The following is a 288,358-nucleotide window of genomic DNA, read 5'->3' on the forward strand; positions in this document are numbered from 1 at the left end:
AGTGGGAGGTTGGGTCAAAGGAAAGCAAGGTCTCCTCTAATCATAATTTACTTTATCATTGGCAAATAATTAAGTCAGTGAATCTTCATGAGATAGAAAATTCTAGCTCCTAGAAAGAGCAAACCAGGCCAAGTTATGTGGAAGGGGAAAAAAAATGGTTTCCAGAAAAATGTGATGGGATACAAGTGATTCTTTGCAGTGGCCAAAGGCCACGGTGGGAAGCCAATTTATTCTGAAACTATAGAGTTGGAATGATGAGAATCTTGTCCAGATGTCCCTATGTACATGTACCTGCAGTTTATGACAATGAAATTCTTCTGCTGTGTGGGAAATAAAATATCCTTGCCACTGGCTGGCCTGTTGTTCACACAATTAAATGGTACTCCGCAGGGTTGTGTAAAACACTGACATGATCAATGAATTCCTCATGTTCACTAGCTGATGTTCTGTATGGGATCAATATAGTCGAGTTATTATTTGAGCAGTGGAGCACACTCTTGAAGACTTTAACTTCTTAAGACCTTAACTTCTCAGAGGAGGGGAAGTTTAATCCATCCCACTCCTACCAGCTTGATGCCAGTGCCAGCAATAGATGCCCAAAGAGGACATCTCCATCCTGGAGAGGGGTCACAGGTCAGCAGGAGAGCACTTGAAGACCAACACAAAGGAATTCCAGCCAGAACTGGATCCTGGGGGCTCAACTTAAATGCCTCTATGCAAACGCTTGTAGCATAGGGAATAAACAAGAGGAGCTAGAGATGTGCACACACATGCAGGGCTACAATCTTACTGGCATCACAGAGACATGGTGGAATGGCTCCTATGACTGGAGTGTTGGAATGGAAGGATACAGGCTCTTTAGGAAGGACAGGCAGGGAAGACAAGGAAGAGGTATCACCCTCTATGTCAATGACCAGCTGGGGTGTGTGAAGCCCTGCCTGGGGATGGATGAGGAACTGACTGAGAGCTTATGGGTCAGGATTAAAGGGAAGGCAGGGACAGGAGGTGTCATAGAAGGGGTCTGCTGCACACCACCCAATCAGGAAGACTGAGAGGATGAGGCCCTCTCTAGACAGATAGTAGCAGCCACACATTCACAAAATATCTTCATGAGGGACTCCAACCACCCTGGTATCTGTTGGAGGGACAACACTGCAGCACACAAGCAGTCCAGGAGGTTCCTGGATAACTTCCTTCTCCAAGTGACAGAGGATCTAATGAGGAGAGGTGCTATCCTGGACTTTGTCTCACCAACAAGGAGGGTCTGGTGGGGAGTGTGAAGCTCAAAGGCAGCCTTGGCTGCAAGGACCATGGAATGGTAGTGTTCAGGATCCTTAGGGTAGCAAGGAAGGAGCAAGCTCTCTATCCTGGACTTCAGGAGAGCAGATTTTGGCCTCTTCAGGGATCTGTTTGGCAGAGAAGCATGGGATAAAACCCTTGAGGGGCTCAAGAAAGCTGGTTAATATTCAACGATCACCTCTCCTGAGCTTGGAAGCAATGCATCCCACCAAAAAAAGAAGTCAGGTAAGACCAACAGGAGTCCTGCATGGATGAACAAAAAGCTCCTGGACAAGCTCAAAAACAAAAAGGAAGCCTACAGAGGGTGGAAGCAAGGACAGATAGCCTGGAAGGGATAGAGATACACTGTCCAAGTATCCAAAGATTAGGTTAAGAAGGCCAATCTGGCCAGGGACATCAAGGGCAACAAGAAAATCTTCTATAGGTACGTCGGTGATAAAAGGAAGACTAGGGAAAATGTGGGGCCTCTGCAGAAGGAAACAGGACACCTGGTTACTCAGAATATGGAGAAGGCTGAAATACTCAATGACTTTATTTCAGTCTTCACCAGCAAGTGCTCCAGGCACACAGGCCAAGAGGCAGAAGGCAAAGGCAGGGACTGGGAGAATGAAGTACTGCCCACTGTAGGAGAAGATCACATTCAAGACCATCTAAGGAACCTGAAGATGCACAAGTCCATGGGACCTGATGAGATGCATTCACAGGACCTCAAGCAACTGGCGGATGAAGTGACTAAGCCACTGTCCATCACATCTGAGAAGTCGTGGCAGTCCAGCGAAGTTCCTGCGAACTGGAAAAGGGGAAACATAACCCTCACATTTAAAAGGGGAAAAAAGGAAGACTCAGGAAACTGCAGACCAGTCAGTCTCACCTCTGTGTGCCTGGCAAGATCACGGAGCAGATCCTCCCAGAAACTGTGCTAGGGCACATGGGAAATAAGGAAGAGACTGGTGGCAGTCAGCATGGTTTCACTAAGGGCAAATCATGCCTGACAAATTTGGTGGCCTTCTACGATGGGGTTACAGCATTGGTGGATAACAGAAGAGCGAATGACGTCATCAACTTGGACTTCTGCAAAGCCTTTAACACTGTCCCACATGACATCCTTATCTCTAAATTGGAGAGACATAGGTTTGGATAAGGAATTGGCTGGACGGTTGCACTCCAAGAGTTGCGGTCAACAGGTTGATGTCCAAGTTGAGAGCAGTGACGAGTGGTGTCCTTTGGGGGTCAGTGTTGGAACCAGTGCTGTTTAACATCTTTGGTGGAAACATGGACAGCGGGACTGAGTGCACCCCCAGCAAGTTTGCTGATGACACCAAGCTGTGTGGTGGGGTTGACACACTGGAGGGAAGGGATGCCATCCTTGACAGGCTTGAGAGGTGGGCCCGTGCGAACCTCATGAAGTTCAACAAGGCCAAGTGCAAGGTCCTGCACATGGGTCAGGGCAATCCCAAACACAAATACAGGCTGGGTGATGAGTGGATTGGGAACAGCCCTGCGGAGGAGGACTTGGCAGTATTAGTGGATGGAAAACTGAATATGAGTCAGCAATGTGCGCTCGCAGCCCAGAAAGCCAACCATAGCCTGGGCTGTCTCAAGAGAAGTGTGACCAGCAGGTCAAGGGAGGGGATTCTCCCTCTCTACTCCACTCTCATGAGACCTTCCCTGCAGTGCTATGTACAGCTCTGGGGCCCCCAACATAAGAAGGACATGGACCTGTTGGAGCAGGTCCAGAGGAGGCCACAAAGATGATCAGGGGTCTGGAGCACCTACCCTGTGAAGACAGACTTCATGAGAGCATTGGGGTTGTTCAGCCTGGAGAAGAGAAGGCTCCAGTGAGACCTTATAGTGGCCTTCCAGTACTTAAAGAGGGCCTAAAGGAAAGATAGGGAGTGACTCTTTATCAGGAAATGCAGCGATAGGATGAGGGGTAACGGTGTTAAACTGAAAGACGGTAGATTTAGATTAGATATAAGGAAGAAATTCTTTACTGTGAGGGTGGTGAGACACTGGAACACGTTGCCCAAAGAAGTTGTGGATTCCCCTGCCCTGGAAGTGTTCAAGGCCAGGCTGGATGGGGTTTTGAGCAAACTGGTCTAGCGGAAGGTGTCCCTGCAGGTGGGTTGGAACTAGATGACCTTTAAGGTCCCTTCCAACCCAAACCATTCTATAAGTCTATGATTCTATGCACCTTACATTGTAAGTATTCATTGCCCTTTGAGAATAAAGAAGTGCCAAGAATCTATTTCATTATTTCCTTTACTCCTTAATATGTTTTTTTCCTCTGTTTTTGCAGTAATTTCAATTTATTTCAGGTGGTGTTCAAGATTATTTATGTCAAATATTTTAATATTCCTTATTGCTACATCAGAATCTAGATGAAAAGAATGTAAAAGACTAAAAAGTGAAGCTCACAGAAATTACAGCATTATCTTCTCACTAAACTAACCACATTAGGTCACCAAAAGCTGTGCTTAAAACAGTAGAGTGGCTTGTATAATATTAGCCCTCTTTTCATTGAAGAAACAGGGTCAAATTTATTTACAAATGACAAATTAATAAATTTACAAATCTTCCTCATTTGGGACCAGACCTTATCACACAACTTCATAAGGTGAATAGATGAAATAAGTAGCGGGATTGTCCCTGCTATAAGGGAGTGCTGGAGCTATTAACATTGGACCAGAGTCTCTTGTGTGACACTATATATCTATGTAAATAATCCTACATATGTATCTATATTTATCCTATCTATATACCTATATATCTATCCTATCTATATGTCCATGTAAAATAATATATATCTATATATCTATGTAAAATAATCCTTTATATTTCATGGAACATAAAAAAATAGAATTGTTCAAGTGTGGTTTTCCTAAACCAATACACAAAGAGAACACAAGGAAATTGACAAAGGTTTATTGCACCTGACTACGCAACTACACAGCGCTTCAGACCTCATTTGCTTGCAGGTAAAGTAATAGAAGAGCTCCCATGCATTTAACTGAACATGAGACCATGATGTTTACTGTACAGCATCACATGTAGGTCCTGGACACATTAGGTATCCACCAAATTTTGATTACTAATGGTAACATTTATTTCCTTTGTTTCTGTTTGTTCAGTTGGTTTTTGTTGCGTACTTTACAAATTCAGGCTTCACCCTTATGAATATATTGCAAGGTATTCCCTCAAGACAATGGGTTTGATTTAGAAACTAAAACTTATTCTAGCATCAGCTTGTAGCTGGTTCCACACAGAGGAGGGTAGTGGTGAAAGTGACATTTTACATATGCTAGATAAAGTTTAAGACTCCATTGCAATTTCTGTACAGGTACAGGATTGTGTTGCCGTCTATTGGCAAATCCACCAAGTCGTGAGAAAGGATTTGCATTCTTGATTCTTGACTCTTTTGTTCAATCAATTCATTTGTCCTGCAAATCTGCTATTGTTGTAGACTATATTATACTGTTGTATTTCACTGTGCTCCTTCTCTTGAAGAACCGTGGGGTTTTTTTTTTTGGTTTTTTTTTTTTTTTTTTAGGAAAAGACAGTCTTTGATATGTTTGAGATTTTATGGAAAAGTATAGCAAAGCTATATTCTTGATCCTTCTTGGTCATGAGCATGACAGTATTATCACAATAAACATGCTAATCATTAAGAACTGTGCACTAAAATCGGAAATTGATTACAACTCAAATCAATTATTTCCATTAGTTAACATTTAATAATTATGATATTTATTTAGATTTAGGGTGTTTTCTCTTGCTCCTTCATGGACAACCCTATGCAGTGATCATACCAGTTCCTCTTTGACCAGTGCAATAATCTGCTTATTCAGATGCTAGATCTGCATATGCTCTGAAACCTGTTCCCTGCAATTGCATCACCATAACCTATATATGCATGAAAAGTTATACAGCAGAAGAATAGTATAGATATAGTTCTTTTTAACCTAAACTCTTCCTGGTGAAAGGTTAGATAAATAATATCAGTCAAGCAGATTCAGTCAGAAGTCATTTAGAAAAGAGAAGATAAAAATAAGTAGAAGTAAAAATCGTAGTATGTAAAAATAAGTGCTAGTTAATTTGTTGTTCATTATTTTGGTCACTCTACAGGAATTGTTTATCACTCCAAGCTTTACCCAGAGCAGTTAATAACATCTCAGTTTTTAAATGGAATGTCCCTCTGAAGAAAATTGTCTTCTGTAATTAAGGTCAGAACTGGAACAGGAATATTATATGTGTAGAAACAATAAAATTAGCAAGGTAGTGAAACTTTCAGACCTTTAATGTTGGTAAGTATCCTACTAAATTTATGAACAAAACCTGTTTTCAGATATTTGGAAAGAACACTTCACATTACTGTATGTGAAGATGAGTTTAACATTTCAGCTCTGACTAGTTTTTGAATATCGGGACTTTAAGCTAGAACCTATTAGGGATTCTGTAACAAGGTAATGACCTTCTTCTTTATTCTGTTTTGTTGGGGTTTGTTTGTTTGTTTGTTTGTTTTTTGTTTGTTTGTTTGAAACAGTCTCAAATGCTACAGCGAAATGTAGCAAAGACATAGCATATGAATTAGATCTTTTTTGGGATACAAAACTCCCTGGCACATGCAGGGAGAAACCCTGTAGCAGAGCCTCGTGAGAATGAAGAATACTAACTTGTTGACCTCCTCATGCAATATAAATTGCATGATTAGACTCCTTGTGAAATGCAGAGCCTTAGCTAGTTATTTATGACTAAAATCTTCATATTGCCTCCCTTTATTGCAGTTGTTACTGCACAATCTAGGAAAATGGTTTCATCTTTTAATTAGGGCACTGGCCTTAATTGCCAGGAAAAGAGTCTGAGTGAAACTCTAGTTTTATACCACTACTGATGCTGTTGTACTTGTGGGAGAAGAATTAATGCTGCTGTGGGTGAGCTGCCAGGTTCGTGTTATTGTTGCTTAGGTTAGTGGTCCAATTGTTCAGAGATTGTAATAAATCTCAGTGCAGACCCAGATGATGAACCTGGTAGACCAAGAGGATCCTCAGAAGAATCCCTTGTCAAATGACTCATTGAAGGATATGTAGCTCCCTTTCTCTCTCTAATGTGGCAGCAGAGTTTCCCTTTGTTGCTTCCTGTAAATCAATGTCCTTGGAAAGGAGATGGATTTAGCATTAATATAGTTTAACATGGAGGAGATAAACATTGCTGAGTTCACCACAATCCACTGGAGATCAACATGGCCAAAGTTGGGCATATATTTGAAAAAGTGATTTAAGTACAGTATACATCTTTGTAACTCAAGGCAATGTATTACCTGCACCCTTTTTAAGTGGTCAGTACAGATGTTCCCTTTTCACCTGCTCTTTGTGTTTGTAGTTCTTTGTGGATCTTCCACCGAAAAAGATGCTTTTTTTTTAAAATATATTTTTTTATTTTGTCATTTTCTCTCAAATTTCAACAGATGTTGTAACTTTTACCCAAAAGATACTGAAGTTATTAGCAAATGTCCCACTGCCTTGTTTGTCTCTTGTATGAGAGCCCATAAGAGTAATTTTATATTTGTTAGGAATCAACATAAACCACAGGTAAATCTATTTTTATAACAAAGCAGCTCTCATTCTAACTGATATTTACATCCTGATTGCACATCTTCCATTTATCTACCTATTCAAGGTTCTGAATCAAAGAATTAGGTTCTTTTAGAATTAAGCAATTTCTTCTCCTTTTAAAAAGGGACAGGAAATATTTGTCTTGATGCATGTTACTTCTGTTGTTGGCCAGCAACCACCACTGAGACCACTTCAATTAAGAAAACTCAGTTGTATGAAATTAACTGATGAGCCAGAATTATTTAGAACTCTATCTCATGACTAATTCTTTCGGTAAACTTTAAACACAATTAAAATTAAATTTTACAGTGTGTATTGGAAATTATTCTCCAGCATAAATCCTGAATTATGGTTAGAATAAATTAGAATCTGCTTTCCTTATATGTGGAGATCAATGTAAATCTTACCAACCATAGCTACATTTAATATGTACTGAGTGACAGCAAACTACACTTCAAGATTTTCTACTTCTTATTTGGAACAATTAACAGAGTATGAAATTCGAATGGCCAACTTTGAAAAATTACTACCAGTCGAACAGATATGTATTTTTACAGTAATATTCTGCTGAGAGGGGAGGAGAAAATAAATACACTTCATGTAAGTGTATCTCTAAATTCATAATTACATAGAGTTATTGAATACTAAAAGTGGTAGGAGTCTGTCCTTTGCTCTGAAGATTTGGAGTCAAACTGTGACGATGGATGTAGGAAAGGATTGTCACACAACCCCTTCTTCATTATATATATGTATAGTAAATAAAATGTCTTATAACATTTAATGATTTTAAATATTAAAAAGTCATACAAGAAAAAGCTAGGTTTGCTTTTTCTCCCACTCTAATTTTTTTCTTTCGTTTCTTTTGCACATATACACTATGAAAATGTCATTAGTTACACCATCGCATAGTCTTTTTCTAAGGGACTTCTACATCATTCAGAGTACAGCCTTGATGTATAAGGGCAGAATGAAAGTCACACCAGCATTTTTACATTAGGAAATAATATACTTGTTTTGATTTGTTTTAATTATTTGTCTTTGCAGCCTAAAAATATTTTTTACATAATTCTTTTGATGCAGGTGAGTCAGAGCATTTTAGTAATAGCTTAGTATTTATTTGATATGTTTTGTGTAGAATCTAAATAAACTGGAACCCCCAATTTTTCAAGAAATTTTCAGAGGTACACACCTGACAATATGAATGTTATTCTCCATTTGAAAAGGTGTTTCAAGAAGTCTTCACTGAGTTGATGATCTCAGTCAAGAAAGTTCTTGAACTGTCTGTTGGTATTGCCATGTATGTCTATGGGAAAAAGCATGTAGCATTTCTACAATTAATAACAAAACAGGATGTGGTTTAACCACCCAGCTAGTTATTTACAATAACAGATTGCACATTTATTCAGGAAAAAAATATGAAAAAGTCAATTATGTTTCAGAATTTCTTAAAATGAATCTACTTTTACATATATCATGAGTGACAGAATGAAACTTTTATAATGTCATCCAGTCCAAAAAGAGTTTACATTCTACATCCTTCATGTTTTCTTGCCAATTAATCAGTTTAAACATACTTTTGATGTCAATGCTTATTTCTTCTGGAACACAGGAAGAAGCCTGTGTATATATCACAAATTAACACAGGATCACAGAATTTTTGAGGCTGGAAGAGACCAACTGAGATCATCTTAATAAATCCCCCTGCTCAGAGTCAGCTACAGCACACAGTTTCAGGGTCACCTCCAGTCAGATTTTTAATATCTCCAAGGATGGAGACTCTGTAAACTCTCTGATTAACCTGTTCAGTGTTCAACTTCCCTCAGAGCAAAAAAGCTTTTTCTTACTTTTGAAAAGAATTTCTTGTATTTTGGTTCATGCCTACTGACCCTTGTCCTGTCACTGGGCACCACTGAGAAGAGTCTGTCTTAATCTTTACTTCCCCACACCAGCTACTTATATACACTGGTAAAATTCCTCTAAGCCTTCTCTTCTCCATGCTGAACATCCCAGCTCTCTCTGCCTGTCTACTTCTATGTCAGTTGCTTGAAGCCCTTAATTATCTTCATGATCCTTTGTTGGACTTGTGGCAGAATGTGCATGTATGTCACTTTGTTGAACTTCATCAGACACCTGCCTGCTTATATCTCCAACCAGTTGAGTTCCCTCTGAATGGCAGCACAACCATAAAGTGTGCTGACTCTTCACAGCTTTATATCATGTGCAGACTTGCTGAGGGTGCACATTGTCCCATAATCAGAATCACTAATGAACACATTAAACACTATTCATCTCAGTATCAACCCCTGGACTACACTGCTAGTGACTGGACTCCAGCTGAAGATACATGGCCACTAACCACAACCCTTTGAGTCTGTCAGTTCAGCCAGTTTTCAGTCCACCTCACTGTCCTCTTATGGAGCCAGTACTTTTTCAGTCTGTTCATGAGAGTGCTAGACAAGACAGGTGTTGAAAGACTTACTAAACTCAAGATAAACAACATTCACTGTTCTCCCTTATTGACTGAGCTGGTCATCTCAACATAGAAGTCTATTGGTTGGTTAAGGAGGATTTCCCCTTCACATGCTGACTATTTCCAGTAACTTCTTTGTCCTTTGTGTATTTCAGGAGTGGCCTATGAAAAACACTGACCAGCTCACCCAGCACTTGTGGGTGCTCCTCATCAAGTCCCATTGACCTAAGTATATCCAATTTCTTTAAATGTTCTCTAATCTGCTCCTCTTCCATTGAGGGTAAGTCTTCCTTGCTCCAGACTTTCCTTCTCATCTTAGGAACCCTGGATTTCCAAAGGTTGGTCTTACCAGGAGAAATTGAGGCAAAGGAGGTATCAAGGACCTCTTTCATGTCCTTTGTCACAAAAAGATGTAAAATTGCTATTTTGCCATAGCTGATCAGCTAATCTTTTTAACAGTAGCACCTTTGATAAGTTTTTGGGGTGAAAAAATACATAGGAGGGAAGAAGAGTATCCATTAAAAGAATCATCAAATAAACTTGTTGGGATCAAATGGAGATTTTGTCCCCTTTAGTACAGCAGAGTAATAATTACTATTTTAAATGAGGTTGCCTATGGATTTCCACCCTTTCATAAATATTTCCTTCTGTTATTTGATCTTTGCCTTTCACTGATTTTTAAAAGCCTAAGGAAGTACATTTAGAGTATTTCTGAGAGTAAGTGGGGAAAATAATCAGGTCTTTGAAATATAAAAAACTGACCTATTTTTGAACACTCCTCTGGAAAGATCTCTTCCAAGTGGAAATCTGACACAAGAATGGCACTTTTTCAAAAAATCTTTTGGTGGAAGCAATTTGGTTTGGTTTGAATGAGTTATGACCATTTAAATCACGTATTGAATTGTGAATCTCTCCATCAGCTGAGTGCACCAGCAGAAATTGCCGCAGCATCCACCCATGTATGAATTATATATGGATTAAGTTTGCCCGTTTTAGCAGTAAGGAAGGAAAATATGTGCAACACTAGTTCGTGCGTTTGCCAAGAAGCAGCAAGAGCAGGCATTGCTCACTGAGATGACCACAGGGTGAGGACCTGAGTGAGGCCAGCAGGACAGACTTGGAGGTGGTGGCAAGATCCAACCAGGAGTCCAGATCATAGTGCAGTACCATGGTCATGAAGCAGGTATGAGGTCAAACTGGGGAGTCAGTCTATAGTGGCAAGGCTGGGACCAGATTTAGTGATGGCTGGGCAGAGCCGTGGTGACAGAAATGGATGGGATATCAGCGTGCAGGTGGGGACCACGTTCAGGCCCAGTGAGGGGAACCACGGTCAGACACAGCCTGTGATAGTTGAGCAAGAGGGACAGGGATGGGCCAAGGCCATGTCTGGACATCAGCCTGTGGGTCAGGACCGGCTCAACAGGGCCCATGGCTGAGCAGAGCAGGGGTGTGGGGAGCTTGAGACTAGCTGTGCTGTGGCATGGACTAGCAGAACTGGGAAGGGGTGCTGACAGGGGTTTCTGGGCCATGGGTAGGTACAGGGATGCCATGGGAAGGCTGGCAGGGCTGTTAAAGCCTGTTGGTGCTCTCCAGACCCTGACAGTTTTTTCCTTGTTTGGATTTCTTTAAAACTTGTAATATGTAATATTGGTGAGCATCTTAATTAATGACATGGATGATGGGGCAAAGTGCACCCCAAACAAATTCACAGGCAGTAAGAAATTAGGATGATAGATCTGATGGCCATCCTGCTGTTCAGAGTAACCTTGGCAGGCTGGAGAAGGCATCAGACAACAGTCTGAAGAAGTTCAACAAAGTCCTGTCCCCAGGGAGGAATAGCCCAAAGGGCCAGAAACAAGTTTACTGAGCTTAGGCACTTCTACTGCTAGGCAGTTGCTAAGTGAGACTTTAGCAGACAGCCACATTTTGGGTAAAGTCCTAAAGCGCACCTCTGAGGTCCCAAGCAATTTCTAAACATTTCTCCTACACCAAATCATTTTAATTTTCAGTCAGAAAAAGGCTACTTTCCCATAGGAAGTGTGTAATGAAACGTGTTGTTAGCCAAAGCCTGCCTAGGTGCCTTGTAAAGTTCTATTACTGATTGGAATCAGGGAGTTATAAAATCATAGAATGGTCAATTCAATCAGTTCCACAACAATAAATTATTATGGAATACAGATTTTTAAAGATGTTTAGCCGCCCAGAGACATAACAAGCCTCCATGTACCTTCAAAAGCATTGTCTTTGTCTTACCAACAATACTTCTTTTTAGGTCAAATACTGCTGTCCTTATATGTAGTGCAATGTGTGAAATCCCAGTTGCAATGTGTGACATTTGATTTCAATAGCTTGTTTGCTGTAATTAAGGACAGAATTTGTTATATGGCACAATGAATGATAAGACTGTAGTGAGATCCATAAATTCAAGTTTATTACCCATTCTCTGGGTATTGCTGTCATTCAGATTTTTAATGGAAATCCGGCTTTAGTAATTTCTGTGAAGTATGTTCTTTTCCAATTGGCAAAGAAGCAAAATCAGAACCATGAGGTACATTTTGCTTGGTTCATGTTTGTAAATAGCTGAGATTTATTCTTGGCATAAGAAATAATCAGAAAGAATCTACATTTTCATCTGAGTTATTCAGATCGTTTTCCTGTAAGAGTATTATTTTTCTTCTTTAGGCCACCACTGCATTTTGCAAATCAGGAACAATCAAGACTGATGTCACAATAAGCAACATGTGAATATTCTGAGATGATTTTCATTAAAAAGTTTATCTTAAAATTGCCAGATATTTATATTAAATAAAGCCAATGAGTGTTTTATTGAGTAATTTCTAACTACAGGAAAAATTTAGTATGGCCAGGATCAACATGTGAACTGCTGCAAGTATGACATGTTGCATTGTGTTCAAAACCAGGAGGTGGTAAGTGATAGGAAGAGGACAGCTATTATTTATGGCCAGGTAAGGTTTGGCTTCATACTTGGGAAAGTCAGGCTATGGTATAACAAGTAGTAACAACAGTCTATATAGAAATGAAATTTTAAAGAGATGGTAGCAACATCGAAGCATATCCAAAATAGAGTCACATAAATGAGATAAACAGCTGATGCAATCCACACAGCACCACGTACATGAACTTTTCTCTATGCCCAAAACCAGAAGACAAATGGATACATGTTATTTGTTTAAAGCTGGGACTTGATCTCCAGTGAGACAAATGTTTTGCACCACCTTATTCAAATGTCATGTAACCTGTTGAAGAGAGTCTCCTAAAAAATACCAAAGGACTCCTAAAGCATACAAATTAGTGATAGGTCAATAACTTTCCTCTCTATAACCATACTCTCACTCAGACTTCTCTTTGAGTATTGAGCTGAGCTGAAGCAGTGCTGCTGGATTCATAAATTAGTCCAGATGGCATTTGTTCTAAAATTCAGAAAGCTGCAGATCTTTCCTCCTTTTACTCATGCATTTCTACAGACCCCTGTAGAGAATTGCCAGTCCCTCATATGCACACCACCAGAAGCAGGAACAGAGTGCTGTGTGATTTAATGCTCTGTGATTTAATGCTCTGTGTAATTTAAAAGATTTCAATGTTAAATGTTTTTAAGCATTTTAAACTATAACACTTCATCTCACAGTATATCAGTTCTGTTAGTTTCTTCTTTTTATATCTACAGTGTTTTTAAAGAACTTATTCAAATAAAATATGACTGCCTTTACCAGTTTAGGTTGAGTGCAACGACTAATATTAACATAAGAATTTTCAGCACAAACTTGGAGATAACAAGAACGAACATTTTCTTTTCTAGATATTATTAAAATCAAATTATAGGTATTTATATGTAGATAAGCATGCACAAATGTACAACATCAGTAAACTTTATGGCCTGATTTATGGTCTTGACCATCATAGTTTCCAAATCACTGGAAAAGAAGGCTGTGAATACTGATCTATTGAATCCTTACAAAAATGATCATCAATAAGGTAAGGGGGAATAAATAGGTGCTAGAAGGAAATTCCTTAAAAGCAGTGTTCAGATCATGGTCTGCTGTCCAGTTGGAAGAACAAAGAAGCCAAACTAAACCAGATAGAAATGTGTTGTGAAAGAATAAGTACAAAAACCCTACAAAAAACAACCCCTCTTTGAGTATCTTCATTCATTAAGATTCAAAATCTTGTAGGAATGATTGTTTCAATTTTTTGTTTACTAAGGGAATTGTGTAATAAAATAATCAGAAATGATGTTGCAGTCTATTTCTAAGTAGTGCTGATGACCACATTTTTGTGCGGTAAGAGCTGTGGAATGAGTTTATACAGAAGGTGAGCTTAACAAAGGCCCATTCTGCTAATGTCATTTTGCATAATCCCACCATAAACAAAAACACTAGAAATCAAGCCAAGAGGAAGAAGAGAGAGTTCAGAAAAGATGAGTCAGATTATGCTAATGCTGGTGTTAATCAGAGATGTTAAAGCATTAGGTATGGGTATTTTTGATAACCACTATATCAGAAAGAAAACACATTGGAGTTAGATAGAAAGCCCAACTAGCACTACAAAAATCTGTCAGTTTGTAGATTTCAGTGATACCATCTGTGTGTGTGTCTTTAGTTTGATAAGAGTTTCCTTTCTAAGGAAACTCCATTTAAAAATAAAAACATTATATACATGCCCCTCTACATGAGTACAGTGACTGAGCTAACAGTGGGAGGTGCTCTTTAAGCAAGATCTTTCAAACCAGGCCATTTTCCATGGTCCATGGTACTTGCCTCTGTCAGTGTCTACAGCTGTTGCATTATAGGTGTTGGAAGGTACTGCCTATCCCTTATGGATTCATTTTCCATGAGCTTGTCTAATACTTACTTGAATCTGGTGATAACTCCTCTACGACTTTGTTTAGGAATAAAGTTCAGAAATTAGTGAGGTGATATTTAAAAAAGTACTTTCCTTTAACTGTTTTAAACTGATTTGCTTCTAGTTCCAATGACTGAACTTTAGTTATTCAGTGAATGTCACTCACCTTATCTACTTTCACAATTTTGTAAACCTTGATCATATTCCACATCACACTTTGCCCTAAAGGAAGAATCCCGATATTTTAAGTCCCAACTCACAAGGCAGTTGTTCCATCCTCTGACCATTTTAGTTTTCTATCTGTACATTTTTAAGTCCCGTATGTCTTTCTCGAGATGCAGAAACCAGAACTGCACAAAGTACTTAAAATTTTGGTGCAGCAAGGTCTTCTATAGGGCAAAATGATGTGATTTGTCTTGTTCTCCTTACCCTTCCAAGTGATGCACAATATTTCCTGTTTGGTTTTTGGTTTTGTCTGCTGATAAACATGGAACCAAGTATTTCAGAGACATCTCACCATACAGGGACATGACAATTAATGTCCTTTGTACATAATTCAGGTAGATTAATTGTCAAGGCAATACTGCACATGCTTTGGATCTGTCAGGTTTCTAAATTTGGAATGACTGTCAGTGACTTTAAACTGGAATACTGGAAAGGCTTACATTACAATTATCTCCTGATGTTTTCTCTTACATTGTACCAGTTTTTCATATAATTGACCTTGAACCTAATGGGATTTTTTCCTACTCAGTATACAGCTCTAAAAATGTTCCAAGATTATCATAGTCTACAAAAAAGTTATATAGTACAATTGCATATTTAAACCATATATGTTGTCCTTACTTTTTTTCACATATTTCATTCATTTCACCTGAGAGAGTGTCATACCAAATGTTTTTACAACTCTGAGTGCTCAACTATGGTAGGATATTTTCAGTGATTGTTGTTCCTTGGTATGTTATATGATACTTACATGTTTTAAGCCTTCTGAAAGGGAACCTCATTGCTAAGATTAACAGTTTTGTACAAATAATATTGTATAAGTAATACACAGTAATAGCTTAATTACCTTACTTCTTTCTTTGCTCGAGGCTTGGATGATGGCATGCTTTGCTGGGTAAAAAACTGGCTGGATGGCCGGGCCCAAAGAGTTGTGGTGAACGGAGTTAAATCCAGTTGGAGGCCGGTCACGAGTGGTGTCCCCCAGGGCTCAGTTTTGGGGCCACTCCTGTTTAACATCTTTATTGATAATTTAGACGAGGGGATCGAGTGCACCCTCAGTAAGTTTGCAGATGACACCAAGTTGGGTGGGAGTGTTGATCTGCTCAAGGGTAGGGAGGCTCTGCAGAGAGATCTGGACAGGCTGGAGCGATGGGCAAAGGCCAACTGTAGGAGTTTCAATAAGGGCAAATGCCGGGTGCTGCACTTGGGCCACAACAACCCCCAGCAGCGCTACAGGCTTGGGGAGGAGTGGCTGGAGAGCTGCCAGTCAGAGAGGGACCTAGGGGTGTTGATTGACAGCCAGCTGAACATGAGCCAGCAGTGTGCCCAGGTGGCCAAGAAGGCCAATGGCATCCTGGCTTGGGATCAGAAATAGCGTGGCCAGCAGGGACAGGGAAGTGATCTTTCCCCTGTACTCAGCACTGGTGAGGCCGCACCTCGATTACTATGTTCAGTTTTGGGCCCCTCACTACAAAAAGGACAATGAATTACTCGAGCGTGTCCAGAGAAGGGCAACGAAGCTGGTGAAGGGTCTGGAGCACATGTCGCATGAGGAGCGGCTGAGGGAACTGGGGTTGTTTAGTTTGGAGAAGAGGAGGCTGAGGAGACAACTCATCGCCCTCTATAACTACCTGAAAGGAGGTTGCAGAGAGCTGGGCATGAGTCTCTTTAACCAAGTAATGAGCGATAAGACAAGAGGTAATGGCCTCAAATTGCTCCAGGGAAGGTTTAGACTGGATATTAGGAAGCATTTATTTCCCAAAGGGGTTGTTAGGCATTGGAATGGGCTGTGCAGGGAGGTGGTGGAGTCCCCACCCCTGGAGCTGTGTAAGAGTAGAGTCGACATAGCGCTTAGGGATATGGTGTAGTTGGAAACTGTCAGTGCTAGGTTAATGGTTGGACTGGATGATCTTCAAGGTCCTTTCCAACCTAGATGATTCTGTGATTCTGTGATTCATTTTCATCTACCAGCTAATTTAAAACTTGTGTTTCCCATCTCCTCTTTAGAAATTCTTGTTTAGCTTCCTATGTCTTTTTGAGTTTCCTTGACTCAATATTTAAGACTCTTCCTCTTTGACAAGTTTCAGAACTACTATTAATTTTCATCTAAAATCATCCGTGCTCTTCCTTGTAAATTCTTGACCTTTATTGGCTTACAGTACCCTGTTATCTACTGCTTCATCTCCAGTCTTTATAAGCTTTTCCTTGCACCCGTAGCATCAGAAGATAATTCCATGGTTCTTCAGACAATTCCTGTAATTTTTCTCTCTAAATTTGATCTAATCTATAAGCCTGAAGTGAGTGAATATCTCTATGACAACACCTTGCAGATCAGCTTCTCTTCTCTCTCTTATTATCTAGTCTAAAACCTCTATTTGTCTCTCTTACTTTCTCTGTTTCTTGATTGGCATTGACAGTACTACCATCCAGCCTATCACTCAAATCTGTAATGTGGTTGTGACATTCCTCTTCAATTTCTAAATTTTCAAATCTGGAATGTGCTTCAAATCTCAATGTTTTTGTGAGTATAATAACTTAAGATGTGGGTGTTATGGATATTTCTTTCCCAAGTAACCATATGGCTAAAACTCTCCTCCAGACTTTTATGATATTATGTTTTAGTTTCTGCAGCACCCTTTTCTGTGGCTTTGATTACATGAGTCAGAATTCTGCTACAAGAAGTAGTTTCTCAGCTTTTCATTTCCACCCTGTAATCTATGTCTATTTCACTACCATTATCTCCTTTTAACTTTTGAGCCCCAAAATCTGTAATTCCAATTTTCCCTTTCCATTTTCATCCACCATCACTTTCATGGACTCTCACTTTCACTTGGCTCATAATAGCATTTCCTATCATCCCTCTTTCTAGCATACCTCTACTTTCTCTCATGCTCCAGTGCACCCTTTGTAAACATGCTTAACACAAAAAGCCATTCAATTAACCCCTCCTAACACTGTGCTTTGTTGTGGTAGTCATAAAATTGCCAGACAACAGTTGAAATCTTTTCAGCACTACCACAATACAAACAATATTTGTAACAGCATCTTTTAAAAGAATATTCTGAAGATTGGTTTTGTGAGAATAAGCATTTTCTTCTTCTAGAAAGAAATAAATTCGTTTTTGTTTTTTAATAATTGCCTGTTTTGAGAAAAAATATATTCTTTCTCTTTAGTTGACTGTTGTTTATGTAAATGAACCACTCCTGTTTCACTACACTTCTGTTCCTGTTTCACTTATTCACATTAAATCCCACTTCAAACTAACAGGTTACACTGATATAGCTGAGGGAAAAAAATGAGTCCAGGAACACCTGAATATTTATGAATTTAAAATCGCAACCCTTGTAATGTGGTGCCTTATTTGGCTTTTTCCCCGTTATTCTGTTCCAAGAACATTACATTACTGATACTTCTGTCTTGACTTTGAAGCATTTGCAAGTGAAAGAATTTACTTAATTACACTACTCTGGCACTATACTGTAGCACAAAAAAATCTAACTGTATTTGTAGAGCAGTGAAGTTAAAAATATGTGTGTGGCAAGTCAAAAACAAGAGCTCTAAAAAGAAATCCATGCAGCCTTGAGGCAAGTGTCTGAAAATGTGACAGTAAAAAATAAAATAACCTTGCTCTATATGCTAGTTTCCAGTCATTTGCACCTCATCCTACAGCAAGACCCCAGAAAAAAAAAGTCACATACTTTCTTCCAGTGTTTCAGGAAATGTTTGTGTCTCATTCTTTAGAAATATAAAATGATTCTTACGTTACTAAACTCTAAGATTTATACTCTGTCATATATAAAGGTGTGCAGTGTGGGGGTGAGGGGGGGGCTACATTCTCAACTTCAGCTGAGAATGGTTAAGGAAGGGCCTAATTGATTCTTCCAGATGTATGTAAAACTGCCAAATGAAACCTCTGCTTATATCTTCTATTTTTACTGTTGACAGTATGGTTTATCATTTTTCTAGGTAACGAAGAAAGTTAGTTTTATATTCAATTTTACCCTGACACTAGAGGTGCATGTCTCTTCTGGAAAATGGAATAGCAATATTCCTATCTAACCACATGCTTCTAATCTGCTAAACAATCATGTCTGAGATTTTCCCTTGTAGAGAATATGGAATCCTTGCAGACTACCAGCAAGCTGGTCAGAAACTATCCCTTTCCCCTGAAAATTCACTTTCAGGATCCTGTACAGACCATTATGTTCTTATCATCAATCACCACAGCAGTTCAGTTTGTATATATTGTCTTGAAAGTGAGCAATTTATTCAAGATTTTATTGTTAAAATGTACTCATTATCCTTTGCAATACAGCACTGCAAACTTGATCCACTTTATGGGGATTTGAAGTTAGGTTTCTGGTTTTGTTTAGCTGTGAGCCTTTTGTCTGGCACACAAACTATTTGAAAGTTTTATACATCTCAGACTTGTGATTATCCCACAAGATAAGCAATTAGCTTAAGAATAAAATCTCATAAAACAGCTTAAAGATGCAATCTTTGAGAACAATCCCAAAGATTGGAAAAGTATTCCAGCTCCTATATTTCATTTCTGGAAGATATTGTAACAGTAATGAGTCTAGAAATCTGAAGGCTGCATTAGATAAGGATCTGCAAAATAGATTTGAATTAAGATTTGATTTAAGATCCTTGACAAGCTAACAGGAAAAGAAACAACCTACTCTGTCTTATGCAATTACCCTATCAATTGCTGAGTTTCTCCCTAATGGAAATCCATTCTGCAATGGAAGTTGTGAGATGCTGTATCTAGCATTTTCCATGCATGGAAATACAAGATACAAGTGCTGTATCTTGACTTTTCCAATCACTGGCATTTGACCATATCTGGCTATGGTAATGCAATAATATCCATCACTGCAGATTTAACCACCACTTTTTTTACTCCATCTTGGAAAAAAACCCAGTGAATGAATCATTAGGTGGACGTACTCTAACTTCACTACCTGACTGATACTTATATCTGTAAAACATCATGATCTGGTGTGTATTTACTTTGGTCTGATATAAAAAGTGTACGTAGTTTAGAGTTACAGGCTGGAAATTATAAAAGCACTCTTATTTATCCTTTTTGAAGACAAAAGAGGAAAGGGAAAATATCCAAATGGGGTCACATTTCTTCTGATGATAGTTTGAACTCTTGAAATGTTTCCAGTTTTTTAAGCTCCAAATCTTCTACTTCTCAAAATCTTTGAACGTACAAATTAATTACTAGAGCAAATAGTTTTCTGGGTGATTATTCTAAGACTAATGCACAGTTCCCTTACGGCTACTCAAGCCTGGTCTTTAATGTGCATAATACTGATACTCATGAGTTTTATTTTTTATCTTCCTCTCACAGATTCCTACCATGGGATAGACTGATGCCATGGCTGTTGTGAGTTCCACTAAAGATTTTGTGCCTTTCCTCCAGAACACCTCTTTACTAATCTGGTTGTTTTATTAATATTTTTATCTATTCTTCTCTGTTAATTGTCACGTATTACATAACTGTTCTGAAAAAAATATGATAGCTGATTCTTTGTCTTTGGCTTGTGACATCTTGTGTTCATGAGGGAAAAAGATATATGCAGCCTTTTATAAACAAGAAATTGTTATTTTCTTTTTTGTTCTCATCCAGATATTTGGATTACATTCATGGCAGCATGGCAATTTGCCCCACAGTGAAATCTTAGAAACTTTCTTGATAACAAGAAATGAGAGCAATATTTGAGGAAAATGGGAGGGTTGTGGGATTTTTGTGATTTTTTTGGTATTTGGTTCAGTTAATCTTGTTTAAACTCTTCTGATGATAACACACACATCTACATGCCCCTCTTAGTTTTAGCCCCCAACAACAGAAGGTAGCACAGCTTCACTGTCATTGAGCAGAGAGCAGAGGACTTTCAGCTAGGTTGCAAACAGCAGATGTTAATGCATCAGACCTGGAGAATTTTTTATCTGCTCATAATGACATATTTTATTGCTGCAATTCTGGAGGATAGAAATCTGGCTGACCATGTGGATGAGTTGGAGATAACTAAAGCACATTTTTGCAAATTAAAGATTATGGTCATTTCTGACAGCTCCCTTAATGAAAAATTAGAGGTTGTTTAGAAACTAGCGAATTGCTGAGCTCTTCAATTCTGACAAGTTTAATGAGACAGGGAGATGAGTTTTGATCAAGAGAAAGCTGCCCCTAACTAAAAACTTTTCTTCAACGCCTCAGCTTTTTTTGCCATGTGGGAGAGTCATTCTCTGAGAAATACTGTTTTACAGACCTTTTAGTCAATGACTGAGAGATTTCTTTTCCAAGCAGATGACTTTTTTTCCCCTGAATATGTGCCAAAGCTATCTGAAAGAGGATGTTTCAGAGGTGTTCTAACTATGTGTTGACAACTAGGTGTAAAAAAGCTTGTCACTGACAGTTTGTTGTTACTCCACAATAGCGTGTTAATCTGTATGTCAGAAGTAGGGTCCACATGTTCTAGTCACAGCTTCACTGATAATAATGTTAATCTCATGCTATGAGGTGATGAATCTGTGGCATCTATACTGTTCTCAAAATACATGCAGATACTATTTGTAGAGAGAGTACAGAATTATGTGTATTTCTTCCAAGACTATTTTCTCTCTGAAGATTTAGAACCCCACTGTTATGTGATGATTGTTATTCTCCAGCTTTGCCTCCTTGGTTTGCCTTTTTCCACGCTAGGATACTCGACCTGCTTTCTCCAATGGCTCCTGTTTGCATTTCTTTCCTTTTTTTTCTTTTTTTTTTTTTTTTTTTTTCTGGATACTAGAGAGAGGTGGAAATTTTTTGTTTGTTTTTAAATCAGTGTCTTGCCCTACAATATAATCCATTTCATTTTCACAGCTAGTATCTTTGTCTTATTATTTATTGGAATGGAAGGAAGGACTGAAGGCTCTGAAGGGCTGGAGAAGCACCAAACTACTGCTGGAATTCCAATTCCTTCTCAATTTTTAATCTGATTTATTTCCTTCAGAAACAAGGATAAAGATTGGATTCTGGAACTGGATTTATCCAAATAGCAGTTCATGATATTCACAATAAACATCATGAATAGCTATGTGTTTAAGTTACTGCCCAAACACTCAGAACAAGTGCTTCTTGTTTCTCATGGAAAATTTAATATCTAATTAGTTGTTTTTTGTGAGACTATTGCTTCAGCCAAAGAAAACCATTGAAGTTACTGCAGTTGTTGTTTCAAACAGAGGAAACCACATATATGCAGTAAAGTTTCTGCTGCTATGCAATCAGAACAGGAGCATCTACTCCTTAAAGATGCATCTTGATTAATACAATTATTGAGTCTTTATCATGCAGACACATACATGTGGCACAGAACTGTAGTGTATTTATCATATAAGCATCAAAACTACTTCAGAATGTCATCTCAGAATCTCTCAGAGCTGTTGTCTCACAGCAGCTAATTTTCATCTCCTAGCATTAGTGATGTGTTTATGTATGGAAGGTTTACTCAGAGTGTTTTTGTCAAGACTCATATTTATGTCTCTTGTTTTCTGGTTTTGAGTTTTGGAAAGTGATTGTGGAAAAGTGTCTGTACATATTTGCCCCTCTTTCGTGGTTTTTTAACAAATGTTATGGAATAATTCTGCCTGTGCTCACCTTTCAGAAACATTGGGAATTCCAGTTTTTTGTAGGAGTGGTACAAGAAACACTGATGTGTTATGGTGATGGTGCTGGCTCCACAAGACTACTAAAAGCATTTGTTGAAGATGTCCAGCAATAAACTGAACTGGTAGATTTGAATTTCCCAAATCTTCTGTGTAAGGCAGTAATGGCACAGCAATCTGGAGGCAGTGGCCCTTCTTTGGCCCCTGAACTGAAGTGAAATTCACTGAAACAAAGTAGGAAACACTCAGGATGATCTGTGATGCTCATATCTTCTGTCTAAATAATTTACTAGAATTTTTAAATTTCCCCACAGTGTAGACTCAAATTTTAATTAAAAATTAAACTTATTATTTATGTTAAATGAATGTCAAAAAAAAGTAACATGAACCATAGCACCCAAAAAGCCCCTGAATCCCCCAATAAATTAAGGTCAGTCTAACAACTGCTTTCACAACACACCTCCTTACAAGGTACAGAGAGGTAAGAACAAAATAACAGTAATGAGATTTCTTGCACAGGTTATCTTTTTAAATAATAAGATAAAGAATGTGTGACAAGTTTACCAATTTAATCAGGAAACTAAACTCATTGTTCTTTTGATCCTTAAAATATAGAATCTTCCACATTTGAGGGTTTAAGCCTCAGAACCTGATACAGGTAAAATATATGTCAACAAGTTTTACTAGGCTAAAAGCTAAGACAATGTTCTGACTCCATATACATGGAGCTAGTGAGCATACTGGCAGTTAGCTGCCCCAGAGAATCAGAGGCCATCAGTAACTCCATAGCTGGGACTCACACCAAGCATATATAATCCACATGGGTCCAGCAGGTTGCTGCCATGAAGAGGCCCCTTGAATATTTTCCTCTTTTCATTTAAGTAACATTTAACTGTAGATACACATGGACTGATTTCAGGGTAAGAAAAATAGTTCAAACAAAAAAAATTTTAAAAATTGAAATAATGATAGTGAATCCATTGAAATTCTCACAATTGAGGACAACTGAAAAATGTTTATTATTTTAATAATTTCACTATTACCAAAGGAAATAAATATGTTGTTTGGGTTGTTTATTTAGATACATTGTCCAGTTTCTTAAATGATATCAGTTTTGGATTCTTCCAATCACAGTAAAAAATCTAAAATAATTTACTGAATTTGAGTTCTAAGAGCATCTAAGAGATGTTGTGACCAGAATGATCATAGTAGATACATATAAGATAATATAGATTTGTAACAGTGAAGATGTACTGATAGAAATTGAAAAAAAGAGATGTTTTTCATGCCAAGAACACTAAATGCTGCATCCTTTAATGTCTGTGAAGTCACCACTAAAACACTGGAAAATACAGAAATACTTTTGTAGAAATTATAGTAGAAATTCATTCCTTTCAAACTTAAGAAATGGGGAAACAGAGGCCAATGTGGTTAGAGGATGTAAAAAGTTAGCATAAGCAATAAGCAGAAGGCTTTTAAGTAACATAAACAATCTGGAAAGGGAAAACATTGGGAGTCATAAAAAAGTTAAAAGACAGAAGACCAGAATGAAGCAGTGAGTGTAGAATTACAGGGGATATTTCAACTGCTTGTAAAGATTTTTTTGAATAAAGCATATTTGCAGTGAGCAGAAGGAAAGTAATATAGGCAGGAAAGTAAAAAAATGACTAGTAAAATAGCTATTGAAAACCCAGCAGAAGAGACAAAAAAAATGGCAGATTTTTAAATGTAATTTTGTTTCACAAATAAGCAGATAAAGCCATTAGATGTACTTAAAATTAGGATTGTTTGATGAGTACAGTCAATGTATTGGCTAATGAGGATGCCAAGGAAAACATTTTACATTAAAACCTAAGCAATAGAACTTTTATTATTGCAAAAAAGCCTTCTCAAACCTCTAGTTAGATATTAGTGGACTTCTTTTTGGTCAGTGTTAGTGGTGTCTGAAACACTGCCTACCTCTGCAGCAGAAGACTGTAGACAATTCCTGGCAAATCCTCCCACACTTGAGGAGCAGTAGGAACCATTCTCAGTACAGAGCAAGACATTTTGCTGATCCGGCAAAATCAGGGAATGAAAGTATATATTTCTGGTTCCCATTTATTGGCTAATTATTTGTTAAATACTTACATATGTACAAAGAACTTGCCTAGAGCAGAATAAAACAAAAATCTCCTTTTCATCATGTGATCTGGCAATACTGGACTTACTAAATGTGCTGTGACATGTGTGCCGACTTCTGGCAAAGCTAAAGTTGCAGGCAGCTTGTGCTCCCTTTGGATTAAGCTGTTGAAACAATTTGCATAATTTAATTTTGTGCCTACAAAATGTACTCCAAAAATCTTATACACTCAAGCAGTTAATGAAGCTTTCTTAGGGACACTACTCCAGTTCTGAATACCTTGCTGTACAGAAACTATGCCCTTTATCAGTTTGTGTTTTCCAGGTCTAGTCTTCCCATGTTTTCAGTTTTCAAGTTTCTCCAGTATGACTAACCCAGTATATTCTGAACACTCTCTCAATATACTTGAAATGATTGTTTACTCCTAAATGGTTTACTGTCAAATCCCAGAAGCTGGATGCTGATTTTTTTGTTTGTTTGTTTGACTCCCATGATCAATGATAGTGATGAATGTACCTTTCACATGCACCTTTCAGACCTCATGTGTCTGAGAGCTACTATGATGTGCTTTGGAAAAACTCAGTGAATTCTACACATCTTTGTGGAAACCAAACAGGAATATATTTACCTGCCAATCATTGAAGCTGAACGAGTTTTGGATTATGAAAGGATGAAGCGGGTTATCATGTCATGCCTAATTCTATGCAGAGCACTAAGCTTTTCAATTTCAACGTTTTCTTGTTATGACAAAAGACAAACTGTTACTTCCTATCTGCACATTCCTTTCTGTTAGACTTACAGGGGAAACTATTTCTCCTTTCTTTCCCTGTAAACCTCCTCCTTTGATATGCAAGAATTGCAATCCCTACAAATGTATTTGGACTTTTTCCAAACAAATAACCTTATAGCCATTATCTTCTCTAAGTCTACTAAACCCTGAGATAAATTACAATATTCCTAGAAGAGACATTCACTCTAAGTCTGTCATCCCCTGATTTAAAAAAGACAATTAATTCCATATAGCTTCATGGACTGAATGATATTTTACTTAAAAGAAAATCTGTTTTGGAGTGACTATTAAGTACAATTTTTATGTTTTCACAATCTGGATTTTGTGACAACATTTTTAAAAAAATCTAGTCAATAAAGTAATCTGATTGATAAGGAATCTGTATATTCTTAAATCCCTCAAACACATCACTTTAAGTGGTGACCATTTGATATGCAGAGCAGAAGAATTCAGTTTAACCATCAGAAAAATGTTTTTTGCTCTCACAGATTTAAAAGACTTTTGTACTAGGAGAAGAAGGCACAGATAATTGTCAAAATACTTCAGAACTTCCTCTTTCTCTGTTGTATTCCTGTGCTTGATCCCAAGGCTTAGCTAAGGTTAGTTTACACACATTTTGAAAAGCATAGCAATGGGGTTGTGTCCTGTCATGAGAAAGGGGTATGATGTTCAGTGAATATCCTAGAAATGCAGGCTCCCAGGATGCAGCTGAAGCTCACAGGCCAGGGACCAGCAGTTCAGGTCTGTGCCTTAGGCCAGAATTCTGCATTGTGCACTCCTTTCTCCTTTGCAGCCTGGAAGGGACATTAATAACCTGTGGTGAGTGTAGTAGGTTATAAGCACTCACATGGTCTAGTGTGCAGATGCTGTAAATCTCTGACTCTGTTTTTGTGTAGGAGTCACAGAACTGCAAGCTTACTCAAAATCTGACTTGAAATGTTTAAAAGGAAAACATTAGCTTTCTGGCCCCAAGTCTGTCTTCAGTGCAGTGGCCTGTGCTATAAGCTAGTGAAAAGCAGGTGCCTGCAGCATATTGACTTCTGCAAGGTTAAACATGATGTGTGAAGGGATGGATCTAAACCTGTTAGATTACAACTGTTTAGATGCCTGCTTGATATAGCAGTTGATAATAAAGTGGATTTTCTGTGACGTGGATTCCTGTGACTTCTGCCAGGGATTAAATGAAACAACTTAGTTCCACTGAATATTACATGTTAAAGTAAACCACTGTAATTCTTTTGCTAACTGATATAAGTACAGCTGGCTTTCTATGTCTCTGATTCCCTGGTTTCTTGTGTTCAGATCTGTTGGGTCTGGGATGAAAACCCCTTGTGCTATTGTAAATACAACATTTGCACAGAAACACTTAAACTGAGGCAGAATATACTCAGAATACTTTTGAAATAGGGATCCTGAGAAATCTGTCTTTGTGCTGAAATATTTCCCTCTTGTTTCTTAGAGTGTGAGAATGTTGACAATGTCACTACACGTTTTCACCCACAGGACATAGCACAGTGTGTTCCAAGTCCTGACTCATATCTGTGTGGTTGAACTGGAACTATTTGTCACTAGCAGCTGAGATATTATGTCTTTGGTTTTCTGTGAATATCTTCACTGCCATGTGAAGACAAATGGCATGTCTGACCTAAGGGAAATGATCACAATGCCTTTCATCATCTCTTTCACTTTATCAGCCTTCTCTCATGGATGATTTGACTGTCCCTAAAATCATGTATTTTAGGGCAAGTCAGGAAACTCTTCTGCCGTAGATGGTCAATTACTAACCATTTGGCAGTGGGTTCATATAGTATTATGAAAATAATCATAACATGTTTTTTCTCCAAAATCTGATCCAGTATTGTTCCTGTCAAAAATATTATTTTCAACTAAGCCAGCATTTTCCACCAGAAAAAAATCATTCTGCTGTTTTCCATAAGAAAGTGCCAGATTCCTTCTCTAATAGAGTATTGCAGTTAACACAAAATTTTCATCAGCCTATGGGCTGGGATAACATCTTTATCCCTGTAACTGTTAGTTTTATCCAATCCATCAAAGAAGCATCTGTATGCTACATGGTGCTGCTTGCAATAACTCAATCATATAACTGAAATATATCATCAAAGTGATAAAAACAGGTGCTGGATCTGATTCATAACCCTGATAAATCTTTTTTTAAACATTGAAAAGCTGTAATATTTCATATTTCCATAGTACTTTCCATGCTGTGGGCTGTGAAGGCTAAAATTTCCCATCCATGAAGGCAGAAAACACAAACTAAATGAAGAATCAGAGGTGAAGTTTTCTTTAAAGCAGTTTTGTTTTCATTTGAAGAGGACTGGTTACTTCTTTTCATATGTATCAAAAAATAATCGCTGAATTGTAGCCTAATTACCACTTTAATCACTTTTAAATGTAATGTTTCACTAGTCTTGGTGGCAGTGGAGTCTGGATCATTATTCATGGAAAGGTACAATTTCCTGTAAAATATTGCTTGATTTGAAAAGTGTCTAGAAAGCAGTTTTTATATATTCTTACATAAGAGAACAAAATCTGGTTTATTTTTACAGCTTTTTTCTGCTTTCCATTAATATGAAAAAAAAAAAGTCAATCATCTCTGGAAGCTTAGAAAAAATGTTTTGAATTTCACTCTGCTCCAAACAGATTTCTCTCTCTCTAGAGTCTCCAGAAGATTTTATTTTGTGTAGTTGTAGCTGTCTGTCCAAAATATATTTCTACCTTCTTCATTTTTTCTCTTGTTCTCTCTGGAAAGAAAATAGTTAACAAAAACTATACATAAGCAAGAACTACTCTACTACCACATGTCTACTATAGGGTATTAATTTCTCTGAAGAATATTTATTTGACCTAAGATTAATTTGGTGCCTTTTCTATTATTTTACTAAGATGCTAAGTCATTTTTCAGCTTACCACAGATGATCATAATGAATTGAGCTTATTCTGTTCCCACACTCAGTCAGAACTGACTTGCAGCTTACCATCCATTTCAGCAACAGGTGCCTAAACATTCTCTTAGAGGAGCAGAGCTTCCTGGCTAAAAGCCAGTGGTATATTCAAGTATTCTACACAAGAAAAAAAGAAGAAAAAAAAAAAAAAAAAGAGAATTCAGAGCCCATTGTGAAAAGATATAAAAATCCAGTCCCATGGCCTATCTCTGCAATTTCAACACTTCAGTATTATTTTTTTGCCAACCCTCCCCCTCCAAACATTATAAACAAAAGTCCCCCACTGATCTTTTCCATTTTAAATTATTATTATTATGCATTAAGATACATTTCCTACTAATTTCAATGTCTACTTCAACAAGTCTAAAAGCATGTAATAATAAAAGAACAGGATGTCTGGATACTGGGTCAACATGATATTGTACAATAACTTTAAAATATTCTTTTGCATTTGAGGCAGATAGAATCTATTCAAAGCTTTAAGCGTTTCCATGTGACATCTCTGTCAAAATTAGAAAAGTTTCTGTTTATTGATAGTAGCTTGTTATTCAGCTAGGCAGACATCTGGAATGTTAGTACCACAGCATGTTTTCACCTCTTTTGAACAACCCTGAATCTCAAAGACACCATATTACACAAGTAGAAGGGACCAACATCCTTCCGATCAGTGAAGCCTCCTCTCTGTTTAATGGACCTGGCATTTATTGCACTGCTGAAGCTTAGCTAGCTTATGTGCAAAGACAGCATGCTAATACACTCTTAGGTCAGCATCAAGTAAAAAGTACCAGACTTGGAAAGATTAATTTTTTTCCAGCCTAGCCAATATATGCATATGATTCTGGGGCAATAGACTAGCCAGTTTATTCTCTATTTGTACAAACAATCCTTATTCCTGTGGTTATTCACTAATTCTACCAGACTACTTGATGAGTAATCATTAGTGTCCTGCCAAAGATTCACAAGCTTGAAATGCACATTGAGCTGAGTATAAATACTTCCTCAGAAAAGTTCATCTTTTTAAACAACCCCACTGCTCGGAACACTTGCAGAAACATGGATACTAAGAAAAATAATGATGGCAGACAGATTATACAACCTGCTGACACATAAACAACCTTATTTTACTTCCTCATTCTATAAATCCCCTACTACTCAGGCTCAAGAATAAATGACCACTGATTTCCATTTGACATCATCTCTTCCCTAACAGACTGCTCCTGTTTGCCTTTTTCATACACAGCAATTGAACAGGAGTTGTGTGTTTTCTGCTCCAAAGCAGAAATGGAGAAACAAATACTTCATTTGGAGTCACATAGATTCCTTAAAGATAAAAAATGGGCATTCTCTTGAAAGCATGGCTGCTTTTGAGAATGCGAGAATTCAAACTTTATACTGAAAAATTGTTGGTGGTGGGTGGTTTTGGTTCGGTTTTGGTTTTACATTTTAAGTATTTTTCTCCTGAGCCTCTTCCTTTTAGATTAGATTTAATCTTGTCAGTGCTCTCCACCGCTTAAATTCTAATATAATTCCTTCTCTCTCCAGAGGCTATAAAAATCAAAGTAACCTTCTAGCTCACGAAAGATTTTTTTAATGGAATTTAGACTAAATGGGAGAAGAAAAGAAGGAACAGTACAGCAGTCTCTCCTCAGCACAGAAGTGTTTAATTCTAAAGACTGCGCTGATGGGAAAAAAGTCGTACTACAGACTTGATAACTGTAATTTCTGTTTGAGCAAAGACATATGTAACTAAGACAGAGACAAGAGCTCTCTATTTCACTCCATCTGTGATACAAACTCACTGCTGATTCTGAGAACTGTGCAAAAAACCTTCTCATTTTTTAGTCAGTTTCTATGGCAGGCAGGATCATAAAAGCTTCCGTTTCTGATAAAAAAGGAGGGGAGGGGAACTGATACTGATATTGGCTGTTCTTTTCCTAATTGAATTTTTTTCTGTTTCATTTCAAGTGTGTGGATTTTACTAATGACAATGATACATGTGGCTCCAGATTGTTGACTTTCATATATTATTTTGTATCTTACACTCAGGGGAAAATCAAATAAAAATATGGATTACAATAAGCATTTGTATGATACAGAAAACCTGCAAAACTTAACGTTAGGGGGTAATATTAAGCTATATAAAGTCCTCAAACATTAAATTCCCCACCACTGAGGCATAAGGGAAGCAAGTTGTATTTGAATGGGAATTTTCTGTCAATTTCTAGCCTGTCTCAGGAAAGCTTTCACTCTTTTTTTTTTTTTCCACTTACAGGGGAAGGAGGGAAAGTGTCTGGTAGGGAAGCATGGAGAATTTTATTCTTAGTGATGAGCAAGTCTTTGCTTTCTCCCAGCTCTCAATCTGCCTACCTAATTAACTGGTGTGATACTGACGAGCTCTTAAGACAAATGGATTGTGTACCTACTTTGAAGATAATAAAATTAGAAGGGGAAAAGGGGACAGAATCTGCTTTTGATTTCTGGTACTAAAGGAAGAGTTAAAGAAAACAACAAAGAAATTAATGGCTTTGAGTTCTCCTGAGTGGGAAAAAAAATTTCCATTTTTCATTTATCTCTAGCATTCAAGTACTTACTAAAATAGTAAAACATACATCTTTAACTTTAATTTCCTGCAACATTAATTAGTTTTCTTAATGTATATGAGCATCTCCTGAGACATCAACTTGTTTTTTAAATATCTAAATATCTTTTAAAATGGGCCCAGTAATACATGTTACTGTGTTTTATTCCTTGGTGTTTAAAATGCTTTGAGGTATGTCCATTATTTGAATGCCTGTTCAACACTGTGATTAAACTTCCATATTATGCTCATTGTATTAGATTTCCGAGGAACACAAAGCACTGTGAAAACAAACACAAGAAATTTGTATGTGATGTCGCTGATGTGACAGCATGTTTGAAGGTATCAGTCTTGACAGAAGCCAGTAATAATGGTCTGGGAAGGTGGGAGCTGTGACTGCTGAAAAAATTAGCTAGTGAAAGGTATCCCCTCAGTCTGTGTAAGAACAAGGAAAATATGAATATAATTTTCTTGTTCATAAGTTGAGTCAATTAATATACATATAAGTTGAATCAAGTAATATTAACATTCTAGAGTTACTTTAGAAGAGGAGGGAGAGCTAAAATGGAAGGTGTAAATCTAAATGTGTCTGTCTGAAGAAGGTGGGCTCTGTGGTGTGGCCAGATCAACGCTGATACTATGAAAAGTTACCTGAAACAAGAACATGTGAGAGTAAGCATTTGAATAAAGGTTTGTGAGCTTGTGGGGAAATAAAATTATGTCCGGTAAGCTTTTAAAATTCTTCGCTAGGTGAGCTGCTGGCTAGTGAGGAACCTGAGTGCAGAAAGCCTGCAGGTCAGAACCTGGATTCAAACAGGGCTGAGAGGAGGAACCTGCTCTGGGGACACCAGTAGAAGTCACAGTAAATGACTTTCATTTGAATTTCAGAAACTTTTGCTGAGCATCACTAATGATGATAGTTATGCCATGATGTTTCCACAAACCTTCCTTCCATAAGGTGTTGGAAGGACTTCTGAGGAACACTCCAAGTGGAGGTTTCTGAGGAAAGCTCCAAGTGGAAAAATCCCGTGGAGGAAAACCCAAGGCAGTGGCTGTATGTTTACCCTTTTTTCTGTGTCATGCCACTGTGAGATATGTAGCATAACTTAGCTCAGATTTAGTAATTACAGTTTACTGAGGATGAAATACATTGCAAAAAAAAAAAAATTTGCAATTCTCCCCTTAAGAAAACACAGGGTCTGGAGTTGAGGGTTGGGTTTTTTTCTGGAACTGTTAAACACACTGGCAATTTTAAAACACTTGCTCCCTTCCACTCCCAGTCCTTTCACCTCCTTCTGACTTTTGCAGTTGCAACAATGCCATTATGCTAGTTTCCAGTAAGTATGACAAACTCTAAGTCAGTCATTTAAAACAACAGTTTTCTTGCAAACATATGTGAAACCAAATGTGTTCTTAAATTAATTTTCCACTGCTCTTTTGTGCAAATTAGATGGCTTCAATCATTGTAAGTGTGATTTAGGAAAGCTGGAGATGTTGGAACCCACTGTTTTGTTAGAAGAGGATTCATTCCTTGTTTATTGAAAAATATGTGCTGGTAATATGTGTTTACAGGAATATATTAGGTTTGTTGGAGTTTAATTCAACTAACATAAATATTTTACATAATACCGTTTAAAATATTTTATTGTAAGGAAGTTGACAAGCTGTGACTTTCAAATGTAAAAGGCCTTGCCTTGTTAACACATGAATTAAAAAGATTTATTCAATTGGCATTTATGGCATGACACAGCTATTTAAGTATTACTGTAAAGACCTACTAATGCTTTCAGTATTATTTTTTTAACATGTTTTAAATTTAACTGTTTAAATTTGAGATAATCTATTTAAATCTGCTTAGTAAATATTTCATTTCTGTAAGAACAGTGTTTGGTGATATAGCTGTCTGAAATCAAGACACTAGACATAAAAACCAAGGTTTTATCTAAACAAAAACTTGTTTAAGTATGAAATGGAAGCTCAGGAATAGGTCTGCAAAAATTATTTAACCTCAGCATGGCAGAAATTAATGGAAGGCTCCTAATTCTGCGGTAGAAATTGCTGGTTTGTGTTCAGTGTTCAAACTCCCTATTCAATATTTAGGGACACGTAACATTTGCGAGGCTGGTCCTCAACAGTTCCTTTGCTAAATTGGGAGGTATTTAATCTTCATTTCTACTTCTTTCTATAAATTCAGTGATTTGCTCCAGGCTACACTTCTCTCAAATACTGTTTCAAAATCTGAACTCTTTCAGAAGAAAACCACACATACAAGATGCTTATCCAACATTCATTCACCCAGAGTTATGAGAAGCCTCTTTCATTAAGACTGTCTCTCTGCCTGAGAGATACTTAAACCCAATCTGTCTTTCTGGGGCTGGTGCTGGAGGCCAGGTCTTTCAGTTTCTTGAGGGAATAATACTTGTGCTGGGTTTTAAAAGAGCTTACAGCACTTATGTTCTCAAATCCCTAGATGAAAAGGGTCTAATTTTGCATGGTATAAACAGAACAGAGTTCCTTCTCTAAAATCAGTATGGTAATGAATGGAGGACATTAGTGACTGGAAAGAGGGAGTCAACTTATTTGCTATGTATTCTTACTTTAAAGGGATCCACAGCCCTATCACTTACAGCTCCAGAAATGGCAGTACTTGCTTTCCCAAAACTACTCTATCAGAATTCAGACTTTTTCCCTGTCTTCCTCAGCACTCACATCAGAGCTTGTGGCATTCTTTCTTGCCTCAAGTCCCAGAGTGCTAAGGTACCCTGACAGATCTCCACTGGAGGCCCCCAGGGCTTACCTGCAACCTTCCAGCTGCTGTTTGCAGAAACACAGAATGAGGATCCAGTACATGCCTTCAGTTTCTCTCATCAGGGTTGCAAGCACACTCCCTGGCTGTTGGCACTTACTGCCACTTTATCCTTGGCCACTGAGGTCAACTAAGCCATCTTTTTAACCTGAACCATCATGTCCTTACTGGTTGTACCCACAATAACCAAATTCTATCTTCTTTTCCTGGCAAGAATTTAAGAAAACCTCAGACACCAGCTTTACCTGTCAAAAATCTGTCAGAGGGCAGTCAGCAAGGATATGTCTAAAAAGATAAATACATCATTTTAAGAACTATATGTTTTTGCACTTGTTGAAAACTTCATTAGAAAGGTTGAGAACCACTAGTAATGCAAGCGTATCTTCACTTCTGTCTCTTTGTAATACACATCACTTTACTCAATGCACATACACTATATGTAACACGTTCACAAAATAACCTTTGCTTTAACTGTTAACTCAATTTTCTTAGTTTTTGTGTCTTTAAATCCTGGGTATGGCTTAAATATACTTGCCTAAATCATTTGTGTGTAACTTAATGGCTAGGGCAATTGACTGTGTGAAAGACAAGACCTGTGTTCAAGTCCTGACTGGTTAAGAATATATATTTCTAAGATTAGAAATGAATGGTGAAAGCTTCTCTGCAAATAAATGCTGTTGTCATCACGCATGTATGATTCTCAGTCCTGGATATTCTCTCTAGACAACAAATACAATTATTCTAAGTGAATGGAAAAGTAAACAATTTTAACAGAAAAGACTGAAAGCACAGCATGATTTCCACAAGTTTCAAAGACCAGTGGTATGTCGGGTCCACCTGCACAATGGTACATACAATTTGTTGTGCTATCCCTGTGTGGACAGGCACAAATGGCAGTTGGAAGAACTCCTTTGGTGGCAGCATCTCATCTTCAGCTGCTTTCTCTCCTGAAGACTATGGGCCTATCTCTCCATCTAGTGATGCAGCTCACGTCTTAACGACTGTTGTGCCTTGTTGGAGCATTGTTGGGCTTGCCCAAAACATCACCTAAATTAGGTACCACAACACTGTGACTGACAGATCTCTTACAGAAGAACAGGACAACAAAGTTAAGAGGATGATATGAACTCTGCAGTCCTAACAAAAAGAGCAAGGGAGATATGATTATTTAATATTTGCTACTACGCTTGCTTGTAAGAAAGTGGTACTATGTGAACATCTATACCAGACTGCAGGTACAATCTAACTGACAATATTACAATCATTAATAGCAAACAACAATAATTATTGTGGGAAGGGATTCATGAAACCTGAAACAAAATGACAATGGGAATGAGCTACTAGAAGCAGAATATTTTCTCTGATTTGCAGCCTGTCTACAACTTGTATCTATGAAAGGAGGAAACCAAGAATGGGCAGCCCTAGTTTTTCTATCTAGACCAGAGCATTACTGAAGATCTTTGTCACGTGCATAAATGTACAAAAAGGAAGTAAATGATTGTATCTGGTTGACTCAGAAGTGTCAAGTCTCCTCAGACATTGATATAACAGAAATTTCCAGGTATGTCCAACAGTGGGGTGGCTAATTAACTTTAACATTAGAAAGTCAGACAAATGTGCAACAACAGCTGTTCTCTGAAGACATTTTGATAATCTAACAGCAGACCTGAAACTTGATCTGTGCATGACAACCAACAACTTATATGATATATTTTAATATCTTAATAGGGTTTCACCTCTGTAGAATTTAAAGCATCTTTGCTCCATCAAGACAGATTCCAAAGACATTCCTGATTTCTTCTCATCTGAGTACCCTTTGTTACAGGTACTGAGCAGAGCAGAGGTCAGAAAACTATTCTGGTAGTGGTTGCTTGTCCTCAGCATCTTTCTCCCTTGTGACAAAATAGACCTATCCAATGATGCTGCTAAACTATTCTAACTCCTGAGAAAAATGTGAAGAAACAAAAGTTTGAGCATTGTGACACCAACACCAAGGTATATGACTTGTGGAAGGGAGACCAGAAGTCACTGTGAGTTGCAGTGCAGCCCTTTTGTTTTTCATAGAGAAAAAGCATATAACCATGCTCCAAGAAGAACAGCTTAGGGCTAAACAAAAGGAAATACTAAGGACAGGGCTGTATCCCATGAGAATAACCAACAGGAGATCCCATTTGCTGGAGAACCACTCAAGAACATATGCCATTTTGTATGTTTTTCCAAGAGCAACGCAGAACTGTTAGGATTTAAAACATTCCTAGACATGGTAAGCACACTTTGGTTACAAGTGATCACAGAATTCACTCAAAATATTGAAGACCATAAATCTTCCTGACTAAATTCAGATATACACCTTTTGCCTTATACAGAAATGTCCTAAGGAATCAGAGAAGTCACTGAGCACAAAAAGTTCAAGATTCATAAGGTCATAAGGAGGAGATAATAGTATAATTTTATAGCCTGAGGAGCAGGGCAATGACCTGATTCTCATTGTCAAAAGGCTGCTCTGTATATTATTCAATATTTGATATAATACTTCATAGATTGCCAATAATTTTGATTTAAAGTATATGCTTTTATTCAATAAAGCTGTTAAAGATTATAGCTTAGTCACCGTGGTTGTATGAATTCAATTTTTAGTGTGGATTAAAATTTATACCTGTGATCAATCTTAATTTTTCTCTTGATGTGTTACCTCATCTCAGTAGTCAAAGATAATGTACAAAAAGTCTCAAAAAGTGATTGCAATACAGACACACACAACCTCAAGGTTTATTATTCTCCTTAGGGTTTGAACATTCCATCTGAATGAGAATCAAGTCAAAAGGAACAAAAAAAATATATATAAAATAATTTTGGGAGACAGTGATCTAAAAAAAAAAAAAAAAAAAGAGACTGTCTGATACAAGAAAACTTTATACACTTACTGTGTAAACCTTTTCAGGTCTTGACTGTAGCAGAAGTATGTTACAAGCCAGCTGGAATAAAACAGGAGTCCTTTGGATATCTTTCAAAGAATTACATACCAGGATACTGAAAGTTCCAAGTATCTCATCTTGCCACACAACCGAGCCAACCCTTTTTACCTTCAAGTCACTGTTTTGTATCTAAGAGAAACAGCAGTGTAAGAATGAAGGTGAGTCTGGTCTTAGCCAAAAGTGAGTGAGTGATGTCTATTTGTTTAGGTCCTCATGTGGTTCCTATCACTTAGTGTTAAGAGTGTCAACCAAATATTTAAGGATACTGATTGGATTGACAGACTTTCTTCTCACTTTAGAGACTATTCCTCTCAACTTTTGAAGCTATCTGTGTGTGGCAATAGTATCTGAAATGTTTGACAAATGACAAAAATACAGACTATCTGTTTAGTTTCATACAGCTTCATTTCTTTTTATAAAGTTTTAAGAATAAAATAATTTTTAAAAGATGCTTTCTCCTTGCATGAATTTAAAAATAGACATGTCTTTAAAGGACAAATTCACCAAGTGCTGGATTGTTCATCTAATACGGAATGTGAGTTGGGTTAGACCATCATGAGACAGGTTAGTTTTACCCTACTGATGAAGTGTTGTGGCAAAAAAAAATTTGAGCTTTTGCATAGTTTAAAAATTTTAAATCCAACATTTCAGAAATTTCAACCACTGAAGCTAACAGAAAATAGATTAACAAGAATATAAATACTCACTTCCACTCATTTCCATACTCACATCTTTAGTCAGGTGCCACCCGAATGTGAGTCTGTTGACTCTCAAAGATCTGTACTTGCTAAAAGTAGGAATCTAAATATCTGTTCTTAAGGATGCTCAGAAGTCCCACTCCAGAAGGTAGAATCGGTATCATTAGGTGCCTTCTTCCTGCTCAAGTCCTGCCTTCATGTACAGCATACTTTCTGAGGCCAGCATACATGTAGCAATAGAGGACTATGTCCCTTCTTTTTTCTGGTGGCCTAAGACAGCCTTAAGCCTCATTGAATGCTAAAGTTGATCCTCTTTGTCTGCCTCAGCGGATTCAGCAAATGGCTACTGTGTGACAAGATCTGTTTGCAAGTCTAGAGAGCAGTTTTCAATTGACTGGGTGACTGAGGGGTTTTTGAGCTGTCTTGAAACTTCAGATATATCAGTTTCCAGTTTGTAAACATCTGTTAAACAGGCATTCAGAGCTTTTGTGAGTTAGATCCTGTAAATTAGAATTTCTTGGTAGAAGTGCAAAATCTGGGGTCTAATCGTTCCTCTGGTGTCTAATTGCCACAGGAACAGGGAGTAGTCCAATGGTTAAAACACAGTTATGATAGTAAATATTCTAACAAATACTAAGTAAAAGCAACAGTAAATATAAGAACTCAAAACTCTGAATCTCATGTCTTACCTTGTGCAACTTTTGTAAGATAAAAAGTAAACAAAAACTGATTTACCAAGCCTTCTAATGCCTGATTTGGCAGTGCTACAGAAAAACAAACCTGAGTCACCTTACTCCAAATGATATATGTGAGAGCCGTGGCAGTTAATTCTGCACAGACCCTTTTTGTACCACGATTTGAGATTCTTGCCTTTGTATCTGTACGCGTATGTATTCCTTTCAAAGGCAATGCCAAATCAAAGAGATGATTTTTTATATTTACATCTGATTAATATACAGCTTATACTCATCTTTTACTCCTTAGCTTGGTGAGTGCAAAGACTTAGAATCTGTGGCATGAAAAAAACATTTCAGCTATAATAAACTGCTGCACCGCAACAACAGACCTTAAGTAATCAGAAAGTCTACTAACTTCAAAACGCATCACATAAAAAAAGAGGCTTGATAAACATTTCAACACTTTAGTATAAATAATCATTGGAGAGGATCCTGGAAATGGGGACGCATTTTTCCCCACTACTTTGATAAATATACACAACAATTACATCCTTCCTGTTGCCGAAGAAAGAATTGAATGTCAAGAATCTTAAACAAGGCAAAAACTACAAGCTTCTGTTTCTCACTCTACTAATTGAAATTACATAGATGAACTAACTCCCTTAAGCAACCTACACAACAGTAAAAGGACTTCTGTCATGGATTTCAGGGTGCTCTGTGAGAACAGAGAGGCATCTAAGTACACCCCTTCTACAAATCTGGAGAAAGGGTGCTTCATCTGATGGACCTTGAGACCTCAGGTCACCCTTCGCCTCCTATACAAACATGATTGAATGTATAAACCAAATTTTTTTAAAGGAATCTCTCCTTTGTACTTAAGATTACGTACTTTGTGTGGTAGCAAATGATTAAGAAACCACTAAATGTTTGGATCCCAAAATCACAAGTGCAAGTAATCAATCCAGCAATTTCTGTAAAACTTGTATTTACATGTGAATTTAAGAGAAGGCATAATCACAGGGAAATTTAGAAATGGGATAATAGATTCCACCGTCTGTCAAAGCAAGAGACTATTCCCTTGATCTTCACAGAGGAAGAAGAAATGCTCTCAGTAGTAGGCTAAGGAAGACCAAACTAGCTGTAAACTGGCTAAACTGTTGGCTTGATCATCCATTTTATCAGATTACCCAGGTTAAGGATTGTATTTGCTTTCAGTGCCTCTAGTTTAAACAACTTCCAAAGTAGAAGGTCAGTGCTGTAAATTATTTATGGAAACTTTAATCAACACTTCACTCCAAACAATTTGCAAAATTGAGCAGAATTTTAAGAAGTTTCTAGAATCCTTTGTAGCTCTTCCTTTGTTGTTTGTTTGTTTGAATGTTTTTTTTATTCAAATACTGACAAGGTTGTTGAAGTCACAAATTTACAAAGGTAAATTATACTAAATGGGGCTTATTGGGTTTGTCAGGCACACTACTTATTCATTATTTTTCAACTGCAGAAAAAAGAATGGAAATTATCAGAGAGACAGAAATGAACATGTTTATATTAAGCCTTCTGATCTTTACCATTTTATCTCTAGATGAAATCTGAGTTGGTGTAAGAAACTTCAAAATGGTGCTAATGACACAAATAAGGTATCTTCAAATGTTAAGTGCCTGAGCAATAGCAAGAGACAAAGAAAATTCAGATTGTTCTTCCTTTATTAATCTGTGGATAGCAGAACCGTCTAGGTTTGCTGTTCCTACACAAAATAATGCATATTTTAAAGAACGGGATGAAAAATAGGATTTTCCCCACCTTTCAGACTGTAAATTATATGTGGGAATTTATTTTCATTCACTGTGCTAACACTTTTTAAAGTTCTTTTCAGAGTAGAGTTATTCTATGTAAGATCTTCTAAAGCAAGAATATTCAATGCTAATTAAATTTAGCATTTTTCAATGCTAAAAAATATCAATATAGGAGATTTATATAGCAATTTACTAAATATGGTACTTGATACCTGTACCAAAAGTAATTTAGATATAGTTATTGGTTAGATAGAAGTATTCAGCAATATAATTTTAGGGTGACTGTACGGGTTGAGATCTCAGGAACAGAAGTGTATGTGTATTGGGTAAGACATAAGGTCCTTTTAGCCCAGTAACCCATGTATTGAATTACTGCAAAACACAATAACAGTAGTATAAAAACAGAACACATCCCAAGGAAACTAAGATACAGAGTCTTTTTGTGATCTGACTTAGATGGAAATTATACCTTTCTCTTAAAAGATAAGATTGCGTATATTAAAGAGATATCACAAAATAATTTTACAGATGTTTAGATTAAACTGCCTCACTTTTTAAAGGGGGTTTGTTAACTGTGGGTCAGGCTTTCAGGTAATACAAATCAAACATCTTAGTTATAAGTTTAATTATGGGGGCTTTTCTGAAAGTAGAACTGTCCTGGTTTTCTCTCTAGTTACCTACTAATCAACTGTTTAATGGCTTGGCTTGTCAAACAACCAGCCTGTATTTGAATGAAAAAATCAGTCTCATCTAGATTCTCTCCCTAAGTTTTTGCAACATCACATCCTGTGGGAAAAAAAAAAAAAAAGAGTAAGGTAGAACTACCTTTTGGTGTCACCTGAGTGCTACTAATTTTTCCTCATGCTTGCTAAAAAGATCAGAAACTATTCCACTGTTTTGAAAGGAAAAAGCTATTCAAGGTCACAGAAAATGTAAAGCTCTATCACTGTGTTGGTTTCGTACCTTTCAACTGGGATTACAATCCAGAGTGCATAGGCTCTAGAGAAACTTTTTCTGAACCAGCAGATAAAAATGGACTGTTGGTAATTACCAAAGAAGGAAATGGCATGCACTTATTCTGAAGATTTCTGCTAGTAATTGTTCTTACCTAGGGAGAAGAGGAGTTGTGAGTTTTCCCAGCACAGCTGCAGGGAATTGCAAATTCTCCAGAACAAATTCAAGGCAAGAACAGCCTTTGTTTGAATGACTGGTGGATGAGACATTTGGATATCCACTGAAAATATTATTTCCTTGTAAATAACTGGCATCACGTCTCAAAGAATCATTGGAAAAAATGTACACACCAGTATGTATCACTGTGCAACTGACATTTTAAAGACAGGTCATAGGTTCTGAGAGACTGCTGGAAATGATGTGACTGATTCCAGGTAAATTGATGTGGGAATTTGCAAGGAGATTGTTTCATAGAAAATACTGTTTAAAATTTAAAAAGCGTAGTAGAAAAGCATTAATGTTCAAATTAGTAACAGATTAATACAATAATTAGTGAACAGTGAATAATGGAAAGATCACATTTTTTCAATTATAATTATCTGAAATTAGGAGTGGAATATGGGAATATTTTCCTATAGTTTGGAAGATTCTGACTGGTGCCCCTGGGTGCTTGGATCTGTAACATTATGGGCCCAGTTCAGCGATGCATGGACAGAACCAGCGAGAACAACCAGTACCTCAAGGGACTGCTTGGCACTCACACAGTCCAGTCATATGTTCATCAGTGAGTAATGGATACTTTCCATTTATGTTTCTGGCTTCTTTCTCTTGTTTTGTACCATAGCTTTTAACATAATTTTAATCTGGGGAGTAGGGGAGGAAGTGGCAGAGATTCATTGTCTGTTGATAGATGATTCATTAGTCTAAAATGAAGGGCTTGAATGTGTGAATATTCACCATTGCTTTACAGTGTATGACAGAAAAAAAATTTTTTTAATTGCAATAGCTGGAGCGGGCTTCAAGATAGATGCTGTATAAATCAACAGTAGGCCTGCAAGTTAAAGAACTGCGTTTTTTACCTTTGTATTTTTGCTACTGTAGTCCTTTTCCATGTTTGGGTTACTCATTTAATCTGGCATTTCTCTTGCTTGGACTATTCTGACTGAGGTGCTTTAGGAAATAATCCAGACAGTGTTTTTCTTGTCTGCTCCAGATGTTTGCAATAACAAACTACTTAAGTGAATGCCAGCAGTAAAGGGATATTCCTCCACGGGAAATACTTTGCATCTGACACCAACCAATAGCTCCTTAGGGAAAAAAAAGCACCAATTTGTTAGCTGACAGTTAACCAGTAAACAAAAAGATAATCTTGTAAAATTAGATTAAGTATATAACTTTCAGTAACTGAGTTTGAAAAATAAACATAAGAAATTACTAATAAAAACTATTGCTTTAAGATTACTGCAGAAACATATTCAGCCACCATTCTCCTTTCAGTTTTACCACCTGTTTGCCTTTCAATTTTGGAGAGATAAAAAGAAAATTCTACTCTTTCCAAGCAATTACGCAGAGGAAAAAAAAAAATTATCTCCCATATTCCTACACTTTAAAAACATTTTTTATGGATATTTGCAAGAGAGAGGCAATAATATGGTATAATACTTTTCCTTCCCTGACCCATTTCCTATTTACTTTTTGTCATATATAATATTCTATTGATTTGCATTAAGACAGCCATTTCTGTTAATTCCCTCCACCAAAAGAGTGGACATTGAACTGAGTGTTACTGTGAGAGGAAATACATTTCTGCATCTTTCAAGGACGTGTATGCAGTTTTCTTATTCTCCCAAATTAAATTAATAGATTTGTGGTTTTTTGCTTGCCTATTCAGTGGGTCATTGTTGAGTCAAAGCATTGCACAGAGAATTATTCGCACAATATTAGAAGCCATTGTAGAATATGAATGGACAAAGAGCACATAACTTGCACAAAGTTCATAATATCACATCACCTCTAGCTACTTGTATTCTGACTGACTTTGGTTTTATTATTGTCTTACTAAATCCATAGGCTGTATTCTGTTGAATTTTACAGTGAAAACTCAATCCTTGCTGAATTAAAACAAGTCACAGATACAACTGATACTCATATTTTTTAGCAAGATGCTCTATTTCTTTATCTAGGTATTGAGGCACTAGTTTGCAGAAAATAATTTAGATTCCTTGTCTTGTGTACTTTTCATAGCTTTTGACATTTTTTGAGAAATATTACTAGCTAAAATTTGACAGAAAAAAGCCCACTGCAATTTAGTGCCTGGGGAATATCCCAGATGCAGGATCGTTCATTTGCTATGGTTGTTTTACAGCTCACCAAGGAAGACTGAGAGAATATAAGTGGTTCAAAGACAACTTAGTTTCAGCAAGTTTATACTCCAGCTAGGCAGTACCTCTTATTTCCCTGTGAAGTGGTAACAGACCTTGGGAGCTGGCATTCCAATACAGAGATATTATACAGATTTTTCGTTGAACTGTGTTAACTAATGTGGCACTCCATCCTGAGAAGATTGATGGAATTGTATATGAGTTATGTATGGGAGACATTTTATTCATATTTAATAGAGAAATTCTTGCATTACTTTTTCAAGTTAGGCCAAAATAACTAAGTATTTTATTTCCACACATCACTCAACAAACTATTTGCCAGATAAGAAAAGTAACTTTTATTACCACCCTGATGATACATGTTACAAACAACATGAAATGAAAATAGACTTGGATTCCATAAAAGTCTGCTCTATTTTTACCTCTAAAGGAGAATATCATACTCTAAGCTGTCTGTTCAGTTTCTTAAAACCTTAGCTCCATGCTTAGAGTTCTGCTCTACAAATAAACAGGCCCGTACCATCTTTACCAGTATGTAAATCCTTATGAGAAATATGTGTGGATTGTGCTCTTGACTGAAAGCACAATATGACTAGTTTCAAACTGTACATATGGTATGCCTGATTTTAAATCAATATCAAGAGGAAAAGGTTGGAGAAGTAACATAAGAACTTGGTACAAAGAGTGACTTTGCCTTAATCCTGACTTCGATTACATTTTCTATATACTGTTTGGAAATGAACCAACTTAATTCAGAAGTATGTAGTTTATTTTGTGAGATCCTGAGTTTCTTTTTAAGGGAATAACTGGTTGTTTTTAAAGCAGTGAAATAACATAATGGCATTTAATTATAACACACTTCAGAAAGTGGTTTCAATTTTTTTCCTTTAACTGAAGAGTCTTTCAGCCTCTATCCAAATGAAGTACAACTCTATAGTTTGGAGTGTAAGCAGCCAGTGTGACTTCCTCATCATAGCTGTTAAAGAATTGCTTTAAATTAAGAAAAGAGCACCATATTCAGCAAAGTATGGGAGCATTTTGGAAAGAGATTAGCCCACTATTCTTTTAGGATAGAAAAGATTAAAGATGAAAACCTGTGTTTAACAAGTACCTGAAATGTAAGTTAGTGGCATTGTAGTATAGCTTAACCCATTATTTTAATTTAATTTATGATTAATTTTGAAGATTTTGATGAATATTTTAATTAGCACGTGTCCAATATGCAAGCCTGCGGCAATTGAGTTAAGCTTTCTTCCATAATTGCATTTGGGATGCAAAAAGACAGGTTTCCTGTTTCAGTGCTTCCCTATCTTGTATGTGGAATATTTCCTTTAGGGACAAATTCAAAAGAGAGATAGAAAATAAATTATGGTTTTATTTTATCATTCCCAAACTTAGTTAGTTCATCTAGGTAACTTTTTGCTTTCTAAATTCATTAATTTTGTTTGGAAAGTTTGAAAATGTTTAAAATAAATCAGAACATTCAGATTAAAAATGTTTTGTTTGATCTAGAAGACTCTGCTCAACACTTACCTTTGATAAATAGCACGAATTAAAAAAAAATTCCTTCAACATGCAACAGCAAATTAATTTTTAATTCATCTATCTGAAATACTAATGACTTGGGGAAAGTTTGATGTAGTTCTACATATATAATTTGTAAAGTACTCATTTGGTTTATATTCTCATATAAGAATAAGTATAAAAGTTTTATAGTACTGTATCAGCCCCTCCCAAGTAGGTAAGGATTTGGGGAATTTTTTTTACATTATTTTGTTTCTGTAATGACAGAAAAGTGTCTAAATTTAAAAGTAATTCCATTTCTGTATTTCTGATATGACTGGTCTGGCTGATTCTCAAGAAAAATTGTTTCTGTGATTCATTTACATTTTGTGATTACTCATGATTTCCTGCATAGTTTCCATCTCTCTTTGTGACTCCACACATAAAATAAATAGCATAAATAAAACAGCATGATAAAATCACTGCTTTGTGTGTGTGTGTTCACTTCATTCTATTTGTAACACTGGGCTGAGATATAGGATATTTTTTTCCAAAAGGAAAAGTGCCATCTACTGAATCACCAAAACAAAATTTTGCAGCATCTTGAGAGATTTTCCTGAGAGACGTCCTTTCTGATTTCTGATCAGGCCAAGCCTTACTCCACTTGTGAGCTTTAATGAGATCACAGCTGGCAATGGTATGGTTGAGTGCCACATTACTTCACTAAGTATTCACTTAATGTGTGTTTTGCTTATGTTTGGGTGCTTTTTTCTGTATTAAAAAGTGTTAGTGGAAGATCAGTGAACTGCACTTTTAAGATCTTAAGTTTATTCTTTCAAAAGTATGGGGAGACTTCCTGTGCACCCTCTGGATCTTCTTAACGGCCTAGAGAGGTCAGACTTCCAGAAAGGAGTTACTCCTCTTTTCCCTGATTAGCCATTTCAGGTTTGGTGAAAGTACAGACAGAAAGACTTCAAAAAGAATAAACCTATAACACACTGATAAATAACATTTTCTTGCAGAAACAGAAGTGAAACAAATAGAACAACTAGTAGATAACTTTGCTATGGGACACTACCTATCAGTTAACTGAGACACGGTTTAGCAAGGTACAGAACATTTTTTAAAGGCATAAAACTGCTTTCAAAACCAATAGGACAATGAACTTTACTCAGGACTTAGAAGAGCTGTCAGGTTTTTTTCAGGGATAAGCAGTAGACACTTGGATGAATACAAAATAGCAGCCTCTATATAATCCTGCACTGCTCTTGGAATAATGTTACTACAAAAGTGGCGAGATTGGTGAAGTGGACACAATTTATATCTTCAAAAGATTGAGAAGTCTCTGAACGTGGTCACAGGATTAAGGAAACTGGATAACCACAGGATTATGGGTGTAATCTTGTCAGGACTTAAAACTGAGATAGAACTGGAATCATTTTTCCCTTCTTAAAATAATATTTAGCAGTGAGAGGTGCCAAGGCTTCATACAGTCAATAAAAAAATAAGCAATTGGGTAGGAAAAGTATGTCTCATCATGAATGCTCAATTAGACTAAACAATATTTAGAGGGTCTGTAGCAAATCTGGTAGTAAGTTTGTGATAGAAACAGAAATGCAGTAGAAACAGTCTGTTACCTATTTAAGCCATGCTTTGTATAGATATGTGCAGTATACTGTTACACTATCCCTAACTTCTGGCAGAAAATAGACTTTTTTCTCTAATTCTAAACTGGATATATGCTGGCTTCTGCATGGATTTCACTGACAGCTTTATTTTTTTTTTTTTTTTTTTTTTTTTAATACAACAGCTTTGAGGAATACTATTCAGACATATTAATTAAAACTTACTCAACAACTTGTGGGTTGCTTTCTTCCTAATTTAGCAGTGACTGGAGTTTGGAAATTCAGACTCCATTACTTAGCTAGCTTCAAAAAATCATATGATGTTGTTGCTCATACAGAAATAGTTAAGCAAAAATAACCAGCAGGAATGCTTTTAAAAGTCAGTGTTGGAAGAGCTTTTGCTTTGGTGAGATGAAAAAAAAATCTACCATGAGACTTGAGGAAAGTCAAGAAGAAAGACATGGGCTCTTCTTGAACACGGCCTCCTTGAAAGTGTTTAAAAGGTCTGTGAGACACTTGGGGGAAAATACAATATAATATATATACAATACAATATATGCCCAGTAACAAATTATTTCAGCCAAACACCGCAGGTTTCATAGTGGCAAAAAGTGGAAAGATAATTATACCTAACCCGAGACAGTAAGAGGTGCTGTGCTGTCAGCCCCTGTCTATTCATATCCTGGTCCCACACCCTTCCCAGAGGCAAACTGTTCAACACCGAGTGAGATTTTCACCATGTGCAGACACACTGCTCTGGGCAAGGTTTCTGCTTTTCACCTCCTGCTTTAGCTAGGTTAAAACCTCTCAGGCTGCCAAAACTCTCAGAAGCATTTACAGCACCAAAATCAGTTTCAACCATGCAGGGCGATCCTCGGAGCGTGGCTTGGCTGCATGCCCCCTTCTTGTCGTTCTTAGCTAGTGGGAGGTAGAAATACTTAAACCAATTCCTTTTACCTGAACGTGCCACCTTTTTGCAGTAAGATGAAAAGCCACCACAGTTGAGTGGTATCTAGCAATCTCTTCCTTTTGCCCCAAGACCAATCTCTGAATAATGCTAGGGAAAGGGTGTTCAAACGCAGCACTGGCCTCTGCTTCTTAGAAAGAGCCAGGGAGCGTCTTCGTAAGAAGCCGTTCTGGCTCCTGTGCATTTTTCTTTTTGAGATGCACAACCTATGCTTCCCGACAAGAATAGGGTCTACGGATGGCTGTGTGTTTGCAGGGCAGCATGTAGGGGTGAGCAGAGACATGTTGGCGTCTCTTAAGAATTCGGGGCATTGGCAAAATACCGTCCTTCCCGTAGCCTCCCTCCTTAGAGCAGCAAAGTCCAAACCGATCACGGTGCATGCCGGAGGAGCCAGAACGGTTCCTGTGCAGAGCCGAGGTGTGCCAGTATCACCTCCCAGTTACGACTTTTTTCACCAGAAACAGGCACTGCTGCCTCCTTCGGCAGGGATTTTGCGATGAGCCACCCACTAAAGGAGTCTCCCTTCCTGGGGGGCTGTTTCGGCGGGTAAATATTTTCCTCCGGCGGCGGCGGCGCAGCCAGCCCCGCACCTGGGGACCCGCGGCGGCGCTCCGGGGTGACACGGCGCCGCGCGCTCGCCCCCACGGGCCGCCGGGCGGGCAGGCGGCAGGGCGCGCGCCCCTTCCGGCGGAGCCGCCCTACCTCCCCCCCCGCCGCCTTCACCGCCGCCGCCCGAGGAGCGCGGGCGGGGGCGATGCTACGGGCGGCGGGCGCTCCTCCCCCGGCCCCTCTCCCCGGCCGGAGCCGGAGCCGGCGGCGGCGGCGGCGGCGGCGCGGGCGGGGCGAGGCGCAGGCGCGGCGCACGGCGGGCTGCAGCCGGGCCCCCGCGCCGCTCCCGGGAGCCGATGGCAGCTGCACAGCGCGGCCGCCCGGCGGAGCGCGGCGCGGCTCGGCGCCCCCGGCGCGGGATGCGCGGGCGGGCAGGCGGCGGCGGCAGCGGCTGCGGCAGCTCCGGGAGCCGGAGGGACGGGGCCGGGCGGCCGGCGGCCGCCGCGCTCGCCTGACCTGCGTGCTCCCCTGGCCGCGCCGGGCTGCCCCGAAGGATGTCCGCCCAGTCCAAGGGGACCGCATCCTCCTCCTCGTCGCCGTCCGAGGGGCCGCCGTCAGCCTCCAAAGCCAAGGTGAAGGAGCAGATCAAGATCATCGTGGAGGATTTGGAATTAGTCCTGGGGGATCTGAAAGACGTGGCCAAGGAACTTAAGGAGGTGAGACGCGGAGGGCTGCGCGGGCGGGCCCACGGTCTGCCCTGTGGGGGGCGAGCACCCCTCGCCCGTGGGCCGGGGGCCCTGCTCCCCCCGGGGCTCTGCTGCCGCCCCGAGGCTCCTTTCACCACTTCGCCGGGGGTCGAGCAACTGGTGTCCAGGCTGGGCACGGGGCGGCCCCCGGCCGTGCTCCGGGGTGGGCGGCCGTGCCTCGCTGTGGCGCCCGGTAATCCGAACCAGGACGGGGTGGCGCGGCCGGAGCGCCCGTGTTCCGGTGCGGGGCGCCCTCGGGGCCGGTTGTGCTCCCCAAGGCTGCGAGGCGGCGTTTCCCGGGGACTTCCCATCTCGGTGCACCCCTCCGAGTTTTTTTTTTTTTCCCGGGAGGCCAGGGCTGCCTCTCCTGCGGGGTCCCTGCTGGGCGAGGAGGGTGTTTGCGGGAGTTGCGGGACCCGTAGCCCTGCCCGATCCTGGCCTGCGCCGGGCCGGCATCGCGACGATGGGAGAGGTGTCAAGAGCAGCTCCGCTCCCGCTCCAACGGGTTTAACTTTTCGGCTGCATGGTGCAGCCCCATATTCCCCCCCAGGCAGCAGCCCCGGTTTGCGTCTCCCGGCCGGTGCGGGCTGGGGGGTCCCGGACCCCCGCACCCGCCGCCCTGGGCGAAGGGTCGCTGCCTGGCTCGGCAGTAGCGGCACGGCGAAGTCCGCTTCTGCCTCTGCAGGCTGCTTCAGCGAGAGCTGAGCGCCCTGTTTATCTTGCCTATCTGGCAAGATTGCTTTTGCAATCTTCCTTTCGCCGGTGGCGAGTGTCATCTCCCCGAGATTAATCTGCAGGCAGAGTGCGATTACGCGGGCGTGTTCCTAAACAGGGAAATGCTGTAGTTGAGGAAGAGTATTTGGCTGTCCTTTTCGACATTTCCACCTTATCTTCATTTTGCTACGCAACTGGTCGACAGATGGTTGGATTATGCACCGAAATTCAAATCCAGAATCTCTGTGCATTGCTTTATAATCCTGTATTTGACATTTATGACAGGCTGTGGTTCTTTGCTATCAAATATTAGTTTTCTATTTTAACAACATTGTCAACAAGTTTCATTCAACAGACTTTTGCCATCCGAGGCAGACTGAAATTCACTCAGTGCTTCGAATAATGTTGAAAGATGTATAAACACACATCTCGCTAATCACAGCTGTTAGACTTTTTTCTCACCCCCAATTCCGGATTTCTTCTTTTTTTTAAAAATATATTTATAATTTCTCTTTTCCTTAGCGTGCAGCTGTCTGTGCTTTGTAGTTTTTTGAGGTATTTTGAAGTGGAAAGAAATATTGTTTAGGGCAGTTCTTTCAATGTTTTAAAGACTGATAGAGCAAACTGGCTTCTGTTGTTGCAGAAGCACATTTTCAGGACCTGGAGAGGATGTACTGTGATCTGTCCCACGAATGTAAATCATTTTTTGCACGTAATCAGTCCTAGCTTTTCTCTAGTTAGCAAGGAAGATCACTGTAGGTGGAGGTCGTATGTCATCATTTACTGTGGCATGTTTTAGCTAAGCAAACTTGTCTGTTCTGGTTGACTGCATCTGTGAAAAAGAACTGGATTTACCTCTGCTCTACGGGGAAATGGCTTGTGTGGACCTCCTTTTCCCAAATAGAGTGAAATGTAAAAGGGAAGTTGTAGAAAAATGGTGCGGTAACTCTATTAAGTACTATTTACCTGTTGAAGGGTGGAAGGATTGCCAAGAGCATGTTTTGAGAAAATAAAGGTATTTTTATTAAAAAGTAGTTAAAACTTAACTTGTAACCACACATGAGTTTTTTGGGTAATGCTCTTCTCTAAATATGTCTTACAAAAAAGGTAGCTGCAGTACTCCCGACAAACAAGGGTTGCATGTGCAATTACCTGCTTGTTTCCATTATTATCATTACATGCTAAATACACTTTGTATGACATTTATTTTGAAAAGTCTGCAGAAGTTTGCTGTCTCAGTACCTCCAGTTGTCTGCCTTTTGTAGTATGGACTAAATCTGTACAAGATCTCTTGACACATCTGCAGTGTATACCTTTTTATGGGAAAGTGAGCTAATTGATGGTATTCTAAGCTAATAATCAGTCTCATTCATAGGTTGGTTGTAGGTGTTGGAAAGCATTGACAGATCTTTCATTAAAGCATATAGGAAGTTAGTCTATAGTCAGTTTTGGATGTATTACGCAGAGAAGTATACCTGTGCTTCATTTGTGGTTCCTTACTGTAGGACCAGGCAATGTGATAAACTAGAGGATGTAAGTTCCCACTTTTCATTTTCACTACAAATTGTGTCAGTTTTCTTGTGTAAGATTTTTATGTTCAAAGTACTGTCAGATTGAAAGATAGTTTGATTGCTTCAAAATGAACTGTAAGGAGTATAGCTGTACAAGACTTGTGTGTCTTGTAACATTTAGCTTGCTATAGTTTACTTACATTAATATATTTGCATCTGCATTTTTGTTCCAAAGATTTTTCTAATTGATGCTTTAACACTTTTTGTATTTAAAAGGGGGGAAGCTGTGGGGAGAGGATAGGGTCTTAAATCCAGATGCACAAACCATGAAGCTTGTAAATTTTCTGTAAAAAACACCTGACTAAATCATGTGAATTAAAACAAGTACATGTTAGGAGTCATGGTGTCTCAGAAGTGGAACATCTGTCTCTTTTTTCTTTTTTTTTTTTTGTCCCTTATTTATTGGTCTGGTCTACTTAGGTTAGGGTAACCACAAAAGACTAAGGATGGAGAAGGGGTGTGACTGGGAGATATGTTAGGATGGAGTAGTGCTAAGTCCAGAGTCTGAGTTCACATATGATTAATCCTCTGTAGGGTGCAGTTAACTTAGGAGAGACTTGGCCCCTTTTGTCTTGCTAAAAAGAAACACTGGGTGGGTGTGTACTGAGAGCGGGATGTGTTTGCATGCTGGAAGAAATTAGTGGATTTAAAGTGGACTGAGTGGTTGTTATTTGAGGAATATTCCAAAGAAAAATCAAAGGGGTGCCAGAGGATTGAGTAACACTGACTATTCTTTTAGTCCAGGCTATTTCAAAATTAGGTTGGTGAAGTCTTAAACTTTTATTCTTCTCCAGAGGACTGGATAAAAGACTTTTTTCTCTGGAGTCTGTCTAGAAAGATGGTTATTATTAAGTCTTGCTTTGCAGATGATACTTATCTGTCTAGTATCTAAACAATGAGGTGATGAACACTACTGGAAATCAGACGACGTGTGCTAATTAAACTATTTTGAATGTAAAATGTATGATGTAGCCCTAATTCTTTTACAGCTTCAGAAGGGATTGTAGGGGGTGTGCATACACACCTGTGGACAGCAGGGCACAGAGATCGGTATCATCTTAACACTGATACTAAGATTTTTAAGACTTCCCTCTTTCACATTTTATGATAATATTGCATGTTTCTGTAGCCTTGCACTTGTTTACATTAAGGAAATACATAACTAAATAATTTGATAAATACTTTCTGTAGTAATAAAAATTCATCATGCAGAACAAATTCCTGGAAGTTATGTGTGAAATATTTGCATAGCTTTTAATTGACTAAATACGCTTCAGCCTTTTATCGAAAGGAAGCAGCTGTGTAGCTATTGCCAATGTTTAGAATAATCCAAAATGGAGGTGCAGGAAAAGCAGAAGCCCTCATAGGCATTGCACATGCATCAGTAAATTTCCAGTCTTTCTGAGTCTACCTCCTCTGCTTTAAATCCTCCAAAAATGTCTTGCTGACAGAACGAGTGAATAATCCTCCCTCATCTGATACTTGTATTTTCCATAAAGATGTGATCTATAAAATTTGGGCATGACTTAACAAATAATGTTTTCTAAGTAATGATGGAACTAGCAGATGCCAACTCCCGTCACCCCAAACACCATGACGAAGCAGGGGGAAGGCCAACAGGGCAGATGTTGTAGTAGGAGTCTACTATAGGCCACTCACCCAGGACAGAGAGGTGGATGAAATATTCTATAGACATTTAGGAGAAATCTCACGATTGCTTGCCCTTGTTCTTGTGGGAGACTTTAACTTCCCAGACATCTGCTGGAAATACAACACAGCAGAGCGGGACCAGTCCCAGAGATTCCTGGAATGTGTGGCAGATAACTTCCTGACACAGCTGGTGAGCGAACCAACCAGAGAAGATGCCCTGCTGGACCTCCTCTTTGTGAACAGAGAAGGGCTGGTGGAGGATGTGGCAGTTGGAGGCCGACTAGGGCACAGCGATCATAATAGAGTTCTCTATTCTGAGAGAGGCCAGGAGAGGGGGCAGCAGAACTGACATCCTGGACTTCCAAAGGGCTGACTTTGACTTGTTTGGGCACCTGCTTGACAGGATCCCTTGGGAGATGGTCCTGGAGGGTATAGGGGTCCAGGAAGGCTGGGCACTCTTTAAGAAGAAAGTCTTAATGGCTCAGGAGCGGGCGGTCTCCAGGTGCTGTAAGAGAAGCCGGTGACAGAGAAGAACACCCTGGCTGAACAGGGAGCTTTGGCTGCAACTCAGGGAGAAAAACAGAGTTTACCACTTTTGGAAGAAGGGGCTAGTGACTCACAGTGATTACAAAGATGCTGTGAGGCTATGCAGGGCGGAAATCAGGAGGTCTAAAGCCCAGCTGGAAATTATCTGGCTTCAGCAATCAAGGACAACAAGAAATGTTTCTATAAGTATGTGAGCAGCAAAAGAAAGACCAGAGAGCCTCCATCCCCTGCTAGGCGCGGGAGGAAACATGGTAACAAGTGATGAGGAAAAGGCTGAGGTCCTTAATGCCTTCTCTGCCTCAGTCTTTAATAGCAAGACTAGCTGTACTGAGGGAATCCAGCCTCCTCAGCCAGAAGACAGAGACTGGGAGAACGACCCCCCTCGCATTCCAGGAGGAGACAGTCAGTGACCTACTGCATCACATAGACATACACAAGTCCATGGGACCAGATGGGATACACCCGAGGGTGCTGAAGGAGCTGGCTGGGGTGCTCGCCAAGCCACTTTCCATCATTTACCAGCAGTCCTGGATGACCAGGGAGGTCCCGACAGATTAGAAATTGGCCAATGTGATGCCCATCTATGAGAAGGGTCAGAAGGATGATCTGGGAAATTACAGGCCTGTCAGCTTGACTTCAGTCCCCGGGAAGCTGATGGAACAGCTCATCCTGAGTACCATCACACAACACATGCGGGACAACCAGATGATCAGGCCCAGTCAGCATGGGTTTATGAAAGGCAGGTCCTGCTTGACAAACCTGATCTCCTTCTACGACAGGGCGACCTGCTTATTGGATGAGAGAAAGGCTGTCGATGTTGTCTACCTTGACTTTAGGAAGGCCTTTGACACCTTTTCCTGCAGCATTCTCCTGGCAAAACTGGTTGCTCGAGGCTTGAATGATCGCATGCTTTGCTGGGTAAAAAACTGGCTGGATGGCCGGGCCCAAAGAGTTGTGGTGAACAGAGTTAAATCCAGTTGGTGGCTGGTCACGAGTGGTGTCCCCCAGGGCTCGGTTTTGGGGCCACTCCTGTTTAACATCTTTATTGATGATCTAGACGAGGGGATCAAGTGCACCCTCAGTAAGATTGCAGATGACACCAAGTTGGGTGGGAGTGTTGATCTGCTCAAGGGTAGGGAGGCTCTGCAGAGAGACCTGGACAGGCTGGAGCGATGGGCTAAGGCCAACTGTAGGAGTTTCAATAAGGGCAAATGCCGGGTGCTGCACTTGGGCCACAACAACCCCCAGCAGCGCTACAGGCTTGGGGAGGAGTGGCTGGAGAGCTGCCAGTCAGAGAGGGACCTGGGGGTGTTGATTGACAGCCGGCTGAACAGGAGCCAGCAGTGTGCCCAGGTGGCCAAGAAGGCCAATGGTATCCTGGCTTGCATTAGCAATAGCGTGGCCAGCAGGGACAGGGAAGTGATCTTGCCCCTGTACTCGGCACTGGTGAGGCTGCACCTCAATTATTGAGTTCAGTTTTGGGCCTCTCACTACAAAAAGGACATTGAATTACTTGAGTGTGTCCAAAGAAGGGCAGTGAAGCTGGTGAAGGGTCTGGAGCACAGGTCGTACGAGGAGCAGCTGAGGGAACTGGGGTTGTTTAGTCTGGAGAAGAGGAGGCTGAGGGGAGACCTCATCACCCTCTACAACTACCTGAAATGAGGTTGCAGAGAGCTGGGGATGAGTCTCTTTAACCAAGTAACAAGTGACAGGACAAGAGGTAATGGCCTCAAGTTGCGCCAGGGAAGGTTTAGACTGGATATTAGGAAGCATTTCTTTCCCGAAGGTGTTGTTAGGCATTGGAATGGGCTGCCCAGTGAGGCGGTGGAGTCCCCATCCCTGGAGGTGTTCAAGAGAAGGGTCAACTTAGCGTTTAGGGATATGGTGTAGATGGGAACTGTCAGTGTTAGGTTAATGGTTGGACTGGATGATCTTCAAGGTCTTTTCCAGATTCTGTGATTCTGTGAAGTTTGTTATGGGGTAGACAACCTGATTCCATAACCAGGCCAGTCATCATTCTTTTAAGTGAAGAGTGGTCTTGTGTTTCATGGTCTTCATTTCTACATCAGGCCTGCAGGAGTGTATTACAATTTCATCACCAATGTTTTCCATTCTGGTTTTGTGTTCAGCTAACGATCCAGATGTCAGGAAGGCATTTCAGGCTCTTGCCTGTTAATCCAGAAACTAGGAAGCTGTGGTTTGTATCCACCAAGAGGATTAGAGCAGCAACAATCAATCATGTATCAGTATCTCTGATGTACAGGCAGACACCAATACAAAAAAATATTTAAGTTCATATTGCTGCATGAAGGCGAGGCGGTGGGAGGTACTACAGCATGGGTATAAAATGCACTATATGGTATATTTTAGGGTAGGTAGAACATAGCAAAACATTTTCGTCCATTCCTCCTTTGCTGATCCCTGCCTCTTCTTGTTTTTGGGCTCTCTCCAGATGTCAAGGATCTGCCACTCTTTTGGCTAGGTAGGGTCAGTTGAAGCAAGAGGTTTGTGAACATACTTGTTCCTGTCGTTAGAAGTCCAATAAATGCATATGCCCTTCTTATGTATGAATTCTGGATGCTGGCCCTCTTGACAGTGTTCCTCTTGGAGTCTTGCTAATCTTTCCCGCAGCAGACTTTTTTCTGTTTTCTTATTGCAGTCCTTTGTGACAAATGCAATCGTGAACTGTAGCTGGATGTTTATTATAAGTGCAGAGTATGATTCATTATGTAAGAGAAGCACTGCACAGCAACTTTATTGTGACCTGCCCAGGGGTCCAAAATAGTCATTGCAGGTAACTGAATCACAGTTTTCCTTTCCTTTTATTTCTTGTGGTCTACGAAGCATTTATAGAGTTATACACAACAAAAATATGCAAATGTATTAAGATAAAATTCTTATGCTGGTAGTGTCAATAAAGCTAATAAAGCTAAAAGGCAGCTGTGAACCTTAAAACCCCCATGTATTAGGGTTGTCAGGGACATTTTAAATGCTGAAATATGATAAGATAAGGTTGCTCCACATGTGATTTGTAACCAAAGCTACCAAGAGTTAGTAACTGTATTGTGTAAGACAATGAAAAAAATATCTAGTGTACATATAGAGCTTGCTACTATCAAGAGGCTTGTCAGAAGGAAGCACACTGTCAATTTATGCTAGCTATTTTGTTTTTATAAACACTCATGTCAGCTACTTCATTCCTTTTATGCAGTACTAAGCTCCTGATAGTAATGTGTATTGTGCAACCATGAGCTAAATAGAGCATATATAAATTCAGTTTTCAAATAAAAACAGTGCCACAGTGAAAATACATATCTTTGTGTTAAAGTTCAAACTTTACACACTCTGTGCACTACTGACTGTGATTCAGAAAACAGAAGTAGTGAGGCACGAACTTCAGTCTTTTGCAGTCAGATTTTTCCAGTGACTTCAGTAGGAGCAAAAGTAAGTTTAAGGTGTCAGAAGTTAGTTTTGGGCTGCTTCATTTTTATTAAAACTTCAGAATTCGGAGGAATCAGTTGCTGTCATGTTTATGTATGAATGCATCATACAAAAACAGTGACTTGGTTGAGCACCATCATTGAAGTTTTGCAGATTTTTGCCAGTTTCCTCTGGAAATGAAGCAATGCTTCTGTTCCCCTTACTCACATTGGACAAAGTTCTGCAATAGCCTTCCCACTTCCAGTCAAAAACTTCCAGTCAAAGTACTACTAACAGTCAATTTGTACACAACTAATTAATACTCCTCTTGGGGGAAGTGCAAGAGAGATGCAAATGTTGTCCCTGAGTTTAAAGAGTACTTTTCCATAGTGCCTATTTTACAATACCTTTATGAAGACCATTGCTATCCTCTTCTTGTTTTCATTTATTTTGGAGCTGCAAAATCTTGGTGGCTTGTAGTCTTCTCTGTGTATTATACCTGTTCTTTGAAAGGCAGGTGAACTCCATGGTCAGTGACCTCTTGAGTAGTTCATGTATATCCTGCTTAGGTGTCTCCATTTTTTTTCTTCAGTAGAGGTTATTGTTGTGAGGCAGACAGAGTGAAGGAGTCTGTTTTGCACATGGACTGCTGTCCTTGCCCCATCACCTGTGGCTGACATTCAGCCATGCAGGTTAACACTAGCTTAGTTACCTATACATAGATAGGGCTTTCTTTTGTTCTGCAAGTAGTTGGGCTTTTTGTTTTAGTTTGGTGTTTTGATTGTATTTTGTTTGTGGTTTGTTGTTTGTTTGCTTGTTTTTTTTTTTTTGTTTTTGTTTTTTTAACAGATGCAGTAAATAGCAAGTAGTGTATATTGTTTTCTTAAGGTAGAGGTCTTGAGGTAGGACTTCACTCAAATGTCAATGTAGGGTGCATATTATGTTTTACTGAATCTTTAATATGTTAGCCATGAATGTATGATAAGGGCTGCAGCCTGTACATGCCTCCTCCTCTCACAGCTCATGTCCAGCTCTGTACATCATTGGCTCTGGTCATTCTTACTGCAGCTAGCTGCAATGCTTCAAATTGTCCTTTCATATTGTACCTCAGGGGAAGAAGAGAAGCAGAGCCTGCTTTCACTGTGGAAGGGCTGACAAAACCCTCTAGCAGATCTCTCACTACAGCTTCCCTATGTCAGGCCGTGTGTGTGTTGGATGACTGGGGTGGGAGGGCTTGATGGCTGAGCCACTGACATTCTGGTTTGGTTTAAAATTATTGTATGGCAGCTGATGGGAGGAATGAGGAGCAATTGCCTCCAAATAGGAGTAGTACCATCAGTTGTTGCTTTGCAAAAATTCTGGTATGTTTCTATGTCTTTAAAAGTTAACAAACTGATCCATTGTTTCATGCAGCACGTGCCACGTTGCATTATGAAGACTGAGAGCACTGATGTTGAACCATTTCCAGATTTCGTTGCAGATTATTCCTCAGTAATCTGAAAAATCCTGCAATTTTAAAACACCTTTCATTTTTTTCTCCTTAAATATTTTTTTGATAAATCTGCAGTAATTATTTTAGTCTTTTGCCCATGATGGTATTATTTCTTCTCTTTATTATGGTCTGTTTACAGTTCTTTCAGTGAACGACTTCAAGGTAGAAGCAGAGTGAGACATCCTTACTGCACTGTAATAATTTGTGTTGTAAGTAAGAAAAAAAGATAATATAATATTTCTGAAAATAGTATGAGAAGTTTATTGTTTGTTTGAAGTGGGACCATCTGCATGGGGCTCCAGGACTTTGATGGGGAACCGAAAACTGAGTTTGGGCCTTCCATTCAACTGCAGAAAGTCAGATAAGTGCTTAAAGTATTCAAAATTTTGGTATCTAATAGAATTTTATACTTTACTGGAAATGGCACTTAAAGCAGGCAGTTTATGTGGCCTGAAAGATGCAGGTTTTAAAAACAAACTGAAAACATTAACAAATGAACAGTTTGGGCTTGTTTCTCCATCATACTTTATTGATTTACACCCATATAACTGTGTCCTTTCTATATAAAATTAATGTGAAAATGTGTAAAATCAAGGTCAGTATGTTTTTTCTTTACTGCAGCGGAACAAAAACCAAGTATAATTCTTTCTCTGCATTCTTTGTCATCGAGATACTTTACTTTTAGTGATATGCCTTCTGCATTTTCTTGCAGAATTTGTTAAAACTGGGCAAAAAGAACACTTTTTCAGTGTTCTCTGAATTCTTTTAAGGGCACATCCTAATGAGAGAATAATTGTTGAGGTAAATTAACTACTGAAAGTTCAGTAGTTATCAGATAAATAATTGGAACAAATGTATTTATTTTAAAATATAGAACCACAGACTGGTTGAGATTGAAAAGGACCCCTGGATATTGTCCAACCCATTCAAGAGCCAAGTAGACAGGTTGCCTAGGATTTTGTTCGTGAATATCTTCAAAAATGGTGACTCTACAATCTTTTTGGACTACCTGTTCCAGGGTTGAATCACCCTTATTGCAAAAATGTTTTGTCTTGTGTTTAAGTAGAATTTCCTGTATTTCAGTTTATGCCTGTTGCCCTGTTAGCTGAAAACCTGAAGTCTGGCTTCATCTTCTGACTCCTTCCAATCAAGTATTTATATACACCGGGATAAGATTCCCCTCAGCCTTCTCTTCTCCAGGCTAAACAATACCAGTTCTCTCAGCTGCTCCTCATTTAACAGATGCTCCAACCCCTTTGTCATCTTCTCTACCTTTTGCTGGACTAGCTCCAGTATGTTCATATCTGTCTTGTACTGGAGAGCCCAGAACTGCACACAGATGTGGTGTCAAAAAAATATGGTATATATTCAGTAAAAAGGCTATGTTACAAACATTAGCTTTTCTCAATAAATATTTCTTTATCTGCAAATGTTAAATTTGCTGAAAAACATATTCTCTGTTTTTTCGTTAAAGTTTCAGTAATAAATGGTTATGGACTTCTCACTATCTGTGATCTGAATCTGAATTTTGCTTAGTTTCAGACAGAAGGATAAATAACAGATTTGCAGTATAACTCCCTATATAACAGGTGGATACACTGCAGGTTTGAAGCTGGTGTTTGTAAGTGAGTGCAGCCACTGGAGCATGTATGTGACATTAGGCAGTGGTGTTGGGAAGGGAGGACTGCAGATCCTTCTGCTTTTACAGGAGTGCCACTCCACTGTAACATCTCTCCGTGAAACTATGGTACATCCTTTTCTCCATCTCCAAATTAAATTGTCCAGGCAAACCCAATGTAATTACTCCAATTAACTTTATGAACCATTCAGATTAAGTTTTCCCCTCTGCTCCAACCTTTGCAGATACCAATTTTCACTTTGATTTCTCATTTTCTGTTGCATCACACTAATCCCTCCATTTCGATGAGGTTTTTTGTTTTCTTTACCTAGCCCTTTTCCTCTTTTCCCTTCTAAAAGTTTTTGGTGCTTCTGCAACTTTATCTACCTCACTGTTAGTGGCTATCAAAATGACATCTGGGTTAAACATCAGAGTGCTTGTTTCTCCATTCTTGAATGTTGACTCAGGAAAGTCAACATCAAAGTTTTAAGATTGGTCTTAAGAATTTCAGGTGACTCTTGACATTCATCTTAGTAACACAATTTTTCTCCTCATGCATCTTCTGCATGCTAATAGGAGATTCTCCCATGTAGGAGTTAGTACTTTTTTCTAGCTCAATTTCCAGTCTGGAATAGCCACTGAAAGCTGTGTTTGAATTCCAGAGTTATCCATGTTGTTACTACAAGCAAAAGCTTTTAGTTTAAAGTCCATGATAGGTTAAGCTTATATTGTTTTTCAGCTTTCCAGTTCAGCATCCAGGCTATTTAAAATTCACTCCATCTTTTCTCAAAATACTACAGTGCTACTCTTTAAGTGAATGATTTTCAGTTACCAGCTAGAGTGTACTTTATTCTCTAGGTGTTTTTACTGATGATTGCAGAGACCATTTGAATGGCGTAAGTTTACAACAGCAGGTAGTCTCTGCTAGTGCTGCTGGGTTTTATCTGTGATAACTGGAGTGGTACAGTCTAGGCTTATTTGACTTTCACTGTTTATAGATAATTTTATGTGACAGTAAAGCTGTGGTATTTGGATAAAGAAATGTCCTGTGTATGGACGCAGTGTCTGGTAGTTTCCATAATTTATTAAGACTAGGAAACTGTATAAGCATATGTACCTCTGCTGAAGTAATAACTGTTTAACAGATACTAGTCACCAAGGGCATAAAATAAAATACTAGGAGAAAAAGTTAATAAGTAACCCTCTGGATGAATTCTTTCTTTGGGAAAAACATAAACAACCTTGACTTGATGCTTTGTATTATGGAGTCAGGTATAGTGAATAATAATCTATTACAAAAAGAAGGAAAGATGTATATTTCTGTAGATCTTGTGGACCATTTGCTGAATGTGAAGCATGCTTCTGTTTAGTTTCCACTACTTCTGACAGTGACAGCTCATGATACAGCATTAATGTCCTGGTATTATGTGACATCTTTTCAAATGATTTTTGTTTCTTTTATAACTATCTTTTGAAAGAGTGGCAAAGCTCAGAGGGAATTTGGAACATTCCTGAGCCTTAATTTTCTAAGAATCAAGTTCTTGTTTTAGTAACTGCTTGTTTTGTACAGGCAGAGTACTTCTTCCATGTTCATCTATTACTTCACAGCTTAGTTTATTAATCAAGAATGAGTCATCATTGTTATCACTGTGAATTACAGACATGTCTTCCTTCTGTGCGTGGTTTCTTATACATAATGAAACAAAGTTGTCTTACATAAATGCTAGTATATTGCAACTTAATCTTGATCAAGTGGATTTTATGATAATTAAATGCCTATGATTAGATTGTTTCCTTGCTTTCTGTATAGTAACTATAGTCTTGCAACACTTCAGTACAATTTTTCATTGAAGAACTTTGTGTTAGACTTCCGGGGCCTGTATGGGTAGAGGACAAGATGTTAGCATCTTGCTTTCTTCTAACATAGAGAAGTAACAAGTGTATGTGGCTTTAAGGTTTTCTTCTGATGAAGATGTTCTTGGAGTCTTCACACGCTCCCTACTGCAGACTGACATGTAATACAGACATAGGAAGAATAGTACAATGTTTTTGTGAATGAAAACTGTTTAATCTAGGCAAAAAACCCCAACAGACAAAAAATAAACAGTGACAAAATTTTGTTAAAATTTTAGTAGTAGTGCAGATTAGAAGGAGGTTTATCACAAAGTCTTTTCCCCTTAGCAGTACCCGTATCTTTGATTTACTTCCGCTTCTGATTTTTGTATGGCATTTATTTGAGAAGCAAAATATATGTTTAATGAATTAACACACACAGAGCACTGTGTTGTTGTGACTAGACTGCGTGCAGAACTTGTCTCCTGTGACATAGACATATGCTTTACATAATTTTCTCTGTTAATGCATGGATGTCCTCTAGTGGAAGTGGTTGTAGATAATACACAAGGCAGCCTCCTTTTAGTTTAGGAAGCACATCCTGTTTCTAGCTCTGTAGAAAGAAATTTCTCTGAAGGAAAGATTTTCTTTAAGGATGTCAAAGGGGAACAAATTACCTTAGTGTTTTCTGAACCACATCTGAGGAATAATGAAACTGTTAAAGCTCTGTAGAGACCTAAAGTCTTAAGTATTTGCAGGATGAGATAGTGGCATGGTCCTCTGTATCATTGCAATGTGTACGTTATCAGGAAAGAAATATTGAATATGAATAGTCTGCTTTCCTAAATGACAAGTCAAATGTGTTGTATTAAATTCAGCAAAAAATTAACAGTTTCCTTTTTAGAATGGTTCTGTGCTGTTATTCTCCAAAGAATATGTTCTGGATAAATTGTTGGCACAGTGTTATCTTGATATGCAGACTGCTCTTGGGCCTCTGCTGCTCATCCTTGCCTTATGTAACAACGTTGATAATTTTCACGACAGGTGTGCAGAAAATCCTAACTATAAAAAGTAGGAATAAGAATTATTTGTTAATTTTTTTAATTTCTTGATAAAACCTCAGAATGTCACAGATACTGGAACTGTTGACATAGAATGAAAGACTTGGAGAAAATGCAAGAAGAAATAAAGGAAGAAAAAGGAGGGATGCTGATGACAAAGGAAGGCAGTTGGTGGAAGAAAAAGCTTTGCCTGACAGTTTTGTCAGAAATGAGATGAAAAAGGCAAGACACAGAGTGGAGGAAACTGATGCTGGTCTTCAGAGTCTGTGTAATGTCTGTGGATCTGGCAAGGAAATCTGGAATGTCAGGAATACAACTTCAGGGGAGATTTCTACTGAAATTTATCCTTGCTGTTCTTAATTTTATTTTTCTTCCACCTCCTGTGAAAGCTTCCTCTTAGTCACCTTAAATTGCAGTTTTTGCTTTCATGAAGGAATATGTCCACTGTGACTTTTCCACAGTGGTAGTCTCCTTTTGTTATTTACAGATTTATGCATGTTTCTGTTTCTTTGGGGATTTTGTTGTTAATATTTTGTTCTTTGGATGTTAGAACATCATAGTATCTTTGTGTTGTGCTTGATAAGAAAGCATATGCTGTGGTTCTGCTTTTTCTCTGCTTGTTTTCTTAGACCATGATTATTTTCCAAAAGCATATTTAAAAATATCCTTTCCTCTCTTCCTCTGTTATTACATCCTGCAAGAAATGAAGGTGATTTGCATCACTTAAATTCTGTGTTTGTTCTAAGATAAAGTGATGCTTCTAATTAACTACCGTTAGGTGTCCTGGCCTGGTTTGTCTTGTGGCAACCTCTTAATTCTCTTAGTAGGGGAGTGAACTTTCTCAATCTTTTCTGTCTCACCTTGAGGGTGAAACCACGGCCAAAGAGTAACACCCTGTTGGAACTGGAGTGTCCTTTCCAGCAGATTTTTTTTCCCCTCCCCTCTCTCCAGTCAGTAGAATTCTGGTAAGGTCTTTCAGACTCTGGGAAATGTTATCTCAAGATACCCAATTAAAAGCAAGAGTAATAGCAGCTGAAGATAGCAATTTAAGTGGTATTCTTTTATGAGGGAGTGACATTAGGCGTTTATCTTTGCATGTGGTTACAAAAGTGCTTTATCAGTGAAGTAAAATAATGTCTGAAGGACTAATTTGCTATAGCATGCTGTATATTAATGTCAAAGGAGCACTGTCCAAAATGGGTGGATACATGTACCAGGGCATGAAATGCCATTCTGAAGAGTTTATTTGGTTTTGTTCGTTTAATTTTGGTTTGTTTTGCTTTGCAGACAATGTTACAGATAGTGTAACATCACTAGAGTGCCAGGTGCTTCCCATTATAAAATACCATTTTCAGTTGACTGTAACTTTTTGGTTAAGGCCAAATAGTTCAGACAGAAATTTTCAATGCTCAGTTCTGCATCATGCAGGTATTATTTTTTTAACTTTATTTTAGACTAGGTAGTCGATCTACTTCAGAGCAATAAGCACGGGAAAACTTCATTGTTTTGATCATGCTTGTCATCTTCATGCTTGAAAGCTTTTTTCCCTCCTTCCTTTCTCTATGATAAAATAGTGGGGTTTTTTATCATGGAAGCCGTATGACATAGCCAAGGGATGTAAATGCCCCCTCTGCTATAACAAGTCTGAGTCCAGGACTCCACCTTGTAAGTGAGGAGGATTTATTTTTTTTCTTCCTCCCCTGAGTAAACCATGCCACTTTGCTGAGCTAACTTGCTGGAGAGATACATACCTGAAATAAAAGGAGAAAGTTGAACAGCAGATTGAGGGTAAACTGGGGTGAGAATGCTGTGATGCGTATAAACTGCATATACAGTTTACCTTTGCCTAAGGAAAGGTTGGCAGAGGAGGATGCGAAAATGACCATAAATGAAAAACTGGTAAGATGATAAGGCTGTGATGAGAGATGTGCATATTTGAGGGCTCTTGGGAAGATGTCAAGTTTGAGAGTTTTAAGCAGAATCCACATACTGAGGTCCCTTTTCTTCAGAGGGCTAATAGGCTCCCAGGATCTCAGACTGTCTCCCACCTTCATTTCTAGATGTGTGAAACCCTCTAGTAAAAGCTCCATTGTTTTCTCAGATCCTTCATATCATGGCTGTCAATTATCTTGTTTCTTTGTGTACCAGTGGTGTTATAATGATTTACATGACTCAACTATCAGTACGGTGCCAAATGATGGAGTTGATCTTTTCCACTATTTTGGTTTGCTTTTAAACTAGGAGATGGAACATAAACTTAGGGTGTGTATTCTTAAAATGGTTTCTTTACTGGTTTTGATGCAGTTTTCAGTTGCGTTCCCGTAACTGTTTTATGTGAGACTCTGCTTTACTTAGAGTATTTTTTGGTGGCTCATGCTTGCTATGTAATTAACTGTGTGATACTACGTCATTATAATTATCTGGTGTGGTAGCCCATGTCTTATATATAGTATGGTGTTCAGAGCTTTTCTGAATGGAGAATTAATTTCCTATTGGGCTTCTCTGTGATAAGCTTCATTATGGTCCTGGGAAGTCTCATAAATGTTTAATAATTTTATTTTCACAATACAGTTATGAGGTGAGGGGGTATTATCTCCAGTTCACAGATACAAGACTGGAGGGTGCCAAATATGAAGCAGTAGAAACCTTGTTTTTCAGTATTAAGGACTTCGTAGCTCCACTGTCTTCAGCTGTAACAGATTTATCTTTGGCAAATCAGATATGAATCATGTCAGAAAATAAGGAATACACATCTGCAAGGTAGGTACAGTTTTGATGGCAGTGATTTCCTACAGTATCACCAAACTGGCAGAGGCAAGGGTAGAATCAGGGTATTTTTGAAGCTCATTTACTGAATTAGCTAGTGGATTATCGCCCACTCACTCCCCTGCCTCTTTTTTTTTTCTTTTTTTTTTTTTTTTTCTTAAAGTCTCTCTTGCTTTTGTACTTACCAACACAGTAGTCCAGGGCTCTTTTACCAAATGAAACTGGTCAAGTCTCAGGCCAGCTTGACCTTTTCCATTCAGTCAGGAATTTACGTTGAAAGTACTGTGCAATCCAAGTCTGGACCATAAAGTATATGTGCTAGGGCCTCCAACTAAAATTATAGGGGCAATTTTGACCCAGTGACCCTAATTTTTACTCTTAATTTTTAAGCTTTACACTTTGGTAGAAGGGACACTAAAGGGATGCAAAGTTTGCATTAATTTAAGGGGTCTAGGAAAACTGAATCATATATATTGAAACCAACATCTAAAAACAAATCCCTGACTGAAATGAGGTCACTAAAAATGATAAGTTCTGAGATGGTTTATGCAAAATGAATGAACAGATAGCTGAAATTAACTAAGCAAATTATGAAGAAGTGTAATAGTGTGTCTGTCTGTTAACTGTTGTCAGCTGAAGTGCTATCGAAATCTGCATGCATTAAAGGAGAAGATACCACCAAAAAGCTGACTGCGTTTTTGGGAAGAGATTTCAGCCTTGTATTTTCATTATTCTGAGTTCTCAGAATCTCTTTTGCAGAAGGATCTTCTAGTGCTTTTGTAATGCTTACTGATCACAAAGGAATCAGGTATAAGCAGATAGATATTTAAAAGGTATTTCAGGATCTGTGGAGTCTAATCAGTCTATGGAAATATTTTTACTTCTAATTGATTAAAGTAACTGTAAACGTTAATTTTAAATGATCTGAATCGCACAATGTTACTAAATCAACATTTTGTAGTACTGATATGGGATATTTTCACTGCTACAGTCTAAATGTATATAAATCTCCTGGCTTAAATTTCAGTCCTGTTTTATCTCCTTCCTCAAATATAATCTAAATTATTGTCATTAAAAAATTAGTCATGCTCTTGAAGAAATGTGCACTCTTTTTACCATGTTAGCCTTGATCAATAATCACCTTTAAAGATACTGTGACACTCAAAGAGAATCTTTTATTCCCTAATTATGGATGATCTTGGACACTATTAGAAGAAAGTTGCGGCTTTTTTTTTTAAAAAAAAAGGAAAAATAAAGTGGAATTTGCTTGCTTTGCATTATAATAGCTATTGTGAAAACAGACTGGTTACATTTTTTCACTGGAATTTTAATTAAGCAAAGCCATCAAGGAACTAGGGTAGATGCTTTTTAAAATTGTAAATTGAAATTAAAAAAAACCCTAAGCATATTGTAAAAAGGAAATTCTTCCCATAAGTGAACTGTGTATTACACTGTACTTTGTTTCCACAACACATTTAATTTTTTTGTAGTGTACTTTTTATGTAGTAAAAGGACCCTGAAAATTAAGATACGAATCTTTTACAATACTCACTCTTTCTGTCTCTGTTGTTCCCTTATTTTTTTTTCACTGGATATTGTCAGCATTTTATTTCTTATTATAAAGGCAATACAGCTTCTGGCATAATACACCATTAGGGAAGACACTGTTTAGGTACCGCTCCAAAATATTTTTCATTCCTGAATCGTGTTGCAGCATAAACTCAAAGTTAGTGATGTATTTCGTCTCATACATGTTGAAAAGCTCATCACAACTGGGAGAGACTGGAAAGGGGAATTTTTATGATGTTTTTGTTATATTTAGAGGTGACAAATTTCTAGGTTACATATAGCTAAAATTATACCTAAGTCAGCAGTTGAAACTGAAAAAGGTTGATACTGGTCTTTTGTTGATTTTTATATAGCCTGTGTGTTTTTAGCTTAGGATTTTTAAGAAAAACCGTTTAGCACAATTCTGATTTGAGAGTGCTGCTGTCTGTTCTTTACGCACACCCATGCACAAGTACAGACTCTGTCTTGTTTGCTTTTGGATCTTCTAGTCACAGCTTTAGGTGATCACTGTGGCAGTGTGGCAGGTCTGGCATGTTCATGGACCATTTGTCAACTTTCTTGCTCAAATGTTACTGTCCTTCCATTGAATGTGCATCTGTTCAGAAGCTAGAAAGACCATGTTTGGAGTTTCAATAGCTGAATGAGCATTAGTTTTAAATTCAGTAGGAATTGGGAATTGTTGCAGCAAACGTCCAAAACAAGCCCTGGTTCAGTCTTTAAACTTGGGCTGCAGTAAATTCTTTTTGAAAACCATTTTAAGATCTGAAATTGATTTTATATTTGAAATGAAACCCTGAAGTTAATTATTTTTCTTTGGTTGGCTTAGTTGTAGGTTTTATTGCAAGTTTAGTGCACCTGGAAATAATACGTCCTGACACAGGATTTTGAAAATGAAATGCCGTGTAACATTATAGCCTAAACTCAGCTCCACATCTGTGCACTTTGTTTGACTATTCCCCTGACCTCAACAGGGTGTTGTAAAAATAACTGCACTGAAGATTGTAAAATGTCCATGTATTGTGGTAATAGGGGCCATGTAAGTACCTAAGATAGATGGATAGACAGATAGCATTAGTGCATTAGAGGGTTCCTTGAGAACAGTAACCAGATTAAGTGCCAGTGTTCTCCTATGTAGCAATGTTAATTGCCAATTTTTGGCAGTTGCACAGGCTCTAATTACTTTTTAAGAGAACCAAGGGAAGAAAATTTTCCACTAGGCTTTTATGGATAATTATTGCATTTTTTTTTTCCTTCCAGAAGCTTGAATGTTTGCTCTTAAGAGTATCCATCGGATCTGTCTTCTAGGTAAATGGTAGCATTACAGCACATGCAAGATTGCATTCTGTAGCCTTATACCATCCCTGTCCGCTTTTTAGATGATACCATTTACAATCTACTCCCTCAATGAACAGTTTATACAAATAACACATTAACACATTACAAATAACACATTGCTTTGTCTTGCTCAAATGCATTGTGTTTCTACACAATGCGTTACATAACAGCCACATATGTAGGGACTGTCCACTGTACTTGGAACTTTTGAAATGAAGCCTCATGACCATGCTGAACAAATATACAGGAGTGCTAGCATTTCATGCACTAAATTTGCCAGTGTCTCTTTCTAAAGGTTTCCAGGATTTACTCTTTCTATGGCTCATTCTCTCATTATGTATTCACGTTGTGCTCAAAATAAAAAGAAATTACTGTAAGAACGGTCTCAGAAAGACAAGATCCATGTAAGATGATAAACTTTAAATCATATTAAAAGATGAGTGTGTCATTGCAGTTGGACTGATACGGTATTGGCATCACCTTACATCACCCTTCTGTCAAGGGTTTGTTACAGTTCATTAGGATTTTAATGTAACACTCATCTTTCATAATACTTCATAAACCAATATACTCTGTCTTTGTGGTAATGAGTTAAGCTGAACACTGATGTTTTTGGCTGCAAACCCCACTGTGGCTTCAGTATTCCCCATTCGCTACAAGGTAAAATAACAAGTTTTCAACTTGAAGGACAAGACCTACAGATTTGAACGGGCATGAGGGTTTGTGTTGGTCAAATTCTGGTAGTTTATCAGAAAGTCCTTAAGATAATAGGTGTATGTAAAAACAAGACTGTTTTGGTGGGCTACGGGCAGGTAGGGACAATGTGCCCTAAACCATCCTCTCTATAGGCATTGATGCAGAGTTCACTAAGGTGAAAGTGTGTGTGTCCTACATTCACTCATCCTGCATTTGGCTCTAAAACATGCCTCTGACAAGCCTGGTCCTGTTTGAAAGATTACTAGAATTTGAACAAAACTTTTTTGTATTTTTCTTGAAGTGTTTACTGAAATAATTATCTAACCACTAGCGGGAAAAAAAAAAAAAAAAGAGGGGAGCAAATGTTAGTATTGGAAGTATTATTCATAAGGATTTTGTTCTTGATGTTGTAATAATTTGTAATAATATGTAATAATTTCAACCTGTACACCTAAAGTTATAAATTACATCATGATATGAAATGATCACACAGTAAGAAACCTGTGTTTTAATTTAAAAAATAAACATTAGCAATTGCTAAACCTGGTTGAAGTTTTGAGACTAATTGAAAAGATCTTTTTAGTGTTTGTGTGTGTATAAGGATAATGTTCCCTTCCAAGCCATCTCTATCACTTGGTGATAGAATAGTCAGTATCACAAACCTTCCTTTTACAGTACTTCACATGGCATTCATTCACACATTTCAAGGAGTTTAAAACTGCAGCTCCTTATGGTTTTAATTGTGATGAAAAATCTTGTTGTTCTCCTAAAAAATAAATAAAACTCAAGTTACAAGGTTTGTTGCACTTTCTGAACTCTTTTCCAGAATATTTTAATCAGCTTGTATTGAAGTATTTTATTAGTTTTGTAAGGTAGTAATTTACACAGGCACAGACAAATGAATAGATGAGAAAAGGACAGAAGCAGCACTGGGAGAAGAGGCTTTTAGCAAATAGTTAACAGCTGGAATAGATGGAGGATGGCAGAAACATCACCTCAGTTACCCTCAGCATTGGGTGTAACTAAGCTGACTGGTTCCCTCATCTCCTAGTGGTAGAAATTACTACAGATGGTTCAGACACATGATGTGAATAACCTATGCAAGACTGTTGGGAAGATGATTAAATTTAAAAAGTGCCATTTTCCAAGATCAGGTAAACATGAAACTCAGAGAAGGAAACAACCAACACCTATAAAACAGGAGGATGTAAGAAATCCAAGTAACACTGAGAACAAGGAGTGACACTCCTTATACGTCACTCTATATCTTATAACAACTCCCATTAACACCTGGCTGTTGGATTAAATGGCTAGCACAGGGAGCAATAATGGGGTAGTCCTTGGCAGCTGTCTTTTCTCATAACTTGTAATTCATTAACAGAATCTTGCAGAATGCTGATACATGTAAAAATTCATTCATCAGAACAAAATTCTGACCCTATAATCATTGTCCATGGTTGGATGTAGTCCAAGGCATTCCCTTCAGTTCCAGGCTCTCAATTCATAGACCTTGTTAAATGTTAGAGCCATCCTCCTGTACATTATCAGATCTCTTGATGCCACTCTTCTGACACTTCTGCAGTGTTTGTGAGGAGCAGGAGTACATCAGGAAATTTACTATATACACTTTCTTATTTAAGATTTTAGATGTTGATTTTCCATTAGTGCACAAAGGATTTTGTAATGGAGGTTTGGAAAGTGGGATTCTCTACTATTGTAAGAAAGGCTGGATGTGCAGAAGGGTCTTAATTCTGTACCATAGCCCTCAGTGTTTCAGAAATGAGTTTGTCATTCATTTGAAGCTGTATTCAAAGGCAGTTCATTCTTAACTCGATTGAAGATATGAAATAGTTTATGGTTCTTAGCAAGAATGATTTCTTACAGTGGTAAAATGCTGCAGTTTCATACATGGAATTTTAAGCTTATAAGTAAAATCAAAGTAAGGACAGTGGGTGTGTTTCAGTCATTGACAGAGTTTCCTAAATCTAAGCCTGTAAAAGCTGACTAGACCCCCACCAACATAGGAAAGGCTAAACAGGTGTGCTAAGTCTAAGGAAGGTCTAATGGTGGTGCTAGACTTGGCTAGGTTTCTGCTAATAGAGAGACTATAGTCTCCTCTTCTGTATTACTTTTATTAAACCTAAAGATTTATTAGGTATAAATCTGGGGTTTTTTTATTATAATTTCAAGTAATTTGGAGAGAAAATAATTAAAAATGTAAAATTGTTTTACAGTCATAAGTCATCTTTGGTGGTTCAAAATCTGTGTTTCTCTGTTTGGTTTTGATGATAACCAGGTTTGTAAAGAGGTATTTACTTATGGACTGTTCTTTAAAAGACCCTTAATTAGATTTAATATTCCTAATTTTATCTCACTAGGTGCTGAATAAGTTTGTCTCCAGTGACAATTTAACTGCCTGGATTATTTAGGTTGTATTCTTACTCATTTGACTCTTGCCTAAGATAAGAGAATTGCAATGGCTTTAGAGGTTTCTGATTGTTTTAATGCCAGTTCAGTTTTAAAGAAATCCTAAAATTACTTGAGTCCATGCTTTATAAAATATGGTCCCTTTGAAAACACAATAATTTATTCTAGAAACCTTAAAATGCTAAGAATACTATTAAAATGTTTTTCTGTGGGGTTTCTTTCAGATATAACTGTTATGATGATAACAAACCTACTTGGCAGCAAAAGATAACAAGCTTTGGTGGGTTGACCTTGGGTGGCTGCCAGATTCCCACCCAGCTGCCCTATCACTCCCCCTCCTCATGAGGACAGGGGAGAAAATAAGATGAAAAAGCTTATGGTTTGAGATGAGGACAGGGAGATCACTCAGCAGTTACCATCATGGGCAAAACAGACTTGACTTAATTTATTTCTGATTAAAAATAGAGTAGGGTGGTGAGAAACAAGGGCAAAAACCTAAAACACCTCTCCGTCACCTCTCCCTTCTTCCCAAGCTTAGCTTCACTCCTGACTGTTCTACCTCCTCACCCCAAGCGGCGTAGCGGGATGGGGAATGAGGGTTGCAGTGAATTCCTAATGCTTTGTCTCTGTGCATCCTTCTGCCTTATGTTCTTCTCCTGCTCCAGCATATGGTCCCTCCCATGGACTGCAGTTCTTCAAGAACTGCTCCAGCTTGGTCATCACCATGAGGTGCAGTCCTTCACAAACAGACTGCTTCAGCATGGGTCTCTCATGGGTTACGGGTCCTGCCAGAAAACCTAGTCCTCTGTGGGCTCCTCTCCATAGGCTGCAGCTCCTTCCAGGAGGAAGCTCACTGGCGTGGACTTTGCACAGGCTGCAGCTTCCTTGAGGTCACATCCATCTGCTCCAGCATGGGGTCCTCCATGGGCTGCAGGTGGAGATCTGCTCTGATGTGGTCCTTCAGGGGCTGCAGGAGGACAACGTGCATCACCTTGGTCCTCTCCGGGGGCTACAGAGGAATTTCTGCTCTGGTGCCTGGAGCACCTCCTCCCTCTCCTTCTTCACTGACCTTGGTGTCCGCAGAGTTGTTTCTCTCACATTCCTCTCTCCCAGCTGCTCTTGCATGGTGTTTTTTACCCTTATTTGAATATGTTCTGACAGGGGTGCCACCATCTTGGCTGCTGGGCTCAGCTGTGCCCTGCAGTGGGGCCGTTGGAGCTGGCTGGAATGGCTGTGTCTGGCACAGGGCAGTCCTGGGTTCTCCTCACAGAGACCACTCTGCAGCCCCCCTGCCAGCGCCTGGGCACCTGCACCCAACACAGAAGTCTTGTTCCAGAAAGTAAATGGGGTGTGGAACAGAAATGGAGTGCACCTTTGTTTAATAGGACTTTTTTTTTTATAGGAAACCCAGATGCTGAAGGCAAGACGTGCTTGTCATAGCTCAGGAAACGTGTAACTCTGATCTATACTTTAAGTTCCACTGATGACTTTGAAATAGGTGAGGTTGTATTTTTTTGTGTAAGGATTCTGGTTTTATGTGAAAAAAAAAAAAAAAAGGAATCGTCTTATCAATGAGACACATATTTGTTTGCATTATTATAGTGTGTTTTGGATCTAATTCAAAGCAATACAGAGGCTGTAGTATCTTTCTTTTGCTTTTAGTTTCTAATGGAAAGTCTGCTAGGTGAGTCGCTGAATAGTGCAAGTTTAATGTGTGATCAGCCTGCTAGGCTGACACCTGGCAGGTGCCTTTTTGGTGTGATTCAAGTGTTTTGTTTTTTTTCTTTGCCCCTTCAGCTGTAATAGTGTTATAGCAAACTTGATCATTTTTGCATAAACAGTTTATTTCTTTAAATTTGATATAATGATAAATGTTTTGTTGGTTAAAATGCTAATAAATGTTCTGGGTTCCGCTAGGATGGGGTTAATTTTCACAAAAAGCTAGGAGGGGACACAGGCAGGACATGTGACCACACTTTTAACTTTTTTTTTTTTTTTTAGATTCACAGTGCATTAGACATCTTAAGTGTTACACAAGTTTCAAGTCCAAGATTGGGCATTTGGTTTTAGATTGTCATAGGTAAGGGGTAGGTCTGGGTGAATGCTTTGTTGCAGCTTCAGGGAGACATTTCAGATTTCCTTGCAGGAGCAATTTGCAGTTCTGACAGTCAGTAAGAGCACTGAATTGTCAATGCATTGTGATGGCATTTACCCTGGGAGCAAAGAGACTTCATTAGGGCATGAAGCTTATTCTGACTTTCCTGAAATATGATCCAGTCTCCAGAGATGGAAGATTGTCGTTATTAGTACAAAACTGCTATTTTAACAGGTCCGATGGTAACAAGCTGTTAAATGAACATCCTGAACAATATCAAAGTATAAAAGAAGACAACTGACAATAAAGGAAGGAGAAGCAATATTAAATTGGTTGTGTCACACTTTTTTCCAAGAAGGTGATTTTTCAATTATTTTTGTGACCCAAAGTGAATTTGATTGATAATTGACTGATTTTAAAGACCCTTAACATCAGCATTGAAAGGGACAGGTATCTGGGGCAGCAGAGATAGGGAGACCCTACAGCTAAGGCAAAGTCAGAAAGTACAATGCAGAAATTTCAGAAATAGACAAGACATGGCAGTTATAAACCTTTATGTGTATAGACTCCTTGAGTCCCTTCATTTGAGAAATATACACGAAGTATTTTATGTTGAACATATACACTGTTTTTCTATTCATTGAATGTGTTTATCTTGTGAGCAGGTGGATGCTACAGCATGGGATGAGGAGATTGAAGTGAACTGGACTTGGCCTTTTTTAAGTTCTGTATGTGAAATATTTTAGTTCAGGAGCAAAAAGCAAAACTGGAAGTAGCAGCTGAGAGAGTCTCTACACAGCTGCCTAATTTTGCTTCAGGGCAGCCATGGCCTGCCACCCGGCTTCCTAGGTTTTGTGCATGTATTTACATTGCTGCTTAGAACAAAACACCTCAGGCTGGAAAGTGGAATAGACTCTGTCAGTACTGGGCAGTGAAGGGAAAGAAGTCCACCTGTTGCTTCCACAAGTACTTTGTGATTCAAATTGTTTTATATTATTTGGTTATTTATCAGGACTATATTGTACCAGATATTGTAGAAGCATATCCCCAGCGGTTTGCAGCGTAAGGATAAGACAAAAATCAATGGGTGAGTATTAACTGGAAACATAGGAAAACAGTATTAATCAATATGACTAGCTCAGCTATAGCTTTTCACATATTTTGTAGGAGGAGATAGAAGGAAGATAATGGTTTTCTGCAGAAATATCCACCCTACCTCTGTGGGATATCATTGTAGAAAGCTCGTAAATTTTCACTTGAAAATTTAGTGCTGTGGGTTAATCATGGATACTCTGCTATTGTTGTTCCTGCTGCAAGACTGAGTGAGAGCACACAGTGGAGGATGGGAAAGGGAAAACAAAGCAGGTAATGCTTGAAAGGTGTTCCAGTAGAGATGAACCTCTTTTTCAAAAAAAACTTGTTAGGTTAGTCATCTTTGCAGCAACATTCTGTATAGTTCTGGATGAGGCAAGTTTGTCTCTCTCAAGGCCTGGGAAAAGTATGTTGCAGTAATCTGTACAGTTGCTGGTGACTACCCTCTCCCTCAGCAATCACTGGTGTTTTTCATAAGACTTCTACCATCAGAGCATAACAATATTTTTTTGCCTGTAATGATTATGAAAACTGTTCAGCAGAGTGCTTGACTAAGAGTGCCCAGCACTCTTAACATGGATGCTATAGATCACGGAATAACTACCTTGTTGTACAGCTGCCCTTTCTCCATCAGTAATCACTCTGTCTTAAGGAATGGAAGCCTGTATTTGTCAGTGGCAGCAGAACCTGTCTCTGAGAACAAGCGATTGCAACACAGCAAGAACTGGATAATAGAAGTGGTATTGATAGCTCACCTGCTCCCAGTTAATTGCAGCCTTCTCTGGAGAAGCCTGAAATCCTAGTGGACAGATGACATCACTGTCTCTTTCTTTTTTCCCCACTATTTACCTACCACAAGACTATAAATTACAGAAACTTGTTATAAGTAGTTTCCCCTTTCTCAAAGGCAGCCCTGCTCTGTTTTTGCTTAGCAGTGCCATCCCCAAACACACCAGCTCCCTCTCAGCATTGCTGCACTGTCAGATTCACCCAGTTTAGAAGCTCCCACTGAAATATGTTTTGTGATTCCTGTTTCTCTGGTTTTCTTAAAATCTCCAAACCCGAAACCCAGTGTCAATTGCTGGCATTCCTGGCACCCCTTTCATGGTGATTGAATGCTGAGGATTTCAAAATTTCTAGCTGCCATCATTGCAGTAGTGCATTTGCTGCAAAGACCTAAAGAGTGTAAAGAGCTGGGAGTAAATATATTCAAATGCACTGTTGGAAAAATATGTTTTTTAAGCTGTTGTTGTGAACATGGAGTGCCTGATTTCTTGGTTTGTTTGGTGGGTTTTTTTCAGCTCTTTATTCAGATGTTAGGGCAACTAGCACATTTTTGCACTGATCTTATCAGTCTTCTTCTAGTGCAGTGCCACAATCCAGATTTTATGGCCACTGATCATGGAAGCCCCATTGCCTTGCCAACAAACAATTCCAGCAGGCTAGGAAGAGGATTTTGAGGAAGAACAACTGAACAGCTTCTGTCAGGATCATTTTAAAAGTTTGAAAGCAATGCCATTTGGATGAAGTTGTCAGAGTGGATCTGATCAGATGTAGCAAGCGGAGAACATGCAGCTGTGATCATGTCATGTGTCATGGGAATAAGTATTGCATCATCTAAGGTTTCTGGAGGTGCAAGCTCCATTAATTCTGCTTTCTTCCTTTCCAGGTGTGTATCAGGTTGTATGCAGTACCTATTTCAGGAAGACTATATTTTATTTATCCTAATTTCATAGAACTCCTCTAACATATTGTTGCTGTTTTGCCTATATGAAGGCTGTTATTGTTTGATTGTAGTTCTCCAAGTTTAAAAGTATCTTGTATGTTAGTTGCACTCTTGATTTGTTTTTTTACTAGTGAAGCTCTACTTTGTGGCTGCAGTGGGGTATTACCCTTAGTCGGCTAGAGGGAGAGGTATTTTAAAGTATGTGATATACAGGACTGTAAGTCTTCTGGTTTAACTTCAGTGTATGCACAGATCTGTAGCTCAAATCTACTGCTTTTGCCTTTTGCAGATTGATTTTGAGGCATCTCCTCTTTATCCAAAGACACAAAAAAACCCAAAACAAAACAAAACAACAAAAAAAAAAAAACAAAAAAAAACACAAAAAAAAAAAAAAAAGGACTGAAATTTCCTTCTTGGACAAGCATCGGAAACTAATTATGCTTAGCTCCAGTGAATAACCAGAATAAATGTAGGGATTAAATTGGCCAATGTGTGAGTCAACACAGGCAGGACGCAGGAACAACCGCAAAACCACGGATGAAATGCAAAGAGTAAATTTATTCTTATTACCTCGCGACCTGGGCAGAGGCATGCAAGTGGGAATGCAGGCACTGCAGAGCTCTGTCCTTGCTAGCCAGAAAGAGGAGAAGAAAGAAAAGATCTCAAACCTGTTGCTTTCGCTTGCATATATCATGGATTTTTGCAGGCGTAGTTTTCTACTGTGCTTTGATCTTTCCCACAGTAGAGCAGGAATCTCAAGCATGTTCGGTAAGGTGCCTCTGAGTCCATCACAGGCCTATGTTATCTAAACGCAGACATTCTATCTGTCAAGCACACAAAGCTAAACAACAATTAGTATGATATATGTGTTTTTTGACACCCCAGCTGCAAGTCACTTCAGCGTGTTTACAGTCCTCCTCGCCAATCTTCTGTTGTATTCCCACAGCCTGTAATGCTGTACGGTTTTGTTTTTTTTTTTTTTTTCCTAGACCGTGGAGGCATGATTTTTTGCTATGAACTTCTTTTAAATTCATTACTGCTGTAAGTATGGCTTTGAGGGGAAAAGTGTTTTTCAGCATTTCACTGTATTTGCTGCATGACTGATGCAGCCTGGTATGACTTATCACAACATAACATCATCAGAAAAAAGCTGAGAAAACAAAAGTGAGTTCCTGGAAGCTACTGCCGAGAAAACCAGCATTAAGGGCAGAGCAAGAAAAATGCATGCTTTTAAGAAATGTATGCTTTTCTCTCTTTTCCTCTTATTCCCTTTCCACTTAAAAAAAGCTGGCTAATAGAAACTTGGCAAGTGGTAAACTTTTAAATAAATACTGGATTAGGATGTTGTTTTATAGTGATCAGGCAAAGGAAAAAAAAATATGCAGGATATTGCTTTGGCTCTTTTTGAAGGGGATATTAATCTCTTAATAGGGGAGGAAGGCTAATCATTAGCAAAATAACTATGAAGGTTGTAGATTTTAAATGCTCTTGTAATCTTAGTGATCACTTATGTTAATTTGAAGGTAGGAAGCATTCATTTGCAGTAGCCTAGCCTTTCAAGATTGTGTTACTATATTTCAATTTTTATTTGTTTTTATAATTAATTTTCTAAGTTTCTGTTCTTATGGCTGTCCTTCTCCAACTAATAAATTTTGTGGAAGTCAAAAATAAAGCACAAATCAAAATATGTTCTCTATAGTCAAATAGAAGTATTTGATCACTTTATACGTATTTAAGCAGGTAAATACACTGAGGAGCATAATTAATTTATGGAAGTTGTACTGTTAAGCTTTTGTATGGTAGATGAGAAGGCAGTGATAAAAGGATTGCTAACTGGTGTCTACCATGAGTTGAATTCTGTATTTAACTTGGTAAGAGTGAGTTAATCTGAATGCTAATTATACTAGAAACAAATTTGGAGGATTTTTGAAGTTATTTCAAGGTCTCAAAGTGTTTGAGAAACTTCAATGCAGTCACAACCTATAAAGTCTGCTTTCATGTTTCAAAATATAGCCTGTGCCCTAGTCCTTAGTATTTAATAGCATTTTTGCTGGCTTTCTGCTTTTAAGGTCACAATCAAAAGTGGGAACTCAGGTAGGATTCTAGTACAAGGGAACATTAACAGTAGACTGATACGTAACAGCATGACTTCAGAGTGAGTGCGATATTATTTTAGCAAGATACTTTCAGTTCAGGATGGAAGAGGGAGCATAAGGAGAGATACAATGAATCTACAAGTCTACCAGCATGAAAAAAGCAAACTGCTGGAAAGGAGACCTAAAGAGATGTAGCGTGAGTTCAGTAACCAACACTATTATATGTCTGGCATACGATCTTATTTTGTGGATCATACAGTGTGAATATATAAAATTTCTCTTCCTTCCAAGAGGCAATGGGCACAGGGGACAGATGAGCAGGGGTTTTGGTCCAGATGACGTCTAGATGTCCTTTCCAGCCTCAACCATTCTGTGACTGCATTTAACATTTGTTGTCATTGAATCCTGAGAAAAGCGAATATTTGAAATGATTTTTTTTAATTTTTTTTTATTTTAAAAAACTCCTGTGCTTGAACTTTTCTAGCATGAATTTAAGAAGAAAAAGGATTTTTATTACATATCACTCACCGAAATTTTTTAATTATATATTTAACTGTAAAGTGTATAATCTTATATTTCTTAGTTGCCATTCAGTTCCAGAGGAAGAACAGCACAAAACTTAAGATATAGCCTGCCAAGAGCCTATATTAAAAATATTTTTCAGTTCAGTTTCCTTTCTGTGTTGGAATTTAAATGTGTTATTTACGAGTTAGGGGAATTTAAATAAATTGGCTTAATATTATTTTATCATCTTTTCTCAAATAATTCATAGCAAGTTAATATCCTAAAAGGCATGTGACTCATCGTGAAAAATTAAGAGTCACCTCTTTCAGTGGATACTATTCTTGTTCTTTAAGCATATCTTTTGTTAAGTGGCATCTGCCTACCATTTTTTAAGGAGTTCTGGTGTATTATTGGCTAATAATTGCCTTGAAACTTTAAATAGATTCAGAATTATTAAGGATAAATCTCAGACTGATATTACAGATGGGTCCTTTAACTTACATACTGCAAGTGATGAATGTCAGCTGAACTGTGTAAAGAAAACAGGATTCGTTTGGACTAATGTTTAGCCAATTTTCTGTATATGACATGGAACATGTATCTAACTCAAATTTAGGTATAAGGTGTTATTGTCAATAACTTTTGAATTGGGAAGAGGAAACAAATTGCATACGGATGTCACGTGGGTGAATTTTTTCATTACTTATTAGAAGCCTGGAGAGGAGTCTTCCAGTGTGGATGTATCAGAGCACAATAAAAAAATCCCACTGGTTTGTTTGTATTTCCAGTATTATAGAAGAGTTTGGGTTTTTTTTGCAGCTGGAAGATAGGTTTTATTTTGTCTGTGTTGCTGCTTGTTTGGTAGTTGGCAGCTCAGAAAGGTCAGGCAGTTACTCTTCACCCTTATGAACATGTTCCTTTCTGAGCTCTCTGTGACTTCTCAGCGTGGTTGTAGCCAGCTTAATTTGGTTCTGTGAAATAAGCTTCAGCAACATGTCAAACCAGTGACTTCTGAAAAAAAAATACCTTTAAGAACCCTATTAAAAAACATAAAACTATAAAAACGTGTCACTTATAAATATTTCTTTTTCAAGTATTTTGAAGTGTGATTGTTCTTTTTCAGATTGTACATTGGCTCTGTGCAGAATATATGTGTGGGAAACGTATTTTTTTCCCCCAAAGGTTTCATCTAGCTTGAGACAAGGATAGAAAAAGAAAGGGGAAATGGAAGAACATGACTAAAATGCAAACATAGCTTTGAAAACAACTTTAGTGGCTTTATTGGTCTGAGTGTTTTTGCAGAGGTAAGCCTCCATTTCCTTGTCTAGAGTTAATACACGTTATCACATACCTGGTATTTCTTGTTTCCTGAGTTACCTTTCCTCCCATCTTCCTTGCTGAAACATTTGTTCAGGAAATACTTTTCAGCTTGCTAGATTGTTTTCACAATTTTAATATTGTAATAAGTAATGTTTGAAAGCTCAGTTTAGGCAACATCTGCAACTATATAATTTATTTTCAGACAATGTAGATAAATACTCACAGAAGCTACTTATCTTATTCATTTAAATTACCATTTTAGGCTTATCACTTCCTATTTCCATCCTTGTTTTCTTTCACATCTGCGATTCAGTTGGGCAATTTGGGAGATGCAAGATCCCTTGGGGTGCTTAACCAATTTTTTTAATGCAACTCTTCTTTGGTAACATGACTGGCAGTACTGAGTAACATTAATTTTTTTCATTATGAGATTGGTGAATTTATCTTCAGTATGTTGAGATGGTCGAGTCCTATCAGTTGCAAGTTTCTGTAACAAGATTATGGGAACCTATTGGTGATCACTGAGTTCCCTTTTTCTGTTAAAAGGTCATTATTTTTTTCTGTATTAGATTTCATTTAAATACATTAAAAAGATGGAAGTCTGGAAAAATGCTCTACTTCTCCATTAGTCGAAAAAGCTAAATTACTATATTAGTTAAAAGCATTAACTTGAGGCAGAGATCCTTATGCAAATGTCCTTAGCACTCCAGGAGCAAAATTTGCAAACCCACAATATACAAGGTGAGTAATAGGCCTAAAGAAACAGAATGTTATTTGAGAGGAGGAGAAAAAGGAATCAGTTTGGAATACTTTGTGTAATCCTCAAAGGCAAAGCTGCTGTCTTCCAGAAAGCACTGAATATGAGTCCTGGCTATGTTTCCCTGCTCTCCTTGTGGGACTTGCTGAGGTAGGCAGTGTACAACGTTATTTCTTTTGTATACTATGTATGTTGTCTAAGTTTAACTGATAAACAGTATGACCTGATGTTTGTAAAAACAGTATTGCATTTTTCCAGGAATTAATTTGTTTTATCCACAGGGAACTGCCTGTCCACTATTGAAGAACATGGTGTTGGGTCTCCTTGATGTTCCTGAGGCTGTCCTCTGCCTTTTACCAGCCTGGCCTGACCGTGCCCTTCAACAGCCCTAGTGGAGTTTGTTCATTTTCCAAGGGTGTGATGACATACCCAATCTATAGGGAGTTGCATAGGGGACTTCCTGTGTGAAATTTCTGCCTTGCAAATCAAAGAAAAGAGCAGACAGACCTTGCACAACATAAGTCCTGGTGGGTTCCCAGGTCTCCTGAATTGCCTGCACTTTTCTCAATACAACTGTAAGCATTATAGTTTTGCATCTTCACAGTGTAAGTGGTTTTGGCAGAAATACTCCAAACATTACAAAACATGTACATAAATAGATTCTGCATAGCCCTCAGTTTGCTCCCGGGGCCAGCCAGAGCACTGAGAACAACTGAGAACAGCCAGAACACTGAGCAACTTTGAGAGAGTTTATCCAAAGCTGCTGCTCTTCATAATGCTTCTGGTTTGCCTGGAAGTCCCAGCAACCACTTCCTGCTCAGCTCTAATGAAGAGTTCTAAACCAAGGAGCAGTATGTTGTGTTATCATTCATAGTGTGCTGTTTTGAGTTTTTTTTTTTTTTTTTTTTTTTCTTTTAGCAAATGAAGTAGAATGAAAATGACAAAGATTCCGGATGATATCACAGATTCTTTAATTCATATGTTATAGAGTATGTGTGAGCAGGATGGTGCTGAAGGAAAATGTGCTTACACATGCATTTCTCTTTCAGAAATATGACTAGAGGCAAGTTAGCACGTACAAATTGAAGGACATCTGTCTGTACTACCCATGTGTGCCTTGCTATTTAAGTTCTTTGTGGAGTATTGCAGATGTTCAGTGCTCAATTTAGAAGGTTAGAGAGCAAAAGGATAGCAGCCTTAATGAAAAAGGATTTATTTTCTGAACACTGTTTTTCCTTCTTCATTTTCTTCCCTAGACCTTATGCCAGGAATGCTGAATACCTTCAGTTTCCTGTTAAGTAAAAGGGAGGCATCTTCCAGATGCTCAGTATTTCTCAAAGCTGTGTGTGATTTACCTTCCTTTTTTAAATCATATATGATGGTGGTATTTTCTGAGATAGAAATGTTAATGGTAATTTTGGAGAAGAAATTATTTGTTCGTAGATTAATAAGCACTTTAGGCCTAGTGTCCTGGCCTGTTTGTCCAAAGGTATATAGAAGGAAAAGGTATTTTAATGCCTGAATGCCTAGAGGCTGGTTTTATTCTGTGGTATTTTTTTTAAGGTTTGGGAAATTTGAGATGCCTTTCAGTGAGTTGCCTTTACATCATTGTCATTCTAATCATATTTTAGCAAAACCTGTTTGTTCTTTAAAAAAACAAATAAACAAAATAAAGTTGCTGATCTCACTTCAGAGAATGACCTTTACCTTAATTAGACTTCAAAAAGTATAAAACTAGAGAACCTGGATAAAGTAACCTTTGACTTCTTCCCTTCCCTATAGTATTCTTTGACCATCAAAAATTAAAAGACTAATTTACCTTAAACTTTTAATTTACAGGGCTTCACTTGTGCATTGAATACTTAACCTGTTCAAGTATGGGTCAATACAATCTAAAATCCACAGATATTTAGAGTTAAGAAGTGTTCTGAAGTCTGTGTAGTCTGTAGGCAAATCCCTCTTCTTTTTGTAGAGTTCATGCTAGAGGGAACTGATGGGCTCCATAGGTTTCAAAAACTGTCTGTGGGCCTCAGTGATGGGAAGGGCTTAATATAGGGACTAATTTCCCACTTGCCTGTTGGCTGCATGTTGCAGATGAAACCAGAAGCATCTCAACAGAGGGACTTCCTGAATGGAAAAGGCATTTTTAATCCTTGACACTGGTGGGTTGACCTTAACTGTCAGTTAGGTGTCCACCAAGCAGCTCCATCGCTCCCCCTTCTCAACAGAACAGGGAGAGGAAATAAGATCAAAAGTTTGTGGATTGAGATAAAGACAGGGAAATCACTCAACAGTTACCATCATGGGCAGAACAGGCTCAATTTGGGGAAAATTAATTTAATTTGTTGCCATTTAATAACAGAGTAGGATAGTGACTAATAAAGGCAAAACTAAAACCACCTCCCACATGCTGCTTCTTCCCAGGCTCAACTTCATGCCTGACTCTTCTACCTCCCACCTGCAAGTGACACAGGGGGATGAGGAGTGGGGCTTGTGGTCAGTTCATAACACTTTGGTTTTGCTGCTTCTTCCTCCTCATGGTCTTCCCCTGCTCCAGTGTGGTATCCCTCCTACGGGATACAGTGCTTTACAAGCTTCCAATGTGGGTCCTTCCCACAGGCTGCAGTTCTTCATGAACTGCTCCAGCATGGGTCCTTTCCATGGGGTGCAGTCCTTCAGGAACAGACTTCTTCAGCGTGGGTCCCCCATGGTATCACAGGTCCTTCCAGAAAACTGACTTCTGCGTGGCTTCTCCATGGAGTCACAACTTCCTTCAGGGCATGTCCACCTGCTCTTGCATGCTCTTCTCCATGGGTTGCAGTGCGGGTATCTGCTCTGATGTGGCTCTGCATGGGATGCAGAGGGACAACCTGTTTCACCATGGTCTTCTCCTTAAACTGCAGTAGAATCTCTGCTCCGGTGTTTGGAGCACCTCCTCCCTCTCCTCCTTCACCAGCCTTGGTGTCTTCAGGGCTGTTTGTCTCACATTTTCTTACTTTTCCCTCCCAGTTGCTGTTGTGCTATGTTTTTTACCCCTTCTTAAATATGTAGTCACAGAGGTGCTACCAGGATCATTGATGGGCTCAATTTTCACCAGTGGCGGTTCTGTGTTGGAGCTGACTGAAACTGGCTGTGTCCAACAACTTCTGATGTCTTCTCACAGAAGCCACCCCTGCAGCCATCCTGTTACCAAAACCGTGCCATGTAAACCTGATACACTGACAAAATGCATCACAAAAGTAATGAAGCTTCTTTTTTGGTAGCAAGTCAATTGTTTACTGTCACTCAGTAGAGAAATAGACATTTTGGTTCATGGTATGAGAGCAAAATTCTACTTTGGAAAATACTATTATACATGGCAGTTAGATACTAGAATTTTCCTTTGTCATTCTTTGTGTCTTATTTTAAAAGTTTATTCTGAAAGACTATTGCATTAAAAAAACCCCACAATTTCAATTTTCTATCTTGCAAATGAAATAAATGAGGTCAAATTTGGTAGATTTTGTAGATTTTAGCCATTTGACAAGGAAGTCACTAGGGCTGTCAAACCTGTGAGCTTATTAAATCATTATTTGTAACAGTTTCAACACTGGGTAATTAACATTTTGGTAGAGAAAAACTCTTCTGCAGGCTAGTAGACTGTCAGCATATATGTTAATGCAAGTTTAAAGTCATGACAATCCATGTGAATTCTAACGCAGAAGAGGCTGCGTGAGAGGTTGATACATCTTCCTTCCTCAACTTGTTAGTGGAGTGGAACTGCTGTACGCTAGTACATCATTGTCTGGGTATGAGCAAAAGTGGTCTGTGCGTTCTTGTAAGTAAAGCAGTCCTCTTGTCATTTAGCAGAACTAACAAGATTTTTGGTGACCTTTTTCTCTTTCCATACAAAAACACTAATAGGGATAGTTTCCAGCCATTTTCAGATTTCAAATGGGTCTGGCAACAAGAAGCTAACTTGATATATAGCAAGCCTAGAGCTGTGTTAAAACAATGAAGTTAGTGCAAGTATAGGTGGGAAAGGTTATAGTGAATTTTTAAGATGGAGGGAAGAGTAAAATGTCCTGGGAGAAAGGATTAAACTATTTTGCTGTTTTATACCACTGAACATTCCAGAGGAACCCCCAAAGTCTTTCATGGAAAGTTTTTTTTGTGGGAAACCCTGGGTCTTGTCTGTGGTGACAGTGTCATTTATTCTGCCCACCCATTGTAAGCAATGCAGTATTTCCCCTTCCAATCTTCTCTCTTTAAATGGGAATTCAAAAGGGAGAAGATTAATACTGAAACTGCAGTTTATTAAAAGATATTTATAGTAAGTGATGGGAATTTCTTTGGGTATTTTTGTAACTTGCATATCCTTATCAGTAGATAACTGTAAGTAGCATTCACTGTTGAAGCTTGCTTACCTCATGCTCTGCTTTGCTTCTTCAGTCAGCATTTGTCTTTCCTAGCTCTAAAATAGATATAGATTTTGTAATTGTGCTTTTTTAAAAAAATTCTTTTTAATAGGAGATGAGATCTGTAAATAAGTAAAGTACTATTTCGTTCTTCTGGAAAGACAGTGTGGTTTCAGTTTAGTGGTTTGGTAATATAAATCAGCAAACCGAAATGCCATTTGCAAAATATTTTAAATTCTCTCTGTTCAGGGTTTGTTTGACACTAATAATACAGATCCAGCTTTGCAGATTGATTCCAGTACTTACCACCCCTCTTACTCAGCAGATATCTTTGTGAATTAATTTCATTACTACTTCTTACTTTTTATATCTTGTCTGGCATGTTACATTCTTTAGAAAAATCTGTAAACAAAAACATTTTGTTGGAGCATTTGTGTGAAAAGATGAAGTATCAAGTCTTTCTAGTGAAGTATTCAGTCCCATTTGTTTTTTATAACGCAAGACAGTGGGAAGCTTGGCAAACAAGCATAACTTAATTTGCTTTCCAAGATGTGAATGCCTCCTGAAGTGAAAAGACCCACTCTGTTGCAATTCTAAAATTAGATTACATATAATATACTCAAAGTTGACAAAATAAAATTGCTCCATGATGAGTGTTGTTTTGTTGATATGAAACTTACTTTTAAATCCTTTTTATGTAGGCTTTTTTTAAGTTTAATGTAGGGTTGAATACCTCAGACCTCATAGTCCTGTTCTCTGATGGATTTATATATCTTTTTATCTTAAAATGAAATATAAGGGAAGTGAGGAAGTGACTGGAAAACTTGATGCACATTTCAGTATGTGCAAATTTCTGAGTTCTTGACACAACTTCCACAGCCTTAACACATGAAGATTTTAAAACCTAACAATGGATGAAGGAAATTACAGAGAGAGAGCAGAGCTTCCTGCCTAAAATAGGCTTTTTTACAATGAGTCTGCTTTGTGTTAAAACATACGGAAAATTTTTACTGATGCTTGTATTTTATTTTTACCTCACCTTTTTTTTTCAGGGTGGCTCACGTGACACTAGAGACTCAGAGAAGCTGAGCCTCTTAGGACATGTTAACTGTAATGTAGGTGTCACAGGAATAAGGTCAAACCAAGTCCAGGTCGAAACAGGTATATTTGCGTGATGCTGCACCACTTAGTGTTATCTTGCTGCCTTGCTTCTGAGCCTTCTGGGAATTTTCCAGACAAGATGTTGCAGCTCTGTGGGATGGATCTCTTTGACACTGGTGACTGAAGCAAAATGTTGCAGTCTTTGGTACAAGATAACCATATCTTGCATTCTCTGTACTGCACTAAAGCATAGTTTACTGCGACTGAAAGCAGTTGATCCACTGAGGTAGGAGTTAGGTAGGCATCAGGTGGGAGTGCATCCTAATTCAGCCCTAGCTGTATGATGTTTGCTCCAGGCTCACTCTCTGTGGCAAGAAAGTGAAATACAAATGTGCCGTGTGGGTGATTTCAAACCTACCTGTACCATCTTTTTAGCCATCTCTTCCACAATATATTTATTTCCTGTTGATTCATCTTTCTGAGAGTTAGTTTGCTGTTTCATAAAGGTCCGGATTGTAAGCATTATTCCACTTAGCAGTGGTAGAGGACAAAGAAATTACAAATGAATGGATATAGTATTTTGTAACTTCCTCACTTATTCTTTGTCTTCAGCAGATACTGGTTTTGCTAATGACCTTCTTGTTTATAATCTGATTTCCTTTAACCCTTACATCACTTACATTAGTTTAAATCTGCATTTGACAACTTGTCTTTCCCCAGATGGTTCCCTTTATACCCTTTTGGTATGTGAGGCAGATATCTGAATGGATTACCCATGCCACAATTTGAGCATGAGATTGATTTAGGGACAGAAAGTGGGTCATGTCAGGCTAGCCTGAAAAACATAGTAAGGATTTAGATGACCTGCTTTACCCAGTGTTTTGTTGCAATTGTGATTTACTAAAATAATTCTTAAAATAAATACTACTCAGTTTCACCTTTTTTCTAAATGATGCCGTTGCCAAGTCAAGTATCAATTTAGATTAATATTAATATGTATCCCCCATGATTTATTAAAGAAGTGAATCAGATACCTTTTCACATCTTAGAGTGATTCTCTTTAATGGCTTGTGTTCAATATGTGTATTAAAAAGTGGACTTTCAGTGGAAAAAGGTTCTTGTCTACTTTGAATATATCTATTTGTATCTGGGACGGCAGTGCTGACACACATAGTAGCACAACAGTTACAAAACCTAGCACAGCAGATAGACTTACAGCTGTAGCTTGCAGAGCAGACATTCCTCATTTACCAGTAGCAGAGTTCCTAAATTCTATCATTAATTACTTTTCCATATTTACTCTAAATACAGCAAAGTATGGATTGCAGTTATTACCCCAAAATAATCATAAATCAAGCCTCAGTGAATAGAATTGCCCATGTAATGTGTATGGAATACATAGTTTGTATTATTCCATATATGTAGACATGGTTTTTACTTATAAATCAATTGGAACAGATTTACAAGACTTTATCTCAGAGATGTTATACAAACAAAACAGTTAGATAAACACTTGGCCTGTGTCAGTCATCGATACATTTGATATTTGTATAAAATCATCTACATGAAACTTACTCAGGTAAAATCTTTATATCATGTCACATAATTTTCTGTGCACACATATGCATAAGGCGCTAAGTTCTGCCTGAAGTAATTGTGTTTTCGTAGCTTGTTAGTTTTCTTGTTTTTGTCAGAAAGCAACTTGTGCAAATGATTCATTAGTAATTATATTGAGGCATAAAGTGCACTACCTAAGCACTTAACCTGCCAGGAAAAGGAGAGTATGTTTATGCAGCTTATGGGCTGTATACACAGGGCATAAGGTTCAAAATACTAACACAAAATAATTGTAATAGAAAAAATGCACCAATGCATAACTGTGTTAGAATGCATTGCACGACTATAAACCATTGGCTTCTTAGGAGTTGGATCAGTGAGGGAATTTCTGTCGTGCATGTTCATGCAAATGTCTCAGAAGAGTACATAAAGTGCTTGCTCTGTCACTTGCTTTGCACTTCTTTTAAAAAAACCCAGACAGCAAGAATGACAGAATTTTTGAAATACTGATTTTGGTTTAGGTGAAAGACAGGAAGTCGCTGTCAACCTGTCTGTGCTTAAACTGGATATAAAAGAAGGTATTTTAAACTCAAATGTTTTGAGAGTTTACATTGCGCCAGTGCTAGTTCCCTTATTTTTCTGTTCTGCAAAGTGTAATTTAAGTTCTGTTTATATTTGATAATAGGGAGTTGTGACCTTTAAGAAACCTGAGTTCAAGAAGGATAAAGCTCGTATTAAAAGTAGAAGGTCTGATGCAAATACAGGAAGAAAGGAATGCACTTTGAAAGCTGATGTTTACATAAAAAAAGCAAAATGTTATGCTGATGTTTACATGATAATTAATAAATATCATGCCAGGCTAATCATAATTCAGATTACTTGTATATTTCCTTTCTAACTGCTGAATTCTGTTCTTTTTAATATTTGATGACTTTCATGTAGCCAACAGCTTTTCTGAAGATGTTTTTGGTTCAATACTTGATGAAAATAGATCAGTCTTTTTTGTAGAATCCCCTTTAGGTTTGTATATTTTTTTCCTTTTTCACACCTCTACAAATGCTTTCTATATATCATCTCAAGAGAAAATCAATAGCATTGTAAGACTTTTTTTTTCTTATATTTTTGAAGTATGTTGTGACATAGTAGATGTAATCTGAAGTATACATAAGTACAACTGATTTGAGGAGAGCAATGGCATACAGTCAGGTCTTCGTTGACATTAGCACATTGTTGTGTTGCAGAATGGAGTGCAGTGCAGAGATTTCTGAGGCAGTGGAAACTCTAATTAGTTATAAACCTCAATTGAGTACCACAGGAGAAATCTTCAGCCTAGACAAATCTCTTCATGTAATCATAAAATGCATCTGAATTTCATTTTATTTTTTAAAACTTAAAACAATGGGATCATGCTTTCAAAGGTGGCATACTATTTCATAAACTGGAATGGTACTTCAGTGCCACAGTGATAACTTTTTATTAAATGGATAAAATAAAAAAAGCCTGGGTATTATGGTGTATGGTGGAAATCCATCATTTGTAAGGGAAGTCGGTGGTGTGGTTTTTTCTCCTACTGCTCTCAAGGCATGAAAATATGTCAGTAAAGCTTCTCCCTCTTGCCAGCACTGAAATAGGAATCACAAATACAGGACAACTCCATTGGGGGAAGGAGCTTGGGAGGTGTCTGGCACAAGGAGCTGCTCACAGCAGGGCCAGACCAGACTCCTTAGGGTTTCATCCTATCAGGGCATGAGACTCCCTGAGGATGCACAGCCCCCAGGCAGCCTGTGCCACTACTTACCTGTTCTCCTGGGGAAAGGTTTTCTTACAGCCAGTCCTAGCCTGTCATGTCTCAATTCCTGCCGGTTGTCTGTATGGCCTATATATGGTGGTGAAGCACCAGAACAGGTTGCCCAGGGGGGCTGTGGATGCCCCCTTCCTGGAAGTGTTCAAGGCCAGGTTGACAGGGCTTTGAGCAACTTGGTCTGGTGGAAGGTGCCCCTGCCCATGGCACGGGGTTGGAACTAGATGATCTTTAAGATCCCTTCCAACCCAAACCATTCTATAATACTGTAAGTGAAAAACAGTCTAGCAATGATAATGAAAATCCAGTACTAATATTACTGAAACCAGGCTATTATTAACTGGACCTAACATTTTAAATGTGTTCAACAAAGACATTTCTTTCTGCATTGACATCCACTTCTATGCACGCATCATTTTCTGTGATGATACTGATGATATAATTGCAATACTTACAGGGTCACTGTTTCCTGCAGTGAAAACATCACAGTTTGATCTGAGCATTAACTACATCTAGCAACAGGAGTTGACAATGCAAGTAGAATTCTTAGATGTATAAAGAAGAGGTTTGAAACTAAAAAATGTGAAGGTGATATGTTAGAAATTATTCATTTGGAGCACTGTGTCCAATTTTAGGCTGCTTTTCAAAGGGAAGAAGTAACAGACTTAATAGGATCAGGTAAGATAGATTAAAATGGCAAGTGCATGGTGAGATTTACTGCATATTGTACTGGGTCTGGCTGAGCTGGAATTGGTTTTCCCCTATAGCAGCCCTCATGGTGCTGTGTTTTATGTTGAGAGCTGGCAGGGTGTTGATAGCACACTGGTGTTGTGGCTACTGCTGAGTAGTGCTTACACAGCACCAAGACTCTTTCCGACATTTTCCCCCCCAGTGGGACGGGGTGGGCAAGATCTTGGGAGGGGACACAACCAGGACAGCTGACCCGACCTGACCAAAGGGATATTCCAGACCATATGACGTCTGCTTGAGTATAAAGCTGGGAGAAAGGAGGAAGGGGGTGGGGTCACCCTTGGTCCTCCAAGGCAACCACTACGCGTATTGGAGCCCTGCTTCCTGCAAAGGCCCGACATTGCCTGTTAATGGGAAGTAGAGAATAAATCTGTTTTTGCTTCCATGTGTGGACCCTTGCTTTGCTTTGCTTACATTAAAACTGCTTTTGTTTTACCCACAAGGGTTGGTTTTTTTCTATCTTATTTTCTTTCCCCCTTTTTGCCCTGTTGAGAAAAAAGGGGGAAGGGGGGGGGGAAGAGATAGAGTGACTTGGTGGGTACCTGGCATTTAGCCAAGGTCAAACCACCACAGATATGAAAGTGGAGATTACAAATAAATGAAAAAAAATTACAATTTGGGTAAAGCATTCAAATTGTAAATGCTTGGGGAAATGAATGTCTCCTTTTTCTTTTGTATAAAAAAGTGACATTGTTATTGAAATAGAATTATTTATGTGCACTCCTGGTCTGTAACAGCCTCTGCCACAGTGGGTCACTGAGAAGTGATTTACTGATGGGTATTTTATTTTCAGTATTAACCCATGTGACTACTTGCTGAAGTTTAAAACACTAGATTTATCAGTTTCTGTGATTCATGTTATAAACTGAAGACTGTGGGATACTCTTTACAAGTTGAATTGCCCTAAAAATGGGATTTTCCTCTTCAAAGTCTGTGTCTGAGAGCAGACTATCAAGTAAGGTAATATGATCAAGTGTGGGAAGTGCAATGCGCTGTAGAAGGGTAGCCTTATAAACATTCAATCTTTTTTGTGTATTTTAACAACAGTGAAAGCACAAATGTAGGTTTTAACCATTATGCCAATGATGAGCTAAACATCTCATATGGGCCAGTTGCCAGACTCATCAGGGAATCAATCCACTTCTGGTCTTTTGCATGTTTAAAGCCTGTGAAGTCTGTGAAGCTACTCTGGGTGCTACCTCTCCCTGCTGCAGCCTCTGGCTCTCCCCAGGTGCCTCTGCCTCTCACCTGCAGATCCATCTGGCTGCCTCTTGCAGGGTCATGGGGTAACCTATGGGCAGGGAGCTCAAGATGTGCTGGGTGTAAGGTGCTGCCCTTGCAGCAAGGATCAGCTGGAGTACAGTGGTACAGTGTACAGCTCTGGGGCCCCCAACATAAGAAGGACATAGACCTGTTTGAGTGGGTCCAGAGCAGGGCCACGAAGGTGATCAGGGGGCTGAAGCACCTCCCCTATGAGGACAGAGAGAGTTGGGGTTGTTCAGCCTGGAGGAGGCTCTGGGGAGACCTTACAGCGGCCTTCCAGTACTTACAAATTGGGGCATTTTTGGGCTGATGTCAAAAATCTCAGCTTTAGTTCTCATTCTAGAAAATATCAGATACATAGTGTGGAAATCAGTTATTTGTGCAACTTCTCTTCAGTTTTCCCCTTTTGTGATTATTCAGGCTCCTCTGCTTTCTGTAGCTGGGTTTTTTGTTTATTGTTTGTTTTTAAAGAAGAAACTTGTGGTTTCTGCTTTGGGTGCTTTGATTTACAGCTGGTTAATCAGAAAGGTGCAGTACCAGTGTCAGAAAGGTTAGAAGAAGGAGTAGAATTCTTGACAAAGAGGAGTAGAAGGAACATGCAGAGTTGCTGTAGTGGAGATCTGATAGGGAGACAGACCTGCTGATGGGCCCAAACCACTTTTTTTTAACTCTCTGTCTAGTGCCAAGAGCCACTATATAAAATATTTCAGTAAACTATGAAACTCATAACAGCCAGTTAAGAAGTTACTATTTCTGTGCTTCAAAAGCTAGCAATAAAAATGCTGATAGCCTTTGCTGTTCATTTGAATCTTTAAGAGATATTGTTTGTTGTGCTGTTTCTTCTGAATATTAAGATCTTTCCTCTGAATATTAATTACTAATATATTTAAATTGTTGGGATGTTTATTCTGATGGAAGCTGACTATCTTTTCTCTAGTTCTAGGAGGAGAATAATGCTCATTACCTTAGATTTTTCTGCATTCGAAGTTTTGTAGAGTCATTAATTAAACAGATAACAGAACCTTTGATGGAGTTGGATTCAAAGGATAAATTAGATGAAAGACTTAAAAAGCCGGAATGTAGTATTATAGTACTGGCAAATTCTAATGGTTTCGTTTTTCTTCTGTTGAATAGAGGCTTTACAGCCATGACAGATTCACTAGTTTTGAATCAGTTTCTAGAGTTAAAATTGAAATTTCCAACAATTTAGCACGCAGAGAATATTTCTAAATTTAGGCTGCCAGAACCACCATCCCAAACTACCTTTTTTTATTTCTTCTATTGATACTATGATCAAAATAGTGCACTATTCTCTATTTTACTGTAATGCACATTAAAGACACACAAATGTGTATTTTAATACAATTTTATATGTAACGCAGCCACCTATCATCTTGTGTTAACATTCACAGAAATTGTGGAAAGTGCAACATTATTTAAATGCAGATTGGTGTGTCTGATCTGCTCATCATTTGTTAAAAGGCAATGCACAACTGAGTTATATCTTTATAAATTAGTTTCAGTATTTCCATGTACCATTTTCATATTCAATTCCATTTCAGTATTTCCATATTTTTAAACTTAATTATGAAGTTTAAACCAGGAAATGAAGTGTTGGGGTCTGGAGAAGGCTGCTCAAGTAATTTTTAGGTTCATTTTCATGCTTGTGACTTCTTTAAGTAAAAACAAACAAGCATATTATATTTTAAAGTTATTTAATGTACGTATTTATAGCAATGTTCATATGGATCATTTATACTCAGTTTGGAGGGGGACAGTGATGCATAAAGGCTGTTCATATTACATTACAGTATTGCTATTTTTGAAAATGTTTCATTTACAGAATATAACGTAATGAGTATTTTGAAATACTGATGCTTTTCCTGTGTTGGTAATCCTGATTAAATCAACATAAGTAGGAATTGACACAAACTGGTGTAGTCCATTATGCCAGTAATCTATGGTTTAAGGGTCCTTCAGGGTCCTTAAGGATCTTGTGCACATTAGTATGAAAGAATTTAATAGCTGAACCATCATGTTTAGTAGTCTGCAGATAGATTTTATTTTGTCAGTTTCTGCTAAGCATATGTTTTGTGTGCATGGAGGAAAAAATTTTACAGGATGATTGAAAAATTATTATCTGTAAGCAAAGCCTAAGTAACTGAAGAAAAATCCAAATAAATAATCTGTTAGGTATTTTGCAACTATTAAATTAGTGTATATGATCTATTAAGAAATGTATTTGAATTTGCAAGAAATAAAGCTTTTATATTGATAAATAGGCTAACAAAAATAATTGGCAAACACATATTAAGATTATCTCAAACTGTTGCAGTATCTAAGCACAACAAAATGAGGGGAGGGCTATGTGAAAGTTTAATTTATGTTAGTATTTGTAATCCCTTTAGTTTTAGAGAAGCTAGACATTGAGGGCACATGGTTTAAGTGTAAACACTAGCATTTACCCCTGTAATTAGCAGATTGCACTTTTAATTTAGATAATGTATTGACTATGTAATTGATTATAGGTGCTGTTTGGAAAAAAAAAATCTTAGTGCTGCCATTTGTACTCATCATGTCTTGCAGGTACAAAATTCAAAAGATACTTAAAATACTGATTGCACTAAGTGATACAGTAGGAGATAGTTGATGAGTTACTTGAAAATGTTAGGCTTGCATTAGCATACCTGACTTTTTAAGGCAATGTTGTGACAATTTCAATCTTAACACTAGAGTTTCTTGGGCAGTTTAAAGAAAAAAAATGGAAAAAAATCAGATGGATTGATTAAGTCTTTGTTTATGGGCTTATCTTTATTTGTACTTTGAGCAAAGTTTTGTGATTCTTCTAAAACAAGAAATTTCATGACTGAAGTCTGAAGAGCATCTGTCACAGACAGCAAAGCATGAGAAATACTTTGGTATAGTAGACACAAAGATTTAGAGAAGATGTAGTGGGGGGTTTTGACTAAACCTCTGTAATATATATTTACTAATTATGGGAAAGTAGGAAGGTGTTTGATATAAAGGATGAGTTGGAGGTAGACATTTCAGTGTTTTAGATGCCACCATCTGAAGCCATAAAATTCAAAAGTGTGGTTTGCATGTTTTATGGGCATCTGCTGATTCTGGGGTTTTATGTGACTTCACAGTACCTGGGCATCTCAATAGATTTAGTGTCTGAAAAAAAAATCGGTGAATTTTCAAATGTGGTATAGACATTGTCTGTAGCTGGTTGAGCATGAGTTTTGCTGTGGATCAGCATCCAGATCAGCATCTGGATCAGTGTATGTGTGTCTAATTGGTGTGATTCAGGAATATTTCTGGGTTTTGAGTTCACAGAGAGCATGTTGGCCATGTTTCAGTTTCCCAATGGAGTGGGAACAAGGTGCACACCACTGCTGGAGCCATTACCCCTGGGAAGGACACTTACATGCATGGGACAGCCTACTCTGGCCATTGAGCATGTGTGGTGGGGAAGGAAAAAGAATCAGAATCTTCCAATTTCGAGTATCTGAACTGAGAGAATATTGTTACACTTCCAAATATTTCTCATGAAAATCCTTGTGTGGTGTTAAGATGATATGTGTTGCTGACCACAGTAATCGCTACTTACCTCACCCCTCTGTTGGTGAGAAAGTGCTTACTTATTTCCACAGCAACTGCTGTTGTATGAAATATTTACCCATATTTTGGCATTGGAGAAATAAAGGTAAGTTGACTGATCTGAAGCTCAGTGAAGTCATTAGACTGTTTTGGGTTTTTGGTGACCTGCAAGATGGATCTGTTGCAAAGACAGGATTTAGCTAGATCTCATGTCTCAGTTCTGCTCTTAGCTATCTCCTTCCCATGAAATAGGCAAACTCTTCTGAATAGTGCAAATTCCTCTCTGAGTGACAGAGGCTCACTGATTTTCTCCCCTCTATGGGGCTCCCAGAAATTAGTAATAGCACCAGGTAGTTGAGTGCAAGAGCTGAGAAATACATCCCTAGAAGCCAGGAATCCAAATACCCTGTTCAACTCAGACACTAGTGAAGTTACAGCAAAGTTACGGTGTCCACATAATATACAGAGGACTGGGAAAGCAGATCTAAAAGTCTACACTAATTTATCTTAGCCCTTTCTTTCCTGATCAAGAACTTAATCATTTTACCATAGAGAATTTGGTTTTGTGTAGAAAAACTGACCCATTGCCCAGGAGATATAAACCCACATAAATTGCTTTGGGAACTTTTTCAGCTTCCACATGCTTAGCTGATAGAGCCCTAGCGTGAACAGATGCTCTAACAGATGTCATACTTCTCAGAAACAAGAAAGTTGATGATTTAAGGGTTTCCTGACTGGCAAATATCACTGGCAGATGATGTAAAGTGTGTAATGCAATACTGTATTAGTTGATTGCTGTTTATACACATCTCGATTGCACTTTCATATTGGTCATTGCCAGCAAATAGGTGATGGGCGTAATTAAAAACAGGTTGACAGAAATGAAATGCATGAACACTAAGCACAGACTCATTTGTTTCCTGATTTCAGTAGTCTTGATGTATGTAAGATATAAAACATCTCCAAAACAAAAACAAAATTAGGCCTAGGATACAGGCTCTGAAATTCATAGTTACAGCCAGGCATAGAGGTACTGCACTTGGCGTTCTCAGTGTGCAGCCTAGGTAGTGGTAGAACCTACTCAGCCTGCAGATGTGAATCTCAGTAGTGGTGAGTGCCCTTCTCCTGTTAGGCTCCTCTTAGTATTATTTGTGATGCAGAGTCAATGGGAAGGATGATGTGTCCTTTCTCGTGTAACAACAGGGCATGGCCTTATGGACACAAAGGTCTGCTGGCAAGGAGGAAACATAGTTTGTTGGAGGCAGGTTTTAAATAACTGATTTTCCTGCACTTGAGTCTGCAGCACTGGATTGAAGGCCAATAAGCAACGCTCCATCCTAATGAAATTTCAGGGGAGGATGAAACTTTTAAGAAAAGAACTGAGTGGAGAACCTTTTTTGCTAGAATAAATAAATGAGTATTTTGCGCTTGTCAGTGAACAAATGTAATGAACATTTAAAGAAATGTCTCCATGTTGTATCTTTGCACCTTTAACTGATTTCCATGAGTTTAATATAGATTTTTTTAATTGCTGCTTTCTCAAGGCAGTTCTGTTTTTTAATACAAATACAGAGGGTATTAAAGTGGAACCAATCAATTTATTTAATTCCACCAGTCGCTTACTCCTGTTCCTAAGAGCCTGCAAATCAAAGGAGTCTTTTAAGAAATATTGTGGAATAAAAGAGTAACTTTACACATTTTATAGTCGAAAATGATTCGGAATTTTAAAAATGATACACCGATATCACAATTAGGCCAAGTGCTTCCTATATTTTAAGAACTGTAATTCATTTGGGAGACAACTGATAGGAATTCAGCTGCAATAACAAGGTATTCATTGCTAATAACTGTCAGGTGATTTCTTCATGTTATTCTTCTACAGATACAGATATATCTATGCAGAAGTTTGTGTTTTTCAGAAATAAATTAGTGCATTGTATTTTACTAATAAATTATGAATGTTGAACTGAGGTTAGCAATCAGAATGTCCAGTCTGATTGATAAACTATTTAGAGACTCAAAGATACATCTTCTAATTTTAATTGAAAAGATATGATAATTTGGTCCGTTTCAGATCTGTTTCAGATCATTCCTATGAAAAATTCATGTAGAAATTATAGTAAATTACAAGATATTTGTTGGATGGTAATCAGATTTTTCTAAGCATCCTAACTAGAAATTGAGTGAGGATTTGGTACCATGTGAAAACTTTAAAATGAAATTGGAAAAGCGTATGTGGAAGAAGTCTGACAATATGGGTAAGGTCTTATTCTTCTTGCAGGTATAAAATGCAGTTTTCCATTAAAATTGGGAACTGTCCTTTCTATATAGCCAAACAAGTTGTTCTATATAACAGCATTGACAAGATCGTACAAAATTATGGGAGCCCTCACTCATTCAGGATCTCTTCCCCTTACAGGACTGAAATCTGCTTAAAACTGGTATGTGAGTTACTGGTCAAACCTAAGCCGATCCTTCATCCCTAGCGAGAATGAGCTGAACTGCAGCTCCATCAGGGTCACAGACAGCGGGCATGGGTTTGAGAAGAACTGGGGCAAAATACAGTTCTTCTATGAACAGATGCCAAAACAGGACTCCAACAAAGGGCAGTCAGAAATACTCATGATGTGGAGGAGATGATACTAGTGTAAATCATAAATTGGATCAGCAAGTTAGAAATATGTTTTCTTGGGCTGTTTTTTACATTTTTACTAGGGTATTCTATTTAATTTTGATTTTATCCTTAGAGATGTCACTTTTGCCAGCAAATGGCCAATATCTATAGGTAAGTCAAGTCTGTGTTGGAAATTCAGGCCATGCGCTTCACATATGAAATTTTAACTTTTTGACAAATGAAACAGAAGTATTTCCATCATTTGTTTAACACTATTCACAAACGTGTCTCATGTTTTTTTGCCTGTTTTCTCTGAGGCACTCCCTTTCTCTTGGAAACCTTAATTTTCTTTATAATGCCAGATCATTGAAATGGATATTTCTCTTTGCATTTGCTGAAAAGTCTACATTTAATACAAAAACCATATTTAATCCTTCCCCTCTATCCCCAGTCCTGGAAACCAAGCTAGTAACTTTCACAAAGTTTAGGAAGGGAGGCCATTTCTAATCTTTATCAACCACTGGAGGTCATAATGGGCACAATACGTGGAATAAGTGATCTTATCCATGCTTCACACCCATTTTCAAAAACTGTGGGTTTTTTGTGTCCTTTCTTGCTAGATTCCAGTCTGCATGTTCAGGTGCAGAGTACATAAGTATATAAATTATAAAGAATAAATATTAAAGGGAGAGGAGAATGTCAGTGTCAAGGCATGTGCTAGTGATTCATAAAGCCCTTTCTAGTTGTAAAAGTCAAACATCTAGGAAAAAATGCATATAGTGCATGCATGCATCTGAGGTGTGGCTTTAGCTGGAACAGTATAGATGCCCAGGTTATTTATCTATACCGGCAGACATACTTTCTCTTCCTGCTGGACTGGCTAAAGGAGATAGAAACACCTAAAGGAAGTTTGACTGAGAAGGGAAGAAAGCTGAGAAGAAAAGCTGCTTGCTCAAGCTGCAAGAAGAGGGGTCTGGGTCTTTATTTTTAGCACAGGAGGGAAGACTGTTGACTGTCACTGCCTCACTTCAACCTGATTGAGCAAATTGTCTCTGATCAGTAAACCCTTAAACAGCTATGGGCATCCTGGTGGTCTGTATTGAATAAGATTTAAAGATGAGGAATTAAAAATGTTTCATGTTTTACTCAAATTAACACCAATAATCAAGATGAATAAAATTCTATTACAGTAAAGCTTACAGGGAAAACATTATTCAGAATTTAGGCTTCTGTTTTCATAGATAGAAGGTACTTAATATTTAGAAGATGGAAGATGTCTAATTTGATTTCTACATTTAAAAATAAATTTGAGATTCTCAATTTGGCATAAGAGAAGGGGGGGAGAGATTTATGTGCACCAATCTATATTTTTCTCTGCATGATGTCATGATTCACTTTTATTGTCCTTTGGTGCTTTTGATTAACCTGGTTCAACGAGCATTGGTATTATCTGTCATTTGACTGATGATGGAAAGGCAAAAATAGCTTCACAGACTATGGTTTGAAAAGGCAGCTCAGTTAATTTTGACAATGAATTTGATACTGGCCATAAACATCTCAAGTTTTCTTTAGAAAATTGACATATTTTTTTCCTGTTTGGTGGTATGCCCATCTAAACACATTCCACTGTTTGTGATTTTAAATGAAAACTTAAAGTTGTTTTTTACATTTTATTGTCTCTCAAGATGAGAGACAATGCATGCCTATGCATGCGAGCATTCATCATTGCAGATGTGGTATAGATGCAACTTCAATGGCTAAGGATATAGCCACTAAAGATGTCACGGATGTAGGGACCCCCATGCATTATGGATGCTGTATCAGGTCTGGAAACAATTTTTTGTGTTCATGTGACTGTTGCTGAAGTGTAAGCCTTGATCTCAGCTTTTGTCATGTCGTGTGAAGAAGTAGGGCTTGTATATGTGCAAGGAGCCTTAGAATCTCTGTGCTCTGCACTGCTACTCAGTGTAGCTAAGAAGCTGCTGCAACACAGGAGCAGCCACAGACCTGAGTACTTAAGCTTCTTGTGTAATAATTCGGTAGATTTAGGTACATTTAACTAGGGATTGCAGCAATCAACAGACAGGACAGAGCAGGTGAACTGTTCAGGAGAAAATGCTTTTGATGCGTGTGTTTCAATCTTGCCTCTGACAACAGGTTGGGTGTCCAACTCCTTCCTAGTGTGAGTGCTTCCTTTCATAAACAGCAGAGGCATCACTTTGTTATAGAAAATGTCAGGAAGTGTATGGGAGGTGGTGTCTAAAAATAACAGTGATAATTGCTTTCTGCTGGTGGGAGGTTTTATTTTGGAACACAGTGAGAAGAGGAAAGAATGGAAAGACTGCAGCCAAGGGAAACTGCAGCAGGCTTTAGCCTCCATTTGGTGTTACCTCTCAGTTATTGCAGGTATTTTGAATTCTGCTTATATTCGTACTTGATGTACAGTTTCTTAGCACAGATAGCTGACCAGCCTCTGATGAGACATTTGTGCCATTCTTTGTTTAAATCTCCACTCTCCCTTGGGCATTGAGCTAGAGGCCAGATAGTGCTGGTTGGTGGGGAAGCAGCTTGCTGTCGCATGCTGAACAGTGTTCAGTGCAAAAAACCCAAATGATATGGGGGAATCTGTGTGGGTGTATTGGAAATGTTGGGGGGGAGAGTAGGTGGAAAACTGGTAGACCAGGAGATAGGTGTCCTATTTTAGTCTGCAGGATTACAGGACAAATGGTTGAGACTAATCTGTACTACAGTGCTAGGAATAGACAAGATTATAGCTATCTATCCATCTACCTAGCCTATCACATCTTTTATGTGTTAGTGCCTGAAAGAATAAAACTGGAGAAAGCTTGAGAATTTTGGGTCAGGTGGTGATATGTGGTAGTAATACATGACTCCAGTGAGTTGCATGTCTGTTGACGCTTAAGAATCATTGAAACAGCAAATATTAAAGATAAGTATCTATTGGTGTGCTGCTTCTTCTTAGTCCTTATTCTTAGTACCTTTAAGATCTTGCAAGTCTGCATATTTATCAATGTCAAGCTGTATTTACCAAAACTAGATGTGCTCAAGTTTGTGAGATACACTTGCTAGAACATTAGCAGTACACACACATACCCACAAAATGTTAAAATGCATAGCACATGTAGTAAGATGCAAAATTGTAGGCTTTTTCATCTTTTTTAGAAAAAAAACCCTTTTTGCTGTTCCAAACTGATTTTCTCAGATCCATCCTGCCCAAGTAATTAAATAATTTATCTTTGCAATCCTGAAATCAAAAGGGAAATTAAAATAATCCTTTCCTTTTTCCTCTGCTCTAAGACTGGATCAAAATCATGTCTTCTATGAATATCTCAAATGATGTAGATTACAAAAATTCCCAGTTGATCTGGTCAAATGTTCCATTGTCCTTACCATTACAAAGGTTTTCTTAATGAAGTCCTCTTTGCTGCATTTTAAGCTGATTACTTTTTCTTTACTTCTTTGATGTATAGAGCACTTGTTCACTCCAGTTTCCTATGCAGGGACACCTTGCAGCAACTTTGGAAAACTGTTCTTGAATGTTCTTATCCCCTTTTCTGTTTTTCAGTGTACTGCACTGGGAGTATGCAAGACTGGTAAGAAAATTGTAGAAAAGAAAAAAGAAAAGATGCAGCAGAAAAGCAGAAAGAAGATGGTGGGATATGGATTGCAATTTTACTGGATTTAGTGACTCATCATTCAGCATAAAGGATTGATAGTTTGGATGACATTTAGGTTAATACTGATTGGAAATTGCTATCTGGTGCTTTAGAGAAACAGCCTAATGATTTTTGTTCAATTTATTGTGGACAGGTGGCTGTATCTGAGAATTTGGTCCTTTTTTCGTACAAATTTGTTCCCCATTTGGCAATTTTAATGAAGATAACAAAGAATTGCAGATTAAAGACTGAATTGTCCTCTCTATAGGTAAGGACTGAAGTATATTGACAGTGAAGTTTCTAGGGCACATCTGTCTGTGTCAAACTTGTATTGGGCAGAAATACAGTATTGTTCCTGGATCTGTCAGTCATGCACCTTTCAGAGGTAATGAAATGCAAGAGACGTTCTTCTGAATTAGTTCCTACTCTGACACTCATCCCACTTTTGAAATTTTACTGCTGTGGCAGAAGTGCCATATTTCTTCTCTAAGATGGAATAGCAAATTTTTCCTTCCTTGTTGCTATGTTAGACTACTGTTAGCTGTAGATTTTCTTAAATCTTTTAACATAATACGTAGTACACAGACAGCCACACAAGAAGGATGTATCTCCAGTAGATGCTTTATTTTGACCCCTCCCAACATATGCTTGTTGTATTTTTTACTGATTTTAAAAAACATTTTCTTTGGCAGATTTATATAGCAAAATGACGGGAGCTGACTCCAGTCTATGAAAGGATCAAGTCTCTTTCTGTTAAGTTTCCCTGTGGTTTTCCCATTTATTTGTTAATTAAAAACAGTCACAAATCAAGAAAAGACACAAATGAAGAATAGTGCTCCACATTAAACACCATTATTTCAGACAGTGTGTAGTTATTGGTTGCATGTGAGTTAGAAAAAATAATCATATACAACTTCTAAAAATTGTTTAAATAAACATGATTTTAGTTTTTAAGTTTGATAGCTGTGCCTCTGTTCTGGGAATAATTCTTGTTTTCTCTGACAATCTCAGAAGTTATATGGATTTGATTTTTAAGAATGTCAGATTTTCCTGGCTTAGAAAATGTAATCTGCTAATGTCATTGTGGAGGTTGTATATACAGACATGCAAGGAAACAGCGTTCTGTTTGTGAGATGCTGACACGAGAATGTGCTTCTCCATCTACTTGTATTTAGCCAAAATTATAGCTGATGCAAATGCCCAAGTAAAATTAGTTTCTTATCTACAGAATCTTGGGTTATCTCCTTTCTCACTCTGGATTTGGGACAGGGATGGAGAGAAGTAGTAGCACCTAAAGTATTAGGCTCAGATTCCTGCAGAATTAGTAAGCACAATGTCAGCATGAAGAACAGAAAGTTGAGATTCAGGTGTGGCCTCTGAAGCTCACTTTGATTTCTGGAAGGAGGAAGCCACAGGACAGACCTGCTGCTGGTATATATTAATCAGTTATGGCATCAGACCCAGTGCTTCTCTGCGTGCACGGGAACGTTGGACAAAGCACGGCGATTGCGCTCTGTGTGAGGCTACACAGTGGCAAAAATTCTTCGGTATATCAGCTAAGCCATTGTCTGAACTGAGTGTAATACAACTCCAGCAGTGGTTTTTGACACTGTGGAGGTATGCCAACTACACAGCAGCTGATGGCACTCCCATGCTTGAAGGGAGGCTCCTGTCCCATTCTGTTTTGAATTAAAACAAAGTCAGACAAATGAAAAATAGGTTTTATTTTACTGTTTCAGTCCATGCAGAACACTTCCATCTTTTCACTGTGAACTCTTTCAGCTGCCCTGCTGTGATCCTGTACATCTTGTGACTCTTTAAGTAAGCTCTTTCTACCCATCTGTCCTGCCTCACATCTGGTGCTCCATCTCTTACAGTCTCTGAATTTAGCCTGTTTTGAAATTATTTTTTTTTCAGCAAATCTTCTAAAGCTCTCTGCATATAGACAATGTAAATCTGCACTTAACCAGGTCAGGTAACATAAAATGTTAATATTTCTTTTGGCTTGAAATTTACAATGGGATTCAAGTGCCTGAGTTGTTTCAGGAAACAAGAATTTCTGAGGATAATACAGAAATTATTTTAATTCTTTAATCTGTCTGCCAGGGTAGGGTAATCTCAGTAAAAGACAGAATATCACAGTATACTAGGGAACCATTTTAGTTAGTATGACTTACTATGTATCAGAAATTGTGAATACAGTGGAGAAAAATCTTTCTTTGATACAGCATGGCTATGTTTCAAAATTTTGTGTATTATTTAACGCTGTAGTGTCTTTAAACATTGATGAAAGCTTGTTGCACCTAAAAGTTGGTTAGACTATGAGGTAACTGAGGTTAATGTTTCAGTAAATATCTGAAGGTTGCCAGATGCATCTTCTCTATCTTGTTGTGGAAAACAAAATTTTAAAAAATTATACGTACTTTTCATAGATGAAGAGGCGCCATATTCTTGCATAAATTTTATAGTAGCTCTACACTAGATTCAGTCCTGGTTTTGGTCCAGTGACACCTTCCATGAAATACAAATATTTATCCTTTTGCTAAATCTGTCCACTTCAATGTATTATAATTGCTGAAGGCAAAGTTTTTTGGGGGGTGGGTGAATGCTTGTGTGGGGTGTCCTAAGAAGGTGGAACTTCTTTACTTCAGGAAATGGTGACAAGTAGCTTTTTATAAGCATTTGTAACCTGACTAGCATTAGAAATGGGGAAACAATTTTTTAAAAAGTTGAATCTGTTGAGTTGCTGTAGCTTTGATGAAGTCTTTTGCATTGTTAGTGGAGATGCTTTTTGTTGTAACCTCTTTCTATTATGTTGGGGATTTTGGAGCGGTTTGGGTTTTTTTGATTGTGGGTGGGTTGATTGTTTTTGTAAAGAAATGCTTTGATGTATACAATACTTTGCTGTATAAAATGTGTGATTTACTGTGGATCCAAGATCCTTTCTTCAGGCTTAGCTGGTTCTTCCCCATCTTGCATTTGTCCAACTGATTATATTCTTATCTAGAGGCAGCACATAGTTGGCTTGCATCCTGTCTACTTCAGATCACATCTTAAGCTTGTGATTTGAATTCTAATCCTCTCCTACAAAATAACCAAGTTGTCAGTGTCTGCAGATTTAAAAAAGGTATTCTCACTTTCTCTAAGTTGTTAGTAAAAATGCTGAATGGCGGCAGGCTTAAGCCACATTCCTGAACAGTCTCATTTGGTCAATTTTTCAACTTTGACAATGACCTGTTGGTAGGTGGTATTTTGGTATTGTGTTCCGTTGAGTTTTGCTGATGATGTACGGGGATCCCTCTATGAGATCGTTTGGAGTCTGCAAATATCTACGGGCAAGCATCCTTTTGGCAGCATGCTTTGGGAGCTGTGGCAGGGCACAAGGATCATTTTCCCAGGTCTGTCTGATATTCAGGCTTATCCTACACTTCAGGTGGGTCACTAGGGGTGAGTGGGAATGATTTTGTAAGGCACTAGGATTGTGGCAATGTTTCTGACATGGAGAAGCTTCATGTCTTCTTACTTTGGGCTTTAGCCACTGAAAGAAGAGGCCTGCATTGAAGACCACCTAGAAGGATGGGGAGAAGAGCACAGGCATAACTCGGGGCTTACAGGATCAGTATCAAATCAAGAGTGTATTCACGAGCTTGATGCATTTGCAGGAAAAAATCATGTACCAATTCTGTACAACTGGGTGTGTTTGCAACACATGTGGCAGTGTCATGCAATAGACATGGATCTTTCTTTTTCTGAGGTACCCTAGTCTCCCTCTTCTTTGGCTAACAAAAGATTTATTTTTGTGTTCTTTTATTAGTCTAGTCCCAAATAGGCACATGGGGGAAAAAAAAGTAATAAAACTTAACTGTATCTGTGTTTTCCTAACTAGCTTAGGAGGATGACACATGAGGAAAAAGCCAAGAGTTACTGCATCCTTGTGCTTTTCCCATCCATTATACCTGGGATCCTGTCACACAAGCAAATTAGATTTGTTTTGACATGGTTTGTTCTTGACGAGGCAGCATTGGCTATTACTCATCTCCCTGCTGTTTTGTCTGTGCTTAGAAGTAGTTGGACTGTTTCTTCCAGTAGTTTTTTAGGAATTGAAGGGTTTTCAGTAATTCCTTGGATTGCTGTTCTGTACATTTTTAAAGGTAAGTATTCTCTTTGTCCCTTCTAGTCATCTTGGATGTTTTCAAAATAGTTATTAAAAGGCTATGTCATTAGTGCAGGCAATTCCTTTAATGTTCTGGAATGATTTTTCATTAGGCCCAGGTAACTCAAAAACCTGTAGCTTAGTTAAGTAGACTCCAGACTCTCTAGCTAGTCTAAATCCGATTCCTACTCCTTGGTCGTTTTGTTTGTTTAATTACATTTATTAAGAATGAAGTATGTTAGCTTTATCAGAGTCACATGTTTCTAATTTTTTTTTGTTATTGTCTAATAGATAAACTATTTCCTCAGTCTTCTATATGTTGGTGTTCTCCAGGAATTATTTTTTCATTCCCTTTACTGTATCCTGCATGGTAGTTATGAATTTTTAAATTATTTGTTTTTAAAGAATCTTTGGCCTGTGTGATTTTATCCATACACCTCTAATGCTATAGCTTTGATACTTATCCGTAATAATTTGATCTATTGTTCACATTTTAACATGGGGTTTTTTTAGTTTCAGCTGAACAAAAGAATCATATTCTAGTCCATTTGATTTCCCGTTATAACTTGTTTCCTTGCATTGGGATAGATTGTGCTTGTACCTTTTACATTGTTTAAGAAATTAAAAATATCTTTTTCCTTAATCTGTTCTTCCCATGGGGTCTTGCTTATCAGTTCTTTGAGTTTACAGAAGTTTATTTGCTGAAGATTATTGTATTTAGGCTTAACTCCTCTGCCCCAAGAAAAAGCCCAACCCACAGACAAACAAAAAATGTCCTGAAAAAAAGCCAACCCTGAACAAAAGGTCTGAGAGACCTGTGGAGGCCTTCAATCTAAGCTTGTGCTCTGAACAGATCTAGTTTCGAAGTTCAGTCAGGTTTCTCAGAAGAGGTTATTTTTTTTCCTAAGAATAACATGTTCCCTGTTGTGTGAGCTGCCATTTAGATTTTGAACAGCTCCTCCCTTTTTTCAGAGTTAAATCTAGCAAGGCAATTCTAGCTTTTATTTTCAGTCTTTTGTATGAAAAATTTCCAGAAAGATGCTGGATGTGCATTGTGCACTGCCATATTCTTTTTGAAAAGATGTCATTAAATGGTTAAAAACAAGTCCCACAGTCCAGACCCTTCTATCTGTGGCTCAAGAAAAGCCTTTTCTGTGACAGCTCACCACTTGCTGGGCTGACTGCAAGTCACTGCTGGGCTGTGCTCTTTTACTTCTCTTCTGTCCAGAGATTTGGGTGGTGTAAGATGGTACCTTGTTGCTTTTCCTTATTGTTTCCTGCTTTTCCTTCTTGAACATGCTCTGTCCTTCTGTGTCGGTTTCCAGACGTGCTAATAATCTCATCTGTTACTGTCATGCTCCCTAAATTACCCAGGTAGCAAGTTTCTAACGTGCTATAAAACACTGCCCTGTCCATACTGTAAGCTTCAACCAACTCAGCAGATCAACCATGCTCACCTACAGTGATCTGAGATTCACATACTCCTTCTGGGAAAAACAGTCTTCCATGTTCCTCAGCTTCCTATTGACTGCCACTGTTTGCTACTAACAGCATATTTGCAGTGGCAGCCTTACAGAAGGGGAGCAAAAGAAAATACGTCAGAGTGCAGTAGACAGCTGTATGTTGCTATATCATTTATTTGTAGTCAAGAAAGATTAATTCATGAAAGGCAAGACACTGGGGTCAGGCTTTTCTCAGCAGAAATAAATTATGCGTTATATATGGTTGTCCACCATTTTTGTCAGTAACTAATACTTACCAAGCCAGCTCTTATATTCGTCACTTCAGTTCATGCTGAGAAGTTTTTGAAAGTGAAATTGCTGATGATTTTTTTTATGTCAATGATGAAAAAAATGCAAAACCCAAACGAAAAATTACAAGCCAGGCTTTAAACACCTCATAGGCCTCTGAGAAGTCATGAATGTAACTACATGATTGCATGTATATTCAGCTGCACAAGTCTGATGTTTTATGACTAATTGATCTTTTAAAGTAAGGATCCAGTTGGTTGTTAAAATACTTAGCTTATATGTGACTCTTTCACCCTTGAATTGAAACTATAACCATAGAAGTAGACCGTAGGTTTTCCAGATGGAAAATAATTTTCTATACAACCAGTATCCTTGTATTCAAATTGATACGTAGTGCTTCAGAAGTTATTTTAACACAAAGTGGAAGCTGGCACCAGCACGCTTAGCAGCTTGATGTTGATGGTGGTTACTGAGTAAGAGCTGTCTGATAACCTCTGCTGTAGCAGTGTGCATTCTTAGCCTGGGAACTGTTAGGATCAGACCAAAAAGCCTATAATTAAGATGAAGATTTTCTAGGCTCTCAGCCAGGTAGTTAAGAGGTCTGGCTTCAGTTTTTCAGCTTCATGCCTTTACTCTGTCTTGTGTTTGAATCGTTGAACTAAAATGGCTTGATAGTCTTACGAAAATACATAAATTATTTTCCAAGAAATTAGAAGAAACTGTAGTTTTTCTGAGATGGACTGAAAACTTTCTCACAGTTTTAGTTTTAGTAAAAGGGAAAATTTCAAATTTTATTCAGCTCTGAAACAAAGCACTATTATTGACAGCAAATCTTGCAGATTAATTAATGATACTGCTTATCATATAAAACAATAAGCATGGCTGCCTTCCTACAAAAAGAAATGAATAGATTTAGCTAGGTGGACAGTTCAGTTTTGAACATTGTTTTCATCCTCTTTTTTATATTCTCCTAATTTCCTTTAAAGAGATTAATCTGATTCTTAAACTGTACTTCTCTACAGTGCAGTCAACTTGTTTTGTATTAAAACCTAATATTTTCAGGTTTTTTCCTCAAAAATTACAGTTTCCCTTGTAAAGGTGAAATGTGAAAGTTAAAATAATTTCAGATTAATGATTTTTCTGGAGACCAACTAACTGACAAGCTGTGCCTGTATTGATTGATTTCAAATCTCAGGGTTTTTACCTTAAAAAAAAAAAAGTATCCATAATTACAAGAAGGCATGAAGAGTAATAATGCTTAATGTAAATTTCCTTAAGAAATTGTGGAAGACTGAATTAATCTCATGGGCGTTTGAAGCAAATTGTACTGCTTTTGCTAGACAAGAAAGCAACAAATGTAGCTCTTCAGTGTAAAAAAACCAAATCTTATGGGTAGCTTCTCCTTAGAAAGTTATATATGCTTTCTGTGACCCTCTAGTTATTCAGGTATGTACCATCTTAGGTGCATGTGGGGATGTTTCTGTGCATCTGCAGCATGCACGCTCTTCTGAGGGGAGCCAAACCAGTCTTTTTCAAGTGATATTTCCAGTATAACTGTTAGTTTTTATTTGGAAAATACTGAAGTGTGTCCTGAAGTGATTTTGGAATTATGATTACACTGATTGTTGCATACAATCAAATACTTTTTTATGAGAGTGTCTGTGTCTGTAAAAATATCATAAACCATTATTGTTTATTAGTAATCCATTTACATGCTTTTCCAAGGTACAGCACTCACACTTTTTCCAGATGACACAGGAGACTGATGTGTTGGCTCATATAACAAGCACATGTGTTAAGCAGATGACAATGAGAGAGGAAATGCAGTTACAATGTGTCTGTATCTGAAAAATACATTTTCTGTCCTCTGTGTGGGGCAGAGCTTCCAGGGCAGAGAAGCATTATAGTTTCATGCTTTTTCTGTGACCTTACTCTCCAGATGAAGCTGAGGCTCGCTGCTGGGGCCAGGCAACAGTTTCTGTTGGGTGAAGCCTAGGAATGCAAGAGGAAGGTTAGGGAGAGCTTGCAAATGTGCAAGATGCGAGAGGTACAGCAGGGAACTGGATAATCTGGTAGCATGTGAGGCTACAACATCTGCAGCATCTTCTTACTGCATTTATGATGGAAAGGAAAGAAATTTTAGCTGGAGATGGAAATTTGAATTACTTGAAGGTGTGCACCAATCTTGGAATGATTTTTGATGTGATCTGCAAGCAGTGGGAAAACACAGTGGGGCAAGACTTCATTCTCTCCCACAGCTTGTATCTGCAGCCTTACCAGTTTCAGAGGACAGCAAAGCTGCATGGCATCACAAAAAAGAAGTTTTCTTATCATTTAAAATGTAACATCATCTAAAGTCTCCTGGTTTTATTCTAGTAAGTATCTAAAATTCGTCTTGGTTTGCACTAGCTTTAGTTTGGGCTCTGCAAGCAACGTTACCATACCAGTGCAGAGAGCTGTGCAGGTGCAAAACCCACCCAAGTTTTACATAAACGATTTATTAACCATGGAGATATTTCGCAAAGACTGAGCTGTATGTTACCGTGGAGACCTTGTTTTACTTTAAGCTGGATTGAGTACATCCATGCAAACTGCAGTTGCATCAGTAACTGCAGGGAAGAATACCCTGAAGGAGACATGATGGAATTTTTAATTTTCCTTAATCTTCAATGCAGTTTTGTCCAGCTCCTTAATGAACAGTGATAAAAATGTTTAGTTTCAGTTCTCCCTGATGCTGGGAGGGAGGGTATTTTGTAACAGTGTTTGTGTCCCCATGGATTCTGGAATTTTGCATGAACATGTTGTGCTGCTCTCCATCACAAGCTGCTGCTGCCACCTCATCTCTGCGTCTCTGTATTGTAACATGCTTTCCTGTGCATACCTGGTGTCCTGTGGCTGTGCTGATGAAGAATAATGCTTATTGCACCATATTTTAGCCCCTGCTCAGTTTCACATGCCTGATTTCAAGACTGACAGTGGTCATACTGGCTCATCTTCACAGACATTATTCCTAGCTGCAGGAGCCTGCCCAAGAACCTACCTGAATTACAGCCTAAGATGTACGTAGTGAAGAAAGTGACCTTTTTTAACTCTCCAGAGGATACTCCCAGCCTTTTCAGTAGGACTGTTCTTTGCTCCTTAAAGAGAAAGTTGACTTAGGTTGCCTGTAGTAGTATACTGAAGGTAATTTTTCTTGCTTTGTATGTTGGTAGGTATTATCTGCAAACTCTTGACCACCTTTTAGAGACATTTGAAATGCACAGATGGAAACCTGTGTTTAAAAGGTACAATTGCTGCTAGATTTGTATGGTGAGGGAGGGAGACCCTACTTCAACTGTTACTGTTTTTCTGTGTTTCCAGAGAGCTTTGGACCCATCGGTGGGGTATGTGTCCTCAGATAGTCCCTTGGCATTATTATTTCCATTGTCTAATCTATTGACAAGACTGAATTGTTGGTTGTTCATGGGAGTACTCATTTTGTATGGCTGTATAGACTTTGGCTGGGTAGCAGCCATTCTGTGTGAGTCCCTTGTTTGTTAGTCATTCTTACTATGCCCTACACAGTAATAAAAAGGTAAGTCTTGCTACACCTTTTCCAGCAAGAATTTGCTCTGACATCTTTTAGATGTATTTTGAATAGGAAAATATCCTAGTCCCAGTATGCCAGCCCATGATTTTTTGCATAATCTTTTCCTTTCTGAAGGATCACAGTTATGTTTAGATTGTAACTGCAGGGTAGTTCTTAGCTGGCAAAGGGCCTCCTCCTTAGTTGTGCAGCTGTCAGATGATTAGTGAAAACCTTTTACAAAATAGAGCCTTAAACTTGGCATTGACAACTAGCATTTAATATTGTGATTGACAGCCTCAAAATTAATTTTCAGCCAGGCCCTCTTTTCTTCCCACACAATGCAACAATTTGGGGAGTTTTTTAGCAAGATTGGCTAAGAGCAATAGTGTGTCTGCTCTAGCCTTTGCAACTGAGAACCTGAATTGTGGTTAAATTTTATGTGGTAACTTACCAGTCCAGCTGCCAGTTTTATTTAAAGCCTAACAAATTTACATCTCTCAGAAACAGTACAAAGTTCTTCCCAAGTGTAAGATTTTTGAACCGGGTATCAAGAGAATAACTTTGCACAAACTCTTCAAAACCAATTGTCTTTTCAGTTAGCCCATTCAAAATCAATGAAACTGAGTCTGCAGTGCAGTAGGAGAAATAAACCTTGAGGTCTGTATTGAGGCCAGCACAATCGATAAACATTTTTCTTAAAAATACTGTTAAAATTCTTATAGACACCCTTCCTTCTGTCTGCCCCTTTCCTTGGTGTTATACTCAACTTCTATCACCACAGGGTGGGTGGTCCCCAAGGTGTCTAGCTTCAGTTTGGGTGGGTGGCGATGGTGTAAGCAAGCTGTCAGCATGCTTGTCATGTGCTAGGAGGGGTACGGTGTTGAGTATGGTGTTGATAGTACACGTTTCTTCCTCCTCTTTGCCAAGGGAAGCATGATGACTGGTATCTTCTTCTCTCTGGAGCCTGAGGGGAGGCTTCCACCACACTTTATGCCAGGCTTATTTTCATTGGTCAGTTTACATTGGAATTTGATGTATGTTAGGTACTTGCTCTTTGTTCCTTTTGCTGTCCCTAAGAAAAATGCTTTTCTCAGTTCCCAGGTTTTCAATGCCTTTAACGATGAGGGAGTTGCTTATAGCCATAGGATCTCCATTATCATCCTCTACACCCTCTTATCATATAGTGTCCATATTCCTCTGCACTTCATACTGTGTCCCCACTTTTGAGACTGCTGTTGTCACACCGTGCTGCTTTTTTTGCACATGACATCATCATGACAAGGTCATAAGTATTTAATTCAGTGCAGTCTGACTACTTTTTCTTGCTAGCTATATAAAAACTATGGTTATATCATGTGACTATGCAAGGGTAATTAAAACAAAATAGACAGTAGGCATGTAGGCTTTTACAGCTAAACCAGCTAAACAAATCTCTACTCAAGCCAAGACATACTCAGACAAAGCCTGACAAGTCCCGAGGCCTTTCAGAGTCAGTATGAAATCTATTACTAGCAGTGGTGATACTGTAGTCACAAGGCTACAGAGCGACAATAAAAGCATATGCAATGCATATTTCATATGATGAGTAATTTGTTGTATAACAGTCTTAAAGAATTCTTAGCAGTCAGGAGATCTTTTAAATTAGTATGAAAGACAACTGTGTCGCAATTGAAAACCATGATGGAGATAGGGTAATAAGAGAAGGGTTCAAAAACTCTCTCTGCCATTTTCCAGCTTGCAACCCAGCTTCAAAGGCAACAGACAGAGGAGATATGCATCATCAAAGTTGTGTTTTTACCAAGCAGGAAGCAACACCCCCCATTTGATACAAAAAGAAGTAGATCTAAAAGGCCTTATTAATATTGGCTCAAAAGCAGGGCACCAAGACAAAAGCAGAGTGAAGAATAGAAAACTGAACACAGAGAGTAGAAATGCTTGAAAGTGGGACAGCAGAGCATGGGGAATATGTCACTAGCTTTCAAGCTAGCTTCAGGACAAGATTCAGAAAAAGCTGGTAGTTATGCAGACAAAGTCATAGATCTGGTGACTTAGATATGGGAAGTTGGGAGTCTTAATGCTACAAAACGTAGGTGAAGATTGCACTTAAATATTATTCTGTCATGCTGTTTCCATTCTTAAAATTGAAGCTTAACGTTTGAACTTAGCGGAATTTCTTTGTTTTTACTCTAGTTTGTCTGAAACTACAAGTGAATCTGAGTGTGATCGTTATGGATGCCCTTTAGACAAATAGATCCAGAGCAGAAGTGATTCCTGCCATGTTGAAAAGTTTAATGTGATCAGCGTTTCTAGGATTCTAAGAAGAGTTATGTCCTGAAATAAGAGTCTTTTGCACGGTGTACAGATGGTACAGAGAAAGCCTTGCAGTTGTAAGCAAGCACTCAAGTGTCATACCCATATTAGCCCTACATTTTCTAATCCTAAGTAGCCCTATCTTTTTAATACCCTAGAGGGATTAAAAGTATTGATGATGGGTTTATGTGTATGTCTTCATTCATGGTGACTGTCAGCATCTTAATCTTCTTTATGGGTTTTTTTGTAACTTATTTTCAGCTGCAGTCTTTTCACAAGTATATCAAACCAAAATTAAAATACTAGATCTCTGGTGGAAGTAATCTTAAGTGTGTCTTGTGTAATTGTAGGGTTAATTTCTCTTTATATACTAAAAAATATAGATGCTCTTATGACTTTGTGGGAAAGGAGAACCAGAGGTCTCAGAAAGGAGAGATTAGAGGTGGCATAGGAATGAGCAAGAAATTCCTCTTGAGTAGCTGTGAAATCTTGTATGATTCTTATGATAAGTTAATTTGTTATAAAATAGCAAAACCAGCTTCATTGTAAGTGTCCCTGAACTTCAGAGTAAATAATGGTATCACAGGAACAAAAGCAGTGCTTCATAGAATAATGTTTCCCATTTTTTATATACATGTGTACTCCTGAAATTGTAAGTTTCTCAAGCAATAGATTTCATTTGTTTTCTTGATGCTGATTACAAACTCTCAGGATGTTGGGGTTTTTTTCTACACGTCCATCATAACCAGGATTTCTACACATGCGATGAAACTTGAATCTTACTTCACCATCTGCAACATACAGAAGTTGTGAATTGTTTTTCTCCTATTGTATCTCTATGTTTGGTTCCCTCCTTTTTTATTGAGAAGACCAAAATTTTATTTCTTAAAGGAATACAGCCATTTAAAAGTAGTGTCCTAGAGCAGATAAGACTTTATCATTATATAATAATAAAATTATCATTCTCTGAAAGCCTTCCAGTGAAACCATGCTTTCAGTAAAATAGGGCATGTCTGGGCTGGGAGGACTTCTGTTATTATAGGACAACTTTGCATTCAATAGTACATTAGACCTGTATTTACAGTGTGATAGTGGATTAACTAACAGATACTATGGGAAAGTGCTTATCACCATGGGCTAGGGCATGAAGGGAGAGCAAGCCACGTGTTTCTTCTTTAGCTACAGATGAGAATCAGCTAACCAGACTGCTCTAAAAGAGTCACATTTTAGCCCAAGTGTAAATGGGGCAGACGTACGTATACAAGACAGTTGGTACCACTTAAAAATAAAACTCACACCTCTCATATTTTAAAAAGTCTAACCCAGAACCCTGAGTTTTAATGTGTCTATATTCTTTAGGTTACTTATGTCCTGTGAATTGACTCTTAGTTTGTCTCCCCAGACTAGTTATCCAACAAGACAATTATGAAGTTGTCTTCTTTTGTCCAGATATATGGATTCTTTTATGGGGGCACGGGACCTTGAGAATGGGTTTGAAGTATCTAATATAGAAAACAAATTACATTACTGAAATGCATAGGTGTTCCGCTGGTGGAGGAAAGCCTAAAGTCTCTTGACTCCTTCCTGTACCAATGGGATGAATTGCAGGTGTCTTGCAGGTGATTCATCATGACTTTCTGCAGACTGAACTCCTTTGTCCTGACTTCTCAGTGCTTTTGAGACACCAGTGTTAAGGGTTCTGCTGTTCTGACTCATGGTTTTCTTCAGTAAAAACAGGAAACAGAATCAGAACACAATGTATTTATTTTAAAAGGCTTTATTTTATTTATAAACACTTTCTTAAAATATTAATGTGGGGACAATGTTGGAGAACATTTTAAAAAAGCAGACTAATTATGAAGCTAACATTTTCTGCATGATTAGATAAATAATGTTTAGGTTTCTGAGATGCTGGCTATAACTATGCAATTTATTTCAAGGAAGGTAGATAGTAATAGCATTTAATGATTCCTTGTCTAAGTTCAGGTAGTAAAAAGCCCTGCTAGTCTTGTTGTAAAACCAAATAAAGCCTCTGAAGTTAAAGACTGGCAGCTCTTAGCCTTCCTAGGGAATTCCTGTGTATTCTATTATTATTATTATTGTTAATTATCCAAAGTTTAAGATGTGACAGAAATTGGTTATAAAGCTTTGGAAATCAGATATTAAATAAAAATTAGCTATTTAAATGCTGTGAGATCTGAAAATATGCGTAACAGTTTTCCTGAAGATCTTTAAACATAATTTAAACTTAAGTACCATTGTGTATACACTGTTCTGAGTGGTAGGGTTAACTGTGAGAGTTCTCCAAATTAGGGATTGCTGGGTTAGAGTTTTAAGAGAATTCAGTGGAAATACCAGATCCCTCAATATTACTGAAATAGATTTTAAGAATCTGTCCTACAGGTTTTTTATGTTCATAACATAAGTCTTTTTTCTTGAGTGTCTCAATATCTGTAAATTGGGAATGACAGAAAATGATAAATCAGAAGTGCCAAAACATGAAGATGCCAAGGCAGTCATAATCCTTCTGCCCCAAAATCAGCATCTACCAAGGGAGGCTATCAAAGACTAAAATGGGATAATATTCTAGTTGCCATGAAAAGCCAAAGAGTTTTGGAAGGCTAATTTCCTTGAAAACTCTGCATTTCACATTTTGTCTTATATCAGTTGAAAATGAAGCATGTGCTTTTCAGGACAGAAGATACTGCATCAGAGAATTAGATTAGCATGGGAGAACCTGACCTTTTATGAGAGGCTCTAATTAAAGAAAGAAAGGATAGAGCATATTTCTAGTGTAAAGCTTAAGGGAAGAAGTATATCTCAGTTAAAAACTCAGAATTTTGTATCCTACCCCAGTCATGCTCAGCTTGTGGTCTGTGGACCCCTGGGGGGCTGCAATGTTGTCTTAAAGCAGGGATGGGGAACATCCACCCTGGAAACATTTGGTCTGGCCTGTGGCAAGCACTGCACCTCCCTTTCCCACAGCCCCCTCCCCTCAATGCTCCTCTCATACTCAAGGGCCTCCCCCTGCCCCCCCCCCCGCCCCCCAGCCTGCCCTGAAGTGCTAGTATGGTTGGTGGGACCTACTTCAACTAGGCAGTTTTTCTCTTAAAGACATTTTCTTAACCCAACGGCCCTCTTTAGGGTCACAATGTCTGTTCCTCCAAGTGGTGGCCCTGGACCCATGAACAAAAATATATGGTAACAAACATGGGGGGAGGTGAGAAGAACTGTAAAAACTTTAAATCAAATTTTAATGTAAAAATTGGCATCAAATTCGGAATTAGCATATTAAAATACTGTAAAATGGGCCATTTGAACAAGAAGAGTATTGATGCTATTATTTTAAATTCATAAGGAATCATTGCAATAAAGATATTATAATAGGAGTGCGTGCATTAACAGATTAACTTATTTCCCCTTCTCTCCAAATTTGAAGACCCTTCATGAGAAAACTGAAATAACTATTTGATGCAGTCTAGTGCTTTAAATCTTAAATTAAGTCTTGGTGGTCCGTGGCCACAAAAGGTATTTAAAGGGGGTCTGTGGTGAAGGAAAGGCTGAGAACCCCCGTTCTACCTCATTCACAGTCAATTTATATTGCAGTATCTGCTTGAGTTTTATATGTAAAAGTTCTTATTTTGAACACAGAATTTTTTGTTACTGACCTGGTGCATTCAGCTTTTTACTGAAATTACCCAATTTTGTTCTGCGTACCATCATTCTGTGAAGCTGTATTAATAGAATCGGTCTGAAAACCATATGCTAACTTTTTTTCTAGGAACATAAATGGCTAGAGACCTTATAAAATGCGTCTGACAATCAGGAAAAAGAAATACAGACTAACTCTCAGGGGGCATATTGAAGCTGATCTATTCAAAACTATTGTTTTATTTGAACCATAACACTAATACTTTTTTTTACCATAAATACTAAATGTAGTCAAAGTGAAAGACATGCAGGCAGTGAAATGAGAAGCAGAAGTATCCCTTTTATTTTTTATGAAAAATCACAAAGCTCACATATGGAGGAGCTGTCAGTGACTTGCATGCATTTATATTTGAAATGTAAGGAAAATACTTTTCCACTGACTTTTTTTTTTTTTTTTTTTTTGGTATGCCAGCATGGATAATTGTTTAGGATTGTAACTGATGAACACTAAATGTTTAAAAATTTTCAATGCTTCCTGCACCTAGCAAGTTTTGGTTTCTTGAAATAAAAGATTTATTTCTGTCAAGAACTTTTTTTAAGAGCAAAAAGAAGAACAGATGGATATTGCCATGCTGTTAGAAGTGCTTTGTCTATGACAGTACAAAACTGTACTTTGAAATTCCAATAATAAGTATCAACTTCTCAAAGAAATTTTACTGTAAATTATAGAACATGAGCCAGTGTATCAACAAGATTTTTTTAAATACTCAGTACATTATTGATGTGAATTGTTAATACTTTAGTTTCTGAAAATCTCCAGAATGTATGGAACCCAGAAAATCATACTATTGTAAAAACAAATACACAAAACCCAAGAAACACTTTTGAAAAATGAAACATAATCAAATAAGTTTACTAAAAATTCATGAACAGAATACCAGTGTACTGCTGTGTCATTGCTATCCAGGAATTTGTCTTTGTGAAGTCCTTTTCTGCCTCTGCTGCCTTTAGCTTACTGCTTTGGATAGTTGTATCTATGCAGAGAAAATTCATTCTTTGCTCTTGAGATCATTTGTTGTATAGGTGAACCTCACTGTATGTCTTTGCAAGCTGCAGTATTACATAAACCATCACCTAAACTCCGACGTGTTGTTATGATATTGTGATGTGTACACAGGTACTGAGCACGTGGCAATTAAAGGACTGATGCTTTGTTATGCAGCATTTGAATCATATATCCCAAATGTTGACAAAACATGTTACAAACAATATCTAGTAAGACCATGAAAGCTGCTGAGCATTTGAAATGCTTTTTGGCTTCATAATACATCTAAAGGTCTTCAGTCACCGGTGCTCTCTGAGGTCTCTGCTCCGGAAAGCGGTTTGAAGCCGTAGGAATTCTGCTCTCACAATCATGTCTCTTGTACCTGAGGGAGACTAAAGCTGACTGTAAATCACATTGGTTGTCCTGCACTTGATGTATACTGTTGTTCTTTTTTGCCTTGACAAATGCTACTTTAATAAATTCAGTTCAGGAGGTGTGCTTGAGGAAGAGTCTTCGTATTTATCATTCCTTTATATACATGATTTATTTTTCTCAAAAGCAACCACTGGCATCATTCCCAGTCACCTCTCTCATGGTATCAAATTACTCCTGGTAATATACATCAGTTGTAACTGGTTTTTTTTAAACTTAATGCTGGGTTCCCATCATAGCCAGCTATCTGAACGGAAGCTGATTTTTCAAAAGTATCAAACAGTACTGTTGAAGCTAGAAGTGGTTAGTAGTGCTGCCGTGTGTGTCAGAGCATATCTGGGCCTCCTATGTGTCCTGGTTTCATCTGGGACACAGTTAATTTTCTTCCTAGTAGTTGGTACAGTGCAATATTTTGGATTTTGTATGAGAATACTGTTGATAATACACTGATGGTTTAGTTGTTGCTGAGTAGCACTTATTCTAAGACAAGGATTTTTCAGTTTCCCATGCTCTGCCAATGAGCAGATGCACAAGGAGCTGGGAGGGAGCATGGCTAGGAGAGCTGACCTGAACTAGTCAAAGGGATATTCCATACCGTACATGCTCAGTATAAATTGGGGGAAATTGGCCATGAGGTGCCTATTTCTGCTCGGGGACTGGCTGGTCATCAGTCATCAGGTGGTGAGCAATTGCTTTCTCTCTCTTTTTGTTATTCTACTTTTCATTACTATTGTTATTATTATTATTACATTTTATTGCAGTTGTTAAACTGTTCTTAACTCAACCCATGAGTGGTTTTTGTTTGGTTTTTTTTGTCCGATTCTCCACCCCATCCCACAGGGGGGGAGTTGGAGGGGAGGAGTGAGTGAAAGGCTGCATGGTGCTCAGTTGCCAGTTGCAGTTAAGCCACGACACTGGTTTTCATGCCCCATTATGAAAAAGACATTGACAAACTCGACAGAGCCCAGAAGGCTTTCTGGGTGATTTCATGGAGTGTGAGAAGGGGCTGCGGGAACCGTGCTCCTTTGTCCTGCAGAGAAGGCGGCAAAGAGCAGGCAGGGGGCGCCTAGTGAGTGTCTTCCACTACCTAATGGGAGGTTTTGAAGAAAGTGGAGCCAGACTCTCGTCAGACATACATAATGAAAGGATCAGGTACAACAGGGAAATTGCAAGAAGAGAAATTCTGATAAAGTGTTAGGAAAAGAAATTTTACAGTAAAGATGGTGAGATGCTGGAATAGGGGATACTTTGGGATTTTTAAAACCTCATTTATTAGACTGAAAAAATCTAAGGAGTGTTGTAATCAACCTCAAACAAGTAGTAACTTTATATTAAAATTTAGTTTACTTAGAATTTATTTTTAATTGACCAATGGTGAGGATCTTTTACAAACAACTTTTAGTAAAATTTTGCAGTACCTATTTTAGTATACTTGGGAACTAAAACTGCTTATATGTTCTGTGTTTCATAGGCTCTTTTCATTTATTCAAGAGGAAATAGTCTTGGTGAGGCTTTTTAGTTCAGCCTGTAGAATCCATGTTCCTTCTCCTATCTCTTAAAAAAAAAAAATAATTAACAATTCTTTTATTAAACTGGTCTAGTAACTCTGAATCAGAATGAAAATCAACAGCCATAGAAAAAGATCCAGTTAGGGTTATTAAGATAATCTTTTAGAAAAAGAGTATCATAGGAATCCAGTTGAATGCTGGGACATTCCAGCTGAATGTCATAAGGACAAAATGAGACCATACTCAAAGGAAGAGAGTATGTCTCAAAGATGTTTTTATATTATCTGCCAATAAGGATATTGGTCTAGTGGTAAAAACCTGTAGATATAATCCTGACATGTGGGACTTCCTATGCTGTGGAAATAAAATGGTAAAGAATTAAATTTCAATACTGAGAGATTGTGATCATTTTGAGGAGTAGCAGTACAAATACACCGTTGAAGAAGATGCCTTAATAATCTTAAAACATGAGTCTACAATTACACTCAAAGACTCCCAGGTATTTTTTCTCTTTAATTCTGAACACATACATGGACTTTCAATCCACAGGGCTGAGAGATAATTTATGGCCTTCGCATTAATGCTTAATTATACTTAGAGGCTACATTATGTTTCTTTGCCAGACCATGGAAGACAAATAAGTAAAATTTTAAAAAGAGACATCATTTAATCTCCAGTTGCAGTGTACAGTGTCTTGTCATTAAGCTAAATGAAAAAACATTGTTAGAGAAAATTGGTGGGTTTTTGTTGAGGGTCTTGGGTGTTTTTTTTTCATTTAACGGGTGGGAAGGAATGTTAGAGTCAGATTTGTGTCCATGACAGAATTTAGACCCCTTCCAGCATTTCTGGACCCCACTATGGATTGATTGTGTCTTGGATTCTACATAGTGGTCTTAAATGAAACTAGGGTGGTTTTGTAATGAAGATGAATCTAGCAATTGTTTAAAAAAAAAAAAACAAACAAAATAGAAATTGGGTTAGATCCAAGAATATGTATAGGTTCAAGAAATGTACAGTATTGAAAACTTTCTAGGCCATGTAAGCCTGCAAAAAAATAAAGCTCCTTCCAGTCAATCAAAATGAGTCTTGTCAGTTTCAGTTGGTTAAAGAATGATTAGGCTTATGATTGACTTTAGGTGCTGAGTACTTCAGCACTCCAAAGATGCCTTTCAGATTAACTTGAAACACCTTTTGAATCTAGAGGGTGTGATACGTAGTGGAAGGAGGTGGGTTCTTGTTATGGTGATCTGTCAATGACTACATTTTATCCAAAATTGTAACCCAAATTTTATCAAAAATTTGATGCATTCTAAACTGATATATAAGAGCTGTGCTGGGTAAGGCTATATCCAGCACAAGAACCTGCCTCCAGTGGCAGCCAACAATTAATGTTAGAAAAGTGAGATTTGCATAAAATTAGGTGATATTCATCCATTTTTGTTATAAGATTAAAGATCTTTCAGATATTGTCTATTTGTGCAGAATGCTGTCAGTGTTTTCCTGTCGATTGTTCAGAGAGGTAGCCACTGCCATAATATCATATGTCTGATTCATTTCTGTAGCAAGACTCAGCCATCCATGCCTTAACCTTGCTAGCCTTTCTGCTGGTAACTCCATCTCTTCTAACTATTGTATAAATGAAACCTAGGCTTGTCCCCTGCTATCTTTACTGAGCTCTCCTCTTGTGAGTATCAGAGCTGGTTAGGATCATGTGTGAAATGGCACACCGGATCTAGGTCACTTCCACCCTACTGTGATGTGTGTGAAGGAAGGTTGTATATATAATGCCATGGGACATGTTGCTTCTAGCAGTATTGCAGCACAGTACCTTCAATCAAAACTTACATGGGAACCTTACATTTAGCAGCATTGCTTCTTGAACAGTTACTGTTAATATTAAACCTTGATTTCAAAGAATAAAGCATTTAACAGAATTATTTTTTAACAATCTTCTGTTCTCACAGTTGAAACACTTAGAATTTCATCATTTGCCAAGTTACTGTTCAGCCAGGCAGCATCTCCTGTCATATTCATGTGAATCTGTTGCAATAACAGTTAAGCAAAACAAAACAAAACAAAAACCCACAGCAAGACCCAATGTCTTGTAGTGGGACCCCAGCACTGGGCCCTAAACTTCAGATGTATCTCACCAGTGCTGAGTAGAGGGCAAGGATCACCTCTGTAGTGGTTTAAGCCCAGAGGGCAACTAAGCACCACACAGCCCCTCTCTCTCTCCTTCCCCCTCAGGGACAGGGAGGAGAAAATAAAACAAAAGTCTCGGGAATCAAGACAAGGACAGAGAAGGATGACTCACCCATTACCATCATGGGTAAAGACAGACTTGATTGGGGAAGAAAAAAGAACATCAGTTTAATTTGAACACCACCACTAATTCATCAGTCAGATTAGGATGGTGAAAATGCAACCACATCTGAAAAACACCTTCCCCCACACCTCCCTTCCTCTGGGCTCAGTTTTGCTCCTGATTTCTGTCCCTATTTCCCCTTAGTGGTGCAGGGAGGGCAGGGGATGGGGGTTGCAGTCAGGTCATCACCCGTTGTCTCTGCCGCTCCTTCTTCCTCAGGGGATGGTCTCCTCACACTCTTATCCTGCTCCAGCGTGGGGTCCCTGTCATGGGAGACAGTCCTCCATGAACTTTCTCTGATGTGAGTCCTTCCCACAAGCTGCAGCTCTTCACAAACTGCTCAGTGTGGGTCCCTTCCATGGGCTGCAGTCCTCCCAGCAACAGACTGCTCCAGCGCGGGCTTCCCTCAGAGTCCCGGCCTTCTTTGGGCACAGCTGCCTGCTCTGGTGTGGGGTCCTCCATGGGCTGCAGGTGGGCATCTGCTCCACTGGTGATCTCCATGGACTGCAGGGGCACAGCCTGCCCTCTCACTATGGGCTGCAGGGGAGTCTCTGCTCTGTCACACCTCCCCCTGTTCCTCCTCCTTTCTTCCACTGACCTTGGTGTTTGCATAGGTATCTCCCTCACAACTCCTCCTCCTCTCAGTTTCCCCTTCTTAAATATATTATTGTAGAGGCGCAATCATCATTGCTAACTGTCTTGACCTTGGCCTTGGCCAGAGGTGGGTCCAACTTGGAGCTTCGAGAAAGTTCTCACAGGGGCCACCTCTGTAGCCCCTTCTCTTGCTACCAAAACCCCGCCACACACAAACCCAACATAACCTCCCGAGAGGCTGCTGGATTTTTGCTGTAAGGGCAAACTGCTTGGTCAGGGTCATGGTCAGCTTGGCGTCCACCAAGACCCCCAGGTGTTTTTATGCAAAGCTTCTTTCCAGATGCTTAACTATTTGGCACTGTAAGTCATGAGCTTCCAGCCCCCTTCCTCATGGGAATCCCACTTGGATAATCTCAGACTTTGCCAGCTCTGCCTTTGGTACTTTGGAGGTTCAGGCCCGTGAAGCCACAGGGGCTTGGAGGAGATACAGTCCAGTCCATCTTTCTTCTCACCTCTGATGCTGTCCAGGCTGCTGACGTCCTCTGTGGCACATCTCTTGCAGGTGCTCTGAAGATAAAACTTCTCTGTTGTCTTCACCTCATAAGGAGGCTGGGACCAATACTGACATTCCATACTAGTTTGAAGAAAGGTGAAGGATGTGTTTAAGACCCTGTACCTGAAATTTCAAGTATTCTCCCATCCTCTTACACTTGCTTTTTGACTGCATGTTTACTTTTTGTCATAAGCAGTAATTGTGAATGCATCTTTGCAAAATTTGACTTGTTGTGATTTCAGGACTTTTTCCATTTGTCAGTCTGTGAACTTGGTTAGATGCATTGGTTCTTCATTTTCTGTCTTTGAAATTTCACAGATCTCACAAAGAGCTACTAAATTTTATCCATTTTCAGTGCAACTAGAAGTGGTGACAATGTTGAGTACCGTGCAGGCCAAGAAGGTTTTCAGATTTAAACACTCCTTTCTCAGAAGGAAAACTAAGTAAAAGGTTGCTGGATGAGAGGAAATGTCAGTTATTCCACAACAGTACAGATGCCCAGTGGCTGTGAGCTGAAGGGAGATCTGCTATGGCTTGAAAATAAGCTTCCCCATTCATGTGAAATCAAATATTAGCAAGTAGTAAATAATCTGAATTTATATTACAGCCTGTTTTTCTTTGGCATCTGACTGAAATTAGGTTTTCCTCTTATAAATCCATTTGTTAGGGTAGCCTGCAGCTACGAGGAGAAATTAAAGTTCTTTAATATTATTTGATGAGAAGTTCATGCCTTTAATTCCAGAAACTGGAATAGCTGACCTCTGTATAGAGGTCAAATAATACATAATGCCACATAATATATCATATCAAGGATGATAATTGCTATCAGGTCCCATTTATAAATATATGTGCTCGCTAACATCACTAGAAATTTTTTAATTAGAAATGCCTTTTCAGTAGAGAGATTCATGGGACACTTTGTTTCCATGCATGAGAAATTAATTGGGTAATTTTACAATGGCATATAAAGATTGTTGATTCTAATGTAAGCTAGGAATTCTTGGCTTTTGTAGTTCAGCTGTAGTGTTTAATATACTCAAAATTCCAACTATCCATTTTTGCACTCCTATTTAGTCTGATAGTCCTTTATGTGGATATCTCCATCTCTGAATGTACAGCCAGCTTCTGAGAAGGGGCTGCCCTCCTGAGAGGCTCCTTAGCCTACTTTTCAATCAGTATTATTTTGGAAACCCAAGTTCAAGTGCATGCTTTTTAAAAGATTTAAAAAAAAAAAAAAACTTGCCCTCTTACACAACCATACAAGGGAAGCAATGCTTCAGGCAAACTAGGACAATTGGGAAAGACCAGCTCTTTCTTGGGAGGTTTCAGCCATGCAGACATCACATTTGTTATCTTGCAATCAACATGATGTGAATAAGGATTAAGATTCTTGTAAACTCAGTCAGTCATAGAATCACAGAATCATTCAGGTTGGAAAAGACCCTTGGGATCATCGAGTCCAACCATCAGCCCTACTCTACAAAGTTCTCCCCTACACCATATCCCCCAACATCTCATCTAAACGACCCTTAAACACATCCAGGGATGGTGACTCCACCACCTCCCTGGGCAGCCTATTCCACTGTCTGACCACTCTTTCCGTGAAAAAATTTTTCCTAATGTCCAGTCTGAACCTCCCCTGTTGCAGTTGAACCTCCCCTGTTGCAGTCCATCAAAGCAAAGATTGTACTGTCTGAAATTATCTCTTGTATTTGCTTGAATACTTCAGTGCTCTTCATATTATTTAACATGTCACGTTTTTCCTACTACAGACCACAGTGGTCAAAATGCCAGCTTCCAAGTCTATTAAATGCTGTGTTTCTTTTCATCAAGCTATTGCAGTATTTGCTTTCAGACAGAGCTTGGATATCAGTGTTACCCATTGTATGTTTCACAAATGTGAAGGAACTGCAGCATTTTAAAGTTTCTTCTTCCATATGAGAGGCAAAGGGACTTCATAGCTAAAGTCTGAATGGTTTTTATTTGATTGTCTTGTAATCTGAAACATCTTTGGGGTAATAATTCCCATACAGTGAGGTTTAGGCACCCTGTTCTTCCTTTCAGGGAGAAGTTTTCCAGAAGATAGTATTACTCAATTATGGCATTTAAAATGGAGATGAATATTTTTTTTCTTAAAAGTTAATTTGCAAAGTGTTTACTAATTCAGAACAAGTCAGGCATAAAAAGGTATAATACACAATTGTAAAAAGAATCTTAAGACTCAGCAGATGTGAATTCAGGGTAAAAGGAAATGGCAATTGAGATCATTAATCGTCTTTTTTTCCTTTTGCCAGAGGTACATAGATAAAGTTTCAGGAGGAACATTTCTTTTCCACTCTGCTGCATAAAGGGGAAGTGGAAGAAGTACAGAAATTGTGTTTATAGAACTGCTTTGGAAGGGGTAGCTTGAAATTCACCAGCTGTAAGAAAACATCTAGGAAACTACTGCCCTTTCAGCAAAAATGTAGAAGACACCTGGGAGAGAAAATTAAATATACTTGATGCTTACAGTGTCTTTCTTTTTTTTCATGTCATCAACTTGTGTTTCATCAAGTTTTATGAAATAGCAGTTTTCTAGTAGTGTTCCAAAGTCTCACCACATGATCCCAGGCCACATTATGATCTCTCTATTGTTCCTTAGTCCTTGTATCCTCAACCTGTAAGACCCCCAGCATCTAAAAATGCCCACAGTGGAAAATATAGAGGAGTAAACTGGGGTGGATGCTTCCTTGATCTTTCCCAGGCACCTCAACATTACAATTCAGCTTTGTTATTTTTACTTTTTAATTTAGAAGTGTTAGGAAATAGACAACTGGAGCACTGATGTCTTTTCTGTCGCAAAATCTAATAAGGAAAAAGTTACGATAAAATTGTATTCTTACGTAAAACTGTTCTGTAAATTCCAGTGTGGCAGGTGTGGTGTTAAATGGAGTAAATCCAGTGTGGTTCATAAGTCTGAGATGGCAGAGGATGCTGCTGACTTGTCAACCTTCTCTTGCACAGCTGAAATTGACTCTGATTTGTAGTTGCTGTTGGTTAAATGGGAAACCACATGGATTTCCACGAATATCTTATGCAATATGCATGCATATTTTCAACACTTACGGAGCTTGATGTGTATGACTTTTGCATGTGAATTAAAATCCCAAGATATTTACTCAGGGTTGTACATACTGTATTTCAGTGTAAATTTTTAGATACAGGTAATACATAATCACAAATGGTGAACACTCAAAAAAGTGATTTTTTTATATGATGTCTTCCTGTGTTTTGTTTTTAAAATCACCCCTAGTACAATATTGACTTTCAATATTTCTAAGTAAGTATTTCTTTTTCCTCATTTCGACTGTTACACCCTGACATTTGTTTCATGCAAAGCTAAAATTTTTAAGGCCTCTTTCTTATTCCTTTACATGCATGAGCTCCATCAAAACTACTGTTATTACTAAGGGAATAGTGCCAGCTGATTGTTTCTTGGAATCGAATCTGCAAGGTAACTGACACACTGCTTCTGCCCGCCCTCATAAAAGCAGTGGTTGTTAATGTACTTGCAGGTATTGTTTTAGTTTCTTTATGGGAGAAGAAAAAGTAATTTTGTATTGCTTTGAAATAAACAGGTAAACAGCTCATGCTTTAAGATTAATATGGTGGGGTAGGTTTGCCTAATCGTGAGATATCTGCAGAGATGAGAGTTTTCAGTGGTATAGGGTTCCGTGTTTTCATTGCCTTGGAGCAGTGGACAACATTGCATAAAATAATCTCCATATTGTTGTTCTCTGAAGTCTGCTCAAATTTCAGGAAAAGGGTATGCACTGCAGAGTTAAAGGATCTCAAATTGGACTGGTTTTTCTTCATTTAACCATGATATTTTAAAAGGGAACTTCATTAATTAAGAACTGAGTGCAGTGAGCACAGTGCCTTGGATTTAGTTTTCCAGTATTCAGTTGTTCTGAGTCCCATTTTTGTATTTGAAGTCTTCCCTGAGAGACATGAAAAATTAGAAACCTGAAAGGAGAGTGCATAGGGATTTAAGTAAGTTAGCAAATACCTTCTGAAAGCAGCATATACAGAACTATGTATCTCTTAAATTTTGGTATTCAGTATTTAACAACTTGCTTGATTTTTAAGTAAAATGCCTCTTTCACTATTTTATTCTTTCCATTTCCTCCTTCCCATTAAGGAAAAAAAAAAAAAAAAAGCACAAGGAAATTACTATGTTTTGTGCTAGGAATTCACTTATTCCAAAGGCAGCCAATCAAAAGTGTCTGAAAAATAAAAGCATATGTTCATCTCTCTGTGTTAGCCAGAATAATTGTATTCCCTTAAGATGTGACTTAATTTACATGAATGAATGTAACAATAAATAAAGCAAATGTACTATAAGTAGTGCTCTTTCTGCATCTGAACAGCATTTTTGTTTAGTATTTATGTAATAAGATGTTTTTCTGAATGTGCTGATATTGCAGATGAACTTTAACAGCACATAGCTTCATCATGATGAGCTTGTATCTCATGTCTGAACAAAAGTAGAATATTGGTAGTTTTTCATTTCATGCAAATATATTTGATTCTTCAATTTTAACATCTGAAATGTGTAGCCAGACATGTTCTTCTGCTTATCCTGATGGACATCCATTTCTAGACTGTATGTGCTCAATAAGAGTTGCTGATATGGGCTGCTGGACACATCAGTTAAATAAGTGTCCTGACATCATCTTATCTCTTGACAATGCAGTTTACTTTTTCTTTCTGTTGAAAATGCCAAAAGGATGTAATCTGGAAAAGATACTCATCTGCAATTCATCCTAGTTATCTGCAGCTATGTTTCCTTCCATGTTTCATTAATCCCTCCTGTTGCATATTCTTACATTTATTCACATAGGAGAACAGTGTGACTCTCCCACTCTTAGATCAAGCTTTGACTTTTATGTCCTTAACTATATGTCCTCAGTAACTGGTTTTTCATTTTTTGGGGAAGGGGTCAGGGCATGGTGGGTGGATGGAAGTGAACAGGGAAACATAACAGTTTCTGTAAATCATAACACTGTATGTGTCTTTTTTCCCCCCCTAAAAAACCATTTGCTAGAGAAGAACTATTGAAAATGAATATTCAAGTTTCTTAAAGGATTTTTGCAATGGAAGAAGAGTGCAGTAAATACAAAAGAATGACTGATTTTAGCTAAGACAAGAATTACAGTTATGCTGTGTCCTGAAATTGCAACTTGATAGTTTCATTTAATGCTCCTTATGTTCTGCATTATGAGATTGAGTGACTAATTTTGACCTTAATAATGGTGAATAGGAAAAAGATTAGTCACTCATACTAAGGTGTTGGTGCATAGCAGTTTATGATTTGATTGTATCTTCCTTTAGCTGTTGCTTTTCCCAGCTGAAGAATCTTAGTTTATTTATGATTTTTCTTCCCCCCCCCCCCCCCCCCCCCCCCCCGTGTGAAAGCCATTTCCTTGCTTTGCGGCCCTTCTAGCTGCGTTTTCTAGTTCCACTCCATCATCTTTGGGATGAGGGGCTGGAACTGAGCACATCAATCCGAATACAGTATATTTTGGAATTATTCAGTGGCCTCCTGCTGCCAGTAACTAAATTCTTGTTGCAACTAAACTTCTTTACCTGGTTAGCTCACTCAGCTTGGGGATTTGCTTGTCCTGTGCTGGGAGCCTCCCTGCTGCATTTCTAACATGTCTTCATTGACAGAGGAGGGAGAAGAAAGGAGAGGGGAAAAGGAGTAAAGATGTGCATTTCAGTTTGATTCAGTCTTACTGAAGCATTCAGGGAGTTCATTGTTCTCTGTAACATATACGGTTAGAGTTTAGAAAATAGCTACTGTGTGTGGTGGTGCAATTCTCACCCCTCCCCGCCCCTCCTTGTTGGGCTGCTTGGTGCTGGGTGTGATTCCACCCACATCCCCGGAGCTATACACCAATCTGTGGAGATAAGGACTGATAACGTTAAGGCGCCCCCCTAAAGGAGCCTGGCTCCTGCCCCTCAGGGAAAGGGTTGTAACGGCCCATCATCTCCTAATAGCCTGGCACACCTGTGCCTGGGATGTGGTCAAATGGGAACAATAACAGAGTTGCACATTCATCAAGTTCTTGTGCAACTGCTGGAACGCACCAGAAGGTATCTGACAAAAGTCAATTCTCTTGGACCCTATAAATTGCCACCACAAGGGAGACCCTTTGAGCTCTCCTGGATCGCGGCGGGCCTGTGACCAGCATCTCCCCTGAGCTGGGATGCCTCTCAGGTACCAAACCCTTATGGTGTCATCTGCTGCCAGAGCTGACGGAAGGCCAGGGCGAAGTCCACCCCCTTGAGTCTCAATTATCGCCCGTTGAGGAATGCCAAGGCATTGTGAGTATTTACTCTAAACTCGAGAGGGAAATTTTCTTTGAGCTAGCTTCTCTTTCACCTGTTCTTTCTCTGTTTATTGGTGTGTGGGTACATACTTCATTCTACTGGATCCAGATACTTTCATTTCTGTGTGTGTGTTTGTACGTTTTGTGTATGCGCATGTATATATGTTACCAAAAATCCGGAATAAAGAACTTATCAACACTAATTTGATGCAGATAAGCAGACACTTCTTTATTGACGGCCGGGCGCGCAGGGGAGTATTCTCACCAACAGCGCGCGCCCAGCACCAAAATCACCCATCTTATATAGAACTTTTTCATATACAATTTCCAAGGACACAGTTTCATACACAAACACAATTCCCAAGGACACAGTTTCATACACAGACATAATTTCCAAGGGCACAGTTTACTTGGCAGATACTTGTAAGCTGTTACGGTTGTTTCCCCCAGTTCCTATTAATCCTAAACTTTGACAACTACTTGTATTCTCCTGGTCCTATATATATATATTATAAGTCAACTTACAGATCAGTTTATATTTGGTTACCTAGGTTCCAAACGTTTCTACTAAATGATTATGACCAATCTCTTCGGCCTTGGTATGGGACTGTATAGGTGATTTTAAAGCAACAATCGGTTGCTAATTCAAACCACAACAGATAAAAATTTCTTATGATTTTATATTTCTATTAAATCAAACACAATTTCTTCTACTTATTGGTAAATCGATAACATATATGTATAAATTAAGGTACCGTTAAGTAAGTTAGTGTGAATCTTGTCATTTTAGAATCTGTAAATAAGTTGCTTTTCTTTCTTTCAACATTTCTGAATTATTTTGTAATGATAAATTGCTGTTAGTTATTAATAAATCTAGATTTCCTGCTAAACCATCACCATGTTAATGCTTTCATCTGCGACACTGTGATAGTGATTTTATTAATCTCAAAGCAAAAAGTGGGGAGTGTTCCTCTGATTCTGATTTTGAAATCTTACTGAAGAAAAAAATAGATGCAGCATGATGCCTTTTATCACAGCCTAACAACTGTTGAAGTTTTAGTTATCTTTACCTGTTCTGGGAAGATTCGAGGCATTGCTGAATGTTCCTAGGTGGTTTTTTTTTTAAAAAAGAAGAAAATAAAAATAAGAGAAGTTATAAGGGAAGATTCTGCCCTCAGCAAGTTTCTGCCAGGAAGACCTGCCACACCACACTAAGCAGTTTTGTGTGGAGGTCTGTTTTAGTGTAAACCTTAGCTTTTTTCTAACAAATTGGTGTTGCAGTCTGTCATCCTAGCTGGAAAGTAGCAATAAGGAACACCAAGAGTAAATAAAAGATTAATCTGAGTTGTCTTTCTCATGGTGGGCAATAATCTATCACTGATTCTGAGCAATAAAGAAATTTTATTCTGGGCTTGCAAGATGATTGTTTATAGGACAATCTATGTATTGATATTCTTAGTATTTCTAGAGATGAACTCATCAGATTTTCTTTTCATAAAATTTCATGAGTAAGTAGGTCATTTGTAATCACAAGTATTTATGAATGAATAAATGCCTGTTTGTGAATTCAGTGTACTGATCTAAACACGGAATTGCAGTAATTTATGCTGTTGCCATAAAAGTAGTCATATATTAATCAACACCGAACTCTGACCTCAGCCTATGGAAATCAGGCTTATTAAGTCATTTATGATGTTCTTGCATAAAATTTTACTGCATAAGGTCTTGCTAATGCTTTGTCAAGCTTATTTTTTAAATGCCTCAATCTGCTTCACTTTTTATAAGCATTCCCCTTGGCTGACCTCGCTGCATACACTGAAAACTTCCTAATTTTGTTAGCTCTTCTCCAGAGCAGGGGACTTCCATTCCCGTTTTCCTGTTTCCTGGGCTTGGACTGTCCACATTCCTCTCATCTCTTCACAGAACTTGATACCTCCCCCCTCACTCCTTCCCTTTCTGTTAAAATTTGAAAGGCACAGTGGGATTTTTTGTTTTCTGATAATTATTTAGGTTTATGGTGGTGTCTGCCTTGGCGTATGGCATATGCTTGGGGAACGTCTGCAGGTGGTACAGGTAGCATGTGTGAAAGCCTGGGTGTCCTCCCTGGAGCAGGTGCTGCTCCAGCCACTTCAATATGCCCCTCACCATCTTGTTCTCTCCAAATCTGCTGATTCTTTCCTTGGGCTTGTCCAGCTACCTGGGTCCTTACAGATGAGATCAGGGAATCAGACCTGGGGTGCCTTATATGAGGGGATTCTTAGATCTATTTGGTGCTTTAATAATTTAAAGACTTTTCAGAAGCTATTAATTTCTTAAAGCAATTTAGGTGATCTCAAATGATTTAATATACAGCCTCATTGAGCACATTATACTTGTACTATACCTGAAAAGACTGTGCGTCTTCAAAAGAGGGTTTTTATTTTATTTTTCATTAATGAAGTAAAATAATTTCTGGGAGACCATATGTTCCCCACCACTACCACAACCTAAATTTTTCCTTATGTTTCATTCTTTGTTATGCTTCTATAGACTATTATTTTGCAAGTACTTTCATGAAATTAACAGAATATTTGATGTGTTTATAGATATGTCTGTATGAATTTTCATAATAAACTATATATATATTATATACATATTAATTGAAAAATAAGCCTGCTTTAAGACAAAGTGCATTTGTCATACACAGAAGAAATATGGTACAGGTTAATGTTTTTCATAGAATTGTACAATGGTGTTGGAAGGGACCTTAAAGATCATCTCATTTCAACCCCTCTGCCATGGCCAGGGACGACAACTACTAAACCGCGTTGCTTGAAATGAGAGATGAGATCAGGTTGTTTTGAGATGAAGCAGTGCATTCATTAAGGATGAAATACTGTAAATTGCTTATTCCCACTTTTGCTGAATCTGAACACAGTTAAAATTCCCGGGATTTTAACATATCCCTGGACATGCACAGCCAGTCAACACTTCCTCAGCCATGGGGCCTTTCTGTCAAAATGGGCTTTGAGCCTTGTGCCAGCACGCTGATGCTCCTGTGAATTGCCTGGATAATCACTTTCATTTTTAGTTGCTCAGAAATGCCATTTGACCAATGAAATGTATTAAAAAGTTAACGTGTTTGGCTATATCTCCTTCTCAAAGGAAATAGTAACCACTGCTCTGAGTACTTGTTAAACTTGTTCATGTAAATCTTCTCTGATGTGTAAGAAGCTTTGCAGAGAAACACAGTATTTTCCAATACAATACTAGGCCATCATTTCTAGGATTAGAAGTACAATATTCTACTGATCATTTCTCTCATTCTCTAAGGAAAGTACCTAGCCATACACTTGCATTGACAAAAGAAATATTTTCACTGATATGTGAACTTGCATAATTCTGTGACTTCTTTATGGGCAGTTAATCACTCCTTGAAGGTGAATAAAAATAATTGAGGTAATGTGTTATATAAAACCTCTTACATAGCACAGCCAACTTTCTAGACCCATCTTTTCTATCTACAGAAAATCTCCCTAAAATGTATTTACTAGCTTGCTTTTGGTAACACAGTATCAGTCCCAACACACTATATTCTCATTAAACTTGGTATAAACTTAAAAAACAAACTTGTGCAGCAGTAGGAAGAATTACAAGCAATTACAAGCAAGAAGAGACATTGTATGTAATTGTATGTAATTGTATCAAATTAGAAGAGTTATTATTTTTCAGTACTGACCATGTTTTTAGTTTTTCTTACCCTTCAGTAGGCAGTTCTGTCATTCAAGGCAGCCAAATTTTTTTCTAGAGGTTAAGATTCAGAAGCTAGTAAAAATCATGTTGGCAGAACCCTCCCTCAGAACAAATCCTGGGCTTGAGCAAGGGCGTTGTAAGGGACACACTTACTGTTCTGTCCCCAAACCTGTCAGACCAATGATGCAAGAGAAGCTGAAGTGTTGTTCCTCAGTAGGGTATCAGTTGGTAAGGGATATCAGTTCTATCTCACAGGTATCTCAGGAAGACTAATGGAAAACACAGGATGGCGGCCAGGGCTGCAACTTCGAGGGTCGGGGGAAAAGTCTGCAAGCATTATATTACTTTCGCTGGTCCAGCATAAACCCTGGAGACCGGAGATTTTGCCTACCTACATTTCAGTTAATGAAAATGACTTTTTGATATCTGAAATTGCTCCAAAGCTATGGTAAAGTCTCCTGCCTCCTTTAAGCCTTGTGTCTTGATGGCAGCAGAGTGCTGCCACAGTGCAGTCACATCACAGGCCAATGGAGGGGGCTTTTCTGCAGGCACGGCTGTGCACCCTGTGCAGCAGAGACCACAAGGCAACAAGAGCTCCCTTTCACTGGCACGATGTTGCTTGATCCTCAGCTTTGCTGGCAGAAGAGGTCAGGGAGTGGGGAGACTTGTCCTCAAGGTCTAGCTAGTGTGGTTAGATAAACAAAACTTTATAGCATGGAGCTGGTCTAAAACGTGATGCCTAATGTTACACCATCAGCTGCAGGGTGAGTGCTTGGGCATGGCTGTTGCACTGGTCATGGTGCTTCCTGACAGATGTAAGTAGTGCTGGTACAGGAGCAGTGACTAAGGTAAGGTGGAGGTTTTGGTCAGTGAGGGCTGCACGGTATGTTTCACAGCCATTTTACATTCAGTTGGTGGACAGGTTTTTTTGATTTCTAACAGTAATGGATTCCCGAAATCCTCAGGAGAGTTTTTGTTAAGTTATATATAAAAATTAACATGTGTTGTAGGAGTTTTGCTCTTCGGTCTTCCTTTTGTCATCTCGTTGGTAATGTACTGGCAAAAGTGAGAAAGAGATTATATAGATATATTGTTAACTGGCTGATTTGTATAGTATCACTACTTCCATATGGCTGTAATCACTGTACAACAGTTTTCTTCCTTCAATCATTCTGCATATTTAAGTGTTTCTAGATATCAGTCATCCAAGAGAAGCAGGTACATTACACTCTTTCATGCAAAGATGCATTCTTTGCATGTTCTCACTGTATTAGAAAGCAAGAATATTATCTATCATTCAGTAATACACTCACTACTTTGAAGTTCATGACTTCTGTAGCTTTGAGGCATGGAGCAGTATTAGGACAGTCAGCATATTTCTTCTTAGAGTTGGGTGCTACTAATAATTACTAAGCTTTGAGAAATCTGAATTGTTCTTAGACTTTTACTTGCTATGTGGATGTTGAACATGCATGGAATTTTGAATATTAAAGTTCTAATGGTTAGTTTAATATTATCAGTGCAGTTACTTTGGCATCTCACAGTGGTGAATCTGGAATACTGGTGTCTTGGCAACCATAGCAATTAGCAAATCTCCATGATCAGATTTTGTGAACGTGAACATAGTAGCTTGTGCCAGCTACCAGAACAGGAGTTCAATGGAAAAACAAATCATTTTCTTTTATTACTGCATATTAATGAAGTGATTTTTATTCAGTTTAGCTATAGCTGCTTTAAAAGTTGACCAGTGTAAATGTCAGTTATGCTTTGAACTAACATGATTTTATTTTTACTTTGTCTCAAATGTTAAATATTTTATACTGGACCCATGAATGCAGGAAGGTTGTTTGGCAAAAGATAACAGTGAAAGATCTGAAGAGCAAATAGGTGTCTGATATGTCAGATACTGAGATAATGAAAACTGTGTTTAATTTGCTTCACATGTTTAATCAAAACAAGATGGAGGATTAAAAATCGTGTGATAGAAGTGGACACTGTAACGGACAGTTGCAAAATCTGCAAATAATAGATCTCAAAAGATTTGACAAGGCAATGTGAGTGAGTCAACAGGAAATATAATTTAATTTGATTTCCACTGAATGTTGCTTCTTTGATCAACATCTTTCATAGCTCATGGATTGAAGACAGCTATGTCTTAATTTTTCATAATGAAAAGAAATTATTTCTTCCCTGACTTCTGAGATCACAAGAATTAGTTTTCACCTCCTTTTTTGGTAGAATGCACAAAATGAAAAGTTGGAGCATAGAGTCTGGTTTTAGTAAAGAATTTGGATCAGGCAATCTGCTTTTTTTCCTCTTTCTTTTTCGAAGTTTTCATTTTATTGAGGGAAGAAAGTAGATGTATAGAGGAGTTGAACTGGGCAGAAAGCTGGAAAGAAGTAAAACCTAAAACCCTTTCCCTTTTTCTTTTTTTCTTACTTAGTAAAGATCCTGTGTGTTTGAAAGCCAGAGTGTTTTGTTCCAGCCATCATCTGGTCTTATAAAGATATTATTGCTTGCTTCTTTTTGTAAGTAAACACATTAATCTGAGAGTGAGATGCACTTGGCTGTCTGACTAAGCTGAGGGTTTTTTTTAAATTAAAGTCTAATGTATAGCTTTCAGTAAACTCTCCTGGTTTCTTATGAGTACAACAAATAATTGCAGCCTGCCTTAACTTAAGTATGCATTCTTCAGAAGATTAATTTACACAGCCTGGATTTACTTATTTGTATGTTTATGAATTCTCTTCTCTGAACTCCACCCTTAGAGAGAAGAATTAAAGGTAGCTACTGCTGTTAGTAGCAATGGAAAGAACTGTATGACTGGGTTTTTTCCAATTAGAATTCATCCTTTACTACAGCCCAGTGATAAAAAATACAGATTCTTATTCTCTGCAGTTGTCTCTCCCACTCCATCAGTAAAAACTGTCAGCATGAATGAACTTGTTGTGTATGTCCACAACATCTTGGCTCATGGATTCCCCTTATTATTGCCTCCTTTATATAATCACGATGTTTTCTTTATTCTCTTTCCTTTTTTTTTTTTTTTTTTTTAAAGATATCAGTGCTACCATTTTTATTATACTTACTGTTTGTGAGGAACCTAGTTTTAGCTGTGGAATCAGAATCTGATGTCAGTGAATATTAGCCAACAAAATTAATCAACGAGATTAGCCACAATGTTCTGCTCTGAAATAGGGTTGAAGAATAATATTAACAAGTAGCACATATTTTGCAGAGAAGGTTGCGCACAAGAGAAATGTAACTCTTGTTCCAGGGTGTACAGTGTAAATAGATGAGAGATAAAGAGTAAGGAGAAAAATGGCATCACATAAAGAAGGAGCTCCTTTCTTGAATTAACACAACAGTTATGTCTATAACAGAGCTAGAAATCAGAAACCACTGGGCATTCATCTATTTCTTGTGATCTCTTTTAAGATAATCTGTATATTACATATTATTTGAATAGATAACAACTACCTTTAAAGCAATTGTGATTTTATTCTTCTGTCACGAACAAAAAAGAGATGAAGAATATGTCATAAACTATTTCTTCTGCTGCAGTACCTGTGACTGGATATGAGTGTGTTCAATGACTTAATGGCATTGGGATTTTTTTGCAGTATCATTATGTTGTTTTTACACTTCTTGATCTGCAGGAGGGGGAGATTTTGGGCCTTAAAAAGACTTAAGGAGGTAAAATCAAGAGCAACAAAACTACTTGCTGTAATCCTGGGGAGAGGAATCATCAGTGGATACCTTTTTTTGGTAATGGTTTTATCAATGCAAAAAGACCACTACTGTAACTGTTAGGCTAAAAATGTAATTCAGCCCTTGTATATTACTAACCTAGTGAAAAGAACCAACAAAATACAGTGATCACCAGATATATTATAAATAATTGACAGCAGGTGTAAAATATGCATATAGTATATGCATATATATATTTAACAATACTTGTATAATAACGCATATAAAGAAAGAGTTGGGGAAAACTTAAACACTTAACAATGTTTGTGATGTTCTGCAGAGCTGCTTTTGTCTTAACTGTTCTGACAGTAAGAATATTAGAAATAACTCTGATCCGTGTTTGTACGTTCAAGTTGGTTTTCTTTAATCTGCTGACATTTTCTCTAGTACTTCCTGTCAAGAAGTTGGGGTGTGTCACAATCCTGGTGTATAGAAACAAGTAATGAAATTAGACACAGATATTAAAAACAGTACATTGGTACATAGTACTAATGTGCCAGTGTTTACTAGTGATTTAAAGGTACAAAATTATGGTCTCTAGAAGATAATTTAAATTAAATTTAAATGTCATTTAATGTTTAATTTTCCTTATCCCTGAATTCTCATCTTTAATATGTTATATGTAGCCCAAAAGAAACATCTTAACTCCTACCAGGAAGATACAACCTACCTAGCTGTGAATAGAAAGTCCTCTCTTTTTGAGCTGCCTAATGTGTCAGATCTTACACTTTTAGCTTAAATAAATATAACTGTTTTGACTAAAACTAATAACCTCTCTTAGGCCTTTTAAAAAACTAAGTGCAAGTTCATAAGGTTTTCAATAATTTTCATTTAAAACTTTAAAATAATTTGCAGTACTTACTTTTTCTTTAGGCATTTCAGGGTTGCTTTATTTTCCAAGTACTGATGATATTTTTCAGAGTTTGCAGCACTTTCTTAGATGAGACATATATATTCTCTACCTCAGTATACAGGTCTGTTTTACATGTCTGAACCCCCAGTATCTACATTTGCAGTTTATATTTACTTTGCTAAAAGGGCAAATATTGGCTCTAAAATTCTTGGTCTCAGTATTAAAATACGAATTATAACTATAAAGCTTACCTATATAATTTTCTTTTCACTAATAGCCCAGAAAACAAAGTTATTATTTGTTCAGTGCTATTTGATTATGTTGTATACAGCAATAGCAGATGAGATTTATTGCAAAATGTCAGTGCATATACCAAAGGTCTGTTGTATGTAATATCTTCTCATCAGCCATCTTCTGTTGAACAGCAGGACTGCATTTTTATTTGAAATAAAGCAAACCAAGATGACCTCCATAGGATAGCAGCAGAAGCAGGCACTTGATCTGTCTTCCTAGCACTTCTCTGTGCATCCTGCCAGCAGCACTGGAAAAATTCCACTCTTTACATCTAAGGACCAGTTCAACATAATAGGTACAAAACATTTCATTCCTGCTGTCACAAATACTGCAATTATCAGAAAGGGATTGGGAATTGTAAGGACTGGATGTGAGGACTCTTCAAAGTGGATTAGTAATGTGGGTGGCAGTAAAAGAAATTATTTAGTACTTAAGGACTTGCAGAAATTGTGCTGCTTTCATGTTATATATTTAAAAAAAAAAAAAAGATAAAAAAGAGAGAGAGAGGAAAAAGGATTCATGTTTTGTGAATTCCAGAAGGCAATGTGAAAGGAAGGTCTAGCAAACATAGAAAATTGCTTTTTTTCTCTTCATGATGTTTACAGCAGATTTTCCTTGTATTGTTATAGTCACTATAGAAATAATTATTAATATAACTTTAAAATAAATATTCCATAGCTTTTTTATCAACGTGCTAACTGAAAAGGCTTCGTAGGGAAGCCAAAAGCCAGGACAAAGCTTCAAAGGCAAAGTATCAACAATTTGTTTCAACAAGTGAATCCTTTTGACCTTATCTTTGATTGGAAATTTGGAGTAGCTGTGCTGAGTCTTGACTGCAGTTCACCACCCTGCATGACCGAGGTAGGGGGTTGCTTCTCCACCCTGCAAACCACTGTGTTTTGCAGGTCTGTTTGGAAATGGTTTTCTACTCTCTGCATAGTCTCCTACTGCAGTTTCCTCCTGTAACATAACTCTTCATTTATGAGGGAAACAGACCTCTTGAATTTCACTTTCAGCCTTTAATTAATACTTCTGATAAGTCATGCCTCTCTCTTGCATTAAAAATAGAAAGAGTGACTACACCCAAGGGAAACCTATGCCACAGATGCAGAGGCATCTGAACTGAACACACAGGAGAGGGGCTGGACCACAAGTTGTAAAAATATGGTGTCATGGTACTGAGTACAACACAATATACCATGTGAGATGGCCAAATTACCTTTTAACAGTTCAGTAGTGCTGGGAGTGTAAGTACATGACAGGTATAACAGGCCCAGCGTCTCTGCAGATTGTGCAAAAGCAAAGAAAAACTTTGTTTTCTTATGTTATAACCTACCTGATGTTTAATCAGAAATAGAATTGGAACAGCAGGTAACAGTGCCAAAAACATGAGCTAATGGTCTTACAAGGTCAAAAATTGCTTTAAAAAAATCCATAGTATTGTGTTTTGGCACACTCGGAAACAATTACCTCCTTCAAAAGTGCTGAAAATATCTGAGCTACAGATTTCCTGATTTTTTTCTGTTGGGGTGATAAATAGTACAAATACTAGGTTTGAAAACAGAAGACTTCCTAAATCTTAAAGACATCTTAAAGGTGCTAGATAAGTATTTTTAAGGCTCAGCAAATAGAGTGTGTATCTCATTGCAAACATCAGCTGCAAACTCCACTCCTTCACCTTTGCTCTCCATGCATCCTTAATTCATGCTATTTGTTTGGGGTTTTTTTGACTGGAAGGCAGCTAGAAAACTTTTTTCAAGCCCTGAAATAAGTGATTTTGATTAAATTCAGCTTTAACTATAAAGTAAGTGAACCTCTATGTAAACATGTAACATTAGATTACATTATTTACTTTGAATTTTCATTAAGCAGCTGTCTTGGAAATGTTCATGTTGTGCTAATGTGAATAATATAATTATTGCTAAATCATTTAATTAGATTATTTATTTTTAAAAAGTCCTTAGCTACAGTTTGCTCTTAATCACTGTTTCAAATATATATAAATTGTACTAATGTCTTGAAGGGATCGGGTTTATGTATCTGCCTAAGGGAACAAAAGTTTTGTCTAGATTATATTGTTATTAGCTTTCTTCAGATAATTACCATATTGAATCAAAAATATGGTTCTGGCCAAAACCATGGAGAGATGAGACTCAATAAACTTTATACCAATTTGACATGTGTAATGTATATAGAACCAAGGATGAGATAAAACTTATTTTTTATATTTCCCTTGTGCACATGTAGCATTTTATTTAATGGAATCTGAAAAAATGTTATCCATAACTATTAAGAAAGAATATTATGTGACTTCTAATTAAATTCCTTAAATATGTTGTGATGCAGTGTGAGCAGAAGTCGTTTAACTTGGAGCAACTAACAATTAAAAGGCAACCAAGTATTCATTTCAAACCTACATTACTCTCTCTAGTAGCAGGGTTTGGCTGATTCATTTCTATTATTTATTAGTGGCATAAACTCACCACGGGCTATCTCCTGTTACATATTCTGGCCAGGACATCCAGACGGAAGAAGTCAAATTGAGTCACAAGAAGCCTTCAGGAGGGTGAATATTACAAACATCTTTTTTGTTCTCTCATTCTTGGAACAGTGTCTACAGCACACTTTCAGATGTCGCCAGCAGCTCATTGGGAGAGCAAGGGGGAGAAGGTAGCTTACTCATTTTAAGATGTCTCAGCTGAAAGAGTTATACAACTTCTTAATAATAATCATCATTATCAATAACATCATTTTTATCCAGGCAGATAGTTCAACCTATTGTATAATTAGAAGCTCTTTTTTTCAATGAAACCATATGAACAGAGAGAGTATTGCAGATATATCTGAATTTAAAAAAGCCAACCACTTTAGTATTTTTTCCACTGTAAAAAACAAATGATGCTGTCACTTCATCTAAAATTTGCTTTGAACTTTGGAATTGTTCAAACTTTTAATTAGAAAGAAACTTAATGGATTGTGCAATTTTGGGTCATGTTTTAAAGCCAAAAGGACTGATTTGAAATGCGTCTACTAAGCTGAATCCTCCAGTTCTGTTCAGCTCTGTTGAAACTGTATTTTAATAAGTGTCCAACAGTCTTGGAATTAGTAGTTCCAGATTAATGTAAATTCATTGCACACTTCATTTGGGCTTAAATGTGGCTTTGGAGCTGTAACAGAACTGGTGCTGAAATACAAAATACAGAGGCCATCTAGATGCAGAGTAGTATTATACTAATAAAATCCTTTCAATCAAAAAATCCCCAGCCTTACATGTGGTCTCCCAAAATATATATTAGCTGTTCTTGGGGAACATCTTTTTGGTTTTTTGAACAAAAGGATGTTAAACATTTATTTCTGGAGTCTCATTTAGACTGTCAGAGGAAAAGGAAGGATGCTGATGCCTAGTGAGGTGGTTTATCTAAAATCAGAGAAGTATACCTAGTGCTTAAGACTGGAGTTAACACAAAAGAATTCTGATAGCATTGTTTACCAACTTCTCAGAAAATTCGTTTGGGTGTACTAAATATTTTAAATTATTTTTCAAAGCTGTGATGTTGCAAGGATTCTTTTTTTTTCACAATAGCTGTTACTAATGTATCTGAAGAGTGTACTTAGGAAACTATTTATCTGATTAGGGGAACATTTTTTTCTAATCTTACAGGGGAACTTTCAGTCTCCATGGTGAGCATTAATAGTTTGGTGATGCATATACTTTAAGGGACTTCTACACGCTGTTCACATTAACAGTTAAGAACTTAGACAAATATTTATCATTCATTTAAATTAATATGATATATGATTAGGCAAATCACTGTATTTATAGTCATTATGAACTGATGTTTATATCAAAGGTTGTTATGTAGGGACTAAGATCTCCAACATTTTATGGTACTGCATTTTCAGCTGTTTTACAACACTTCTATTTAGAAAACACTAGAAATAATGAAAATGTACAGACTAACCATTCCTTAATCTTTGTCAACATGCAGCCATTTTCAATTTTGTTACCTGCTTTGAGAGAGAAAAGCAGTAGTAAGCCACAGCTTCTAAAATGTTGATTTAGAAAGATACATCTGATTCATAAGACACACCAAAGTCTCACAACTTTGGCCTTTTTATATTAAACCGAAGAGGTCCACTGTCAGGGAGTATTACTAAAACATGTACACAAGGGTTCCACATTAATTCTCTTAAGTTTTTTTACAGGGAAGCCTTTTTACTTTTATTTACATGTGTATTTAAGCATTGAATACTGATTAGCAATTTGTTGTTTAAATTTCTTGATTTGTGCCAATGAATTAAAAAATTGTGTATGCAGAAATCATTGATCAAGTGCATATTTATCATGTCTACCTTCATCCTGTTCAGTGTTTTTTCCTTTCTGATAGCATAAAAATAGAGGTCTGCAGTCTTTGTGTTGCCAAAAATCTAATTTATAATTCTACAAATTCAAGAGAAAATGTACAAAAACCAAATAATAAAGTAGTTGTGCAGTCTCCTTATTATAGTCTTGCATTAGCCATTTTCAGAGATAGGATAAAAAGTAGGCTTCAGTGTCCCCAAAAAGAAAATGAGAATTGTTCCATTATTTTCATGACCTTAAATAGTCACACAGGCTGTGTCTACACTGTCAAACCTAAACTCAAAGAGTAAAAAAATAAAAATAGTATAACTGACATCAGTATAATAATAAAGGGAAAATTGCTGATTTCCCATTAAATTGGAGTTTGTGAGTCATATGAAATTAAACTTTCTTTATATTTTATTATGTAGTCCTCATTAGTTTCTCCATTACTTAAAAGTCCTTTCTTCCAGTTGTGAGTCTTTTGTTGATGTTCAGAACAAGCTGGCTCAGATTCACTTGCTGCTCTTGGAATCTGTTCTTGAACAATTCTTAGTTAACACTGCTGCCCATAGAGATACACATCCTACATGTTATTTCAAATATGTGGATTGATTTGCTATGCTTACATAGCTTTGGTGACTATCATTATGGGCAAGGGAGGGGAGCAAAGGAAAGTCATGATGATAACTCTAGACTTCTTTTTCGTTGTTGAGTCTGAGTTGCAGTTTGTCTTTCAGCCTGGGTAAAGAGCGACATGTGAAATCATTGCACTCCCTTACCAGAGTTAAGACAAATGTCATCTCTCTGTGTCTCTAGATGTGACATAAAACCAGATTTAGCCCACTTTACTTTTGTGAAATTATTTCCTATATTGTCAAATACGAGGTGATGTGCGTATTTAACTGAAAGTGCGAAATTCTGTTACCAATCATAAGGAATGCTGACTTATTTCAGTTAATATTTTAGAACAGCTATCTTTTTGTAACAAGTATTCTTTCAACTTGCTTTTTCTAGAAAGGGATTTTTTGTTTGGTTGGTTTTGCTTTCTTAGGGTTTCTGTTTGTTTATTATAATTTCATCAGGGTTCTTTTATGCATGACAGGAACTATAATTGTACTATTCTTGATGCTATGAATACCTGCCACATACCTGCTTTCATCTCTCTCTTTAATCTTCCAAGCAGCTTCCCTAGCAAACTTCATCCACAGGGTACACAGAGGAATTGCCATGGCTATGTTAAGTTCTTAAAGGGGAACACAGAGAGCACCTTACTGCCTTTTCTGTATCTTTCTTTATTCCTTCACGAAAAAAGAATCCTTTTTCTTTTAAGATTTTGAATATGGGCTTCCCAGTTTGCTTTGCCTGAAATGCTAAGTTGGGATGATACTGAGCTTTTATGGCCTTCTTAGATTCCCAGGAGTCCAACATATTCTTAAATTTCCATTTATACATTTATGTCCAGCCTAACTTGGTGTTCAGTCTACTTCCAAGTGTCAAGAGTCCAGTTTAGTGTAAAGCCTGTCACTGAAAACGATGTATTTCTGCATTCATTTATGTACAGAGGCTAAGGTTGAATCAATAACTCTATTATGTACTCCAAAGGGAAATACTAGTTTGCTGAAGTTACTAGTGTATTCTTTAGCAAAAACTTTCCAGTGGCAACAACAACTGCATGTGGGTTTTTTCTGTTATTTATTGAGTTGGGATGTGTGTAAGTTTGTTTAGGATGGTGTTGATCTTTCAGATACCTTAACACTGACAGGTCTCACACTAACCTTGCCCTTTGCTGGTGCTGCAGGGTGGGTGACTGAGCTGTCTGAGACACTACTGTAAGAGTTGTCTCCCAAAAGTTGAGCTTTGAATCTGCCTGGAAGTATGTATTAACTCAAATATTGGATTCATCCATAATGCTATGCTAGAATATTTTAGCATAAACAGATATGATTATTATATATAATACAGTTTCAGATACAAAGATGCTGCTGAATACACTGTAAAAATTATATTATAAGTTATTAGTGGTGGCAGAAAGGCCACCAGGTGTAGCCAGCTATTTGAGTCTTGGTTTCCTTGTGTAAGGTTATTACTCTTTGTTCTACAGACATTTATCATGTATTTGATTAAATTAAAAAAAAAATTCCAAGACTGAGAGGGCTTGCATAGCTGTGGTGTTACAAAACAGCTACAGTGAGTCCATGAAGCAGTTTGTCTATAAAAGCTTCTGTGTTTTCTCTCAAGCAGAAAGAGGACTAGGTGGTATATTTGTATCATGAAGGTGGGAAACTGCAGGATATTGCAGATGCTAAAAGCTTATACGGGTTCAAGCAGAAATAGGCGTGTTCACGGTAGATAAATAAGTCAAGATCTATTCAGTGCAAAATCTGTTAACAAGTACTTGAGTTAGAAGTTCTTTGAGACTGGGATAAAATTCTACATAAATATTTCTGTGTGACTTTTCTATTCTTGTATTCTTGCCTGGGCACCTGCTTTTTTGTAATTTTTCACAATATTGTACTAAGTAGACCATATGTCTCTCCTAGTAGAGCTCTCCTTTTGGTTTCTATTTGCAAATTTTTGGCTTATGCAACTTTATAAACATGTTTTTAGTCTAAATTTGGTTCCATTTCTCCTTGACCTGGAAGCTGTATTCACTGGCGGGGGGGACGGTACGGTGCGGGGGCGAGGGGGACAGCGTAGAGATTAGCTGTGACAAATGCAAAAGATATGACCATGGATGACTGAGAACAGGGTCTTATTCCGATGTTATGCAGTTTAAACTGTAGAGGGAAATACTGTCTCTCTCACTGTTAATAGGGACATCCCTTTCATTTGTTGTTCAGGATTTACAGACAAGGACTTGGTGGGGAAGAAGCCTGCTTGTGTCCTTAGTTATATTGAATGTTCATTTTTGTTAACAAAGAACTAGTAACTCTACAGGAAATAATGAGCTAAGATGACAGGAAGGTAAATAGTTTGACAGCTTGTCTTAAAGACTCCTGTAGTAATTTTAGCAAGCAATCTCTTGTAGGATTAAAGATGCAATCATAAAATATTAGAGCCACTGACATAGCATATTTGTCAGTTCCTTACTTAAAGGCAAGAGTAGCCTGTTTGTGATAGGGCAGATTGCTGTTTTATTGTTAAATACATGTTTCTTCTGGTTTGTCACGTAGATATTTTTGCATGTATAGTGTAAAATTTATCCATGTCAAACTTTGCATGTTTTTGGAATTGCTTCAACAATAATAAAATTAAGGCATTTTTATTGCACTTATTTGTAATTAAAGAATGCCACCTGATTTTGTTCCTTTCCCCAGTAATTCTTTTAGTTCAGATTAAGTAAGCAAAAACTTGTGCTAGTCTCACAACCTGACTTGATTTCAGTTGATTTAAAATCAAGATCAGTATCTGTCTGTAACTATTAATTTTCTAGAAAACTTCCAGCAAACTGTTAAATCTCTTAGCTGCACACTGCTGTGGTGTAGTGTTGAACAGTAATATATGGGTTATAACTATTCCATCTCTGAAGTAATATCACAGCTAAGTACCATTTCCATTTTGCTTATGCAGACTATCCTGTACAGAAGCAAGTAATTAAAAAAAAAAGTAAATCTTATAAATCCATGTGAAACTTTGAAGAACATATGAAACAGTGAAAATGGCTGGATGTCTTAGGAAAAATTATAATTTTGAAGTTCTGTGGACTTAAAAGTTTATGAATCTTTGAGAGTATATTACTTTTCTTTCTGAAAATCAATTTGCTTCTTTATTCAAGAGTGGAGAAAAAGCACAACAATTGTCTATGGTGGATTAAGTAGTTTATATATTCAATGAACATCAGTACTTTACTGCCTTGTTTCCTACTGCCTTTAAACAGGAGGAAAAACAAACCATGTAAAACATTTATTGTAAGGAGATTATAAAACTCTCAATAGATTACATATACCTTTGTGGATGTGTATGGCATAATCACACGAAGAGAAGCACTGCAAAAAGCGTGTCTAATTGTAGATACTCTTTTCAGAGAAGTTTAGGGATACAATTAAAAAGTAAAAGAAACTGTTACTTTCTGTGTTATGTTTCAGTCTTTTTATTGCCAAGTTAGGTTCTTATAAGGAGATTCTGGCATCCTGTTAGAAAGACAGAGTTCTGAGTATTGGTCTAAATTGAGTTTGGATATTCACTCACAAAAGTTTTTTAGCAGAGGAGATAAAAACCAGACAAAACTTATAAGTACAACTAAAACAACAGAAATATTAGGCCAGCATAGGTTGCTTTTGATAATCATGAGATGTTGTCTTGGACGAAATTCTCAGCTGCTTTAAACAGGGACTGCAGTTTGAACTCGGTGGAAAAGCAATAACTTATGCTAGCTCTGAATTTTTAAGCAATTTAATATGACTTTGATAACACTGAAGGATAGGGTTAATTGTAGGATATCTTTGCATTGCAAATTGTTTGTAACTTCAGTGTCTTCCTTTGTTTTTCCATTTTTTTTTCTTTTTTATTGGGGGTGGGTAGTATTTATGTCCTTTTGACCTCCTCACTTTGATAGTACTGATTCATTCTCCGTACACTGGTGGTTGCAACACAGAATTTCTGAGTCTAAATGCACATTGCTAAGGTTTTTTTTCAGTAGTACATAACTTGATCTTACCTCTGTCTACAACAAGGAGATTTACATTTTCTCAAACATTTTAATATGCTGTGCACTCCCAGAGAGAACAGGGAAAAAGGTTGTCCCCAAATAGTAATCTTTAGTCTCAGTTTACTGATGGTTGTATCTTATGTCACACAAATCATATTCATGTTTAATCTTAGTGAAGTGGGAATAAAAGCTCATGTAATGTTACTACAGTTCTTACATACTGTATAAATTTAAAAGTCATGTGTATGAACTCCTGCATGCAGTCTTTCTCACAAATGCTTCTAGAACATTAGCCGTTACCTCAAATGTTTTGTCAGCTCCTTGTGAGATCTGCTTTTACATGGCTGCCTTTTCTTTCTTAGTTTTCTTTACACTATTCTTTCACTCTCAGGAATCACGTTTGCAACATTCATCCACTGATTAACTTTGGCTTCTTCAACTTCTATGCTGTATTGCTCAAGTATACCCAGTGTGCAACCAGTGTTTTATTTTGTCCTCCCATCTTAAAACTGAGTGATCTTGCCTCATTGCCTACTCTTAGTAACTACCACCTGGCAAGTTGTCAGCATGAAGCAGTCCTTGGTTATTTCATGTTTGCTTTTCTTCTCTCTGATGGCTGTTTGTCAGTTCCTGCACAGTTACTTTATTTCATTCGTGTCCTCTCTGGAGTGGGGTTTCAGTTCCACATGTCCTGTTTGATGAGCTTCTAATTGTGTTTCTTTGGCAGATACTGTTGTCACTCAAGTGGCGTCATTTACCCTGTGTGCAATATGCCAATCTTACACACAGAGCAGAGGTATTTATTTATTCCATGTCTACGCAGAGTGGGGTGCTAGGTGGTAATTACAAAGCTAGCACACTGAACAAAAAAAAGGTCAGTATATTTATACACTCCAGACTACACGAATACACATTTACTATAGTGACCATTGGCTATCATTTTGTCCCTCATCTCGATGTAACACCTCACACCTCATGTGTGATGTAACAGCACACCTCATCTCGATGTAAAGTGACAGTGTCTTTTAATTAATTTTAATGTGCAGACTCAAAGGGTGAGGGGGGGTACATCTTCTTGGTCTTAAATTGAGTCGGTGGTTGTAGTCTCCCCACCGCCATCTTTATCTTTTCCCAGTTACGCTGATTTGCACTGACTTCACACTTCTCAATCATCCATCTTCTGCAGTCTTCTGGGGTAGGATGTTCCCCTCTTATTGGTCTTATAGCTCCTCTTCAAAGGCATAGTTGTTAGCAAGGCATGCATTTTTAGGCAAACCTGGAGTAAGTCACTCCCTTATCTCCTGGTTTCTTCTTTTCAACTGCAGCAGTCTTAAATCAGTAACTGACCCTGTCATTGTTCTATTTACAAGTTCAGAATGAGCAGAATGGAAGATTTCCTAGCGATATCAATACTATTCCTAGCATTTACCAGAAATTTAACATTATCTAACAAAATTAAGCACAATTTTCAGATGTAATTACAGATCTATCATTTTCCTTTTGGGTTAATTTTATTCTTATTCTTTAGTTTTCTGTGTCTAATCCAAACCTGCAAGCTCTTGAAGCAGAGAGAAATGTGTTATTTTGCTTGTCAGTAAAACATCTCAAGCTTCTATGGCATACTCTAAAGATCTGGATTTTGCTAGTATGAGGAAAGTACCCCTGATTACTCCCTACTATCTTTTTAATTATATATTTCTACATTCTTTTAAAATGCAAGTTATTAGTTTAGATATCTTGAGAAAACCTTTTGAAATAGAGATTTTAAAAATAATTTTAAACCACTATTGAGTTAGTGCATTGACAAGCAAGACCTCAACAGCTGTAGTATTCATTTGCTTTAGCAAAGATTTGTGATCTTCCAGTAGTCATATAACACTGATTTTTTCCTTGAAGCTGTTATTGTAGTTAGGTAGTCAAAAAGGAGGCAGCTTACAAGGTGAGTTAGCACCTCTGAGTTAAGTAATTTAAAAGCACTGGTGAATGGGAATGCTTGACTGTTTCCTCATTGGATTGTTCATAATTAACATTTTTTTCCCAAATCTACTGAAAGGCTTGAGTGTCTACATAAAAATTTAAAGGAACAACAAAAAGCAGAATAATTGTGAATCATAACTCTAATTCTACTTTTGTTGGGGGGTTTTTTGTTTGTTTTTTGTTTGTTTTTTTTTTTTTTTTTTAATTTGGTATATTGCTGTTAGCTAGTGTTGGTTTTTAAACATACCCCTGCTGTTTAGACTTTAGGTAGAGATGAGATTTAATTCATGTCAGTTGATTGCTGGTTCTAAATGATAATTATAAATTCTTATATACATGTTCTACAGAAGCTGTTCATCTCTCTAGTTTGAGCAATACTGGAAAGAATGGCTTGAGTGTCTACATAAAAAATTAAAAGGACAAGAAAATACAAAATAATTTTCAATCAGCAAAGTGGGGATGAAGGATAAACATAATATCTACATTAAATTTGCTTTATCCAAACAATTGATTTTTTTCTGCTCATTGTGTGGTAAAGATACCCAGTTCTTGTAAAAAAAAAAAGAAAAAAAAAAAAATTAAAAAAACCACATCCAAAAGCTCCACACATATTTCTAAGGATAAAGTGATGCTATAAGCATAGATTTGACTTGTTAAACCATTTGGATTTCAGGATAAAATATTTTGGGTCTGTACATGTTTTAACAGACTTTGATTAATTTCTTGGGGTCAGCTAGAGAAATCCAACTCCATCCCCGCTGGGCACCTAATACTGATGTCTAGTAACAATTCCGAAAGGGCATAGGAATGAGCTGATGTCCTGGTTCGTTCACACCAGATCCTACAGAGCTTGAAGCCTCAGCATATTGCTGGTGGGGGAGAAGTGGGCATCTCTGCAGAGCTCAAATCCATGGCTAAGGAGCATCTCAGGCAATAAAAGGACGTCTCCCCCATGCTTGTGCATGTGAATCAAGTCCTGTTTTATTCCAGAACTGAAAAATGGTCTAATTCTGCACAACTAGAGTAGCTTTTTTGTTTCTAAATATTCTCTTTCTTACTTCCATAGGAAGTGTGTTGTTTAAATGGAGGCTATTTCTTTCAACCCATTTTTTTTCCTTTTTTTTTTTTTTTTAAACTACATCACTTTCACTGTGTTAGTCACCAGTTCTGTTACTTTTTCATCTTATTTGCATTTTTACTTCTGGGACAGAAAAAACAAAAGAAAATAACATTAAACAATCACAACTTGTGGTGGGAATGAATCTGGACAGATAAACTGTGTTGTTATGTCAGAGCCATTTTGTGCTGTTTTTATGTTTCACAAATGGGTAGGTGACAAAAAAAATTTCTATGTGTACTACATTTGCCCAGAGGGCAAGAGATAAACTCTGTAGTCATTGAAATTCAAGGACAGTTCATAACAGACTTGCCTGTTACTCCTGAGAAATTTTTTTCACTGTCAGAAGGACAGTTTGTATGGATGCAAATTTTCTCACCAACATCTCCCATTTTATGACACCACATGGTGCATAATTGCATCTATATCCTCACAACACCAGTGGAATGTCACCATTAACTCTCAAAATAATAAACACCAGGATTTGTTTCTTTAGAATTACATTGCATGGAGCACATTTATTTTGTACAATGTGGAACAGAGACAATCTTTGTTGCACGTGAGGCCTAAAGCAAAGTAGTCATCATTTGTGACTGTTTCTGCAGAAAAAAAATTACACTAAATGATTTAGAATTTTGTGTATGTCTTAAAATAATATTAAAAGGCATTTTTGTTATTTTATTCTTTATTGGGAATTTGATATTGGAAATTGTGAGTGATTTTTATTATGGTGAGGAAGATTTAATATATTATTTGGATTATGACCATGAGATTTATTCATAACTAATTATGGAATAACCACGTCAGTGGTCCATGTCTGTCTTTTTCCTGACATGTCCTATGTTCATTTCTAAGGTCCTGTATGATTATAGGTACCCTTTGAGGGGACTATCATGGTAGAAAATAGAGGAAACCAATTTTTGTTCTTGGTATTTTAATATAGCTCCTATTAAGCAATGTGAAGCAACTAGATATTATCACATAGTATTATCTAATACTGTAATAGGCCAATGTACTGTCACATGTACAAGTTATCCAGTGCTCCTGGTTGAGCATCCTTAATGGATATGTTTTTCCTTTCTCTCTTGAATGCAGCTGTTTAATGGCTCTGTTTTGTTTCTTTGCTTGACAAGGAGTTTCTTTGATTTATGTTACATCAATCAATTCTGTAGCTTTATAGTTTATTAAAAGATTACATTTTGAATTCCAGGAAAGGGTTCAATAGTATATTTAGCCATATGTGGGCAGAACCTAATATTTACAAAAATCCATACTAAATTTTCAGAGAGGTGCTTGAATTTCAGGTTTAGTGCCCAGAACATGACTGTCTTTTCCTTGTTCCTTTAGATTCAGTGTTTCATTTTGGGAAGTTGTCTCTGCCTTGGTTTGCATATGTAAAGTAAGGGGATAATGTAAGTTCTTTGTCCTGTAAACTTTCATACTATGAGTTTTGCATTGTCTTAGTAGAGGTATGGTTTATCTGCTTTTATTCTGAAATTTCCAAGACTAATCATATGCTGTACCCTGGAGGAGATGTTTGGGATCTGACAGTTACCAGAGTTCAACTGTAACTTTCAACTTTTAGGAAAATATTTTAAATCCTGATTTTTTGGGGGAATTAATGTCTGTCTTTTAAGGGTATAATTTTTATTCTTAATTGGAGAAAAATCAAAATGCTAAAATAGAAACTTAAATGCAGCGTGGTATAGGGCTTTGAATAGTGAATAAATGAGTAGTTGTTTTTGTCTTGGAGAGAAAAAGTATTGTAAATTTTTTCAAAGATTTTTGAAAGCTCTCTTTCTGAATCATGGTTATCTGCATGTTTGCTGTTTTTAGGAGAAGGAAGGTGCTGAACAGAATTGTTGCATATGAATTTTTATGAATTTTATATTACACAACTCTTAGTTACAGTATGAGTGGAAACTAAAGTGTTCTTTCATTCTATGGTGGTTTTGCTTTCATTATTTACTGTTTACCACTGGGCACATAAGTGAGTTATTGGTTTGACCCCATAAAGAGTTGCTGCCTTCAGTAATGACTTAAAATATTTTTGCCGTTAACATATGGCTTATACTCCTGAAAAACAGACTTACTTTAAAATCAGTAGTATTATGACCAAATTATTGAAAGCAGGAAGTAGGAATGAAAGTCTCAAAGGGTAAGAAGGATTGATGCAGTGGCACAACTGGAGGCGTCTATTTTCATTTCAGATATACTCGGGTGCCCCCTCCAGCTCTCCCTCCAGAATATCACAGATCTCCCATAAGGACCCCAAACTTTTTATTCATGCACCAAAGCTGGCTAATAACATTTCAGCTACTGATTACTTGATGTATATCCTGTGAGGATGTAAAGGATAAAGATCAGTTTTTAAATGTGTGCTTACTTCCTGTGGTGTATGTTGTAGTTACCTGTACGTTATAACTACAATTGTTCAATTAGGTACTGAATGAAATGCAGTTTTAAGGGCTTTTAATTGTTGTATGACAAATTTTTGCTGCCTAGTAAAGGCACCATCAGTTGCATGTCCTATAAAACATTGAGTAGGAAAAGGAGTCTGTAAGACTAGAAGAGATGTAACATTGTAGAAACTACAAACAGAAATATAGGAGGTAGAGGAAATCTTGGAACAAAGTGCATGAGTTAATAAATGCTTGTAACTTTGGAAACCAAACTATTTTTCCTCTCTTCTTGCAGCAAATGCTATTTCAGGATTGCTTCAGGGGATCTCAGATCTTAAGGGAAATATTCATAAAAGGAGATAATGCAATCTAATTCAAGAGGGCAGTTGCTTCTCAGTACCTTATTTATGTTAAAAGATTGTCAGGAAAACGTGTACAAAACCTATGATTGTAGCTGTATGATATCACCAATGCAGAGATTTATATGTAAACCTAGACTGTGTGAAAGGTCAGACATAAAGGAGACTCTGCAGAAGATTTGGATTCGGAAGCTGTCACGTGGAAGCTAAAGTTAAATAATTCAGTCTCCTCCTGCACTGGAAGGCAAAGCATAATATTGAAGGATTACAGTTCACTTACAATGATATTGCTAAGTAAACCATAGGGGGAAGGAAATGGAATTTCATTCCAAAGTGTTTTGAAACAAAGGAATTAACTCAACAGTCAGAATCCAATATAACTGTTAAGCAGGTATTCTTTATTGGCAGCGCTGGGGTCACCCTGGGGATTCTCCACCATAAGGGCTCCCACGAACTAGCAAGGGACATCATTTACATACACACAAATCATACATATTCATTAGATTTCCTGGAAAGGCGTGTCTTATGATAATGAGTTCCCAGAATTCATTTACATAGTCTGAGCATGCGTAGTAAAAATAGAGTGAGGCTCTTCAGTGGTTGAGGGAAGAAGTAAGTGGTCTTCTTCACGGTGTTCGCTAGTTGACCTTCTTTCCAGAGCATGTGTTGTGAAGTAAAGTCCAGGTGTCTTCTTCCTAAATGGACAAGATCATCCTCCCTAGATTGTATCTCTGTGTCCTTTTGTTCAAGTTCCCCTCATCTTAGTTTGCCCAAATGCCAGTTGAAGGCTTTGAGTCTGCTATCAGTGAGTTATACAGGGAGTGTTTTACTTTTGCCTAGGGAGACAAAGAGGCCTAGGGAAAACAGCTGAGGAGTAATTGGGAAACAAACACAAGCAAAACTGTCATGCATCACAATTTAGTCTTAATCAGAAATTCACTGGTTGGAGCCCTTTCAGTTTCAAGTTATATTTCTTTTGTATTCAGGTGATGAGCTAGTGTCACGACCCGGACTGGGAGCCCAAGGAGTCTAAAGGTTCTGTGATCCCCTTGGGTTAAATTAAGATGAAACAACACCAAACAACCAGTTAAAATCTTTTACTTGTGGTAGAAACAACTTAAACCTGGAAAAGGATGATAAGCAATGTGGTCTCTTAGAAATCTATAAGAAAGAAAAGAAAGGAAAGAAAAGAAAAAGGAGAGATAGAGTCAAAGAAATCTGGTCACCACCCCTGGATCCAGCGTTGTCTCAGGTCTGGTAATCTTGGGTGGTGGGTGCACACACAGCGAAGTTTTCTGTCGTCTTTTTTAAGTTGCTCTTATCAGCTGATTAATATACTAGACAAAGAGAGGCAGGTATTCCACAAACTCATTTCCATGAGAGATGAGGAAAAATGTGGAGCATGGGTTCTGCACATGCATTGAGGGGGAAATGGGGTACACCAGTCCCCTTGTCCAGTTGAGTTGGTGGTCATGCTCGCCCTGCCCACCTTCGTTTTTTCCTCAGTTCCCACAGTTTTTTGCTGACTTCATGCTTCTCGAGTAATCATCTGGCTTCTGGGGCAGAAATGCTCAACTCTTATCAGACCCTACCACTTCATCAGGCTTACACATCATCATCATCACTACTACTACTACTATTACTATTACTATTATTACCTCTTTATTACATTGGCAAGAAAAAATAAATAGTGGTCAAAAAAATGAATGCTTCAGTTCTGGGAAGGACAAAACTGATAGTGGAGAGTGCTTTTGTTTTTCTGTGCCTTTACTGGACCAAGCTTTTCTCACTGTTTTTACTCTGGCTGTTGTGCAGGTGGTTGACCAGATTGACACACTGACATCCGACCTGCAGCTGGAGGATGAGATGACAGACAGTTCCAAAACAGACACACTCAACAGCAGCTCCAGCAGCACAACAGCTTCCAGTCTGGAGAAAGTCAAGGTGCGGGGCAGCGCACCGCTCATCAAGCCGCCCGCACACCCCTCTGCTATCCTCACCGTGCTGCGGAAGCCGAATCCACCCCCACCTCCTCCACGACTGACACCTGTCAAGTGCGATGAGCCTCCAAGGCTGACTCCTTCCACCAATCCTGTCAAGACTAATGGTACCCTGCTGCGAAATGGGGGCTTGCCAGTTGGGCCCAACCGCATCCCAAATGGAGATATATGCTGTATACCGAACAGTAATATGGAGAAAGTTGCGGTGCAGCCTCTGATGCACAGACCTGAGAAGGAGCGGTGTCCTCAGCCGGGAGCAAGGGAACGGGTACGATTTAGTGAAAAAGTGCAGTACCATGGCTATTGCCCTGACTGTGATGTTCGGTATAACATTAAAAACAGAGAGGTGCACTTGCACAGAGAGCCTGCCCGTGTTGTGGGAAAGTTGCCACACCAGTGCCCTCCTCTGCCACCTCCACCACCTCCACTGCCTCCATTTCCTCTGGAAAATGGAGGGTTGGGGATAAGTCCCAGTAATAGCTTTCCTCCGCCAAGACCTGCGACTGTGCCTCCACAAACTGCACCAAAACCCCAGAAGACCATCTTGAGGAAATCAACCACTACAACGGTGTGATGTATGCCACTTGAAACAACTCTTTCTTTTATCTTATATATAAACATAAATAGGTAATGAGCACTTTCTACTTGAGCAATAAAAAGCCCCAATGTATTACTCCCTGTGTCCAGTGAAGTGGCATAAAAATCACATGGTAAGTACAAAGAAGAATGCTTGTTGATCTTACTTGTACTCACCAAAAAATGTCATTATGGCAAAGGATACTGAAAAATTATTCATGCTTTAACTCATATGTTGTAAACATCTATTGCAGTTTCATATCTGTAGCGTAGTTTAAAAGACAGTGAAAAGAAAGTTCAGTTTGAAATTACTGAGTGGTGATTCATGATAGATTTCAGTCTATCTGACATAAGGGAATAAACATTGCTCCTGGGCTTTGGGAAACTTCCTGTTTCTAGCAAGTACCTTTTAAAATGTCATTTGACAGAGCAAAGTGGAGTACCAGATAACAGGTTTTGACTGAATTCTAGCAAATTCATTTTTCTCTGCCTGACTGCTTGAGTGAAGGCATTGTGTGTGGAGGGGTGCAACAGGAGGCAATCACTGGACTTTCAGGCAGCTTGATCTTTGGTGGAGAAGTAAAAAAGTAGTTGAAAGGTATGTTGACATGGATTTGGAAAACTGTATTTCGCATTTTATTTCTTGCTTGCTCGGTCTGCCACAGCCAAGGTGAAGTACAGAGTTTTCAGATAAGCAAGGGTAGTCCCATTCAGTTCCCCCCTATTTCCACTGCTCCATCTACAAAATGGTAGGAATATTTTATCTCATGTGGGATGGCAGTAGATTAAAACAACAAAGTGCAGTCCTGTGTTTTTCACAAAGCTTTTGTCTGGTTCAAATCTCTTTTTGAAGGCAAAGAAAATTTTGCCTAAGGCCTTCAGGGATATCCATTTAATTCATGTAAAGAGCTTTAAAGTTGAAAAGCTCTGTGCTATTACAAAGCATTAACATGCAAAACAAGATATTTTACATGTTACCACATTTTGATGGTGAACTCAATATTCTTATTAGTTGAAAAGAAGTCCTCAGTGTTTTTAACTATTTTGTGAAAGAACATTCTTTTATTCTCACGAAGAGAATTGTGGGGACCTAGAGTTAAAAAAATCCAATCAGTAAAGAAAATATGATAATAAATCTGTTATTTACAAAAGTTATGCCAAATTAATCTCAAATGGCCCAACAGCAGATGCTATATAAAAGCAGTATGTTTTTTTCAGCTGAAATGTAAAACGTACTCAATGACAAAACAATGAAACTAGACAAAACAGATTTTTAATTTAAATTTCCATTTACATACAGTAATAGGTATTAAACTGAAAAGCAATCTTAAGGCAGTTTCCCTGTATACACATTATAGTACATTTATAGTATTTAAACCACAATAATAATAATAATAATAATGACAAAAATTCTAACAGATAACTACCCTTTGAAAACCTTTGCAGTAAACAAAGATTGTATTTTGTGCAAATACACAGGGTCTAAAGCTTCATGTTGTATTCCCTGCATAAAAGTGGCAAAGCAAGGAAATCATCTTAAATGCTTAATCATGCTTTTCCCATATGCTCCCACATGCTTTTCATGATGCACTTTACATTTTGTATTGTTTGGTTAAACTTAATCTCATGAGAGCTGTGGCTAAGTCCTAGTGCTTGCAGCAGGAGGCAGTAACTTGTTCTGCATGTGTGCAAGATCTTTGCTGCCCAAATGAAGTTTCTGTCAGGTGAATTCTGCTCATGCCCTGGGACTCCACAGCATCTCCCTTGCTCACACATTGAAAATCACATTTAAAATCACTGCAACAATGTGTTGACATATCCATATTGCATATCTACAGGTTTTTCTTTTAAAAAGAAAACTTCTGCTGTCTGTTTGACTTTTTCACTACTGTGGAGATCATAATTTAATATTTTTTCCATCTTAAAAGAGCTACTGTGTACAAGAAATTACAGGATAATGCAATCAAACATTGCATATTTCATGTAAAATGTTTCATCGTAAATTAGAGAAAATAACACTGAATAATTTTAGGGGGGAGGTCTGCTGCACATGTCTTACCTCACTTGGCTCAATTACTCCAGTATAGTCTCCTCTCTGATAGCAGAGCACAGTATTTCTTCTCTGGATTCTGCCCGTGGGCTTGTCAGAGTCTCATAAACATGTTAGTACCTCCAAATTAGATGCTGTACTCTATGGATGTGCATTGATGTACGTGTAAATTTCAGGTTTGTTGCAGTGCTAAATTTACAGTTCTCAGCTCTGGAAAGTTTAAGTGACATCTGACTTTCAGCATTTCATGTTCAATTTTGGTATCCAACATCTCTCTTGCAGTTTCTCCTCTCTTTCAGAGGAGCTTTCTTGTCTCTTTCCCCATGCCTCCTGAGTACGCTTTCACAAACTACTGCCCTTCTTTGTGCATTTTCATGGGGGTAAAAGTGCTGTGTTAGAAAAACAGAAGATGCAGCTTTTCGAATTCAATGCTGCTTTTGGTCAGAAATGCAGTTTCCAAATGTGAAGGAAATACATTGTTTTTCTGCAAAATGTGCTTACTCTTGTGCTTTAACCTCAGCCAGCAGCCAAGCACTAGGCAGCCGCTCCCTCACTCCTCCCCCCTCCCAGGGGGATGGGGAGGAAATCGGACAAAAGAAAGTAAAACTTGTGGGTTGAGGTAAGAACATTTTAATAAATAAAATAAAAATAAAATAAAAATAAAATTAAAATAAAATAAAATAAAATAAAATATAAAAAAATTATTCTCGATGAAAAGGAATATAACAGAAAAAAGAGGGAAATAAAACCCAAGAAAAGACAAGTGATGCACAGTGCAGTTGCTCACCACCCACTGACTGATGCCTGAGCAGTGATCTGCACCCACTGGCCAACTTCCCCCAGTTTATATACTAACCATGACGTTCTATGATACGGAATATCCCTTTGAGAAGTTTAGGTCAGCTGTTCTGGCCATACTTCCTCCCAGCTTCTTGTGCACCAGCTCGCTGGCAGAGCATGGGAAACTGAAAAATCCTTGATTCAGAAGTGCTACTTAACAAGGACTAAAACATCAGTGTGTTATCAACATTACTCTCACACTAAGTCCAAAACACAGCACTGTACCAACTACTAGGAAGAAAATTAACTCTGTCCCAGACGAAACCAGAACACTAACCCAAGCTCTCTTTAAGGCACCAAAGTGTTCCAAGGTCTTTGTTAAATTATGCTATGAACATTGTTCTGTTTTAATAAGAATGTCTCTGGCCTGTGTCCTATTGTAAGGACAGTATTTTCAGTATAACAATTTCACATTATTGACATGATAGAGTAAAATTCAGGTTAAAACAGGTAAACTTGCAAAGCATGGGAAATAATTAATTTTAAGCTTTGCAGCACTGTCTGGAAACTTCTAATAAAAATGGCATAAGAAAGAATGCAATACTATATTCAGTGAGCAGTGGTTTTTAAATTTATATTAGGAATATGATCTCTGTGAAACATTTTTAAACACCTGTAACATAGCATATTTCACACCTTACTGAGGAAAATGCAATAAACTAACCAGAACCAAACAGGAATTATCTGCCTTTGAAACATAAATGTAATAACTCTGAGGTCATATTTAGTCTTTTGCAAAGGTGTTAGTACCTGAAAAACTGAAAGGCAAATAACAGTACTCAGAGCTTTAATTCAACATCTGCCATCACTTTAGACTTCTGCTCAGTTTGATTCCCCAAAGGTATTTTAAAGTCTGAATTGTCCAGATCTAGATTTCTCAAATGCAAATAGAAGAAGAACGTGGTTTCTATCAACTTAATTAAGGAGATGAGCTTAGGAAAATGGAAATAAGCAATGAAAGTTGCTTAACTTATAATGTCATTGCTTAATAAAAGATATCCTATGGATGCTATGTAAGAAAGGGACACTACGAGAGCAAAATCCAGTAACAATCCTGTTTAAGCCAGCTGAACATGAGCCAGCAGTGTGCCCAGGTGGCCAAGAAGGCCAATGGCATCCTGGCTTGGATCAGAAATAGCGCGGCCAGCAGGGACAGGGAAGTGATCTTACCCCTGTACTCGGCACTGGTGAGGCTGCACCTCGATGACTGTGTTCAGTTTTGGGCCCCTCACTACAAAAAGGCCATTGAATTACTCGAGCATGTCCAGAGAAGGGCAACGAAGCTGGTGAAGGGTCTGGAGCACATGTCGTACGAGGAGCGGCTGAGGGAACTGGGGTTGTTTAGTCTGGAGAAGAGGAGGCTGAGGGGAGACCTCATCACCCTCTACAACTACCTGAAAGGAGGTTGCAGAGAGCTGGGGATGAGTCTCTTTAACCAAGTAATAAGTGATAGGGCAAGAGGTAATGGCCTCAAGTTGCACCAGGGAAGGTTTAGACCGGATATTAGGAAGCATTTCTTTCCAGAAGGGGTTGTTAGGCATTGGAATGGGCTGCCCAGGGAGGTGGTGGAGTCCCCATCCCTGGAGGTGTTTAAGAGTCAGGCTGGCATAAAGCTTAGGGATATGGTGTAGTTGGGAACGGTCAGTGTTAGGTTAATGGTTGGACTGGATGATCTTCAAGGTCTTTTCCAACCTAGATGATTCTGTGATTCTGTAAGCACATGAGGTAAGAATCTTCAAAAAGGTCGTGGTTCTTTTTATCACGTAGTAAAAGTCACTGTTCTTCCTTCTCTCATCTTCTGGAGTTGTTACACCTTTCATCACATTGTCCATTGTTCATAGGAACAAGAAAAGATTCCAAATCTTCATCCTCCTTTTTTATTATTAAATCAGTATTTTATTTAAAATGTTACGTGAAATGAGTGGACTGCAGCTTTTGTTAACTTTCTTCAGATAACTTGAAGCAAACAAGAGTGCAGCATGAATTCTTTAATTACCAGAGGGAGTTGTGTGTGCCCTCTGGACCTCCTCAAATGTCTTTGTTTCCATGTTCTAACTATACCTTTCCTTTCAGTGATACCATGAACAGTAATTTTACATATGGAGATATAATCATGCTATGGCTGCTCCATTACTTGTCTGATTTACTCTTGAAGTAGGCATGAGTACTGGGCACATATTTTTACAGAGGCAGCATTTCTCATTCCTGGTTTCTATGTATGCTGTGATCTATGCTTTTTCAGAGGGGCTGTGTGTATGTAGAAGCAAAATACCTATCCACTCTTCAAACTAGTAATAATAATGAAAGCATCAGGCTTAGAGCTGCAGTAAGGTCTTGTAAGTGAGGTATGTGCAAAGGCATGTGGCAGAAGAAATGTCTATGGTAAACTATGGTATGTTTAGAAAACTTAATCTGAAAAATACTTGGCACCTATTGAATTTTGTATTTGGTAGGGCAATGTGTGATATATAGCCTGCAATAGTTAACACGCTGCAGCCTAGCATTTCTGAACCTATTAGCACAGACCGTGCTGTTCGTAACTGAAGCAGCAGCAACAGCAGCACTGGTGTTACTGGCTCAGCACACTGCAGCACAGTGTGTACACACTGCAGTTCTGCCTCATCTTTGGTAGCAGTTACATGGTGATGGTTTTTAAATGGCAAAAACTAGCGGGGGTTTCATCTCACTGTCCAGCTCAGTGGTGGAGAGCCCAAAGGAGCAAGTTTCTCCCTCAGTCATGATTTTGACAAGGTATCTGTAATACTCCACCTTGGGATAGCTCTGGGGAGTTTTAATTCTTTAATTCCTGATCTTAAATGTTTTGACATTTGACTACCTCATGTTGGTCAAAGAGCTCTCTTATTAGCTGAGACTGGAGCTGCTGGGATAAAGGGACTTGACCGGGACTTGACTTGATCCTGCTGCAGGAGAGTGGCCTGTGCTCTTGTCAACATGTGCCAGCTTGCTACTGTTCACTGTTTTTTCACATTTGTTCATGCATGGCAAAATCTCCATGTTACTTATGTGGTTGAAAGTTTTTGTTAAGAAGTTGCACTATGCACTGTATCCATCATGTGGGCCACATTATTTCAGTAGTATAAGCAGGTAGGACCATGACTGTATTTAGGTTGACCAGTCTTTTGTGATGCTGAATCTTTGGAAATTTTGAGGCAGAGTTTTCTTATTGTTGAGATTATCAGTCTTCTGTCAAATTATAAAAATAAGGTGAGAATCTCTCATGCAGGTATGACCAAGAACTAGAACCTTTCATATTTTGCAGATATTGCAAAAGTTTTTGATATTGCAGAACTATGTATCGTTTTGTGGTGTGAAAATGTTTTTTATAGATAGATGAGAAAAAAGCCAGATCTCATCCAGAAGTAGGACATAAATTGCACCTGATAGCCAGTCAACAGCAGTGCTTTGACCAGTGAGTAAGACCAGGACCATTCTGTTGCCTTGCTTGGGGAATATAAAGAGCAGATCTCCAGAAATTGCTGTATCTTTTCAAGAGAAGAGTATTTTTCTTTCATCTTGAAATATTTGATGTATATACTAGGATTCTTTTAAGGAACTGAGCACAGTCAGTCTCACTGTTGGTTATAAGTGATGTTCATAATAAGAAATTGCATTTTTATAAGAGTTTTCTGATCTCAGATCTGTCCCTTTATGTTGTTTGCCTGATCTTTTCACTGACTTTTGCAATCTTGCAAGCAATAATGGGAAAAAATAATTTACATAAGAAGGGAAAAGTAATAGGTAAGTCATGAAAAAAAGGAACTTTGAACAAATACGTTAAAGTGTATTCTTAAGCAGGCTTGAATGATGATGACTACATCAATCTCAGAGTTTGTTTTTCTTTAAGTAGGGTTATTATAATTACTTTAAACTTAATCTTGAATGACTTTAAGCATGAAAGAGCAAGAAAAAAATGTCAGTGACAGAATTTTTCATAGAAGTGTTTATTTCTTCCAGTTCAATGTTGGCTTTGCCAAGTAAGAGTTATTAATGCATGTCAGTCTCCTTCCTGGATAAATTAACATGTGAAAAACAGAACATGATGATAATATCTTTTTGTATAAATCTCTAATGCCTACAAAATATTTTGTTTTTCATTTTTTGCAAATACAATGATGATTGTGTGTTGGTGCTACAAATTATATTATCTTCTGTCACCAAGGAGTAACTAACATACTGTAATTCTAATGGATAAGTGTTTTCTTTCAGTTTCACAATTTCAGCGTGGTTACATGGTTCAACTTTATAATGTTAATTTTGGGCTTCTCACCCATGTGAGATAAAACATTGTGTTTAGCAGTCATTAAGATGAACTACAGCTAACACCAGTGGAATATGACTTTTGAAACAAAGCCAGTGTACTTTCCTCACACCCACTGCAAAAGGGTTGATTGCAGAATCCTTCTGGTACTACATAAAAAGCTGTTTGTATGTCTGTATGTTCCAGTTTCTTTCTTGTTTTTAAAAAAGATTGCATAGTGACATCTACTTCGGTAAATGTTAGATTTGCAAATACGTGATATTAGGAAATACTGATTCTCTGAAAATACAAAGCAAAAGAAAAACCTCGCTGATTCTCACAATATCATGTATTTACTCTTATGAGAAAACTATATAGCAGTTATTTCTCAATAGTGTGTACGTATGAGTGTATAAAAATAGTGTATGAGGAAAGGCACTACTACGTAGTAATTGTTACAGATGAAAATGCACTTCTTTTGCATTGGACAGCAATACCTCTTTCTGTACTAATGAAATATATGAAGGAAATGGACTGGAGGCAACTTCCAAGTTTATCTGTATCTGTGTGGACCAGCTTCCTCATACTGTGTTGTTGAACCAGTCCAGTTGAATCAGTACCAAAAAATGGACAGATGATAAAGTGATTTTTGTTTTGCATGCTTTCCTTCTTTTGTTTTGGGTTATAAGACAGTATTGGTCTTTCTGTATCTGTAAGAAAGAGAGGCTTGTTTTTTAATTTATTTAAAGCATGGGACACACATATGCTTGTGAAATTAGTCTAGCACAGTGGGTGTAGCACAAGCAGAATCAGAAATAATAGAGCCAGGCTATTCTGTCCATGCTGGAAACAGCAAAATTCATCTGTATTTGAAAGCTGCCTCCATTTACTCCAGCAGTTTTAAACTACAGAGATTTTGAAGAATGTTCGTAAATGAATCTGCTGATACCTTAACTTGTACTACTAGACGGGAATGTATTTGAAATGCGTGTCTCTTTTTAGTTCACTGACTAAATAAAGAAATAAAAGTACCTTTTGCTGTTTAGGATATAACTGCTGATAAATTTAGGATGAGATTCTAATGAATTAGTAAGACTTTAATACCTCTGGGACTTGTCCATTGCATACAGCGTGGAAGAAGGTATGATGCATAGCCACACTGCCCAGGAGGAGCACTGGGAGGCGATGGCAAACTTCCTTCTGGAGGGACTGTGTTCCTAGCACTGCAGCATTTGTAGTCCTGATAATAAATCAGATATAAGGGACATATCTCAGTAGCCCTTGCATAGCCAGAGAGGTGTGCTGGTCAGCGTAGTAAGAAGGCAGTGCCTCAGTGCACTACAGAAACCACAAACCACACAATTTGCTCAGCCCAGGGTTTAATTCTACCAGAATTATATAGTGTTTGGGTAGTTGGACGGTTTGGCTTTTTGTACCCTTCATTATCTTCTCCTTCCCTACTCCTCCTTTTCTTTCTCTACAAATGCACAGTAGCATAAGAATGGGATAAAGTTTACCTCTAAGTGTTTAGCTTTATTTAATGTGGATCAGTATTACTAAAAATTATTAGATGTGACAATAAAAATGTTTGTAATGGATATTCAGATACTCTCAGTTCACTTTTAACTGGAAACGTGCCAGTCATCAACAGTCAGTGCTAGGAGTTGAACAAGAGAAAAAACTATTTTACCTTCCTTGCCTTAGCATGCATTGACTGGTGCTGGACAGCCAACTTGATTCCCCATACTATCACTGAATTTACTTTTAAGCAGATGATTGAAACTAAGGTCTCTGTGGTTGTCACAAACCTAAAGGTGTTGTATTTCACAGATTGAGATCTGTCTGTCACAGATCAATATATTTACAGCGTTATGGTCAGTGCTTTTCATCCGAAATATTCAGAATAAAGATTCTGACACTGTCCTTCATGCTTGAATATTGAAGGAGAGAAGAGAGTGGGCGTTTTTTTATCATCTCTTTGAGCAACATCAAAATCTTTCCATCAGAAACCTATGTAGTTTCTTTTCAGAACTGGCCTGGCTGCCTAGACTCTGATTTTAGACTGAAGACTAAAAGGCTGAGGTTCCCTGGGGCTCTCAACTTCCCACCAAAGTATAGGTAGCTCAGGAGGACTGTTTGTGTAGATCATAGTAGTAAATCTATCAAAAGACTGAAATAAAACGCTTCTTTCCTGAAACAATTTTAATGGTATATTTGTTTCCATGAATTTTTTAATAACTCTTTGTTGTTCTGAAGTGAAATAAAACTTCTATCAAAATGCTGTTATTCCCTACCAATACAAATACTCCTAGCTTTTGCCCAGTCAAGTCTTTCAGTCAGCATATGTCATGGACAAGAAAATCTTACAGAATGACTGCTGCAAATGTAACAACTATCCTGTGTGTATATGTTTGGTGGAGCATAGGATTGCTTGCTGCTCCCAAATAAGCCCTTATTTTCCCAATGGATGTTAACAGGACATTGTGTACAAATTTGGAATTGCAATTTTCTTTTTGTATTGGAAATCAAACCTTTATGTTGTTTCATTTGTTTCCAAAGAGCTGTAATATTCAATGTGTGGCTTGTGCCAAACAGTAAAATGTAGGAAAGCAAGCTTTGCTGTGGTGGTTTAGCCCCTGCCGGGGTCTGAGACCACGTGGCCACTGCCCCTCCCCCACAAAGGGAGTGAAATACAAAGCCCCGAGACTGAGATAAGGAAAGGTTTAATACAACAGAGCAACAGCAACACACAAACAATAACAATAAGAATAACAGTGATAACAATGAACAGAGCAAAGTATATACCGATACAGCAGTGAGAGAACCGGCTGCGCCAACCCACACAATCACTGATTCTTCCCGCGCTGGCGCCAGGATGTGAGGTCAGCATGGTATATGAATAACCCGGCTAGAGCTTCCCCCCCACTGCTGGGGAAACTTAACCCTATCCTGGCTAAACCAGGACATTTGCATACTCCAAATGTCTAAATACATGATCAACAAATATCTCCTAAAATATGTTCACTGTTAGGGCTTAAACATGCTTAGATCTTCCCTTGAATGGAAACCAGGAATCAAGTATTCGAAATATCCTAACTCTGCTATTTTAAAATGCAAGGAAAAACTGAGTTTCTTTCATTCACCAAGGTTTCTACTTGTCCAAGTTTTAACCTCCAAGTGTGTAATACTCCTGATGATAGAAATGGGTAATGACAGTCTCTGCCTCTAGAGAATTTACCAGTCTAGATTCAGGAAATATCTGATGCCATCAAGCTAATTTTATACTAGCTGACTTGGTGTCCCGATCCAATGTCAGGGGAGGTTTCAATACGATCCCAAGAGCGAGATTAAGACACAAACAAGGTCAAATGCCGTATACCCAAACCAGGTTTTTATTATTAAAGAAGTGAAGAGGGGTAGCGGTAAGACAGAATGGAAGGAAAAGGCAGAAATAAAGCAAGGATGCAGGATAGGGCTGCAAGAATAGTCACCACCATGGATCCAGCGACGTCCCGTTGGTCCTCAGTCTTCAGTTCTTCGGTGGTGGGTGCACACGGATCTGGCTTCAATGGTAGATGCACACTGAGAAAGTTTTCTGCTGCCTTTTTAAGTTCATAGTATCCCCTGATTAGCATATCTGCTTGCCTTTAGTTTTTTTTTTCTCTGGTCCAACAGGTTTTGTTACATCTGGCTTCAGGGCAGGAACCTTTGCCTCCTGTCAGTTCATTAGCAATGCAGGCATGGTGTCTGGCCCACACAATAGAGCCACAAATGGCTACAGGATGGGGCCAGCTCAGCACAGGTCTGCCCCTTTGAGGCTGGTCTAAAGAGTCCGGACAATGCAACCGCAAAGAAGTGGGGGGGTGCATCCTTCAATACACTCCTGCTTCTCTTGGTGACATCCCCCAGACCAATACACAGGCCGCAGCAGCTTCTCTTGGAAGTTTGCACAGACACAAGCAAGCTTTGAGACAGTCATAGGACATTTCAGTCTCTCACACTTGGGAACAAGAAAGTATTCAAACGGGACAGACTGTATAGTGTGCAGTCCTCCAATAAAATATATTTTTAGTTTAGAGGGACCTAAAAGAATAAAAGGATACCAAAGAGATAAATTACAGACTTCTCACGTTTTACTATATATACAATGATTTTAAAGCTTAGATTCCATTCGTACTGAGGGAAAATCAAATGGTGTGGAGGACAAACAGATTGATGAATGCTGGTGAATAAATGTCAGAAGAAAAAGTAAAAGCAATGTAACATTTTACCAACTGGCCAAAATACAGATTTTATTTTAGCTTCACAACAGTAATGTGTTAAAAATATGTTTTACTGCAAGATAGGTGGTAGGGGTAGACATACATGCTCAGCTCAACCCCGTGCAACAGAACTAGACAGAGAAGCTGAAAGTGGATTGTACGTCTTGACTTCCCTGGGATTTTCCATTGGGATAGGTGTTGCTTGTTTGGCTGTTGTTCCATAATCATTTATACTTGATGTGCATCTACAAAGCAGCTTTTCAGCTGTACAGCCTTGGTCTGGTGTCATTCAGTTGAATTAGTCTGTGTTTCTGGGTATCTGTGTCAGGTTGCCATTGCCAGGTACACCAGGTGCTACCCCCTGCCCATTCTTCCCTAGCTGAAGTGGAAGGTCTTAGAAGAGCATCCCAGGCAGTGCCAGATCCTATCTGCTGTTTTCGTGTCTCAGTTTGGACACAACCAACCTTCTCATAGAAGGAACAAGACTTCTTAGGAGTCCATTATTAACCTTGGTCTTGATGTAGCCCTACTTCAGAGATTTTCCTCTACACTTCCAGTTGTGGGCAGTGATATTGGAAGAAACAGATGGACCCAGTCTATTACTACATGGCTCTGTAGCTGATGTCACTACTGTAATTTTGGGTTTTTTGATAATGGGATGGTCTACACAACACTAGGCCTGCTGACGTCAGATGGGATTCATCTTTCTCAAATGGGGAAGAGGGTTTTTGTTCATGAGCTAGCAGGGCTGATTGACAGAGCTTTAAACTAGACTTGAGGGGGGAAGGAGGTAGTATGAGGCTCGCCCATGGCAAGCCATGGGATGCCAAGCCAAGGTTAGAGGGATGGGGTGCTAGCAAGGGCCCTCGGGCTGTTGCTCTGTGACTTGTTGGGTATACTGGAGCACACTTGAAGTCTAATGGAGATGAGCAAGGGCTTCCTGAAGTAATCGGAGCCAACAAGGAACACTGGTGAAACACCTCAAAAGAATTAAAGTCTGTTCCTCTAAAAAAGTGACAACAGCCAACAGCCCAGCTGAAGTGCTTGATGGGACAAATTCCATGACTGGAGTGCGACTATGAATAGCTACAAGCTGTTCAGAAGGGACAAGTGAGGAAGAAGGGACAGAGGAGTTGCCCTCTATGTCAAGAATTGGATAGATTGTGAAGAGCTGTCTGTGAAGAATAGCGATGAACAGGTTGAAAGAATTGGAGGCTGAGGCAACAAACAGGACCTTGTGGTTGGTGTTTGCTACAGGCTGCCCAGTCCGTGGGAGCCTATTGACAAAGCCTTCTTAATCCAGCTACAGGAGGCATCATGCTCACAGACTCTCATCCTGCTGGGAAACTTCAACCAACCTAACATCTACTGGAAAAGTAGCATGGTAAACTGTAGGCAATCCAGGAGACTCCTGGAGTGCATCAAGGATAACTTCTTAAACCAGGTAATATAGACAGCCCTAGCGGAGGGGGTGTGTTACTGAACCTATTGGTCACCAATGCAAGTTAGCTAATCAGTGACATCAAGACTGGAGGCAGCCTGGGCTGTAGTGATCATGCACTGGTGGAATTCAATCCTGAGGAATATGGGTCAGGAGAGGAGTAAAGTCAGGACCCTGAATTTTAGGAGAACAAGCTTCCAGCTCTTCAAGGAGTTAGTCAATGGGACCCCCTCGGAAACTCCCCTCATGGACAAGGGAGCAGAACAGAGCTGGCAGATCTTTAAGGGTGCTTTCCATAGAGCACAAGAGCTCTCAATCCCCAGGTATAAAAAATCAGGAAAAGAAGGTGAGAGACAGGCATGGATGAGTCAAGACCCGCTGGTCAAACTAAAGGGCAAGAAGGAAATGCACAGGCTGTGGAAGCAGGGACAGTTATCCTGGGAAGAGTATAGGGACATTGTCCGCTTGTGTAGGGATGGTGTCAGGAAGGCCAAGGTGCAGCTGAAACTGAACTTGGCAAGGGTTGCAAAGAATAATAAAGGCTTCTATGGGTATGTCAGCCAGAAAAAAAGCCAGAGAAGGTGTACCACCCTGATCGACATGATTGGCAAAGTGGTAGCAATAGATGAGGAGAAGGCTGAGGTACTCAGAAGCTTTTTTGCCTCAGTCTTCACTGTCAGTGTCTCTTCCCACACCCTTCGAGTGGGTGGACCTCAAGGCAGCAACTGGGGGAGCAAAGTCCCTCCCACTGTAAGAGAACATCAGGTTCGAGACCACCTGAGGGACCTAAACATACATAAATCTATGGGACCCAACAAGATGCATGCCATAGTCCTGAGGGAATTGGCTGATGTAGTTGCTAAGCAACTCTCCATGATATTTGAGAAGTCATGGCAGTCAGGTGAAGTCCCCAGTGACTGGAAAAAGGGAAATATTGCACCCATTTTTAAAAAGAGTGGAAGGGAGGACCCTGGGGACTACTGACTGTCAGCCTTGCTTCTGTGCCTTGGAAGACTGGGGAACAGATTCTTCTAGAAGCTGTGCTAAGGCACATGCAGGACAAGGACATGATTCAAGACAGCCAGCATGGCTTCACCAAGGGTTGCCTGACCAACCTAGTGGTCTTCTATGATGGAGTGACTGCATCAGTGGACAAGAGAAGAGCCACAGATGACATCTATCTGGACTTCTGTAAGGCCTTTGACATGGTCCCCCACAACATTCTTCTCTTTAAATTGGAAAGATATGGATTTGATGGATGGACTGTCCAGTGGATCAGGAATTGGTTGGATGATTGCATCCAGAGAGTAGGAGTCAATGGCTCAATGTCCGGATGGAGATCAGTAGATCAGTGACAAGTGGTGTCCCTCAGAGGTCTGTACTGGGACCAGTACTGTTTTATACCTTCATCAGTGACATAGACAGTGGGATCAAGTGCACCTTCAGCATGTTTGCAGACAACACCAAGCCGAGTGGTGCAGTTGACATGCCTGAGGGACGGAATGCCAAACAGAGGGACATGGACAATCTTGAGAAGTGGGCCCATTTGAACTTCATGAGGTTCAACAAGGCCAAGTGCAAGGTCCTGCACGTGGCTCAGGGCAACCCCTGGTATCCATACAGGCTGGGGGATGAAGGGATTGAGAACAGCCTTGTGGAGAAGAACTTGGGGATACTGGTGGATGAAAACCTGGAGATGAGCCAGCAATATGCACCTGCAGCAGAAAGCCAACTGTATCCTGGGCGACATCAAGAGAAGTGTGGCCAGCAGGTGGAGGGAGGTGATTCCCCCCCTCTGCAGGGAGGATCAGTTTGGTGCAGAAGCTTGAAGAAATGAACTTCTCTGGGCGTAGTGTAAGTGTTACCCTGGCTTATGTCCCTGAACAGGTGTGAATGGTTCCTCTTCAGGGTCTTTTAGATGATCACCCGAAGGTATGCTGGTGCCATTTTACATGAGTCATGGTATAACCACAGTGATGTCTTTGTATAATGGTAATATGGTAGCTGGTAGTGTAACTCTTTGATTTGATCAGCAAATACTTCTTCCAGTGAGTGAACATCTCCAATCTTTTACCATCTTAATTAGTTCAGAGCGCATCTTTCTAGGGGAAAGTTATTAATAAATAACAGCCATCACAATACCAAAGTTACTACGTTAAAATGACAGGAATGTTTTAGCTATCAAGCAAAAAACTCTATAGGCTTTGGAGCAAAGATGTGTAGTACTAGGAAAATTAATAAAAGATTTTTCACTGGGAGGGTTATGGGTCCCTTCTAACTTGAGATATTCTATGATTCTCTGAAAAATGTATTCTGAGTGCTACTACAGCAGGCAATTATTAAACATTTGCAGATGGTAACCATGCATGTAACTGTCTTTCAGAGAAAGTATTTAGCACAGAGCTTTTCTGTTTGAGTATGAAAGAGGATTCATTCTATAGAGAATTAGAATTTAGCATGGTGAAGTACAGGCCAGGCCACATACCTGGGCACCTGAGGTAGGCTTGCTTGGTTTAGTGACTATGTGTTGAAGCAGTGATTCCTAGAGATTTACTAGTCCTGATGAGCAAGTTGAACAGCAAAAGCAGTGTATTGGGTTTGCATGGCAAGGTTTTGGTAGTAGGGGGGTACAGGAATGGCTTCTGTGAGAAGCTGCTAGAAGCTTCCCCTGTGTCCGATAGAACCAATGGCAGCCAGCTCCAAAGACAGACCCACCACTGGCCAAGGCCAAGCCCATCAGTGACTGTGGTAGCACCTCTGTGATAACATATTTAAGAAAGGGGAAAAAACACCCAAAACTGTGCACTTTCAGCCAGAGGGAGGAGTGAGAATATGTGAGAAACAACTATGCAGACACCAAGGTCACTAAAGAGGGAGAGGGAGGAGCTGCTTCTGGAGTCAGAGCAGAGATTCCCCTGCAGCCCATGGTGAAGGCCATGGTGAGGCAGGCTGTGCCCCTGCAACCCATGGAGGTCACTGGTGGAGCAGGTCTCCACCTGCAGCCTGTGGAGGACCTCACGTTGAAGCAGGTGGATGCCCGGAGGAGTCTGTGACCCCTAGGGAAGCCTGCAGTGGAGGAGACTCCTGGCACTACCTGTGGAACCATGAAGAGAAGAGCCCACACTGGAGCAGATTTGCTGGCAGGACTTGTGACACTGTGGGGACCCACACTGGAGCAGTTCATGGAGAACTGCAGCCCATGGGAGGGACCCCATGCTGGAGCAGGGGAAGAGTTTGAGGAGTCCTCCCTTGAGGAGGAAGGAGCGACAGAAACAATGTGTCATGACCTAACTACAGTCCCCATTCTGTATCCACCTGTGCTGCTTGGGGAGAACATGTAGAGAAAATCAGGAGTGAAGTTAAGCCCGGGAATAAGGGACAGGGAATCACAGAATCATCTAGGTTGGAAAAGACCTTGAAGATCATCTAGTCCAACCATTGACCTAAAACTGCCAGTTCCCAACTACACCATATCCCTAAGCTCTATGTCAGCCTGACTCTTAAACACCTCTGGGGATGGGGACTCCACCACCTCCCTGGGCAGCCCATTCCAATGCCTAACAACCCCTTCTGGAAAGAAATGCTTCCTAATATCCGGTCTAAACCTTCCCTGGTGCAACTTGACGCCATTCCCTCTTGTCCTATCACTTATTACTTGGTTAAAGAGACTCATCCCCATCTCTCTGCAACCTCCTTTCAGGTAGTTGTAGAGGGTGATGAGGTCTCCCCTCAGCCTCCTCTTCTCCAGACTAAACAACCCCAGTTCCCTCAGCCGCTCCTTGTATGACCTGTGCTCCAGACCCTTCACCAGCTTCGTTGCCCTTCTTTGGACACACTCAAGTAATTCAATGTGTTAGGTTTTATTTCTCATTACCCTACTCTGATTTGATTGGTAATAAATTAATTTCCCCAAATCATGTCTGTCTTGCCCGTGACAGTACAGTAATGGGTGAGTGATCTCTCCCTGTCCTTATCTCAACCCATGACCCTTTTGTTACATTTTTTTCCCATGTTCAGCTGAGGACAGGAGTGATGGAGTGGCTTTGGTGTGCACCTGGTGTTCAGGTCCAGGTCCACCACAAGCAATGTCTAAGAGTGACGAGATCTAGTGAGGCTGTTACTGGAAAACATCCTTGTTTTATAATCAATCGTCATAAGAAATAATGCAAATTAAAAAATCAGGAAAAATAAATTTTAAAAAGTTATTTCATACTCTTAAAGCTTTTCTGGAAGTTAAAATTTTTGGGATATGAGTTGCTTTAACTTAAAAAAATGTTTAGAAGGAAGCTTATTAATGAATTCAGTGGAAATAAGGTTTCTGACAACAAAGGACTTATTAATATAGTAAAAACACAAGGTACTGTTGCCTAAGTTAATAAAATCAGACTAGAAATAAGCTAAAATTTTGTAACAGTGAGGTTTGTAGCTACTGGAGCAAATTCCTTGGAAAAGTAGTCAGTAATCCACACTATAAATTTAAATTGGACATCTTTTAGTATAGAGACACACTAAGTCTGAGGAAATCACTTTGAAGTTCTACAGTGGTAAGCAAGAGGGCAAAGTAATTTGCCCTAATGCTCTCTGTTAGCCATTAAAAGAACTGATACACCTTTCATAAAAGACAGGTGAAAAATAGATCTTTCTGATGTTTCTATCCTGTGCAATTTTGTACTTGACAAAGAAGAGAGATGAAATAAAACAGTTAAGCATGCCAGAAACAATGGAAAATTAAAATATAAAACCTTTTTTTATAAACAGGCACAACTCAGTACAAATTGTGCAGTGTTAATGAATTTCTTCTACTAGTATGATGACTTGAAATGAAGGGGTTGGATGCGTTTTATGCAGATATATGGAAGTGCCTCTCTACCTTTTAGAATTATGGTTTTGGAAAAAAAATCCTTTTCCAACAGACCAGCATACTCCAGATCAACCATAGTGACAAATCCTTTGGCAGCCAGTCAGCCTCAGAATCATTCTGTGGATGCTGCCATAGACAAATGCTCTTCAATTCCCACTGCTCATGTGGCTTAGTATACATTTAACCCTGCCCTGTTTTCTGGAAAACCATCTTAACCCATCTCTGCAGCTCATTCTTATGTCATCCCTACAATAAGTCAGCTGCAGACATCTTTGCAGTGAAGCAGCTAACCAGATGGGTGACCCAAGCTATCTGAAAAAATGTTTATCCCCAAAATTGGTTTGTTGATCAATGAGACAGTCTATGAAAGAGGAGACAGTGGATTTTTTTTTTTTTTTTGTGGTGACACCTAGTGTTTACATGTCTTTGCTTCTCGGCACTTAGATTAATTAAAAATAGACATCTAAGCCTGTGTGCTTCTATTTGATTTTACCATTAAATGAAGGAAAAGAATCAACTTTGTCACACAAAGTTGTTTTTGTCTTGGCTTGATTAGTATCTGAAAAGCATGTAAGGGTGCAGGAGAAATGTTTTCATATATACATACCATGATATATTTTAGATAGGTGGTTGGGCTTCACCAGTGTAACTGAGGAGAAAATATATGGGAATTCGAGTTGTGTTTTTATGTGATTTCAGTAATCCTAGTAAAATATATTTTCATAAGAATTAATGTAAGCTAGTATGCTACTTTTAAGAAATTTATAACATATTTCTTCAACAAGTTGTCATAATACCAGTAAAGTAATGAACACATAAGGAAAGGCTTCTCATGGATGTTTATTTTCTAAAGCATAATCCCTGCAGATATGCATGAAACACAGATGGATTTTTAGCAACAGAGATAGCACCATTCATATTTGCATTAATAAGATAGTAGTCAAACTTTTTTCTGCTAGGGACTTATTGGGGGATTTTTTTTTTCTGTCCCACCAAGTATAAGGAGGAAGTTCTGGGGGTTTTTTTGGTTTGTTTTTTGTTTGTTTGTTTGTTTGTTTTTTAAAATCTTTCATTTTGAGTTCTTTCCATCTAAAACCAACTGGTGGGGGAGGGGGGGGGGAGAGACAAAAAATATCTGCAATATTTTTGGTTTCTTTATGATACAGAACACAACATCTTAAGACATTTTTAAATACATCGTAATTCTCACATGGTCTACTCCTGAGAAACTCTGACAATTGAAATACTAGTGAAAAACTGGCCTACAAGAAGATGAGAGTATCAAACAACAAAACAATAAATTCACTGAAATTTTGATAAACATATAAAATATCACTAATTACTGAACAGATTGGGCAGGAGACTCATCTGATAAAGATTCAGTGCTCCCATGGTTTTTTCATAAAAAAGGTCATGGTTCACAAAAAGAAATTGTGAGACTCCTTCAACAGTTTATGCAGAATGTTTTGTGCTTTTACCTTCATTGAGATAGCAACTGATTGATAATGTTGGTTGTGAGTCTCTACAGGAAAGAGACATGTAGGCCAATAGGCCAAATTTTGATGATGCATATATATTGATAATTCATAATATGTTTTCATAATAAATCCAGTTTTATGATAAATTTACTAATAATAATTTTTGCAACCTCAGTGATAATATCTTACTGAGAAAGTTTATCACTTTGTGACAGATTTCTTTAAAACTTTTCAGTAATCACACCTCCTGAATGATAAATGAAAAAATGCAGCTATGATGATTCGTGATTTGTAATTTATGTATTTGAAATCTGTATAAACAGCTGAATATGATCTTGAATACTTTAGAGACTGATGATTTTAATTTTTTTTTTCCTGTGGTGATTTTTAAATACAAGAGTAGTATTGTGAGAGTATGTCTAACTTGCAGACTTATACACTGCTTGGAGACTATGTGGTATTTGAAAACTATTTTAAACTTGGGTTTTGACAAAACTTGGAAAACAGTTGTAAATACTGAAACAATCCTTTTCTTATGATATTGCAAAGCATTGTTCTAATTAGAAAAATCTTTTATTATAGTATGTTGGTAAATTACTATTTATGTGCATGAAAAGGATATCATGTCTTAGTGGCAGGAAACGATGAGAAACTCATGTTAGAAAAATAAGAATACAGTTTCTTCATCTGAAGGCCAGTAGTTAACATTGACTTCATTTTGTTAGGGATCTTAAAATGCATATATTTACATTTTGGTTTATTGTCACTTAGGGCTGAACTTGTCACAGTGGTATACAAGCTGATTATGTCAGTGTTTGATGCACAAGTACAGAAAATTAAAGACTTTGTTCCAAGTAGTTTATCATTTGGTATCATCCAGGGTCATTTCTGATCACATTCACACTTAGAGTAAGTCTGCTAAAATTGTTTACCATTCTTCCATGGGAAACAGCTTTTAGAGCCTGAATTGCATTGCTGAGGCGAAGCGTCAGAAAAGTTGAAGCAGAAGAGTAAATATGGTAAGCAAAACTTCTTATAAACTTAAGGCTCAACATATAAATTTTGTAGTATTAATGCACTTTACATGCATTGTTCTATTTCTGCCTCTTCTTTTTCCTGATACTCAGCTCCAGCTGTACAAAGACATGCTGTTCAGTTACTTCTTTTAAGGGGAATAAGAAACAAGGTTGTAAATAAATTACAACTGACTCACTGTTTTCTAGAAAGAAGACTGACAATGTAACAAGCTTCAGTGATGATCTTGTAGTCTGAATTCACAGACTGAGGCAAGAAAACTATTAGAAAAGCATTTGTATATACTAATATCTCTTTTAACAAGTTTGTTTCACTATCACTCATTAACCATGCAGGAGATTAATTATTTCTCTCAGACATGCAATGAATCTTTTAAGTCATGTTCAAGTAAATTCTTTATGAGCTTTCAGCAACTGTGTTTTGTGTGGTGTGTTTTCAAGGAAAATTTGATCTATGTGTGGAAGCTTTAAATGTCTGAAATGCAAAGCAAAGAGCTTTATCATAGTGCTGTAAGATTCTAGGACACAAATATTATAAAGTACTATGGGTAGGAAGGTATTGTACGGGTTTTCTGTTTAACAGGAAATTGCCTGTTTGATAAACGAACCTTGTACCATTCTGCTTCATCTATATTGACTGGAAAAACTATGAGAACTTATCAACACTAATTTGATGCAGATAAGCAGACACTTCTTTATTGATGGCCGGACGCGCAGGGGAGCGTTCTCACCAACAGTGCATACCAAGCACTAAAATCATACATCTTATATAGAAGTTATTCATGCATATTCATTAAGTGTTCATACATAAATACACAGTTTCCAAGAAATCATTAACATACTCTCCGCCTACTTCCGATTCTGCACAGTAAGGATTAGAAGTGTCTAGAAATGAGTCTGGGGTGTAATGTGAGTAGGTGGTCCATGGGTCGGTGGTCGTGATCTTCCCCTGCCAGAATTACCTTTTGGTTAAGGACACAGTTTTCTTGGCAGGTACTTGTAAGCTGTTACGGTTGTTTCCCCCAGTTCCCATTAATCCTAGACTTTGGCAACTACTTGTATTCTCCTGGTCCTGTATATGTATTATAAATCAACTTACAGATCAGTTTGTGTTTGGTTACCTAGGTTCCAAACGTTTCTACTAGATGATTATAACCAATCTCTTCGGCCTTGGTATGGAGCTGTATAGGGGATTTTAAAGTAGCAGTCGGTTGCTGGTATAAATTACAACAAATAAAAATTTTTACTAAATATTTCTTATGATTCTATATTTCTATTAAATGAAACACAATTACTTCTACTTATTGGTAAATCAATAACACTTGGACTAGAAACTTGGAGTGCTTCTAGGGTCCCAAATTTAGATTGACAGAGTTTACATGGCAAGGTTTTGGTAGTGGGGGGGCTCCAGCAGCGGCTTCTGTGAGAACGTAACAGAAGCTGTCTCCATGTTGGACAGAGCTCTTTCCAGCTGCCTTCAAGATGGATCCAATGCTGTCCAAAGCTGAGCCTGTCAACAATGTTGGTAGTGCCTTTGTGATAACATATTGTCCTTATTTCCCATTATCCTACTCTGATTTGGATTGGCAATAAATTAAATTAGTTTCCCAAGTCAAGTCTGTTTGGCCCATGACAGTACTTGCTGAGTGATCTCCCTGTCCTTATCTCGACCCATGAGCCTTTCATCATATTTTCAACCCCCATCCAGTTGAGGTAGGGGAATGATAGTTTGGTGGGCACCTGGTGGCGAGCCAGGGTCAACCCACGACAACATTCACACTCACGGGCCTGGCAGTGCCCTAGTAGAGCAAGGAGGGTTGGTCAGTTGCCCAAGCCAAGCCTCGGTCTGTCTCAGCAGCTGGACCACAAGGCAGATTCAGATGCTGTCTCCTAGCCACTCAAGCTCAGCCTCAGGGATGCACTAAAAGCTGCTTCCAGCACCTGGTGCTCCACACACAGCATGTCTTCCCATCCAGGTCTGCTTAGGCACTTGTATGGTGCAGCAGTGGGGTGGGAAAGGCCCTGCTGCACATCACATACTCACCCTGATTTCTTCTCTGCACTCAGCTCTGCCCTGAGACATTCCCCTACTGTTCCACTCACAGATTGAGGGGGAGTAAAGAGGGAGACAAGAAGGATGGATCCCTACAATGTCTCCATCTTGGAGCATGCAGGATGGTGTTTGTGCAATGGGGACAAGGGGGAACCCCAGCAAAAAGGATGCTGACACCATCTTTGCCACTCAGTGCAAGGTGACAGTTGGAAAAGGGGCTGGATTACCATCTCAGGCTGACTTTTATTCTAAGGGATCAGGGTCTCAGCTGGGTTTACCACATGAAGCTTCAATGCAGTGACATGTGCAGTGGTCTTTTGCTTGAAGCATTACGCTGAAGTGTAGCAGCCCTCCAAATGCCAGAGGCACTGGTTACCCTCTCCTGCAGAAGCCCGGACAGAGATTCCACTTCATCCTGTGGTGGAAGACTGTTGTGACGTAGGTTGTTCCCCTGCAGCATGTGGAGGTCCACAGTGGAGCAGATATCTATCTACAGCCCATGGATGACCCCACACCAGAGCACGTGGATGTGCCCTGAAGGAAGCTGTGACCCTGTAGAGACTCTGTGCTGCAACTGGCTCGCTCCTGGTAGGACCTGTGATCCCAAGGGGGAGCCATGGTGGAGTAGTCCACTCCTGAAGAACTGCACCTCATGGAAAGGACCCACACTGGAGCAGTTCATGAAGCCCATGGGAAGGACCCTGGAGGCAGAGAAGACCACCTGGCTGAACAGGGAGCTTTGACTGCAACTCAGGGAGAAAAACAGTTTATGGCTTTTGGAAGAAGGAGCTAGCCACTCACAATGATTACAAAGACGCTGTGAGGCTATGCAGGGTGGAAATCAGGAGGTGTAAAGCCCAGCTAGAAATTAATCTGGCTTCAGCAGTCAAGAGTAACAGGAAATGTTTCTATAAGTACGTCAACAGCAAAAGAAAGACCTCGGAGAACCTCCATCCCCTACTAGATGAAGGAGGAAACACTGTAATGAGTGATGAAGAAAAGGCTGAGGTGCTTAGTGCCTTCTTTGCCTCAGTCTTTAATAACAAGACTAGTTGTACTGAGGGAATCCAGCCTCAGCCAGAAGACAGAGACTGGGAGAACGACCACCCCCCATTCCAGGAGGAGACAGTCAGCGACCTACTGCATCACATAGACATACACAAGTCCATGGGATTGGATGGGATACACCCAAGGGTGCTGAAGGAGCTGGCTGGGGTGCTCGCCAAGCCGCTTTCCATCATTTACCAGCAGTCCTGGCTGACCAGAGAGGTCCCCACAGATTGGAAATTGGCAATATGACACCAATATATAAGAAGGGTCGGAAGGATGATCTGGGAAGTTACAGGCCTGTCAGCTTGACTTCGGTGCCCAGGAAACTGATGGAGCAGATCGTCCTGAGTACCATCACACAACACATGCAGGACAACCAGATGATCAGGCCCAGTCAGCATGGGTTTATGAAAGACAGGTCCTGCTTGACAAACCTGATCTCCTTCTACGACAGGGCGACCTGCTTATTGGATGAGGGAAAGGCTGTGGATGTTGTCTACCTTGACTTTAGGAAGGCCTTTGACACTATTCTCCTGGCGAAACTGGCTGCTTGTGGCTTGGATGGGCATATGCTTCGCTGAGTGAAAAGCTGGCTGGATGGCCGGGCCCAAAGAGTTGTGGTGAATGGAGTTAAATCCAGTTGGCGGCCGGTCACAAGTGGTGTCCCCCAGGGCTTGGTTTTGGGACCACTCTTGTTTAACATCTTTATTGATGATCTAGACGAGGGGATCCAGTGCACCCTCAGTAAGTTTGCAGATGACACCAAGTTGGTGGGAGTGTTGATCTGCTTGAGGGTAGGGAGGCTCTGCAGAGAGATCTGGACAGGCTGGAGCGATGGGCTAAGGCCAACTGTAGGAGTTTCAATAAGGCCAAATGCCGAGTGCTGCACTTGGGCCACAACAACCCCCAGCAGCGCTACAGGCTTGGGGAGGAGTGGCTGGAGAGCTGCCAGTCAGAGAGGGACCTGGGGGTGTTGATTGACAGCCGGCTGAACATGAGCCAGCAGTGTGCCCAGGTGGCCAAGAAGGCCAATGGCATCCTGGCTTGTATCAGCACTAGCGTGGCCAGCAGGGACAGGGAAGTGATCTTACCCCTGTACTCGGCACTGGTGAGGCTGCACCTTGATGACCGTGTTCAGTTTTGGGCCCCTCACTACAAAAAAAGACATTGAATTACTCGAGTGTGTCCAGAGAAGGGCAACGAAGCTGGTGAAGGGTCTGGAGCACATGTTGTACAAGGAGCAGCTGAGGGAACTGGGGCTGTTTAGTCTGGAGAAGAGAAGGCTGAGGGGAGACCTCATCACCCTCTACAACTACCTGAAAGGAGGTTGCAGAGAGATGGGGATGAGTCTCTTGAGCCAAGTAACAAGCGATAGGACAAGAGGTAATGGCCTCAAGTTGCACCAGGGAAGGTTTAGACTGGATATTAGGAAGCATTTCTTTCCAGAAGGGGTTGTTAGGTGTTGGAATGGGCTGCCCAGGGAGGTGGTGGAGTCCCCATCCCTGGAGGTGTTCAAGAGTAGGGTCGACTTAGTGCTGAAGTATATGATGTAGTTGGGAACTGTCAGTTTTAGGTCAATGGTTGGACTAGATGATCTTCAAGGTCTTTTCCAACCTAGATGATTCTGTGATTCTGTGACCCACATCAGAGAAGTTCACGAAACACTGTCTCCCATGGGAGGGACCTCACACTGGAGCAAGAGAAGAGTGTGAGGAGGAAGGAGTAGTGGAGACAATGTGTGATGAAGTGACTGTACTGTTCCCCCCATGCTGGGGAGGAGGTTGAGAAATCAGTACTAAAGTTGAGCCAGGGAAGAAGGGAGGGGTGGGGGGAAGATGTTTATAGACTTGTCATTATTTCTCATTAGCCTACTCTGACCTTTGATTGGTAAAAAATTAAATTAATTTCCCAAAGGCGAGCCTGTTTTCCCTGTGGTGGTAATTGGTGACTGATCTCCCTGTCCTTATCTCAACCCATGAGCTTTTTGTCACATTTTCTCCCTCTGTGCTGTTGATGGGAGTGACAGCAGCTTGTTGGGCACCTGGCAGCCAGCCAGCGTCAACCCACCACACCCCAGTGGAACCTATGCATAGCTTTCACTATTCTTGCACTACCTAACATTACATTTTCAATACCACTTAATCTAAGGTAAAGAAGGGTTTCTGAGTCTGTTCAAGAAATAAAAGTTGAATGTGAGCTAAGAAAAAACTGATACAAAGTAGAAACATGAATGAAATTTCATATACACTCATAATGCTCAAAATGTAAATTATGTAGTATTCTGGTAGTCTAGATTCCACACAATATTTTTGTTAGACTACTTAATGATTTTTTATAAATCCTATATACTTCCATCAGGAATGAGGGAGGAATTATTAAAGTAAAACTGTGATACAGACAGCTATTTTCTGATTATTAGAGAAACAGCTTATATTGGATCTGTTTTCAAAATATATTACATGAACAAAGTCAAAGGAGCGTTTTCTTCATGTTTTAATTTCACATAGTTATGATTTTCAATTTATTTTATTTTATATTAAAAGGACTAACTTGAAGGAACACAGAGCAAGGGAAGTAGTTTTTCAGAAAACTTCCAGTATATGTATGTCTTGATTATGAAAATATATACTGACTAATCTCTTACTTGTGGTGAAATAACAAAAGATTTTCAAAACTAGAGCTGCCTCTTCCCTTTCTAAATAAGGGATCTAAGGTCAAATTTGCTTTAAAATTTTTCAGCATAGGGCTGACTGAACCTCACCAGGTGATACCTGAGGTAATCAAGCAGTTTGGCTTTTTTACATCTGCAGAGGAACCTCACAAGTTGCACTGAATATAAGCAAGCAAAAGACATGATTTTTGATTGCAGTCAAGTGTAGTTGCTATTTGATGGAGCAGATACTACAGTACAAACTAAGTTTATAAACCGTACTATATTGTTTCTGTAGCTTACCATGGTGGATTTAATATATGAGTGGAGAGATTAATAGTGAATACAGTCTTCCTCAAAGCTTTTTTTTTTTTTGAAGACTGGTAGCAAATGGTGGCATGAGCCCTGGAGAATTAATTCCTGGGCAAATTGGATCAACGTAAAAGCAAGCAGCAATGAGACTCAAAGGGATGATGAGGAAGAATGAAGGGAGGGCGTGATGAGAAGTACATTTTCCCTGCCCTATTTCCCAAGGGGGAACTGAAGAGGAGAGAAACACAGCTATTGGGTGAACAGAGCAGTTCATGTGCCACAGGCACATGGGAGCTAGTGATTCACTTTACTCCTTAGTTTCTTGGTTTGGATACAATTTATTGAGGTAACTTGTTTATCACTTGCCATCTGTTTCTTGTGATGTACAACAGTGAAAATTTTCTTTGTCCTCTTTTATTTAGAAAACTTTTTGGTCATTTCTCACTATTTATTCATGCATTTCTGAACCCAAGAGCTTAAATTGACTTATCAAAAAATAAGAATTTTTGTGTACTCACTTTTCATCATTTTTGCTTACTGACAGAGTTTTTTGGCCACTCAAAATGTACAGGTATCACATTCATTTCACATTAGAAGCTTTTTCAACATGTTTAGTAGCAAGTATTTTGGCATAATGTTGAAATTTTGAAAGCATTTCCTTTCCCCCAGCTATTATGGCATACCCATGTTTATATGCAAGCAAATATTTAAAGGTAGCTAACAGAATATTAGAAAAACTAGGAAAAAATGCTTCTTTGGTCACAATTTCAAAATGAGATTTCTTTCCTGGCACATCATTTTAGAATTCTGCTTTTAATTTATTTGTAAAAGCCAAAGCTCCAACTTGAATGGAAGAGCTTGCTACTGTTTCAAACATGAAAAATTAGAAAACATTTATACACATTTCTATGTGTGCATATCTGTACATAACAGCGTCGTAGCAAATAACTGCAAGCTTATGCTGTTGTTTCTTGTCCTTGCTAAGACATAACATTTTATAGAGTGGTTATGGAGCGGAGTCTCTTTAATACCTGTCGAAGGTTATTAAGCATCAGTTGTCTGGACCTGGAGCATTGCTGAGGATTACATTTGTTGAGGAGCTGCTGACTGCAACAAGTACTGCACAGAACAACAGGAAGTTGTCTCCCAGTCCCCCCTCCAAAGATCCAAACCTTAATTTACAGCACAGAAACAGTGTGGAAAAAGACATTATGCTGGCCAGATGACCATTGTCAAAGTCATGCCATGACGTTGCAGGGTTGAAAAAGGGAGAGCTTTGGAGAGGATGGCAAAATTAAGAGGAAATTAAAGGAGGGACCCCACTGAAGTGGAAGGCTGAGGGTGAAGTAGGGGTGATGAAAAAAGGGTGAAAGAAGGATGCAAGAACAGCAAGCCCACCTAGAAAATATTCTGACTACATTACCACTGTCTTGACATCGCAGCTTAGATTAGTTTTACAGGTAATGTCTAAGTGGCTTCTTCACAAAATTTCTTTGTTGAAAGCCACATGGCATGAGATCACAAAGTATTTAACATTTCTTGTTTTTCTACTGAACATGCAAGGAGTCAACAGGGAACATTTGCTTTAGTTCCACATCTTCATATGTTTGCTACTTTTTTCTTTTTTTTGTTAAATTCATATAATGCCTGGAAGTCCTTGTGGCTGAACAGGAAGTTTTTCTTTTGAACTTTTCTGACAAACATAACCACAGGAAACCTAAGAGCATTCCTGGGATTTCAAATAAAAGAAGTGCAGCATGAAATAGGTAACATTTCATAAAAGCCATAGAAGTGGTCCTGGGAGTCAATGGAAGTTATAGAAGTACAGATGCATCTTATAGAACATGACAGCTGAGAGGGAATTGCATTGAAATATCATTTTAAATAGCTTAGATAGAAATTAACCCTCTGAACAGACAAGACTAAAACCATCCCTAGAGCCAGTGGCTAGAATAGTTACATCAAGGGTGAATGGGGCCCACTGTACTGATGGTAGGATATGGACCTTGAAAAAGGCATGAAAAAAGATGAATTGGAAACAGATGTCAGAAAGAATTTTGAGAGTCATGTATTTATGAAGTAGCTACTGGGCAAAGCAATTGATGAAAAACACAAGGGGACAAGAAGTCGAGGGGGAGAGTGAGAGACAGAGGGGAGAGAGAGATTGACATCTCTTAATAGCTGCTTCAGATAAAAAAGATCTGTGCAGGTGAAGTCTGTTGTCCCTAACAGTTCTTTTTACTCAATGCCACACTGAGGTCTAAATTGGTAATACTGAAACCCACTTAATACTTTCTCTTGAAATCTTGCTCTGTGTATCAGTCAAATTATAGAATCATAGAATCAGAATAGTTTGGGTTGGAGGGGACCTTTAAAGGTCATCCAGTCCAACTCCCCTTGCAATGAGCAGGGACACCTTCAACTAGATCACATTGCTCAGAGCCAGTCCAACCTGAACTTGAATGTTTTCAGGGATGGGGCATTTACAACCTCCCTGGGGAATGCATTCCAGTGTTTCACCACCCTCATTGTAAAAAATTTCTTCCTTATATCTAGTCTGAATCTATTTTCCTTTAGTTTAAAACTACCACCCATTGTCCTATCGCAACAGGCCCTACTAAAAACTCTGTCCCCATCTTTCTTATAAGCCCCCTTTAAGTATTGAAAGGCCACAATGAATCTTTCCCAGGCTGAACAACGCCAACTCGCTCAAGCTTTACTCACAGGAGAGTTGTTCCATCCCTCTGATCATCTTTGTGGTCATCCTCTGGACCTGCTCCAACACGTTCGCTTCGTGTCTTTCCTGTACTGGGGACTCCACATCTGGACACAGTACTCCAGGTGGCGTCTCACCAGAGCAGAGTAGAGGGGGAGAATGACCTCCCTCCACCTGCTGGCCACACTTCTCTTAATGTCGCCCAGGATACAGTTGGCTTTCTGTCTGCAGGCGCATATTGCCGGCTCATCTCCAGGTTTTCATCCACCAGTATCCCCAAGTTCTTCTCCGCAAGGCTGTTCTCAATCCCTTCATCCCCCAGCCTGTATTGATACCAGGGGTTGCCCTGAGCCACGTGCAGGACCTTGCACTTGGCCTTGTTGAACCTCGTGAAGTTCACATGGGCCTACTTCACAGCAATTACTTACAACATTCAACATGTTCCAGGGTATTAAGATTATGGAAGTCATTTCATGATTAAAAAGGCTAAAATTTTGTCTCTTTCAGCTATGTATCCTCACAGTTACAGCATAAGTTCAATCAAGATTCATGCAAACATTTTATCATTGACAGTGAAGGGACCAAATAGGTGGGCTACTTCCTATCATAGAAAATATTTTTTGAAGAGTAGAAGAATACATTTTTTTTAAAGAGTAGAAGAAAATGAGCATGCCATAAGAGCCTTTAACATTTTTTAAATAAATTAAGAGCTGTTGTAAATAATGATAGTTCTGAAAAGGCTTCCTCTTATTGCATATCCTTCAACAGCAAATAACTTTGAAATCATATTACTCTAAAAAAGTATTTTTTATAAGAGAACAGGAGGTTCACAATATGGAGAAACACTTGACCTCTTGCTTGACTGTAGGTATATGTACTGTAGTGACTCTCAAAGAAACAGTAAATATGGAATCCCTATCATACTACATTCAAAATCCCTTTCAGAAGACAGTGGCCATGCAGCCTTAGTTTCAGATTCCTTTTTTAGATTAATTATTTTATGTTATAACTACTGACTTAATGTTATCCGAATATCATAGAATCATAGAATGATTTGGGTTGGAAAGGACCTTAAAGATCATCTAGTTCCAACCCCCCTGCCATAGGCAGGGACACCTTTCACTAGGTCAGGTTGCTCGAAGAGCCATCCAACCTGGCCTTGAACAGTTCTAGAATTTAAGAATTTTGAACAGTTATGCGTTCAAGCATCAGAAAGCAGAGGTATTTATAGATATGCTCTTACACTGAGAGCAGGTAAGCCCTAGAGACAGATGCTTAGAATGCTGTGTTGTATCCATCCCCAGAAACATTCAGATTTCTTTGGGACAAGACCCGGAACAACCTGGTCTAACTAAAATCTGTTCTGCTTTGTATTGGACTCCACCTATTCCTTCCAGCTTCATTTTTTCACTGATTTTGCTATCTCAGTGAGCTGGTTGGAGGTAACTAAAATGATCTGAAGAAACTGCCTTAGAAAGTTGCTGCCTATCCAGCATGCATCAACATGTGGGGTTTCAATAATGGACAGATACTGATAATAATGCCTAGCTGAATTGTGAAATGTTTGAAAACGTTAATATATATTTTCTAAACCATGTATTAAGCCTGGTTTTGCTCAGAGATTAATATACCATGAAAGATAGGTATCGATGCACGGGTATGTCATGGGCTGTTTCAGGTTTAGCAATCTGGAGAAAGCTATATTAGAGTTCTCCCATGTATGCATTGGTTCTGGGTGGTTCGGTCTTAATTTTCTTGAATTAGCTGAAAAGTGGTAAGAAGGTGATGTGTATGTTTCTTTGAATCTGAATTTTCCTCGTAAATGTGCAGACTGTGTTTCAGTCTTCCTGTGTTAACACTGAGTATTGTCTGAAGTCATGTTTAGCACCATTCTTCTTCCTGCTCTAAGGATATCTGCTCTAAGGATATGAGTCTGTCCCTTCAGGATGTTCACTGAATGTGTTCCACAGTTGATTCAGTCTTCCCACCACCACATACATTCTTAATTTTGTTACTTTGGAAATTGAAATGAAAACACCATGTTGCAATATCATTTGTATCATATATCACTGTTCTTCATAGTTGGAGCAGAGACTATAACCATAAGAATTGTCATTAGTTTTAGTTAATGATACTATCAGTGATACTATAACATTCACTTGCTTCCTTGAGCTATTACATAATAATGCCTTTGAGCATAATCATGCCTTTCTTTCCATTCCTTAACACACAAGCATACAAATGTGTCTTCTGTTGCTCCAGTATTTGTTGATATTGTCAGTGTAATGTCTGTAGATGCTCTGGCACATTGAATTAATTTAGTAGTGTGCTGAGTTAGTGACTGGATGTGGTTTTGGAGAGACGGGTACTACATAGAAAGTAACTAAGTAAAAAAAAAAAAAAGATACTTTTTTCCTGGGGTATTTTTTACCAATAAAAAATATTTCCTTTTTGAGGTTACAAATAAAAGTTGCATAGAGTATAGTTTTGTCATATCAGTATACAAGGTTTGAGCAAAATATCATGTATCTATTTAAAACAAACAAACAACAGCTTTGCCTCTGCCTATGTTGGAAACTTGAAGAACACATAAATTTACTTATCAGTTAGTTGCCTCTCAGTCCATTTGTTTCAATAACAATTCAACATTTTTCAAAAGTATTGGACACTTAGAATTACTTTGCAAATATTACCACTGTGTTCCAGTAGCACCAGGAGAAATTGTTGTCTTTCAACATATCACAACCAATAAAGCAACCCAGTGATGCAGTGTGTTCTTTCTACAGATAAAAATTATTGTAATTTCTGAAGTAACAGCAGATCTTATAGGATAATATTTCATGAAACTATTAGTTTACTTTGCACTCTCATTTGCCTTGCAGAGAGAGAAAACCACAAATGCATAAAATAATCCCAAAGCCAGCTCATAAAATGTTCAGGCTAGATGAAAGTTTGTGAATTGTGGTGAATAAATGACTGTAGACAGCGGCTCAGGCTCTTTACATGTACAGATGATTGCAAATATTCACAAATTATATGAAATCTGAGCACTTGATTTCTTCCCAACTCTCTTACTGCAGTAACTTGATTGACATTAAACCTAGTTTCTGACTGCTTTCCTAATCTACAGTCTTTTTTCAGCGGTTCTGTTACCTGGAAAACTTATCCAGAGGAACATCTGAGGAAAAGATTATCTGGCATTTTCTATTGCTTCCATTTATAGGAGTATGTTTCTTCCATCTGTCTGTCTGTCTGTCTATATCTATCATATCTGTCTAGTTACTTTAGTGGTCAGTAGATCCTGGAAGAGTATCTAACTGGGAAATATTTCCTGCTGTCTTATATTGCAATATACCAAAAAGTCAGGCATTTACAAGAAATGCTAATCTTCCTTGTGTCTTGCAAATATTCAAGAAATTACCAGTCGAAGCAGTCAAGAAGAATACAAAATGAGGAGGCAATGATATGGATGATTTAGGCTTAACTCCATAATGAGACTGCTGTCTTGTCCTGTTTAGTTTCATGGGGTAAATTGCAGTGATTGTATTAGGACATCTTATGTGTCTGTGTGACAGCTGGTGTAACTGTTCTATCTGTCCTTTTTTTTGTTTATTTTTTGGGCACTGTGTAGGTACTGCAGGTACAGCAAGTAATGGGGGTAGGCTATGCCTCCTGGAAAAAGAGCAAAGGGTGCTGCAGAGCAAGATGTTTGGTCATGTGGGATGGAAATTTTGGAATGGGCAGAGAACATTTAGCACTGTTGTGCTGGCAGACTTCAAGGAAGTCACATTTATTTATAAAAACAAAAAAAGTGATTTTTTGAAGATTATTGACTTGTAGGAAGCCACCAAAAAATGTTACATGTACAGCAAGCCAGGAGGGACATCCTAGACAAGGGGAGATTTTAATTTTGATCCAGTCTCACACAACAGATCCAAATTGCCTTTTCTGTATATTACCTTATTCCAGAGGCCCTACTGAAACCTAACATTAAAAATGGAAAGACCTTTTGGTCTTCGAAGCATATTCAGTTTAAGGAAGATGCTGGCAGATCCACCTGAAAACTGCATCCCATTTCAGGTCCTCAGAGAGCATTTTTGCTTATAATTTCTCTGCTTAGTGCCCTAGGGTAGCTGTCAACAGTACTAAGTAACACAGTATTAGGATAGAAATGAGGAGGGAGCAAGTCTGGTTTTAGTATAAAATGTGTTTCTTTGTTTATAATCCTCTTTCATCAGAATCCTCCCATCAACTGTAGTGAGTCATTAACTGTAGACATGCTCTCTCTTGCTCAATGACTCATGCGTTATTTTCCGCAAAAGTTGCATAGTTTCAGCAAAAGCAATGGGGGGAAAATCCCATACTTAAGAGTAATTTGTAACTGAGTATCATGGTTGTCTTCTAAATAGAAGACTGGGTTTAAAATCCAGCCACAGGAAGGAAATGAACATGGGTTTTCTTACTACTAGATGGATATTTTAACATTTAAAATCTGGTTTCTTCTCTTCCTTCCTCTCTTATCTCCCTTCCCCCTCTCTTCTCTGGGCCTTCTCTGGGTACATTTTGAGCGGATCTGATCTGATTGGTTTTTACTAGGAAAATCTACGTTCACAGGAAAATCAAGTACAAGAACGCTTGTCAACCTTGAATGTCAGCTGAGCAAAGTGGCTCAGCCCTGCAAAGTGCTTTTGCATATCTACAAAACCCAAAATATGTAAGATTGCAAGCTGTAGCTTTTATTAATTAAAGGCATCTCCAGGATTCAGTAGTCACTAAATATGCATTTCAGGATAGTAATTTTGAATTTTGTACGTGTGTTGTTTTCTGGGCATCTCTGTCATGAGGTTTAACTTGTGGCATGTTAGATAGGGCTTGATGACCTTCAAATGACCCTTCTAAGGTAAACCAGTGGCTTTCTACCACATCACTAACTGAAATCCTAATAACCTTTGGAAAAATTCAGATGTGTCTAGGAACAAAACTCAAATACTCCCTTATTCTTTTTGCCGTTCCTTACTTTGACAGAGCAATGTTTCTTGCTACTCAATTTCACTGGAAGCGATTTATTTTTCTTGAATATTTGGCATAGTCTAGTTGAAATTACTTTGCATGGAACATACATTGCAGAGATTATACTTTCAGCGGGCACCTTATACCTGCCTATAAAAACAAAACTAAGTCATGATGTGACATTTTATGTTCATATACTATCTTGTGTCTTGGGAATTTTAGTTGAGAGTGTGTAGTCAATTTACTTTCTTAGAAGTATTCATCAATAAGAATTCTTGTTCTGTATGTTAACCTTAGATTCCCTGAAAACTGTTTTGATTGGCTTGCACTTTTATTTTATATGTACAATCAGCATAAATTCTGTCCTAAAGACTTATGATGCAAAGCAAAATAAAATTTGGCCCAAGCAGACTTTTTCTTCTTCTGTCTTCTGATATATTTTAGTTTCCCAACAATTACAAATTCCCCCACGTCATCATAATGCAGCTTTGCTGTTTGCTTTTGAATGTGAAAAGATTTCACTCTGCTGTGAACAGCTGTCTTTTTTGTACCTTGGTAGTAATATTACATACAATTCTGATATCATACATATAATTTAATGGTAATAGCTCTTTTCTTGTCACCTCATTTTGTCTCTTTCCTGTCCTGGCTCACTGGAACTGAAGGCTGGGGTTTGTGAAAGATGGTGCTGAGATGAGAATCACTACCTTTAACTGATGTCAGAGGTAAATGATGGCTTCATTCTCTTTACAAATCCCATCTGCTCTCAGAGGGTCCTCCATCCCGCAAAGGTGTCTGCCCAGTGCTGCTTATGTATGTGGCACCACCATAGAGAGATGGTATAAATGGGTGCTGCTGGGGCCAGTTCTGCAGTTCATCCCTGCAGGTAAATGCTCTTAAAATCTAAAAGGTACCCAAGATTTCTCTCCACAAGCTGTGTTGACAAGTCAACAGAGAATTTTGCCTTGAAATACTTTGTATTAGAAATCACTGTGAAAATACTGTGCAACAATTAATGGCTGCTGCATTCACCTCTGTTGGGCCTAGTAACCGCTCGGGTTGTACACGCGGATCCTGAACAAGAAGCTGGTCTTGCAGTTTCCTTCAGAATAAGTTATAGGATGGCTTTTTTTGCCTTTCTGAGATTGTGAGGTATTGGTGGAAAAACAGTGAATGACTTTTAGCATGTAAATGATTTAGTGGTTTTCTCACTGCAGGATCACCAGTAGGGATGGGAATAGCATATAGGCTTTCCTTCCCTTGCAAACCAGCCAGGTCTGGTAGAAAACAGCATAAGTAGTGGTTTGGGGTGTTAATGAGGGTGAATTTAAGAGCAAGTCTGGTCACAAGAGTGAATTAATTCTATAGCAGAGATGAACTTCAGATAGTCCATGTTTCTAAGTTCTTATGGATAAGGCTGTGAGAGGAAAAACTTCCAGAATTTTAATTACTGAGAAAATAGTTTAAAATAAAGTATTTCTTTTCAGCTGGGAGCTAGTTACATGTGACACATTACCTGTCCTCCATGTGTCTCTAATGCAGACAGAGAAACATGTGGTTCATAGCCCAGAACATCTTTAAAACAGAGGCATGGTGTCACATGTGTAATGTGACACCAGCTGTATAAAATGTAGGCATTTGGGGTAAATATAAACCCGTTTCAGCCCTGTGGCCTTGATCAGAATTGTATAATTTAAAAAAAAAAAGATAAAATTTTCTGTTAAGAAAATGCCTATTATGAAACTGTGAATGACTTGTGATGGTTTAGCCCCTGCCGGGGTCTGAGACCACGCGGCCGCTGCCCCTCCCCCACAAAGGGAGTGAAATACAAAGCCCCGAGACTGAGATAAGGAAAGGTTTAATACAACAGTGCAACAGCAACACACAAACAATAACAAAAAGAATAACAGTGATACCAATGAACAGAGCAAAGTATATACCGATACAGCAGTGAGAGAACCGGCTGCGCCAACCCACGCAATCACCGATTCTTCCCGTGCTGGCGCCAGGAGGTGACGTCAGCATGGTATATGAATAACCCGGCTAGAGCTTCCCCCCCACTGCTGGGGAAACTTAACCCTATCCTGGCTAAACCAGGACAATGACTGAAGGTCAAATATAAGAAAGCATACAATTTTTATTGTTGCTATACTGATGGTCACAAATAATAACATTTAGAGAGGACTACAGGCATGTTAGTATGCTCATGTATTCTTTCTGATAGTACAAATCTTTTATGATCTACAAATTCTTATCTTCAGACATGTTATTGGCACCTGAACTAGTTGAAATTTATCTTTTACAAAAATCTCAAAAATAAAATAAAAAACATAGTGTCTCAACAGAAATACGATTACTGGGAAGTTTCAAGGTGACTAGTGGCTCTTTTGATACTCATTGCAGGTAGAGGGCTTAAGCAAATACGATCATTTTACTATTTGTTTTCAGAAGTCTTATGTGATCTTCATATTATCTTTAAAATGCATCAATATAATGGTTAGTTGTGCATTCAACAGGTTTTACTGAACTGAAGTAGTGGATAAAGAAAATATATCTCTTGAAAGTACTGGAAAACTTGTTATAATTAATCTAAGTAGGTTAGTTGAAGCCATGCAAAGTGAGTTTAAAACACTGAAATTTTAAGTAACCTAAGCATTTCTTAACTAAACTCTAGGTTAAATATCAGAGCATCTATTTCAATCCTTTGCAGTTATTTACATTTAAATATTCTATAAATAAACTATTAAATACATTATTTAGCAAGTTCTGGCCCTCTATTTCATTTGTGCAGTGGGTACAAAATATGATGGCTTTATGAGTTTGAAATACACTTTAAAGTGGCTAATGATGTATAGTCATTAAAATCTCATTTTATTTTCTATGTTCAACCTAGGATTCCGTGCTGTAACCTTCTTAAAATTAATGGATAACTCTCCTGTGCATTAGGATTTGAGTATCACTCTTTTATGTATTTTCTGTAATAATTAATGCTGTGCCATCTGACACCAAAGCAGAATTACATTGTTACAGCTAATGAACTTTGTACTTTAGGAAAGAAACAGATTCCTCTGTGTGTCCTAGAATTTAAAAAAAAAAAAAAAAAAAACAAAACCAAAAACCCAAACTTGGAAATAATGTTTCCAAATATTAAAAGTGTGAAATATCTATGAATTCAACAATTTACAGGAATGTTACTTGGACATAACAGTATGTCTTTTTCTTTTCATTATTTTAATTGCAGCAGGGCATGTGTTTTATAAAAGAAGAAAACAGAATATTCCTTCCATTAATTTTCTTCCACAAATCTATTATTGCTTTGAGATAGAACTGAACCATTAGAAACACTGTAAGTTCATTATATGGTAGTGATTGTGCTGCAAAAAACTGTAGTGTTTTCAGCAACTGTAATAGATCTTACATGCTTAAATAAAACAGGGTCGGCACTGACTGCAGAATTCTTCAGGAGCTGTGGGAGAAAGCTAGAGGAGAGTCGAAATGACATTTCCAGAGATCCTTGAGAGTCCATAAGAGAAGGGATATGACAGAAAATGGAGAAGGTGAATCATTGGCTGTGTAACTGGTGAATGTTTTAATTTTGTAAGTCATTAGTGAGTAGAACTGTACGTGTATATCATAGATAGAAAGCATGCTCTTCTCTCTAAAGCTTCACTGGAACAGTCAACAGGCATTGAACAGTGTAAGAGCAGAGGACTGAGCAGACATGTAGAAAACACAATTAGCATGATTAGGAAATTGAAGAGAGGACAGTTGAGTGACTATTTGAGTGCTAGGAACCTGGATAACTAGCAAAATAAGAAGGAAAATTTCCATTTGTTGAAAGAAATTTGGTATATTTTTATTATTGTCTAAATTTACAGTTTGCATAACTGGAACAGTACATTCTGAGGTTATCACCTCCCTAATGTGTGACAAGTTCACACATATTATGTGTGAACAATGACATAAATACCTGGGTTTAGAGTAAGTCTTTCTAATGTTAGATGCCTTTGGAAGTATTAATGTTCAGAGACATGAAAAGAATAGAGGTAAAAAAAACCCTTATAGACCCATCTGTGTATGAATGTTTTTTAACAGTGTCTGAATCACTCTTTCTTTAGGAAAAGATCAGAAATATTGGAGTGCCTCCTGGTCACTTGAAGTAGTCGTGGAACAGTAGCAGAAAAGATCAACAGGTTAGCAGGGTTTTAAGAGTATCAATGTAGGTTTCCGTGGAGAGAAAATTTCCATTTTTCACAAAGCAAAATAGGAAGCATCACATGGCAACAATTCACCTCTGTTAAATAATGCCTTGATGGAATTATTTCAGTAAATACCCAAAGAAACAGAATGACAAACCACTACTTGTTGTTATATGCTGGGGGGTTTTCAGGTGATCATTTTCTGAGTAAAAGCATGTACTGTAGTTAAAATGCTCCACCCTCACTTTGAGTTTGCCTGCCCTCACAGGAGCTGAGACTTTCCAGGCCAGTCGGATACAGGATGCTGTTGGGGTGGGAATGTTGTAACCCAACTGGCCATTGTGTGTATACCCACCCAGCGGTGGTGGGTGTAGGCACACTCTTGGGTGTCAATATGAAACAGTGCTAGTCATCACTGTCTCCACCATGGGGTTATGTCCACAACTTACACGCAGATTGGTTTCTTGCTGATGTAGATATCTCAAATGTGGTTGTGGCTATACTGCCAGCCACATTGCAGGGCTTACGTAGGTGGGTAGGTGTCCACCTAGTGTGAGACATCATTGTGAGTAATAGAATGGAACAAACAAAAGATAGTTTCAGTGGCCTTTCATGTAGTTGCTGTATTACAGTCTTGTTTGAAAGGTGCAAAGAAACCTGAAATACCCCACATGGAGCATAATTGATTCAGCAGTAAGAAAGATTGAATTATATGATTAATACATATTTCACTCTCTATCTTCCATCAAAACCCATAAATTTAGCATTAGTAACATATCACAGAAGAAATTAAATGAAACATCTATTGTAAGAGTATTAAATCAAGCACTGATTATTTCAATTGATTTTTGTTTGGAAATCATTTTTATAAGTACCCAGGTATTTTTGTGAGTAGTGAAAAGTAGTAAATATTTGTATGAATAAGTGTGATCGCTGCATAAAAGCTAGATTTTAAGTTTACTAAAAATTTTTCACCTTTGGGGACTTTTAAACATAGTTTCCTTAATTGCTAAAAAATTAAATGAGAAATTTAAATATTATATAAATATTAGTGTACTGACTGTTCCTTATAGGATCCAACATTAGGAATTATGTTTTACTTATTACAAATAACATAAATAACCTCCTTGGATTTTCCTTCTAATGCCATCACAGTTAACAGGCCATTATTTCAGAATCTTACTTAACAAAAGGGTTTCATCTGTTTAATCTTGAAGTTTTCTGGGGGAGAACTTTATGATATTGTCTTGATCAAGATCAAGAGCATATTGATCCTCCTCCAAAAGCTTTTATGTTACTTTTTTCTGATTGCCTATTTTTTAAAGGAGAAAAAGAAATCTAAGACACCATCATGCCACTTTTTGTACTGCTGCTATTTGACAGCTACAGTAAAATAAAATTATTACTAATTACCTCTACACATAGATTTATTAAAATTACTATCTGAACAGCAGAAGACTTGTATTTCAATTAAAACCTCTAAAGCAGAAACCACATTTCAGTTACTGCTGATGCATTCTTATCAGTTACTAGAGCATTCAGCTAACTCACACTTTTTGAACTTTCCTACTTATCGGAGCTATTCATGGGGTAAAGAGGGAGGATGATACATGGAAAGAGTTACTCACTTCTAATACCTACTGTAGAAAATCATTGCATACAAGGTAATTCCCTTTTTTAACTAGTGTATAGTTTGACTTTAGCTCACAGGCAAGATAGAAGGTTCACTTCATCAGTTGCTATCTGTAGCTCTACTGCTGTATTTCTATTAACGTTAGAAACATGAGAAGTATAACTCACACAGTACTGGTCTTAAAGAGTTCAGGTCATCAAAAATAAAAAGAAAGGTGGCAGTTTTCCACTATCATCACCATCTGAGGTGGCCACTAGGTTGCATTATTTCAAGCAGTGCAAGCCAGGAGGGCCCAAAGTGTTCATTTGTCTCCATTCTGTTTAACTGTAACTCAAAGGAAAGCCAGTGTATTTTGACTCACACTGAAAGTAAAATGTGGACTGTGTAATTGCATGGCCAAACTGAAAAACTAAAATCTGTCATTCCTTTCAGCATTTAGATATTCTGTCTGACACAAATACAATTGCTTTTCATTCACTCATAAATAAACCATGGAACAGATGTGCTAGATTTACAAATTGCTGGAGAAGGGGATGGTGTTTGTAGACTGCCTTTCTTTTGCCCTGTGTTGCTGGAGTTAAGATAAATTCAACCTGAGTTGCTTTTTCAGCCTGAGGCATTTTGAACTCGCAGCTCCCCTTGTGTCTGAGGCATGATCTGTGTTTCTGTATGGAGCAGTATGGCCTCAGCTGCTCATGGCTGCACCTCTTGAGATTTTGCTAGAGGAAGGTGCCATGATAGAGAAGAAAGTGAGTGCTAGGATGACTGCTGAATTTTAGAAAAGCAATAAGCACCACACTGAGAGGACAGAGTATCCCTTTTTCGTCTACTGTATCCTATGCCTGAAGGATGGATTGAACTCCTCTTCTGCAACCTCCACAAACACACACCCTCTTCAATTTTTCTGACAGTTATGGATGCACTGCCAAGGGCACTCCCTATTTTGGGGCATCTAAAGCAGCCCCATTGCCCGCAGTTCCCCATCAGGACTCCTCCAGGCTCAGAGCTGCTGCTGCTTCTGCAAGTGTGACCACCAGGCAGGCCGTGCTTTGTGTCAGCTTTCCTCCCTTCTCAACAGCCACAAATACCAAAAACGGCAAGTAAAACCTTCAGTGAATCTGACCTTCTGTCCTTCCTTCTCAAGTCCCAGCTCAGAAGCTGACTTTTTCCAAGCCACAAAGAGGGAGTGAAGTCTTCTGACTCTCTAACTTCCACCCCTCTTACCTCCTCATCCCTTTAAGGAAAGCCATATTCTCCAGTGACTTGGTGACCTGATACTCATTGCAGCAACAAAGGCAGCTGAGCATCTTTTCACCTACTCTCTACTGGAGTATGTTTAGACATTCCCTAAAATAGTCTAGAATTTGATTCTCAAAGAAAAGTAAGTTCACAGTTGTACTGAGACTTTTAATAGAAGATTGCAGGAGGATGCAGCTAGCAATTTACCATTCAGCACATACTGTCTGTTGGTGGGAGGAGTGGTAAGACTTCACTCAAAATGGAGGCTGGTGTTGTGGAAAAAGGCTTTTCAGAAGTCATCTGTCAGCTTGTCATTTGTCCATTATATACTTTGCAGGTTTGACATGGTATGTGAAGATTTTGTTACATCAGCAATGAATGTTCAACTGATCGCTGACTTACAGTTGTGATTAGTGCAGTGATTTATATACCCACATGCTAAGAGCTTGTTGTTGTTATATTTCTTCCTGTGTTTTGTTTTCTTATTTTCTTATTGGAAAATCACTATGATACAGGTAAAACAATTTACAAAGGTGAATTTAGCACCTTTACTTTTAGAGATGCTTACACATTGATGCCTTTTTTTTTTGTCTAGGAAATGTATTTTGAAAATTAAGTACTTCTGTGTAAGCAGAAAGCATGTACTTCTAATTATTGATATGGATGATTCAGTTTACTATCCCAGTTTGTTGTCCCAGTACACATTTGTGGCTATAAGTATTGGAAATAAAAGCAAGCTGTTTCAGTTTTATTCTCTTACAAGTTTTTGTACTTGATTAGAGGCTCTTTTAGTCATTAAGAGTTAAGAGGCTCTTAGATGGAGAAGTGATATTAAGGAATAATGCAGTTTTCAATATTAACTGTAGACGAAAGTTTCATCAGGCCAAAGTTCCAGCTTCTCTTGTTGGGCTTGCATGGGAAATACAAAGCTAATTTATATTTCATTATTATTTTAATCAGCTAAGCATTTTCAATATGTACTTCACCTCTCCATTGTGCTGTCCAAAGAACAATTCTTTGCACAAAAAAATCCAACAAACCCAAAACCCACCAAAACAAAACAAGGTGCATTGTGACTGGAGCAGAGTTGATTTTCAACCATTTGCAAATGAATTATCCAAATTATGGGTTCATCAGGCCTTCCTTCCTCTTTTGCTTCTGGGTGCCTTGCTTTGTCACACAGTAGTCATGCTGTCTTAACCAGGGTCTGCTCAATGATGTCTAAAATTATGTCTGGTTTCTACAGAAATATTTCAAGAAAGTTCAATAAAAAATGAATTTATGTTTTGATTACTTAATTTTCTTAAGTTTTATGGTATTGCATTTTTTGTTTTCTTCTATATGGCTTACTTCACCATCAGGATAACTGAGAACCCACTGTGTAAATTCCTTTATCTAGTTTTGTTGTAGTGACCAAATTGCTGCTTTTCACCATTATCACGTTTGATACTTCAATGACTTCAAGAGATCACGTTCCCATGCAAGGTCATGGCAGCAAGCATAAGTTTGTGTTAGGCATTGGTATGATGTGTAAAGTGAGAATTTACTTGGTTTCAGACACCAGAAACTGAAAGCTAAGAGACTATAGGGTAGGATTTAAAAAACAATAGTGTGCAAAATCGAGTAAATTCAAAAAATCTGAAATTTGTGCATATAACTAACTGTAACCATAGACTTTTGTTGTGGTTTAACCCCACCTGGCAACTAAGTACCACACAGCCACTGGCTCGCTCCTCCCTGGTGGGGTGGTGGAGAGAATCAGAAGGGTGAAAGTGAGAAAAGTTGTGGGTTGAGATAAAGACAGTTTAATACGTAAAGCGAAAGCTGCATACACAAGCAAAGCAAAACAGGGTATTTATTCACCACTTCCCATCGGCAGGCAGGTGCTCAGCCATCTCCAGGAAAGCAGGGCTCCATCTCGTGTAATGGTTACTTGGGAAGACAAATGCTATCATTCCAAACATTCCCCCCCGTCCTTCTTCTCCCAGCCTTATATGCTGAGCATGACGTCATATGGTATGGGATATCCCTTTTGGTCAGTTGGGATCAGCTGTTCTGGCTGTGTCCCATCCCAACTTCTTGTGCACCGCCTTCTTGTGCCTACTCGGTGGTGAGGTGGTGTGAGAAGCAGAAAAGACCTTGACTCTATGTTAGCACTGCTCAGAAATAATGAAAACATCTCTGCATTATCAATGCTGTTTTCAGCACAAATCCAAAACATAGCCTCATACTAGCTACTATGAAGAAAATTAACTCTATCCCAGCCAAAACCAACACAACTTTATAAGATTTGGGAATCTTTGTTCAAGATTAAGTACATTCTTCTAATTTTGACTAGTTCAGCAAGACCATACCATTTCTGGATGCATCGATTACAGGAAACAAAGAAAAGTGTCTTTGCTGTATATCAGGACAGATAGAAAATCCACCCTACTTGAAAAAGAATTAACAATGATTTTGGCTTTCTATCCTGTGTAGAGGAGGGAATGCTTGAAGAGGGGTTTCAAATATGCAGAGGACCATCTGTGACTTATCTGAAGAGCTACAAACTCTTTTAGTTTGAACTGTGGCTTGGAAAACAGTGCTGGAGAGGACCTTAGCCAACTCAGCGAGCACATGGTAGATTCAACACTTCAAACATATGTCCAATCCACATAGCCCAGATCATGTACATCACCACTCTGATTGGAATCAGGATTTTGCAGCAGGCTTTCTTATCTATCTGACTGTTTTAGATAAATAGATCCAGAGGTTTTATTCTTGTTTTCAACTTCAAAGCACCTCTTTGGTGAACAGCTCATAGAATTGCTGGCTTTAGAGTTTGCTGTATTTTGTTGGCCAGACAAATATTCTATTTGAGGCCAGTGCTTAATGTGCAAAGCACTGGATTGTACATTTTGCTAGTAACCTTTTCCTGAATAGCATTAGCAGGAGAGTTTAATGGGCTGTATTTGAATTCTGAGCTGCTTTTGTTGGCTAGAGTATCTTTTTTGTTAAGCAAATCACTCCAAAGCCAGATGAGCATGGATACTTGTGTTGAAGCAGGGATGGCCAGCGATTTTGAGTCAGCAAGCCAGTCTGCACTGGCAAAGGTCTTGAGGTTTGCAAATGTTGATGTTGAAAAAAACCAAAAACACCAACCAACCAACCAAAAAAACCCCAAAGGGATCTTATGTTCATTGTGAGCCAAGCCTTGACACATATTTGATGGACATAACAAAAGTTCTAAGGCAGAGACGCTTTATGGATTTGAATTTTTCCTGTAATAAGGAAAGATCTGAAACTGGGATAGATCACCACCTGTGTAATCATCCCCTTTTCCTGCTGGAGCTCACTACATACAGCTGTGCACTTGAAATAGTTCTTTACTACATTTTTCATGTGTAAATTTTGATAGGGATGTCTGTGCTAATAAGTGAGAGAAATTAAGTTCTTTAAAGGCTAAGTGGAGGAGAAATTTGTTGCTGAGCTTGTGTTTGACAGTCCCATCCAGTTGTAGATGATATTACACATCATTAGAGCTGGATGGAGAAAAACTGATCACGAAATTTGTCAAAAAATACTGTTTCATTCAAGTCTAGATTTCTGGGCATTCAGCTTAAAATGGCTAAACAGACTACAGAAGTAAAGTGACCCATGGCAGATCTGCAAAATGAGAAGCTGAAATGTTGATCTGTGTTTTCATTGCATTGTTCCAGAATATTGCCTTACCCCAGAATTATGTGTTTGTTTCAAATATAGTGTTATGTCACACCAACATAACAGAATTCTGGAAGCTCATTTTTAGGATTATTCAAAATAAATTAAAAGGCATCATTCTGAATGCCTAAGAAAAAGACTTATATTTTGATATTTTACTTATATTTTGATAAACTCATATTTCTGTCTTTTAAACATCAGTTGCATATGGTTTGTTGTTTGGAGTGATGGATAAGTGGGAATAAGACAGCTAACAAAAGAGGATGCACAAGAGCATCGCTTCTTTTATATACAGGTATTTGAAGAAGATGTTGAAACAGAAGCTGACATCACTTAAAATGAAAGTTTGCATTGAGCTGTTGTATATTTAGAAAAGTTTTACTTCCTGTATGTGTTTTTATAATCTAGAAAGCAAGTACATTCTAGTAGAGTATGTACCACTTCACAAATCAGAGGTCTTTCTTTACCAAGGTTTACATTAATTGCATTTGAACATTCCCATTAAATACATAGTGCTTTCCATAAGGGCATTCTTTCATACATCTTCAATGTAAGTGTTGTGTCAGGTTGATCTGTTTCATGCATATTGTTGCTGAAAATACAAGGCGTGTGAAGATGCTGGGTAATTTACTGATGCTTAGCCATGTTGGGTTTTTTTCACCTTCCAGTCTAAGTATATATTGTTACATTTTTAGAATATCTTTTGCTGTTTCTATTCAATTTCTGCCTCATACCATGATTTCCTTGGGAGCTCAAGAAAGTAGCTGGTTAAGTCTTGGTAAACAAATGTGTAGAAGTATCAATATTTTTCTTTCACGATGCATGAAGTCTCAAGCAGTAGATGCAACCTTTTCTGTTGTGCCTTGTGGTAGAAAAGGGCTGCAACTGGTTGTCAGGAAGTCTGAAGTGTGGAGAATTGTAGTAAACATTATCCCATCTCTGCATGGCCTCAGGCCCTCTCTTGCACCTATAGGGTTCTGCCCAAGATTCAGCTGTGAGCTACTCAGTAATTTCTAGCAGCTAAAAATTCCTAGCTACAAAGACAGAACCTTCCAGTGTCCAGAAGCATCCCAGAAACCCCTTTTCTTTTGTAAAGAAAAAATTTTAATTTGAGTATGTTGACTAATCATAATGAATCATTGTGAGCATTTAGTCACATTGACATGTTTAGGGAACACAGGATAATGTAGTTCCAGTAATCTCCATGTCTCTGTTGGCATTGAACTTAATTTTTTTTCTTGTGTGGCAAAATATTTCTGTCAAATAATAAAGGAAAAAGTAAATCCTGTAAAGCACTTGTTAACAAACAGCATGTTGTCAGCTAGAATCATAAATTCTTTCATCCTTCAATAGGCAAACCAGCAGAAGGCTGTGCCGAAGTATTTACAGATATTTTCTGATGTCTTTTAAGTCCTTTTGGTGTGCAAAGTAGGCCTAATCCTACAAGGCTGCTGGATTGCTTGAATAATTTGGAATAGATGAAAGATCCATAAATGTCAAAAAAGAAGCAGAAGTATTATAGATAGTTACATTGTCTCCTACATGGCTCCTTTCACCCATATACTTTTTTAAAAAAAAAAAACAAAAAAACGCAAGTGGAGGGACTGCCAGCTCACTTATCATCTGTCCTTCCTAGCTTCAGGCTGGATGAGGAAAGGCTACACCTGTCAGCTGTAAGATGTACTCTCTGGAGAATAATTTTCAAACCATTCATGTATCACTTTAAGACATGTAATTATAAAAAACCCTCTAAACTCTAAAAATTGAAACATAAAACTCGAAATTTTTAAATAATAGCAGATGCAAGTCCTTTAAAGCATTTAACTATTCTGTGTGAACTTTCACTTGTCCTGAGACTTACGTCCCTTTCCCTGACTGATAAAAGGTTTTTTTCCATTGGCATATAGATTATGCCATATATTCAAAGAAATTATTTTTATTCAGTGAGTGTGGGTTCACAGGGATTTGTATTACCATCCTGTTTTCTGTTATATAGTCAGCTTCAGGAATTGACTGATTTAAAAGTAAACCACAGGAAATCTGAATTTTTACAGAAAAAACACTGACACATATGGGATGTGGGGTGATGGTATTTTTCTAACCTGTCAGACATTCCATCTCTTTTAGTTTCTGCCAACAACTAGAATGTAAGAAGGCAATAATGACAAGGTCCTTAGATTAAGCAAAGAGATAATAGGCACAGCATTGATAGGAAGCTTGACAGCACTAGATACTGATGTGACATTCTTTGGCAACTCATTGCAAATGCAAAGCTACTTCATACTTAAAATTTTTGTTTCATTATTTGCTTGCTATAGCATTGCTTGTGTTAAACTAGATAGATAAACTTTGTAACCAATTCCCCAAGTGTGTTAGTAGCTAATTTTTCACTAATTCATTAGAAATAGAAAGTTACTTCTGTTAGGACTTAGCTGTCTTTTGCATCTCTTTCATTTCCTTATCTTTGTTCTACCTCCATTTGACACAGATGTGCATTCAAGCTAATTAATGAAATTGCTTTGACTCAGCATGAAAAAGAAAGCAAAAATAAGGGTGGAAAGATTAAAATAGTGGCACATATTATCTACTTCTAATGTTTAAAAGCCTATTTCTAAACAGAAGAATATGCAGTAAGAATGAATAGGTGGGTTCCCTGGACCCTATTGTTTTCCATACCATTGTAGAAGATTCTCTTTGCACATCTCAGATGCAGAGCCTCAGTTTGGGAAAGTGGCAGTAGGCCTCAGGTTTACCTAGCCATGCATCCCCACTCCTCTGATACTCAATAGAAGGATTCGGTAAGAAAAAAGCTTTTGTTTACAATTAACAATGTAGGGTTTATTTGTTTCTGTTGTTTCAAGAGAATAGAGAGCCCTCAAGAAGAATCAAAATTCTTGTTCTAATGTTTGTGCTTGTAGGTTCAGTGTTTTGGAGTATTTACATTCTGAAAGAAGCAAAAATCTATTTACATTCTGAAAGAAACAGAAATCTATAGGAAATGAAAAGGACAGAGTGAAATAAACTGCTGTTAACTTATAACATGTAGATTAAAAGTATTGCTTGGATCTCAAAGGAAATCTGCAGCTAAACCAGGAAGTGGACCCAAATTTCTTTTGATATAGTTAAGTGCCTCTATGCAAGGCCTGCTTTATGGTTTAATTATTGTCCACTGATATAATACATTATTTAGGTAATTCATCATAAAGTAATACTCAAATACTTTCTGTATTAAAAGACCTTCTAGCTAAACAATTGATATCTACTGTTCAAGAACCATCACCAGACATTAGAGTGGTTGTCAGTACATGAAATTAATTTCCATAGTATCATTAGCACATGTCTCCTAGGGATGTAACTAAGCTGAGGTATGACTATGCCTATATAGACAGACCCAATCTAGTTTTCACATTGGTTGCTCAGGTACTGCTGTTGGTACACTTCAAGTGGCCGCTTGAACCATGGCTTTGGATGTGACCTTGCAAGCTGCAGTCCAACTGGTTGCAGCCTTATGGATATTGTTCAAGATCTGTCCTGTAGCTAACCCAACTCAGTAGAAAAAAGGAGATAATAAATATATATATACTTACATGTGCACACATATATAGGATATATAAATAATGTATAAATATATATGTTTATATTTACATATATGTATATATTCTATTACAGCCATTGAAAAGCAAGCATTTAAGTGTACTTGACCTTAGGATCTACATCACAAGCCTAACTAAATGAAATTACGACAATCCATGCCTTGTTCCTTTGAAATGAAAAATAGCTTGAATTTTATATAATACACTAGCAGAATAAAGCTGATTTCTTGATCTTTTCTTGCTTTTTCTGTGTATGTTAGTCACAATACAAGATAAAATGTAGTCCAAATCTAAGTTTTTGAAAAAATAGTTTTTCTGGGAGCTAGTAAACATGTATCCCAGACACAAAATTAAGAAAAAATGCCCTCCCAGAAATATTTTTTGAGTACTTGTCTCACGAAGGATGTATCATACCCAAAATCTAATGAAAAAGTAAATGGACTTCCTAGGAATATATTCACTCTTGGCATAACCAATCCTATCTTAAGACATGCTTTAAGATATTGCCAAAAGTTTTCCAATATCTAAGTGGATGAGTGACCAAAAAGACAAATGAAAAAAAAAAAGTCATGTCAAGAAAAATGACCTGATAAAAATGTTTCTAAAGGTTTAAAATGGTGAACAGAAATGTATTGTCTCAACCAAAAAATGTGTCTGAGGAATTTTCAAAATGCTTATTTATATATCCTTTCTGTACTGCCAAGGAAGAAAGATCTTACTTCTCTAGTTAAATTTATGTATACTTCTCTTACCAGACAAGGTGCCTCTGACCACTGAACAAGGCTGCCACAGTTACCCAGGATACATCATCAGAACTTTTTCCAGTGCCATTCTTTCCCCTTTAAATATTTTTCAGTCAGAGTTTTGACATTTTTGGCATTTATCATGGCAACCCCTAATGTAGCCTATTGACTTCAATGGTGTCAAGATGCCACTTGGTAACTTTGGTTGTCTGGATTTTAGCTGTGTTGAAAACTAGTGGTATCAACCAAAAAAGCTTAATTTCATGTTATCAGTCCCACAAATTGCTTCTCTCAGATCTGAATTATTTGGGACAGTTCTGAGACAAGCACCACAACAATTTGGCCAACAGTTCATAAATAACAAATTTTATGAGTTTCATATATTTACAAGCATGATGCTTCTGAGAGACTTCTGTTGAATTCACTTGCTATTTCATTTGACAACAGGGATTAGAATACAGAATCTCAGGTTAAATTAGACTTGAATTCTTAGAGGCTTTTTCAAATGCTTAATGTATAGTTCTGCATTTTTAAGATCTCAGGAGTTCTTGTTTTATTTTGTGCCCTAAGGAATATTGTTAAGATGATTTATTATGTTAGGTAGGTTAAGAAGGGTAATCTTCTTAAAAAGAATAATTCAGAAAAAGATTAAAAGATCATAATTTCAAGATCCCCATATACTCTGAGACCTAAGATAGTAACAATCAGCTTCTCAGGTGGTGTAATATAATGTGATTCCAAAGACACCATTAAAATTAAACCCATTTATCCCAGCAGAGAACCAAGGCTTCTATCAATAATAAAGTACAACTGTAAAAGGTCAGGTTTCAAAGTATCATAATTACTGGAACTCTTGCTTACATAAAAATGGAATGATCATTCAAAATTCTGGTTTGTTTACTATTAACTTTGTCTGTTTAAAGTAACATTTTTATAACTTTGTCCTTGTCTTCTTTTCTTTTTATCAGCACCTTCAGGCTTGAAGGAATATCTATATCTGGAGGCACGTCAGTTAATTATTTGCATATCAGATTCATCATTGTGACTTCTTGCAGGCCAGATCTGAGAAATAACCAGGAACCTGACGCTCCGTGGAAAATAGAAAAGCCCTTCAAGACAGAGCACAACTGATCATGAGTGTAATCTGCATTGAATCGTCTTTCTCAGATCTGACAGCTACATGCTGAGTCCTGGCAAAAGCCACAGCCTTAAATTCCATTTAATGGGAAAGAAGAATAAAGAGGACTAAAAGTCTTGCCCCATTACAGAAACTGCTCTCTCCAAGCCTGACACCTGAGTTCTGTGCTGAGCAACCAGAGTAACAAACAATGAGGTTTTCATGGGTCCATCCAGCATCCAAAAATATTTCAGTATGTAGCCAGAAGGAGAAATGAAACATTTAGGTGATAGCAGAAAATTAATGCATTTACTGTAACAGAGGAATGTTACTGTCTGTGGGGATAGAAGACCTCTGTCATCCCTTGTACATATTCAAAGCCATACAGGAACAGGGCATCGGTGATTGCTTAAAAGGATGCTGTCTCCTGTCCTCCACCCAACTTTGAAGAAGTTCAGCTGTTAGAGATTGCATCTCAATGCACTTCTAGTATTTGCACTGTCACTTCCATTCAGGGTAATGATGTGCACCTCCATTTGCACAGATGGCCCCAGGAGATTTTTGACCACAACAAGCTATATTTTGCTGGGGCTTCAAAAGGAATTAAAAAGTTAGAACTGAAGAAAAACATTTGCGCTTTCTTTCACTATGGGGATCTCTTCACAGAAAGGACTATGGTCCTTTCTTAGGTTTAAATAAATACATACATATACATACATATATATATATGTATATATATGAAAAAGCATCAACGTGATAAGGTGTATTTAAAAAGGGGATATAATCTTTTTTAATAGCATCCATTTTTTATCATATTAGCAACCAAGAAATTTAGTCTATTGAATTATACATCCAAAATACTCTTACTGAACATAGACATTATAGTCCCAGTTACTGTTAAAGAAGTCATTTGTAATATGTATTTGACATTAAAATTTTTCTAGCCATTTGTCTATACTTCATGGAGAAATCTAACAGACAAGCAGCATTTTCAGTTTATTTTTCTAAATAAATGTGTTGTTTATATTATTTGCAGTCACTCATTTTGGATGGTTTTCATTATCTCCAAACATGATTTAAAGACAGAACCAAAACACAGGAATTGTTTGTTCATGTTAAGATGTAATGATTTGCTGACCGAAAGCTTTAATATAAACATTGTAATTTGTAAAATGATGAAGTATATTTATACAGGCAAATATGTATGGAAAACAAGAGGAGGTATTTTAACTCTTAATTTCAGAACATAGTTTATTTTAATATCCGCACGAATAAATCTAAATATATAATGGGACAGATTTTTTTATTATCAGTGAGTTTTAGCAACTTAAGATTTGGATGTTTAAGAATGAAAGGAATGTAGTCTAATACTGGTGGTTTCCCAGGTTATACAGAGACCTTTTGTCAGCTGCCTCATTTTATTCAAAAACTGGTTTAGCTTTTTGGGGTTTGGTTTTTTTTTGGTGTGTGTGTGTGTGTGTGTTAGGACTTTTTGTGTTTTGTTTGTTTTAGCATAATGACAAGGCCCTGAAGCTGATACTATTTGATCACAAACAATTTGAGAAGCTACAGAATAAGAGCGTGTTCCTTAGAACAATCTACAGTTTACAGTTAAGAACAGTCATTGTTATCCATCTACTGCAGTGTTTTGTTATGAAGTTATTGAACATTTCAATGATAGAGCTGTTTTGAATAAAAATATATTTTTTCCTTTTTTATTAGTCCATTAGCCTGTGTGTAATTTTAAGAGAAAAGTAAAGCATGTGATTCCCAGTTCACTTAAAACATTCTTCTTTAATCCAATCATATGTATCTAATTTATAAAGCCGAATAGTTTTTTCTTTATTCTCATTGTTTTATGGAACCTATTAAGTGCTCACTAACAGAAAAATGATATTTCAACAACAAATAATAGAAAATTCAATCCTTTTTTAATCTGTGGGTTAACTTTGTAAAGACCAAATATAAAAATGTGTTGCTCTGCTCTAATGTACTAACTAGTGTATGCGTGTGTGTTTGTGTGTGTGTGCACGCATGCGCACCCTTACCTGCTGATGAATGAAATGCCAGCTCTGCTGAAGTAAGTGCCACAAGTACTGTTACTGCAAAAGATGCTTATGTTATTGTATTTTTTGGAGCAAGACCTCAGCTCTGTCTTTGCTTGTGACTCTGAAGCCATAAATAGCTTTTACAGTTTGTCAGGAAATCACAAATGAAACAATTAAGTGTATGTTAGCCTCCCTCATTTGGCAAAACTTGGGATCATCTCATGGTTTGACTCTTTAAAGAAATTTAGTGATCAATTTCCATTGGTGCAGTGGATAAATGAAACCTTTGTATTTGTTAAAGAATGATGGCTGTGTTTTGTTCCTACACATTTTAGCTTATGGTTGGTTTACAGTCTTTTAAGTGTGATTTCATTTCTGTGTCATTAGAATAACATACTTGGACACACAACTTGCATGGGCTTTGTTTTTCTCCCTCTTTGGATAACCTGTATTTGAAAATTGGAGAGCTTACTCTTTGAAACTAATATTCAGAGTTGTTTAAAGAAGGGACAACATTATTGAAACAATGAGAAAATTTCAGAATTATAATTTGAGCACTTCCATTATTATCTAATAATAATATTTGGAAAAGCTCTTATTTTTGTGAACAGAATGCATTCATCTCTATTTGAAAACAGCCCAATAAAAATCTAGTGAATAATTTATTACTACTTGCAAATACTTTTCTGCTGTGCTGAGTTCTAGATCAGCTTGTGTGTGAAATTTTTATTGTAGAAAAACCACCTGAAACAATGAACAATTTTCTTCAGAAAAATACAGCACATATGAAAAATAATGACCTGGTCCCAGGAGTGATTTTACACAATGTGAGTAATGCAAAAATAATAAACATATACCAACATGTAGGCCTAAATTAAGTGACAAATGTAGTTGCAAGAGGACACTGCAAATCATGGTTCTCATCAATCACGTGCTGTTTACAGCTCTGAATTAACTGGCGTTTCACGCTGGGAGGTAACTTTCAGTGCATGTGCACACAAATGCACTCACATGTATCGTGTCTTCTACCGCTACCAATGACACTGGGGTAAATCCAGATTTCTTGATTTTTTGTAGATTTAAATAATTAAATCTTTAGGTAAGTATTCAATGTTGTGATATAAATTGAGCTGATGTCTGTATACTATACAGATATTCCCCTGAGATAACATTTCAACAGAGGATAATAAAACTCCACTGGAATTTCAGAAATTGTTGGCAAATCATTAGTACTGAAGTATTTTTTCATAAAGTTTAAAACCAGAGAAGACAATTAGATTATCTCATTAAACAACAAAAAGTTGTGTTTTTTCCATTATCTTAGGCTAAACATTTTGACAAGACCAGCAGAACTTTTTCAACTAAGATGATATTATGGTGACTGATAGGTCCTTTTGTAGGTTTATGGATCCTGTGTATATAAGAAGAGCCTGCAGAAGTTGTTCTAGAATAGTGCAGTGTTTCATTATCTGTCATCTGAAAAGCTGTCTGAAGCAACCAGTGCTTGAAATGATGAAGTATGCAAAAGAAAAAGCTGATAGTTCTGGATGTGTCTACAAAACATACTTTCAGCACTTGAATTTTTTTACAGGCAAGGGCCACCATCATTCATGAGAAAAATAAGGATATGTTAAAGTAGCTATTTTGTAAAGGGAAAGCAAAAGATTGCAAAAATCTGGTAATCACCATGATGTTATAAAGGTGTCCCTCTCCTGATACAGTCGCTCCAAGTGTCACATGACATGAATATCCTCAAAGTACAGATTTTTTTTTTTTTAATGGGACACCTGCTCAGTACATAGTAAGGCTCTCCAGTGACATTATAAATAAAACCTGTCCATAAGATAACCATGCCAGTTTTGGTGTGGGAGGGTATTGCCTGGGGAGAGATGAGAGGAGGGCAGCCATGGGCCTGCCCTGAAGCTCCTGTTGAAGGTAGGAGGCTGTTGCTCATGCATCTGGCAGGACCAGAACCCATCAGGGGACAGCTGTATGGGAACATGCCTGCCCACTGTGAGGTAACACCTATCGGGTATGAGGGCGGTGTCTGCTAGCCAACAGTGAGGAGGAGTCAGGGGATATGGACCTGCTTGGATGTATGTGGCAGAAAAAAAGGAGACAGGAGTTTCTAGGGCAAAATTTAAAGGATGTTGGGAAAGAAGCTGTAGGCTTAACATGATCTAAATCCCAGGAAGACCCAGGGAACTACCAACCTGTCAGCCTCACCACTGTGCTTGGGAAGGTTGTGAAGCAGATACTCCTAGAAGATATGATAATGCACATGGACGACAGAGAGATGGTTTGAAACAGCCAACATGGCTTCACCAAGGACATGTCCTGCCTGACCAACCTAGTGGCCTTCTATGATGGAGTGACTGTATCAGTGAACAAGGAAGAGCTACAGATGTCATCTATCTGGACTTCTGTAAGGCCTTTGACATGGACCCCCACAACATCCTTCCTTCTAAATTGTAGAGATATGTATTTGATTGATGTACTGTTCAGTGGATGAGGAACTGTTTGTATGGTTGCATCCAGCGAGTAGTAGACAATGGCTCAGTGTCACACAGGTGGTGTCCCTCAGGTGTCTGTACTTGGACCAGTACTATTTAATATCTTCATCAATGATGTAGACGGTGGGATCAAGTGCACCTTTAGCAAGTTTACAGATGACACCAAGCTGAGTGGTGCAGTTGACACGTCTGAGGGATGGGATGCCGACGAGAGCAACCTAGACAATCTTGAGAAGTGGGCCCATTTGAACCTCATGAGGTTCAACAAAGACAAGTGCAAGGTCCTACACCTGAGTTGGGGCAACCCCCAGTATCCATACAGGCTGGGGGGATGAATGGATTGAGAGCAACCCTGTGGAGAAGAACTTGGGGATATTGGTGGATGAAAACCTGGGCATGACCCAGCAATGTGCACTTGCAGCCAGAAAGCCAACTGTATCCTGGGCTGCATCAAGAGAAGTGTGGCCAGCAGGTGGAGGGAGGTGATTCTCCCCTTCTACTCCACTCTAGTGAGACCCCACCTAGAGTACTCTGTGCAGCTCTGGAGTCCTCAGTACAGAACAGACATGGAACTGTTGGAGCAGGTCCAGAGGATGAACACAAAGATGATCAGAGGGATGGAACAACTCTCCTGTGAGTAAAGCTTGAGAGAGTTGGCATTGTTCAGCCTGGGGAAGATTCAGGGAAACCTTATTGCACCCCTTCAGTACTTAAAGAGGGCTTATAAGAAAGATGGGGACAGAGTTTTTAGTAGGGCCTGTTGTGATAGGACAATGGGTGGTAGTTTTAAACTAAAGGAGAGTAGATTCAGACTAGATATAAGGAAGACATTTTTTACAATGAGGGTGGTGAAACACTGGAATGGGTTCCCCAGAGAGGCAGTAGATCCCTATCCCTGAAAACATTCAAATTCAGGTTGGACTGGGCTCTGAGCAATGTGATCTAGTTGAAAGTGTCCCTGATCATTGCAGGGGTTTGGACTAGATGACCTTTAAAGGTCTCTTCCAACCCAAACTATTCCATGTTTCTATGATTCTATGATAAATTATGGAGTTTATGTTGACCGTTTTTAAGTACCATTATCCTTTAGTAGGTTTAAGAGTTACTTATTTAACAAGTGTCCACAACAATGGTTCGACAGCATTGTGCAGTAGACCAACATCTCTGCAATTACCCTCCCTGAGTTACAGAGTGGCTGAAAGGGAGTATTTTCATGTATAACTGCAAAAATGGTGTAAGGAGAAAGTACATCCTTAAGAGGAACCAAGGAGTCCTTGTGAATACAGGAGACTGTAAAGAAGGGTTGACAAATTGAGATCACAATGGAATCCAGCTAAAGAGTGGGGAAAGTCGAGCATGTAGTTTGAGATGACACACTTAACTGGGGGAAAACTGTAGGAATGAGTTGGAAGGAACTGAGCCTTACAGAGAAAATAGGATTGAACAGAGTGACACTTGCACACAGTAAATTTCCCTAGAGGCCTGCTGAGACTAAATGGCTGATTTTTGTGGACTGAATAGGTGAAGATCCCATGAGAGAAGAAGCAAAAGCCACGTGGATGTAGTTCAAAATACTTCAGGTGAATCTCCCTCTAGATTCAATATCCTTGAAGGGCTGCAGAAGCCAAGAAATCTCCCCAGTTGTTCTCAACTTCAGAAAGGAGAAGGCCTCCTGTAAGGAAGAATCTGTGAGGAATCACTAAGAGAGTTAAGTCATGACAGATGGCACAGAGGCTATTTAAGATATTGTGTTGAAGGCAGAGGAGGAAATACATCCTGCTTAGCAAGAAAGGCTTGAGAAAGGGCGAAAGGGAGCCTGTGTGGTTAAGCAGCAGTCTATCGGAGACTGCTGAGAACAAGAAGACATCCTTCAGATAGCTGAAGATTTTTAAAGAAAATGTAAGGGCTGTAAACTTATTAGGACTAAATATAATTTTTTAAAAATAATCCACAGCAATGCAAATCAAAATAATCACAAGATACGTGAAAGATTTATTAACCGAAATAGTTGCAAGAAACACAAGAGTTAAGAAATTCTATTACTACAATAGCAGCAGCAGGAAGTCTGGCAGAGTCTACCACCAAGACAATCAAGGGAAACAGAAGCACTGAGAAGGAGTTACAGGAACAAAATTGTCTTAACATTTGAATTCTTCTTTTGCTGTAGAAGCATTTTGGTATATTCTCATTCTCTCTGGGTAACTCATGTGAAGTCATACTGTGTCAGTATGAGGTGTTGTAAAATGAAAATATCAAGACATACACCTAAAGTTTTTAAAGGCACTCTGGTGAAATAGTCAAAATGATAACTGTGGTGTGAAATTCATCATTTAAAACTATGTTGATAGCTTTGAGATGTGAGGTTACAAATATGTTGCCAATTTAAAAGTGAATGTGAGGGAGTTTGAAAGAAGAGTTTAGATCATTAAGTCAGTACTGGGCAAATCAGTTGAAACAATAATAATACCCTTTTTTAAAAAATCTAGAAGGTATTTAACAGTGTCAATGTCACCAAACACTTCAGGAAACCGCAGCTGGCTAAGAGCAAACACAGAGGAAGCAATGCAGCTGACTAAGAGGAAAGTTCCTGCATTCATTAAAGAAACGCTAAAATATGGGAGAAAAGGGTGATATTTCTATGGTCAGTTTTCACAGTGAAAACAGGCCATGAGTGAAGTTCCATGGGACATCCATGCAATCCATGCTTCTCAAAATATGTGTAAACATGTGAATATGATGGAAAAGTAGTGAATAGTTATTTGGTAAATTTTCTGATCATACTGTTACTAAAGGTATTAAATATGAGTGGCCTGAGTGACTGGTTATGACAGATGAAATTCAGTGAAGATAAATGTAAATTGATCTATATGAAAACCAATTTTCATATTGTCTGCTACTGCTACAAACAGTTTAATTCTGCTATTTTTACAACTGTACTTCAATTATGGCCCTTAGTTTTAACTTTGCCAGACTAAAAACAACTTAGCTCACTCAACCTCTCCATGCCAGTCTTGTGCTTTTAGGCCCCTTGTAGTCCTCTGCTAAGCATTCTGCAAATTCATCTAGCTCAGGGCAAGAACATGTTGTTGACCTTGTGGTCAACCATCACCCTCAAGTCCTTTCAGCCTGGCTGCTGCTCAGCTAATCAGTCCCCATCAGCCACAGCTATTCCACCCCAGGTGCAGAGCTTGGCCCTTGTTAAACTTCATAAGGCTTCTTTTTGTGCAATCCATAAATTTCCCAAGATCCTGCTCAATTGAATTGTAGCTATTCATTCTGTCAGCCACTCCTCTTACAAAACATCATCCAGAAATTTGTCAAGATTGCATTCTGTGTTTTCATCCAGGTCCCTGATGAAGGGGCACCAGTACTGATCCCATATGTCATCATAGAAGTCATTAAGGCTGGTGGAGTATGATTTCCCATTGGTAAATTTGTGTGTATTGCTCCTGATGACTGCCTTGTCTTCTGTGTGTTTGGAAATGGATTCCAAATGAGTGTCATCTGTGATCTTTCCTGTGTCTAAGGTGAGGCTGCCTGGTTTAGAGTTCCCCTGATCTCCCTTCTTAAGGGAGATTACAAACATGTAATGTTTGCCTTTTTCCAGTTGTTGAGGACCTTTCTTGGTTGCTGTGATTTTAATAGATGATTGTGGCCTTGTGCTCACTTCAGCCAGCTCCTTCAACACCTTCAGATGAATTCGATCTGGTATCCTGTACTTAAGTCCAGCTTCTTTAAGATGTCCCTAACTTGTTGATCTCCTGCCTGCTTCCGTCCAAACACAGGCTGATACATGCAGAAGGTAAAAAGTAGGCTTTGCCTGCAAAGACTGAGGTGAAAAAGGCTTTAAATAATTTAGCTTTTTCCATATCAACTGTCAGTCTCTCCCATTCAGCAGCATCTATTTTCTGTGAACTTCCTTGTGATACTAGCATACTTGTAAGAACCCTTCTTGTTACCTTTTATGTCCCTAACTAGTTTTAGCTCTAATCAGGTTTTGTGACTTTTGCCCTTAACAGTGTGAGCAATGTTTTTATAGTCTTCCTTTGTTTCCTGTCCTTGTTTTCACTTCCTGTATGATTTCTTCTATCATTTCTTTAAGAAGTTCTCTGCCTAGCCATTCTGGCCTTTAATTTAAATTTCCAGTCTTCCTGCATGAAGGGGTGTTTTGCTCCTAGGCTGCAGCTGTTTTCTTTAAAAGTCAGCTAGCTATTCTGGGTGCCCCTTGTAGGAGATCCCAAGGTCATTATCCCAGCAATATTCTAAATAAACCAAAATCTGCTGTCCTGAAGTCTAGAGTCCAAGTCCATGCTTACCTTCTCAGCCTTTCTCCAAATCTCAATCTCAGTCTTCTCCTGGTAACTGCAATCCAAACTGTTGTCTGTGATCACATTCATAACCATTTCTTCCTTGTTGACCAGCAGGTCAAATAGAGTGTTTCCCTGGTTGGCCCCTCTAACATCTGCATTAGGAAATCATAAGCAGTGCCCTCTATACACTTCTAGGGTGACTTTAAGAATTTTATTGCCCGTTCAGCAGATGTCCAGATGGTCAAAGTACTCCATATGGACCAATGGCTGTGATCATGGGATTCTTGCTAATTGTCAGTAGACATCATCTTAGCCAGGTGGGCTGTAACAGACCGCTGCCACAACATCATCAGTGTTGCATCCTCTTTGACCTAGATGAAGAGATTCTCCACAACCATATCCTTGGGTTCACACCAGGTCTCTGCTTAGTCAAGGATCTCCTTTACATAACACACATCTTCTGTGCTTCTTCTTTACTGCCTACATTCCCTGAGCAGTTTTTAACCATGTACTTTTTGAAACCAACTGGTTCAGTCTACTGGAAGCAGCAGCCCCGTGGAACTGAAAAGGACAAGAAGTAATTGCCAAATGGCATGAAGACTTGTTTAAGCTAGTTATGAGGAGAAACCTTAGAACAGAAAAACATTTGAATATGTTTCACAGTCTTAATCTTTAGAGGTCATGAAGCATACAGTAATTTGACAGGAAAGGTTTACTCATGGTTGTTCAACCACAGAGGCAGAGAGTGACCTAGATGACCTTTCCATAAATGGGAGAGAAGCTGTCAAATGGGATAGGAGGCTGTGAATTTGAATATTACTAATTTAATAATCAACCAGGAGCAAGTAACATGGTAAAAGAATGTGGGTGAGAGCCCAAGAGTAAATGTGAACGTTACACTTTCAATGTACATGTCAGGGTTTCAGAGAGCTGTGTCATGCTCATTAGGGCACGCTTGAATATTACCAAAGAGGCTACCTGACACAGCAGGATGACTCAAGCAGAAAAAATTTCACTGTCAGATTTTATAATATAAAGTTATAATCAAAACACTGTAGAACAGCTTAAAAGAATGTGAAATTTTCAAATGTTGGCTATTGTCTGTTCTGCTGAATGAAGATTTGAGACAAAAATAGTCTGTCATACAGGCAAGCATGGAACACCATTGAACACATTATCTGAATTTGCTTTTAATTCATTTGTGCTCAGCCCATATGCATATGAAAACGGATTATTATCTGTGTGGACAAAATCCTCATGAAGGGCAGAAAAAAATAAAATTGCTTGGGATTTGGTTATCACTTCCATTTAATCTGGATACCTAGCAGGGTGAAAATATGTATGTCCTGCCACAGGTATAAAGATAATTTGTTCTCACTTTAATTCTACTTTCTGTTGACAGCATAATGCAAAAGGATTTACTTAAAATAAGACCTTCTCTCCTGACCATTGTTGTTTTGTCCTAGTCAACAGCAAATTGAGTAATTAATGTCTGTTTGGCTACTTGTAGGATAGCTCCTGAATTAGAGAAGAACCAGGATCATTGGTTCCTGGGAGGATCTCACTGAGATGTGAGGAGGAAAAGGACTGAGAACAAATAATGTTTCTTTCTCATTATTTGAGATGTATTACGTGAGAATTAGAATTACCTTCTGGATATACATCCTTTCACTGGCACAAAGCGTGAGCACATGGGAAGCTGATTTAGATTAGATACTTAAGGTTAACTTAACTGAAGCTACATGAGATGAATCTTTCTTTATTCAAGAAGATCACTGAAATAAGTTTTGACTAACAATTCATGGTCATGTTTGAAAAACATTTAGTAATTTACAGCCAGATTCACTGACGATAGACAGTAAAGGTAACAGATAAGCTGGCTTTTGCCAGGACTTCTGTAAGGCATAGTGAAAAAAATAATTTATTCTTATGGCCTTGTCATTTGCCATAATCAGAAACTGCACTGATGCTAAAAAGTTTACTTTACCCAGATAAATAAAACAACTTCATATCTTCTTGTATTCATTGGTTTCCAACAAATGTTACTAGATGATCATCTCTACTTATCTGCATTAATATTTAATGGATATTCTTTCTAGAACCTACCCTAGAAACTAGTATATTTTCCTTTTGGGAATCATATTGACAAAACAGAGACATGGATAGATTTATTTACTCAGAATATGTAATTTAAGTGTGAATATTCCTAAGCAAAAAGATGTCTTCAAAATCTTTTCAGATCCCCATTAGTATGAAATAGCCATCGGTACAATACTTGAGGGATGATATTTTAATTTTGATTGAAACAGGAAATGCAATTTAATGATGTCTCTAAGGACAGAAAGATTAGGGCTCCAGGCAGAAACATAAAGAACACAGGCATGAACTGCAGAGGTAATAGATTCTGTTCTTGTGCCCTCTGGACTCATGTCTTTGGTAAAAATGTGCTTATTACATAGATGTAGAAGGATAAAGACTATAGACATCACCCGCAGTTCTCCTGCTCTGTGTTCATGTACTAATCTTCATAGAAACAGTCAGTTTACCAGGTGGATGTCTTTATTATTATTACTATTATTATTATTGCTATTACTAATATTTAAATTTTAGCTTTTAGGGATGTAAATATTATTATTTTTTAAGCCACTATTTATTCGCATATCTGAATCTCCTTTAATTCTCTGGTACAAATTATTGAAAGTATTTTATTTTGCTGAAATCTAAAGTTCTTAGGTACAAGGAACACTTGGACCAGCTAATGTGAGTGGCCAGCTTTATCCTCATAAATTCTTGTCTATTATTTTTGGTTTGGAACTAATGAGATCTCAGGTTCTTCTTTGCATTTATCCATTTTTTTATTTAATTTTCTTCTTTTCAACCATTTTGAGTCATCTACTTCCCCATTAAGAGCTGGCCACCAAGATAGCATCATGCCAGTTTTTGTTACACCAGTATTTAATCTTTTTATATAGGTCTATATTTATACAAACATATTTTGTGCTGGAGTAGCAGTTGCACACAAATGCAATTCTGATGTTTGAAATTTTTAGATAATATGTTATTTAGAGCCACAAAGATTAAAGGCATAGATCTTGCATGTTTAGATACTTTTTTTTTAGTTTTGATTGAAGCAGTTTTGACATTTATCTTAATTCTCATCCTGCCAAAGGTGATTTATTTTGTTTAATATCTTGCTGAAGAATGGAATGACAAGTATTGGAATCAAGTATTAGACATGATACATACTGCAGTAAGAAGTACTCCTCAGGCAACATTAATGAATCAATAATGTTGTAGAGTACAAAATTTAAGATTACTTTCCTTTAGAACATATAATGATTTCTTTTTGTCCATTTCCAATATCCAATCTAGAAATGACGCTAAGGGTGTTTATTGGGCCTTCATGAGACTTCAATTCCAGAAATAAACACTGCTAAGAGAGTGCTAGTATATAAATAATGATCATGTGAAGACAGAATGTGCTCAATTTCAGTTAGAATTGAGAGTCTCAGTATAACTGTGAAACACTGAATCCCTGGACATTTATTCCTTAAAATCCATAATAGTTATTTCATTGATAAGGATGCTTTTTGGAGGAATATGGTTAATGACATATGCAAATGACTCAGAAAGAAGCATTTTTAGCACTGCTAAAGCACTGCTAAAATCTAAGTGGCACATGAAATAAGTATGAAAATTTATTTTTTGAACATATAAAGAAAATTTTCTTTCATTGTAAATGGCAAAATGGTAGTCTCATGTAAGTACTGTAACATCCTGTAAAGCAAGCACAGGGACTGAAAATTTATTTGCTTGACTGGCCTTTACACAAATATTTTTTCTCCCCAGATAAGTGTTCTGCTGCTTGGAAGTCTGTTCCATTATAAACTAGTGAATAGCTATGATAATAGGCCCCCTATTTTACCGAATGCCCTAGGATCTGACAGAAAGAATAGTGTCTGCTGAATTAGACTAGAGTTCCATAGAAGATCCCCTTTTTCACCCCCTCCCTCAACTCTCACAGCCCTAGTTTCTAAACTTTGTCCAAAGGTCTCCCCTAAGCCTTGAAAAAGCTCAGGAGAATAATGACAGCTGAATCTCAAAGTACCAGCACTGTTTCTTAGATCCTTCATTAAAACTATAATTGATTTGTATCTTTCCAAAAGAAAAGTTCCTTTGGAGCTTCTGTCTGAGAAGTAACTGCAAAACATCTGGTTTAAGTCCACTGCAAGTGCACAAGTTTTCATCTTACTCTTTTTAAGGAATGATCCTTTGGATTTTTTGCCTCATACAACATTGGTATCACTACAGGTACACCACTACTACTCATTTCATCTCCTGCAGAGATGTGGGTGATTCTGACCAGATACTAACAGAAAGAGGAAGGAAGGAAGGAAGGAAGGAAGGAAGGAAGGAAGGAAGGAAGGAAGGAAGGAAGGAAGGAAGGAAGGAAGGAAGGAAGGAAGGAAGGAAGGAAGGAAGGAAGGAAGGAAGGAAGGAAGGAAGGAAGGAAGGAAGGAAGGAAGGAAGGAAGGAAGGAAGGAAGGAAGGAAGGAAGGAAGGAAGGAAGGAAGGAAGGAAGGAAGGAAGGAAGGAAGGAAGGAAGAAAAAGAAAAAGAAAAAGAAAAAGAAAAAGAAAAAGAAAAAGAAAAAGAAAAAGAAAAAGAAAAAGAAAAAGAAAAAGAAAAAGAAAAAGAAAAAGAAAAAGAAAAAGAAAAAGAAAAAGAAAAAGAAAAAGAAAAAGAAAAAGAAAGAAAGAAAAAGAAAAGAAAGAAAGAAAGAAAGAAAGAAAGAAAGAAAGAAAGAAAGAAAGAAAGAAAGAAAGAAAGAAAGAAAGAAAGAAAGAAAGAAAGAAAGAAAGAAAGAAAGAAAGAAAGAAAGAAAGAAAGAAAGAAAGAAAGAAAGAAAGAAAGAGAAAGAAAGAAAGAAAGAAAAAAGAAAGATATTAAATAGCACTTTCAGTAACTTTTCAGAGGCTTATAGAATTTCAAATACACAAATAGACCTCATATTCTATATACAAAACTTTCTGTGCCTCTAAATCCACATCCATTATGTCCAGAGCATGTTTTCCTATGTCTCACATACAGGAATTCAAGAACATCAGGGAACCCATAAATCAGTAGGGAGAAACAAAGCCAAAGGCAAATTATTTAAAAGTATCTCAGAATGATAAATATGAGGACATTGTTGAAAATTACATATATAGTAATCAGGGTTTTCCATAGACATAGAAAGAAACTACTCTGGTTGAGTCTGAGAAATAATGCATATTTTAATGGGTGAATGCAGTGTATAGATGGTGGCTGTTTCAGAAGCCAGAATACACAATGAGGTATAATCTAACAGAAATACTCCACTTAGGAGCATGCCTTATACAGCGGTGACAGTATGTGAACTCCAGGTACATATGGAATTTAGATTGCTGCTGTTTTCAGTCCAACATCTCTCCTTATGTTTATCTATCTTCTTATTTCTCTTATACTTCGTTTCATGCTGATTCCTTTTTCATGTCTTAAGTCTCTAATTCCTTTCTTATTGTTTAATTCAGCTGATGGTTATTCTGCCATTTAACACATTCAGTTTTATGTATTCGATCCACATACACACTATTTATGCTCACGTTCTTCTCTTAACAGATGAGCTGGTGTTATTCAGACTATTTGCCAAGGGTAGGCCCTGCAAGTACCCCTTCAATATACTGGTGGATGGAGTGTCTTGCCAATGACCAAATATTTTCCTGAAAATAGAGGCATGTTCTTGAAAATTAGTTTCTTGTAAGAACTGTATTTCTTGAAAGAAAACACAGAACTGCTATGGCTATGGTCAAGCTGTAGAAAACTTGGTTTCAACTTTCTTCCTTTCCTTCTGAGAAAAGTGACCAGGCAGCAGGGAGTTTATTTCTTAGAAGATGAGAGATCTTTGAAACAGCTTCACTTCGTACAAAAGAAATCTTTTTGAAAGAAAAAGAGATTCCACAGAATTTCTTGCCCAGTGACACCTACTCTCAGGAGGCAGACTTTTATACTAGACAGGCCTTTGGGTGTGTTTAGAGCAGTAAATTTTGGCTACATTTTTAAACTATGGTTCTTATTTATGTCACAGCAGTCTGGTCTCCTGATGAAGATAGGTCTACTCGTAAAGCATAAGTATCATACATACCTGCAATGATCTGAGCATTATTAGCACCTAGTGGTAGAATGAGCTGACTGTCCAGTATATGGGAGTCTCAAAGAATATATGCGAACAACTGTTACATCTCTGATTTCCTTGGTCCAACTTCCCTTATTGAAAAAAGTACTCTCCATCACTAAGCATTCACTGACTAAAGTGTGAGTTTTATTTCAGTTTGAGGTAACCTTGTTGAGGGGTCAGTTTGCTAACAGCCTTCATTTAGGGCAGATCTAAAAGAAAGAATAAGTCTAAAATTAAGCCAAATATGAAAATGTTCATGGCTTCAAATACTCTGGATATAAAGGCTTTGACTCCATGCACATAGGTATGTACACAGAAAAAACTAAATGGAAGAGCAGTAACAGAATCCAGGAACAGAATAAGAGTACTGCCTTAGGCAGCACTGATGTGTGGCCAAGCAGGAAAAGTACTTAAATTAACAAATTTCATTTAGAATCCTAATGATGGGGCAGAAGGGGAATACAAGTCTGCTTGCACAAACAGAATTTTTCTTGAATCTCAGTTCCACCAGAAAAAAAAAAAACAAAACCAAACAAAACAAAACAAAACAAAACACACCAAACCAACTGATGGCACCATCACATTTATGTGTTCTTGAAAAGCTCTTTGAGACACCAGTGTTTGTTTACAGGCTTGGGTTCTTTTTCTAACTAATTATTGCTCAGTTTTGTTTGGTATTCAACCTAAATATACACATCTGATTTCACAATGGACATACAGTAACTAGTCTGCTTGTTTCAGCTCAGGAGGGCTACATATATACTGAAGGCAAAATACATTCAATTTTATTTTTGAAGATGATTGTGCCATTATTGTTTGGAAATAAATCAGTACTAATTGATTTCTCATATTCAGCTTTCCTACAATGACAGTTAGATGCCATATTTTATTATTCTTGTGATTTATTATTCTGTAATATAGCTCTAAAGTTGTGTTTTTACATGCCAGATGAGAGATGGGAGTATCAGAAATAGCAATCATCATCACTGATTGTGTAAGAAAGACACTTGCACTGATCACTACTATGTTCTTAACCTGCAAAAAAACCCCAATAGCATTTTAAACCTTCCTGTAACATAGGAGATGGTGATTCAGGAAGTACTGTCTTAATTATAGAAGCTTGAATAAGATAAACTCTGAGTCTCAGGTACCTAGATATAAAAAGGGGATAATGAAATACTGGGTTGAAGAAGAACTCTTCTGGCTTTAGCTCTGTTGTATTTATACCACTGAATGTTCATTTATTTTATTCTTTAAAAAGTGCTCAATATTTTATCACAGCTGTAAAAGTAATTTTTCAGCTGTTCCAAATGCACACAAAAGCCTTTCAGCAATATAGCAATACTCAGTAGCAAGTTACACTATATGTATCATCTTCAAGAAACCTATCTACTGTGCGGGTGGTGAGACACTGGCACAGGTTGCCCAGAGAGGTTTTGGGCTCCCTCCATGGAAGTGTTCAAGGCCAGGTTGGATGGGGGCTTTGAACAACCTGGTCTAGTGGAAGATGTCCTTGCCTATGGCGGTGAGGTTGGAACTAGATGATCTTTAAGGTCCCTTCCAACAGAAACCAATCTATGATTCTGTAATTCTATCTACCTTTGGGTTTACAGGTAACAGTTTAAATTTGACAGAGCCCTGTACTCTGGTTTGTAGAACATCAGGCCCTTGATGTGAATAAAAAAAAATTCTCACTCTTCCAGAGCATGTTGTCAGTCTACCATCAAAATAAGTTATTGGTACATGAAAATATTTCAACAACTAATTTTATCAAGATTATTTTTATTAAGTCATATTGGAATGTGGCTTAAAATACCAAGATCCTTCTCTGATGTAGGTCTTGACAAGTGTAAAATACATAATTGTTCTGATCCGTTATTTTATAAATTCATTTTGTTGTGAGAATTCAGAATTTTTGCATATTTACAAATTACTCACCAAGAAATGGATTCTTTTTCTCCTTTGCCTTTGATTCTATCTAATCAGTTCCTTGTACGGAAAAGCCTTTTATTTCTCCAGGTCCTTGGATAAAAATGTCTCCAAGGTAATAAAATATGAGCCCTAGGTTAATGCTGAACTTTACTGGGTGAAAAGCTTTTGATCAAAAATGCATTTTGCTCAGCTTCATCAAGGTACGAGCTACATGCTAGCTTTAAAGTTACAGCATGTAGTATATCTACTACACATTTAGACATATGAGTGAGGTTGGAAATTTAATTTACAACCTATGCAGAATTGAGTTCTTGTCTGTCTGTCCACTTGAATGAATGTTGGCTATCTTTTGAATCTGTTTTTGTCTCTGGAAGACTTTCAAAGTCACCCCCTGATTTTACCTTTTTTAAAAACTAACATATCCTGGCAGTAATGCACAGGTAGAAAACCAAGTCTAGTTTGAATGTGAAAGAAAAGAATATTGGCTCTTTGGGATCAGTGACATTTCCACAGTCACTGGTAGATTTAGAAGCAGGAGTCACTACACTAGAGCCGCAAATAATTCACCATCTTTAATGGTCAAGGACATACATGTTGTATTTTGCCAAACTGTTACAAGTGCCTTCAACAATTCTCAACAGCATAAATCCCAGATAGGTATTTTTCTTGCTGACTATAGGAAACAAAAAGTCTGTAATCAAAATGACCTTCAAATGCCAGTGTTATTTTGATGACAGTGGATACCAAAACATCTTGCACTTATACTGAATAAAGTAGATAAGAAAAGTCTACTTCAGACAAGATTCTGTACTGACTACCTGTAAGTCACAGACAGCTATTAACGAAGAGCTCTAAAAGGCTCATGCACCTCTTGTCTCAGTCAAATGCATGTCTTACCGATTGTTTAAAGGATGGATGGGTTTTTTTCTTTTTTTCTCTTTTTTTTAAATAGTGTTTTTAAGTAGTCTGACAGTGCCACTGATACTAAAATTATATTGTGTGCAGTTACAAGGTATTTCTAAATGCACTACTCCACTGACCTAGGACATTATGTTTCTGTTAAAAAGTGTATATTTCATGTTAAAACCCTATTATGTTCTTACATAAATCTTTTGATGTAATAACAATGGTTACCTTTTTTTTTTTTTTTTTTTTTTGGCTTTGAGCCCTTAATTTCTCTAACAGTTTATTAATAGAACTGAAAAATCATATCCCTCTCCAGAGAAAAAAATTAAAAGCATAATGTATTGGTGACTTTGCAGTAAGTGTACAATGGAGCTATAATAAAATCTGTCATCTTAGTCTGCAGTCAAGATACTTTGTATTACCACTGTAACAGGAAAAGAGGCAGAGACAGTTGCTGTGGTATGAGAGCATGAAAATCAGCCTGTGTTTTCAGACAGTATACTGGTTTTGAAATTTCATGTCAAAGAAGTGATCCATAGAGTATTTTCTGGTGGTTTGTTATCTGATAAGATGCTGCTATGCTTCCTGGATTTCAGCTGCTGAACTGAATTTTAAGATACCTTAAGCAACATAGAATAGTTGCTTAATATTCCTTTTCATGGTAAAAATTTCTTAGCCATTTCGAAGACGTAAATAGGAAAAGGAGTGTCCATCTAGTCTTCCTTTTGGGATCTGAACTATCAAAAAAATCCTTTGCAGTTTGCCACTACCATATTTACAGTATGTGAACTTTTTCTTTCTTATTTAAAAAAAAATATTCAGCACAATCATTTTGGTACGTTCCTTATGAAATGCTCTATTCCACCAAAATTAAAGTGTTTAAAAAGCTTCTTTTCTGCCTGAGTACAGAAGCTTCAGAAGAGGTTATTGGCAAAATGCTTAAAGAAATAAATTGTCTGGTTCACTATGTAATAGCCATCAGACTTGTTAAAAGGATGAATGATTCATCCCAATACACACCATTCCTGTCAGGTTATGAGTATGCCTTGCAAAAAGTTCTTATTGACTTTTAATTCTGTAGCTGTTAAAGTAGGGGTTTTCCCAGTTATAGCACCAAGTGTTATACTTGGGAACAAGGAACTTTTGTATCCCAATTTTAGCTCTGCTAGTGGTTACACCATTTATTTTGAACGTTAACATGCAGCAGCTTAGCTGACTATAAAATATGACTTCAGATTTTCAGCCTTTTGGCCACTGAGCATTGATCACAGTATATTTTCAGCCCAAACAGTTTTCTTTCTTTGGATTCTGTGTGGTCACTGTCTCCTGGAGTAATGTTCGTCCTAAAGTTCAAGTATCTGTAGAATGCAATTATTCCTTATGGCAAAGAGTTGGAACACTGCACTTAAATTCAATTTTAGTCAGTGTTCTGGTGCTTTCAGGCCAGGGCAAAGTATGACTTCATCCACTTACAAGGAGACTGAACCAAAATGTTGGAAGTTAGTTGTTTCAGTTCTTTCTGTTAAAATAGTGAGTGAACCTCGTAATGATACCATGGGTTTTAAAATAATGTTAAGGGCTAGAAAGAGAATTTGTTTTCCTTTCTTATTTATTAATACATGTATCTCAGTGAAGAATATTGCTTTTGAGACTATTCTACATGTTAATACAACCTAAAACATATCATTCTGGAATTTAATGTTTAGCAGGAATGAAATAAAAGCAATGCTGTTGTATCTGTCTTCCTTTAGGACCAAGCATATTGACTGTACATCAATACAAAGAGGCTAGTCATTTTGAGAGCTCTGAATAGCTCTGTTATACTAGATGATATGCTGTATGCCAGAGGGGAGGGGATGTGGCATAGGAAGGGAGAGAGCATAGGAAAGAGAAGCTTGGCTTCTAGATGTTGTCACAGTGAATCAGGTACCTTGTAGTCAAAGGTCCTTCATTCACATTATTTTTATGCTTTCAGCAAACCAAGCAGAAAAGGCATTAGTTCAGATTATTTTACTTAATCTTTTATCTTTTTAATCCAGATGTGTTTTTTTCAGGTTTTGGGTTGTTTTCAATGTAGCAACCAGTCATAACAGATAAAATCCAAACTATCTGTTAAATCTCTGCCTAAAACACCATAGATTAAAAAGCAACTAGCAGTAATTCAGAAAAATACAGATCTGACCCTCTAAATGACATGCTAATCTGTGTAGGTTTAAATTTTTTTTTTTTTTTTTTTTTTTTTTTACTGAAAACTTGAGAGAAAAACACACATGTTGTTCATATTCTTCATCTACTGTCTAAAGTTTGGTTCACTGGATCAGTTTTCACATACAGGTTGTTTTATTTTAGTCAATTTTTTGGTCTTCATTTGATTTCCTGCCTAGTTCCCTGAGGAAACAAGGCCTACAAAATTGTGTTATCTGCCTCTCTGTCTCACTTTTTGAACTCTTGGCCACCATCAGCCAAATCTGACATAAGGCAAGGGACTCATTGATGTGAAGTTTCCAAGGCCTGCAAAGAGAAATGTGACATCTGTGTTGCTGCCCAAATCTATAGCTAAGCTCAGGGACACAGCGAAGACACAGTGTGTGCTGCAGCCACCTGGCTAGGCAGGTAGGGAAAGAGGTGGGAGTAAGGAGAAAGAGGACAGGCATCCTTTGGAAACTACTCATTGCTGGTTTCTCTATGTAGGAATCAACCTGTTCCTTAACATCCCAAATTTTGAAGGCTGCAGTGTGACTATGGTTCAAACAGTACATCCCAAAGGAAATTAAACTGGCAGAATACCAGTATGTTTTTGTCAATACAAATTAACCTATGCTGCATTTTTTAATTAATTGCAGTATCTAGCCTCTTTTTATTCACTGAGGTCACTACAGTTTCAACATCAATAGTAAGAGAGAAAATCCTGACATACAAGTCAAATTCTTTTGTCCCACAAGCAAACAAAACAACTGCCAAAACTGTGTGATGCTGTTGTACACTTTTTATATCAAAATACTGCAGTTCTTATATGGAAATGAAGGCAGACTTGACTTTTCAGTAAGAATGTCCTTGCCAGCTTATTTCATTACCTATTTCTGTTCTTTTAGTCAAGTTGCATAAAATCAGTTCACATGAAGATAATACTAAAATGTATTTAATTTTCATATGATCTCTTGTATGAAAATGTACAAAAAAACCTAGGTGGGTAGGAAGCAGGAAGGGGAATAAGGGCTGGAAGTTATTTATATGGTAATTTTCCTTTATCTGAAGTATATTTTAATATAATGAACATTTGCAAACAGTAACGAGATTAGTACAGAGATACTGAATAATACAAAGGATCATGCCCCAAATTATCCTAAATTATACTTGGAGTAACACTGAGGACCACAGAGACAACCTGATAGGCTTTTGTGTAACTTAGGGCACAATTTAATCTATTTATCTCTAGCAGAACTATTCATTATGAACACAATTTTCTATAAATCATGTTGGACTTGCAGGCTACATTTATCTGATAGATAGATAGATAGATAGATAGATAGATAGATAGATAGATAGATAGGCAGGCAGGCAGGCAGGCAGGCAGGCAGGCAGGCAGGCAGGCAGGCAGGCAGACAATCCCAAAGAAAATTAGCTATATTCTCTGAATTACAACTGAGCTACGATGGTGCACCAAAATAGAATATACCACATTCTGAAAGAGCTAAGTTAAGTAACAGCAGTGTATGCGGTGTAAAAAAAGCATTCTGACCAAACAAACAGGGTCATACAGCCCCTAGACTTCAAGTAGCAACCAATGCAAGATTCAGGTTTACAGATAACAGTTAGCTCCAAAAGGGGAGAGAAAAAGGAAGATGATGAATGCTGTCTTGTCACATCTTTATGTTGTATTAAATATTTGAAGGCATTTAATTATAATGTTGTAATACCAATGTTTTGAAGAACCCTTTGCCATCTCAAAGTCTTTGCAGCTCTAGAAAACTGTGTCAGGTATCAGAAATGTTTCCCAGATGTTGAAGTCAGAGTGTCACTGGCTTATATCAAAGTAGATGTCAACAGTGTTCTAGAGGAAACTTGTGCCTGAGCTAATTTGCTGTCAAAACTAAATTTAACTGAAAATTCTTTGATCAATGTTACTGAACTAACCCAGCATCTGAAAAGAACACTTTGTATCTCTCAGTGGTCTGTGAGAAAACAAAATTGTGCAGCATCAAATAGAAGTGCCAGAAGAAAATTGTACATTGCAAAGTATCGCTTTCAGCAGTACAAGTAGTACAATATAGTTACAGAAGTGCATTAAATGCATCGGTTAAACAGAGAGTTTGGGCTCTCAAAATGCAGCTGAACTTCAGCTTACTAGAAATTGGCTGTCCTGTACAGCCACAGCTGGCAAGCCTGTATATACCAGTATCTGCAAGGAATGCTGTTGCCTTAGGAGGCCAACATGGTGCTGTATTCCAAATGAGCAACACATTCTGTTACATGGGTAGATTATGCCTTTCTGTCATGACTGACATCTGCATCAGTTTCCCTCAGTGGGAAATGTGGAAAAATGGAAAAAATGCTTCTGGCTCCTTAAAAGATGAGGGCACTTTACCATAAAAGTGGATTAGTTTGATCAATGGGAAGGCATCATGATGACAATGGTAAATCTGTGTGATGACAGACAAGGGAGTATCAGTTTTATTTTAATGAACGTGATGCCTGCTTCTGTGTGCATATTCATTTTTTCGGGTTATTTGCTACTTTGTCATTAAAGAAGATATAGAGGCAAGGGACGGGAAAAAAAGAAATTATGCTTAACTGAGAAGAAACCTAGAATATGAGAGGAAGATTTATCAAGCTGAGAGAAACTGACAGCACAATATCAGTGAGGCCTTGTGTGGGGTATGGACTGTATCTGTCCTAACTCTGGCCTGGAAAGTATGCTGCAACAGAAGCACTGATCTGTCAGGTGTAATCTAGGTTAAGTACAGACATGGTGCAGAGATGTTACAGTTCTGGAGCCCTGTTGAGACTTCGGAGTTTGGATGTAACTCTTGAATTAATGTGCATTTCCTGAGTCTAAATCTGATCTAACATGGCATTGCTTTGACCTGTGTGGGTTTGATAGTTTGGGATTCTGCAAGATCAAGCACTGAATCTGCAGCAAGTGGTCTATCACTTGGCTTGCAAAATAGTCAAGGTCATAAATACCAATGCATGTTTACATAAAGAATGGAATAAAACAGCAAGCATATGTAAGATAGTTTACAAATAAAACTCACTTGTATAAATCTTTTCTTGGAGGAGTGTGCACCTTTTGGCCAATACTCACACTTTTTATTTTAAGAAGTTGCTACTGTGCCTCAACATTCCAACTGCCTTTCACAGCATTTTCAGGGAAAACTCTTGGAAATGCCATGTCCATGGGGACTACAATGTATTACAGCTATAAATCAGGTAAAAGTAGTCCAGAGACATCAATGAAAACAGTCCTGGAGGAGGATCATGTCTTGCTTTCTCAAGGAGAAACTGAAAAGCAGATCTCATTTCAAAAGTGTGTACTCTGGAGTCTGGAAACAATAGTCATAGAAGGGTCATCCTACCTTTTAGAGAGGATCTGAGTGTTTTGTTGGGTTATTAGGAGATGATATTCAGTAACACATGTCAGTTTTATTTACTGAAACCGTTACAAACCGAACATGGTACTTAGGGAAATAAATTAACCAGGGAAGTGGAACAACATTCAAAAATATACAGCTACATTTATCAATAACTACGTTTGAAACTTTCATGTTCATTTTTTATTATTAAGACATGCATTTCTTAGTTCTGAGTAGAATTCTCATTTTGTGGAGTATTTACAGGTCTTGATGCAACTGTGCAGCTCTTAAGAAATTACCAAGTTTACAAATTGTGACAGAAAATAGCAAAGACAAAACTTTGTCTGCTTAGAAAGCTTAGGAAAAAAGTTTAACTTCAGAATTTACAAGCCTTTACTTTCTATAAACTGTTTAAAAATGGCTACCTTCTACAAAATCCTGTCAGAAATATTTACCATTTCAGTAGGAGTTCTTTCATAATTTTAATTAATCAAATTGGGAATAGAGTTCCTTTGAATTCTATTTCAATACTTACAAATTGACAAGAAGGAAACTAAGATATACATGAAGAACTGTCTCCTTCAAATGGAAGAACCATGATAAACATTACTGCAAAATAACACTGAATAAAAATGGCTTACAAGTAGAAAAAAAAAAATGTTTATCCCTGTTCTATGGTACATTTACAATCCCAGGTTGACTGGGAACACCAAAACAATGTTTCAAATCACCCATTGAACTGAGCAAATTACAAAATATTTTAAATATGTCCTGAAAAATTAACTACAATAATCTTCTTTTTGGCTCTCCCTTTCACCTTTCTCCATATGCTTTATACCCACCCTTTCCACTTTTCCAGCAAGGATGATTTTGCCTTTGTCCCTGTAACTGCTTGACCTCTATTCATAGCAATCAGTAGAACCCCTCTGACCTCTCTGATCCAGATCTGTGCTCCAGTCAGTCAAGGACACTATTGGATTTGATTGGTTTTTTAGTCAAAGTAAATGCAAACTGCATGAGTTAATAGCTAAGACTAGTCTGAGGAAGCCTGAAGTAAAGCTAGTCCAGGAAGAGCTCTGGAGTTTGTAAAGGCTGATAGTAGAAGATGCTTCTTCAGAGACCAGTGCTATCCAGATATCACATAGGTTCTGGTTTCAGGTGTGAACCTGTTAAAATATTCGGAACCAGTTTGCCCAGCTCCTAGTAAGTACTATATTAATGTGTAAAAGAAGTGGTAATATTTTAAAGATTAACAGTGGTGTATTTTTATTTGCAGCAATCTTTCATAACATACAAATGGCTGTGTTCCTCTTGAAGGACAAAAATGCTCATAGAAAACTCTCTTCAGATTGACTTCAGAATTTGTTATTGCCTTCAGAAGACTGTTTACCACTATCAAAAGGAAAAACCTTCAGAATATATAATTCTGTAATTTTTAAAATTCAAGAACACGGATGTTTGTGCAAATCCTGCTCTTCCTTGGTCTAGGCATGTCAGAAGTAGACTGGCTCTTCTGTGAGGAGGTTTTGTGAGCAAATCCCTGATGGTATATTTTCCTAAGATGACTTGTGATAAATTAACTCTTCTCCACTGAAAGATGCATGATCTATTTCCTTCTCTCCTATCTGCCCATCTTACTTTACCCTCTCTATGGCACTTGTCTGTTCACATAATAATTTCTTTCAGCTCCACAAAAGAGGAGAACACTAACTTGTAAAATGAGAAAGAAAATGAAACGTTCTCTGTTGGGCTGGTTATTTTAGCTCACAGTGTGATCAGAAGAGTAGCAGAGGCAGTGTTCTCCCATGATCCCCCCAACTCATTTGAGACCCCACCAGCTTTCTTTTGGTGAAGACTAGCTGTGTTCTCATTTTATCATTTATATCATCAGTTCTTGCCCTTTACTTATATCAGCACTGAATTAGCTTTCTCTTCTTTCCCAGCTGGTATTGTGACACAAAATTCTTCTCTCACAGATTTTACTCTTTGTTTATTTAACATATTCCTGTCTCAGCAAATCCTTGTCAGTGCTTTCCTTATGTTTGGTTTCCAACAGTTTTATATCTCGGTATTATTTAAAACATTAATATTTAGTCTGAAGAGATGGTAAAATGTGTCTAGGCATGTATTATGAATAAATCCATTGAAGGTTTACACAATTTCTGGCTACAACACAGGTTTAGATTAACATTAAATAAATCAAAGGCTGATTCATTTTCAAAAAAAGATAACTGCTGAACTGATGGAAGAGCTTGTGTTAGTTTTTCAAAGCTTTTGGAAAAAAAAGAGTAAAATATAATGCAACTTTCTGTTATGATACAGGCATTTTAAAAAAAGCAATAATATCTCAGTAATGGATTACTAAGGTTTCCAAAGACTCCAGCTTTGATTTAATCATTGAACTAACCAACATTCACCCAATATGGTCCAGCAAATAACATCTAATATCTTTTAAAACTCTGAACTACTTTTTCAGAATAGAGCCTCTTTGAAAGCCAGGCTCAGTTGTTTGTGCCAGACAGAGATGAACAGGGATTGCCAACCGCAGGGTGAGTGATGCTGTGGAAGGTGCAGGCCAGCAAGCAGCAATGAGATAATGCCATCTGGACCCCAGCACATCCTCAATTTTCTGTTTGCCAGAACATGGGTCAGCCTGGGTACCACCACCTGCAATCCACCATCCCTTCCCCATCCCCACGGGGCCCTGTTGGCCCTGGGGGAGTGTCACACAGCCAGGCTCTATCATGATGGGGAGAAAAAGGTTTTCCTTCATGCTGAGAGTGAGTGAAAACGTTTTTGGGGCCCTGTAACCTACAACAGGTTGCCAGGCAGCTGTTTGGAGTCCCCTCCTGTTGCTGGGGTTGCAGGCACAGCCAAATTTGTGTTTCTTCATGTCTCCCTTTCCATGAGCTGGGACCAGAAAAATGCTGCCATGGAGTTTTGGGGAGCTAACTTCAAGGGGGTGATAATGACAGATGTCCTAGCTGCTGAGAGTTTTGGTATTTAATCTTTCTCAGAAGCCTGCCTCCTTCTTCATTTTTGTGGTGAGAGGGAAGTACAATCCAACACTGTAACTGATTAAAAAATAACATGCAGGTAAAACCCAGGAAACCACACACCTATGTAAATTTTTATCCCCTTATTCATCAGTATGTGATACTACAGAATAACCAAAGCTGTGAAATCTACCAGGCTTCATTTGTTTAAAATCTCACATGTGAAAGAAAATCTCACATATTATTTTTAGGAAAAATGTTTCTATTTATTTTAAGAAATACTCTATATCCTGAGATTCATATCTTCAAGAACTGCAGGAATGGCCAAACTGGTGGGTTTTGCAACTTGAAAAGACAATACTTGGATCACAAACTGAAGTTATTCTTGCAGAAATACGTCCAATTTTAACACTTTGGAAACACATCTGCTTTTTGCATTAGCCACTTAAATATGCAGCACTTCTTAACAGAGTTGTAGAGTTGTGTTGTACTTGTGGGCGAAAAAGCAAAAATAGAAAAAACTTCTTCTTGGAGTTAAAAATATTGAAGGCAGCTGTGCATTCAATTTTCCTAGAAGAAATCAAAGTTCTCATCACACACAAGGAATGAAGAACTATTCCAGTGTAGAAAACTGCATTGTGTCAATCTAAAAGCAATTCTTTGGGTATGTGGATTGACTGAACCTGTTTCTTGGAGCTGTGTGAATGACTAAGTTTTCAGCTCATAAGCCAAACCAAGCCCAACAATAATTCTAAAATGTATTTCTGATTGACTTAAATTTGTTCTATATATTCATTTGAGATCAAGCAAAACATTTATAGATAATCAGAATCAAAAAAAAATCTCAACTGCAAAGATTATTGGAGTATATGTTATAGGTTGTAAAATAGAATCAAGAAGCAAAGTCAAAATTGAACTTTCAATTTAAGTTATTTTAACTCTTGAGCATTATCTTATTAGTATTATATATCATGGTTAGTTTTGGTGTGCAAACTTCTTATGGCTCTGACTGTTCATCCTTGAACTATATACCAGTTCATTCCCAATCTAGTTCTACCTATGTTGGCACTCTCTTGTTTTCATGCTGAGATTTGTGTGCTAAATATTTTTAAATGAGCTTTTGTCATACGTATAGCTCTTCTCCACTCCTTTCCATTTGGCAATATTTTTTTCTGCACTAAACCATTCAGATTCTCACATTAATACGGCACGTTAAACAGTGGCAATGACATTAAAAGAGAACTGTATGGAATATTAATTTGGGGGTTAAATTGCATTGAACTTCTTTGGTTTCATGTTTCTACAAAAATGTATTTAATTTTCTGCCTACACAGTACCTTCAGAGAATCCTTTTCAACATCCCTCTTACTGACCACCAGCTATAAGAATTCAGAATAAAATAATGTGATGTATAAAAAGATGGAACAGCTTGGGACAGTGTGCTATGGCAAGATAATGGATAACATTTATTAAGTACATTATATGTATCAATTCAATATCAGGGTACTGATTCTTATGACCCAGAAAGCTGTCTTCCCTTTTATATCCTAACACTTTTCTGACCTTCTGCCTGTGGTCTCTTTTCTGCTAATTTCTTTGTGGGTGGGTGTTTGATTTGTTGGGTTTTTTTAATGTTTTTTTTTCACCTTGATATTTGATTGAAACAGTTTTCTGCATCCAGGTTTATTTACTGTCTTCATTAATGCTTTGCAAGGGGATTAAGCTGTTTCAATCAATCAAATCTGTGATACTCGGCATTCCAGCTTTAGTCTTTATGCTTGTTTATAATTTTTTCTGACCACCACAAATATTATAAGGAAGTAAACATTTTTTGCAGTCAGAACAGTTGAATAGAAAGCACAGGCTATTTCTCTCATGGCTGAATAAATTATATCATAATTAAAAGAAAATATATTTTTTTAAAATTACTTGTTTGAAGGATCAACTCCCAGAAAGGAACAGGGCAAAAACACACCATGGGGGTGCGGGGGGAAGACTGAACAGCAGTCAAAAATATGGTTTCCCTCTCATATGCCATCACTGTAACCCCTGTAACTTCTTTTTTAGGTTGTCTTAGGGTGAAAATCACTGTAAATTATCATGATGCCTAAGCATACATAACATTAATCTCAGCACTGTCATATACATCTGTAGAGTTACAAGCACTGTGAACCATATTATTCATGACAGTCTACTGGGAGAGGGTCTAACATGTTTTTTAATGGAGACATTTACAAAATCTATTGCAACATAATTGCAATGTCAGCCGATCTATCCAAAAAGGTTCTACCAGGCTGTGACATAGCGACTAAGAATATGGTATTGCCTCATAACTTTTAATAAGTTATTACTAGAGTGAGTAAAATTTTTATAAGTTGAACCTGAGAAAAACTTACTCATTTTCACCTACGCATGTTCATATAATTACATGCAACAGTTTTATCCAAGTAAATAGAAAGAATAATACCTGTACTAATTTAATCTTTGTTCACACGGAACTCTCTACTGGAATGGGAAAAGAGACTGCTTTTTGCAAAGTAAGTGAACAAGTCACAAGATATTTATTCAAAGGTTTTCGGTAAAGACACTTAAATAAAATAATATTCCTGATGATGGGCCTTACACAAAAGAGCTATTCTGGTGAATCTCAAGTATCTTAGTGGCTTGTGTCATATATAGTATTCTTTAGATATATGAAAATACTCTGAAAGCAATGGATTAAAGTGTGTACGTCTGTAAATGAGCTCAGTTGTAAGATTTCTTTGGCTTTAAACAACAGAAATCTGAAAGAAAACAGACCACTAGTAATGTTTTCTGAGTTTGTTAAGAAGAGATGCAGTCTCTTCAAATTCTATCTGAACAGCAGATAGAGGTAAATGAAACTTGATTCAATATGTCTGTTGAAGCTGTACACACTTAATAGTGCAACAAACTCCTTTTCTTTCCCCCCATATCTACTACAGTGGCATCAGCAATTTAAAGACAAATTCACATCTTGGAGTGCAATTAAACTAAGTTGAAAAACTAACCTTGATATTTGGCCATACTATTTGCTCCACAAGTAAATTGTCTCCCAGACATTTATGCTAAGGCAAATGGCATTGGAAACTGGTAATTTTGAAAAAAGAAATTAAAAAATGAGGTGTTCTAATAGTTCTACAGAATCTAGAATAGGAACTGAGTCACTGAATTACCTGGTGGTAATGATTCATGTTATGAAGTGAAAGATTAACCTAACACTCTTTGGCCCGTTTCCCTTTCTCTCTCTCTCTCTCACACACACACACACACATACATATCTTGGGTATGGTATATGAAGACTCCTCTGCACATTTGGTTTCACTTCTTGCAAGGGCATATGCTCACTTTGTCCATTCCATTATCTTATTAACTGTGAACAGCTGAACTGTATTAAATTCACAGTTTGATGGCCTCTTCATGACTTTGTAGGGCAGAAGAGGATTTAATTTTAGATCTATGTCCCCAAAAGAACGAAGAAAGAAAAGGGAGGAAAAAGTATTTCAGGTATTAAGGCCCAGATTCTCAAATCTTCAGTTGTGCCTAATTTTCACTGAAATGTTTAAATTTAAGTGTATTGTAAGACTTAAAAAATCTGGATCTAAACAACACATCTGCAAAAACATTACACTGCAATCTTACAGTTTTCTTATGCTGTAACGCATACTTACTGTGAAGATTATACACTAACTCAGCAGTGTCTAGGAGATGGTGGGCTAAAAATTTCCAATTATTTTGTCTTTTTTTTCTTTTTATTTTTATGAACTACTTCACAGCCTGGTATACAGAAGTGTGTTTTCACGTAGATTGTACAGATTGTGCATAGTTTTTGCTTTATGCCAGCCATTTGTATTTCCAGAATGATAGTCATGCTTGTCTTTTACTTTCTTCTTTTATTTTCTCATTTTTTTTTTTTTCCCCTTCTTAAAGAGAGATAAGCCCCATTTGGGTAAAATAAAGTTCTGCTCTCTTCAAGAAGAGGTACCTAAAGTCCCCGTGGCATATCTATCGTCACTAGTGTGACAATGTCCAATGCCCCTCATGTACAAGAGCATCCTCCAGGGAGCATGAGTGACCAAGAGCACAGCGACCAGGGCAGGCAAACATGTCAGAAGGGCGTGGTACATCAGTCTGCGCTGCGGTTCACGCACTGCAACACGTGCAGGTAAGGCGTGTGGACAGGGCATAGTCACTCTCCTGGCTCTAGAACTTACTTAGCTAGTTGTCATCTCATCATCCTCCACAAGTAGACTGAGCTGTGGTCTCCACTCGGTTCAAAACCACCACCAGAAAGAACGTGGTGGCCCAGACGGAGCTGCCACGCAAACATGCAGCGGTCCAGGTCCCGGGCTGCAGGGAGTGCCTGAGCCTGTCAATCCTGCCGGAGGGCAGCAGTGAAATCACTCATGGGCGCTGCGATCAGATGGATGACCTGCTCAGCCTGGTGGAGGAACTCAGAGAAGAGGCTGAAAGATTAAGAAGTGTTAGGGAGTGCGAAAGGGAAATTGGTTGGTGGAGTGGCACCTTAGCACCCTTGAAGCAAAAAGAGAGAATGGAAACTCCAAAAGAGGCAGGCGATCCCTCACCCTCTTGTTATGAGGCAGAAGGAGGGGACCTAAGAGATGAGGGAGACTGGAAACTGGTCCCTGCTCAGGGAGACAGGAAAATCCCCTCCTGACGTCCCTCACCTTCCATGGTGCCCCTTCACAATGGATATGGGGCCCTGGAGCTTGTGAATGAAGCAGGGAAGGATGCAGAAAATGAGCCAGATAAAGAGGAAGATGAAGGTCCACCAAGGCCAGGTCACCCTAGACCATGTATTAAAACCATTTCTAAAAAGAACCTCAGAAGGGTCATTGTAGTGGGTGAATCCATTCTGACAGGTGTTGAAGGCCAAATATGCAGACCAGACCCGCTTCATAGGGAAGTCTGCTGCCTTCTGGGGCCTGGTTAAAGGATCTCATGGTAATATTCCCCACTCTAGTGAGACCCAAGGACTACTACCCTTTTTTGGTTTTTCACATAGGTAGTGATAATATTACCAGGAGTAGTCCTAAATGAATGAAGAGAGATTTCAGGGCCTTGGAGAAACTGGTTAAGGGGTCAGGGTCACAAATAGTGTTCTCCTCCATCCCTTCAGTTGCAGGGATGGGTGAGGAAGATTACAGGAGAACTCAACAGATGAACTTGTGGCTCTGAGACTGGTGTTACCGGCAGGGCTTTGGGTTTTTCAATTATAGGTTAGTATCCAGGACACCAGAACTTTTGGCAACAGGTGGAATGCACCTGTCCCAGAGGGGGAAAAGGATATTGGGGCAGGAGTTAGCTGGGCTCATTGAGAGAGCTTTCAACTAGATTTGAAGGAGGAAGGGGAAAAATCTGAAACTCACAGATGTAAGCCCCAGGAAGATTACCAGAGTTTGTGGGATAGTGTGCCACGACGATCCTCTCCCTGCCATCTCAGTGGCGGCAAGGGATGGAGAAATGCAGCACAACAAAGATGCAAGGGATATTGATTCATCAGTAACCGTGGTAACACCTGTGAAAACTCAGGCTGGAATTAGGACCTCTAAATGCAAAAAGGTGCTGGAGACATCAGCCCATCTGAAGTGCATTTATACCAATGCACACAGCATGGGTAACAAACAGGAGGAACTTGAAGCCATGATGCAGCAGGAAAATTAGAATGTAGTGGCTATTACAGAAACATGGTGGGATGTCTCCCATGACTGGAGTGCGCCAGTTGATGGCTATAAACTACTTAGAAGGGATAGACAAGGAAGGAGAGGTGGTGGGGTGGTGCTGTATGTTAGGGACTGTTATGATTGCTTTGAGCACAAGTATAGTGAAGACAGGGTGGAGTGTCTTTGTGTTAGAATCAGGGGGAAGGCCAACAGAACAGATGTCATAGTGGGAGTCTACTATAGGCCACCCAACCAGGACAGAGAGGTGAATAAAATATTCTATAGGCACTCAGGAGAAATCTCATGATCACTTGCCCTTGTTCTTGTGGGAGACTTTAACTTCCCAGACATCTGCTGGAAATAAAACACAGCAGAGCAGGACCAGTCTCGGAGATTCCTGGGATGTGTGGCAGATAACTTCCTGAAGTAGGTGGTGAGTGAACCAACCAGAGAAGGTGCCCTGCTGGACCTCCTCTTTGTGAACAAAGAAGGACTGGTGGATGATGTGGCAGTTGGAGGCTGACTATGGCACAGCGATCATGAAATAATAGAGTTCTCTATTCTGAGAGAGGCCAGGAGAGGGGGCAGCAGAACTGACATCCTGGACTTCCAAAGGGCTGACTTTGACTTGTTTAGGCAACTGCTTGACAGAATCCCTTGGGACATGGTCCTGAAGGGTATAGGGGTCCAGGAAGTCTGGGCACTCTTTAAGAAGGAAGTCTTAATGACTCGAACAGGCAGTCCCCAGGTGCTGTAAGAGAAGCCGATGACAGAGAAGACCACCCTGGCTGAACGGGGAGCTTTGGCTGCAACTCAGGGGGAAAAACAGAGTTTATGGCCTTTGGAAGAAGGGGCTAGTGACTCACAGTGATTACAAAGATGCTGTGAGGCTATGCAGGATAGAAATCAGGAGGTCTAAAGGCCAGCTAGAAATTAATCTGGCTTCAGCAGCTGAGGATAACAAATGTTTCTACAAGTACATCAACAACAAAAGAAAGATCAGGGAGAGCCTCCATCCCCTACTAGACACAGGAGGAAACATGGCAATGAGTGATGAAGAAAAGGCTGAGGTGCTTAATGCCTTCTTTCCCGCAGTCTTTAATAACAAGACTAGTTGTAGTGAGGGAATCCAGCCTCCTCAGCCAGAAGACAGAGACTGGGAGAACGACCCCCCTGCATTCCAGGAGGAGATAGTCAGTGACCTACTGCATCACATAGACATACACAAGTCCATGGGACCAGATGGGATACACCCGAGGGTGCTGAAGGAGCTGGCTGGGGTGCTCGCCAAGGCGCTTTCCATCATTTACCAGCAGTCCTGGCTGAGTGGGGAGGTCCCCACAGATTGGAAGTTGGCAATATGATGCCAATATATAAGAAGGGTCAGAAGGATGATCTGGGAAATTACAAGCCTGTCAGCTTGACTTCGGTGCCTGGGAAGCTGATGGAGCAGCTCATCCTGAGTACCATCACACAACACATGCAGGACAACCAGATGATCAGGCCCAGTCAGCATGGGTTTATGAAAGGCAGGTCCTGCTTGACAAACCTGATCTCCTTCTACGACAGGGCGACCTACTTATTGGATGAGGGAAAGACTGTGGATGTTGTCTACCTTGACTTTAGGAAGGCCTTTGACACTGTTTCCCACAGCATTCTCCTGGCAAAACTGGCTGCTTGCGGCTTGGATGGGCACACATTTTGCTGCGTAAAAAACTGGCTGGATGGCTGGACCCAAAGAATTGTGGTGAATGGAGTTAAATCCGTTTGGTGGCCGGTCACAAGTGTGTCCACCATGGGTTCAGTTTTGGAGCCACTCCTGTTTAACATCTTTATTGATGATCTAGACGAGGGGATCGAGTGCACCCTCAGTAAGTTTGCAGATGACACCAAGTTGGGTGGGAGTGTTGATCTGCTCAAGGGTAGGGAGGCTCTGCAGAGAGATCTGGACAGGCTGGAGCAATGGGCTGAGGCCAGCTGTAGGAGTTTCAATAAGGCCAAATGCCGGGTGCTGCACTTGGACCACAACAACCCCCAGCAGCGCTACAGGCTTGGGGAGGAGTGGCTGGAGAGCTGCCAGTCAGAGAGGGACCTGGGGGTGTTGATTGACAGCCGGCTGAACAGGAGCCAGCAGTGTGCCCAGGTGGCCAAGAAGGCCAATGGCATCCTGGCTTGGATCAGAAATAGTGTGGCCAGCAGGAACAGGGAAGAGATCTTACCCCTGTAGTCAGCACTGGTGAGGCCGCACCTCGATTACTGTGTTCAGTTTTGGGCCCCTCACTACAAAAAAGACATTGAATTACTCGAGTTTGTCCAAAGAAGGGCAATGAAGCTGGTGAAGGGTCTGGAGCACATGTCTTACGAGGAGCGGCTGAGGGAACTGGGGTTGTTTAGTCTGGAGAAGAGGAGGCTGAGGGGAGACCTCATTGCCCTCTACAACTACCTGAAAGGAGATTGCAGAGAGCTGGGGATGAGCCTCTTTAACCAAGTAACAAGCGATAGGACAAGAGGGAATGGCCTCAAGTTGTGCAGGGAAGGTTCAGACTAGATATTAGGAAGTATTTCTTTCCAGAATGGGTTGTTAGGCATTGGAATGGACTGCCCAGAACAGTGGTAGTGTCCTCATCCCTGGAGTTGTTTAAGAGTCGGGTTGACATAGCGCTTAGGGATATGGTGTAGTTGGGAACTGTCAGTGTTAGGTCAGTGGTTGGACTGGATGATCTTCAAGGTCTTTTCCAACCTAGACAATTCTGTGTGATTCTGTGATATATTCTGTGGATGCCAAACCGAGGCTAGTTTAGTCGTAAATGTTCTATCTAAAGCTCAATTTGCCACTGGATATATGTCTTTTGATTTTTTTCATGATACATGATATCGGCACTATGCCTTCAACCTGTAGAGGCTAATAATTCTCTTCTCAAAGATGTTATATAACACAAATAAGAGTGTTTAGATCATCCATTCATGGCACTAACAAAGCTTCAGTTGTATCAGCAGTAGACCTGAAAATGTCACAAACACGACCTTAGATTCTGTATTATTCTGTAAAGCTTTCTAGTTAATTTTTTCTTGTGAAGTGCTTAGAATGATGTGAAAGTTTTAAATGGATTCCCTTTCCTGTTTACAGTGAGTTGGGAAACAGTTGTTAACTCAGAGTAGTTAATTCTGGATGTTTACTTGGAAGATTGTGCTTCAGAGAGAAGGAAAGGAAACTTTGATGAAACCTGAATAGTTGTGCAGAAATTTGTAATGCACATACGCCATCCCTATTGTGAACTTGCAAAACTGTTTTGGGTGTGATGTTCTCCTTTCCAAAAATAACTCAAACAATTGGAGAATTGTATATGTTGGGCATCAGTATGAGACGTAACTTGAGTCTACTAAAGAGCCAAACATCCTGCATTTTGCCCTTTAGTCCTCTTGTCCATTCGTACAAGCCAGAAACTCATATAAATAAATTAGAGAAGACTTGACTCAAAATATAACACAGCTGTATGTATTTTTACACATTCTGTTTTAGGGAGATAGGAAAGAAAGGAATTGCTTGTATTTTCATGATCAATTAAAAAACATATCTTCCTAAGAGAAAATCTACTATATTCCAGTCCATTTATTGTGATTTAGCTTTTGGTATAGGGAAGAGAATATAATATTTTCAATAGATTTAGCACATTAATTCAGAATCTTTGCTTAATTTCCTGAAATGTGGCCCAGCCTTTTCTGGACATTCATTTTTCAGTAAGGAAAATAAGGCTGTTCCTCAGATTACAGAACATACAGAAGAAATCCCCCTTGTTTCAGTGTGAAACTGTAAGGTACATTATAAGAATAAGGAGAATAATTTTGTGAAATGGTCAGTTCTCCACAGTACTATTTATCTAGCAAAATAAAAATTAAGACAGCACAGTTCACTCACCAGACCAGAGACAGTAAAATACAGAACATTGAGTTTCATTAGGTTCAAAGCAGACATGAAAACTCCAATGTTAATGTAAGTAAAAGTAAACATACAAAAAGTGACATAGCTTTGTAGGGTGCAGTTTGTGTTGCTTCATGTCAGTGTTAATAGTAATGAAGGTAGATAGGAAAACTCTGGTAAATAAGTACAATGGGAAAAACTTAAGAATTCTCCTCTTATTACTGTGTGATTTCACTGGGGCCAAGTACCTTGCTGGATAAGGGTGCAGACATCTCAGCTGCTGAGTGAGTAAAGAGCCCTGATAATATCTGTGTTCTGATTAATCTGGCTGTGTTTATCCTTTTGGAGGAAACAGGTTGAATGTTCCCATCATAAGAAGCTTAACAAAAAAACATATTAAGTGAACCACATAGGGGAAATCAAGACTCCCAATGCCAATCAGTTCAAACAAATTAGGGTTTGCAAACTGAAGTAAAGAGAAGTGGGCCACTGCTGTTTGCATTTCAGTAAAACACCTAGTCCATTCCACAATCCCAGAGGCTGAATAAAAGCTGTTTATTCAGAGAGGCCCTGAGGCTGACTCAAGTCTTTTACAGTTGCAGAGCTACACGGAAAAGGCCAATGGTTCCTTAGAGGCACATTTCAAAGAAATTCAGGATTTATGCACACAAACATTATTTAAAGTGCAAGTTCTGCTCTGAAAGTCATTGCATAAGAACAGCACAGAATAACAGGATTTAATACTTATTACTTCAAAGCATACTATATGTTGAATATCAGCTGTGTCTAAGTATTCAAAATATCTTCCTGCCACCAGTTGTTTAAGATACTATCTTTCCTGTCTTCCTTGGTAAGAAATGTGCAGCTGGAACTAGTTAAAAATTTTACTGATTAAATGTATGCCATCAAACTCTTCCTATATTTCATTGACATGGCTGAACAAAAAGACTGAAAGGTAGCAACATCTTTCTATTTCTCCTTCCCAAGATAAAAATCAAGTGCAAATCCGTATATTTATCAAGAACAAATTAATGCAACATTTCAAGATTTTTTTTTGATAGATATCTTATTTGGTTTGGTTTTGTTGGCAATTTCTCCCTTTCGTGTACAACACTATGCTCAATAGGCTGATCAACAGTCCCTGGACTCTTAACATCCCTAGGGAGTTCACACAGAGCAAAATGAGTGCAAAGACTGGTTTAGGGTATTGAACTCACGAAAATGCTTCAGAATCTGTGGACGCCAAACTTGGGGTAGCTGGACTTCAATTATCAAACTGTACTGGGTGTTCAAGATGCCTGGTAAGAACCTGGTACTTGAGGCAGTGAAAGCTAAAGAAATTTCAGAGCTGGGTGCTAAGAACTGATTATGCTCTAGAAACCTCATGCCTGCAACTTTTTGAGAGGAAATATCTAAATAAACAGAAGTGAAAGAATTCGAGTTTTTTATGCTCCAGACACACATGAGACCACACTGAAATGTTAAATCTGTTGACTGGAAATTTGTGCTAACTGACATAGATCTTCCTGTTCAGAACATTTGTCTGTAAAGAGAAGCTAATATATCTTCTTGTCAAAGATGTACCAAACAAAAGGGTGAGGTACAAATATGTATCATGTATCAATATATATTTGTGATTGAAGGAAAAAAAAAAAGGAAGGGGGACAGTTAAAACATGAGTGTAGCTATTAACTTATGTCCCATGTAAAAACTGATGATGAGACTAGCTTAATTTGCCCCACCATTAGACTGTAATATGATCTCTCATGAGATTTGCACTAATAACCACTATAATGTCTTGTCTGCCTGGAGATATTGTTTTCTCAGTTTATTCTGCTTTGAGTTTGTGTTATGCAAAAAGGAATTACGAAGAGCAATTTTGCAGTTTAAAGCTGTTGGTTGAAAATGCAGCTGCCCATGTAATCTGACATCTTTGGTCAGCTTGCATCAACTGCAAGCCTCTCTTTCCATAAAAAAGTGAAAAAAACCCTGCACTAGCAGATATAGAAATGGCTGATGGAAGGGACAACAGTTTCCAGGCAAATTACCACAATGCACAGCAAATGATACTGGCATTTTAGAAAAGGTGACAAAATCCATATTAGACAAGGCCTCATTCCATTCTGACATGGCTGATGTAAAACAACAAGGGGCAACACTGGCTGCCATTTTTTATTTCATTAGTGATCTCTAAAAAAATCTTAGAAGCATAATCTCATAAAAATGATCACAAAAATACTGTCTTTTGATTTTCTGCCTTTATTTGTTTATTTATTTATTTAATTATGTATTTCCTGGTAGCATCATGCTTTACAAAATTAACAATCTGCCTGCAGAAGCAGGGTGTTTTATTTGCTTAAATTTGGCAGGGCTACCTTGCAGTTCACTAGTTTTATGTGAAACAAATACCTCTTTGACTCTCTAGCTGCTAGCATACTATACCACACTGATCAAAGACTAGCTAGTAGTAGACGAAATTGTCAGTGTTCTTTTGACATAATGTAGATGCAGGTGTCTGTAGCAAAATAACAAGTAAATAAAACTTGATCCAAAACCCAATAAAGTCGGCTGAAACATTCTCATGGAATACAATGATCTCTGCCTGATGCATTACAACCTCTGAATAACCTTTGTCTGCATGAATTCTGCATATCAATGAAAAAACTGGTAGTGTTATTGAACTACCTTTGTCTGAGTGTGAATCCTGCAAAAACACAAGTGCAGCAAAAAAAGGAGGCATGAATATCTTGAACTCCACAACCACTGTGTAAGTGGTAATGAATGCACTATGAAATTTTCTTGGAATAAGTCTCATGTATTTTTCTAGGTTGGAAGATGATATATATTTTCATAAACATCTGAAAGTAATTCGGGAACTAAGTAATGTGAAAAAGTTATTCATTCAAGTAATTAAAAGAATTCTATTTGTGGCACAAATATGGTTATATATCATAAATACATAATGGCATATTACATATAAAATGATGTAAATAAAACCATAAAATTAAAATCAGACATAGTTTGAGATAGCAATTTTTTGCTATTCTTGCTTCTTCTTACAAAAAATTAAATCTATGGAAAGTAAAAACTATTATTATTTAATGAAGCTACCTATTGTTAAGCCCCACAAATTTTTGCTCCTGACTAGATCACAGTTTGGCAATGTTTGCTTTTCAATCCATTTGAAACTGAATTTGTTTATAATTGCTGGGTGGTTTCATGTAGAAGATATTTGAGAATTTTGCTCTATTCTATTTTAAATGTTGTATGCTTCCCAGTAATCATTAACCTTGTAAACACCCACATCATTACCACTCTGAGAAACATTATTTTTTAAATCAGGACAAGTTCTCCGTATTATACATTCGCATATATGCAGTTGGCAAATGACAAGGAAAGAAAATTATCCATTTTTGCTATTATGACTGTAGAGGAGAATCCCTTTATCCATTCATGAAGTGGATAAGGTTTCCTTGGGAGGTAAGAAATTCTTCCCTAGTTCCTGCAATCATCTAGCAGAAACCCAGAAAGCATGTTAATATAAAATGAATAAAAATAGTCATAGGAACTTGAGGGACAGAAAATGGGAGCTTGTGAATATGTAGATAAGATGAGAGGAAAAATATGAAAGTCATAGTGCAACAAAAGTAAAACAGTAAAGTTCAAAGAAAATTGTTTCTTTTAGGTTTCAAATTCTGCATGGGCTCACATGATGGTATAATAAGAAGGTCAGCAATGCACAAAAGTAATTTTATAAAATTTAAGCACTGGACATGTTATTAAAAAGAGTACTGAAACCTCCCTCAAATTGTTTTACATTTTATTAAAGCAATTGATATGTCTTCAATCAATTCCTGAGTTCCTTCTCTTTCCAGCAACAGCTCTAGCTGTTATGGGACAAGGCATGGATCACAAAATAGGTGATATTCAAGATATGCTACATAAGTACATAATCTATGGAACAAGTCACTGGTTTTTTATGTGAATTTACTTATTCTTTCTTAGTAGGTGATAGATGAAGATAATAACATTTTTCTTTTAGACATGAGCACTCAACAATTTTTTACTTAGTTTTAGTATGTGCCACATAAAGGCAGAGTTTAGCCAAGATTTCAGACACTGTCCTTGAGTTCAAAGAGACTGGCTAATTATCTTATTATGGACCCTATTTTTAGTAAATATTTCCTACTTCTAATCAAAATTTGAAGACCAGAATTACACACACAAAAAAAGTAAAATAATATGGATAGTGTTGTATTGCTTGGAACTTGGGTCTCACCTTAGAATTAATCTGTTTACACTGACCTTATGCCTAGCATTATCATTTCTTCACAGAAAACAGGGAAATGTTATATCCATGTAAAGCTCGAGCTGCTCACTATCATGTTTAAAATTAGACACAACCCTGAAGCAGGCCTACTGATTAAGAAACTGGAGTTCAGTCAAGTCTGGAACCTTATTTGTTAATTCATTGAAACAGTGGAGACATTTTGACTTAGAGTGGTTGCAGTTCACTTCTAATTAAGATGTTTAAAAATTGCAACCATGAAATGTTTTGATAGAATTGTTTGCCTTCATTTGCATGTATCATTAGACAGTAAAGGATTTATGTTAGGTAATAAGTAAAACATTTGACTTGCAGAATATATAATCATTTATTTTAAAAAGAATATTTACAAAGTTAGAATTTTGTTTTCTATCAATGGTCTTGTTTCTTGTGTTGCTTACCACATTACAAGATTAATTCTCATTATACTAATTGCTTGGTAAGTACATTAGATTCCTTTAAGTTTGCTTTTACTTTTGAATTCATTTTTATACTCTGTTATTTTTTCCCAAATTCAGTCTAATGCTAGAAATAATCTGTGAGAATTTGCATAGAAATTTTTAACATGAAGCACAGAATCATTACCCATTGTTTTAGGCTGTGGAACATATGTTTTCAACTCCTTTTCAATTCAAAAAAGAAAAAAGAAAATGGTTATTAATTCAGGTCTGGAAGTCTAATAAAGTATTTTCTGATATTGGTTTGTGAATCACAGAACATCCCAGGTGGGAAGGGACCTCAAAAGATTTTCCAGTCTAGCCTTTTGTGGGAAACAGAGCCTACATGAAATTATCTACCACACTGTCTAATCACATCTTGAAAATCTCCAGCAATGGGGACTTCACTATGTCCTTGAGGAGGCTGTTCCAGTGAATAACGTTCTCACTGTGAAAGAATGCCTTCTTCTGTCAAGATGAAACCTCTCCCAGTGCAACCTGTACCAATTGTCCTCTGCATGTGACTCCTTGTGAAGGGAGAGCTTCTGTCCTCTTTGTAGCTGCCCTTTAGTACTGGAATACTGTGAGGAGGTCCCCCTGAACCTTCTCCAGGGAGAAAAGATGTAACTGCTTCATACTTTCCTCACAGTGCAGATTCTGTAGCCCTTTGATATCTTCATGGCCCTCCTTTGGACCCTCTCCAGTCTGCCTACATGTTTTTTGAATTGTGGGGACCAGAACTGGACACAGTACTCCAGGTGTGGCCTGATAAGCACTGAGTGGGATGATCACAACTCTATGTCTGCTAGTAACTCTTCTGTGGATGCAGATGCAGCCTAGGATCCATTTTGCCTTTGTTGCTGTAGCAGCACACTGCTGACTCATGTTCAGTTTGTTGTCCGCCAGGACCCCTTAAAGCAAGGCTGCTCCTCAGCCACACTGATTGTAATGAATGATGAAAATCATCAGTTGGTGCTGGAACTTGTCAGATATTAAGGGCTTCTTTCACAGAATCATAGGACCATAGAATCATTTAGATTGGAAAAGACCATTAGGGTCATCAAGCCCAACCATTAACCTAATGCTACCAAATTCACCACTAAACTATGCCTGTAAGTGCCAGGTAGACACATCTTTTAAGTATTTCCAGGGATGGTGACTCAACGACTTCCCTGGGCAGCCTGTTCCAGTGCTTGACAACCCTTTCGGTGAAGAAATTTTTCCTAATATCCAATCTAAACCTCCCCTGGTACAATTGAGGCCATTTCCTCTCATCACTTGCTAGAAGAGACCAACAACCAGCTCACTACAGTCTCCTTTCAGGTCTCCCCTCAGTCTCCTTTTCTCCAGACTAAACAACCCCAGCTCCCTCAGATGGTCCTCCTATGACTTGCTCTCTTAGACCCTTCACCAACTTCATTGCTCTTCTTTTGAAATGCTCAAGCACCTCAATATCTTTCCTGTAGTGAGGGGCCCAAAACTAAACATAGTATTGTGTGGCCTCCCAGTGCTGACTACAAGGCAAAATGAAAGTGAGAACATAATGGTGGTTTGATTTTTTTTTTTTTTTCTTCAGAACCAAAATAGGAAGGTAAAAGAACCAGATGACTACAGAAGCTTGCACAGATCTGGCACTGTCCTCATTTTGAAACATTACAAAATACAAGTTAGTGAACTTGGAAGCAACAGGTTAGATTTTGCAGATAGGAGACTGGTCCTATGACTTCTGGAATCTAGTTGAGCAATATAAACCAAAATACAATCCCGATGTCATTAACAAAGTAGCATGAAACTGGAGGACATTTTGAAATTTAATTTTGACTCAATAACAAAATTTTCTTAGGATTTGTCAGAAGTGATAGGGAACACAAGTTAAGATTTATCTGACACTCATGACTAAAATGACAGGTAGAATCAAATATTATAGGTCCATTGGAGTTAGTTGAGTTATGCATACAGGTTTTGTGAATCTCAGCTCACAAAACTTTTTGAAACAGAACAAACATTTCTTGAAAATGTCAGATTCTAAAATTTTGAGAAAAAAAGGGAAGTAATGCAGCCAAACTTTATGAATCACAAAGAGGGATGGAATGAAGGCCAGTGCCAATTATGATTCTGCCAGTCTTCAGTGACTTTTGACTCAAGAACTTTTTGAAGTCCTTGAACTTTTTGACTTTATTTTACTTGAACCTAAAGGGATTTTTGAACCCATGTAAAATTTTAACTACCATGGTCTCTTGTATCAAAGACTTTTACAGCTGAACTATGTATTGTGTGACTTTTTATTTGTGTTGAACCTTGTATCTGTTAGTTTAATTTAATGTCTTTCTATCTTGTATCAGAAGAATCAGAGAACAATCATTCCTTATTATCTTTGTGCCAAACATATTCCCCTCAGTTGTCTTTTTTTTTTTTTTTTTTCAGGCTGAAGTGTCTTAGGTTGTTTAAAGCTTTTCATATGGAAGTTTCTGGACTAATTTAATCAATCTTGTTGCTCTCTGAACATTTACTTGGTCTTCTATATGTTTTTTGAAGTGAGGAGAACAATATGCTATGTAGTAGTATATTTTTTTCCATTGTATCGCTTTGCAGAAACAATCTTAATATTCTGTTTTCTTTTATGGTTTTTCATGAGAAAATCTTAAGATGAAAAGATGTATCTTTTAGTTGATTGGGTTCTTCTAAACTGCATGTTCACTACTACATGAAGAAAAAAACAGATGTTGTCTCTGGTCACACTTAGACCATATTTCATTAAGCTTTCTTCCATTGACTCCCATGGTATTTATGGCATAACTTCATGCAAAAAAGTTCTTTTTCTTTTACTTCTTCACAGAAGCATGCTCTGTTGATCTGACTGGTTTGGGTCCTCAGACAAGTCTTAAATTCCTCTGCAATGTTAACTCATCCTCTCCTATCTCTGCAAGCCTGGAAAACTTTGGGGTATTGCAGGTAACCCAATTTTAATTCAGAGATGTGGGAAAGCCTTTGGGAGATTGTAAGCTGTAATTGCATTTTACCTTAATTGGTACAATAAAGAGAAGTGGTGGAAAATTTGGACTAAACGGCAATTCATAAAAATAGCTTGCCATTTCCAGAATGTCTGTTCCCTGTTTTTCATCATTCGATTTATTTCTTGAAATGTTTTGTGTTTGATTTTTTTCCAGTTTAACTTTGTAAATCTTCATCTGACATTTCAGGTATTTCTCTGAAATATTTGTATAGCCTGTGTAATTAATCTCACAACCATAAATTTAGTTGCTGTAACACCCCCTTTAGTTCTGAGTGTTCTCTTTAGTGGTGGAGACTCTCTTTACTTCCCTTAATTAACAGTAGCATGGTTTTCCAGCTCCAAACAATATGTTTTCACAAGTTGCTCTCCAAAATGACACACTTTAATCTTGTGTTTGTATCATTTTTAGTTGAATGTTTTAAGGCCTCTAGAAACCACTATGAGCACAGTGTTACTCTACTCTTGATTTAGAAATGCCTTGAAGTTCAGTTAATTTTCACGATCTTCAGCAGTCATAGCGTTCTGGACAAAATTGGAAATAGTTTTTCAGAAAAACTTTTATTTGTTTGTAAAACTTTGTAGACAAACATCTATAAATATGTTGAAAAAGTAAAAAGTTGGAATTCTGTTTCGCTGGCCACTCCAAATTATTTCTTTCTTAATCAGCAAGTAAAATTTTAGGAGACACTTAAATGATAGAGGGAATGAATTTTTTAAAATTCTGCTGTTTCTCACTTTTTGCTTATTACCGTGAGACAGAATCACATTATTGGGTAAAAACTTCTCTTCTACGCCAAGTGGTCTGTTGCTGGATCTGACTATGGACTGTGAACAAATAACATAACAATACCATAATTCATCTTCACATATGAACTAATAGAAAATCTTCAAAGTTCAATGATATTATCTGAAAAGTTTTGTGTTTTCTTTGACATTTTCCTTTTGTTTGTGCTTGCTCATTACAGCTTTTTAAAATTTGGGGTTTTTAAAAAAATCTATTTTTAATAGTTGTGCTTAGATTTCTCTTCTGTTTGTGTGTTTCAAGATTTAATTACATGACATCTTTCCACATAGTAAACTCATTTTTTTAATGTGTTAAGAAGACTATTGATTTTTTTCTAGTCCATGGAGTGAAGTACTAAAAAGAAATGACTCATCTGCTCTCTACAGCAGAGCTTCAGAATAAATTGCTGTAAGGTGGTCAAAGATTTATTTTCAAAATCTTGTTACCTATTGAGTGGTCTCTAAATATTACAATTAATGTAGGAGTCAGTATTTGCACTCCTGAGCATTTTTTCTCAGTTGGCATGAATTCACTGTATTTAATTTAAATAACAAAAATCCTTAAAGATTTTTATAATATGAGTGATCAGGAGAAATCAATCTCAGTGGCCTAGAAATTCTTTTTATGATGAATAAATTCTAGACAAGCATGAATTTGATGTGAGAAATGCTTGAAGATGCTTTCCTTTGATCATTTTTAAGCAGCCAAGTGTTTGTTAAATATTTTTTAACCGTGAGTTTCCTCTATTTTAACAGCTTTATAAAAGTTTGCAGTTTTGCTAGTGAGAAAGCGTGTTGTTTTTTTTTTTTTTTTTTTTTTCCAGTTTTGCTAACTTTCCAACCTGACATGGCTTCCTTTTCATAACTGCCTTCCATAAAATCACTCATGCTTTACAACCCTATCAGGATGATTTTCAGTAAATTCACTGCTTAAAGAACGCAAAATGTCTGAACTTAGCATATAAGACAAAGAATTTTCATAACATTTCTCTTATTTTTCTTCAAGATTTTGTTCCAATATTGTTGTAGGTGCAATGCAGTTACCATGGGTCAGAACTCTACAATGTAAAGGTGATTCTATCATGCTGGTGAAGTTAAAGGACCATAGAAGAAAAAAATCCCTGCAAACTAATAAGGAGATTATAGTTGTTTATCATTATGAACAACTGAAGTCCATAATGAAGTTCAATGTATGACAAATTCCCTGAAATTAAATACATTTTTGTCTTCATCCTTCTGTTCTCTGAAAAACAACCACACCATGAGTCTCAAGTTCTTTCTGTAACTTCAGAAGTTTTCTTTTTCTAGTTGTCAGTCTGAACTTATAAGAGGAAGACTCTTAAAATTAAGAGACAGATTTTATTAATTCTGTTTGACAATCTTGCAAGGGTATAATGAGAAATAATAATTACTAGAGTAGTAACTGAATACAGACTGCAGTCTGTGTCAAGATCATTAGCCTTTGGTAACATGTCATTATGTTAAGAGGCTGGGATCTTTGTGTCTGTTGTTTGTTCTCTTACAGGTGAATCTCAAATGCTTCCTAAAGATCAACTTCCTTTCCCCTATACACTGTCTGATTCAATATCTTCTGTTAATCGCACCTTAATCTGCTTTAAAATTGCATTGTTGGCAGATCTGTATTTAGAAAAATAACTTTGAACACACTTAATTAAGACAACAACAGGCAATGAAGCAGGAATCAAACACCTGGAGACTGTGAGCTTGTGAGTCAGACCACAAGAGTATCACAGAGTACACTCGCTTGTAATTCTTTTTCAGACATGCAAAGGGCACCAGTGTAAGCAGGAACAGTCATCAAGGCTTTATGAAGACCATATTTGACCAGCCTCATTGTCTTCTGGGCAGGAGGAGAGTAGATAGAACATAAATTTAGTCAGGCTTTTGACATCATCTTCCACAGCATTCTCATTTGAAAACTGAGAAAGTAGAGACTGGAGGAATGGACTGTTGGTAGGCTGAAATGTAGCTGGCCCACTAGGCTCAAAGGGTCATTTTTGGCTCACAGACTCACAGAATCATCTAGGTTGGAAAAGACCTTGAAGATCATCCAGTCCAACCATTGACCTAACATTGACAGTTCCCAACTACACCATATACCTAAGTGCTATGTCGACTCTACTCTTAAACACCTCCAGGGATGGGGACTCCACCACCTTCCTGGGCAGCCCATTCCAACGCCTAACAACCCCTTCGGGAAAGAAATGCCTCCTAATAGCTAGTCTAAACCTTTCCTGGTACAATTTGAGGCCATTCCCTCTTGCCCTATCGCTTACTACTTGGTTGAAGAGACTCATCCCCAGTTCTCTGCAACCTCCTTTCAGGTAGTTGTAGAGGATGATGAGTTCTCCCCTCAGCCTCCTCTTCTCCAGACTAAACAACCCCAGTTCCCTCAGCCGCTCCTCCTACGACATGTGCTCCAGACCCTTCACCAGCTTCATTGCCCTTCTTTGGACACGCTCGAGTAATTCAATGTCTTTTTTGTAGTGAGGGGCCCAAAACTGAACACAGTAATCGAGGTGTGGCTCACCAGTGCTGAGTACAGGGGTAAGATCACTTCCCTGTCCCTGCTGGCCACGCTATTTCTGACGCAAGCCAGGATGCCATTGGCCTTCTTGGCCACCTGGGCACACTGCTGGCTCCTGTTCAGCCGGCTGTCAATCAACACCCCCAGGTCCCTCTCTGACTGGCAGCTCTCCAGCCACTCCTCCCCAAGCCTGTAGCGCTGCTGGGGGTTGTTGTGGCCCAAGTGCAGCACCCGGCATTTGGCCTTATTGAAACTCCTACAGCTGGCCTCAGCCCATCGCTCCAGCCTGTCCAGATCTCTCTGCAGAGCCTCCCTACCCTTGAGCAGATCAACACTCCCACCCAACTTGGTGTCATCTGCAATCTTACTGAGGGTGCACTTGATCCCCTCGTCTAGATCATCAATAAAGATGTTAAACAGGAGTGGCTCCAAAACCAAACCCTGGGGGACACCACTTGTGACCGGCCACCAACTGGATTTAACTCCATTCACCTCAACTCTTTGGGCCCGGCCATCCAGCCAGTTTTTTACCCAGCGAAGCGTGTGCCCATCCAATCCTCAAGCAGTCAGTTTTGCCAGGAGAATGCTGTGGGAAACAGTGTCAAAGGCCTTCCTAAAGTCAAGGTAGACAACATCCACAGCCTTTCCCTCATCCAATAAGCAGGTCGCCCTGTCGTAGAAGGAGATCAGGTTTGTCAAGCAGGACCTGCCTTTCATAAACCCATGCTGACTGGGCCTAATCCCCTGGTTGTCCATTATATGGCTTTTAATGGCACCCAAGATGACCTGCTCCATGATCTTCCCTGGCACTGAGGTCAGACTCACAGGTCTATATTTTCCTGGATCCTCCTTTCTGCCTTTCTTGTAAATGGGTGTCACATTTGCCACCCTCCAGTCCAATAGGACCTCCCCAGTTAGCCATGATTTCTGGTAAATCATGGAAAGCGGCTTGGTGAGCACATCTGCCAACTCCCTCAGCACCCTTGGGTGTAACCCATCCGGTCCCACAGACTTGTGTGCATCCAAGTGGTGTAGCAGGTCTCTGATCACCTCCTCTTCAACTGTGCTGACCTCAGTCTTCTTCCCCTCCTCATCTCCCAGCTCATGAGGCTGGGTGTCCAGGGAACAGCCAGTTCCACTGCTAAAGACTGAGGCAAAGCAGGCATTGAGCACCTCAGCCTTTTCCTCATCCTTAGTTTCTATATTTCCCTCTGCATCCAATAAAGGAAGGAGATTTTCCCTAATCCTCCTTTTGCTGTTAACGAATTTATAGAAACATTTTTTGTTATCCTTAACAGCTGTAGCCGAGTTGAGGTCTGGCTGTGCTTTGGTTCTCCTAATGCTCTCTGCGTAACTTCACTACATCTGTATACTCTTCATGAGAGACCTGGCACCTCTTCCAAAGGCAATAGATTCTCCTTTTGTTCTTGAGATCCAGCCAAAGGTCCCTGTTTAGCCAGGCCGGTCTCCTTCCCCGCCTGCTTATTTTTCGGCATATGGGAACAGCCTGCTCCTGTGCCTTTAAGACTTCACTCTTGAAGTATGTCCAGCCTTCCTGGACTCCCATATCCTTCAGGGCAGCCTCCCAAGGGATTTTGTCAATCAGTCTTTTGTACAGGTCAAAGTTAGCCCTCCGGAAGTCTAAGGTGGCAGTTTTACTAACCCCTCTCTTTGTTTCTCCAAGGATCGAAAACTCAATCATCTCATGATCACTGCACCCTAGATGGCCTCCAACCTTTACTTCCCCCACAAGCTCTTCCCTGTTCACAAGAAGCAGGTCCAGGAGGGCACCTTCCCCAGTCGACTCACTCACCAGCTGTGTGAGGAAGTTATCCTCCACACATTCCAGGAACCTCCTGGATTGTTCCCTCTCTGCTGTGTTGTGCTCCCAGCAGATACCTGAGAGGTTAAAGTCCCCCACAAGAACAACAGCAAGTGACCACGAGATTTCTCCCAACTGATAATAGCTTCATCCACCTCACTGCTTTTTGGGGGGTCTATAGCAGACTCCCACAGCAAGATCTGCTTTACTGGCCCTTAACCTAACCCAAACACTCTCAACCCCGTTATCACCATACTTGATTTCTGAGCTCTCATACATTCTCTTACATATAGGGCCACTCCACCACCTCTCCTTCCCTGTCTATCCCTCCTGAAAAGCTTGTAGCCATCGATTGCAACACTCCAGTTGTGTGAGGCATCCCACCACGATGAAAACACGACCTGACCTCCTGAGCCTTCAATTAGCCACCCCAGTGCCTTGAAGTCCTTTCTGAGTGACTTAAGACTTCTCTCTACCACTTCATCATTACCTGCCTGGATAACCAACAATGGGTAGTAATCAGAGGGCCGCACCAGAGCAGTGACCTTCCTTTTAATATCTCTGACCCAAGCCCCAGGGAGGCAGCAGACCTCCCTATGGTATGGGTCTGGTCGACATATGGGTCCCTCCGTACCCCTCAGAACAGAGTCACTGTGACAGACTGAAATGTCCTATGACTGTCTCAAAGCTTGCTTGTGTCTGTGCAAACTTCCAAGAGAAGCTGCTGCGGCCTGTGAATTGGTCTGGGGAATGTCGCCCAGAGAAGCGGGAGTGTATTGAAGGATGCACCCCCCCACTTCTTTGCGGTTGCATTGTCTGGACTCTTTAGACAAGCCTCAAAGGGGCAGACCTGTGCTGAGTTGCCCCATCCTGTAGCCATTTTATGGCTTTATTGTGTGGGCCAGACACCATGCCTGCATTGCTAATGAACTGACAAGAGGCAAAGGTTCCTGCCCTGAAGCCAGATGCAACAAAACCTGTTGGACCAGAGAAAAAAAAAACTAAAGGTGGGCAGATATGTTAATCAGCGGATACGATGAACTTAAAAAGGCAGCAGAAAAGTTTGCTCAGTGTGCATCTACCATTGAAGCCAGATCTGTGTGCACCCACCACCGAAGAACTGAAGACTGAGGACCAATAGGACGCCGCTGGATCCATGGTGGTGACTATTCTTGCAGCCCTATCCCGCATCCTTGCTTTATTTCTGTCTTTTCCTTCCATTCTGTCCTATCGCTACCCCTCTCCACTTCTCTAATAATAAAAACCTGTTTTGGGTATTGACTTGTGGAAAACAGACTCTACAACTTGAATAGAGTTATAAAGCAGGTATGTTTACTCCGGCACCGGGGTGCAAGATGGCCTCCTTCCTTCCAGTTCTAGGGTGCGTTGACCAGCTCTGACCTCGTATCCCAGGTAGGTTACTTGCTGCTGAGCTACTTGAGCTTTCTGTGGAGAGACTTGATAACCATTAAATCCCCAAAAATTTAATAAATTAATAGTCCATGTTAGGCACATTTCTTTAGTCTCTGTGGCTATTAATAATCTACATACTGCAGAATTTCCCTGATTCCATGTGGTCACTCCCATTGCTCCAGATCTTTAGCTAGTTGGTTTCCAAAAAGAGTGGGGCTATTTTAAACCCCTGGGGTAGCACAGTCCATGTTAATTGCATCTTCCTTCTGGATTCCGTGTTTTCTCATTCAAATGCAAACAATAACTGAGTTTTGGAGCTCAAAGACAAGTAAAAGAAGGCGTCTTTTAGGTCCAGTATGGTAAACTGAGCCAATTCTGGTACTAATCTAATTAATAATGTATATGGGTTTGCTACAACAGGATGCAGATCTCCTCCTCTCTTATTGCTATATGCTCTCTATACACAACAAGGTCTCCAAATTCCTACTCTCTAACCGTTTCAGCTTTCGCAACTTCTTTTGAATGTCACATGCTAATTGCCCTATAAATAATGACACTAACTGTTGTATTCCCACCTCTGATCCTGGATAGAAGGGTATGTGTCACCTCACGGTATCCCGGAGCTTCTCCAGGAATTCTGATGGAGCATCTTTAAGTCCCTGCGTATAGGGCCTCACAGTTAATTTCTTTCAGTATAGCCTGCTCCATGCCCCTTACAATCCAATCTCTATATGCATTTAGCAATCTCATATGGGCTCCTCTGTTGGGGTCCCAGCGTGGGTGTTTTATTAGAAAGTGAAAATGCTTGGTCACCCCAACAGAGTCGCTTCGACACTCCTTCGCTGCACTTTTCCAAGTTGCAAGATCAAAGGAAGTGAACGGGACTTTTATTCTGGCAGCACCCCCCCCATCGGGCCCTACGGCCTCTCTCAGAGGGGCCGGCACCACCACTCGCTTCTCCCGTCCTGTCTCCGATACCGGCTGTGGGGCGGGGAACCTGGCTCTGGCTCCTCAAAACTTTCACTCTCCTCCTGCTGGCTTCCTACCAGTGGTTTATAGTACTCTGGTAAATCCTTTATTTCAGCCCTTTTCTCTTTCCCTTCCTTCTTATTTTCTTTTTCCAGTGGCAGCACTAGTCGATCTCATGGGGGTGCCAGGCCACAGGCTGTTTGATATTCAGGGTGGTCTCGGAGGGTGAAAAACATGTCTGCATAGGAGACTTCATCCCAGTTCCTTCCCTCCTTAAAACAGCATCACTTGTAGCAGGGTGTTATAATTCAAGGACCCATTAAGGGGTCATTTTCCCCTCATCCAATTTATATAGGGGCCACCACTGATTGCAATATTTTTAGTGTCTTTTTATTCACACTTGCGCCTGGAGGTCCCCCTATCTTCTTCCAGCATTTTAAAATACAGCTGAGGGGACACTTTTTGACTATTCCCCCACTCTGGCCACTTCCCATCTCACCTACGTTGTCTTAAAACGCTACCCGATTAAGCTGACAATATTCCCCTCAGGCAGATGGTACAAGGGTGCACTCTCCCCATGGAGTATGCACCTAAATTCAAGACAACAACACAGAATTACTGCCTCCTGCTAGAGGAGATATTTCACCCATGACACTTAAAACACTGGGCACGAACAAACAGGCCACACCGGTGACCCAGCGGGTGGGCACTAGGGCGCTCTGTACTAAGGAATGTTCACTTGTCCTGCACTACCCCCCACTGGTACAGAGTCTGCCCTGTGCTTCGTTCCTCTGCGGCTGCTTCCCTTGTGGGATAACGGAACTGCGGGTCAGAGAACTCCACAATCCGCAGCTGCAGCTGGGAGTGCATCACACACACGCAGAACAATCACACAACCACACAAAGGGGCCCCTTACACTTATTACTCACACAACATAAAATGACAAATACTACAAACATCAAAACACCAATTACAACAATTGCTAAATCATAAAAGTCATAAATCAAAGCGAAAAGCATAAATCATACACCATGAGCCGTTTGCCTTTTATCATTTACCACACCTGATCGATATCGACTAAATGGTACCAGATTTTACATTTGATGGTAACACGGCAATGCCACACCACTCCTGTACCCCTGTACTAGGAGTACCCAGATGGACCCAGGATACCAATGTGGTCAGAGTGTCAAAACCTCCCTGCCACCCACGGACCCACTACCACTTGGGGACTTGAACCCCAACCCTAGGGGCGAGCACAAAGGCTCTTTACCTCGCATAGGATGTCTCCTCATGACTTACAGGTCTCCCCGTTCTCCTACATACCTGATCCACTGATGGATGGTCCTTGTCTGCCCCTGCTGAGATCGGGAGAGTGAGGGAGATTCTCCGAGAAAGAAACCTCAGGGCGTGCCTAGAACATCCCCCTCTCAGCTGGTCCTGCAGCCGGACAGAGAGGGTCCCATCTGGGGTGCCAACTGACTTGCGGAAAACAGACTCTACAACTCGAATAGAGTTATAAAGCAGGTATGTTTACTCTGGCGCTGGGGTTGCAAGGGGATTTCTCCACAAAGCTTCCACACCCACAGCACATTTTACCAAAAATATGTAGAGTGTGGATATACATATCCATTGGATTACATAACACAAACATACATATTCATGAGTAAGGCTGGGTTAGTTCGAAAGGCTGATGTCAGCAGTTTATGTTCTCTTTGCACCTGTGCATTGCCTCCTGGTGGTCGTCTTCGGGGATCTTTGGGAGGAAGGCTCGTAGTCTTTCTCACCTTGTTTTTTCCTCGGAGCATGCACAGATTCTCTTAGCCAATTTCTTGAATAACAAAAATGCTTTTCAGCTGGTTTACTCATCTTATCTTATTTAAGGGAACCAATGAAACTTCTACAATCTGTATATGGTATCTTTACTCAGTACCGAGGCCCAACTAGTTAGAGCACACCTGTTCCTCAAGGACAAAAACATGATATTTTGCTGAACACTGCAGTTCTTGGTAGATTTTCACAGTAAACTGCTTTGTTTTGATGGACACAGTAGTCCTTGGTAAAATTCCACAGAACAGTCTGGGCAAACAGGATTCTTAGCAATATCAAAAAAATACTATAAATAATACTATAACTTGCTAGAAGTAAGTAAATAAGTTGCTAAGCAGTTTTCTATAAGTAAATAAGTAAATAAGTCTTAAAACAAGTAATCATTTCTCTGTATCAGTATACAACATCTGACCTCATTTGTGTCTTAATCTCACCCTTGGGATCGTATCGAAACCTCCCCCGACATTGGATCGGGACAGTCACCCACTACAATTACCCTCCTTTTCTTCTTACTTGAAGAAGTCGCAAGTCTTGGGGCTGAGGGACAAGCTGTGGATGACTCACCAGATGGGTCCTCGTTTCCATCTTCATTCAGCTGGCCATCTAGTTCCAAAACCTCAAACCTATTGTATAATGACAATTGGGAAGGTGAGGGGGGCCGAGAAGGTTTTCGCTTGCCTTACCAAGGAAGGACCTGACTCCATTCCCCCCTGTCCCCCACATGCCTTCCTTCTGCCTGGTGAGAGGAGGGGAGGGAGTCATGTATTTCTTGTAGAGCCTCTACCTGCTGCCTTTGCCTCAGAGTGTGGCTCCACCAGTCAATCTCGTTTTCACACTCTTTGATCGTTCTCAAGCTTTCTACCTCCTCTCTCAGTTCAACCACCTGCCTGAGAGGATCGTTTACTTGACCACACCGCATACAAACGGTATCTCTGACTCTCTCTGGTTCAAGTGCTAGGCTCAGGCACTCTCCACAGTCAGAGACCTACACAGCTGCCTGTTTGTGCAGAACCTCTGTCTGAGTTTCCACATTCCTCATCACTCTGCCTCTTGGCCGTGTTGTGACCATGATCTTCTCTCTCGCTGGGAGGGAACGAATCCCTGTGTGCTATTTCCCACACGCTGTGCTCTCGCGTCCCTGCAGTGCTGCTCCTTCCCTCCCCCTTCTCCAGCACTGGTCGATTGCTTGCAGGGATCCAATCTACCTTGTGCAGTGGCAGAGACAGCCCTGCTCTACAAGCTGCACCGGGGCACTCATAGTCAAGTACTGTCTGATCACCTTGAGCTTGACTAGTCACTGTTCTCCCATAGGATTCTTATCACCTAGTCAATGGTGGGTGCTGCTGGTTCGGCCCACACTAACTGGGCAGCCCTCCCAGCTCGTTACTGAGGGAGGGGTGTGAGCTGGTCTCCTCGGCAAGTGACCGCCGGCGTGGTTACACGTCGTTCAGAACAGGCACCACCAGCACTTGGCTCCGCCCTCCACCCCGCTGCCTCAGCTGCCCGCCCACCGGCTTGCCAGCCTCCTTAGAGCCGGCTAGCCACCATCTTGGCTCCAAAAGATTCAAAAGCCCCCTAAAAGAGCTGATTGCTGGTCCCTTTTGTCGCGATTCTCCCCCAGTGCGGGCTTATCTACACTGGAGCTGGTCTCCTCGGTGAGTGACCGTTGGTGTGTTTACAGCTCGTTCAGAACCGGCACTTGACTCAATAATTACTTAACTGCTTGACAGCCAATTGCAAGTGGGAGCACCCTAGAGGTACCATGATAGAGCCTGTGTTGTTTAACATCTTCAGTAATGACCTGGGTCATGAGGCAGAAGGCACTCAGAAAATTTATGGACAGAATCACGTTAGGGATAGTGCAGAGCTGGACCAGGTAATCCAGAGAGGCTGTGGGGTCTCCACTACTGAAAGTTATAAAACCTCATCTTGACAAAACCTTGGCTTCTTTGATCTGTTGTTGTCTGTTACTCTCCTTCAGGTGGGATATTGGGCTAGATGACAACCAAAAGTGTCAGGGAGCATTCTATTAACTATGGATACTACAAGGTGGAGTTTTCAGTATTATGTGCCACATGAATTTCCTCTATGAGTCTGTTACTATAATCAATATAAAGTACAGTCTCAGAATCACCACCTTCAAACAGCAATATATTAGTTGTGAAATATTACAAAACACCTTTCATTTATTCTTTGTGAAAAATGGTGAAAATAAGGACCAGAAAAACAAGTATATAATTTTGTCACTTGTTATTATGATGTAATCGCAAAAAAATTTCATGCCATAAATCAACTTCATTCATCCTAAACCCCCAGATCTACCATATACTATTTACTTTATTGTAATGTTTATTTTTGGCCACTTCATCTATTAACTTGTTTTTAAAAAAAAAAGATATAAAGACATATTAGTCAAGCTGAAGAGCCCACCCTATTCACTCTAAATAGCAACAGCCTGTCTGATAACAGAAGATGGTGAGGGAGTAATGTGGACTAAATCACTAGAAGATTTCTTAGTCATATTGAGTAGTAACCTATCTCTGACATTAGGTCCGAATGAGAATCATTATAAAATGAAATATTGCTTATTATGGGTAATAATGACAAGATATGATCTAGCATTTGCAGAGAGTTCCCAATGGCTTTGTGTTTGTTTGGTTTTGTTTTTGTTTTTTTTTCCAGAAAACATTTACGAGAAATGTCAGATTACATTGCCTAGAATCCACAGTACAAATAAAAACAGTAATTTTTCACCAACTCTCTTGTCTTTACTTTCTGATGATTTTGTTTCTTTACCTAACTGAAAATAATGATCCAGAGTGTTTTTTTCAGAGAGTAATTTTCAAGAGTAGAATCAACTCAGTCTCAAGCAATGAAAACATTAAGATTATGACTTGGTAACCCACTTTATTATTTGAAGTAAAACAATATTACTAGTAGGCTCAAAACCACTGTCTTTTATTTTTCAGTTCATCTCTGCTACTGAACAAACAGCAGAAGGATCTCTCCTTTGCTCCAGCTATAAAATGATTCTTTGCATTGTCCCTTAGGCATTTGTATTTATGGAGAAGAACAAAGGAAAGTCTAAAAAGAAAACCTTCAACAGCTTGAAGATTAAACAAATTTGCTATTCAGTTACCAATAAAGCATACTGAAGGAAGGAAATGAATATGCATTAACATAGGACATTCTCTGTCCTCATGGAAATATTGCCGCTTCAGCAGTGTGTAATCTAACCATATCTCATGTACTTATAAAAGAAGAAATAAATGGAAAAAGATGACAATGCTTTCACAAAAGTATATAATTCTGCTTATTAAGGAGGAGACTTTATAGCTAATTAGTGTTTATCAGAGTAAACAGGTGCAGGTGTCGACATAGGCATCACGAATTTCAGTTATTCTATAATTATGTTTGGAAGCAAATGTAATATTTTATTACATTCATTTAATGTTTCATTATTTTTTTGACAGAACAAGGTCACCAATGCATTTTATGGTTTTGTATAATCTTCTGCTTGTATTACTGCCTCTGTATTAAGAGAAATCGGTTTATCTTAACAGGACAAACGTGCTGTCTAGAATATGTTAACTGAGCATTAGATTGCATTTCAACCTAATGGTTGAAATGGAAGGAAGTTGTTTATAACCGTGTCAAATTTATCTTGTCAAGAAACCTCATTTTTTACCTCTTAATTCTATGACATCATTATTATTGTTATTGTTGTTGTTGTTGTTGTTGTTGTTGTTGTTATTATTATTATTATTATTATTATTATTATTATTATTATTATTATTATTATTATTTAACCTGGGCAGTGATTGTATTGTGAAAGACAAGTCATAGTGGAAATCAAGATTTTATGGTGCATGATCTTTGTAACAAGAACGATAGAGTAATAATTGAAATTTTGAAGCAATATATTAAGATGAAGGATCTGTTAAGTCTACATCAGACTGTATTGTGACTGGAAGTAACATTTGTCTTAACTATTTGATTAACAGTTGATTTTGTCAGGCTTTAGATTTTAAATTAGTGAATAAGTATGTCGTGGTTTGAGCCCAGAGGGCAACTGAGCATCACACAGCCACTCACTCATCCCTTCCACCTCAGGAATGGGAAGGAGAAAATAAAAAAAGAAGCTTAGGATTCAAGATAATGACAGAGAGGGATGATTCACCCATTATGGTCACAAGCAAAAGACAGACTTATTAGGGGAAGAAAAAAACATCAATTTAATTCAGACATTAACAACAATACTTACCAGATAGAGTAGGACAGTGAGAAGCATTATATCTTAAAAACACTTTCACCCCCACACCCCTCTCTTCTACCCAGGCTCAGCTTTGCTCCTGATTTCTCTACCTCCTTCCACCCAGCAGTGCAGGGGCCAGGGAATGGGTTTATGGTCAGTTCATCACTCCTTCCTCCTCAGCAGGAGGACTCCTCACACTCTTTCCTTGCTCCAGTGTGGGATCCCTCTCACAGGAGGCAGTCCTCCATGAACTTTATCTGATGTGAGTCCTTCCCACGGGCCACAGACCTTTCTTAGCTGCTCTGGCATGGTTCCCCGCCACATGTCGCAGTCCTCTCAACACTGAACTACAACAGTGAGGGCTTCTTCCCATAGAATCCTGACCTTCTTCAGGTGCAGCCAACTGCCCCAGCTTGGGGTCTTCCACGGGCTGCAGGTGGGCATCTGCTGCACCATGGACCTCCATGGGCTGCAGGGAAGAGGTTCTGCCATGTAAGGAACTGAAAGAAATAATACCTCAAACATTCATCAACACAGAAAATTGATTTTGGGTTGGGGAACTGGACCCACCATCCCCAGTAAGTGAGCCAGGAGATGGCAAGTGGATCCATTTAAGGAGGCTCACAGAAAATAATAAAGGAGACTTGTTGATTACCTTTCACCTTGGCCCCCTTAAAACTCCAGTTACATATCTAGTAGATACAGGTGCTCGGACATCAGTGCTCCGAGCTGATATTGCTGATTGCAATGACATTCTCCCTGACAAAAAACAGATCTGGGTTACAGATATTTTTGGATGCTCTAAGCCACAGCCAACTGCTTGGGTGAAATGCTGGTTACCTGGGAATGAAACTGCAACAGATGCTATTATGATTCTGGGAAATTTTCCCACAAATATTCTGGGACTTGATGTGCAGAAACAAACTCTACAACTGAGAGAGTTATAAAGCAGGTATGTTTATTCTGGCGCCGGGGTGCAAGGGAATTTCTCCACAAAGCTTGCACACCAACTGCACATTTTACCAAAAACTTATAGAGTGCGGATATACATATCCATTGGATTACGTAATACAAATATACATATGCATAGGTAAGGCTGGGTTAGTTCGAAAGGCTGATGTCAGCAGTTTATGTTCTCTTTGCACCTGCGCATTGCCTCCTGGTGAGCATCTTCAGGGGTCTTTTGGAGGAAGGCTCACACTCTTTGTCACCTTGTACTTTTCCTCAGAGCATGCGCAGATTCTCTTAGCCAATTTCTTGAACAACAAGAGTGGTTCCAGACGGTTTACCACCTCTATCTTATTTAAAAACACTAGCTTATTAGTTTCTACTGTCCATATGTAATCTACAAAGACTCAACTTGTTAGAACACATCTGCTTTCCAAGGACATATCTCTTATTTTTGCTGAACATAGTAGTTCTTGATAAGTTTCCACAGAAAACTGCTTTGTTTTGATGAACACAGTAGTCCTTGGTAAGTTTCCACAGAACAGTCAGGGCAAGAAGGATTATTAAGCAATATTCAGAAATAATTTTGAGTTGCTATAAGTAAATAAGTTGCAAAGCAGGTGATCATTTCCTTGTATCAGACTTGACCTATTAAAGGGACAATCTTGGGTGGATTCAAGAGGAAAGGAATGGAAATTTGGGTTCCCAACTGCCTCTGTAAGACTATCCAGCAAGCGCCTGCACTTTCTTCTTCTAAAATTGTTAATGTGAAACCCTGTGCCTTACCATTAGGTGCCAGGGAGGGGATCACTCTGGTAATAATGGAGCTGTGAGAACAAGGGATAATTATCCTAACTCACTCACCTTATAATTCCCCAGGATGTGGCAATTAACAATTGTTTATCATTGGTTAAATGCCAATACAGGTCCTCTAACAGCTGCAGTACCTAACATAGCCGAACTGATAGCAACCATACAGGAAGAAGCCCACCAGATTTCAGCAACTATTGAAGTAAAAGACATGTTTTTCATGTCTTGCAAGAGGCAGAGAGAGATCATTTTGCTTTTACCTGGGAAGAGGTGCAGTATACTTTTACACACCTCCCTCAGGGATACCACCATTCACCAACCATTGCCCACTATGCACTGGCTCAGGAGCTTGCCCATGTTGCCTCAGAGGAGGGAGTTAAGGTATACCAGTATATTGATGATGTATTAATTGGTGGCCCTGATACTGAAGTAGTGGGACAGACACATAGGAAAATAATCACTCATCTGGAAAGTTTAGGACTCCAAATTCCTGCAGAAAAGGTACAGCTCTCATCTTCAGAAGTAAAGTTCCTGGGTATTTGGTGGTGGGGAGGAACAATATGTATTCCCCCTGAAATATTAACTTACCCTCAAAGAGGTAAAAGTGCCTGGAAATAAGAAGTTGCTGCAACATGTCCTAGGCTTGCTGGTATTTTGGAGGTGTGAGAGACTGAAATGTCAAATGATTGTCTCAAAGCTTGCTTGTGTGTGTGCTTAGAGTCACAGGATGCTGTCAGTAACGCCTGGACCGTTCATCAAGGACCAGCTGTGGCCCTTGTAATTAATCTAGAGAATATCACCCAAGAAAGCAGGAATGCATAGAAGGATGCACCCTCCCACACTCCCTTGTAGTTGTATTGGCAGACTCCTTAGATAAGCCTCAAAGAGGTGGACTGAGAGAAACCAGGTGTTTCTCATCAAGCACAAGGACCATTGATCAAGGACCGCTGATCAAAGACTGCTGATCACAGGCCATTGTATAAGCGAGATAGTTTGTGACTCTATTGTATTGCTAATAACTTTGCGTCTTCACCATTGAACTGATAAAAGGTGAGCGTTTCTGCCCCAGAAGCCAGATGACTGCTCAAGAAGCATGAAGTCAGCAAAAACCTATGGGAACGGAAGAAAAACTAAAGGTGGACAGATATGCTAATCAGCTGATAAGATGAACTTACTTTGCTCTGTGTGCACCCACCACCCAAGAGGACCAGTAGGATGCTGCTAGGTCTGGTATGCACCCACCACTGAAGAACTGAGGACTGAAGACCAAAGGGACACTGCTGTATCCATGGTGGTGACTATTTTTGCGACTCTATTCCTGCTGCTTGCTTGATTTTGGTCTTTTCCTTTCATTCTGTCCTATCGCTACCCTTCTTCACTTTTTAACAATAAAAACCTGTTTTAGGTATATGGCATTTGACCTCATTTGTGTCTTAATCTCACTCTTGGGATCATATTGAAGCCTCCCCTGACATTGGATCGGGACAGGAGGAAACATTTCCCTGGCTTTTCCATCATAGTTTGCCCCTCATATGATCTGACACTCAAAAGAGTCATTTGGGACTGGACTCCTGTCCATGAAGAATCTTTAAAGCTGTTAATTTTTGAGGCTGGGGTATACCAGGCCTGAGGGCCAATACACCCAATAGATCCACTCCATATCGAGTGGGCTTTTGCAATTCATGGACTGCCCATACATATGTGACAATGCAGGCCAGAGGGTCTGTCTTGTCTCATCGGTTTTCATTCACCAAGTTTTAAAGGTGTAGAAAAACGTTATTCAGACTGGGAGAAGAGTCTTTTTTATGGTTAGCCTGGCCTTACAGGAAGCTGAAAAGACCATAAAGTGACAACCAGTCGTTTTGAGAAGGCCTTTTAAGGTCCTGAAATCAGTATTAGCCAGGACCCCAGCCCCTGCAGGGTTGGCACAATGAGAAATAGTCAGGAAGTGGTATGCACAATTAGATCATTATTGTCACATGCGCAAGATAGAAGAAAGAGCTCCCAAGGTACTTCAGATACAGGAGCCACCCCAAAGCCAATGTGATCAGGAAACCACCCTTTCCTTTATAAAGCCAGCTCCTCCTTTTGAACCTCACCTGAGAAATATGTGGTTTACTGACGCATCCTCAAAAAGAGAAGAGAAGGTATGGAAATACCAGGCAGTGCCCTTACATGTTGATTCAGGAGAGCAGCTTGTAACAGAAGGGGAAGGAAGTGCTCAGGTAGGGGAATTGATTGCAGTTTGGAGTATGGTGAAGAAAGAAGCTGAGAGCAAAGAACCAGTGTTTAATTATACAAATTCTTATACTGTATTTAAAGGCTGTACAGCGTGGCTCCCCTCCTGGGAACAAAACCAGTGGGAAGTCAACTGAGTACCCATGTGGCAAAAAGAAAAGTAGGAACATCTATTAGAGTGGTTATATGTGAAACGTGGTCACTCAGGGGCCAAAGATCTGTTTATAGAAAATGGTGGCAGGGGTTGGCCTGCTACTTGAAAACTGTGTACCACTATTATTTGTGCTTGTTGTCAATATCACATATGATTAGAAAGACACCCCTTGCAAGACCCCCCTCTCCACTTGCATGATGGAAAGGGTCTCTGGGAGACTTGGAAAATCGATCATATAGGACCCTTTAAAAAATGAAAAGGGAAGTATCAGGGCTCACTTAGGCTGAGGCTGTTGCATGGGCAACTGGAGAAAATACAGTAAAAGTGTTGAAACTATTGCTTTACTCACTTACCAAAACCTCAGTCAATTCAATCAGATAACGGCAGCCACTTTACCACTGGGGTGGTGCAAGAATGGGCAAAAGGAGAGGGAATATAATGGGTGTTTCATACTCCCTACTACCCACAAGCTAACGGGATAGTAGGGAGGACAAATGGGCTACTGAAATGATCTCTTAACCTTCATAATGCAGGATGGCCTACCTGTCTCCCTGATGCAGTTGCCAAAATAAATAGTCGCTGGGGAAGAAATGAGTGCCCCAGATTCACTGCATCTTGTCCTAGGCCTCCCTCTCTACTTACTGGAGAAAAGGACCAGAAAGACTCATCAAACCTGTTACATTATCTGGAACAGCCAGTTTTAGTGGACCTTCTGACAGATGGGAAGGTACCCCTAACCCTGAAGACACCACTTAATTTGTGTGCCTGGATAGCCACTGATGCCCATGGAAAAGAACACAAAATCAACAACAGGTGGACTGTTCCATCCTTCTAACGTGTTCTGTGATTTTATGTATTTTGCAGATCCATCGCAGAAATTTCTTTGTTTCCTCATGTATAAATTAATAACCTTGTTTTAACTTACATATGTTTTGTATTTGTGCTTTTTAGAATTAGAGAAAAACAGAAAAGAACCATGAAGGACCCATATTAGCCCTGGCTATATCAATTGTTATTTGTGTTATTGGTTTATTGTTATTTGTAATTGTTGTCTGTTATTACAGGGAAAGATATTTTGGAGAGCCTTCTCCCATGTCTTCATCCTTTCCATTGGAGGACAGGGAAAGCATGTTCCAAATTTAGCCTGGAATTTGATTCAAGGTTTCATGCACATCTGGGATAATACTAATCAAAGTGTTTGCATAGTATGACCAAAATCTGTTTCTGAAGAATTTCAATTTGACCTTATTAATCTGACTAATAATATTTCATGTACACTGAAGTGTTCCTGGAAAAATGTGTGGAGGAGACCTTTCACAGCTCTAAAAACACCTTCTGATGTTTTAGAAATTTTTTCTCTTCCCTGAGGAGGAAACCTTGAATCTCTGGATTTATGGAAAAGTGAGTGTTGGGAATGGAAAAAATGGGTGGAAATGAAAGGGCTTAAACAAATGAATTTCTGACAATCATTGATTAAGACTAAACTGTGATGCATGAAACCTTTGCTTGTGTTTTACTTCGTTTGTTTCCCAAGGACTCCTTAAATGTTTCCCTAGGCATCTTTTTCTCTTTAGATAGTTTAGTGATCTTACCCCTGTACTCAGCACTAGTGAAGCCACACCTTGACTACTGTGTTCAGTTTTGGGTCCCTCACTGCAAAAAGGACATTGAATTACTCGAGCGTGTCCAAAGAAGGGCAACGAAGCTGGTGAAGGGTCTGGAGCACATGTCGTACGAGGAGCAGCTGAGGGAACTGGGGTTGTTTAGTCTGGAGAAGAGGAGGCTGAGGGGAGACCTCATCACCCTCTACAACTACCTGAAAGGAGGTTGCAGAGAGCTGGGAATGAGTCTCTTTAACCAAGTAACAAGTGATAGGACAAGAGGGAATGGTCTCAAGTTGCGCCAGGGAAGGTTTAGACTAGATATTAGGAAGCATTTTTTTCCAGAAGGGGTTGTTAGGCATTGGAATGGGCTGCTCAGGGAGGTGGTGGAGTTCCCATCCCTGGAGGTGTTTAAAAGTAGAGTCGACATAGAGCTTAGGGATATGGTGTAGTTGGGAACTGTCAATGTTAGGTTAACAGTTGGACTGGATGATCTTCAAGGTCTTTTCCAACCTAGACAATTCTGTCATTCTGTGATTCTCTGATTCTCTGATAAGATCATCCTCCCTATGTAAATCACTGATAACAAACTCAAAGACTTCAATGGACACTTGGGCAACTCCTAGAATGGGCAAACTAAGGTAACAAAAGGACACAGAGATCCAATTATAGGGAGTGTGATCTTGCTGATTTAGGAAGACAACACCTGGACTTTACTTCACAACACATGCTCTGGAAAGAAGGTCAACTAGTGAACACTATAAAGAAGACTACTGAGTTTTTCCTTGACCACCAAAGACCCTCATTCTATTTTTACTACACATGCTCAGACTATGTAAATGAATTCCAGGAACTCATTGTCATAAGACACCCCTTTCCAGAAAATCTAATGAATATGTATGATTTGTGTGTATGTAAACTGATGTCCCTTGCTAGTTCGTGGGAGCCCTTATGGTGGAGAATCCCCAGGGTGACCCCAGTGCTGCAATAAAGAATACCTGCTTAACAGTTATATTGGATTCTGACTGTTGAGTCAATTTCTTTGTTTCAGAACCCAAGTAGTGCTTGTAATTTTATTGGGGAATAATGGTCTGAAAATGGATCTTTAAAATATAACACTATATTACAACTAATGTTGCTTTGTAAACGTGAAGGAAAATGGGATGAAGTACTGTATGTGGATGCTTTTATGACTTTAATGTAAAATATAACTTGTTAATGAAATAGAATGTATGTATTAGCAGAAAGTGTTATCTGTTGCAAAAATTGTGAAATTGAAAAAGTATTGGAAAGGAAATGTGCTAAGGATGACTAGGAGATGGCTTGTAAATGTTGGATTTACAATTTTGTCAGTATTTTTTTCAATTAGGTATTGTTATAGTGAAATGTATGATCTCTCATATTGTTTCCTCTCTTTCTCCCTCTGTTTGATATGTCTGGATTACGACCCTTGATGACAACTGCCCTGATGCTTCAATGAATGTTTGAGTCATGGGGTGGTGTAAGGAACAGAAGGAAGTAATGCCTTGAACATTCATTCACACAGAAAACCTCAAGGACAGGCTGTGGTCTTTGGATTAGTCTAAGGAAATGTCACCCAAGGAAGTGGGAGTGTATGGAAGGATGCACCCTCCACTCCCTTGCAGTTGCATTGACAGACTCATTAGATAAGCCTCGAGGGAGGGGGAAACTGGACCAAGTGAAACCAGGTGTTTCCCCTCAAGCACAAGTACCTCTAAGCCCTATACTTTGTGGTACTATTGTGCAAGCCAGACACCGTGCTTGCCTTGCTAATGACATTGTGCCTTTGCCATTGAAGTGGTAACAAGAAGTGATAAGAAGTGATCACCTCTGAGATGACCAACAAGAAGCATAAAGTCAGCAAAAATCTCTGGGAACAGGGGAAAAAGCAAAGCTGGGCAGGACAAGTACGACCACCAATTCAATTGGAACTCATGCTCCACTTTTTTTCTCATGTCTCATGGAAATGAGTTTGTGAAGTCCCTGCCCCTCCTCATCTAGTATGCTAATCAACTGATAAGATGAATTTAAAAGGGGACAGAAACTTTCTGTGGGTGCACTCACCACCCAAGATTACCGGACATGAGACAACACTGGATCCAGGGGTGGTGATCTGGATTTCTTTGACTCTTTTTCTTTCTTTTCTTTTTCTTTTCTTTCTTATAGATTTATAAAATACCACAGTGCTTTTTATCCTTTTTCAAGTTTAAATTGTTTTCTACCACCAGTAAAACACTTTAACTGTTTTTTTGGTGTTGTTTCACCTTAATTTAACCTGAAGGGATCACAGAACTGTTGCGACTCTCTGGGCTTCCAGTCCAGGTTGTGACATGCTATCTCACCACAGGCTGCCAGGGAGTCTCTGCACTAGTGTACTTCCCCACCTTTCTCCTCCTTTCTTCCACTGTCCTCAGTGTTTGCACAGGTATCTCCCTCACAACTCCTCCTCACAACTCCAAATCCTCCTCCCAGGTTCCCCTTCTGAAATACGTTATCACAGAGGTGCAGCCACCATTGATAATTGGCTCGGCCTTGTCCAGAGGTGGGTCCAACTTTGGAGCCAGGGGATCTTCAAGAATCTTCTCACAGGGGTCACTGCTGTAGCCCTCTACCCTGCTACCAAAAACCTCCATCACACACAGAAACCCAGCACAGAGTAATAAAACAAGAAGTGACAGAGTTGAAATGTTAGTTTCAGCCCTGCAACACTATGGACTGTCAACAGGCTCTTTCTCAAAAACCTTATAACACTTCTGACATCTATCCCCTATCCTCCTCATCAGATCTCCTACTTACTACCTCCTGTGAAAATTCACAGCTACAGACTACTTCAGGACCTACTTGTTACATTTATTTAGAAAATCACCTAGTCCCGAATTATTTAATACTTTAAAATAATATGGGTTGGGCTTTTTTTGTTTGTTTGTTTGGGGGTTTTGGGTTGGTTTGTTTGGGTGGGGAAGGGGTTGGTTTGTTTTAGGTTTTTATTTGGGTTTTTTGTGTGGATGTGTGGGGTTTTTTGTTGGGGTTTTTTCCTTTCTTTTTTCTTTGTGGAATTATCTTAATTTCAAAAGGCAGGGAAAAACAGACCTGTGTGATTTTGCTCAGTGCTATTCTTGCCACAACGGACTATGGTAATAATAAGAGTGACACCCTCTTCCAATCTGTATTACAAGGTACTTCTGACTTGGTTCTACTATTATGACTACAATTGTTGTTAATGCTACTACTGACTTGCTAATATTGAAGTCACTAAGAAGTGAATAAATGGTTCCTATCTCTCTCCCTCAAACAGAACTTTGAATGGAGAAGACTTTGAATTGACAGACCAGGATCTACAGGAAGACTTTGTTTTTCCTCCATGGTTAAAACATATACAAAACATATGCTTTGGGGAAATTATAATTGTAGTTTCAGTGCTTTTATTCCTTTTAATTAAGTGTAGGTATTAATGTCAACAAGTAAATATGGGTAATATTAATTTCAAACTGTTTTGTTGAATAGTTCTTTTCTTCAGCTGTACTAACAAGATAACAATGTCAGTAGTCACTATATAATCAGAAAAAAAAGGCTAGAGAATTTGACAATGTACACTCACAAAGGTAATTGTGTGTCTCCTCACAGTAAGAACATCAAACTCTCTCGAGCTATCTGAGAAATCTGCATTGGTCACAGTACACATCATTAAATACACACATTACGGACATTTCAAAAATTTTATTTAGAATGACAAAGAAGGAGTCAAAAGTTGAGATGATTTTATCACAGCTATTTTTGTCAACAAAGAGAAGAACATAATAAGTATGGGAAAGAATTGGTGTCACAGCTTGAATCACACAGAAAATTTGGTTTTATAGAACATCGGAATTCATTATGGTATGAGAATTGACATCCTCACACGTGGAGGAAGGAAGGGACTTAACACTCAGATTAAAGACGAAGTTAAATCAATAACATGTTTTATACAAATGCGTGTATGTTTGTGTACCCAGAAGTGTATATATACATGCACGTAAGTGCAAGCTTTCCTGGAGATGGTTGAACACCTGCCTGCCAATGGGAAGTGCTGAATTAATTCCTTGTTTTACTTTGCTTGGGCACACTTCTTTTGCTTTACCTACTAAATTGCCTTTATCTCAGCCCATTGAGTTATCTCACTTTTATCCTTCTGATTGCCTTCACCATCCCACAGGGGGGAGTGAATGAACAGATGTGTGGAGCTTAGCTGATGGCTGGGGTTAAACCATGACAGATGTACCCACAGAAAAGCAGTGGCATGTGAAGAAGCAGACACGTGAATCTGGGCAAGGTGGTATGTTGTTTGCATAACCTGAGATAGCACTATTGTTTTTTCACAACACTTCTTTACAAAGTAAGTATAGCCATAATGAATAATCTAACAGTGTGGGTTTCTGTTATGTCTCTTTCTTCCTTTCTCAGTAATGTGTTGTTATAACTGCGTTGGCACATGTTGATACTGATTATACAAACTAAGTTATGGCAGATGCAAGAGTGAGAGCTCGGGAGCAATTCTATGCGAATAAACAATGTATTAGGTGAACTCATGTACTTTAAAATAAAAATTGGACAGACTAAAAAATGTATGTGCAAAAGTAAATATCTTTTTACATTACTTTTCCTAGACCTAAGTTTTGATCTTTTCCAGAAGCAGATGCTTCTAGTTACTCTGTGAGACAATTCTATTTTAAGTCTGGTAGGCAATGTATGAGAGTTATTTCAAAATGTGTTATTTTAAGATTCCAGTATTCATTCATGTCTGGAGCTCAAAAAGCACAGGAGAGCATTTATTAACCATTCTTTATTAAGTAAACTGAACCCTGTAACTTCTTTTGTTGTATTGACCTGGGATATTGAAAGAGGAGTACCTGTCCACGCTCTCAGGTGTTTCTACTTTGCTGGAACATGAAGCTATTCTAGAGATATTTGTGGAATTCAGGAGGAAAAATTACAAAAGACCGATGTATACTAAGAATCAATGAAAAATATTTTGTTTTCTTGGTGTCAGTCATCTAGTGAAGCACCTATTTTTGTATTCAGAAAATCCCCCCCAAAATTGTGACTATTCAATGTATTTGTCCACCAACTGTTTATCATGATTGTATGGGTGACATTAAGCTGAAATAGAAGAGGTACTGCCTTGGATTGTTTATTTAACATTTTGGTATTTCTTATTTATTTTTTGACATTCACTCCAAATTTAGAATTGACTCATGCTTATATATGCTTACAAATGTAAATACTAGTCAGAATCTGTCATTATTGTATGAATAAAATAGCCAAGTTTGGCATGTTATAGCTTTGAAAAGGATGAAATTGTGATGTATGCATTATTTCTCCTGAAGCAGTGTTTTAGGACTTCTTTGACAAATACATTTAGGAATTTCTTTTTCATGTATTTGCAAGTGGATTTCTTGGCAGTCCTAGTGACTTTGGTGCCTGGGAGGTGGTGGATTTTTTAGGAAACTGCCTCTGGGAAAACCAATTCATGTATCTCTGAAACTGAGGGCTGAGCAGTCAGTTCATCATATCAGGTAGGGTTTTGTGAGACTTGGAATTAAATTTAGTGAATTTGGTTGGAGTGGATGAATATCTTGGATAAATGATGGAACAAAGAAAGGGCTTGGGACCCAGCCCAAAGTTGTAACTAGAATTGCATTCATAAATTGTCACCACTGCAATGCCACATTTGCATGATATATTTTTTGTATTATAATAAAATAGTAATTTATGTCACGTTCATAAACTTTGAAAGTAGTAAAGAAAGCCTACTCCATATAATTTGTCTTTGGGATTCTAGCTCATTAGCTTTGCAACTACATCTTTTGAAATGATGACCTAGAGATACAGTAATAATATCAGTCTCAGTTTCTTGAAACAAGAGGGTGTCCTGATCTAATGTCAGGGGAGGTTTCAGTATGATCCCAAGAGCGAGATTATGACACAAATGAGGTCAAATGCTGTACACCTTTCAAACTTTATTCCTGTAAAAAGAGGTAACAGTGATAGGACAGAGGGAAGCAGAAAAGGTCAGAACAGCTAAGCAAGAAAACAGAAGAGATGCAGGAGCTCAGTTACCACCACCACAAATCCAGCAGCGTCTTGTTGTTTCAGTCTTGGTGCAGGCGATGGGGAATCCCCACTGAGAGAAGAGTATGCAGTCCTTTATTGTCTCAGTTCCCACAATTAGTCCACCCATTTCCACGGAGCTCATTATCATATACACTGCCCTGTGTTCTTCCATGCACACATGCCCAGGTGTTCATGGTGGTTGTACCGGGGGAGGAGTCAGACAGTGACACCTTTAGCCTCTGCACGTCCTCCTTGTCCTGACTTCTTCCTCTGACCCTGTGTGCAAGCACAGCTTGGTAGATGTTATGAAAGATGTAGTTGCTCCAGCGTCGGGCAGACACTGTGTTTTTTGGGGGGATACTTCAGGGCAGGGGCTTCTTCACAGCAATGGAATGTTGAGGCCCAGTTTAGGCAGTGGTGCAGTGTTGAAACAGGCAGTTGACACAGTCCAACAGTTTTATACCATCCTGTGGCTCAGGAGATGGTAATGGTGCAACAGCAATTCCGAGACAAAACAACTGACACAGTTCCTTACAGAGGGTGAAGCAGTTCTTTCTGTGAACTGATTTAATTCAATGATTGCTTTTCCTTTGGGAGTTCTTTTACTTAAGCATTCTATTGCTACAAACTGTTATGTCCCTGACAGGGAATAAATGTGCAGTTTACACATATGCAAGCAGTAACTAATAAAAAGCATTTACCAGCCATTAAATAATGCAATTTAAGAGTATAATGAATTAATGCATCTAAAAATTACTGGATAAAATTTTTTAAAAAGTTTCATAGACCAAAATAAGTAAACAGTATGCCATGAAATACTGAATGATCTCTCCAGACATGCATAAACAATTTTATTTCTTGTCATAGCCAAACATGATACATGGTAAAAGTCTTCATCAGAATTTCCAGGAGTGGTTATTTAATTTATTATCTAAAAAGCAAAAAAATACAATGTGAAAAAGTAGTAAGAAATAATACAAAGTGCTCAAAAAGAACTCTGGTTCATGTTACAATCTTATTATTTAGGCTTATATTTTGCTATATTCAGATGCTTTAAAAAAATGCACATTTTGGGGGAGCAAGGCATACAGAATCTGAAATCTTATTAAGACATCTTAAGATCTGGACCACAGAATAGCATGCAAATTTGAAATTCTTTTGATCTTATACATGCATTTTTCCCATGTTCCAGGAAATCAGTAACTCAAATGTTGAAGAGTTGGTAGGATGCCTGCCTCTTCTATGCACTGGTCTTTTATATCAGTGTAAACTATTACTCATTGTCTGTAACCTTTTAAGGTGGACATAAAGGTATCTAAATTATTCTTCTTCACCAAGTTTTCATATAGTTTTAATCAATAAGAGAGGGAACTTTAAACTGAAGAAAGAATGAGCAATGGGAACAAAAAAAGAAAATAAAATATCCTGTTTTAATGTAACTACATCATCTGCAATTTCAATTAAAAAAATCAGATATCCCAAGTGATGAGTATCTAAAATAAAATGTATCTGACCTGAATATAATTATTTGGTAATTAGAATCTTTGAGAAACAGATTCCTAAACAGAAGCTTCACTTACTGAGAAGGTTTAATCTTACATTGTTGTTTACTGAGCTTATAGATCTTTGTTCAATTAATAATAATAATATTAAATATTGTTCCAGAGGATTTCCCAGCTAATTAAGAAGTACCAGAATTAGTAAGCTTTGGATACTTGTGTTTGCTCTCACATTTTTAATCTCTGCTCATTTCTCACTGGAACATATACAGTAGGTTTTGTTCTCAAGTGCAAATAAATTGACTGGAGTATTGTATATGGTGGAGGACACTTAAAGTGGATTTCTTCTACTGTTTCTGAAAAGACTTAGAAATGTCAGTAGTATTAATTTTTTTAATGTATTGCTTTCTAAGTCTGATTTCCAAACTTAAGTGCAGGGCATGGTAAATGACTCTACTTCTGATAATGCAACCTAAAAAGGAAATTTTTATACAGTGTGTAGTTTTTATAGAGAAGACTCATATTGCTTCACAGTGCTAGAAACATTAATAAGGACTTATCAGTAAATAGTTCTCTGTCTGAAAATATGGAGGGAAGAAGTTGAAAATCCCTAAATGGATACATTTATTGATAACAATAAGGAAAGATGATCTAAATGGAAAATGAAACAAAACACTTTGAAAGACATAGGTATATGAGATCTAGGGATTCAGAATTACTGAAAGAGTACTTAACACTTAAGGATTACAATTTACATTACACATTACTTTACAATAGATTACACATACATGTTTATTCTATCTTGAGAAGTGAGATATATCTACCTTGAAAATAAAAAGACATTGGGAAGACTAGGCTGACCAGACTGCCCAGGCAAAAGATGCCTCTTCTTCAGTCTTCCTTATGCTTCCTGAAAAGAGGCTTTGCTCTGAAGACCTCTAGGTCAGCAGCTGAAGGGATTCATGATTTCTACATGATAGAAGAGCAAGCCACCTAGCAGACAAAATAAAGAGTTTTAAGAAGTTTTATAATACAGAAAGAAAGACTCTTCTACCCTTGAAGAAGAACTTTATGGCTTTCGGGAGATGTTAGTTTTAACATTTTAAAAAACCCCAAAGACAAAAACCCTCAACAAACACAAAAAGAACAAACAACTGAAGGTTTTGTAACAGATTTGAAACTGAGCCAGAAATGTAGTTGTAAAGTGCTTGTGAATCTGTAATGTGCCATCAGTGTTGAATTTCAAAGCTGAAAAAGGGATGTTTTGAGAATTCTGGGATTAGGGAGCACAAGGGCAATATATGTGGCTCTGGAACAAAAATTTGACATACTGAAAATGGTAGAAGAAAAGCAAGACAATAATAAGGCAAGCTGATTTATCCAACCACAAATCCACACAAATCTGCCAAGTAAGAAAATTAAATAAGTAAAAATTGAGACTCCATAAAGAAATCTGCTGAATTAATTGTTTTAAAGATGTGGCATAAAACACTTCACTGTCATAGAAGAAAACACAAATAAAACCAAGTTCAATGTTTGGACAGACCTGCTAAATTACAAAAACCATAAATAAAGACTACTTATCAAAAATCTACCTGTCTTCAAGTACCTAAAGTAATTCTAAGCTATTCACCTTAGAAGTTCTCTGTAGTAAATACAGAGAAATAACATTTTTAAGCAATAATTCATGTGATTTTAGACTTCTGTCTTATGATGAGATGAATATCACTCTACAAGCTCTCTTCAGTTTACATTAACGACGGGGGGAGATAATAGGTAGCCTGGAGGAATTTGCTCAGATGTAGACATTTGTACTGTAAATGAGATTTACAGATAGACAAATGAATCAGATGATAGACAAATTTTCAGATAAACAAATGAATCAAACAGCTAGTGACTGAAATATGTTGAATATAATAGCTTTCTTGCTAACCATTAATGGAATTCTGGTGCAAAGATGAATGAGATATCTGAAAACAATACAGTATTTTCAGAGAAAAATCTAATCCTCTTGAATATACCCAGACAGAAAACATAGTATTCTGTTGGGCAATAAGGAACACCAATTCTGCCAGTTATATGGAATTCTAAAGGAAATCATAAAAAAAAAAAAAAGTTTCACAAAAAGGAATATTTATTCTGAGATTGAAATCAAGTCAGATATATTAATAGTTCTTACTGAGGGAAGCGTGCTATGACCAGAGCCATACAAACTGAAAGGAAATATATAGACTAAAAAAGCCCAACACAAAACTAAATATAGAAACAGCAAAGGAAAATCAAAAGTGGTAATTACAAATGGTAACAAAGGTGATTTAATGGCTACAAATATTAAATACCATGACTGGCACACGTCTAAATGCATTAATGCATTGACAGTGTTGCAGTTAATATTACTTTAAAGAGGACAGAGAAAGGTATGATGAATGGCTTAAGAAAACATTCTGCTTTGAGCTAAAAGATATTAGCATCAGCTAGTATCAATAACTTGAAACACATTCCTTCCCTCATAAGTATTTTTACCACTGTTTCCTTAACTTATGTTTTGTCTCTTGAAAACAGACCCCAGATTCTAAGTTCTGTCCCAGAATCCTTCTTTATAAACACCTAAGACAAGATCTAGTATCTATATCACAAAATACTCATCATTTGGTATAATAAATTAAAATTTATAGGAATGTTTACCCGAAAGAACATACTAGAGAGATGCCTTCTTCCACATCTACAGTTTTTTCCATTTACACTGAAGAATCTTAAAGGAGCATGGCTAATATATTTATGATGAATAAAAAGGCAGTATTGGGTAAACTGGGAGGATTAGGAGTTCTTTGGATCTCAAGCTGCTGTGCTTGGGAAACCATTTACCCTTTTATTTCTTTTTCCAACCAGTACATACACTTAACTTGTGAACCTCATTCTGTCAAATTAAAAAAAAAAAAAAAAAAAAAAAGCTTTGCTCTTTATGATAGAAGGTCTGATATATATAGTAGGAGAGCTTTTTTAGTTGTAAACAGTTTTGTTTGGGGTTTATTATTTTTTTCTAATATATTTTTCTATACTTTTAAGTCCACTGATTTTCTGAGATAAAAAGCTTTCTTTATCTAGTGGGAACTTACTATGTAAGTGTTGCGCATTTTTTTTTTTTTTTTTAATTTTGAGCTGTGTTTTCATAGTATCTTGCTTATGTGAAGCAAACTACCACCTTTTGCACGCTGGAGCAATCTCCAGTCTTCTAACTCCACACCTACTCCCTTTTTTCAATACAGGTAAATTAAGGACAGTAAGACTTCTAATTCCAACAAAGTGCAAAATGTCATGGTATTATGACAGTGGTTGGAGTTAGTGATATCTGACTTGTTAGTTTATTCAGCTAATCATCCATTTATCATTTTAAACTTGATGTTTAGTTTATCTTCAGAAAATGACTAAAGACTTGGGGTTTTCTTTGGTAAAATATTTGGGAGGAAAAAAGAACTGATTGTTCTGCAAACTACATCATTACAAATCATATTTTAAATATTTCTTTAAATATATTAAGGAATAAGGCTTATTCTGTCAGTTTTTGTCAGTGCATAAAGTATGTCAATGCCTATGTACTATGTTCAAGGTATTTTTCTTTAAAGTCCAATGCTTCTATTCATGATGTGGTTCTTTACCCCCTGGAATCACTGTGTGCACATGATTCTTTATATGTATCTTCACTTGTTATTCTCTTGAAAGCTTTTGTAATAATCAAATTCTATGTGATAAATCTTCAGAATCATTGTTTATATGAGTGTTTGGTTACTAACTTTATGCAACTTCTGACTTTTTTTCTTGATTGTGAGTATTCAAGTTCACACATTCAGTTTACTATTGATGTCATTAAACTTTCTTGTTTTCATTTTTTCTAACAAAATTATGATTCTGAATAGATTTTTCCTGCAGGGCATGACATTTTACTGTACACTTCCTTTTCAGCTCTATTTCATTTTCTTTTCTCCTCATTGCCCTTGTCAGTTTTATTTTCCTATTTTAAAATGTTAGATTTTCTCAAAAGAAGCAAGTATATTACAGTAATTGTAAATGTCATTATAATACACGAACAAGTTGGGACCCTACTCAAGCCTTTTTCTTTTCATTTTTATGCAGCCCTGCTTCAAATAAGGAGGAGAAGAAAGGTCAAACTAAATGTTTGGATGCAGTACTTCTAGCAGCAACAAGGTGAAAGGATGTAGGATGGTGTTACAGTTTATAATGGTAATGTAAGAGACAGGTAAGAGAATTAAAAGTAGCTGCAGTTCATAACATATTCTACAAATGGCTGTTTTGAGTGGAAGACTAATGTGGACCCACTGCATAGTTCTTTCCCCATAGTCAAGTCAATGTCCTCATCCAGACTCCTTTTCATCTAGACCATCCTATGTAGACAGTGTTTAATGACTCAGATCATTTTGAGACAGCTTCTTTGAATGATCTGTGAGAATAATCAGGGCTGAACTGAAAATTTGGGGGTGGAGGGAAGTTTCTTTCAGTCCAAACTCTCATGAATTAGTCTCCATTTCTCTTGCAGAAAAAAAATAAAATTGTTTTAAGAACTCCTCCTGGATGGAAGTGAAATTTTCAATTATTCTAAATAAAACACTTTATTTCTAATTAGAACATTTTAAGAAATGCAAAACCAGGAAAACACAGTAAAAAGGAAAGGGGAATGACAAGCCAGATCTAGACGTTGGTCAGGAAAACGTTTGAGAAGGAAGAGCTACTTCGTCTATGGATTAAGCCAGTTACTCAGTGTACAGGAGACCTATCTTTACCCCACATCTATGTCCACTCAAAAAACGGTCTGTAATCATCAGTCTAGGTGGTATTTTGTGAGGAATTACTCAGTCTATTTTGTTACCAGTGTTCTATTGTGGATATTATTCCACTTTTTATATAGTCCTTAAATATTAATTAGACCAGAGACTTGCATGCAAGTGTTTCACCTCTCGACTGACATATTCTGAAAAGGCAGAGCCTTTTTTGTTTGGGGTTTTTGTTTTTGTTTTGTTTTCATTGTATTTATACATCAAATTCAATGTCTTAGAAGAGAAGAAGCAGAAGTGACAGCAGGTCACAAGCTGTAGCCTGCTTTCTCAATGTCACTGAAGCATGTTAATCTCAGTGAACAATCTGTGTTGGAATGCCAACACCTCCCAGTAGATTTTGGCATACCAGGGTTGACTCTATAAGGTGCTGAACAAATGATGTGAACAAAGGTCACATGATTTGCGAGACGCTTAATAGAAAGCCAAGGATCACGCATGCTGTCAATGGTACACAGGATAAAGACAGAATGCCACATAAGCAGAATCTTGTTCCATTCCCATCTTTTTTCCAGTGTTTTACGACTTCTAGTGACCAGTTTTAAGTTCTAATTTATTTTAAATCAGTACCTCACTCTTATTCTGACAGGACAAAGAAACTTCTACCTAGGTGAAACTAAGAAGGCTGCAAGTACATGGTAAATGCCACTAGGCTTTAAGCTCTGTATTAACTTCAATCACTTTCCAAATCACTAGAACTTCTATACTGGTCCCTGATTCTTGTTCTTTTTCCTATCTTTGTTACTAGAAGGATAGGTATGGAAAAACTGTTATGACTGTGTGGTTTGACTTTCTTCTACTCTGTGCAAGAAAGTTTAGTCTGCATTCAATACCAGCATCATTTGTTTCTTCTCTCCACTTGCAGAGTCTAAACTCCCATTGAACCTTCCAATGAGTCAGTAAGGAGTGAATAGTACCAGTGTGGTTAGTTGTTCACCAGGGCCCAAATATCAGATTTCTCTCTTATTTTCTTTTATCTTAGCTCTATGCAGTTATTACATATTAGTAAGAAACATTTTCAGGTCTGCCAATAGATGGGGCTACGGATTCTACATTTTTAATGGTATTTTCAGCTTTGCTTTTATGTTGTTCACCAAAGTTGATAAAAATGCTGATTATTTACCCTCAAGTTCTATCAGATATATTTCCTTCTGAGTAGTGAGTATTAATTCAAGGACTGCATTTGTCTGACTGTTTTTTATAACAAGACATTCTGATAATATATTAAAGTCTACTTTTACATTTAATCTCCTTTATCAGATCTGCACCTTAGAGTAAACCTGATTGCTAAAATCACCCACAATTATCTTCTTTTACTTGTTGCTCTCATATCTGTCTACTATGAACTTTATGCATTCCAGACTCTTTTTCATGACTTTGTAAATATATCTCATCACACATCTGATACAAAAGGAAAAATAATTTTCTTATCTGCTACTTCAGTATTTATCATAAATATAGTCTCATGTGCAAAGCCTCCCAAGCCTCCATTGTTTTCTCCAGTCAGCACAGAATTTCACATTATTTTTTCTACTGGAGTTATGAAGCTCGTGATCACTTTCTGTGTCTCAAACATGAGAATGTAACATTTCACAGCACGTCAACTGTAACTAAATAAATTACTGTAAATTGTAAAACAATTTTTGCCATCTTATGATTGTCTTACACATAAGAATACATCTTTTTCTTTGAAAATTTTAAAAATGTGAGAGTCACTTGGAATCACTTACCTGTAGCTTCATATCAACTGAGAAGTAGATTGAAAAAGGTGTTTCTCTCTTAAAGTGAAAGAATTATGTAATTAAAAGTTGCATAGTGTTTTTATGTAAGGTTTTGTTTTGGTGGGTTTTTTTGGTGGTTTTTTTTTGTGTGTCAGCTCACTCACTTAAAATACTCCTCACAGGAATTTCTGAATCTGAAGTTTTCAGTCTTGAAAGTCTGTGTGCTAGAGTTCTCTGAATTAATATAAAGAAACAATGCTTGCAATTTCCATAACAGAAGTTGCGGAAGTTTCAAAATTCAAGTAACTATTATCTTTGTTCTCTTTTCGGATCAGCTTTTTTAGGTAACTAATACTAATTTGTGGTTAAGACTGCTTAAACTGATTTTTGAAACATTGTCTAGATCTTTTGATATTTAATAAAAAGCTTGAGTCTCTAATTTAGATTTCATTCTTCTATCTAGTTGTTAGTTTTCATAGAAATTGTTGGAATACAATGTCTTTGATTTTACAGATCTATAAAATAGGGCTTAAATTAAATAATGTATTTGAAAATATTTTGTAGGTATCCGGGAGACATGTAGTTAGACACCTGCAAATACACACAGTGACATATTCCCTTACTTACAAAAACTGTTTAAAATGAAGTTATAAATAAGACTACTCAACTGAATATAAATATCCCAAATATGTATTAAACAAATGTTACCTATTCAAGTAACAGAAAAATACAAATCAAATTTTTTAATCAAGTATTAGTTGCTGAAAAAATTGCAAAGAAATTCAATATGAGAAAGAGTTTTGAGATGCAAATTATTTGTTTACTGAATTTTGTTTTAAAATGAGTTGCAACACGTAATTCATCTCTATCTGTTTCACTATGAGACATAGAATACCATTAAAACCATTGCATTGGAGCTGGTATTAGAAATGCCTTCAAAAATCAAACAAACATTTCAGTAATTTACATGCCAGGTTCACACAATGACACACAAAAAATTTTTTTGTCTCTCAAGGACACAGTTACGTTGCTAGTAAATATCAGATATGTCATTCTTCACATTTTCCTCAAAGTGTGCTTAACCATATTTGCTACCCAAATGGGTACTCCATTTGTTGCTCATGGTGTAAGACTATGGCTTATTATCTTGCAGATTCTCACACAAGAGAGGAAGGGTGAAAGTTTCAGCATAACAAGAGTAGAATTAAATCTTTGCTATTGTGACCTATCACCAGACTTTTTTATGTTTAACCTCACAAGAATACTATAATGAAATTCGTTCACCCAAAAATTGAGATTAAGATTGAAAATTACGAAGATACTACACTTCAAAAATTGTAATTCATTTCTGTCTTTTAGTAAGGGCTCCACAGACTTTTCTATATCCTTATGGAAACACTTTAGGCAACAATTAAGGAAACTTGCATAAATTCTTTCTCCACTACAAAACTGATAAATTTTCAGCATAAAAGTAGTAATAATAAAATATAAATGAGCAGATCATACCCCTGGAGGATAAACAGAACATTTACCCCGAAGATGGTTATCCACTGAATAAATGAGGAAAGCAGAAATATCACCTAAACACCTTACTACTGGATCATGTTGATATTTTTTGTGACATGTTACTTTATAATTTGAAAATGTACATACAAATAAGCAGGAAAACTCTTGGAAGTACTTTGGAGAAATTTTACAACTCCTCTCTCTTCTTTATGAAACTGCATGTACAAATTCCCTTTTATACAACTTGAAGAAAAAAAAGTCTTTGGAGTGTGGAAGTACTAGAAATGCATGGGATTAAGGAGGAGACAGAAATGGGTATGTTTTAAGGTTCCCTTCATGACTTGTCATTTCAAAATTGTGTCAGATAGATGCCAGAATATTCACTAAAGAAACACATTCTAGGAAAATAAATTCTTCCCCAAAGTTCAGAACTCTCAAATAGTTACTCCACCCATTGTTGCAGGAAGAACTTATGAATAATTTATTGGTACCTAAGTTTCCACACTATGACTTTCTGGGGGGAAAGGAGGAAAGCTTGGGCAACTTAAAAATTATATCAGGGTACATAAAAAATGTAAAGAGTAAAGCTGAAGTCATTGCACTCTATGTGCAGAAACTACCATCCTCATCTGTATAAACAGCGCTGATAAACATTTTTAAGAACACGATTTCTGCAGCTACTGCTCCAAATTTAAAAACTGACAGAAGAAGAAAAAGTTGAAGGCTGTGCTCAAATTACTTCTTTCATCTCACCTTCCAAAACATTTAATATTACAGCAAAATTATCTTTGGCCTGGCAGTAGCTGTTATTTTCAGATACTTCATTCAAGTACTGTTAGTTCATTATTCCTGTGATAGGTATGACAAACAGCCAATGGGCAGTTTGCCTGCAGCTAAGGCTGAGCATCAGTATATCAGCTCCACCTCATCTCTGCTGTAAAGATTATCCTTTCATCTGACTATGATGAAAACTGTGTATTTCCAGGCTTTCCTCATTAAAGAGAATTAGAACGTATCTTGTTCTTGTTCCAGACATACACTGTCAATTTTTTAAAAGAAATATCACATAGGCTGTTTTATTCCCTGAGAAACCAGTACATCTGGTTTCTGACCATCAGAAAAACAAGTAAGATCTACCTTACTCTGTCTGTAGCATATAAGGTGACTTGGAGAATGAATTTACTAAAAGCAGCATTCAGAGCCCCAGAAAGATAGAAACCATCTGAGCTGCTTGAAAGACAGAAGGCTAGTAATTGTAGTACACTGCTACTTGCTTTCTAGAACTTTAGTGACCTGACAGACAGAGTTTGAAACAAAAATACTATAAATGAAGAAATTAATTTCTTCTTCAAAACTATATGATGGACTAATGGGATCAGCTTAATAGGAATTTACTTTCACAATATATACCATGTTGGAAACAGTCATAACAGTAAAAAGCGAAGGCTGACTGAATCAATGAGATCAGATTCTGGAAAGGAAAAGGAATATCACACGGATTATTTTTGGCAATCTCATTCCAGTACAAGAACTAGGAAAAGTGGCAAGATATTTCTTGATTTTAATATATAAAGTGCTTGCTCTGAATATTTAAGAAATATAGGAGCGTACCTTAAGGGCACTGTTCAAGATCTAGGAGTAATCAAAACTCCTTAAAATTAGTAACTTTAAAATAAGTCACCTTAAACCATTTCCATGGTAAAATGTGTATTTATACATGCTAGATATTTTTTATTTCTGACACAGAAGTCACCCAGGAAGCACAGGTTTTTCTTATTCTATTAAAATGCCTAAAAAGTAAACCTTCACTTGGGCAGCTACATTGAAGTTATATTCTGTGAAGTGCACTGCTGCCTGCGGTGTTTTGCACAGATGGCAATAGTAAGAAACAACATAGACTGTAATTATTTATACAGAGAGAGTTTTAGAGAACTATATTGAACCCTGTATATATAACACATAACAAATATATATACAGGGCATCTATAACCATGTACAGAGCTGAACAATGGAACAGTTTATTTCAAACTGAAGGTATGGTTAATCAATCTTTCTAAAAATAAATGCCATTAATACTGCAAAAGTACAATTTATATAGTGATATCAATGTTTATAGGATAAAGCCTAGCATAACATAATGGATGCAATCTTTTATTTTTTTCACAAGAACAGTAAAACCAAAGTAGTCTATAGCTTATGCTCTAAGAATAAAGATACTTTCCTGCCAAAATACAAAAGAATAAATTTTACCAAAAGCTTTAGTCTCCATTATTCAGGAAACTCCATTATAGAAAAAGTGCTTCAAAAGGAAAAAAAAAAAAAAATTCTAAGTTTCCTGTAGAAGGTTTATAAGAAATAAGAAAAGCATGTTCTTCTGAAAAGAAAAAGGAACTGTGAGACAGATGAATTGGGATTCCTGGGCTAGAAGGTGAGACTGGCTGGAAGTTTCACAACTTTCCAACCTGTTGTTCAAGTCAGACTCGCTGAAGATCCTGAAAAAAAGGTAGAAAATTTTGTGTCACCTGCCTTCTGGAAGCATGCACCATGAGTTTACTTGCAAGTTTCAAGGTCTTGAAAGACTGGGAGAGCTGGCTTTGGTTGCAAGCTCCTGTGTTTCTCCCAAGGAGCCTTGAAAGTTGCTACCTTAACTCTTAGTAGTTCATAAAGCCATGACTGCAAGTACCTCTCTCCTGAGCAGATAAGGAGGCAGAAAATGGGTTTTCAGTAATACCTTCATTATTGCATTATCATTCTTCACATTAAGGTGGGGAAATTGCAATCTCTTTTGAACTACTAATTCTGGATATTTTTTTCTTTTTTTCTTTATCTTTTAAGTATTGAGAGAGCTTTTATATTATTGATGCTTCAGAACAGAAACACTATTTACCAGACCCACAATGAGTACCATACCACAGTTGGATATCATTAACAATCCACGTCTTAAACAAATCCTGCATCATTGCAAGGGAATATAATAAAGGAAAATAAAGGGAAAATTTCCTAACAGTCAACAAAAACGCTCATAAAAATTGGTGATTAAATTCTAAATTGTGCACATGCAATTGTTATAACAGAATCAGCTGTTGCACAGTTACAGAACAAAATTACTTATTTATAACCTTTTCCATGGCTCTTTTCCTTGTAGTGCTTGAGCAAACTAAAAACAGTAGTGGGTTTGTCATCCACCAAGGACTGCTGTGAACCTCGATAATATCTCATTCCCACAAGGTGTAAACTGATTTACTTGTAGCTGCAACAGAGGTGCTTCAAAAGTCCCATTTTACAAGTTTCTGTTTACTTTATTAACTCCCTATAAAGAATACATATGCTGGGCCTGAATTAAAATTTACTGTTAGCAGACACTGCAAAGTCCATAAGATCTTATGTTTGAGTTTAGTGGGGATTTTCTTTTGAGTGGGATCTGAACAGGAAAGGGAGCTTTAGTTGATTTAGAGCCTATTCTGCCACGACCAATCAGTATCAGGTTTGTGCTGCTCGCCATGCAGTGGAGAAACACATAATGATCATAGTCCAGG

General features: G+C 38.4%; 1 protein-coding gene across 1 annotated transcript; it reads left to right on the forward strand.

Annotated features, from left to right (window-relative positions):
• The first annotated feature begins 47,708 nt into the window (after window positions 1-47,708).
• Window positions 47,709-208,021, forward strand: PRR16 (proline rich 16). The gene is given in 4 exon segments (XM_074855571.1): window positions 47,709-48,026; window positions 48,028-48,219; window positions 154,897-155,791; window positions 205,747-208,021. Coding segments are annotated over 3 exon segments (1,269 nt in total). The 3' UTR covers window positions 155,656-155,791; window positions 205,747-208,021.
• Window positions 208,022-288,358: the final 80,337 nt, after the last annotated feature.

The sequence above is a fragment of the Strix uralensis genome, chromosome Z (assembly GCF_047716275.1).
Source record: "Strix uralensis isolate ZFMK-TIS-50842 chromosome Z, bStrUra1, whole genome shotgun sequence".
Lineage (NCBI taxonomy): Eukaryota > Metazoa > Chordata > Aves > Strigiformes > Strigidae > Strix > Strix uralensis.